We start from the raw sequence: 288,358 nt of genomic DNA, 5'->3' as shown, positions 1-288,358 counted from the left end.
ACCTTTTGAACTGATTTACAAAATAGGCTAGAAAAATGAATATCGTTTTCACACATTTGGGAAGCAACTACCCTTGTATACCTTCTTCTCATATCGAAACATGTTTTGTAAGGCAGACAATCTGCCTATTTCCGCAAAGTTGTTAATTCGCTCCGAACGCTGACTTTAGCTCTTTAATCAGGTTTTAATTTGATGAAGAACGTAAACCGACCGTAGAGTTTTTGTAATGAGCCACAACAGATGAATTACCCGCCTTAATTGCTCGTCACCAGCTTCCAGCGACCGTTTATCAAATTTCTTTTATTTCCTTTCAAGATGCCTGTCGTATTCATTTAGCGAATAGAAACATTGAAAAAATAGCGTGTTTTCATCGCCAAGTGGGAACGGGAATCAGTTACATATTAATCAAATATGACGGACTGCAAGCGTTGCTATGGTAACTGTGATGAGAGTGATATCCAGTCAAAGTAGCATATTTTATTATTCCTCTTCGGGATTGCATTTGCCGATGGAAAAGGATTTGCAGAAGCAACTGCAGTGCCCGTTCTCATTAAAGTAAACTAGCATGGAATCATTTTCAGGATAATGAAGGGAATCTGTACACCGTGAGTAATGTTCAATTTTCATCGGAAATGATAATGATATTCGAATAGCAGGAACTTGTCTTCTGAAGTCAGCCCAAGACCAGTACAAGTCCACACTATTCGATCTATACGTGATATATTAAAATGCGTACAGTCTCATTCCCAGCGCATTATGTGAGGCACAACGTGATATGTGATGTTCCCTTTATGTACCGTATAATACACTGATAAATACGGTACCTCTTATTTTTCCCCCAGCTCATCCTAAGCTTATAGCCTTAACCAGCGATAGTTGTGCAGATTGTTCTCTCTCTCTCTCTCTCTCTCTCTCTCTCTCTCACACACACACACACACACAAACACACACATAAATGTATACTAATAATTATCAGTCATAAATGATGCTTTTCGTGGGTTCTATTCGAAACAAAATTTGCATACAACTTAATAGCTCCCTAGCTCGTCTATGTCATATTAGGAGACGGTACATATTTGTACAGATCTCTTGAAATTCGTACACGATGTATTCCTATTTCTTCTTCTTCTTTTTCTTCTTCTTCTTCTTCTTCTTCTTCTTATTATTATTATTATTATTATTGCTGTTGTTGTTGTTGCTGCTGGTGCTGTTGTGCTGTTGGTAGTAGTATTAGCAGTATGTATCTATGTATCACACATATTTTTGTTTCTACTAGAAATTCCTTGACCTAAATATAACAGAAATAAAGGCACTAAGGCGTAACAACATGAATAACATTTCCTGACAAAACTAATTATGTTTGTGATATTATGTTTTCTTTTTTTTTTTTGCACTGTTACGGCTCAAACAATCTGATATTTGACGTGTACTGAACAAAGGGGGTAAATAATGGCAGACATGAAGATAAGAAATTTGATGCGATTTATGACGATAATGGCATTTGTCGACTAAAACCATTAGCATTTATATTGCTTGTATATACTCAAGGGAGAGACGATGTATTAATTTGCAAAGTGCGTTGGTGAAGGAAAATACACTCATTGAGAGAGAGAGAGGGAGAGAGGACAAAGTGATATCATCGGCATAGCTATAAAAAGAGCCATATTTGATAAATAAATAAACAAAATAAAGAGCAAACGTCAAAGAATTGTTCCCTAAGGAACCGCCTTGGGGATTTCAGTCCAGCTACTCAAGACACCCTGTATCTTAATTTTCGATTTGATAGATAGCTAAGAACATTATTTTCGAAATCTACAGATTCATTTCTCTCGGGTACAAAATCCACAGATTCCTTTCTCTTGGGCACAAACTCTGCATTTTCCTTTCTCAGGGTCACAAAGTCTACCGATTTCTTTCTCAAGGTTACAACGTCTACAGATTCCTTCCTCAAGGGCACAAAGCTGCATAAAACGATACAGGAATGCAAAAAAAAAAAAAAAAAAAAAAATTTTTTTTACAGATGTGATGTGGATATTTACACAAAAAAAACGACAGATGAGAAAATAGATAATAAGAGCAAGGTTGTTCTACAATATTTGTTTTATTTTTGTATCTTCTTTTTTTTTTTTGTAAATATTAACAGCCAAATATTGTGTATATTCTGTAAAGTAATTACGCTTTTTATAGTTTGTTTTAAGGAGATTCTAAACGGGTCTTTGGCTGGTTTTAAGTCAATTTCATGCAGAGATTAGCTTATACTAATGCATCAAGTCTTCTGTTGTAGCACAGCAAATAGTCGAGATTAAAGCCCTAAAGATTTCGAAATAATGTCACACTAGCCCTTGGATAGAATTAGAACAGTTTCAGCCGGAGCATCACAAGAAAAAAAAAGAAAATTAAATAAATGATTAAGATATAAGCCATGATTTCAAATACTGTTTTGAATTATGCAGTTGACAATAGAAAATGACAGATTCGTATCTGCGAACGATAACATATTTTTGTTTCATCAAATCGTTAGAAAGAGATTTCTTTAAACTATTCTCTAAAGTAAAATGAGGAACCAGTCTCCCAGATTATTGCATTGCTCAGTAGAATACGGAACAATGCAATCTTTATACGCATGCGGTCTTTGGTATATGATGATTCAAGTAATTGTATCTTGATTGACATGGATTACTATGAGCATATAATAACGAACTATCGATTCCTGCACGAACTCATCTGATTCATTATGGAGAGCACTTCCTACACGTACTCGATGTATTTGTTATGGAGACCATCTCGTTTATGTACGCAGCTGATTCATTATGGAGATCACTTCCTACACGTACTCGATGTATTCGTTATGGAGATCATTTCCTTCACGTACTCAGCTGATTCATTATGGAGATCACTTTCTACACATACTTAGGTGATTCATTATGGAGATCATTTCCTGAACGTACTATATCAATTCTTTATGGAGATCACTTCCTACACGTACTCGATGTATTCGTTATGGAGATCATTTCCTTCGCGTACTCAGCTGATTCATTATGGAGATCACGTCCTACACGTACTCGATGTATTCGTTATAGAGATCATTTCCTTCGCGTACTCAGCTGATTCATTATGGAGATCACTTTCTACACGTACTTAGGTGATTCATTACGGAGATCATTTCCTGAACGTACTATATCGATTCTTTATGGAGATCACTTCCTACACGTACTAGATGTATCCGTTATAGAGATCATTTCCTTTGCGTACTCAGCTGATTCATTATGGCGATCACTTTCTACACGTACTTAGGTGATTCATTATGGAGGTCATTTCCTGAAACTACTATATCGATTCTTTATGGAGATCATTTATTGCACGTACTTATATGATTCATAATGGAGATCGCTTTGTGCGCATACCTAGGTGATTCCTTTTGGAGATCATTTCCTGTACGTACTCACCGTAATTTATTATGAAGAAACAGCATCATAAAACACCAGTGATTCCCAACCCAGTTCATTCTACAGAACAATTAAAGGTGTTCTTCGGCGATGGCCTGTAACAAATTTCACTGCTTCAGCTTAGAAACTTACCACTATCTCACCTTCAGGCCTAATACAGTTGCTCCAAACCACGTCAGTATAAATAAGAATAAGAAGTACAAATGCGCTATAGATTTTAGTGAGACAGCCACTTTAGTATTCTGAAAACAAATTCCGTTTTAGTAGACTTCTGAAACATTTAATCTATGTGAATCCCCGATTTAGCATTAGGCTATAATACCATTCCAAGGCGTTCATGTGAATTTACATTTGTTTAAGTTTTCGTCCCAGAGACATGATGTAGACATATGATATTATTGCTTTCTGCATGTGAACTGCAAGGGGTCGATCATGTGCCAGCTCCATTGCCATTTTTTCGTAATCTTGCTGGTACAACAATTTACTCCCCTCCACGCGAACCATCACCAGATTGCCATTTCCGTCTCCGCCGCAAAATATTATTCTCCATGAAGAATGACATTGGCTCCTCAGCCTCTTCACGAGTAGCAAAGGACTTCGCTCTAATACTTTGCAGTGAAATATCCGCAATCTGTAGTTTTGACATGTCCGCCTTCATAGCTGAAAGTTTCTCAACTTCAATGTCATCACGCTGATCAGTATCTTCTGTCTCGATGCTGCTGTTGACAATGTCTTTCTTATCCTCATCCTCACATTGGTCATTATTTTTCACAGTTTTCTCATCATCGAGTCCTTTTACCATCGACCTCGTAACAACAAATGACCCTTTCTTGCTAAGTATATCCATCACCAATGGGGCTTCAGCGGCTAAATTTGAAACAAGACCCACTTGCCCTGGTACTTTATAATACTTAGTGTCGATATTTACCACAGCCAACTGTGCAGTAAATGGCTGACCCACTGCTGTGTATAACGTAACTTTGTGCCCCTCCTGCTTGCAACTCTTGTCAACGAGATCTTCTCTTATCAAGGTCATATCGGAGCCAGTGTCCTTTAAAAACATGATCTCGCGCTCATTTACACATCCTGTTTCCCAGAAAACACTTTCACCAATTGTTGGCTTAGCAAAACAAGCTGCTGGGTTGCCATAATGTCTCATGTCATCTGTTGGACAACACCTTACAATATGTCCCTATTGCTTGCATCGATAACACTGCCTATTCTTATGTTTGGACTGGTCATTCGTCGATGTTAGTTTCGCTTGCTGCTGTAAACTATGAATATTCCTCTTGTTACTATTTACATTTATATTTTGATGAAACTTATTATTCTGCCATAGTTGTTATACATTGGTGGGAATATAATCTTCTTTAGCCTCTACAACTGGACTAAATCTCTTGTTCCTCTTAATCCACTGTGCTTGATCTTGTGTCAAGGCTTTCAAGAAAAACTTCAAGACAAATAATAGGGTCACGATCCTCCAAGAAACGCGTTATGTGCCGATCCATCCTGGTCATCAGACCACAATACGTCTCGATATTTTCCTTTTTCATGCTCACCAACGCAATGAAATGTTCATGCAATCTCTTTCCAAAGCGACCAATCAGTACTTTCCTGAGTTCCAGGTAATCGCCACAAGCTTGAGTTGCCACATATCTAGCCTCACGTGTCAAATGAGTTCTTAGCTGTAATGCTTTCAACTCGTCAGACCACTTAGCATGTTTTGCAATTGATTCAAACTCTGCTAGGAAAGTCACAATGTCTTCTCTTCGTTCATGGTCATATGCATGTAGCTTTACTTTAAATAGCATTTAAGATGTTTTGTCCGTCGCATTTTCTTGATGTTTTATTCTTTCTATCTCACTTCCAAACGCTTCATTTCTAATCTGAATTTCTCTTGTTCCATTTCCCGTTCAAACTCCTTCTGTCTTAACTCCTATTCTCTTCCAGTTTTCTTTGCACCAGGTTTTCGCTTTGTTTCCTTGGGTGGTTGTATGTGCTAAAGGTTAAGTTCCTCTTCATACTCCGGAATCTCAGTATCTGTATATTCCTTTTAATTCTGTGATGCCGCTTTTCTTCGTGGTCGTCCTGGAGCAACCATTGCTCCCTCAACTTCGACGTCATCAGCAACAGACATAATGACAAACTATATGTACGTTCTGTAAGTTCTGTCACTGTATTCACAGCCACTGGACTAGCTTTTCCTATCTATGAATTTCTGCGCTTATACGTGCACACTCGTTATAATGATAAACACTTTGAACCTAGCAATCAACAACTGTACGTTATACACACAATACAGCCAGTCACTGCTAATATCACACAGATTTGCTGAATTTACAGCTTCCAGAATTGTCAAATACAATTCAAACCTTTTGAACAATTCCGAATAATTCACACAGAATTATTGAATCCGTACCGCTGCCAGCAAAATGTTACATTCGGGTTCAAAGGACACACAAACAACAAACAAGGCTCCTACAACGTTATGTAAAATAAAGCTAAACTCTTCACAAAAGCTAGAAACCAGTATTACTTACAGTACCAAGCCCAACTAAAAACTGCATGCTCTACCACTCTGCTCTTGTTTTAGTGAGGATTAGAAATAAGGGATCTTAATAAATTTAGCATTTATGCCTTATCCAAGGGCAGGAATTGGTCCAGGCTCAGTTAGCCATGGGAAGATAAACAACAGAACTGGACCTGTTGACAGTCTCTGTTATCAAATATCCAGAATGCTGGGATGAATGTTCGGGCCAACTGTCACTACTAAGAGTTAGAATCATGTAGAATCTGATACAAGCACTGAGCGTGAAATCATACTTATAACAGTACCATATTAAATTCATTTAGAAAATGGGGATTATTAATACTTTTCATCGTTAATTTAATACGTTATAAACGACTAATGAGTGGAAATTGATCATTGATCTAGAATCAACAGCACAGTTACAAGAATATTTATATATGCATATTATTGCGCCATGAGCAGATCACAGTTTAATATACCAATATAATTAGTATATCAAAGTGCTTTTTACCAACACTTTAAACGCCATATATACGGTATAAATAACAGATATCAGTTTTGCAATACATATAGCTCAATAGTCAACTGTGACTTTGTTGCAACGCTATGTCTTAAAATATGTGACCGAAAGAAAGTGGAACCAACAACTGAAGTAAAATGAATAAGCAATGTAATTCTCTACAATACAAAGTGAAAAGTCAGGAGGCCTTTACCGTATTATGAATTAAATCACAAATAATCCCAAATGTTCTATCACATATCCAAAAATATTGAATGTTCCGAATGAATTCCAATAGTTCTGAATGTCCAATGCTGTAATCCAGAATGTCTTTGAATGCTAATGAGCACTTAGCAATTGCAATTTTAAATAACACAACCGTGCATTCTGATCATAGATGGATTCCAAGAGACTGATCTAAAATAGGAATGAATTACTACTTACCAAATCCATATTTATACACATTTTCAAGTGAAAGAGAAGAATGAGGATGCATCATAAAATTGAGACGGGGGTGGAAGCCGCGTTTTATAAATAAAATATATTTACTTGTAACGCTTCATGAACATACATGTATAGAATTTTCAAATATTTTTTCTTTGTTGTTATTTAAATGTTCAGGGAATAGGCGACTTTCACGTTCATGCCTCCTGTTTGGCGCTACTCTCACATCTCCCGAGATAGTGCGTGGTTTGAAGATAAGCGGTTATTATTCCGGTGAATCCCTTTGAGTGAACGAGCGCAATAAAATGAATAGATGCGTCATCCGAAACAATTTTTTTTTTCAAGTACAGCAACTTCCAAAACAAATAGAGATAGGTGCAATGGAGTAAGCAGCTTATGAAATATTCTAATTTTTAGGGTTCAATTCCGATATCAAAATGATAGATTTGCTTTGTCACTTTAAACAAGGTAAAGCTTTTAATGTTTTCACACATATAGTTTTAATGAACTGAGGAATATGATTTTCCATCACATACTTATCATGTTAAGGACGTTTTAAAAGACAAATCTTTGACAATTCTTCTGATGAGCAATATGACTTTTGGAAAAGAAAAGTTGGTCGAAAAGGTACGTTTCTACTCGCCACTCACGATAATAAAGCTTTTATTCCTGTTCCATGGACGAATTATAAATTTGTCAGATAAAATCCACTCTGTTCTAATTTAATAAACACCGGTGTTTAAAACATCCAGTCTGAAGAGCTCCTGTGCGGCACACATACTACAGAGTCGTAAAGTGATTGGCTCAAAAGTTGTCATCCACTTTTTAACGCATCTAAGTTGAATTTAGTAAGCTTGTTATTTTATTTACTTTCATTTTTTTTAAAAATCGAACTGGTATATATTGCAATCATTTTATCTTATATGGTAAGTTTTGAGCTAATTATTTTACGCTCCTGAGTTATCTGTGCCATCGAAGCGCTCTTCACTCATGAGATAGCAAAATTTGTACTTTTGGCTTTAAAATAGAGTGGATCTTTACGCGTGTCTGACTTACATTTTTGACGTAACATGAACAATTTGAGTCATATCGCTACGATGTCTGCAGTGTGGTAGTTTATTGTGATGACTCGCACCGGGGCATCATGCAGCAGACATGTAGCACCATGTCCCACCCAATCACGTTATCCTGACATCAGGCCGACCAGTTCTAACACCAACTTCCTAATCTGCTGCAAATACAGTTTTTATAAGTAGTTGAGCCGATGTTCGAACCGCAACCTCCCGCATCCGAGGCGGACGCTCTAACCACATATGTCACAGGAGTGGCAGTGGATGTTTTCAAACGCATATGTAATTCTTTACAGAACAGGATTCCAAGAGTTGATTCGAATGAATGGCATATAAAAACTTACCTTTGCATCTACCACTATTCTCAAATTAATGCATGAACGTGTCTTAGGGTTGCATACACTTTCGTAAGTACCGCAAGTTATAGGTGGGCGTAATTTTGTCTCGGCATTAAACATTTGCGCAGTTTTTTTTACGTTTCGGAGCCAGTAACTTCCGTTTGGTTCAACGCAGAAAAGTCAACGATGGCTTGATGAATGACTCGAACATTATACCAGGAGTAAAACACCCACAAATACTAGCCGAATGCATCCATGGACGGGAATAGCAGTCTGAGATCGAGGGTCAGGTATGGAGCGAAGTGCTTATAAGTTCCTTATTTGCTCTCTTTCATAGCATCATAGGACAGAACGAATTATAGGGATAATCTGAGGTAATTTTATTACTCGGAATGTTTCGTTTTCCTTCAGGTTATTGCTTTGTTTTCAGCATTAAGCTCGCGTCAGCTACATGTGATATTTGTGAGAAATGAGGACATCTGTGATCGGGCGGCCATGGGCGACAAAGTTCATTGGCGGATTTTCGCCCGTTTCTTGCGACGATAAAGCGACATGAGAAGAGCAAAACTTGAGTATTTTAGCAAGTTAGATCAGGACGGCAGTACTGGTGAGAAAAAAATTCAACTGAATATCGCCCAAACATCTCACAAGTAAGTACAAAATCACCGAGTACCCACTTTTGATACATAACCATGAATATTTTGACTTTCGAGATGTTAAAAAGTTACATACATGTATGTATATTAAAGTTACCTTTCGGACCACCACCTTGTCAAGGCTGATTTATCTCAGTGATCTATATCTAGACTAGGACTATTGTTTTTTTTAAAGGTTATATTAATAACATCGTCACTGAAATTCAGGACAATATTAGACTGTTTGCTGATGATTATTAGTCATCAAGAAGTGTTGCGGACCACACAATTCGTTTTCTTGAAAGTTCTAAACCTATGCAAAAATGAGAAACTGTAGACGGCCACCTTATAGATTTTTTTAAAAATTGCTTCCAGCATTACACGCATGTTCAAGAAGAAAGGGAAAATAAAGCTTCTTGAAAAGTGTTAATAATCAACACAGAAGAATAAAAAGGAACATTCAGATTCTTGTGAATAAAAGCTGGAAGGGACACAATTACGTGTATTGGACATCACGTGCCAGTTTGAATATGATTCGTGGCGGGAGATATGACTATCGTCGTCTAGTACTAACATTAGTACCCCGACATGTGCATATGTGTGTCAATGGAGCAAGCCTGGTGTGATTCACACCCGCCGGGTGTGATTCACACCCGGCGCTCTTTTAGCCTAATATCAACAATGTGAACATATTCTTTGCATATAATGAAATAAATTGAGTAGTCCTCTTTTTTAATGCCAGAAGTTCGACAAATCATTGTAGAAATCGTTGTAAAATCTCGTTTACCTTTCTTATCCGATATTTTCGTTTAGATCGTCTGCCATATTAGTTAAAATAATGATTACCTCCGTTCTCTGACTCGTTTGTTTGTGTGCCATATAAGGACATTGAAGCCTTATTTGGAAACGTAAACAAATCGTAGTAAAACTATGGCGCGGTGTGAGTTAGAATTTTATGCGCATTAAAAGTAAATAGGGTTTATCGGCAACTTTGAAATTCCACCAAAAAGCCATTATTCGCCACGTAATTGATAATAATATAGCGTAGAATATCCAAATATGGTTTGGCAAGCTTTATATAGAAAAGGGGTCACGGTCTCGCGTTATCTGTCATGGCGGACACAGTGAGGTTAGTGTAACCATGCCAATTTATTTTATCGTCTAAGGGCTTAATAAATTCAAAATAAGTAAAACTTCTTTCACAACATGATTATACTTATGTAATAGATTTCCACACTATTTGTTTTTCTGACTTTAGTGATGATTTTTTGTGTGCTCCATTACATGATATGGGATCAATGAGTAGCCTCAGCCACAACAAAAAATCACGTTGAGGCTACGACATCGTAGTTAGCCGTCGTCATCTGAAATGAAGAAGAACAAAAAAAAAAAAAGAAAGAATTTTCAAGAATTACGTCAAGTTGAGAGACAGCAACATGCCATAGAGCTGCATAGGGTTTGGAACTAAAGTTCATGCTACTATACTAGTGGTAAATAAAGTATACGCATACTTTACAAACTATTCAGTTTAACATAATGTTGATCTTCGCTTCATGTTTCGAATACTGAACGTTTAATTACATTATCTAGCTTTACAAAAGCAGTTTATGATACTTTGTTACACCATACTTAAAACTGGTCAAACTTACGGAAACAAATCAACTGCCTTACTGAGACGAACTCGTCAGGGTTGGCCGGTCTGTCAAAAGGAATAACACCTAAGAATTTTTTTTGTAAAGAATAATGCGGTAATTCAGAATGTCAGTTCTCATGAACACTTGGACCTAAAAACGCACGTACACACAGACGTAGATGCTATGAAACGACGGGTGAAAGAGTAGACCTAATAATGAATAAATAAATGCATAAACGAACGAACATATAAATGAATGTACAAAAAGAGAGAAATAAAAGATATACGAAGTATATAAATTTCCACGCGAACGGGAACAAACACAAACATAAATAAATGACCATTGCACGAATGTAAACTTACAAAAATCAAATAGAAAAAGTACGTTTTATTCACAACATTACATTTTATGTCGCAAAAAAGAAAAGACAGTTTAACTATAGTGAAATCACGAAGGTAAATACAGTTGAGAGATTTTAAATTACCAGAATGAACGGGAGTTGCTTTTAAGTGGTGATTTTGTTTGTATCAGTCAAACTGAGCAATAAAACGCTTATTTGCTAATCAAATGGCCCTCAAGTAGACATTTTCAACACTTCTTACAAACATTAATCTGCCTCGGTTTAGAGGATAAAGCATATCATTATTTTATTTTATTTTGTACATCTGGCGTATAGTTAACTTTTATGTGTTCTTTGCAGTATTGATATGAGTAGGGCAAAATAATACTTTAAATATGATCTTTGACTATTCTCAGGTGACGTAATAAATGGACGTGTCGATGTTAACGATATATTCAGTCAATAAAAACTCTTTCCTTGAGATAAACGAGGAACTGTAATCGTATATCTTTGCAAGAAGTAAAAGTTATTAATGTTAAAAACGTAAGTTTTAGACGTTGTGGAGTGTGATTGATCTTCATTGACAACTTCTTAATGCCAACGGCTAAGGCAGATAGTTTTGACCTCTCAAGTTTAAAAATAGCACATTCTCGCGGTATTTTAGGTTGTTTGAACGAACGTGAGCCTGGGTACGGTACGAAAGTCGTCTATTTCAACATGCTCGGATTCCTCCAATAGTATAACAGCAACCGTTGGTTTCCTAAATCTAAATAATGTGGACATACCAACACAAAATGTAGTTCATATTTTATATCGTGAAAATCTGGACAGAGTCGCCATGTTACATTCGTTTATTTCACTATCACATCAATATTTAATCTATCGGAGGATGCGTGTAACCTTGTGAAATAGAATCTGCAATTGTCAGTAATTACGGATTATAACCTTTAATGTTGAAAATTAAAAATTGCCAGTTATGTTTCTTGACGAAAATGCTCTTAAAATTCAATCAATCAGCCACTACATTCATGGAAAACTTATCTGCAAAAAAGCTTATATAATTCTCGCGGTATTTTATATAAAGCTTATATTTCTTTCAAATGATGTACTCATTTCCAAGCCCGTGGTTACCCCAGACTTCCTCGAGACCAGGTCATTCAGTTTGTTTCACACAAGTGATGCCCAGTTTGTTTTACCATGCAAATAATTTTTAGCCAATAGTGAATTATTCTTAAAAGTAGATGTTTTCACCCAAATTCACTGAATAGAATATAATTGTAACGATTCTATTCAATTTTCATTACCTATCTGACAAAAGTTTGAAGGTCAGATTCAGATTTAAAATTATTTGAGTAGGATAACCTAAATATGTGGGGGTGGAGTCTGTCGGACGGAAGTCCCACCCCCATTCCCTCATATGTCTCTGACTTGGTTTGTAACTTCCATTTCGTCCTGAACTTATTGCATCACCTCTTATCACTTGCGAGCAAATTTTAATATTTTGCTTTAATTTGAGTATTATGACAATAGAAGAGATTTTTTGTTACTGATCTCGGTCAAAACCTTCTACCTCCCACCCACCCGATGACTTCGTCCTCACATTACACGCGAGTGCACACGAGTACACACTAGTCCACGCGTGAACCCGCCAAACAAAGTTATTAAGAGGCGCCCATGCCAGAGGAATTGCGTGTGGCATAGAGGACTTCAACCTAGACAAATAACCAAACAAGCCGCTATTGCCATACTGCTAGATTACAAAACGATGATTATGGTTCCCAATCCCAAAACGATACAAATTGAGCCACAAAGGTGAAGTTTTCATAAGACGCTTCGGTAATCTGCTGATTATTTAACCGATTTGCAGCAACGTTTTCGAGGCTATCAACTACTCTCAGCGCAATATGTTGAGCCATCGGTGCAGCGCGCGATGTCAGGCCCGCGTGAACGTTTTGGCTTCCTTGGCCTATAAACGGACAACATCACCAAGGTTATTTCCATAACATGTCTCGTACACAGGTTTTCACTGGTTAATAACACACACGGGTCAGAGTAGGACTGTCGTTATATTTAATGTCAAATCGATCTCTAATGTTCAGTTTTATCATCAGAATTTCCCCAGGGAGGTCTATCATGTGCATGTCCTGGTCCATAAGGGTAATATGAAGGTTTGTTAACCTAGGATTGTTGCATGAAAGATACACGGGCCTCGGTGTAATCGATATCAGATCACCAGGGGCCTCAGTAGTAGCAAACCTAAATAATATATAACGTTGCAACGCTTGCATCGTCAAGGCTTAGGTTTCATAACTACCAATGATGGCGTTAAAGATCAGATTTACCTGAATCCTTGAAGTAATTCTTATACTATCTGGCGCGATATTGCAACTGGTACCGTCCCGTAAGCAGAAATCGTTTATCCTCTGGAATCTTATTAATATTTTCAGGTAAACTAAGAACCGTTCTCCATGACTAATGAAAATCAATAAAGTACGTTGGAGATACGATCGAGATGGTAGAGCTAAGTAATGGGTCATGTTCGCGAATGTACCTTTTATTAATCATAAATATGACCTCAGCATTGGTTGATTCAATCTCGTACGCACATACCCGTAGGAAGTTAAACAATGTTCTAGGTTATTCTTGACTTTGACGAGGTCACAAGCGAGTTATTAGCGTTGAAGCTCTCAAATGTCAGCGACCGAATAGTATGCCAATTACGATGAATGCGCAACGACGCTAATGCGATATCGATTTTGATATGTCTCATCTATATGATTGGAATTGGAAAAACAATATAAATTTATGGTTTCTTATAAAACACGAAGTGCGTCATAATTTATCATCGGTGTATGCGCGTGCGTCTTTCGTGCATGAACGCGCGAAACGTTCCCGGGTCCAAGATGTTATTGGTAAGCAGCCGCTGACAAATTGATGCGGTCTTATTAATGACTTCTAGTGCAATTGTTGCCCGCATGAACCGACTCTGCTAGTGTTTCCAAATGATTCTCAGTGTTGTGTAAGTCACACAGTCCAGCAGAGTCTTCTTCTTCCATTGGTTGTTTCAGTTCTTTTCCTTTATTTAGAAATCTGATATATTCATAATAAGGTCTTGTAAATATTCTGCCAACTTCTTATTGTTATCGTGTGGGTGCAGGTCTTTGTTGTTATTGTATTTGGGATTCTACAAGTGTTTGTCTAGTGTTTTGGGTGATACACGTCTTTATTGCAGTTCCTGTATATATGCACGTTTTATATCCGCATCCTGCCTGTTTATTTTTTTTCTCCTTGAAATTCGACAATTTCATCTTTGTTGATATTCCCGTGTGTGTGTGTGTGTGTGTGTGTGCACGTAGTTGTGCTCGGAATAGTGTTGCCTGTGGAAACATCGATAAATTTGTGTGTGGGGTGCAGGTGTTCGATCGGCTTGGACTTGAGAAGATTCAAGTAGTGGAGATTCATACTAGAGTCATTATATGTACGAAGTTCCAGTTTCGGATACGTATTCGGATTCGGGTACGAATGTAGGTTCGAGATCGGGTTTTATTATGGGAATGTTTCGGGTCCACGTTTTGTGTCGGATCCACGTGGAAGTACGTATTCTGTCATATATTCTCTCTATAATGCATTGCCTCCTTCAGTATTTCTATTTTTAATGCATTGACCATTTTTGCAAAAATGTTTCCGCTAGTCGTCGGTGGCATATCTCTATCCAGTAAACTTCCTAAATATATACTAGAGGCCATTTTCATTAATCCTGCGCTTAAGACTTGTCTTTGTTTTTATTTTCAACGTAAGGTCTTCCAATCGAAGGGTCATTCAACAGCAGAATACTCGGAACTCTTAAAAATCGACTGAGGATCTTATTCTTTAAAGTATGAGCCCGTGTTTAATCTACGACTTGTACTCGGGTGGTACTTATGGAATACTCGATTTGCCTCTCTGATGTCTACATCATATGCCTGTGCCATTTGCGATCATAACAACATCCTTTCCAATCTCTCCGATGTTTTCTTGATTCTCGCAATCGTCTCTGGCAAGAGTCCAGCCGTCACCACACTTACTCTAGTTTCTTTTTATTATCTTTGAGGCGTTTATATGACTTCACAAATGGACCAATTTCCTTTTCTGTTCCCGACATTGCTGTCACTAGATCCACAGTTTCACGTCTGGGTTTGATCAGCGGGACAAATGTTTTTGTTCGAAGCCCAATGTGGGATCTTTCCGTGCAGTCTCTCAAAACTGTAGCATATCTTTCACACGTTCACGGACATCTGTGTAAAAATTCCAGTTGATCCTGGACAGCTTTGCAGCGTAGGTCAGCATGCTCTGCTGTTACATCGTTGAATTACATATATCACGTCTGTATATTTATGTCGACCTCTAAAACATCTTTTCACAGCGTTGTCTTGATGCTCCAGAATCATCGTCATACACAAGATTACTTACGCTCGGGTCAAGGTCGTACATGTTGCTAGCAGGTACGAGAAGAGGAAACAAATGACGTCTTAACATTCAGCGAGTGTCGAAGATTAGCTTAAACGCATTTACACACGTTTGCCACTAATTTGCTATGGCTGATACATGTGGATCCTGACATTGTTATACAAAAAAACACATAAAGTGCAGGTTAATGTTAGACATGTTAACATACATCAAGACCAGGCTATTGTTGATTCATTTAACTGTACACTTGTGGAACGATTTTTTCGGTACGCTCATAAATTGTTAATGAGGTCTCCTGTTGCAAGGCGTTCTCGTGAGTGGGTGACACGACTTCCATCACTATGTCGAATTTTCTCATACAGTTTGATATTTGTATCCCACGCTCTAGAACGAGTTGCCTTAATTGAGTCACAGCTGACATGCTTATAGTAGAAGAGAACTTAATTGCATTTAGCCGATTGGCTATCAGCAAGTAGATAGATAGATAGATACACGTTTAATACATAATCAAAAACAAACATATGCGAGAAAATCGTTCTCTAATTGAGAAGTTTTTGTTTGATTGTTTTTACTATACAGGACCAGAAACTGCAATCGTTTCAGTTCTGGTTATTATTTGATTGTCTTCTGTGTCCGTTTCTAACGGGGTCAGATGTATGTATAATCGTAGGTTCGGGGAGTCTTTGTCAGCGCCCGATAATCCTCGAGAACACAATCGCATGGCCGGCAATGCTGATTACACGACTTCACTCGTTAACCAAATGTAAAACATGGTCGAGTATCGAGACCAACACCAACTGCGCTAGCAAATGTGATTTACAGTATTCATAATGTCACTGATCACATTTTCCGAGGCATACACCTTTGCAATGATTGCGTCCTAATGACATTTAATCTTTTATATACAAACGTATATATAGTTTGGTAAGAACACGGGTTCATGTAGAGTAAGATGTTCGTTTAAGGCGAACTGCAATACTTGTAAATAAACAGGCTCGCAGTCTGAATAATCAATGACAAACACATCAATAAACGTGAGTAAAATGCGCCTTAACTTGGTGTCGGTCCTTATTAGCTCAAATGATTCGTCACTTTGCACGTTCCAATCATCCTACTGCCCTTTGCTCCGTGAAATCCAATAATTATAAACATTGTGGATAAGTTGCATATCTCAGCTATGGTTTTTGCTTCTCTTGACTTGAAAAGGGGTTCATAAAATCTCGCTTATTGGATTGCCATTATATTAATATTGAAGGCATATTTCTAATTGTAACGATCATCGCTATATTCATTATCACTGATAATGTATTCACTGTCTTGGGCACTTGGTTCACTCATGGTAACTCGGTTAACGTCAATAATTTAAAGTTATCTTGCAGAATATCAAATAATGACTTTTCACGCTTTTCATTGTATTCTGCGCCAAGTTTACGTCCTTGTGCTTCCAAGTTAATTCATAAAGCGATTAAAATATAGCGAGACTCAGAATACGTATTTGAAAAATCATTCAAAATCTCATGAGCATCCTTCACAAATCTGCATTCCACATTTCAACGAAATGGTGATTTAATTGTATAATAGAGTAAATTTGAAAGATCATTACTGTACCATAACTGATGGAATCTTTTCATGGCCAGCGTGACACGTACCAATTAACTTTGACGTATGGGCTAGGTCCGCAACAAATCCATATCCTGCGATGCTTTAATTGCCTGGTCTGGGGCATAATTGATTTTTAATTATAATCCATTGAGATGTTGGTCAGATAGATGGAGAGGCAAGGTAAATTGGAGGTTAAGTAGTGAAAAACGACAAAGCGGAGATAATCCATACAAAATTTTGGACCACTGCAAATGAGGTGTCATCAAATGAGATTTCCAGAAATAGTTATTAAGAAAGCGCAGAAATATGAGGTATTACTAAAACTTGATAGGCGTGGGTTAATTTTGGTCGGTTTGATAAAGCTAATCCTGATTGGTTAAGCTAAATGAGGGAGAGTGTTTCCAAGACGAAATTCAATGATTTAAGTAATTCTCCTCGCGAATCGGGTCAGTCTCAGTTTATGTGGGAAGCCAAGAAGTTGACTTCGGGAAAATAAAATAAGTTTCTAGTTAAAATCGTCCAAATGACGGGTGTCTGGAAGTTAAGGAACGCTGAATTTAAAGGAAAAGAGAGTATCGGCTGCATAGAAAGAGCGAGTCTCAAGAAGGCACAAGGTATGAGTCAATCTCAGGCAATTTCTGCATTGATTCTTTTGTAATTATTTGTTTACATTTGTTAGTTTCAAATTCATACAACAATTTTCCTTGAGGTCGGAAGTTAATTATTTGAATTCTTTTTATGAAATTCTACATAACTCATATATTTTAAGAACGTCATATAATATTTCCTTGATATGAATTTGATCGAATTTATTAGTTGTTGCTAATAGTAATCGTGTATTCTAGAATTTCATGAATTACTTCTGATACCAATGTGAAAAATGTATTTGTCGTGAATGATACGAATCATGTAGGGTAGGAATAATTATATTATGTTTGGAAATGTTATGCCAATGAAGTGATAGTTAGGAAATACTGTACTTCAGATATGAAGTGAATTTAGTTCATCCATTTGCATAACTAAGATGTGAGTTCTGTTAACCGAGAATTAGTTGTAATTGGCCTTAAGAATGCATGCCGACTGGTTCAGTTAGTGATTTAAAGCCACAGGGGCGTAGTTATTACGAGATATAGTTTATGTTATAGTCCCGTTAGGAATGCCACTAGCCGCTAGGGAGAGACGTTAATTTTATGTTAATTTGCTTGTGTGTATCAGCTATCAGGCTGCTATCAGACACACAATAGCCTTAATTTCTGTTGAATTACGATACGACGATATCTGACATAAAAAAGTGGTGATTATTGTTCGATCTCAGAAGTAAAAAGATCTGACAAATATTAGGTTCCGTTGTTGTTTATTTAACGGACAAAATAGTTCCATATGTGAACCATACAGTGAGGAAGAAGAGTAGACAAGCCAGTTATGGTTGATGACCAGAAGTAGGCTGGAGAGAGAGAGAGAGAGAGAGAGAGAGAGAGAGAGAGAGAGAGAGAGAGAGAGAGAAGGAATGGGAATACGGCAACGCTGACTTGTCAACAACATTGATTTAAAAAGGACAGGAAGCGCAACAAGCATTATGACAGGAAGCAATAAGCATTATTTTCATATTTTATTTTCTATTTTCTTGTTTACTCGATCCGTGCAATAACACCATGGTCGATCATCTCCTAGATAACGATAACTAAACCAAACCAATGCCACATAACAAGTGGACCCTATCAAACTGTTTCTGTCGCGTTAAAAATAATCCACTGGCTTGGTGATATGATGGCATCATTAGATACGACCATATATCCTTTGAAGTACTATATGCATCAATATGTGAACTCTTCTCCATTATATATACTGCAGTAATTGTTAAATATTAAAGGAATGATTTCCGCTATCGTTGCGCTGATGAATCGGTATCCTAGAGCTCATATGCATGCTACCGAGTGTAAGTTGTTTTACATGACGTTTTCTTGGTAAGGCTAATATGTGTAGCCGATATTAATTACGGAGGTTTCAATGAAACTCTAGATGACCCCCTAGCGTGCCAAACGACATACTATAAAGCCCAGATGTTGATCAATGCATGTGCGTCTCAAAACTTATGTATGCCATTGTACTTGTAATTGACATCGACCTTACATCATGGCATTAACTTTCATTTTCTCGGTGTAAAGATGTCAAGCTTATATACTTCCTCAGTTATTAAAATTTGTTTATTATTTTCCCTAGTTGTAGTCTAACCGGCAATATCCTAGTTAGCAGTTTAACACGGCAACTAACTCGCCATAGCACTACCATAGCAAGTAAATGATAATATCTCACAGATGAAGTTAATAAGCTGATGGAAAAAAATGCGAAGCCAATGTGATAACTACGCCATTACTATTTCATGTCTTATTATATACATATCCATGCATGGCCCCTTGTAATGGGAAGCATACGTTTTGTCATGGAATAAAATAATTCTTGGTCTCTCAGATATTTGCTGGCACTTCCACCAAACAAACACTTTTTAGTTTTATAAAAGTAAAATTTTGCTTGAACAGCAACTTGGAGAGGCCCGGGTGTTTCTTATCCCAGGGCCCGTGATCGCTCTCTACGGCCCTGTCTGTAAATACACTTATAATATTTATTACTACACTCATGTTCAGATATTGTGCCAAAGGTGAGCATTGATGCTAATCGTATTGTCGTGGCTGTGGACCTTGTACCTAACAGTATGATAATAACGGCTTTGTTAATTACTGATCTAAGTTAAAAGCCTCTAACCCCAATCCCCCCATTAATTTTTTTTTTTACTACGACACCTGTGAGTAACGTTCACGCGTGGGCATGTGCGCGTGATATGAGTATAAATTCATGGTGGAGAGAATGTTTTAACCTTCATCAGTACAAGAAAAGTACAAAACCTCTATTATCATACTACTCTCCACGAGGGTTTCTTATTTTTCATTATGTGCGGTACATTTTAAAATAGTAGTGAGAAACATTAATTTATAATCCAAAAGTACATTTCTGCCACTGCATTAGAATGTAAACAGTTTATTGTCTTGCTTATAGTCTATAAATGTATTATTTATTTAGGAAAAATAACGCCCTGTTGTAGCTCAACTAATAAATCTGTCATTTTGTAAGTAGCATGAATACATTTCACACCGCCTAGTCGGCGAGGAGTCAGTACCAAACTCCAAGCAGACGACAGTACTGTATGAGGCGCCGCAGCGGACAAAAACTGGTCAAATCATAACTTTGCCGTTGAAATTTTAATGTCGTATGTCTAAACTACCAATTTCACGCGTTTGTTCAAAACTGCTTGTCCTTAAAGTTCCATTTTGTAGGTCGAATTTTTTTAATATTGTGTCTGTTGAATCAAATAGTAGCGGTTGAAAGTTATTTTTCTATACTGAGGTTTTAGATTGTGTCGTTTGAATTACACTGCGGTAGTTGAAATTTTAATGTCATATGTCGAGACTTTCAATTTAACATGTGGACTCACTTTGATTGTGCCTGAAAGTTCCATATTGTATGCTGAGTTTTTAGATTCTATCTGTTGAATTACACAGCGGTGATTGGGCATTGTATTGTGCTTGTCTGAATTGTTATTTTTATATGGTGAAATGATGTGTTGGTGTTAGAAGTAACAGTACACAATGTCCACTTTAACAGTTCAAAGTAATATCGAGTATTAAGATAAATCATTCATGTATTCAATTATGAGGCGTTATTACTATTATTCATGCATTTACAGTTTGAAAGTTACCATTCACAGGTCGATAATTTCTGTGAATTTCTTTTCTAGATTTCGCTCTCGTGAACGGTCTGCATTATTTTTAAACAAGGGGGCTGCTTCTCGTTACTGTGAAATTCAACAGACGAATTCTAAATAATCGCCATGTGAAATGGAACGTGTGAATTAGGAATTCTCGACATATGATATTGAAATATCAACCACCGCTGTGTAATTCAACATGTACACTGTAAAACGTCGACATAGGAAATAGAACTTTAAACCACATCTGTATAATTCAACAAATAAAATCTAAAATCTCGATCTAGAAAATAGAACTTTAAGGACATGCAATTTGATTCAACACGTGATATTGGATTTCTAGACATACGACATCGAAATTTCAACTGCAACTTTCTCATTGCACCAGCATTTGTCCGCTATGGCGCCTCACAGTGCTGTATTTACCTGTACTACACAATTAGTGGTCGTTTTTCAAAATACCACCACGTAGTGTGGATTAGCAATATTAATATTCTCGTCTCCCCTGTATAGCTTAAATTGAGATTGCCTTTCAACCATATTTTAAGGGATAATAGTGACAAAATATCCATTATTTAAATATATTTTTTTTTATATAGAAAAGAACCATAAATCTACCCACGTGTACCCCTGGATACATCAATGTAGGTCCTTTAGTAAATGACTATGCTTTTATGCAAGCACACTGACTACCATGTAGGGGTCCTAATCAGACAGGTGAGCGCTCAAGGTGTCAACGTACCAGCCGGGTTCGGCTGCAGTGGTGTCAATGCACTCTCTTTGCCTCGATGTCATATAAAAACTTTATAGCGTGGATGTGCTGTAAAACGCCAAAAAATTCAATCTAAATATACCTACGTCGTACGCACGGACATATATACCAATTAACACAGGTAATAACGTACGTAGTTTAGTAAATAAATGCACACAGGGAGGCACACAGTCAGACGCATTTTTAATTTTTACACTTTCTACTGATATTTCTGAACGTTAAACATGATCTTCTTTATCAAAATTAGGTTAACAAAATTAGTTTGTGTTTACCGATATTAAAGCAAGAGACACTGGTAAAATTAAGTTTTATATTATGTATAAATCAGTTATTGTCAGATTTTGAATATATATATATATATATATATATATATATATATATATATATATATATATATATATATATATATATATTCAGTGCCAACGTAGCAACATCTTAAATGACTATTATATGTAATGTCATTACTAATGGACAATGGACATACACATAAATAAATTAATTGCTTTATAACAGCCTGCTATGCTAGGTTTGCAAGTAGGGAGTAATTCTAAATGTGTGTTTACTTTGTTAATAGTTTCACCATCCCACAAGGAGCCTCACTCTATTCACCTACCAGGCCGGTTTGATAGCTTTATTGGAATGCTTTCACCCTAGCCAATCGATGACAGCTATTTCAGAAATCTGCGTTTTGATTGGTTGACTGTGCACAGTTGACATGTACATCGATCATGAACTCGGTAATGCAGCCCGAAAGCTTGAGTAGAAAGCCTGTGAAAATGCTGTTCTGTTTTTAGCAGATCCAAGTAAGTCTAAATGTCAGTCTGTTAGATGTAGAGCATATATTTGTGCTTGAGTAATGCAAACGCAATGCATATTGCAAAGTTATAATCAGTGTTTAATGGATATGCCATTTGCTCTCAAAACAAACTGAACCGTGATGTGGTTTAAAATATCGAACAGACCCTATTTGTTAGCACGTACTGCATTCTGGCGAAAACCGCCTAGTATCGCCAATGAAACTGGCAGGGAGTATTGTTGAATTGTAGATAATTAACGAGTTACTGACACAATGACGACCGATACATTCACTCAGTTTATTTCTTTCTTTTTGATAGGTAAATAATTTATTATTTTGTATGTTCAGCTCGATAGATTTTCTATGTACAGATTGGATTGATGGCGTATCAATATATTTTTTATATCCATCTTTCAGTCTGTTCGTCAATGCATCACGGCTGACGCAGTTCTATGCCTATCTCGCATTACCCATGCCGTTTCTGCTTGAGGTTATTTTGTCACTTAAATAGTCGTGTTAATGTAATGAAAATGCTGTGTATTTATTTAGCAGTTATATTTTGCTTATAATAAATTCAAAACGTGTAGTACGAGTACATGAATGTAGTTAGGGGTGTAAGCCACGTCATTTATTTAACTAATCAGGTTGAGTGCATTGTCTATTGTCTACTCATGGTTTTTTTTTGGTGGGGGGTGTGTTGGAGGGAGGGTTTTTTTTCTTCTTTTTTTTCTTTCTTCTTTTATTGTCGTTGCTGCTGCATTAACGTTATTCATTCTTATTTGTGTGTGGTAACCGATTTTTGTTGGGGGTTGGGTTGTCAGTGCTCGCACCCCTAGCCGTTATAATTTTCTTTCTTTAGCGTTAAATTAATATAAAAATATACTCAGCGTAATGTGTGAGTGGTAGGTCACGATCAGTATAGTTTGGTAAAGCCTTTAAGTTGCGACAAAACGTGTCATCCGTTGAGTATACATCGGTTAAAATTCGACTTAAAATTAGTCCCTAGTGAAAAGTGATACAAGTTTACACTCAGTTGCTTCCCCGAGGATAAATATACAGCATTATTCCCGATCAACGCAGCGCTGAGATATACATGGAAATGTAATCTAATCAGATTAACTCACCATCTAAAAGTAGTTACAGATATTTGCGGGGTCTGTTGCCTGGAAGCCATATTATAGTATTATCAACGACTGCTAAGTCCTTTGAGGCATAAAGGGTTCATCTATTAAACACACCTTCGACATTTTTAAAATAAATCTTTTACGTTCACTAGAGTAACATTTTATGAACATTCCTATTTTGACCTGTCACGTACTGCACGAGACTGATAGCTAGGAATTTCGTACACGACTGTACAAATATGTGTGACCCTTTGGACTTCATTTAATAATTATTTTATCATCCAGTCAAGATATTTTATACTGAGTTATAAAAACTAACAGTTCAAGGAACAGGTGTAACTAAATCTGTTGTCATCTGTTGAAGCCATTTGAAATGTATCTTTATGTCCGTTCTTGATGTTTTGTTCAACAGTATTTTGTCAGTAGGTCAGATGTTTCTAAAATATATTTCAGCTTTGTCATAACGATAGTGGAAGTAATGTGATATCCCTGGGAAAGTTTATACAAAGCATATATAACATTTAAGTGAATCCGTCTGCAGTCAGTTAAAATATGTATACACAAATCTCGTATTATTGTTTATTTTTTATTGTTAAAAAAATCATGTTGTAGGAAATAGACCTGCTGTTTAATTCTGTTATAAAATGCAGTGCGTGCATTTATTAATCACTTTTTTTGCAGCTAATACATGCTCTAACTTTACACCAAAAGTTTATTTTTTTATATAATTAAACTTCGTTTTTTGTGTGTACATTAGTCGATGCATATTAATGCAAACATGCTGTTATTATGCAGAGGAAAGTATAGTGTTCATTTAAATTCGATTTTCTAACATCTATTTGTGTTGTATCCCTGGGAAAGGCATTTTGCAGCCATTTTTTTGGCATAGCATAGCCAATTCTGCGTTAAAAATATGGGGAAACAGATGAAAAAATTGACAGGAAGACTTTGTTACCTTCAAATCTGATTTCCACGTTCTCTCTCTCTCTCTCTCTCTCTCTCTCTCTCTCTCTCTCTCCTCGTAATCTGTATTTATTAGGTGTGCTTTGAAAATGAACATTGTTTGAATGAAATTTCCCCGTCTGGAGCCCCAATATGTAAGTCTCACACATAACACAGTGACATGGGGTCGTGAGATAACACCGCAGAGATGACACGTTGTGTAGAGCTGGATATTTTTTCTCAGCCCTACTGCGCATATTTATTTGAAGCTAATCTTGCCAACCAATTTATTCACTCGGCCCGTACCTAAGTTTGCATTCAGACATGCATTTGCACAGGTAAATAAATAAATAATACAAAATCAAAACCCCACCATGCCCTAGGTGCTTTGTTAACGCGCCGCTGTAGTTTGATAGAGAAGGGGTGAATGCTTGGTTGTTATTCATTAAAGGTGCATCGATACGCTTGACTGAATTCGCATAGGCTTTAGCACTTCAGCAATACTTTCTTTGTGTGAAGGTTTCTTATCGTAATAACCGGTCCTGATAACCACTCTGGTTCAGCATAACTGGCTGTTAAACAAGTTAATAGCTTTCGAATAATTAACTGATATATAGCTCACTTGGAGTCAGTGGTCACCACACCCGTTCGATATGCTTAAGAAATAAATTGAACTTAAAAACACTTGGAGCCAGTCAAATTAAATACGCAGACCAGATGATGTGTTATGTTGGACCTGAAAGTTTTCTTTTTTCCCCATTGTTTATATACATTTTGACTAATAATCTAGATATACTCCAATGACCTGAAGAAAGACGTTTATTTGGTCATACATGAGTTGCACGCATCTTGTTGTTTCTGTATAGTCACTTCGCCATCACGTATGTGCATAAATATATTATTGAATGAATTTAATTGTTTTAATACTTTTTTTAAGATTAAAGTTTTTGTTTAAAATATTTATTAAACATCTTTATTGTCTAAATTCATATGTGCATGTTTTAAAGCCACGCTTACAATTTATTTATAACCCTTCTTTAAACAGCAAGGACACAGGAAGAGAGAGGGGCTGCGGGGAGAAACACTTGCCTTTGATAGTAATGAAATGCGGTAAAAGTGTAATTACCATCTGACAAGCGGCTCTTATTCATTTCACACAGAACATTTGCTGTGTACTGTGTATGCTGTGCATTAAGAAAATCTCGCAGTCTGATTGGTTATTCGGCTGATAGCCCGTGGCTACCATTGGCCAGTTAGCGGCACGGCAAAAACTGACCCGCTTTTAGTCACTCGGCACTGACTTGAACAAAGGTTTGTACATGCACATGTACTGTCTTTTCTCATTCGATTTAAACTCGCTCGGATTTATTGGAAACCTATGAGGGAACGATAACATGGTACGATATGTTACACTCGTTCTCTGTTCTTTGTTAACTTTCAAGTGAATGTGAAACGCTGTACAATAATTCTTCAGCGCTAGGTAATGGATTTTGTTCTGTAGTCAGTCGGTTGTATTCGGCGAGTAGGTTGTCGACTTTGATAGCGAGAAGTGTGCTTCATCTGCACGATTTATACATAGCGTACATACAACAGTACGTGGAGTTGGCTTTAATTGACAACATCATAGCTATGTTAATTCAGTGGAATATATTTTTTATGACATAATGCTTGGAAGTTTGTTTGAAAGTAATTTAAAAGCTTTGTTATTCCTTGTGTTCGATGTGGGCTGTGTTAGTTCATTGGACACAAAGGCACTAGATTATGAAACCGAGTAGATCTCTTGAATTTTTGGTCCCTAAGCAAACCATGTGGTGGTTTGATTTTTCATTGTGTTTAGTGTTTGTTAATCAGAGTCTTTTAATATCGAATTAATCGTTTTTCTTTTTATTTTGCAGTTTTGCTCATCAGAAACGCATGGAATTAGTGTACTATTTCTGAAATACTTAAGAAAAGTGTACACGAAATACGACCTGTTCATGGATTTATAATTGTCATTAAGTGCTGCTTTGGATGTTGTTTCACAATTTAATATATGTTGTGTGCTTTTATCACATCCCGCGTCTGCCACCAAATAGGGAAAGCACTTTTGCAATGGATTGCAAACACTAGTGGCGTTTTCCTTCTTAACAGGAAAGCGACGTTTTCTCACGCCTGGTTACAATGAGTGCAGTTGAACACCAGGCCACTGTAGATAAAGGGCTGAAGATGAAAATTAAGAGGAAAAATGGAGCAACAAGTAAAACAGATAGACATGAAATAGTGAAAACCGAACAGAAAACGAATCATTTGGATTCTACTTCTCAAAGCGCGAACGGAATTCTTGCTGAACAAACGAGCAAACTTTCATTAATGAGCGACAGGGACAAGTTGCTTAAAATGAAGGGTCAGTGCAGAAAGGATAAAGGAAAGGAAAAGGTCGTGAAAAGTGGGGAGTCTGTGCAAAATGGAGGCGCGACAGCCGTCACTACCACTACAGGCATTAGTGCTAATTCAGTTACTGGAGTTAAGGATCTGGGTACTATTTTTGGACAAAGTGGAAATGCAGAGCCCAAACCTGGGGAGACGCCCAGCAACACAAAGAAAGACTCCGTTCTAGACCCGTACGAATTTAATGCCAAACTTGAAGACGTAGTCACTATGCCGATGAAGAAAATTAAACTGGAAAAGGTATAACGTTAAATTATTTCATATCTTCGTTTGTGGACTTGTTGAAATAAAAATCAATAGCTCATAAACCTCACGATACACATTTTATTAGCTCCGTGTAGGGCGCTGTTTTGATAGTTGACTACAGACTTAAATTACATTATCATCAATAAACTATGAAAGGCGCGTTTTTGGCAAGTGGCCAGACTGACTTTACTAAAATGACTGAGTGAGCACGGGTGTATATTGTTCAACCTGACACCATGATATATTTTAACGTATTAAGGCAAAGGCTTGTAACCAATAAAGATTAGGATTGTTATATTCTTATGTCGGTATCTTTTAGCATTGTCATTTTCAGATAATAATGCTATCAGCTTCTTCAATTAAACTGGATTAGTATATTGGCAGGCACGATTTTGTGAAATTAATACCTTGAGAACATTTTATTAAATTTGTTTTTTTTAAATCGTTTTCTCTACATTATGGCTCAACTATTATTCGTTATTTTGATAAATTTTGGTCATATACCAAATTTATTGAAATATTAAAGTTAAACAACGATTTTGTCTTTTCTTTATCTTTGCCCCCTCTCGTGTTTATTCTATTTGAATAAGATGTACCGATTTGTTTTGTGATGCAATACACTTTGATTTATTTTGAATCAGTTATATTTGCTGACGGTCCTTTTTTGTCACAGTACATTGTAAAGATTAATTTATATAATGGTCAAATCGGTTACATTTAATAAATCCGGTTTTTTAGTATATGTGGAGGTTTTTTTTCATCTCATTCAGTCTTTAATTTGAGAATAAATAGTTACTTTGCGAATACAAAAAATGTGCAGGGGGCAGAAGAAAAGACCGGAAAGCGTCAATAGAATTAGTGTGTTGGGGGTGTGTTCCATTGTGTGTGTGTCAGGACTAGGACTAATTAAGAAGGTACGATTGACTGCATGATATAGAAGATCCCATTGACGATAATATTAATAGTATGTAGCCAGAAATAATTCATATTTATGAATATAATGGCTGATTGTTCCAGCAAATTAATTTCCATGTTGCATAACATTTTTATTGCCATTGAAAATATAGACCATAAAAGTTAAAAGTGTTTTGATGATCATTTCAGCATTTTTTATTTCAAATCTAATTTATTCTTTAAAAAAAATTGTTAAATGTATTTATCCTTCACATAATCATCTGAAGTCGTTGGCTTAAAATTTAAACCACATGGCTATGCTCTTATAATAAATTAAGAAAAGATATTAGAGTATTTGTGAAAGAAAATGGTTTCAGTTTTCATCTGCAGTTGAACATTTTTTGAGTTATTTAATTTTATTATAGGATTTCTGTTTGGTTTTTGTTTGTTTTACACTTCGTTTGCCATATGTTCAGTTGGCCAAAAAATATGTAGGTCTGGTTAGGGGCCATCCATTTAGTATGTACGCAAATATCTGGCAAAGCTTTCCCCCTTCCCCCTCCCTGTACACATGCATACTTTTTTTTTTTTTACACCACCCCTACCTGCATATGTAAGCTTGTAGCACCCTCCTCCTGAATTCTAATGAACGGTCTATATTTAATCCATGCAGAAACCATAATGGATTAATAATATTAACATGTTTAATAAAACAGTCCACTGACATCAAAGAAATAAGCTGCGTAACTTTAAACAGTTTGTCTAGTGCATGCTAAAATTCAAACACCGACTGAACCCAGTCAAACAGGTTACATATTAGACAAATTATTACCGAGGTTTCACACCACCACCCACCCCACCCCCGTTTCCTATGTGTACATGCATTATCAGTAGACTCCCACCCCCCACCCCCCCGTACGCAAGTGTATGCATTTGTTTTACCCCCCCCCCATGCATTTTTACTAAATTGATGGCCCCTTACATGAATAAAAACAATTAGGGCTAGTAGGTTGGTACTAACTTTCTGTTGTTGTTACGACAGATTTAAATCATGAAGCATAAACTAGAAGATAAGATCCATGTGCATCCTGATTTGAACTTCGATATTTTTTTTATCTTCCTTCGGTTGTTTTTTTTTTTGTTGAATTTTTTTATATCCCAAAATGAAACGTAGGGTCAGTAGGAAAATAGTATGGTGAGTCGGGTATCCAAAACCACACTTCTTCTTTTAGGCATTCAGTTTTCACTTGCCATATGTCTTCATTGATAAGTCCAATCCATCTGCTGAGATCTGGGTCTCTGCAGTTATGTTACATGTAATCAGTAGAACAATCAACATAGATCCTGATCAACTGGCTCATTATGTGGATACAACTTGTTAGTGAGCATACATGTACGTGGTAATATATTGAAGATTCATTTTAAGAAAAGATTATGTGCAGCTTTTTTTAAAACAAAATGGCTTGCAACTTCCAATTTTAAAAAAAAAATGTATAGTTGTGGTTAGTGAAGGTCATTATAGATAGTCGTATTATTTTTCAAGAATATAACAAAAAGTACATTAGGCCAATATAATGGGTTTCCTAGTTTTAAAATTAGGCATTTACAAAAATACAACATGCATTTAGTTTTCATACATTTGGTGTTTTCAACCTTATTGTTATAAATTAAACACTTACCACACACTCACATTTCCTTTCATTTCATTCATGACAAAGCACATGTTTTGGTCTAACATTTTTTATTTTAATTTCCCGATGCTAGAAGTATCAGTTGATTGAGAAGTTTACAAGTCCTGCTGAATCTTAAAATTTAGTAACTACTAGTCCAACAAAAAATAAATTAGCCATTGGCTAGCAAACTGCTGCTAATGTCGAGCCCCGTTTATAGAGTGTAACGTTTATAGAGTGTAACGGTTAAGGGTATCAAGATGCAAGACATGCCACAGTAATCAATCATGACTGATCCAGTTTTTAGGATATCAACCATAAACTATTCCTTTCTCCATTTTTTGACTCGTACAACATACAGGAGTGTGTCTCGACAATTCTGCAGCAATAAGAGGGTATGTCTGGACAACAACAGCAGCAACAACACAGTCCACAGATAGTGCTGTAAAAACACAGGGTTTAGCTTTTTTTAAACTAATCATTACAGTAGAAGAGACTGAACATTTATCTAATTCATTTCCAGATGGATTCAATCTCTGCAACACCATCCCATAAACACCCTGTCCACCATCATGATGTTGCCACAGAGACTAGCAGTGTAGGAGTGGTAACTGAACCAGACTGTCTGGGTCCGTGCGAACCTGGAACCAGTGTTACTCTAGAAGGAATTGTGTGGCATGAGACAGAAAATGGTACATTTTAATTTTAACCTCTTATAAATCAGAAACATTAATTTCAATTACTGGTAGTATAAATTTGTCAGATATGTTAGAATAAATTTGATAGACTACGTGAAGATGCTGTAAAATAAATTTACTCCCATGCTTGGAACAAAAATCAATATTTAAAAAAAAAAACTATTTGCTGTTGCAGATGATATAATAAAAAATTGTGACAATTCCAATCATATTGTTCCTAATTTGTATGAAATAATGGAATTTTAATCACTTCTGCTAATGTTTGCATATTATTCCAATAATTTTTTCAGATTGTAAAATTTTTAAACCATCTGCATGTTATATATATTTTTGATGGTTGTTTGTAGAGCTCTTGAGGAGACAAAAAAAAACTACTTCAAAAAATATTTATTAAAAGAAATTGTCCCCCTTTATTTAGTGTACTTTTTTAGCATCATTTTAATTGATGAAATCCTTTTTCAGATCGATTGTCCCAGATTAGATTAACAGTTACAACTTGTCTTTTAAAAAAGTTAGAATATGTAACTTCACCATTGTAATTAAAATTTGCAGGTGTACTGGTTGTGAATGTAACATGGCGTGGAAAGACCTACGTTGGAACACTATTAGATGCAACTCGACATGACTGGGCACCTCCCAGGTATGGTGTTACAAATATTTATCAGGGGTACTTTGCATTACATTTTTAAGGCTATTTTTACATATTTTTTTCCATTTAATCCTTTGCTAGATCAAGGCCTGGGCAGTTATATAATGCATTGTCAAGTTTTGTTGTCTTGGACATCTGGACAGTGCATTGTTGGGTGTAGTTGTACTGGCAGCGTTGTTAGATGCCATAATACTGGACATTGCATTTTTAGGTGGTGTTTTTCCAGGACATTTAGTGATTGGTAGTCAGTCAGTTTGAGAAATAATTAAAACAACTAGTTCAAAGAATTATGCGGATAAGATTTTTTCTTCATAGAGCTGCTAACTAATTGCAGTTTCAGAAGGCAGAAGGTGTACTGAAGAAGGAAGATGAGGAGGGGGAACATGCCAAAGGGGGCAGTTGGCTGCACACTAGGGCAGAGGGTTGGGGCAGGGTGCCTCACAATTTCTTTCTAGCTGAATACTTAAGTATAGTATTGTCCTGTTGTTCCTAAACGCTGACTTGTTGGTCCTAAATGAAAATGGAACCAATCTGACATAAAAATATCAACTACAGCAATTTGAAAAAGATGCTGCTGAAGATTAAGTTTTTTTTAACACTACACCAGTAGAATGAAATGGTCTAAGCTTTATTTCCTGGATATTCTGTTTGGCAGCTGAGCATCTTTCTCTTCAAGGGACTCTTGTTTTCCTATAATTTTTTTTGTTGTCCTGTGGCTTTGTTTCCTGGATCTAATAGCTTAACATATGTAACACAGATGTCTTGAGATTTGTATCTGCAAAACCAGAATCTTATGGGGACAAGAAATATTACAATCTTTTTGTTTATAATAACTGTTTGTGAAAATTATCATGTAAGAGTTTTATTGACTTGCACGTTGAAAACCAAGTTTTTTTAAAAAATTTGTACCTGTTTGTTCGTTGCTTTGGTTCACCTTCAGGATTCATTATGATTATTTTTTTATCAGATGCTATATTTTTTCATATTTGTCACTTTACAAATACAATTTAAAGCTCTAGATTGGACTGTCGCCTCTGGGTTGAAAATTATGTTTTGGTGATTAAGCTGTAGTTTAGTTGATCTTTTAAGTTGCCATTGTAGTGGGTTTAAATTTAATACCATTATAAGCTATAAAATGGTGGCTAGTATAACTGGTGGAGAAGAAGAACCTGGGGAAAATCCTGCTAAGAAACATTGACCCAGGTGAAGTTACTAGCAAGTTCTTTCAGTCTGCCCCATTATACATTGAGCCAGATAGACATTAAAAAATGTTACATACGTTTTTTCGGTATAGACCACAACTGAGTGGTCTCGACATCTGTGATGAACAATGTATTTACACTGACACCAGATCATAACTCTGTAACTTTCTAAATTTGTTTCGCATTAATTTCTTGCCATCAGAACACAGTGAGATAAAACCATCCACTATTGATCATGTCTAGTGGTGTATGACACAAAATTGATCTTTAAGCTGGCTATGAATTCTTCCGATATTACTGCCTTCAGGGGTATGGTAGCTAATAACATTCATTCAGGATTTGACAAGGCTACAGGCCCTAGGTTGGGAAAATGATTTGAGCTAGACTGAGGGATTGATTTCCTAGCAGAATGATTACAGATAATTTGTCAACCCCTGGCTAAATCCTTTTACAATGGGGTACAGTTTAGCAGGGCAACAAAAGAGTGAAACCACCAGTATGGCAGTCCATTGAAACCCCTGCAGGGTGAATCACTAAAGTGGAACAGATTGAAGGGATAAGAAAAGAAAGGAAATGAAATTAAGATAGGATTCATCCAGTTTATTGTATCAATAAACATGTGTTTTGAAGATTATTTTGATTAATCAACAGCTGCAATAAACAATATGAATCATACTGACCATGGCCATGTTTTGCTATTTAAATTTGCCTCTTCACTGTCCCATTTAAGATTTTCTGTCGGCAGTATGGTATTCTTTTTTTTCACTTGCAAAACAAATTAATTCCAGTTCTTATTTAAATTATTTTTCAATTTGTAAATAGTCTACAGGTACATTTCATTTTCTTGCTATGATATATGTTTCCATAGAGCATATAATTTGCACACTTGTTAATGTAAAAGGATCATGTATACCCACTATAAATTAAATTTTTATTCCCATATAACATGAGCAAATGCAGCATTCCACTATTCTTACGCAAGCAATCTGTCATCTTTATTGCACATAAATTCTCAAGCCTTGGGCTACTATAGCAGGATGCATGTGTTTGCCTTGGAATATCACACCAACAAAGTTTTTTTTGTTGTAATCTATTAATATAATATGCATTTCACATTGGCAGTATGATGGTGATCGATGTCTGCTTTTGGAGACTTGAACTCCATAGCTTAGGGGTCCATTATTGAATGGCAAGGCAGATGTTTATTAACGTTGTCCAGCCCAGAAATTTTGTACAATCATTGTCGGACAAGAAACAAGCTGGCTTATGAAAACATGTTCTTTCTTCTCCAGCACACAACTTGTCTCCCAATTCTATGTGGATACATATATCATGTTGTCTACAGTAAAAAAAACAATGAACCAATGACAAACTTGATTTCAGTACCTTTTGTAATGCAATCCTTATGTTTGTGAATCGACATTCTTGTAGTTGAGAAGTTTTCAGTTTGAATAGACGGAATATCTGTGTATTTGTAGCCATTGAAATTGGGGCATGTCGGGTCACTGAGTGACAGCTAATTGTTTGTGAACTGTATGATTCCTATTTAATGTCAAAATTACATGACCCATTATCCTGAAAAAGCCTTTGCTTTGAAATCAAATTACCTTGAAGTTTCCCTCTTGAAAACAGATTTAAGAATAAGAAATGATTCCTCAAAATTGGCACCCACATCTGCCATACATATAACTTTAGAGTGCTCTGCAGTGTTGATTGGCAGTGTCATAATTTATATCCTTGCATGTAAAGATTCTATTTTAATGGGTGTATTTTTTAACTAGGCCGAAAACAAATTTGTTTTTTTCAATCAGTGGATTGTCGTTGTTTCCCCCCATGGTTAAAAAAAGAGGGGAGAAAATTCACATGAAAATAATATATATAATGACCTGCCTAACCTAATTTTAAAACCAGTGCAATAGGAAACTTTTGATTGCCTCATAATTTACAAAATCCTAATTGGAAATGAGTAAGATTATTGTGTGAAAAGTGGTGATTTAAATACAGATAAACATTGTCTAATAAGAAAATGTGGTTTTAATTTCACTGTAGGATATTGTATGTTGTAGAGTTGTCTTTATTTTTAAAAATATTACACCTTTGGAATAAAAAAAAAACTAGGTTCAGCTATCACAAACAACATAGACGTTTATCTATCATCACATGTACCAGTAAAATCTGGGACTATGTTGTTTGGGACTACATGCATGTTGTTTGGGACTATGTTGTTCATTCTATTGATTACACCCTACAAACTGCTTAGACCTGATTTGTTGATGACTGCAGACTGATTTCTGAGTTTGCAGTTGCAGTGGCACTTATAAGGAGATAAACATGGTATTTGGGAATGTAGCTCATCCATTATTCCATAACCACAATAGGTAAAATATTCAACATACAATGGTTGCCTCCATTTTCAAAAAGGCAAATGATGTATGTGTTGATTCCCAGCAATCTACTCAATCTACACCCCCACCCACCCCCAAAACAACTCTGAAAACATGTTCCACCTGCTCCAAAAGAAATTGCCCAAAATATCTGGAAACCCCACTTGTGTGTATGGTCTGTGTGTGTAAAGGAAGTTTTGTTGTAACAAGTAATTACATTCCATACTTGGTAATGTCTTTGATCTTCAGCTATATCTATTGAGGTGTTGGTTGAATTGGTAAGTGCCATGTTCTGCAATGCTAGATATGGACTTCAGTGCTTAGTATGGACTGTATTGCGTTTTTTTAGGTAAGCACTAATTCATTCACCAGTGTTTATGGTAAAAGTCCTAACCCCAATCATGCAGATAAGGGCCATTGTTTATCATGCTAGATGGACATCTTTAATGTAACACTGGTAAATACTGTGAGCTTAAGTAAATCTGGCCGGCCCATAGCCATGTTTTCAGTTGCCTATGGCATGTAATTGTAAGACATGTCCAGCGAAACACATGTTCAGTATCCAAACAGCTTGTTGAAATGTTTGATGTAGCACTTGCAACAAGATTTAGCGTTGAGTGGTTAAAGTACATACCATTAATGATATGATTGATCCTACAATAAAACAGCAAATATCCCAGGGGTAATCCTTTTTAGTTCTTCAAATGCTTCACTTCACCTCCATAGTCTCTAATTGCCAGTCCACTGTACAATTGCACCATACAAATCCACTATCCAACATCCAACTCAGTGGGAGGCCTAAAATGATAGGTGCATATTGTATATCATGGGGTGGGGGTGGGGGGAGATGAGAGATGGCTGCTTTTAAAGGCTAGAAAACGGTTAATATATTTCACTCCACTGTTGGACTTTATTTTGCTGTTGAATATATGGAATTGCCCATTTTCTTGTGCAAGAAAGTAGTTTATTACAAGAGATTTATTTATAATTGTTCCTGCCAGCTGACCATATGTAGCAGGTAGGTTGATCGTTCCATCAGATCTCTATGTATTAGATATTACCATTCAAACAAAATAAATGTATTATTGACTGCATTATCTCAAGCAATACATCAGTAGTTCACAAACCCCAGGTTGTCACCCAGATCAGAGTCACCAGGATGTTCTGGAGGATTGTCAGGATTTTTTTGAGGGTGGCAAAATTTATCAGAATGTGGAAACTGGGTTGTGAGGCTTGGAAGAAAAAACATTTTTTAGGTTCGCACAAAAAAAAGTTTGGGAACCACTACAATGCATACTACATCATTTTCTTTAAACTGACATGAAATATGATGCCAATTCTTTTGTGATATTAGAAAATCATCACTTTGTATTTCAGATTCAATTGTGAATCTCCAGTCAGTGATTTTGATGTTCGCACACCCAAGGGTCGAGGTAAAAGAGGTCGTGTTGCTGCCAACACTCCAGTAACTGATAGACCAACCAGTGAGCAGGGAAGGAAGTTGAGGAAGGGGAGGAGGGGAAGTAGTGCCAGCACTTTTCAGGCACCCCCTAGTCCTGCCAGATCTGATATCTCCACCAGCAGTGGAACAAAACGTAAAGGTCGTCCAACAGACATAGACCTCACATGTGAGGGTGGAAGAGCCAACAAAAGGAGTAAACCCAACTCTCAGGAAAGCACTCCAGTTGCAGAATGTCCTTCTCCGACGCTGATTGAGTGTCCGGAGCCAAACTGCAACAAAAAGTACAAGCACATAAATGGACTTCGTTATCACCAAAGTCACGCCCATCAGAATACAGGTACATTTGAAGACGAGAAAGATGAGGAGGGTGAGGATTCAGTTCCACCTTCCCCCAATAAAAGAGGACCCAAGGACAAAGAAGCTAGTAAGAAAGAAGCTTGTAAGAAGGAAATTTGCAAAGATGCTAATGAGTCTGTTGAAAATTTGAAAAATAAGAACAGTGAGCTCAATATGAACAAAAAAGATGAAAGTAAGATTGAAGATAACAAAGCTGAAAAGGACATTGCAAAAGAGTTGAAGAGCCAGAAAAAGCAGGAAGAGAAATCAGACATTAGTGCTGCCAAATGCAAAGATATTAATAATACGGCTACGACATGTTCCAGTTTGAAGCCAGTAGTGGCACCAACAAAGCCTCCAACTACATGTCCAAGTATATTCACTGTAGCAACTAACAGTGTAGCTAATCTTACAAGTGTAACTTGTAGCACAGCAGTGGTTGCACAACCAGGAAGCCCTACTAGCTCAGTATCCTCTATAGCAGCTACAAAACCATCTATAAGCAATGCATTGCCTATAACAGTCACTGCTATCACCACCTTGACTCAGTCTCTAGAAATAAAATCAGAGCCTGCAAAGTTGGACAAAAATTCTGAAAAGCTGAAGGTCAAGCCAACCACTCGTCCAATCATTCCAGCTCCTGCTCCACAGATGATAGCTAGTGTTACTGTAACACATACAAATTTGGCTCCAGTAACTAGCCACACACAAGTTTCTCCTCAGCTGAAGCCCATTCAGCCTAAACCCACAATCATGGGAGAGCCTGCTAATATCAACCCAGCACTTGTTGGATTGAACAAGAAGAAAGTTCCAAAGAAAAAGGGTAAAGATATACCACCAGGGGCTGTGAAAGTAGAGGTTGCCAAACCTGAACGGACTCCAGTGATTAAAGCCAATCCCCAGCCTAATAAAATTCCAGAAATAAGGAAGGATGTGAACTCTCTAGATACACAGAGACTGGTTGCTACTCAGCCACAAAACGTAGCAGTGTCTGGTAGTACAAATGCAGTTGCAAACAGAGGAGTTGATTTGTCTCATGCAGTAAGGCCCACTTCTACCTCTTTACTAAAAGTAAACTCACCTCTCCAAGTTTCTACCAGTGAGCATTGCAAAACTCCCATTACAGATGATGTCCAGAGCCCAGCTTATTCGGACATTTCTGATGCCAATGAGTCTGCATCACCTGCCCAGACTGAGAGTCCTCAGAAACAGAGGGAGGAAAACAGCAATGGCAGCAGCAATAACAAAAAAGATGAAGCTCCTTTGTCACAGCCATCAACACCCAAAAATGAAAACTCTACTGTGATTCCTCACTTTGGCATGTACGGCTATTATGGGCAGCCAGCTTTTCCAGTGTCAAATATGTCTCCTGTGCAGATACCAGCACAGCAACAGCAGCAACAATCACAGCACCAACAGCCATCTCAACATCCTAGTGCCCAGAAGCCTCCAGCAAAAGTTGTTGCCAGCAAGGATGGCAAGGGTGGTCTTCCAGATGAAAAGGCAAGACAAACCAGTGAGGACATGGTCAAGCAAGAAAGGAAAGAAGGTGGAGAGGAAAAAGAGGGCAGCAAGGGGAAGTCCGAAGGGATGGGTGTGTCAGGCAGCAATATGACCCCACAACAGGTGTATGAATACCAAATGCAGCAGAAACAGTTACATGAAATGTATGCAATGCAGCAGCTTCCTCCCCACTTGCAGTATCTGGCTTATCAAGGATATTACGTCAACCCAGCCTATATGCATTATGAAAAAATGATGGAAGAACAGAGACGGGCACATCAAGAGTCCAGTAAAGGCGATGGCGGAAGAGATACTGGTCCTCGGACTAGTGATGACAAATTGCAAGATCTTTCCCAGACACAGAAAAGGACAGTGGATAGTCTGGGGTCAGTGATTCCCAAATCATCACCAAATGCAACCGCGACTCAGAGTAACTCAGCAGCAGAAAAAAGTGCTGATGGAAAGAAAAGCATGGAAAAGAGCCTGGATAGGGACTACAAAGAACAGTCATTGAGAGAAAAACAAAATGAAAATCATCAAATTCTGAAGGAAAATATTGACCTTAAAGCTCAGATGGATAAAACCAGACAGGAAAGTTATGAACGATTCAGACATGCTGAGGAATTGAGACGATATCAAATGTATCATCAGCAAAAGTTGATAGAGGAAAGAAAAAGGTCTGAAAAGGGAGATTTAAGGCCCGAGAATTTATCCTCCAAAGCTCCGGGGACAAAACCGATTCATGAGACTAGTTCAAGGGACCAGAATAGAGGCCATGGTTCTGTTCATCATTCAGATGATTTATTGAGGACTCAGCATATGAGAAAGGAAAGTGGGGACAGCAGTAAGAGTAAGGAATGTCCTACCAAGGACAGTATGGAAGGGAAACACATAGAAAAGATTGAAAAACTTGCAGATGATAAGAATAAGCAACTTTTACAAGACAAACAGAAAAATGCAGAAAATCATGGTGCAGAGGCACACAAGCATAAAGTTCAATCTCAGCCTCATGGTAGAAGCTCAAAGACAGGTAGTCCTTCAGCATCATCCAATGGTCCACTAGTGCCCAGTAGTATTCCAGGCAGCCCCTCGACATCCTTCCCTTCATACTACCCCTATATCCAGACTTCTCCTTATGGACACATGCCTGTGGACCCAAATCATCCAATTTATAGAGGGGCTGCGCCACCTGGATTTACTGTCAACCCTGCAGTGATTGGTTATCCAAGTCCCTATATTCATCCATCGCAGGTTGGGTATAGGTTAAGTGCAGAGGAAGAGAAGGAGAAATCTAAATTGGGACAGTCGCAACTTGTCGACCTTGACATTAGTAAACCCAAATCTGAGTCAGGACATGGTTCCCAGTACTATGGCAGTAGTATGCACAAAATTCACGAACTTCAGGATAAAGCTAGACCCAGTTCCCGTTCATCATCACCAGTCGTGCAAAAGTCAACCACCCCCGTGTCATCACAGTCGAGTTCTTTTAGTGAGAAACACAGGGAATACTCCAGCTCTCCACCCACTCAGAGGCATGTCCACACCCACCATCACACTCATGTTGTTGGAATAACCCAGGGCACTTTTGCACCTGTTTACGATGCATATTGTAAGTATGAATTTTGGCACAACTTTTTTTAAGTTTATACCAACTTTAAGTTTTAATACCTTTGCTTAGTTTCATGTAGTCTTTAGTCGAGTAAAAAAATTACAACTTGTCGATAGCTTTAGAAATACCAGTATGATTTTAGTTTTATTAAGATGCTTCCCGATAAGGTCACTAGCAGACGATATTCTGCCCATTTTACCTGGACGATGGGCAACATGGTAGTTTCTCCTATATGTGATCACCAGAATTTACCATTTTTTTTACAAGGCACACTGAAGGAAAGTCAACTTATGAATCACAAATATAGATACTAACAAGAAGCTTGATTTGGTATAATTTTCATAAAGGTACCTTGAGATTCAATGAATTTATTTCAACTTCCAACACCGTATAAAGTCGATGGTAAATATGCCCGCTGACCACAAATATGGCAGCTGATGACGTCATTCGGGAACTGTCTGTTGCTGAGTGTTTCATTTTAAAGACCAGGATGCTGAAGGAAGAAATTTTAAAGCTGGTTGGTTTGGTGTGTGGTTAACAGCATCTGAAAGGTTATGTTGTGCTGATGCAATTGGAGTTGAGTGCCGAATCGAGTTACACACTGTGGTTGCAGGAACCCACATGGTAGCAAGTTCGGCATGCTACGCATGAACCACCAGCGCTACACACAATAAAAAGCCGTTAAAATCAGATCGATTGGTTATAAAAATAAAATAAATTTGCTTTTGTATCCCAAGCATAGACATTATGGTTGTGGACCGCTCCGGTGGCCTAGTGGTTAGAGCATCCAAGGAACTGTTGTATGCATGTGTTCAAAGAGATTTTCAAAAATGGTGAACTACTTCACATCTGTTGCTGGAAAACAGAGACTTGTCGATTCAAATATGGTGACTGTTGCTAAAGAAACTCCCAGTTGATTGGAAACACCAACAAGTTGAAGTGTTTCAGACTACCTGGTGACAATCAGGTTACGAATTATAAATTAGTGTATGAAATGACTAAGCTCTGTGCATTTTTCATATCCTTGATGCCTTGTATTTTAAAATCAGCAGAGAGGTACAAACAGACAGGATGGTATGAGATATTGTCAATAATGTCCCACTGTTTCCATTGTAAAGTCCATTCTTGTTGTATTTTAATGGGTGAAAAAGTGGATAAAATTAATTTTATTAGAACTGGATATGGACAAGTCTTTCTGACCTGCTTATACTTACGAGCAATATTTTGTTAAAATCATGTAGCATGCTAAAAACATCACGCTGTAGATCTTTACATTTTCTTCAGAGAAGTTGACACATAGAACCATTGAAAAAAACGTCTTCTGCGTGCTTATGGTGTAGGAAGGTGAGATAATGTAAATAGTTTTTGTCTCTCATAAATATACTGGGAATGAAATGAGTTGCCAAACAATAAGGCCAAAAAATGTGTTTCCTAAGTATTGCACTGATTTTCAAATTGGGGTAGGCAGGTCGTTTTTTTTTTTTAAACATGAATTTATATAATGTGATTTTTTAAAAAAAATTAACCATTGGGTCATCAATGAGAAACATGGAAGTTCGGCACCCGAAACACTTTTTTGTGTGGCCTAGTTGTGTTTGAGGTGCACAATATGTAAAATAAATTCCTGTTTATGGGAGACATATTTAGAGCCGACATTACTATATGCCGCAAGTATTTTATATCAGTTTTGCCCTCAAGATTTATTGTTATGTCTAGCTCTACTATATTGTGCTTCTTATTGATGGATAAATTCATTAAATTCAAGCAACGGGTGCTTTTCTTTCTCCACTGCTCTAGCAGTGTGCCATTATTTATAATTGGGAAGGGTCATCACTGGTCATGGCAGTTTGCATATTATTGTCACTGGGAAGGGTCATCATACATTCCAGGCACAGTGACTTGATAAAACAATGAGTACCACAGGCTTAAGGAGCAGCGTGTGAATTTGTGTCAATGGGCATAAAGGCTTGTGAAATATTGCGTCGATTTTGACATAGTTTGTGGAATTTTGTTTTTATTTAACTCATGCCCTCTAGATTTTTGTCATTTTCGCCTGAAATGCGAGTAGGAAACACATTTTGGGGGCCATTTCTGAATATATCCTAATACATCAACTTTCAAGAGATTTCCTGTTAACCTAATGCCTAGTTGTGTTAGAAACATCATTTTTCATTGGCTATTTTGCTCACACATGAGCAGAAGGGTAAAAGTTGGAGTGGACATTTCTAGTGGTCCAATAAATTTTACACTTGGCTCACCCAGCTAAATGCAGATTTAGGGCTGACCAGTGTTTCTCTTTAATGAAATGGATGTTCTGCCCAGAATATCATCCATTGTCCATTGACGGTCCATATTTCGTACCACAATAGTGTTCATTTGAGGCTGCACCTTTTTGCCAGTGACCCTCATTTTCACAGTAAAAAAGATTCCCTTCAAGGCAGCCATAAGGTGCATAAAAAAAGACCTGAGAAAATAAAGACCAAATATCATTACTGTTAATTTTAGACTAAACTGAGTCCATTCACTGTTTACCAGTACTTGCCTAAACAGCCTGAGATTGTCAATTTTATTGGCTGACAGCATGGTTTGTGCCAATCATCACTATTATTGATAAAATTTTCTCTGAAAACACTTGTGTTTAGAGCCAAAGATGATGTGTTTCCCCCTCATTCAACGTTTTTTGTTGCCAACCCTAGCACTCCCACCTGTTTGAAAATATTTTATTTTTTTATTAAAAAATTTTAAACGATTTTATGTGTACATCTAAAAATCAATTTAGCCCAGCACTTGAAATGTTTAGTCATTATATATACTAATCATTATAATATATATGTCTTTAAAAAAATACCTATCTATTCTAATTTTCAATAGTGTAATAGGAAACATTTTTTGTTCGGCCTAATTACCAATGTATAGTGTCAGGGGGAAAAAAAACATACTCAAATATCCAAAATAACTTCTTTGTATATGGGAATTGTTACTTATAGCATGAGGAATTCAAATCTCAGTACAAAGGCTTGTGACCTTAGAGGCTGATAATGATCACATGTGCTTAAGGGCAAAGATTTATTAATTTTCCTGCATGATTTACTTTGTATCAGTTCCTGTCTGAGTCAAACTGGAGCATGTTCTGCCTGGTAGGTATTGGGCACCACTTTTTCCATTTCTGGATTGAGCTCTGATCAAAGTTGTACAAGTGTTTTGCTTTCCATCTTCAATATTAATAAATATTCCATAGTGGGTGAGAAGACTGGTTTTGCTCTTACTTAGAACTGATGTTTGACAGGTCATAGAAGTTCAAGCAAATAATCTTTCACATGCTTGAATTTAGGTCATTTAACATCATCTTGTATATTTCTATAATAGCTAGTGAAGTAAGAAATTCATTGTGAGCAGGACACATTTGTGGGACGTCTGGCTTGCCAGTGATGTTAGTGAATTTTCAAGCCTGATTGGGTAGTAAAAGATGATGTAGCAAGGGAACAATAAAATAGTGGAAATCGTTTTGTAATTTTAAAGACATTGCCTCTATCTGGGAAAGTGCATGAAATTTGTAAAGAAAGCAAATTTTGTCATATGTATGAAAACGAAAGTTGAAATATTGTCATTTTCATATCATTTGTCTGTTGCAAGTACATGTGTATAGATAGTCCAACAGCAGACAACACGAACCCTGATCTGCCATTGCATAATGTGCCAGCAATTCAGGGTCTGTGTTTTACTGATTACTCATCTGGTAAATCTGGGTTGGTACAGTTTGCATTTTTATCTGACCTAAATACAAGTACATGTAGCAGCACTTGCCAAGATAAAAGGGGCATTTTCTTTAAAATTGCAGATACATTCCTTCATTTTTCCTGTGTTAAAAATTACAGTGGATTTGTTTCTTGCAATATGTTACTGAAAATATCTTGACCGATGTGTAGGCTTTTTAAAATAAAGACTGCTTCTCGATTTATGAAATTCATGGCTATACCAAATAATCATGTAAATACCAAGTGATCTGTAGGTATAGATGTTTTGCAAATTTCAAAAGAAATAAGATTTGGAAAAATATGCATAAATAATCAGTCTGATAAGTAAATTTATTCAGTTATATATACACTGACTTTTGGGATTTCATTTCTTGGGTGAAAGTGTTTTTGTTAGATACTGTGATCGACTCATGTTAGCTCCATTAAGCACGATAACAAATCAATATCCGATCCTGTGACAAGGGAACGGCAGCACAAATTGTACCTGAGATTATAGACCTAAAATTTGAAAGCTTAACTTTTTCATAATATTATTGAAATTAAATTTGTCTATGTATATTGGTATGTTTATCTTTAACCTGTCAAAATTGGACTTTCAAGTGAAAATTTCCATTACTGTTGAAATTTTGAAGTGGTTATTATGTGTTCAAAATATTTAAGGATTCTGTTGGATCTTGGTCAACAACAGATGCACAATAGTAAGCTACCATCAATTACAGTTTACATCCATTTTCTGTATCCTTACAATCCATCAACCATATCAACATATATCAAGGCCCATCCAACTGGAACAACATAGACCTGATCTGCCCTCATATGATGCACTGTATGATCAGGGTCTGTGTTGTTCGTTCTACATATTATTTCAAACAAGCTGCATAGACCCATATATGCTGACTTGTGCACTGGAGATCAGGGTCTGTGAAGTTTGCATTTTGATCCAGCTTGTATGTAAGTGTACATGGTAATCAGTCATTTTAAGCCAGCTTTTTGTATTGTAGCTAGCTTTGTTCTAATAGTGTACAGGACATATTTCCATAAGTGAATAGTCTCACCACTTGATGCCCAGCCAATCATTGAGGCTGGATTTCCCATTAGCATCCTCCATCATCATCATCATTATCTTGAACCCAGTGGCAGCAATTGGCTTTTTGGCCTGTATATGGAGTGATGGATGGATGGCCAATAACCTCTATGTAGATGCATATATATATATACACACGTGTGTGTGTGTGTGTGTGTGTGTGTGTGTGTGTGTGTATATATATATATATATATATATATATATATATATATAGAGGACATCTAGGCCAGTCTCAGCCAGACTGTTACCATTTATTAACTTGTCATGTTCTGTAACTGCAGGCAGATTCTTATCAAGATCAGACATAATGGAGGCCAAACTAACTCCAAAAGGCTGTCATGTTCTATTGAACTTTTGAGTCACCATCAAATTACACCTTACATAGGTATGAAACTGAAAGACTTCATTTGGAACATAACATTTCTAAGCATTAGACTCCTTTATATGACATGTAATCTTTTATTTGATAGGTTAAAATAATCAGACTAACTGGGAATTCAGTAATGGCTGCAGAACAGGGAGTTTAATCAATATCAGACATGTGTACTTGTTATCTATAGATCTAGATTTAATCAGATTGAATAACTGCATTATCATATGTTTGTGTGTGTGTGTATATGTATATGTATATGTGTATGTGTATAGATAGATAGATATATATATATATATATATATATATATATATGTGTGTGTGTGTGTGTGTGTGTGTGTGTATATATATATATATATATATATATATATATATATATATATATATATATATATATATATATATATATATTTATTTATTTATTTAATCCTCGTTTGAGATAATTAAACCGTTACCATCAGGTTGAGGTATTTTTTTAGCATGCATGATCAAAACCTTTCAGTGAGATGAATTACCGATTGCAATGTCCTGAAATGATGACTTTTGACCTGGCAACAAAATTAAGATGCTTAGATTGTCTGTTTGTGGCAACATATAGACGTCCCGTTCTTGTTCTGTCATGATGATATCCAGTAGAGTGATTTATATATGCCACAAACTGACAAATAATTTAGTTAAAAAGCACGATTTTGTTATTGCGTTCATTGACATATTTACCTATAATACAACTTGTTGTTCCAAAATTGATACAGAAACGTGTGCATCGACCTCATAGTGTGAATGGAAGGCTAGTGGTGATCTACAGCTGGATAAAAATAAGGTCAGTTCAGTTCTAATTCTGTAATATTGTCTGTCCATCTGAGCTTCTGTTTGTGCCAATTCTTTCGATCTGTGTATACCCGTGTTTGCAGTCCCAAATTTAGTAACCGGTTTACAGTCACCAGCTTGCATTAAAATAATAGATTATTTTTTTCCAAACTGTAGCCATTTTTTTAGGGGCCTATATTTTGTCATTGAACTATATGTTGTACAGCGAGACAACATAAATCAATTTGTCATCATTTCTACATATTTATGTCATATTGCAATCGGTAACTCCTTCAAATACAGAATGTCATTTTGATCCTTTATAGAAAATAAAATAACTGATCATGCCACTTCAATACCTACCATATATTCATTTTTTTTTAAAAAAGGGATATCAATATGTATTCCACCATTTTAAAAACTATTAACTCTGCTTTTTATTAATGAAGTCATCGACAGTGGCATTTTACATTCAGGAATTGGATGAAACTGAATCATGGTTAACACATGGAAGGTCTAGAGATTACATTCCAAAATTAATTCAGATATTCCACTCTGTCCTCCTGAGAGATAAACCATTTGACACTAGGAGAAAGCTGAGAGAAAGTAATAAAACTCCACCCTCCACCATTCTCATGGAGAGCCTGTAGTATTCTAGGTTAAGGAAATTACTTCAATTAAAGACTAAACTAGATGCAGATCCCAGCCCTGTAGTTTTGGAATGCATTACCACAGACATCCAGTGTGAGGTTCATCATCCAGATTGCCATTATGTATCAAGTCTGTTATAAAATTTAGTTTTGTGTGCATTTTAGATTTTAATTAAGAAATTTGAAACGAATGAAAGTGAAACCACTCTTGCATGTAGTCTATCACCCTACCTTGATAATTAGGCCTGATCTTGTTTGTGTTGAATTGAATATAGAGACTGGAACAGGTTAACCAAAACTAGCCAAAAGCATGTACATCTTATTTTTATCCATACTTGAACTAAGACATCCAGGCAAATGATTATCTTTTGCCATCATCATCAGCACCATTATGATTGTCATCATCATCATCATCATCATCATCATCATCATCATCGTCTAATTAAATATGATTTTATGTTCTGGTCCACATTGGCTGTGCTGTTATAATCAAAATCCTGGCATGTGCATGCATACAATTGAACAATGATGGCTTCAGCAGTTGTACAGACAGTGCATATAGGTCACAGTGACATGTTTTCTATCTTAGGTATTAGTTTATGCATTCAAGTCTTTATTATTTTTGACTCTTTCCATATAACTTTCCTTGAAGTCTGCTTTGGTATACAGTTCTGAGCATACCAACAAAAATGTATCCACTTGTCCCAAGTGGTTTCAGAAAATTTACTTTTCCCACCAACTTTTTTTACTTGTCCCAAAATTTAAATCCCTTGTCAAGAATTTAGGAGCTGTCACTTTAAGTCATAAAAGAGCAAACTAAATAAAACATTTCTTTCTTAAAAGAACTTAATTTTTCAAAAAATATAATACTAGTGTCATATCTTTGGTTGCAACAGAGTCTAGCTTGTATCTCTTTTTAGGAAATTCTGTCACACTCTGTGGCAGTTCTGTATTTTATACCTATACTTTCTCATGAATTTTCCTTCTCCAAAACTTTTCTTGTTAACTTTGTTTCAAAAATAATTTAGTAAACTCCTTTTGTCCACAAAGTAAATAACACTTTCCTTGACACCTGCTTCTAAAGTAATTAAAATATACAATTTGTTCTTTAAATATGAACAGAGATAGCTTCTTAATTAGTGTTCATTCACTAATTGTTTTGCTTCAGATGCAGTATCAGACTTGAAAGCTAATCCTCTGCATTATTAATTAAAAACTTAGAATCATCAATGTCATTTTATCAGCTTTTAAAGGGAACTGATGCTATTTGAGTAAAAGGCATTTATTAATTTAACTGGATTGACTGCTGGAATTAAAATTAATGGGGAGGATATGATTTGAGTAAAAACATAAGTAAGCTTTTTTACATCCTGCTAATTAATCATAGCAACTTTGTTTTGTTTTATGCATTTTTACTGGCAATAATTCTGTCACTTAGCCTAGTATGCAGTCAAGCAGTAATAAAATATGGGAATATGCAGCAGTCATCAATGACCACTGATGTGTCATACAGAATGTATATATACATCAAGATGCATAAAAGGCAGCATTTGTTCTGCCCATAGGGCATGATCTGCCATATAAGGTTGATAAAGGAATTATGGCATGAAAATAAGCACTTGCCCTTCTTTTTTGTAAATAGGAATTCAGCAATTGTCCCAGACTAGTGACACAGAAAATTTTACTTGAATGACTTAAGAATTGAATATTCCAGGATATTGGGATTAAGAATTTGTTAAGCACTGTAATCTAATATCTCAATTAAGCATTTATTATTTAAATGAAGATCAGAATGTTTTCACACACATTTGGTTTGCATTGTATCTGGTTTTCTAATGAAGGTTGATATGGTCCCCAGTTGATAGTCATAAACACTGTTGAAGCAGTAGTGGGACATAACTCTAATCTAGCCTGTTCTGTTATGTATTATTCATAAGATTTCTGGTGTGTTATAATTGTATGGTAAATTTACACGCCCCATATATTAATGAAATAGTTGAAATATTAATGCACAAATAACAGTGTAAACAACTGTAATTGTACTTGATGTAGTTGGGTTTGAAAGATGATATATATAAAGTGAAAATATGTGCTTAAACGGATCATGTACATATTTTTCACCCTTTACACTGAAAAACAATTTCTCGACAAATACCATGTTTGATGTGATGTGTTTGAACAGGGTATAAGTTGTTTAATCTGATTGGAAATGCAACACAAAAATAAAAATATCTGATTTTAGTGAAGTATAGTATTTCCTCATTACATTGCTGTCTGTGAAATCCGATTATATACAATGCATTTTTTATTCGGAAGACATTAATAGAGAAGTAAATGACACCTGTTTTACTACTACTTGGTTTGTAAAATGGAATACATGATCGGTTGTAACTATTATAGTGAAGTGTTTTATAGTGAGTGATTCCCCTTGTTATATTTTTAGCATTTGTTAGACAAAGAAGGCACTGATTAAGTTTTGTAATGCTCTTGACATAGAAGAATTGGTTCCACCAGGACACAACACCTGCATAGAATCTGGATTTCCTCCCATGCCTTTGCATGAATTGGCTGATTTTTTGTTTCAAATTTGCACATGAAGATCCATATTGCTTTGCCCTTCATTATATGCAGTGATGGTTGGTTGTTGGATCACCTGCAGGGATTTAGGAGAGTCTGTTGAAAATTAGATTTCTTATCAGGACTTCTACCCTTGTGCATTTCTGATTTGAAACAGACATTTAAAGATTATCAGCCCCATTTTCCATTGAAATCTAATAACCTTGCTAGACTGAGCAATGGAGTTGATGTGTTTCACAGGGAAAGCCAGATTGATACCAGATGTTGGTTTGTTTGGTGGAAGGAACATGCACTGTATGTACATTGTGATTTTGGTATCTGGGTGTCTCTGTGTCTGTAAAACTTTTCACCCCAAATGCTGATCTGTATTAGCTAGTGTTGACTTGAATTAGTGCTGTCTAATGATACAAATGCTGATCTCTAGTGTTGATTTGAATTAGTGATGTCTATTGATGCAAATGCTGATCTCTAGTGTTGATCTAAATTAGTGATGTCTATTGATGCAAATGCTGATCTCTAGTGTTGACTTGAATTAGTGATGTCTAATGATACAAATGCAGATCTGCACAATACATGAATACAGTTGGTTCACCAAGCTAAATACAAGTTTTTATTGCTGCAGTATATCCAGTATTTCATGTGCTGGATTCACAATGATTTGAATTGCAGTTTGAAATCGACCTCAGTACTGAACTCGGCTTATCCATCACTGTGTGTCCCTGTGCAAGATTTTTACTCCATTTGCCATGTGTACTAAATAGTCTCTCATGTGCTGATGTGCTGTTCAGCAGCAACCATTCAGCCAATCACTCATTTTCTTGACGTGTTTTCAAATGTTTCAATATTTTGTCAAATGTTACCTGGATTAAAGACCAAATTACGTGTTTCTTAGTGCATTTTTTTAACTGTTTATAAAACATGAACAAAGACTCAAACTTTTTCTACTTTTTTCATTACTTAATAAAATTATGCTCGAGCCTAATTGAACTGAATAATGATAATCCTTTAATTGTACAAAATCAAAGAAATTTGTTTTGGCATTTTTCTAAGACAACAAGCTGTGGATGTGATTTTTGTTGTTGTCCTATCAGAGCTACCTAGCTAACAGGTTTTGGGTATGTCAGGTTTTAACCCCACGTTTAACACATTATTGCCTGCTTCATTTTGAGAAAATACAAGAATACACTGAAGCATCCAACACAAGCTGGCCTGGGCAAGTATCAAACCTGTAACCTTTGGATTGTGAGTCCAGTACATGACCAGCTTATTTGCTGTGACTCCAGGATGTTTATAACTTGAAAAATAAGATTAGCAGATTTTATTCTGATGCTTACTGAGCTATTTAAGCTGTATCCAACTGTGATGGATGCCAATTTACACTATTGTTGTTTTACCTTTAAAGCGTTTTTTCACTTTAGAGAAAGTTTGTGGATTGTGCCATGGAGAATTTTCCTCTTGGTCCTAAATACAGCTGAACTCCTTCACTAATTCTTCAAGCTGTTTGTAACATTAGCATACAGGTCTGACTCTGTTTTAGGGAGCGCTCTGGTGGCTTAAGTGGTTAAAGCATCAACTTGGATGCAGGAGGTCATGGATTCAGTCCACGGCTGGATCATACCAAAGACTTATAAAAATGGTACTAACAGCTGCCTCACTTGGCGCTGAGCATTAAGAGGTTAGCGTTAGGACTGATCGGCCTGGTGTCAGGATAATGTGACTGGGTGGGACATCATGCTACATGTCTACAGTTTGATGCCCCCAGTGCTAGACATCACTATAAAATGCTACACTGTAGACATCATAGCGATAGGACTGAAAAATTGTTAAAGCTACGTTAAAAATCCAAATCACAGAAACGCTCACACTGTTTTAGGTAGGTAAAAACATCTGGCTTACTAATACTTGCTTGGATTTTATCCACCATCCCATATCTGGAAATTTATTCCTAGTAATTTACGTTCTATTTGAAATAAAGTGTGGAAAATTTGAAGAAAGTGCTATTTAAGTGATTGTTGTGTCAGGCGGATACTTGTTCATTGCAGTGTATTGTTTATATATATACTGCAGAAGTTAAAGGACATAAACCAACATTCATCAATCACATGGTGGAATGAACAAATAACTATTTCTGAATTATTAATACATTTCAGGAATGTCAATATTATCAATTGGACTTGAAAGAATACACTGACAGCCTCACTGTATGCAGTTTGTTAGGAGTATTCAGTAGAACAAAGAAGATAAACCCTAATCTGCATGCACATTTTGCTATGGCAGATCAGGATCTTTTTATTTGCTTTTTAAGTTGATTTATAAGCAAGTATATATGGTATTTCATGTGGAGAAAATCGTGGGGGGGGGGGGGAGGAATGTGAAAGAATTTCAGATATGCTGTCTTTTCTAATAAGAAGTTGCATTCAGTTGCTAAGGCAGGTTTTTTTTTTTTGTATCAGTACCAGAGCCCTTTGTGGCAGGCACTGGAGCATAATATAACTTGGCACTTGTTTCCCTTATATTTACTGTAATTCTGACATTTTCAGCCCTCCCCCCCGCCCCCCAAGTAATGAAATTGAAACAATTATATTTTTTGTCTAGGTGCTGAGTGTTATACAAATATAGATTTCTTTATGGAATGTAGGGGGTATAATTGATATTATTATACATAGGGTTGACCATTCATTTGTTGGTGGTCAGCTGAATTTTCCATTCACTGGGTGAGTGCTGATTTGGGGCTGACCTGTTGCCAGCTTTGTTCATTCAAATTCATTTCCATTTTGTTTAGATTCATCTCCTACAAGCACAACACAGACAAAATTCATGCCCCTCAGGGAGAGCAGACTGGTCCTAATTTGTAATTATTTATAAGTGGTGTTGGGGTTGCAGAATAAGTTCTGGAAAGCGGTCCTCCACATGATCAAATTTGGGTTGTTAGTTTTCATCCTCAGGATACTACAGTAATTGGTAGAGGTTTTGTTTGTTTTGAGTGAATACAACTTTTCTACTTGCCTGACTCTTGAGTGGATTTTTATAGATTTTTCAAACCTAGATATGTAGAGAATTCTGTATAATTTTTTAAGTGTCTTGGCTCTAAGTATCTCTTGCAGAAGTCAGTAAATTAGATAGTATCCAGAGCCATGTGGGAATAAAAACATCAGGTGTAGAGAATTATATTCATTACCACAGCTGATAACAACGAAATAACATAAATAATTTATTTAGAATAAGACATACTAGTAAAAAATAATTGTTAGATTTTTCGTGCATTCTTGCAAAATCCAGTGGAAACTTTCACTCCTTAGTTTTAAGCCTGATTTTATAATAACTGATGCCTGGTTGTGGCAAGTTGTATAAATAATGATGTGATGATGGTCATAATGCTGGCTGGGACCTAAAGCTATGCAAGGCACAAATTTCTCAGCCATTACAAAATTCTTGTTCTTTATCATATAACTTCAATTTTATAGTGCCAAAAAAAAAAATCTTGAAAGGAGGGGGGGGGTCATTGGGTTGCTGATGACATACCAAACAATCAACTAAGGGTTTATTGAATAATTGGTTTGATTGATACATGTTTAATCTCACATAAGCACTTACATGGGGCATTTTATAAATGCAGTACTGAGAGAATGGGATTGAAGTGACACACCATGACAGCTACGCAAGGTTGGTAAGGGGTACAGTTTGGTAGGTTAAATCGGTGACGAACAAGTACAATGACATACTGAGTCACTCACCCTGGCTTATTTATGGTGATAACATACAAAACAAGTTAAGTAAAAATCGGATCGTGACTGGTTGTATTGGTAATTATTTTTATGCAGACGGTGTAAAATGAAAATAGTGCTCTAAACAAGATCCCAAGATACATTGGTGTGAAGTTATGATAGACATAATTTACAGACAGTGTACAGACAGGTGTGAAGTTATGATAGACATAATTTATAGACAGTGTACAGACAGGTGTGAAGTTATGATAGACACAATTTATAGACAGTGTACAGACAGGTGTAAAGTTATGATAGACGTAATTTACAGACAGGTGTAAAGTTATGATAGTCATAATTTATGGACAGTGTACAGACAGGTGTAAAGTTATGATGGACATAATTTACAGACAGTGTACAGACAGGTGTAAAGTTATGATGGACATAATTTACAGACAGTGTACAGACAGCTGTAAAGTTATGATAGTCATAATTTATGGACAGTGTACAGACTGGTGTAAAGTTATGATAGACATAAAGGAACAGTCAACAGATGGTTGTAAAGTTGTTGTAGACATAATTTACGGACTGTCCTCATGTAAAGTTATGATAGACATAATTTATGGGCAGTATATAGACTGGTGTAAACTTGTGATAGACATAATTTATGGGCAGTATATAGACTGGTGTAAACTTGTGACAGACATAATTTATGGACAGTATATAGACTGGTGTAAACTTATGACAGACATAATTTATGAACAGTGTACATACTGGTGTCATACTATGGTAGACACATTTACAATGTACCTACTGGCTTCAAACTGGTAGACCAGAGAGGTTCATGCTGTGGTAGACATTCATTCACAAGCTACTTACTGGTATCAAACTGTGATAGATATATATCTACATACAGCATATATGCTATGGTAGATATACTGACAGTGTACATACTGGTATCCAGCTGTGTAGACATTTACAGTGCACATGCTGTGGGTAGACATACATTTACAGACATGGTACATACTGGTATCAAGCTGTGGTAGACATGCATTTATAATTTGTACATGCTGTGGTAGATACATTCACAGATGAAGTATATGCTTTGATAAATCAACCTGGTAGACCAACTGGATTAACAATTATGCGTTTTCGAAAGAAATACATTGATCAGAAGGAATCAGATTCATTCGTCAAATGCTTGATTTGAAAAGACAGAAATTTAGTAAGAGAACTAAAATAATTAGAAGCCTTACAAGTATTTCATTTATGCAGATGGCATATGTGGGTGGGGCGGCACACAGAGAGGAAGCACTTTTTGATAAAACAGTTGGCTCCTGGAGTAACTGCATACATGTAGACTTGTTTATCTCAGTTGCATCAGTCATTGGATGGAAGGTTTCATCTGACAGAAATCCTCATCAGATAGTAATAATTGCAAGAGATGTGTGTTTCCCGATCCGTGCAGCATAAAAAAATATTTTGACATTTTATTAAGTGGAGAAAAATAGTTCATTTTGCACTGTTACTGCAGTTATTACCGTATGTAATTGCACTGTTACAGCAGTTATTACCATATGTAATTGCACTGTTACAGCAGTTATTACCGTATGTAATTGCACTGTTACAGCAGTTATTACCATATGTAATTGCACTGTTACTGCAGTTATTACCGTATGTAATTGCACTGTTACAGCAGTTATTACCATATGTAATTGCACAGTTACAGCAGTTATTACCATATGTAATTGCACTGTTACAGCAGTTATTACCGTATGTAATTGCACTGTTACAGCAGTTATTACCATATGTAATTGCACTGTTACTGCAGTTATTACCATATGTAATTGCACTGTTACAGCAGTTATTACCATATGTAATTGCACTGTTACTGCAGTTATTACCATATGTAATTGCACTGTTACAGCAGTTATTACCATATGTAATTGCACTGTTACTGCAGTTATTACCGTATGTAATTGCACTGTTACTGCAGTTATTACCATATGTAATTGCACTGTTACAGCAGTTATTACCATATGTAATTGCACAGTTACAGCAGTTATTACCATATGTAATTGCTTATACATAAGAGTCCAACTGCAAACTGCACAGACCCAGATCTGCGATCACATAATGTGCCAGCAGATCTGGATCTGTACAGTTTGAAAGGAGTAATGAGAAAAACATAATATAAACCCTGATCAGCTGGCGCATTAGGCTGAAGTGAAGGGAAGAAAAGCCTTTCAAGATGATGTTCATGATGAACATAATGTTTATATATTGGTGAACACCCAAAGACATTTTATAGAATATATACCTGTACAAATATACCACAAAGACATTTTATACAATATATACATGTACAATATACCACAGACATTTTTTACAATATATATCTGTACAAATATACCACAAAGACATTTTTTACAATATATACCTGTACCATAGATGATAAAAACGTGTTGTTTTTTTTTACCTCGAAAAACGCGTTTTTTTACGTTTTTTATTTTTTTGCATTTTTTATACGACTTCATTCACACGAAAAAGCGAAACCGTATGCAGTGCAAGAGAGTGCGAGATGTAGTGTTTGTGCATGCAAATCTTCGCCTAAAGGAAAAGCTGGACAATATAAATTATATGGAGGAAACCATAGAGTGGTCAGATCAGTCAGATGGTGATAACGACATTGAGTGAAAAAAATTTCAGTGTTATCTGGACTACGGTTTAAAACTAACATTTTTTTCATATTTGTATCACTGAAACTTTAAAACTGGTATGTAGCGTGTAAATAAGTAAAATATTGATTTTTGTGTTGCCTAAAAAGTACTGGAACGTTTTTTCGGTTTTTATTTATTGAGAAAAAATGGGTTTTTTTACGTTTTTTATTTTAATTTTAACGTTTTTAACATCTATGACCTGTTCAAATATACCACAAAGACATTTTATACAATATATACCTGTACAAATATACCACAAAGACATTTTTTACAATATATACCTGTACAAACATACCACAGACATTTTATACAATACATACCTGTACAAATATACCTGTACAAAGTTGACCATAAGCGGTTAAAGACATTATCTGGATTGTATCCATTTCAAATGTGTGACAAAAGGAAGGCACTGATGATGCTTCTTTAACATATCTAGGTAGACGGTTTCAAATGATTAGATCCAAGAAAACCAGACTATTTTTATCAATTCCATTTTGGACTTGCATGAGTACATGTATTTTTGAGTTTGTGGAAATTCTTTTTAATCATTTTTGCTTATCTTAACGGTGCCATCAAACATTATTGGCTATATCAGACTGAGGAAATGGAAGTTAAGTGCCTTTACTAAGGACACTCTAGGGTGGGCAACCCTAGCTGGCTTTTGCTGATAATGGATCCACCATCGGAACTACCATCACTGTAGTTCACCGATCATCTCATACATTGTCTATTCTAGAACACTCAGTCGCAAGATTCGTGCTAATATTTATAAAAACATCACACTGATAAATTCGTCAGACGTCCTCAGATCATGAATCATATATGAGGGGTGGAGGTGGGAGGCTTTTAAATTTCTTGTACAAATATTTTTTTAAAAATCAGTACTTCTCTTTCAAATGGACAGAAAATGTCTAATGGGAAAGGATTCTAGGATATGTCGTGCTGTGTGAGCTGTTAAAGTCGCCCTGTGTATAATTGGACTGGACCAAACATTTTCTGCATTATTACAGATAGCTACATATAGTAATCAGTGCCGTGAAGTTTGTTTTTATTACCCACTAATATGATGTCAGGGGTGGGAAAGGACCTTTGATAGAGAGAGAGGAGGTTTGAAGAAACTGTAATCCAAAAACATTCAAATATGTGCAAACTTGCATTTCAAGATAATGCAACTAAAAAAACAAACTGAGAGGAATATATTGTCATACATATCCCATATATAGAGAGAGAGAGAGAGAGAGAGAGAGAGAAAATTAAATCTCTTATAAAAGAACACACAAAGGTGATGTTTTCATCATAAAGGGACAATTGTATACTTTTTCTTGCATTTTGTTAATATGTCATTAAAATGACAAAGTGTTGTGTCCATTTCTGTTTTGTATTGACATGTTTGACAGTAGAGGTAAATCTGCTTGTAGTGGTCATCCATATAAATTGACCACTTCGACAATGGTAATGGGTGTGCACAGGTACATTTTACAGCCATTGGAGTTTGAACTTCTTGCTAAAAGTAACATATGAGCCATTCTGTCATCTTTACGGTGGCATACCTATTCGGTGCTTTCTTTGGATTTGGCAACCATGTCAACTGTTCCTCCACCAACTGGGCTGGGACACATTTATATTCACCTAAATGGTACCAGGCCTGAACAGGCAGGAGATAATTAGGGAGCTAAATGTACTGGTCTATCTAGTAGCATATTCACTACCTGGTGTGGTGATAAAACCTCTTCTGATAAATGCATGCTAAGAACTTTGAAAAGAAAGAAATGTCGGCGACACATGGCTTGGTCCCCAACATTGTCTTTCATGATTCATACATATTTTTTTCCCCACAACATAATAAGACTGATTGATTGAATTGGTTTGTCAAATTCTGTTAGGAAATGTATTAAACCATACAGAGATAAAAATACTAAGATGAAAATATTCAGTTTTAGCTTAAGCTGTATTAATAAAATAGAACTTTGTCTCATTTCTGTGTTATTTTTTTTTTCAGCCCTCTTTGCAGCATCTCCAGCGAGTACTTCTATACCCCAGCATCCTTTCCCACAGAAGTGATGTACAAGCCAACAAAAATGGAACTGGTTGCAGCTCCATAATTAACTCCCCGGTGTCTTTCTTTGCAAGCATTAACTATGACAGTTTAGCCTAAACATTATACTGTAGCATGGACTACCTTAAGGCTACAATACCATACCATACAGTGGCAGTCACAGCTGTATGCCTTATCTACTGCCAACTCCCATAATAAGTGTCAACCTCATTCATAATAGATGTTACATGATTGAACCATTTTAGACTGGTAGTGGGATGTTTGTGATTCCTGAGAAATTCCAGTTGGACTGATTCTACTGACACATTATTTATCACTTGGTGCATTTGCAGAGAAAATGGGATTTGATAATGTGATACATGTGATTGTGACTGTTGTATTCACTGGAATGTACATTGAAGTAATGCCAATGGAATAATAATGATACATGTAACTTCTGTACTGGTAATATGTGTGATTGTGTTACACTTGCGCATGTGTCAAAATAATGCCCGTGGAATAAAAGTGGTACATGTAACATGGACTGATAATATGACATGCGACAAATGTTTTTTTTTAATGCACATGCATAAGAAATGCCCATGGAATAAATATCATGCATGTAACATGGACTGATAATATGATGCAACTCCTTGAGTTACACTTGTGCACATTTGACAGATACCTGTGGAATAAGGGTGATACAATTTAACTTTGAACAATTTTATAAAAATTTAATATGGCTTGTGGCACTGTTTGCATGTGACATTTGGGATTTTTTGAGTGCTAAAAGTACATGAAATTTGAACTTCAAGGCAATAATGTGTCATGTGATATCTATATATAAAAAAAACTGGTGTTACCTGAAATGTTATAATATTAGAAGAATAGCAATATAATTTTTATCTGAATGTCCCCACTTTGATTTTTGATTATTGTGCTTCATATTGTATGTCAGTTTGATGCATTTGACACAGAAATTGTAATAAATGCTGAAATGTTGAAAACCAGTATGAAAGGATTAGTTTATAACATTTATGGACTGTAGTTTCTCATTCCTTACAGTGATGCATGTCACTTGAAAGGATACCAATTACAGACTCTAAAAGTGTACACTGTATTTCTCTTCTTGGGAGAGTTTAGTAACACGCATGACTTTGCCAACATCATGGCGGAAAGCTCCTTTTCAGTTACTGCCGATTTGTGCAGCAGTTATATTACGGATGTGATGAGTCATGGCATGGAACTTTTTAATTTTTGATGTGTGTGAGTTGTACATTCAGCTGGTTAAAAAAATTCAGACAAAATAGTGTCTGCTGTCAATTATGGATTTTAGTGTGATTTTCGAAATGAGAATTTAAACACTGGTGTGCATGTCATGGCATGTGAATTTTATGTATCATTATTTCACATAGATTTAATGGATCATCAATCATCATTGATTTAATATTTATGAATGTCACTGTTAATTAAAGTCAAGATTTGAAAATTTTCATTTACTGGTGTAGCTTGTTGAATTTCTGATAATTAGATTCACTGGACTGGGTGGTGGTGGATTTTCTGGATTAGATATTTTTTCTTTCTCAGAGTAAAACAAATTCTGACATCTTTGGGAATGTGTTTAGTTATGATATAACTACAATATATATGGGCACACACACACAGTCGTGCTTACAATTTAGCTCAAACTGCAGTCTACACAGACCCAGATGTTGCCTTCAAGTTGGCAGATCTGGGTCTATGCAGTTTGTTCAGGCTAATGTCTAAATGAGAGAGAAAAACACTCATTGGCAGGCACAGTACGTGTCAGCAGATCTGAATGTTTTGTTTCCATTTGGACACAACTTGTACATGAGAAGATTCAATAGTGCTAGATAGCAACAAATGTTATGCACCATTTTTCACCTCACCCCATCCCAATCTGCACATAGTAGTGTGCTTTATATGTTTATGGAATAATACTTAAATGGCTAGATCCCAGTAGTCACCAAATTTTGAGCCAAAAATAATGACATGTTTAATTAATGTGCCAGGAAAAGGCTGCCCAATGAACTTTTCAGCTTGAGATTGGGTCACAACTTAAATGTTATTTTTAAATTTATTTGGTTGTTTTTCCAGTCTTTCTGTAAAATGTATCTTTTCTGACTTATTAAATTTATCACTAAAAATTATGCAACTCTGCCAAGTTCTTTCATATGAAATTTGGTCGCTTTGTTCATTTGTAATTAAAAATCTGTTTACTAGTGGACATCCACAAACTTCAAGTCATAAAACTGTAATTTTTTATAACAAGAAATATGTTGTTTTTAAAATTATCATCTATATGAAAGTAATTAATGTCGAAATAGACAAAATTCAATCCTCCAATGTGCTCTTCCTCTCACTCAAACACACACACACATACTGTCATAGTTATGTTGGTCATGTATAGAGTTTGTCCAATTGCAGAGTGTTGAACCAGATTTAACATTGTGTAAAGCTCTGGTAGGTCACACTAGCTCTCAACATCCTCTGCATCGACCTTGATTTGCCAGTTAATTGAGCATTAGTAAATATGGATCTGTAGTGTCTTGGAGGTGTATACGTTATACATTGATACCCGAGTTCATTGCTTTCTTTTTATATTGTCATCGTCTTGACCTCTTTCCTAGAATGTACATTTGCAATTGCCACATTCATGTGAATTGTTTGAAAACAATCACACTATAAAATGAACAAAATGTGCAAAAATTGTGCAGATCGTTTTCAGTCTCGTTGCTTTTTTTAAAATACCACCTACTATTTAGAACCTGTACCCTGCTCTCAGTTATTTTCTTCATTTAAATGGAAGTGGTGGATTTTACATCTAGAATTTAAGTTTGCAATGTTTACTTATGTAAACGGCTCATTTTAGTTTACTGCCTGTAAATGTTTACAAAACCAGCTGTCTTTGATACAGTAACTACCCATTTCAGTTAAATTATATATTTTCACATCACTATGAAAAAAGTAAAAGTTGTTGAGAATAGGGTTGTATTGTACATTACAAAACGTGACTTAAAACTTGTCGTTCTACAGAAGCAACCTGTATACATGTCAAGGTACTTTGAATTAACGAATGCATCAATTTGATTGAATGATATAATTTCAGTTATTGTTAACCATGTACAAGTTTAGAAATTCTTATAAACATTGCGTTCTTTTCTAGAACAGACCTTTTTCCTCTGTCGTAAACTTGTCATTACGATATATACTCACTTAGAAGTCAAGCGTATCGGTAAAGTGCACAATTACAGATCTGCAGGCGCATTTTGGGTCCATGCAGTTTTTTAGAAGCAATCAGTATTCCCTGATCTGCCATTGCATAATGCACCTGCAGATCAGGGTCTATGTTGTTTGCAGTTGGACTCGATACAGTAAACCTTTGTAGCTGACAAAAAATGATTTTAATGATGTTTTATGTTTTAACACAGTAAAAGAGTTGGACATAAGCATTAATCATGATTTGTTCGGAACTTTAGACTTTAAAAAAAAAAGAAGGATCACAATTTATTACGCACAAAGTATTGTTAGCATTAAATTAAAGATTAAAAAGCTGTTTGATCAGTAGATTTGGCTTTTAATTATATGTTTAAAAACTTATCTCACTGATGATCATCTAATCGTGTTAAAAGATGGGTCCTTTGTAAATATGCCAGGATCATTCCATTTAATGGCACCACCATGGAACTTTTCCCTTTTTGGGATAAGTTGGAATATGTAGAATTTTTTTTCTGGAACAAACAACATTCAACAGTATACTTGCACTTTTTATGAAATACTAATTAACCAAGTAGTGGGTATATATATGTGTATATATATATGTGTGTATATATATATATATATATATATATATATATATATATATATATATATATATATATATATATACTATATATATATACTATATAGTAATACTAATAAAGTGAGTTACTGCGAGAAGTCATACATTGTGTAATTAGTTTCCATGTTGACTGACATTACTTAACTTGGTTTATGCCTAATTTAGTCCAACACATAACTTTAAGGGGTTGCAGACTTCCACAAGAACTTGGTGTAATATCACCTTTTGATGTTACAATTACGAAGTTGAAAATATGAGATTTTCATTTTTCTAAATCTGGTAGAATGAGAGTGAAATGTATCCCATCACATATGCCAATAAAATACATGCTTATTTCTGGACAAGCAATAGCATTTGTCAGCCTTGAGAATGACTGAAATGTATCCTGTTAAGTATAGGGAGGCAAATGCATGCTTGTTTCTGGACAAGCAATAGCATTTGTCAGCCTTGAGAATGACTGAAATGTGTCCTGTAGGAAGTTAGATGCATGCTTATTTCCAGATGGACAATAGCATTCATCAGTCATGGGAATGGCTATCATTTGCCTGCCAGTGTTGTTGTAATATGTTTACAGCCTGCATTGCTTCTTTGCAGGAAATTGCCCTTCCTGAAGCATGGTCACCAGCTGGTACCTGTGGAATGTTACTTAACACAAGTTACCACCTTGCTAGATAAGCAGCAAGTCTGCAAAGTTTACCTAGACAATTTGACCTAAAGGTCATAAAAAAATTTTTATCATGTTTATAGTATGGAGTTTTTGTTTTCGTAATATAGTCCCAATTTGTCAGGGTTTCTTCATGCCATATATACTGTACACCCATAAAAGTTGAGCCTTACTGCAAACAGCAAAGATTCTGATCTGCCATTGCATAATGTGCCTGCAGATCAAGGTCTGTGTTTGTTTGTTCTACTGATTACTCTTAACAAACTGCACAGACCCATATCTGCTGGTGCATTATGTGATGGCAGATCTGGGTTGGTGCAGTTTGTAGTTGTTTTCGTCTTATAAATGAGTATATACGGTACCATAAGCATGATCTAAGTTGTATGATACTTCAGTTATTCAATCAAGGTCCAGATGTTCCATGCATGTTTGATATGATGGTATTTAATCCTTGTGAGAATACTCCACCAGATAAAGCCATATAATCAAACACACCCTGAATTAGTCTTGGTCATTAAGATGCATGATGCATCAGTAAAAGTAAGATCAACATCATGATAATTAAGCTGCAGTCTATAGAATCAAATTGTGTGTTGAAGTTGACAAAATCAATTTCCTGTTTGTAGTTTTAAGAAAATGCTCATTCTAATTTTTAAAAATGCAATTACTTCCATATCACAGAGTGAAATACCCAATTTATTAAATTCTTAACAAGTGTCTGGTTTTCCTTGGGGTAACTTGGCTGGTATAGTCCAACCAAGTAGAGAACATAGTCATTTTAAACTTTAATACTTCAGAAAGTATGAATTGGATTTACCTTGCATTTGGATGATAGCTTATTTTCAGCCTGTAATAAATAGTTCACTACCTTTGTGCAGTTGGTATGGGTTTTCTTATGCAAGTAAAGTTTTGAAGTGAAGCTTTACTGATATCACATGTTTTACTTTACCGATATCACACATTTTACTTTACTGATATCACACAGTTTACTTTCCCTACTGTGTGTGTAACATGTTTTTCGCACATCCCAAAACTTCAAACAGTTGAAAGAATATTTTTCATTATTAAACCCTGTCATTTTGTGTTCATCACTAAATGATCAGTTATTTTAAATAATCATTATGCTACGAATCTGAAATAGGTACCGATTAATCATTTATCTTGTATATTTATGTATATGTGTATTATTTATTACATATTTGGCCAATTATTAGACTGCTAATATTTAGATTCATCATTCTAATTATTTAAAATTAATGAAATACAGTGCAGTCTTCTGGTATGTGCTGCACACTGTATATACCAGTAAATAAGTGATCCAACTACAAATTTTATATACCCTGATCTGACAGTACATTATGCAGTAACTGGTCAGGGTCTGTGTTGTTTGCAGTTGGACTCCTTTTGTAAGTGAGTGTATGTCTTGTATAGTGCTGATGTATGTTTAAAGTGCTTTCAAGTTTTAATGCTACATTGTACACAGTGTGACACAGTTCCCAGTAGTACACTTGTATCACAGCATCGTTTTTATAATATGCCTTGTTGAATCATATTTCTTATATCATTGACAAGTATGAGGTTCAGGTATTATATCTCAGTATTAGCTGAAAACTACATGGAGCTTTTGTGCATTTTCCTGGGCAATTTATTTTTTTAAAACATAGTGTAAAATTTGATCATGTAAACAGAAATACATGAGCATCTCACAAGTTGATTAACTTCTGTGAAGTTTGGCATATTGTATGTTTTAATGCATGTACTGCACGGCATTAGATGCTGTTGACAATACCATGTGATAATCACATGATATCTTCATGTATGAAAACTTCTTTGTCAACAATGTACACACAGCTTTGATAAAAGTTGCATGTAAGTTTCTGTATATACAATGTATGTGAACAGTTATTGATATAAGCCATTTTGCGGAATAAGCTTTTGAATAATAAAACATTTTATTGGTGCAAATGTTTGTGTACTGTTTCTTTTGCCCATGTAATGCAAAACTTTATATCACATGAAGGTAGTGCAAATGGGGAAACTCACCTTTTAATAATAATTAGCCGATTTCCTTTTAAAGCGTTTGTATTTTGGGAAAACAAGGCCTCAATAGATGAGGGAACTTAAACATATGGTGGGATCTATTCAGAATTAAATAGTTGCCCACCAGGTTACTAGGTTAAACACCAAGTTACCCAGCATAAATTCATCGTGCCAGACAGGTACTGTAGTATTTATCTATTAATATTGGGACACTTTGACCTATTTATCTATTAATATTGGGACACTTTGACCTATCAACAAGTCATGATCATCCTTTATGTTGTAATACTTGTATGGTTTTGTTGTGTATATTTGATTTAATTTATTTGTAAGTTTTAATTTCATTACATGTTAAAGTAACATAATTTTGTTTACTGGAATTTGATATTTTCCAGAAATTAGTTTGACCTGAATGTTTAGTCGTAAACACCTAAAAATAGAACTTTGTATCTTTATGCTGACTTAGTTCCTAACCTTGGTTGACAATCAAGTAAACTGCTTGTTCTTATTCATTCTTAATGTGGGTCTGATAATAGTGAGATCAAAGCTGTACTGGATTACGTGACCTTAGACATGTAAGTAGCTTCTATAAAGTGATCACGTGACCCTCATACGGGTATCTATTTTGCGTCTTATTTAGACTAATCGTTTTCTTGAAATGAACCAGCCACTTGGGCATTTTACTTTTGACACTAAAAGGTGTTTTTTTTTTCTCTTTCTGTTGTGACCAGTTGGAGTTAAATTATGATTTTTCTTCTAATTATTTGGATTCTAAGAGATTAATTCTTTTCCCTGGGAATATTAAGTGCTTATGTATAATTCTAGGACAAAGACATTTATTAAAATTTTATTCGGAATTCAAACAATGGATTATTTCCAGTAGTTCAACAAAAAACTTGACACTTCGTTGCTATACAAGCTACAGTATACATCATCGCCTTCCATTTTGGATTTTCGTCGGGACTCGAACTCAAATTCATTAGAACATTTTATTACTAGGACTAATAATTTATTATTTTTGATTATTTTTGGATTTGATTCTTAAAACTGTATGTTCTTTTCCTCATTTTTACCATGTTTTTCTAAGGAACTAAATTATTTGTTAATTCGTACGAAGCTTGTCTTCACTCTTTTCTTGTTACTGTTTATGAGAACTTTAAACTCGTAACATTTTTAAAAAAATAGAAAAACAAGTTATGAGACCATGTCAAAATCAGATGGTTGAAGAGTGCAGTAGTATATTTTCTTATCAAGCATAGTAAAATGTTAACACTAAAAGTAAATTAAATTTTATTAGCTGCAGCTTGCAATGAATTAATATATTACCATATGAAACTCAACCCCTTGCACGTGCGGCGCTCAAGATGTCTCGCGTGATTTACTGGCACCTTGTTAGACATTCAGGTGCCAGTGTCTTGTGCGACTGTCACTGTATCTAGAATTAAATCCCCATAACCTTGACATTTTGAAACATTTTAAACGAAGTGTTCAGTATGCACTACACAATTAAGTGTTTCACACGGGGTTAGTAAACATAAAACACTCGTTTCACATGGGGTAAGTAAACAAAACACTCGTTTCACATCGGGTAAGTAAACATAAAACACTCGGATTTTATTGTATTTGCTGTGCTATTGAGTAGGATATGGTTATGTCTGCTCTGATGATGAGTCAGTGCAGAACAAAACACACAATAAGGAACTCCCATGGTGATGTCAGTTTTCCAAAGGTGACGTTAACATTGGACCAACTTCCTAACCTTACTGAAACGGCTGCATGAGCTATTGGATATCCATGGTGTTGTAAAAACAACTCGTCACAAACAATCGAATGGAAAGGTAGAACACTTTAACTAGACATTGATGTAATTATTATGGAAGCTACGTTCAGAGAAAAAATAATTGATGGAATAAGATTGTACCAAACCTGTTGTTTACACATCGCGAAATTCCATATGAGAAAATTGGAATTTTGCTCATCGAGATGTATTGTTGGCCAATTCCAGGACCGATGCAAATTTTTCGAGACTTATTTGCTGGAGAAGATGGTGTCAATATGTCAACCGTGGAACATGTGAATTTGCGCCAGACGTTGGCTGACATCTGAACTGGTGTCAAAAAATGTTGCATCAACAAAAATAAACAAACGGCTTTGTATGATCCTGACAGGAAGACAAGGAAATTTAGTTATGGGGATGAAGTACTTATTCTCATGTAATCAAGTTCTTCAAAAATGAAGGCACAATGGCAGGACCTTAATGTGTGGTTCGAGGGCTAACGAAGTTAACTGCCAGGTACTGTAACTTACGATGTACACCTATGTGGATTCAAGCGTGCTGTGCTTTTAGCAACGCTGGTAGACGTGAAAAATGTCGTGGACATCGATTTTCCATTGAGGTTAGGCGAAGGTGATGCTGGGAGTCAACTTGATGAAGAAGAAACGAGAGGATATTAGAAATTTGTGCAATGAATTTCAGAATGTTCTAACAAGGCCTGGTTGAAAGAAGATCTTAACGCAAAGATGTGAAAACAATATTGGATGGAAGTCTGGAGCAAAACCTCATTCAGCCCTCAAAGAATCCATGGAGTTCTCCTTGTGTAGCCATGGTTCCTACGAGTCCTGGAAGCATGGAAAAGTTCTGGAATTTAAAAAATGAATTTCATGGACCTTTAAAAGTCGTGGAATTTATCAAAACCTTGCAAAGTTTTGGAAAAGTCATGGAATTTCTGATAGTGGAGTTCAAAAAATTGATCTCTGCTAATTTCATAGAGTGTAGAGCACCGATTGAAAAAACTTTGTTTCAAACATGACACAATTACGATCAATAAACGGTTTCACTTCGAGATATTGTGATCCTTGAGTTTTTATGAAATGGCCATGAATAGTTTTGGAAAACTCATGGATTTTGTTTTTGTTAGGTCTGTAGGAACCCTATGTAAGGTTGAGATGACGAAACTGTTCCGATACGTGTAGATTACCGCAAGTCTAATAGTATCTCCTTTTTCGACGCGTATCCAGCTCCACATATGGATGATGTATCTGAGAAGGTTAGTCTAGGCTTAGCATCTGCGTATCCTAGAGCTTCCATTTTTTTCAGGATCCCTCTCGTAACATTCCTTTAGAAATGTAATGAGCACAGAATGCTGTATGGTGTTGCTTTGAAATCGACTCGCTTGTAATAATGTATCCATACTTTCTTTATGCCTATATCTTTTGTAAAATAAAAATAAAAATGTTGTCCACAGGTTTTTCTTAAAGTGCTATTACACCCGTAAGCAACGCAAAACGGCATTGTCTTTTATTCTGGCAACCCCCAGTTGGAATACTGGAGTCACTACTATTACGTCACATATAAACGAGACTAGCTAGTTTCGCCTGCTTCGTCGACATAATATTGTCGGGAGTACGTAATGTCACAGCATACTATCACAACATCATTGTGTCAAGTAAAACTTGGATGGAACGTATGAAGGATATACAGGCATTAGCATTAACGACCAACTGGAATAACCTAGGGTTTATGGAATTTTCTTTCATTGTGTTTTGTTTCTTTGGAAATCATAATGAAATGTATGTGGCTGTAGACGGTCGATTTCCTCATTCTTGACTCATTTACTGAATTTAAAGTTAACGAGTTAAAGTTTGGTGCGTTTAACTACTAACAAATTTATTCAACTTTGGTCATTTTACTGATGAACCAAGGCAGCACAGCTGTTTTCAAATTTGTATCGCAAACGGCGTGACAATGCCGTTTTGCGTTGCTTACGGGTGTAATAGCACTTTCAGAAAAGCCTGTGGACAACATTTTTTTTTTCTTTTCCAAAAGATATAGGCATAAAGAAAGTGTTCTCAGTAAAATTTCACTGTCTGTGCACATCGGGATGGTAGTGCCAGTTGGCTAGAAAATTTATCCCAGCATCCAGATACGCGATACTGAAGACTGTCAACAAGCAGTATGTGTGCCTGGATCTAAGCACATGAATAAGACACACATGTTAAATTAAAACGCCTTTTCTATAACCCTTATTAAAATAATGAAAGTCTGGGATGCCGGCAGCTGTATGACTAGGCTTGGTAGCGTAAGCAACAGTGCATTTGATTTTTCTAGATTTCCAATTTACACTAACAGGACCCTTGTTTGTTTTTTGTGTGCCTTTTGAAACCGAATGTAAGAGAATGTTAACGAGTTTGTGTGGTAAGCTCTGCTCAGTCGATAGGCCAATTGGTTCCCTGTAACAGCTGATTCAGAGTCAAGACAAAGTAACAATTTTGCAGTAACCGACCTGTCTTTTAAAATAAAATCCACTTAGTGAAAATAAATGATCATGTTCGAAAAAGCATCGTTATCTTGCTTTTGGGTATGGCATCGTTACTCGCTTATAAGACATGTCCAACTGCAAACTGCACAGGACCAGATCTGCCGTCGCATAATTCGTCGGCATACCTGGGTCTCTATAGTTTGCTTTGAGTAATCAGTCGACCACGATCTTTGGTTCTTTCTTTTTCTTTTTCTTTTTTTTTTTTTTCTTTTTTTGGAGTTTGATTCGACTTATAAGCAAGTACAGACGGTAGGCATTTCGTTTGCAGCTGTTGTATTGTAGTCTATATTGACATTCTGGGTAATAGTTAGATGCATATATATTTTCCCATAATCAGTTTTTAGTGATGTTTGTGTTTGTGTTTGTTTTTTGTTTTGATTTGTTTGTATAACGCACAGTTTTTTAACTCCTTTTCTATTATTCTTGTTTTTGTTACCTCACTCTGCTTAACCAAGTATGTTGTATGTGGGTCTCGAAGTTTACTGTCAGATAAGTCGGCCATGGTTCTCTCACAGAACCAATCGTCGCAAGATCCTGGGTGGGTGGGGGGATATTTGTTTTTTTATTCTTGATTCTCAGCAGTATTTTGCTGGTAGCAGAGAAAGATAAACACTGAAACAGAAGGATATTTTTTCAGGTGGAATCGAATATACTGCATCAGTAGCGTACTAACGGGGGGAGGGGCGGACAGGGCCGTTGCCAGAGGTCTTAGGGCGCCAAAACCTCTTTGGGCCATCATCGTCGCCCTGGGCGCCATCTACCCTTAGTACGCCACTGAACAGAATCAAGAAATACAACGACCTGGATGCGACAGCAGTTGCAGGTTATCAATACTTGACTATATTTCGTTTACCGCTTAGTGCTTTTATTGACTGAGTGCTTGTCATGGCTAGCAATAAATTTGACAATTTTGTGACCTGTTCTTGGAGTAGGCATTGGAATTTATTTGTAGTTAGTTGTGATTTATTGTGCGAAATAATGTCTGATCTTAAAGCTTAATGTTTGCCTTCAGCTGGAAATAAGATCTTTGGCACTTAGCTTTGATGTGTACATATCTCTTTGCACTCGACGGCAGAACGTACCGTACACACTCTACCAAGAACAGCGCAGACCCAGATCTACCGTTTCATCGATCTTGGTCAGATGAAACTTTCGCTATTTTCCTATTTCAGCTTCTATTATTCATATTAGGGGACTATCATAGACTCGGATTTGATGGCACATTATGTCGATCACGGTTTGTTTTCACGCGAGAAAAGACGGCAGCCCGATTCCGTTTTCAGCGTAGAACTTGTATGCACATAATTATAGATTCTGAATAGACTGGATTGCACATTATTCTCAATGTTAGCATTTCCTTAGGAAATGGAGGAATTGCATGCTGCCCATTCTGCTTCGTTTGAAAACATCGCCTTTAAAAAAAATGTGTGGAAGGGGCGGCTGCTGGATTAAGTTGATGAATGAGAGACCGTTGATCCAATAAATTCTGGTTGGTACCATTACTTAATTCATTTTAGATTTTCTTGTATCCATTTGTTTATAATCTCCGCAAGAAGTACAATGTACGTGATAACCAACAAAAACACGTTTATCGGGTTTTAAACCTAAAAGGGCTGTAATATAAAATAGTATGTGTGTATGTATTGTTTGTTTCATTTAAATAAAACAGATTTTAGCAACAAAGAACAAAGCAAACAAGAAACAGCAAAGAAAATACAAGGAGAAAATAGTGAGTACAGATAAATAAAATTTGTAAAAGTATTGACTCCCACAATAGTTGAAGGGCCGTTGCCATCCCCAGGAATGTTTCTTTACCTTAGCGACCATATACATTATTCAAAGTGCGCTTACACTGCATGTGTGTACAGTATGTAATGTTTATACAAATTGAGTTTCCTTTCCGATTGCAATTTAGAGTTCGATTAGAATACTGATGAAACGATTCATTTTCTTTCTAACAGCGTATGGCTTGATAGCGTAAACAAACGTTTTTATACCTGACACGGTGAATGTCTATGACAATTCATGGTTCTTATTAATCACAGAACTATTTCAATCAAGCACTTAAAAAACAAAATCAACATGGTTATGGGTTGGTTTGGTTATGTGTGTTTAACGCACTTTTTTTTAGCACATTATAGGCTACACATGGCGGCCATTATATTTGTGACATTCTGTTCATACAGTACAAGTCATTTTCATTTCGACCTGTCCTATTACTTCATTTTAATTATGCGGATGAAACATGCGTGTATTTGTTCGAAAATATCTGAAAGTGAAATACTTAAATGTCACTAATATTGAAATAGAAAAATCGTGTTCTGAATTTCACCAATTTAATGTGCAAGTTTATAAGATAAACTACAATTCTCCAACGTAACATATATTGACAAACAAAACAACAATGATTACAACGCACTATTTTTGACGCAGTATTATAAATATCACCAGTTTGTACATGTATGTGTGTGTGTGTGTGTATATATATATATATATATATATATATATATATATATATATATATATATATATATATATATATATATATATATATATATATATATAAACCAGATATAAAAAATATTGGGTGGTTTCTTCATATCCTTGCCACGTATTATAGGCCCTTATCAGCGGTTCTAGAACATTTCCATAAATGTGTAAATTGCAAATAGTGTTGTCTTGGTCCGTCTGTCTGTCCGCCCATCCACTTGTCCGTCGAAAGAGGTTTTACAGGTCATTATAGGTAGAGGTGTTTGTCTTCCCTGGGTAAATTTCTACTTGTTATTTTTGTTTGTTTATCCCAAATGATATTTACCAAAACAATAAACATGGTTAAACGTATTCCTATTTTGACAGATCTGTTTTGTACATTAGAAGAGGAATTAAAATCACTGTATGAACATAGAGAAAAGACATGACCTACTGCATTGTATTTATATTATATAAAAAAAACACGGAAAATCTCAATGTTTGAAGACAGACATAAAAGTCAGCCAAATTACCATTATAAAATAAGTCACATATTGAAACAACGTCAATAAGATGATCACAAAGACTCGTTAGGGTCACGAAAGTATGGATCGGATACAAATACGGTATGGGTAAATAAATTTACTTCCGGATAGGGAATTTACGACCTTTGTGTTCGCTACGAAATAAAAGCCAACCAGCGATTCCCAACCCCAGTTCGCGACCCAAATTAGGGCGTTCTGGAGGGTCGCTATGATTGTTTTTTTTTCTGGGGGAAGGGTCTTATCAAATATGTAGAAACGGGCTCGTGAGGATCAGAGAAAAATATTTTTCAGGGTCGCTGCCATAAAAGGTTTGGAACCACTGGTATCTTGTCAGTTTGTAAGATTCAACTTCGTATGGGTAGATAATGATATATATATATATATATATATATATATATATATATATATATATATATATATATATATATATATATATATATATATATATATATATATATATTATTTTTGTGATGGATTCAAACTGTTGTAACCGCCACCAATCACCAGATTTTTTTTATACAAAATCATCCCTTTCAAAGGAACTCGTCTGCTTAATATCCTTAGAGGTAATCAAAAGACCAAGTGCGAGTTTTCCCACTTCTATGGCAACTACGTGGCTACCAAAATAGAAAAACATGTATGTAATACAATAAATAACACCAGCAACATCATGTTTATAAAGTTGCTGAAATTCAAGAAGCCCAACCTATTAGTTATTAGTCTATTTTGTTTTACATTACTGCCATTGCACAAGAAAGAAAAAGAGATGAAAAACAACTTGTTAGTTTAACACGATACGATCTCGTTTACACGTGTTCCCAGTGTAAACGTGACAACCTTTCTCCCGAATCGAATTAATTATTGCATGACCTTCTCCGTTTATCACTGATCTCAAAGATTTTCTCTGTATTTTGAAATTATTTTTTTTTATACTGGTTTCTTAGTAATTCATACAATACAATTTTGTCCGTTCCTTCCCCCCCCCCCAGTCTTTAAGTTAACATAATGCTGAATTGTTGTCATTTGTATTTTGGCACCTACAAGTAAAATTTCAAGAAACAAAACAAAATTAACCTTTTATGCATTGTTAGGCAGAAAACGTTCAGAGAAACAAAGTTCTATAGTTTTACCTATTTTTCTTTTCAGTTGTATTCATCATGATATATTTAATTTCAAAGTTACGCCAGACTGTCTAGTCTTTTTTACTGTGGGAAATACTGTCGCTGGTTGCCGATGGGAACTAGCTTACGACAGTCGATATGTAATTAATAGCGTACACGTTTTACTTAAATTGAAAAACGGGGGAAAAATAAGATACCTACAGTCTAATGCAATGTTAAATGTCGCTTAATCAAACTGGACAGAAAATCTGTTGACATCGGTATAAACAGGGTTTAACAGCACGTCAGCACACCATTGGTTATATATTATAGACTAAAAGTTAAGTTCTAAAATGTAAAATTAAAACTAAAATTTAAAAAAAAATGTTGGAAGATAAACTCATCCAAATAATTTTGTAGTCACAAAGTCTCATTATTTAGACTGTACAAAGTTTGAGGTCACTTTCAGCTTGATTTATATATAACCTTACTCAGTCATCTCTAAATAGAAAGTCGTGTAATTAGACAGCTTGTATCATATAACAAGTCATATCATTTACATACCTTTTAAAGAATTCTAACATAATCAACTTTGCCATACATTGCAGAGCTAGGGTTTATCATTATTCGGTATTATTTACCCGGACTTTTGTAGACATGCCATTAAACTTAATACATACAGACATATTTACATACATACATACATACATAACTGCTCCGGTGGCCTAGTAGTTAGAGCGTGTGCCTCGGAAGCGGGAGTTCGTGGGTTCGAACCCCGGGCGAGTCATCTCAAAGACTTACAAAAATGGTACTAACAGCTGCCTTGCTAGGCGCTCAGCATTAAGAGGTTAGTCTTAGAACTGGTCGGCCTGATGTCAGGATAATGTGACTAGGTGGGACATCACGCTACATATCTGCGGCATGATGCCCCAGTGCTAGACATCACTATAAACTGCCACACTATAAGCTACGTTAAAAATCCTAATCACACACACATACTGACACACACACACACACATACACACACACACACATATATATACATGATTGGTTTCCTCACGATACTGTATGTAACAATGATTGGATTCCTCGTCATACGGTATGTAACAATGATTGGATTCCTCGTGATACTGTATGTAACAATGGTTGGATTCCTCGTGATACTGTATGTAACAATGATTGGATTCCGCGTGATACTGTATGTAACAATTATTGGATTCCTCATGATTCTGTGTGTAACAATGATTGGATTCCTTGTGATACTGTATGTAACAATGGTTGGATTCCTCGTGATACTGTATGTAACAATGGTTGGATTCCTCGTGATACTGTATGTAACAATGATTGGATTCCTCGTGATACTGTATGTAACAATGATTGGATTCCTCATGATTCTGTGTGTAACAATGATTGGATTCCTCGTGATACTGTATGTAACAATGTTTGGATTCCTCACAACACAACCACCTTGCAGGACACTATTATTTTATGTTTCATTAGTACAAAATTTTTAATGCACTTACAAAATACACAACCTATAACTTTTCCCAAACCTAAACACTTGAAAATGTTTCCAATTATAATTAATTAGCTTAATGAGAATGTCAGATCTGATGTTTCTTTTTTTATGAATTATAAAAGAAAATGCCACACGTTTCTGGAAAAATACTAGCGTTTATATTTTTTCGTACCAGATAAATAGAGACCAAGATAAGTTCATAAAATCATCAGGTCTGAAACTTAACACAGACGTGGAAGATTCAGACGTGAATATGTACAATTTTTTTTTAAAAAAACCTAGTCACAAAAACTGAAATTTTCTTCTGATTACATTTGAGCCGACAATAAAATACTTTTAAACAATTTGTAGGCTGCGGTTTGAACGGAATTATGATTTCTTAGTTATTTGACAACTCTTTGCCAAAACATTCGTACCAAGGAACAACTCTGAGACAAATTACTGTGTTATACAGCGCTAAGAAATAAGGCCATTGTCTTCCCTCATCCAAATGTCATGCCCGTGCGGTTAATCTCTGATTATCTTTTCTAAGTGTCATGTTAGGTTCTACTTCCATAATCTTATAGAATCCCGAAATTGAGAGGGCCAAACCTAACTGTACGAATCCATTTATCCACGTTTAACACGCACGCAACTGTAAAGAGCATTGAATAAGATATGCCTTGACATAAAGGGCTGGCAGAACAGTGGCTAAGCTGTTAATTTTATTCCTTATAAAAGGGGGTGTGTGTGTGTGTGTGTGTGTGTGTTACTGTTTCCGTACGCTTCCTAATTTTTCACTTCCACCAAGTGTGCGGTTTAGATTGAAAGTTTTAAAGAGGTAAGTGGTCCAATTCATGAATTTGTAAAACATAGGAGTTGTAGAATTGTCTGTTCTGTCTTTTCTTTATTTGCTTGCTTTTCAATGCAGGCATTTAAGTTATTGGTACATTCTGTGTGAGATAAGTTATTCGAAGACTGGTTCCCACTTGATACATTAAAAACATGTCCTGGGCTATCGAGAAATGGTACTTGATACATGTCTTAAGCTATGCCACGGCGGTTGGCCAAAAGATACTAATTAGACAACAAACAGCCGCTTAAACTACGATATGGCAGGTGCTCCTACATAGCGCGTTGTCTTGTATACATCCTAGGCAGACAGAATATACTTGAATGCCTTTTTAACCTAGAACATAAAACAACTCTTTGTCGACCCTTTCAACATTTGCACCTTCGTTCGCAGACCGCCCTGAGATAAAATTGAAAACAGTACCTTGCTGCAACAAACATGAAGTATTTTGAGCTTTCAGAAGATAAAGGAGGGGATGAGAGAATCGGCTTAGACATATATTGGTACCTCTAAAACACAACTGCGCGTCAATCAAAATATGACTCCTGCCAAACACTGAGACAAATATCGGAATTCAACCCACTCCAGAGACGCCAGGTGAACTTGATGTAAACCCATTTCGAATCATGTTCTTCTAACAGTTTGGCAAACGCAAGAGAACCCCTAGATGAGCCAGAGAACAATAAAGTATAAACTTGTGATAAGTAAATAAGGGCATGGAATGAAAACAAGTATTTCTGGTGATGTGATACTTACTCTGTCTTGAATGCAGAAAGTAAATTAGATTATTTATTGAGAAAAGAAATAGAATGAAAACAAAACGAATACTAAAGAATGGACAGAACGGGGAGAGAATGGTAGAACGATATGCCCATCCAGAAAAAGAAAATATTAAAATCAACAAAATTTTCCTGGGGATTAAAAAGAAGCACTTGACTAAAACAATATAACGACTTTGTTCACATACTTTAAAGAACTGCATTTATCGAACCAATATCGAGTTATTTAAGTGGGTTGGATTTAATGCATAAATTGTGAAAGAGAGGTCACTGGGTAACATATGGGACAATTTTTGACTCGAAATTACTATAACTGCAACAAGTCATGATCCTCCTTTCCTTCGTTCTTTTTATTTCTTTCTTTTTTTTCTTCTCTCTTTCTTTCCTTTAAAACGTCGTCGCAAATAAATATGATTTGAAAAACACCCATATCTCTACATTGTTCACACGAAACACGAGTCAGTAACATAACATTTTACTTTAAATTTAACTGGTTCATGTTTTGTGTAGTCGAGACATTAAATCGCTGAAAAATCTCTACAATATTATAAACAGGGCTAGACTGGTTTCTGGGCTATATATCTGGTGTGCAATTTTAAGCGATACCTTGGTCTGCTCAGCTTTTGTGCCTATCCTTAAATTCAAATCTTGGCGCATTGACGAAGGTTAATATGGCGTATTATATAATATGAACATGTGTAGTATGATGCGATATTACGACCATGCCTTATACAGACAGTCTTTCTTTACACTGTAAATAAATAGCCTTTATCTGCCATTCGTAACAATGTGAAAGATTGCCTTTGGCAAGATAATCAGTAGATTATATACCATTATCGCACAAACCTGTGTGATGCGATTTGTGTTTTTTATTTTTATTTGTAATAGATGATATTGTACTTAGTTTTACATTACGTCGCATTACGTTGGAGTAGACGGTCGGCATCAAGGCTCGAGAGCATCCACCGTCTAGCCTTTTCTTACTGGTCTAGTTTGTTGTTTGTTCCGTGAACCATTGGTGTTTGGTACTGCTTTATTCACAAGTGATTCCCACTCATAAACTTTGCTGTTTCTTAACATCAAAGTTCTTTTTCTTTTTTTTCCAACACTTTCGGACGTGACCTGGTTTGTGGTTTTATGGCAAGGAATTCCCAAGACTATTTTTGTTTTAACTCGTAATGTTCGTGTGTATCTGCAGTCTGATGGAAGCGTTTCTTTGTTCTGCCACAGTCGGAAGGCCAATAGCTGTGATTTTTAAACTCCTGTTTGCGACCCCATCCCACCGCAACTCTAACTCTCTCTCTCTCTCTCTCTCTCTCTCTCTCTCTCGTACATTTGAGAATAACATGCCTAAATGAACGACCCTTCACTTTGAAGACAGACAGAAAATGGAAGACAGGCATACATAAAAAAGCCGAAATACCCCATTTACTTACAGTTAATAATAGGCTGATTCAACTTTCAAAACTACTTTTTCCGCACTTTTATGTGCAATCGGGTATGTTTTAAAACTGGATTTGAATTGCACTGTGGAGTTCTAGTCCAAGTTCCATGGCACATGTTCTGCCTTTTCAAACTATAATGTATCTATTTTATAGGTCCTAGCTTTGTTCCTTTGTTCTGAAGGCAGTCTAATACGAACTACCGCATTAAGCCCAGTAATCCCGACACTATGATAATTAGCTCGGTCAAACCTACGCTCCAATTCCAATGAATAGAAGCATGCCTAAATTGAAAACTAACTCCCCTATATGAATTGCACTTGATGTAATCGTAAAGGTAATTACCAAAAGTGAGGGCTTTATGTGTAAATCAGATTATTCTTAGTGCGAGCTTTATCCTTGAATAACAAACAGGAAAACGGTTTATTTATAGAATACGATACATAATACTACATGATAATTATGTCGCAATCCATAATTATAATATGACGTCACCACTATTTTGCTTAGAGCGTTGATTGGAAGGGAATAAATTGCTCCTTTTTTGTCATTTAAGGCACTTTTATAAAAATGGTAGGTGAAACTCTTTTCGACCACCGATCGTTCATGTTTCGTCTTCAGACTTAATATTTTTCACTAATAGTATTCTGGTATTCATTTCCAAGACTTTAAAAAATGAATTTACATTATATTTGCAGTATGTTCTTCTGTGCTGTATCTTGTTAATTTGTTTGTTTGTTCGTTCATTTGCTTGTTTGTTCGTTTGTTTCTTTATTTTGCTCCATTTTCATTGCTTGAAACCAACGAGGAGATATTACACCGGGTCCAAAGAAATATATATATATATATATATATATATATATATATATATATATATATATATATATATATATATATATATATATATATATATATATATATGAGGCAGATGAAATAAATTCTTAAACACCATGAAATTATAACACACATACACACACACGTCCAACATAAATTTCAAGTATATATTATTATGTAAGGTTGAAATTATTACACACACACACACACACACACACACACACACACACACACACACAAGTCCAACATAATCAAGTATATATTATAATGTAAGGTTCTCTCACCACTGTCATAGAAACAAAATCAGTGTAAGATAACATTACGTTTACGTTTAGGGTATTTTGTTCGCTTGCTTGTTTGTTACTCCGTTCTAAATGACGTAATACATGTTACACGGTTGCATGACACTGATCAGTCATACCGATAAAGCGACTTTCAACAGAGGAACTCCTTTTTCATAAAGTACTATTTTTATTGGTCAGTTTGCATGTAGAGCGTTACTCATTTAAAAAATAGTTTTATAGCCCGATAATGTTACATTAGAGAATTACAGGCAATATGAAGGAGAAAAGAAAAAAAACGCTCGCCAGTGGCCTAATAACCGATGATACAAAGATCAAAGAAATTATAGAGGTGCCGCGTGTACCTGGGGTAAGATATTATCTGCCTGTAACAATAAAAAGAAAGAAATTAAAAGAAAGAATGAAAGAGATCCGAGACGAATGAGAGAGAGAGAGAGAGAGACAGACAGAGAGAGGGGGGAGGGTGAGAATATATGGGATACAAGACCCTTAATAGCATACAAATGAGAGAAGAAAAAATCGCTCTCCCAAGGAGATACCTTATTAAATCATTCTTATAAAGGAAGATTAAGTTTACACGGTACATATTAACATCACAACACCGTTGGCTGATATATCGTGGTACTCAATAACAAGAACCATCGAAAGTTTATAGCTGTCATTTATGCTTATCGGTCATTTAAAACAAGGCTGGTATTGAACATTTTGACTGTTTATTTATTTATATCTTGCATAACAGTTCATGTAATAGCGTTATCACGAAAGTAGGTATTATAAAGGTCTACGATTATACTGTGTGTTGCATTTCTAATTAAATCTGACGTGAATTAGGTCTCCAGGAAAGATGCGTACAACAATATACGCAGAACTGTACAGCAGAAAACTGCGTCAGATGTGAGACACATGGCTGAGCAACAAAGCTGGTGAGATCAAGTGCTGAAAGAGACGATGCCCCAGGAATTCAAAGATGCTTCCATAATCCGCCTGTATTAGCGCAAAGAGAACCACCAGGCCTGCGACAACCACCGAGGTATATCCTTTCTCTCTATCGCAGGAAAGATACTCGCCAGAATCCTACTGAACCGCCTCACTACGCACCTTGACCAGGGACTCCTGCCAGAAAGCCAGTGCGGATTCCGGAAAGAACGTGGGACCACTGACATGGTGTTTGCTACGAAGCAGCTACAAAAGAAATGTCAAGAGCAAAACGCCGACCTTTTCTCCATCTACGTCGATTTGACAAAGGCCTTTGATACTGTTAACGGAGAAGGCTTGTGGAAGGTACTGGCCAAGCGTGGATGCCCCAGAAAATGTATATACATGGTGCAGCATTTCTACGACGGCATGCAGGCATGAGTACAGGAAAATGGAGAGACATCTGACCCATTCCCAGTACCCAATAGCGTCAAGTATGGTTGTCTTCTGGCACGGACACTGTTCAGTTTATTGTTCTAGGCCATGCTTACTAATGCTTTCAGAGACGGAGATGCTGGAGTCAAGTCGGCATCAGGTATCGTACAGATGGAAAACTGTTCAACCCCAGGAGGCTTCAAGCGAAAACCAAGGTTATGACAGACACCATTAGGTAATTTTTATTTGTCAATGACTGCGCCATCAACGCCGGCTCAGTAGCCGACATGCCACGTAGCGTTGACAAGTTCTCCAGCTCCTGTACAAGCTTCAGTCTCACCATCAGTACCAAGAAGACTGAAGCTCTGCATCAGCCGGCCCCTGGAAAGCCCTATGTTGAGCCCAACATCACCGTCAACGGCCAGAAACTCAACGTAGTGAACTCCTTCACCTACCTTGGCAGCACACTGTCACTAAGCGTCACTACTGACGACGAGGTGAACCTCCGCATTGCCAGAGCCAGCGCAATTTTCGGCAGACTTTATGCCAACGTCTGGAATAAAATAAGCATCAGCATCCAGACCAAACTAAAGGTCTACAGGGCAGTTGTGCTCCCCACAATACTTTACGCATGCGAAACGTGGACGGTGTACCAACGCCACGCCAGGAAGCTGAACCACTTTCATACCACAAGTCTCAGGGAAATCCTGAACATCAAGTGTCAAGACAAGGTTCCAGACACTGGGGTACTCCCCCAAGCAGATCTCCACAGCATCCACACCATCCTGATGCAGTCCCAGCTGCGCTGGGCGGGACATGTTGTACGCATGCCAGACCACCAGCTGCCTAAGAGACTCTTCTATGGTGAGCAACAGCTAGGACAGCGATCACCACCGAGGTCAGAAGAAACGCTTCAAAGACAATCTCAAAGCTGCATTGAAAACGTTCTAAATAAACCCTGATTTCTGGGAGCAAACAGCAAGCAATCGAGTCACTTGTCGTTACGTGAACAAAGGCTCCAAGTTGTGCGAATCTATCAGGACAGCAGCTGCAGAGCTGAAGAGGCAAGCCAGAAAAGCGCGTGCCATCAACCCTCCTGGATATGTCCCACTCATCCCTTGTCCCTTATGCAAACGAACATTCCGTGCAAGGATTGGCCTCATCAGCCACCTGCGCACTCACAGAACAGCATCAGCCCCTCTAACCTTCGGATGACTAGAGTGGACCTCGTCGACTCGACGGACGAACAACAAATCTGAAGTACAGCAGACAGTCTCTACCTTCCATCTATCGTGCCAGCTGACCCTTCAACTGCAAGAGAAATTAACAAGGTTATCTGCATCTAGCACGGTATCAAGCCAAAACCAAATTTCCTCCCATACACCTAAATCATTAAAAGCAAAACATTTGGGGAAATGTCTACGAGTGCATTGTGTTTCAACATGATTTAGCCCGCTTGAGATGATACATTATCAAGGCAAGGATTTGAAATGTGTTGGGCTAATCAGCAAGCCTAGTTGGCTTCGAGCCAAATCCGAACTTCGGCCGTCAGTGTTCCCGTAGCATTCTCATACATTGTTGACAATCTGCGATTCTTGTGCTCTTGCCATTCACCAATTTCTCGGAGTGTAACCCTATAGATCTGGAATCGATAATCAATCAACCCCGAAAAATAATTTCAACGTGATATAACCGTGCTCGCGGATAACAGGTTTGACTCTTCAGTCTAACCTACGGTGCGTCTTTCTACTCAGTCAGCCTACCGCATAGCGGCGTATGTTAGGAATTGATTACTTGCCGACTTTTTAATACATCACCTGTCTACCTCGACTATCTCTATTTGATTACTTGTAATTACATCGCCAGTCTGCGTTACAGATGTATAAGTGTAATTGGTCTCTAAATATCTTTTTAAGTTAGATAAACGAACCATTAGAATCAGTAAATATATACGATGATTAATGCGCGTACGCTACAAAGAGTAATTACCTTATTGTCGATTTCATAGCTGCTCCAACGAGCACTTTCATTTTAAGTCGTATCACCGAGTAAACAAGCTGACAAACTCTGCATTTTTCTTTCAATTTTAGGGACGATTGGAAGGATTTATGGTCTTTTGAAATTACATGAGTATATTGCTTTCACAACTTTGTAGTAATAATATTCTTTTCTTTTTTTCTGTTAATAGGTGTAAATAGGAGGAAGATAATACAGCCGGATCCCAAACACTCATTTAATAACAAGCGTCAAAAACTCATTAATCTGATAAGTACTTATGTTTTCCAAGGGCGAATATATTTTCTTAACTTTCCTAATGATGTACCGTATTTACTCTTAAATGTCCAATCCAGTTGCAAACACATCCTGATCCTGATCTGCCGTACTATAATGCAAATGCAGGTCGGGGTCTGTGTTGTTTTTTGTTCTACTGATTACAACCAACAAACTGCACAGACCCAGATCTGCCGGCGCATTGTGCTTCAGCAGATCTGGGCCAGTCTCTGTAGTTTGCAGTTGGAATCCACTTTTAAGTAAGTCTAGAGAGTGCGCTGTAGGTGTGATTTACTGTAGCTGCTTTGCATTATGTCAGTGTACTTTGTTTTTATGTTGGTGTTTTTTCATAACCGTGTCGGTACTTGCTTGAATGGCATATCTTTAATTTTCTTGCAGTAATGCAATGAACATAACTGTCATGTACAGAATGTATGTAAGTCATATTCGGTTAGTGCAGTGTGTAGTTTAATGTAAACGTTCGTTAACGTTTTTATATCATTCGATGTAACTAACATCAGTTCCTTGCCTTTTGTTATATTGCTTGTTCCTGTTTCTGCACATGTGCGATAAGGGGTAGCTACTATTGAACTACAGATCTGTCACACAATAGTATTTCGTGCATTCTTTCAGCAAGGTTGCTGGAGTTTGTTTTCATCCGTAATTGTACCTGACAATGATTGGATCTGGCAGCTCAGACAACGAATAAGAAAACTCGAGATTACTAGAAGAAAAAAAAAACACGGTCTAGAACCATTCTTCGGCTTTCAATTACATTGGCGTGAATATAAAATACTCCCTTTGGACTCATCGCTTAATTCATTACTGTTGGGTAAGATTCTCCACGAAACAAGTTGTGTGTGTGTGTGTGTGTGTGTGTGTGTGTGTGTGTGTGTGATTCGGATGTTACAATACCTTTAACAACTTTTCAGTTACATCGCTACCATGTCTGCAGTGTGGCACTTTTTTTTTTAGTGATGTCCATAGTACGTGGGCATCATGCCGCAGACATGTAGCATGATGTCCCACCCAGTCACATTATCCTGACACCAGGCCGACAGGTCCTAACACTAACCTCTTAATGCTGAGCGCCCAGCGAGGTAGCTGTTAGTACCATTTCTGTAAGTATTTGGTATGACTCGGCCGGGGTTTGAACCCGCGACCTCTCGTATTCGAGGCGGACGTTCTAACCACTATGCCAACGGAGCGGTCCTGAAGCAAGTTCAATTTTGTATACTCATTTTCAGACATTAATATATGAATACACTTATCTCGTAGACCTCTCCTGAATTTCAAACCAACACGACGTCTAACACACCAGTTTAATTGCGCTTAATAATAATGAATTCCAATTCCTACTCAGCTTGCTTGTGATCAACCATTTCCTTTTATTTCAAGGTAATTTATTCTTTACGATAATAAAAAAAAATGAACGGTCGGTCTATGCGAACAAAGAGGTACTGGGAATGGTCACGAACGATGAAGTTCCAAACAGGGTAACATAATGATGCAAGCAAATTTATTATCGAGAGTATTACGATGCCTGAATAAGATCGATATGAGATTAAAGCATACAGAGTCTCTTGGAGCCACGTTGAGTGCAGTAGTTACAAAAATGTCTTCTATCAATAAGAAAGTTGGAGGTATTAAGAATATTATTAGACGGAATCCAGATGTTGGAAACCATAATGAAACATGCTTTGTGAGGTATCTTTATCTATAAAACACAATAATTATATAATTACGTGTTGAAAGTTTCTATGACTATGATCAACATAATTTTTGGTGTAAATACTCTAAATAAGTATTTAAATATTAAAATCATGTACCATGTAGATAAAGATATTGTATGAGGTGCTGTCTACGTATCACCTGAAAAGATAAAATATATTAGGAATTTGTGATTTCGTGATGAGGAAATACTGGTAATGTAATGAATAACGAAAATATGCCTTTTTTATGGTAAATGGTTTCGTTACCAGTATTGGAGTTTTACAAGACTGTTTAAATTAAATATTGGAGCTGATATGGGCTTTTTTTTTCCGCAGAAGAAAGTCTTTAATGGTCAATAAAAGGTGATGAACTGGTTGCTAAATAGTACTATTTGCTTAGAAGTGAGCGCAATTGCAAACTGCACAGATCGAAATCTTTCGTCACATAATGTGCCGACAGATCTGGGTCTATGCAGTTTGTTAGGATTATTCAGTAGAATAAAGAACGTGTACCCTGGTCCGCCGGCGCATTATGCTATGGCAGATCACAATCTTTATTGCTTGCAGTTTGGCTCGACCTTATAAGGATTGTTTTCACAGACATCACGATTGTGTAGGCAAATACCCACAATGCAAAGAGCGCGTATGTTCCGCCGCCATTTTGAGTCCCTAACAAACCTTTATCAACACGAGACATCAAGATAATAAACTGATTTAATTGTCGATTAAGATTTTTACTTAATCGAAATGATACATAGATTACATTTGAAATGATGTGCCCCTATAGCACGAAAGTAAAAATAAAACTGTAAGTTACCTGGCTTATATCAAAAGACAGAAGAGTGAAGTTGAACCGTAATCAAGTATATTGCTATCAAATATAAATGCAGTTATTTTTTTATACAAACAGACATTATTGTCTTTATTTAAAAAAATAGTTTGTGTGATGTCCCTAAGCTTGTCACATTGAAAGAGTATTTCCAGACAATGATCTTCGGGATACAATAACAGTTACGGAAATAAAATTTCATATCATATGTATTATGTCAGAACTTTTATGTACAATTGCTTTTCGCAAACACGTGCTTGTGCCAAAGACAGCTGACAACCCATTTTGAATAAATAGGGTCAAATATTGTATTTGTGGTGGAGATTATGGACGTAGGATGATACTGAATGTAAGCGATAACCGTTGAATGAAATCTCGTCTTAAGTGTATTAAAACGAAACATTTGTTCTTATGCATAATAGAATGTGATGTTATATTATATCCTTGCGCATAAAATGAGACATGCCTTCATAATTATGTGGGATGAACAATGTTGTTAGATGCAGATTTGTGCGGCTGGAGAATCAAAATGGCGGATATGGAAGTACACGCGTTTTGTGACGTCACGTGAAAACAACGGTACATTCAACATTAGAAAATGGCTGAATATATAAAGATAATTCTATAGGCGAGATAACCTTCAGCATTTTAGATGTCTTTACTTTGTGTCAAGTCTCAAACATTATTACGTCACGTAACATCTCTGTACTATAATATCAAACATTACATCATGAACGATTAGGATATCTGTCCCAATGTTGTTTTGTTTCAGACGTACATTCCACAAAATTATTTTCTATACAATGTAATACCATCATTTCACAAATACAAAGTTAAAGCATCTGACATAAGAGCACAGTCAGTAAAAAAATATAATTTAAAAAAAAAATGAGTGTTTACCAAAAAACTGATGCATTGTTTTCAGATAATATACCTCTGTAAATAAAAGAACATTCCATTCAGAACTTGATATGTCCTTCCAATATGGACAGCTCTTAAACTGATGCCAGGCGAAACGGGCGACAGTTTCCAAATAGTTGTTGAATTCGTGACTACGATTAGAATTACTTTGGAGTCCTCAATTAGTCTTCAAACTCAATCTACCCTCCTAGAAACGAATATATAAACTGACATGTATTCTACATCTACCGAATCTCACCAGTATCTATTCCCGACTAGCTGCCACCGCCAGAAAATATTACAAATTTTTTCTTACAGCATGTTTGGACCATGTGCTATAATCATACTACCACTGAAAAGAGACTCGGAGAGCTCAAGGGGAACCTTAAAATGAAGAGATATAGCGGGAGCTACTCTGAGGAGGCTGTGAAACAAAACTAAACTCATGTCGAGGTGCCCTCCTGAATTATAAAAACAAGAGATCAATAAACGCATCCCTGTATTGTTACTTTCCCACATTTGCAAAAGATATTTTGAACGCATCAGAACTAGATCGAATCCTTCGAAACGTCCAAAGGGCATACTCCAAGAAGTTGGTATGGTTACCTGCCGTATATCTAAAAACCCGAAGGGCAGTCTGGTACTTACCAAAGTAACTTCAAACAAGACCACAGATTCAGGTACATATAGCTGAGAAGACAAGCTTGTCTAATTTACAAACAGATGCTCGAGAAGAAATCGTTCAGAAGTTCGAGACAATAGTTAGCTTCACTAATAACAAGAAGTGAGCGTGTCGAATCAAAAATGTAACCTATATACTAACGTACTGGGCAGTTAGTCGAGTTCCTTGAGATGTTAATGGTCGAACCTAACCTGACGTCGACCGATGTAGAACATACATGTAAGGAACGATTCTGGATGGTACAACTGAAAACTCTGGAGAGTTCGGTCCAAATTAAGTCTATCCTTCCCAATGCAAGCTTTTCAAATCTACAGCCATGAATAAGTTAATATAGCGTACGCTACTTTTGCTATGATGTACGAAAGTAAATAACGCTTTACATGTATTTATTATTGTTGTTTATTGCTATTATTTATTTATTACCTGGCTATTCCATTCTCTTGAGATATTCGTTTTGGTACCTCCATGTATAACTGAACCGGGATGTAATTTCTTTTGTCAATTTTGTTGATGGCATTGATTTTTCACCATGCATTGTTTTTCATCCTCTGTCGCCAGCCTGGAATCAGGTAAAAGCATTTTAGTTATCTGTGTGTAGCTACCAAAATCCCTTCTTTGGTTGTAGTAATACAGCTTTGCTGACCTGATTGCAGCACAAAATATGCATGTAATTTGCTTCCTTTCAATATCGTTCTCTTTGTTTTCTTTTTTTGCCATTTTTTTTTTGTTTTTAAATCTCTTGTTTGTTGTTTTCCCCCAGAATTTCTCTTGGCTTTTGAGTTTAGTATTTCTATCGTGGATGCCAGTTGTTTCTTCCAATTACGGAGAGATTGGTTAGCTCCAGACTTGGGAACCTGTTTAAATTTGAGCAGTTATAAATTGTTTGCTAATAATTTGTGAAAATTTGCTTCCATTTAATAGTTGTATCCCTTTTACAATTTCAGTACATCTGCTCGTATTTTTAATTTGTAACTTCGCATACTTTGGACCGGGGAAGTAAATATTTCGACACGTGAACATTGAATTATGATGGTATACTGTTACATGCGTTTAAAGTTTTGGGGCAGGGTTACGTTATTCGTTGCAGTCAACACAATGACTTTGCCAAGTTCTCATATTTCAAGAAACTGTGATGTTGATATTATACCCCCCTTTTAATCTTTGTTTGTTCTCCAATTTATTGCACCCACTGCTCACATGTCATGTATGATTTAATCGAGAAAAAGTCGAATCATGCGATCTTTGTCACCATTTGTCCTTCATTATTTATGTTTGGATGTGTTTAGAAGTAATCACAGCTGCTTCACAGCGCTCATAATAAATGTAAGAGATCGTTTTGAATTATGACAGTGTGTGCAGAAATGAAGCAAAAACGGATGCCATGCTTCTATGTAGGAGTCCACTGCCGGAGTACCAAATAGGCAGAGTAGGCACCGGCCTAGGGATCCCGCGACAACGAATCCAGATAATATTGATAAAACGTATTAGGAGATAATTTGCGAGGGGAGCCCCGAGATGTCGATTGCCTAAGGGCCTAAGGGCCTCCACAAGGTTTAATCCGGCACTGTAGGAGTCCAATATTTAGGTAGGTATGGACACAAGATTTTGAAGTCGTAATTTATCACTTTGGGTCAGGTCAAGTAAGTGATACTGTTAGGGACACGTGATATGCCGGTTACGTAGCAAACATTCAGAGGTAATGCAGATATATATACCGTATACACTCGGTGAAACTGAAAACAGAAAGACCCATATCTTCCCTCACATAATGTGTCGGCAGATCTGAGTCAATGAAGTTTGTTGTGATTAATCAGTAAACAAACAACATAGGTCCTAATTTGCCGAAGCAATAATATGCGCCGGCAGATTAAGGTCTGTGTTGTTTACAGGTGGAATGGACTTTTAAGCGAGTACATACGGTAAACTTCATCGGAAGAAAGAAGAAAAAAACATTGCCTGCTGTTTGACTCATGCACTGGTCCCTTTTGTTCTAAAGTGTTGATAGTCAATATATGAAAGACTTACGCACGTCAGATTGATCGTGGATTAGAAACAGATTTTTATCTCTCTGAGTGGTCTTTCCTGATGGTACGCTTTAGTTTGCTCGAACAGGAAAAGCCGTCTCCTTTTCGTAGTTTGAATCATGCGAATGTCCTTTGATATTTGATTACCAGATGATATTTTAGATTAGCAGTCGTTTGGTCGTTAAATGGATTCAAGCTGATCGAACCATCGTGACCTATAACATGATCAGGGTTGATAATATTGACATTCATACGTGTCTTGGTTTTTCAGTAATCTAACTCGAGTGGTCCAACTACTTGCCCGTGGGCGATTTGTCATACAAACAATCAGTTCTATTGTTATAGTTTATTAATATATTATATATGCATGGCCCACGAACTTTACATTTTTGGTCTATGTGACCCGTGGTGTTGAAGATGTTGGACCACACTGATCTAACGTTCAACTAAGGGACAGACCACTTATTTTTCCGAGGGATTTTTCGGGAGGGGAGGTGGGGATCTAGGATTATATTTTTGTGAAAAATTTAACTTTGAAGTAGCTTGATGAAAAGCAGTGTTTCTCTGGTTTATAGCAAGAAAAAATAATATCCCGGTTCAAAAGAAAGTACCAGTCAACCCACTTTGAACTTCAAAAACCCGATTAGTTGGTCCCTAAAGCATAGTTTTAGACCCTAATATATCTAACACTGATTTCACTCCACACGTAATCACCAGCATTCAACTTGCGATTAACCGTTATTTAGATTCTCTCGCTCATTAGTGGATGTGATTTTCCGGTATTGTTTTATACTTTTATATCCCTTAACGTTGGGGCCCCAAGTGGCCGAGTGGTCCTAAGCGCTCGCCGTTACGGATCACTGCCATCTTATTTCTATCTGTGTGGGTTCGAGTTTCGGGTTTGGCCATTGTAGGTATGTGAGAAAGCTTGCCAGTAGCTTCTCGTGGGTCTGTGATTCTTTCTTGGATTTTCCCGGGTTCTTCCTCCAGCGTTGATACTGGCCGCCATGTATAGCCTATCTTGTGCTGAAAAATGGCGTTAATCCCCACAACAACAACAACAATCACCACCAACAAATCTCTTAACTTTAATGAGAGATAAAATTCATACACCGTCTGTACTCGCTTATAAATCGATTCGAACTGCAAAGACCACAGACCCTGATCTGCATTCGCATAATGCTCCGGAAGATCAGAGCCTATACAATTTATTAGGAGTAATCAATAGAACTTGGTTTGCTTTTGGGGTTTAACGCCATTTTACAGTGCAGTCAGTATAGACTAAACATAGCGGCCAGTATACTTGGTTCAGGAATTTCTCTCAATATGTTTTCGTGTTGCTGAGTAAGTGTGTTTTATGTTTACTGTCCCTCTGATAAATATTGTGCCGGATGATGGCATCCGACTGAAAGTTTCTCTACGCACAATATTAGTAGTGTAGCTAGTAAATTTATGGCTTCATATTTTAACAATAAGTTCTCAATGTCAGCACAGTGTCTTTCACATTGTCAGCTATAGTGTAAGCTTTACTAGTTTTAAGATTACAACTTCTACAACAATTAACGGTAAATTCATCTTCTATCATTCCATTTAATTTTCTGGGGATGGGCGGGGGAGGGGCTAAGATTTTGTTTTGAGCTGAAATATTTTCTCCTCTTTTATCTCAAGATCTTAATTATTTGTTCCCAAGAAACATCATCGATATAATATGGCGTTATGTTTGCTTTCAATCAGAGACAAATATCTTTTTTCGAGACACTGACGGACGAAATTTCAACAAAAAGTATCAGAACTCTGCCCAAGAAATTGAACTGTTGGTACACAAGCGGTACAAAATGTTTTTTTTTTTTTTTTTAGCACACATTCTCTACGATCGATCGACATTGTACATGGAGAGATAAACAGACTGATTAAAAAGATTACTGGATACATTGGTTAGATACTTTGCTTCACAGTAACATTAATACTAAGGTATTGTATAAAATCGTATACAATTTTAATAAAAGCACTGATATGTTGTACACACACAAATAACACACACACTACACACACACACACATCTGTGTTGTGATTTCACGTTTGTATATTATACATAATGAATATTAGCCTTGCCGTTATATATATATATATATATATATATATATATATATATATATATATATATATATATATATATATATATATATAACGTTTGTATGGATGTTTGGGGGGGGGGGAATACCATTTGTACGGACTGAAGGAGGAAGTATACATGGGATGTATTATTATCCACCTCTTTGTTATAATATATCAGAATATTGGGCTCTATTTGTGTCTTTTCCCAAATTGAAAGATATTTTAAAACAGGCACTTTGTACACATCGTATGTCCATCACACAGAAGATACATAGTGGCCTAGATTTCTTAAGGACAATTATTGAGTAGCACAAGCAATTTACTCCCTAGTTCCCGGACTGTCCCTTCCGGCGTGTATACAATTCGGCAAAGGTTGACACGTTGATATTATCTGAGTCACTAGCGGGTCATTCCATACAGCATTTATACAGTCGACAATTGACCTTATCAGTCTGCTCAGATTACCTGAGTTTCCAAAATGCACTATCGTACCACCCAACCTCTGGCCTTCCTTCACAGTATCGTACCACCCAACCTCTGGCCTTCCTTCACAGTATCGTACCACCCAACCTCTGGCCTTCCTTTACAGTATCGTACCACCCAACCTCTGGCCTTCCTTTACAGTATCGTACCACCCAACCTCTGGCCTTCCTTTACAGTATCGTACCACCCAACCTCTGGCCTTCCTTTACAGTATCGTACCACCCAACTTCTGGCCTTCCTTCACAGTATCGTACCACCCAGCCTCTGGTCTTCCTTCACAGTATCGTACCACCCAACCTCTGGCCTTCCTTTACAGTATCGTACCACCCAACTTCTGGTCTTCCTTCACAGTATCGTACCACCCAACCTCTGGCCTTCCTTCACAGTATCGTACCACCCAACCTCTGGCCTTCCTTCACAGTAACAACCATCGTCTCAGTTACTGTTCATAATGTCCTTTCTACACTGTTAGCGAGAGAGAGAAAAAGAGAATGTTTTATCCTTCCCGATTATTTGTCGGTCTGTGTATTCTGCTCTTTATTTAACACAACGTCTTCGCCAACAAAAATGGAGAAGCCTCACCCGAACAGTAGGTATAAACAGTTTTTTGTTATGGGCGAAGGACAGATATGACTGGAAAAAGGAGCATGCATGCACGGAAGTAGCGCGAGATAGTTTATTACTTGTGACCATCCTCCGGCGGTAGGGGTGACCGTTATCATAAGATCTTTTAAGTGTGCAGGCATATATTTATCAGGGTAAATTATTGTGAGTGTAGAAAATCGTGTTTTATACCGTATGTCCGCACTTATAAGTCTATTGTAACTGAAAACTGCATTATGCGCCGGCAGATCTGGATCTGTGCAGTTTGTGAGGAGTAATCAATAGAACAAACAGTATAGACCCTGATCTGCGGGCTTATTATTGTCATGGCAGATCAGGATCTTTGTTGTTTGCATTTTGACTCAAATTATAAGCGAGTACAGAAGGTAGCTCTCTGCCATATTTTTCCTTATGCTGTTGTTTTTAGTTTGTAGTACATTGTTTTCCTTTCAAGAAAGATTTAAATATTTATATTATTTTCCTATCGTGTCCTTCAGCACGGTTTTTAAGCTAGCAATAACTTAAATTCACCTTCGTATTCGTCCAAGCTGATTTTCCAAAACGGTGCCATCACACAGCCTCTTCTTGAAGATTTGGATTGGTATATTTGCCTCTAGGATTTTATTTACAGAATAGCATTCCTTAGTATGTATTTCCTTGCCTGCTTCGTTGGGATATTGTATATACATTATGTTGTGTTGACGGAGATGGTTTACATTATTAAAGAGTTTCATACAATTAAAGATTGTTCAGAGACGATATTTGGAGCATAACCAACCGACTTTCCAATCGGAATATCTTCGGCCTTTTCTGTAAAGTCGAGAAGAAAAAAACCTCTAGAAAAAAATAGACACTGTCACAAGTTGAGTATTTTCGGCCTTATGTGTTATTTTAGTCCATTTGTAGAGGTCATTATGTGGGGGGGGGGATGATTGGAAAGGGAAGGACAGACTGAGGTAAGCGTAGGTACAAGCTCCTTTATCGCAAATTTCTACATGTTTTTGTAGACTAGGCTAAGAGTTGCGATTCTCAAGGAGTACAATAATAGGAGTGCCCCTTCCACTGGATGGCAAAAATCATCATCAATAACAGCATTGAAAAACAAGGAATTCAAAACAGAAAAAAAAAACACATTGTTACCCATGGTGCCATGGAACCACGGGGAAGCAGGGCCAATATTTATTTCAGTTTCACTTCTTGATGTGGGATAAAAAATAATTCTGGAAAGCAATTTATATATCCATCTTGCATGGTACGAAACAGGATCAACAACACCCCCACCCCAAACTTTCTAGAGATTGAATATAATCGATATTAAACAGGCCCGTACACTTAATTGTGGAGACCCCTTATACTGAAATAAATTTACACTAAAAGAAAAGGAGGAATACATATTATGCGGCAAGTATATGATTATACGTTTCTGCAAAAGTTTTTTTTTATCGGAGAGAGAGAGAGAGAGAGTTTATTTGTTTTCTGTTGTCCTTTCACATTTAAACATGTCTTTAGAAAATGTCTTAAATTTGTATGGCAGTAATCTATACAAACTACTTATGAGATTTGTAATTTCATGAGAACAGTGTGATGCCCAAGGTGGAAAAAAAGATGAACAGAATGAAAGAGTTTATTGATACAATTTCAGAATAATTTACCGCCTAGTGATGAAACCGGATATTATATTCATAAAGTAATGTAGTTTATTTAAACCGAATTACACTCAGTGTCCTGTACCTACGCCGAACTGCATTCTTTGTCCCGTACCTGCCTGTGTACATACTAAAGGATCTTGTCAGATAAGGTCCCTTACAGACGATTATAGCCAGGGGGGTCTAAATTTTATCAGTCTAAAGGACCAGCTGGCAGGTGCTCCTAGACAATTCCAGCAAAATTCGTCTTTTTCAACAAGGAAGAGTGAGATGCAGTCAGCTGACATGTTACATCCATAACGCTGACAAAAGATAGACTTCCTGTTAACTTCATTGAGGACTATTTCATAATATATTCCCGATATCCAAAATTTATTTGAGGTTACATCAGAGCTCTCTCTCTCTCTCTCTCTCTCTCTCTCTCTAAATATATATATATATATATATATATATATATATATATATATATATATATATATATATATATATATATATTGCATTTTAAAGGCGTATTGGTTGATTTTCAGGTTTCTCATAAATGAGATACTGAGAAGACTGAATTCAGTTTGCATAAGTTTCCTAGCAAGCCAAGAGTGAAATTATAATTGTCTGCAATTCATATATTTTGTGACAAAAATATTTACCTGCCTCTTAAAACTCACTTATTTCGACTGCAAGAACAAACTTAAAGACCTAATAATGTTCCCTACCTTTAATATTTTCAGCATGTTTTTATGTTTTTTTAATTTCATGGTTTTTTTTGTTGTAATAATATCATTATATATGTTGTTTATGTTATAGGTGTTGTCTAATGTTGTAAAGCGCTTTGAGCTTCTAAAGATTAGGTGCTATACAAAGTCCTCGTTATTATTATTATTGATCTACATACCTGTCTTTCTGCTTATCTATCTACATACTTGTCTATCGGTCTTTCTATCTGTCTACCTACCTATCCATCCATCTCTCCCTCTATCTATCTATCTATCTATCTATCTATCTATCACGGTACAATGTTAATGCGTTCATTGCTTCAATCAAGATATTTTGGAATCGACGGCTAATCAAATCATAGACCGAAGATTTCTGTCATTTGTGATTATAAGACGTCTGAATGGCAATACGATGCGATCCAACCATCTTGATATGGTTCAATTGCAGGAATGCCCCGTATCGCTCGATAAAATCGGCTCTGAAAGGGTTGTTAGAGGCGTGTCCAAGGCGTATTTATAATTGACGAAAGGTTCAATATCCAACACAAAGGGGTTTGTTGTGGTTCAGAATATCACATTATCCAGCCACGGCACCTATATTATAACAATGAGAGAGGAATCATGCATTCTAACCCCTTGTACCGGACTCATCCCACCTCTCAACGTGCTTGCCTTCACATTGACCATATGTACCTTTTGCCTCTGTAAAATTACATCTCTAAATCCTGGATATTACTCCACGTCTTTTTATTTATGGAAATAATGATATCAATAAATATTGAACATATGACTAAATCTTGCGCATTATTCCTACATTTGGTTAAACAATGATATCACTAGATCGTGGAGATTTTTCGTATATTGCCTCAACAAGGTGGAAAATTACCCTGAGAGAGAAAGTAATGATTCACCGTTAAGGCCAGGGATAACTTATTCCGAATTCGCAGACGTCATCACTAACATTAAACAATCAAGAATTGTTACTTGATATTTGGAAGAGGCTATTTGCCTTTTTAAAAAAAAATACATTAATTGTTACCACATTTTCACTTTATATATCAAATACATTAAGTGTTACCACCTTTTCACTTTAAAATGAGAGAGGTCAAATATTGACACGGCACTAACCTGAGAGGAATTAACAACGTGCCTGATAAATGGCAAAGGAAATTCACCGTAGATCCCCCAGGTTAGAAAAACTTGACTGCCAGTGACGCACTCTCCCTGACCTCACCACATGTCGGTTAATGAAAGGCAATATTACTGATGGTGCATTATACATGGAAGTTTATTGGACGAAGCAAATCGGGTATGAATCCATCGTTTCCATTTATTATTCGATTGAGTATGTATTTGTATAAGTATTACTGAAGCAAGTTAAAGAGTCTATCTTCCTGCAGAAATAAAGTTATGTTCGTCATAGAGACTTAAGAATAGCAATGAATATTTATATTTATGTCCTAGATTTTTTTCCAGCCCGATTGCAAATGCGCTCATGAGTGATGTAAATTTGCGGGGGTGGGGCATGTATTGAAATTGCTATGCAACAATGGTTTTCTCATTCATGTTTTAAAATTCAAGTTAAATATTAGGCTTATTATAATGCGACACAAAGAAACTGAAAAAGATCTAAATTGTTTTCCACACAAATCGTATTCCTACTTGAGTGAATTCATTTTTTTTTTCTTTCTCTTTTTTTAAAAATCAAAACAGTCTCTCTTAAGTACGGCACACCTTCGACAAAGTTTTCACCTTCAAAATTTTCATGAGTACAGGGTGACGAGAAACGTGTGCTTTTACGGTCCCAAGGTAAAATGAGATAGTCTTTTTGTGGGATAAACATCAGACATGTCGCTCATTCGAACACATAGGTACACACTTAAGAATAGTGTGATAGGGTAATACAAACATGACCCTTTTAAACTAATCATTACATAAAATTGTCATATGTGAAACAAGTATCATCGAAAGTGATACAAAGGGACCATATTCACGCAGATTTGTACTATGTCAAGTCTTCGTTCAATAACTGTTTCCGTCTCTTCTATTATCAATTTGAATATTTATTTTATTTCAATAAATGAGGATCCCTAGTGGCCGAGTGGTCTAAGGCGCTCGCTTTTACATATGACTGACCTCTCGCCTCCGTCCGCGTGAGTTCGACTCTCTGGTTCGTGGGTTTGTGTCAACATTTCCCAGTAGCTTCCCGTGGGTTGGTGGATCTTCTCGGAATTTTTTCGGGTTCTTACTCCACAAGATATACTGGCCGCCATGTATAGACTATCAAGTGCTGAAAAAATGGCGTTAAATCCATAACATCCAACCAACTTTAAATAAATACATCTATCTTGTTACGGTTTTGTTTTCAGCCATATTTATTATGCTAATGTATTTAAAAAAAAAAGTAATAGCTCCGTTGTCTAGCATATGTTTGTTTCTTCATATACTGCACCTGCTTTCCTTATTCTTCGCTTAGTCCCTTAATGCGACAAAAGAGTAAATATTAAAAAGAAAAAGAAAATAGTCGACGTTTCCAGTAACAATAGGGGTATAAAGTTAAAGGTAACGCTTTCTCACCCACATTTTACAAGGTAATCAGCTTTCTATAAAACTATTCACGTTTTCCTTTTACCTCCTGCGTGGTTACAAAAGCCAGAATAGACCGCTTTCTGACAGGCCCTTATGCCTTCATCGACAAAGCCTATAGTGGTATAACCGACACGACAAAAGTCTCTCGCTTTAAGTATCTGACAACATTGTTATCACAGATATAAGACATTAACTGCATAATCGTTTGTCAGTCGGTTTTACGTGCGACACCTTAATAGCATGCATCTCCACTGAAAAGACACCGTCATTAACTACCTACCAAGAACTGACAGCTTAGAAAGAATAAGGTCGGGGCTTTATTCGCAAGCCACCATGGTTCACGATCAAGAATTGAGTTAATTATTTATTGCTAATTTTTTGCAGCTATTAAATGAATTACTTTTTGTTCCCTGGTGAAGTGAACATAAATTATATGTTCAATAGTTAACTACATCCGGAATCAGGGAGTAACTCATTCGTTTTGTTTTACCTGGGGGGATTGACAGACGTCTCAAGCTATCTTAGTTTTGCCACTGCTTTTTTTGATGAAAGACGCATTATAATTATAAACAATTTTGAAGGAAAACGTTCCCAGCGTTATTATTGATGACGAATAGTTTTACGGAATAGATAATTAGTACTTAACTATATTTGTTTTAATTTCATTTTTTTATTTTGTTGGAGATATATATTTGGTTTTCAATACAGCGGCGACATACATTGGTCTTCAACTGGTTACATGGTCTTCATCTAGTTTTATCGCAGTTGGGATCAAATCCAGCAACCATTTTAAGAACTTTTCCAGCATCGTTTGCTTATTGCAAGTTGTAAATATTTATATTACTAGCGCATTTTATAAAATGTCACAATATATCAGCATCTTTAACTATGAATTATGTTTAATGCTGGGACATTTTGCATTTTGCTTGGATTGAGAACCAAGAAAAGGATTAAATACGTTATATAAAAAGTGTATACAGACCTTAGATCTTTTCCGAAACATTTCATTACCTCATGACCTGTTTTAGACATTACCTGCGATATTATTATCGTTTCTGAAGAAAGACAACGGGGACAACGGAGTATAATAACTTAACTGAAAGCATGGCTCCACTGCAACGCTGTCAGCATGGCAAAGACTTACGGTAGTTAAATTACAGAGGTGCCAGTAATCTGGTTAAAATCAGATCTCTACTGTCCAGACTGGAAGTGTCAATTTAAGGAAAGACCAGATCCTTAAAGCTGAGCATAAAAAACTTGCGCATTGATAGGTACTCAAACATGCTGTTCGTCTCATGGGCGATTCTCTATACTGACGGTAACACTAACACTACAGACCAAGTATCCGTTATTGCATCCTATTTCAGTCGCTAAGAACAAGTTATAGCGCACGCATAGTTTATTAACCAGCGAGGAACTTATATTCAGTAGAAAGCAGTATTGAACCCTAAACAGAAAATACTATTTTGATTGAGTTCAACCGCTTATTCTGGGTAGGATGTGAAAGAAAAGACGTGACGGTCGGTCATGCACAGGTCACTTGTACTAAACCTTCTAGTCTGTTCATTCACATGCAGCTGTTTCTAGAAAACTGACATGACCTATGCTGAGTTTTTATTCTTTATGCCCAGTTTTAGTACCTAACTTAAGATAGGTTTGGTACATCTCAAATTATAACCAATACACCGAATTTGATTTAAAGTATTAAAAAAATTAAGTTAATATATAAAGCAGTGTATTGATACTTAAAACTTACTTTTGTTCTCACATAAACCACTAAAAATAAACGTGACTAGTAGATACAAGTAATGTATGACTATTAGATACAAGTAATGTATGACTAGTAGATACAAGTAATGTTTGACTTGTAGATACAAGTAATGTATGATTAGTAGATACAAGTAATGTATGACTAGTAGATACAAGTAATGTATGACTAGCAGATACAAGTAATGTATGACTAGTAGATACAAGTAATGTATGACTAGCAGATACAAGTAATGTATGACTAGTAGATACTAGTATTGTATGACTAGTAGATACAAGTAATTTATGGTTAATTTCTTGAAACATATGCATTTCGTGGTTTTCTTTTTCTCAGTATTTAATTTTTTTAAAAACAACATTGAAGAGATAAATCTATGGAGACAGGCAGATTTACATATGTCATTTCTTTTACCCACAACAAAGAATCGCATATTTGTACTCTTCTGTTTGTTAGTCGTGTGTTGGCGGTAGTTCAAACCTAGCGTTAAATTAACACGACGACTAACAAGTGATACAACAATATTAAAGTCTGATAAAGATTTCCATATTTTCATTAGTCATTATATTTTATTCGAACAGCTAGTGGTTTTGAAAGAGATGAGACTATTTAAAGCTCTAAACATTTTCTTTGTATGAGTATCAAATACGAGCAAGTATGACTCCTTTGATGACATCAGAAGAAATTCAAATGTTTTAATTTTTAATGTTTATAGAACACTGTTCATAGCTGACACTTGCTTTTTAATACTATTGATAGACATACCAGCTGAATACTGTGAATGGATAGATTTCGAATGACGTCATCAACAGCCATATTTGTGGTATGCTGAAAATGATTTTATATGGTGTTTGGAAGTTGAAATAAATTCATTGAGTCTTAAGAAATTGTTGTAAATCAAACACACATAAACATATGCAAATCCGAGTTTCTTTTAGTACCTACATTTGTAATTTATAAGTTGGTTTTGCCTCAGTATGTCTTGCTCAAAAGTGCCAGTTTTGGTGGTGGTATATAGGAAAAACTGACAGGTTTCCCATCGTTTAGGTAAAATGGGCAGAAAATCGTCTGCTAGCGATCTTATCGGGAAACATCTATACGTTGGGACTCTTGTGTAATCGAATATCTTCATGGGAAATATTAAACATTATTCAACGGCCATCGGGATCTTCTTCGACTGGATCTTATGAATATGAACTTATCGTGAAGAAATTAAAGGAGATGGGAAAGAAAAATGAGAAGAAGAAAATGAAAGAAGAGAGGTATTAAGGAAGAAGGAAACAGAAGTACTCATACATGCGAAAAATATCTGGATTTGCATAATTCCCTTCACACTCTCTGTAAATGCACACTTCCCTTCGTATTTCCTACAAATAGGTTTTATTTCTCAAGTACGCCGTGTTTCGCGATGTAAGTACGTACAGAGATCTTAAAGATGAATGAAATCAGAATCCTCCGTGCATGTGCCAAATGAATGTGAAGGAACCATATGTCAACGAAATGATACTCGTGTCAGTTCTATTATGCTGAACACACACACAAAAAAAAAAAAAAAAAAAACTTGTTCATGTTTGGAGATTTGCAAATACTATTAGAAGTAACAGGAGAAGAAAAGAAAAAACGTAATCGTAATGATTTCATTTTTAGTACTTCGGTCTGAAACCCACCATACCCACCCACCCACGAAAGACACATACAAGTTCGTTTAATGTATAACGATGTATTTCCACATCCTAGTTCTTTAAACGTAACAAAGTCCATTTTCCTCATGATTTCATCTCACACACACACACATTCAGTATCAATTACTGTATTCTGGTGTTATTGTCTTGAAAAGTACTTCAATCAATGACCTATCTAAATTCAAACCATGTCGTTTTAGTCAATTTTTCTGTGAAATAAAGAAACATGCGAGAGCGTGTTTCATTTCTTCTGGTTCGGCAAACATAATACATGCCATTTCCTCTTTCCCTCTTTCCTTTTATTAGTAACACTTCATTATTTAGAAGGGCGCTTCACTCAGTGACCTACCAGTTAAAATTAAGATCGTGTCTTATAAACCTTATGAGTGCCAAGCGTGTTTCTAGCAACCCTACTTTATGTACAAGTAAGTCATTGATTATTCATATAACCATAAGTATATCTATTTCCACAGCTAATTAAAATTGTGTTCAAGAAGTCTTTTGTGCTTTTTTAACAAGGGTTCTCTAACAAGTTTGAATGTCCTCACCCCTTATCGTTTCTGATAAGCTAGCACGTTGCCTTTGCTCTCTCCTCTTTTAACTAGCGGAACTCAGAAATACCAAGAAATTTGAGATCTTTCTAAATCTAGGTAGATTGATTTTTTTCTCTCGCTTGTCCACAAAGTAATTTCATGTTTGTTTTCAAAACAGAAATGTACTTTTCTTGACGTACTGCAATGATGTTATTAAATGTATAACTGAATGTGTACAAGAAATATATCTATGTTGGTTTGAAATATATTTATAACAAATTTTTTTTAATGCTATGACCATAGAAAACAAAAAAGCAGTCAGTCACCTTACAAGATTCGAAGACCAGAAATTGCCGAATCTGTGGAAGGCAAAAATATTTCCATGTTATTTTCAACGCATTGGTTATACGTTTATATAAGGTATAATCTATGAATTCTAAAAGCCTTTTTACCGTGGGGGGGGGGGGGGGCGACACAGCAACACGTTCAGGATTATATCGTGCTGAGTAAGTAGAGATAGTGCATTGCTCATGTTCACGCCTTGGTAGCCAATTTGGACTCGTCCGGGATTTAAGCCACGCTGCTCACGTTTTAAAGTCTTACGGGCCTATCTAAAGTTTTCGTTCATGGAGAAAGGAAATTATTTGAAAAATGAAAATATTAAAATTACAGGTCGACCAGGCCGACTGGAAGAAGAAAAAAAGCTATGTAAAGTGTCGTTTGAATAAAAGCATTTACTGTAGTTTGGCGACTTGTGCCCTTAAAACTGATTATGAATTTAAGAGACTGTGGGGTTTAAAATGGATACTTTTAAAATCAAAAAGGTATTTGGCATCGATATGCTTGACCCCTAAACCTGTTTGTGTGGTTCGTGCCAAGTAGTGCTCCATCATAAATGAACTGCAGCCACTGTGTAATCGAAATCACTGACATCATTAAGAAGGCACGATAACATTTTATTTATTTACGTTTTGTGTGTGCCAATGTTACTTCATGCCATTTTCCGCCAGCACAATCTAATCAAACGCTACGTTCCTTGGTGGCCCAAGAAAAATAGCGGCTGGAGCGTAACTTAACAGTTTTGTGTAGCTGTGAAAGGTTGACATCAAATGCAATGTGTCAATAAAAAAGTCCTCTTTCACCCCAGATATCAGCAGGCAGGCGGAAACAGGCCCGTTACAACGGAAAATAACACACTCATCGATTTTATCAAACGATGGTTTCAGTTTCCGCTTCCAGTGGAAATAAATACAGATTACTCATTTATATAAATATTTTCATTACAAGGAAATTTCAGAGGCAGTTGGGAAGGCCAACTTTCATACACAACCGTTCGACTTGAAACCATGTGCGCCATTAAGAACCAAGCATTTAATTTTCACGGGTCAGCCAGGGATTTTCTTTCGAGTCGGAATATTTGCAACTTTTTGCTTTACCTATAAATTGGATCTAACCGTCTTTTTTTGTTTTTTTTTTCTTTCTGTTTTTTTTTTTTTAATTATTATATAAAATTATTTAGTTCCTATATATCAGAGGAAGAATATTTATTAAGTTATTTGAGAACCGTTACTTTTGCCCTCTTCCAACCCACCACCTTTTTTAAATGTTAAATGGTCGGCCTTTTCAGAGATTCAGTTAATGTTTCCCATGTGCTGGAGTTCATATATGTAAATACACATCAATATATAAATATAAAGGTTAATTGAAGAAAACCATATCATAGATAAAACAGAATTGAACCTAAGTTTTTCTTTGCATGTACATGTCTGCGGCATGATGCTCCATTGCTAGACATCACTGTAAACTGCCACATTACAGACATCGTAGCTATATGACTTAAATGTGATTAAAATCTACGTTAAAAATCCATCCAACCATCCATCTCTCTCTCTCTCTCTCTCTCTCTCTCTCTCTCTCCATCTCTCTCTCTCTCTCTCTCTCTCTCTCTCACACGTCGTAGACAGGTCAGAAATAGTACTGTCTCTTTTAAGGAGAAAAGTTTTGTGAATGTTGTATGCAACATCTTTTTACCGAAATTAGTAAAACATGATCATTCACGCTTACGTAATTATCATAAAATCTTACAAGAGCACACAATTTTAAGAGTCCACATATGTGCGTGTGTGTGTGTTTGTGTGTTATTTAGGTTTTGAGCGTAGATTTAAAAACGTTTCAGTCGTATCACAATAATGTCTGCAGTGTGGCAATTTATAGATACGTTTAGCATTGGAGCATCATGTCGCAGACATGTAGCATCATGTCCCACCCAGTCACAGTATCTTGGCACCAGTCCGTCCAGTCCAAAGACTAACCTCTTAATTCCGTGCTCCTGTCTAGTTCGCTGCTAGTACCAATCCTATAAGTCTATGGTATGATTCGACCGCATCATCTGATGAGGCATCCGAGGCAGACGCTCTAATCACGTAGGCCACTGGAGCGATCCAAAGATATATGTTTCGATCAGTAACATTATTTACCTGTTGATTTACTTTATATCCTAGAAGCTGAATCTTGCAGGTACTAAACAGTGGCTGATAAACACAGCAGTACAGTTTCTTCTCTGCCGTAAAGCTCTTTCGTGCCTTAAACTTCCACATCTTAGCGACCAAAGCATTCACACTTGATTGACCCTCACGTAAAGTAGGCCATCAAGACCATTAAGCGACATTTCGTTTTGAGGGGATGGGGGATGGTATTTTTTATTCGAACCAAGACTGTTCTTTTTCTTCTTTTATCTCGATACAATTTATTTTCCAAAATATATATTAGATTTAATTAGGTCTTGCTTTTCACACATCATAATTGTATTTTTTTCTCCCTTCAATCTGTTTGGTTACCGATCTGTCCGCCATTATGCATCAAGATCCCATAATGGTGTACGAAAGAGTAGAGACTACAGTCCAGAAGGTGTACAAGGTAGACACTTTAATAACTTGGAGCTGATCAAGTAACGTTGACCTGATATTATATTCAATATCTATGACAGGCTACAGTTACACTCAGCTGGTAGAGAATATAGTTACTGTGAGTTGTTTGAGACTGTACTTTCTGGGAGCTGTTAGAGAATATAGTAAATTTCAGCTCGAAGACGTACTAGTTAATCTCTGTTTTTAGACAAACATGACATGGTGTACGACTACAATTTTGCAATTACTTATTTTTCCTTCGAGTAACTGCCATAGGAATTTCTTTTAAATACGTTTTTTTTTTAAAGCAGGAAAAGCTTTCATTCCAAGCGAACGTAATTGGTGCTTAGAATAAATGATATACCTGTATCAGTGCACTCTCTGTAAGTATTCACCTCGATGTGAGAGAAATAATCAGGTATATTCTTAATAGTAAAAGATTGCGTTCAACACAATGCATTTTTTCTTCAGGTGTTCAACTGCAAATCTTTCATTAAAACAGTAGAATAAGTAACGAAAACAGCAGAAGTAGAATACGTAACGAAAACAGTAGTAGAAATCAGCTGAGATATTTAAGATAATATTTTATACATCGTATTCATATCTACTAGAGTTTACCAGGCGAAAAGCTCCAGGTGTTTAACTCTCTATACAGATTAACATTTTCATGCAATTGCAAGAAGAATGTGAAAGTGTATGTATGTATGTATGTATGTGTACGTACGTACGTACGTGTGTGTGTGTGTGTGTGTGTGTGTGTGTGCTTGCGTGCGTGCGTGTATGTATGCATGCAAGCATGTATTGTTGCTGGGGCAGCACAATCCTGGCTATGCACATCAAGTGTTCGGGATCAAAAGTTTTATTTATTCGCCCACGTGGCCTCCTCAAAATTACTTTAGGTTTTCCTTTGCATTATTTGTATTCTCACGCCACACAAATCGTGAAATACTCTCTGTCGGTTCACTTCATCTCATTTCCAAAATCTTCATTTCAAGTAGTGCCTCCCTTGCCGTCTGAGAATATAACCGTTGCTTAATAATGTGCGCATGTGCGAGCGAAAATGTCTTTTGAAACTGAAATGAGGCTCAAGATATGGTTCATCACTACTCACTAATAGAGTTCCGGCTCGCGCACTCACCGAGGAAATGAGATATAACTCATAAAGTCCTAACCTATTAACAAGAACAACCTGTTACGTCATTATCCTATTATACAGAATCTTGTTTCATATTTGCATGGTTATTATCAGTTATTTAAGAGACGTCGGGGTTTTCTGCTCGACTTCTCCTAGACACATCTGCTTTGGGGGTGGGGGTAGTTTCGGACTGTCACATTTCACTTGAAATTTGACCATAGTTTTATTCTTGTGTACTTTTATTGAGTATTATGCACACTTTAAGTAAATAGACACATAGACTTTTGCTTTGGTTCCATTTAGTCAAGGCTATTTTCAAAATTTGCCCCCCCCCCCCACTTGACCTATATCCGGCCTTGCCTTGCAAATGCACATATTTCAGTTTTTACCTATTTGTGTCGTTTTAGTACACCAACACCTATTATTATGTATGTATGTATGTATGTATGTACACACACACACACACACACACACACACACATATATATATATATATATATATATATATATATATATATATATATATATATATATATATATATATATATATATATATATATATATATATATATATATATATATATATATATATATATATATATATCGATGATGCAAAACTAAATTTCTTTTGGCTCCAACAAGAATATATACGGTATATGTTTTTCCACTTTCTTTCGTATAAAAAGGTCAGAAAGAGTAAATCGTGTTATTCATTCGTACGTTATACTCAGATCTGACTAATAGGGGTTTTACAGACTAATGTGCAGTCATGTTTAGTCGTCATTTAGCATCGATATGGAAGGCAACATTATCAGATTTAAGTGAATGGAGAAAGATCGCAAGATTACAAACTCAGTTTTCATCTACATAATAGCATGTACTTTGGGTCTCATGCAGACAGCTAGTCCCCAGAGAGTTGAACTGTGGCGTTATTATAGTCGTACTCCATAGCACAATACAAATACTCTGTCAGGCGTTTGGTTCAGTCAGTGCAAGATTACCAATTCAGCACACTAAGCACGTGCTTCAGGCCACGAGCCCAACAGGGGCACCAGCAAAAATTTCCGATTAATTGTTGATGATAAAACTGAATGAATTATATATAACTATTTCGATTTGCATGTACGAGCATTTCGATTTTGGAATGATGGCAACACTGGTAAATTTCAACCTATTTAGTTTTTTAATTTTTATTATTAATATTTTCGGTGAGTTTCACATGGTGGGGGCATCATATTATTTTCATTGCTTAGGGTCCTGGAAGGCCTTAATTCGGCATTGCTTAGGGCCCTGGAAGGCCTTAATCCGGCATTGTTCTGAGTAATCTATGATGTGCTTTTATTATACCCGTCATCTTGGGTTACGGGTTAATGGAACTTGTAACACAGTATTGGTTCTAGCATGGGAGAAAATGGGAGCGAAATGCCTTTCCAAATAACACACTGAGGCAGCCGACATTGGCTGGCCTAGGTGGGTATCGAACCCCCAACCCTTTGAATTGTTAGACCAGCGCTCTATCAAGTGAGGTAGCACAGCTCCCACCATTCACACTTGTTGATGAAGAAAGTGGACATACATAATAAATTACTTATGCGAATAATGTTCAAAATCAATATTTGCAATAATGTAGATATCTGAAATAGAAATATAATATTTCTAAGACGGTACCGCGTGACAGCGCTTCACCAACAAAACTGATTACGGTATAATCTATTATTAGTAAAGATGAAAATGAGGAAATAAAAGAAGGATGTGTCAGTATCTATTTTTCTTCTCGAGAAAAACTATGAAGTCGTCGCAGCAACTGTCAAAACATTGTGGTTTTCAATGTAAAATATCTGCCTACTTATTTTATCATGAAAGAATCGATCATGCTATCGTAGTCGACAGGAAACTGTCAGATGTGTAATATTGTATAGTGTTCACATTAATATTGATAGTCATATGTTAATAATTCTTTCAAAACCATTTTAATGTAACTCTACGGAAGATTGGCCTAACTGAAATTATCCCCATCGTGTGTAAGAGATACAACAAGACAAGTGTCTTGTTTATATTCCTAATTCTATTAGAAATTATATTTAAACTGTTTATAAGTTTGCATTATTTCCATGAAAATCCACTACAGAAGGTAAAATGCATGTAATACAAAAGAAACGATTGCTTTTGAATTCTATCTCTCTCTCTCGCCTTCTTCTTCTCCCAAGTATGTATATATATATATATATATATATATATATATATATATATATATATATATATATATATATATATATATATATATATATATATATATATATATATATATATATATATATATATATATATATACATGTGTGTGTGTGTGTGAATGTATCACTTTACACGATAATTATGTATTGTTTCAATCTTTCTCAGATTCTTCCATCGGCTGTAACATTTATAGTTCTGATCCTATATTAAATTACCCTGTCTTGTACGGCAGCATATAATAGTTGGCTCCTGGTATTGATTGGAACTCAGACATTTTCTCCATCATCAGACGATGCTAGCTAATCTCGCCCATCTATTTCAGCATCTGATAGACGATATGGTGCATTCGTTACAATGATGTTTTATGGGATTTGAATGTATCTGCGTGTTTTCAACATAGAAGGTCTAGTTCTTGTTATTTTAGCCATGCCAGTCTGTCTGTGATCCAACCATAAGTCATGTGATTTAAGGCAGATTGATCTGCATCGTGTTGTAATTAAGTTTAGTTTATCTACGCATATAGGCCAGTGGGTTGACTCAATGCTTCGAAATATTCCCCGTAAAAGAATATATGAACTGGATTTTGTTTAATTGACAGACAATCTGGACTGATAATTTAAGACACTTTAAGACAATCTGGTCTGGTAATTTAACATAATTTAAGACAATCTGACTGATGATTTACGATAATTTAAGATAATCTGACATTTCTTCAGAAATTGTCTGTGTCTTTGTAGCTGTGGTATTGTAAACCTTTGCGGAAATTATATGAGCTGTGCAAAGTGCATATGTGGATGTGAAAGACAAATAGGTATCGATGTTGTTTCAGACTTTGTTTATTAAGGAAGATTTATTGTTTTCTCCATGGTACCCCTAGTTCTCTTTATAATACATATCATACTTATGACGTGCTATTGTTTCAAAATTTAGAAGACGTTTTCTTTATGAGAAAACAAGACAATAAATATAACGGAAAATATATTGGAGCAAAGAGTGAAATCATCAATATCGCAATCACACACATCTGCCGTGGAGGATGTACAATCACAGCCGCATTGTTGAGCTTTTCCGTTTTTTCGTTGAGAGGTAACATTACAGTCAGATTATTGATCTTTTCCTTCTTTCATGGAAAGTAATAGAACTTTACAAATATATCTTTATAAAACTAGAGATTCATTTTTACAGGAAATTTTCTGTTCCTCCCTTGCATATGTATGTATGTATGTATGTATGTATATATATATATATATATATATATATATATATATATATATATATATATATATATATATATATATATATATATATATATATATATAGAGAGAGAGAGAGAGAGAGAGAGAGAGAGTAAAGGCTCTTCCCTTTTAAATAATTATCTCTTCCACTCTGTCTATGTTAAAGTAATTATACTCTATTGTACCAGTCAATTCAAAGAAGATATATGTTTCCCTGTCAGAAAAGGATCTGATCTTCATTATCACTAGATCGGATATTTTAATATACAATGCAATGACAGACGGCAGGTTCATTGTTATGCCATACAATGGCTGTCGTAAAATAGACGACAGATTCTTAGTTGTACCATACAAAGGCTGTCGTAAAACAGACGGCAGATTCATTGGTATACCATCCAGACTCAGATTACAATTCATTTTCTTATATCGTCTTTGCATTTATTTTTTCAGTGTTGAACTTTCCACTGTCACAATCAATATAAATCACATTTTTAAAAATAAAAAATACATTCAAAGGTGACTTCACAGTGAAGTTCTTGTCATAGGTTCACCGGCATTTCTTTGAGAGGCTGGACTGTAAACAAAGCAACGTGAAACGAAACAGATTTCACTTCCAGATCATCACCAAGGCATTATTATTCACAGTGCACTTTACCATAAACTCATATTCTAAAGAATAAACTAATACCTTTAACTCAATACCAAAAATGCCTAAATCTGACTCTTGTATCACCACCAGAATGAGAGGGAAAAAATGCTCCAAAAATAGACTAGGACTACATTCGTATGTACTGAACTGGAAGCACTAATTGTGACCTGATTTGTAAAACAAACGGCGGATGAATTCTTATGTCAAGCAATGGTTATCGTAAAACACACGGCAGAATCATTGTTATACCATAAGTGGCTGTCGCAAACCAGACGGCAGCTTCATTCTTACGGTGGCGCTCGTGGATTACATAGTATACAGCGTGGCCTTACTTCAGATGTGCATCTATCAAAAAACTGCTAGCTCCGTTTGGTCATTTTCACTTCCAGGACTCCAGAGGTAAATTGAAGAAAAACAAGAGCCGATAACTTTGTTTTACATTGAATATATTTGGTGATTCATTCAGAAGCTGGTATTGTCTAGTCTGGCAAACTTCATTGTCTCTGTTTTAATAACTGATAAAGATATTGTTCTTTAGACTCATTGAGCTGAGTATGAAATAAACGGAGCATACATTTGTTAAAATTGTAGCGAATCAAGCGTTAGGCGATCACGTACGCACTCATGGATTCCCAGCGGACGCGTCTTCATCTTGTTGAAACAACGATTTGTATATTGTCTATGTCCATTATATGAAACACGTTTCCATTAATTTTTAAAGATTTGCAATTAGGTCTTCATAATTTCAGTTATTCGAGACTTACATCGCTGTCCTTTATCATGCATTCACATGAAAAGGCATAGAATTCAATCGTTTTTCCTAGTGACTTTTCTACAAAAATATCCATCTCGGAAATACCTGACGCATTTGAGTTGATAGCATAGATCCTTTCTTCGTTCACTGTAAATGAAAACGGTTTAGTGGTTAATTGTTGCAGTTCGACTATCGAGATATTTCTTCTAAAATAGGAGTCGGCAACCTATTTTACATAGCGTGCCACTTTTGTTCCGGATAAATGACAAAATGAACGAGTGCCTGCCACCAATAAGAGAGTAACACTGTAAAATCAGATTTTTTGCTCCCCTTCGCGTGTCTCACAAAACCTCTTTTAGCAGGCATGCCGTAGGTTGCCGACCCCCGTTCTAAAATATAGACGTTATGAATCATGAAAATGTAATTATTACATTTATTTTTCGTTTGGCATCGTTGATTTCTTGCTAACATTAACACGCTACGCTCCCGGTTCTTTACCATCGTTCAATTTGTCTAGCCTAATTGCTGTAGCTAGCTACACCTTTCATGTTTGTTTAGTTCTTGGTAATACAGGGAGAATGGCTGGTACTAATAACATGCACCGAAAGTTGATCAATAACGATAATTAAGTGGTTCCACATACATCGGCTGGCTTACTGTTGCAGAATGCTTTGCTTTTGTGGGCAATATACTATTTCCTTAGGGCAATAGGTCGGAAAGAAAACGTGTCTGTGCTTTGGATTGTTAAATTTACGCTTGTAGGTACCCAATCAAATACTGACTATCGGTACGAATGATTGAATTCGGCTTTAATATGCTTTAACCCAGGCCTTGTTATAGGAATGACTCAATTGTGCACGTAATAATCGCATTAGGCCTACTGTATTGAAAATGCAGGGAGGTATTTGCTACAATGGCGTAACGCAATTAAACGAGAAAAAGACTGCATATTAATTAGTACATCTAGGAACAAAAACGTTTAGGCCTTGTATTTGTTGCATCGAACCAATGAATTAATTTCCCTGGTTCATATAGATAAAGGATTAATTGAAAATTAAAGGCGTTCTTTCATCTCTTGCCAGGTAAAGAAGTAATAATTGATGCAAGGAACAGGAAAGGAAAACTAAATACCGTAATAATTTGCTCTTCAGGCCTTGATATGTGAGTGTCTAAATCGCGTGAACTCAAATATGCTGTTTGTTTATTGGGCAAAACAAAATTTTAAGTCGTTATTCTAATCAGTTAAGACTATACAAAACAGTGCTTAAAACACAACTTCATACACTATTTGTTAACACCAAAATAAGACTATTTACCATGAGGCAAAGAAGATGACTATCTGTCCATAAAGGCGGATACAATGTACCTATGATTATAATATTTACCATCCATTAACTGGTAAACGTGCAAGACCAATGTAAAGCCTTTCAAATCTATGAAGTATTTTCAATTTGTATGGCTAATTTGTCAGTGACTTAAATGCAAAGTTGCGGTATCAGAAGTGGTATTGAGTTGCCGGCGTATTAACAACACTGACATAATCGGCCATTACCATCAGTATCCTTTGTGCTGAAAATAATTGTTTTCTAAGAGATCAATGAAATATATTTATTACCGATAAATCTTTGTTACAAAGGGATTGCCATACATTCACGCTTTATTATATCTATTCTCTCAACGTCTGATCTCATTTCAGCTTTGAAAAAAAGCGTTTACTCCCATAACTTTGCTTTGTGGAGATTATCTGCGATGGTATAGAATTTCCCTCTTTCATTGTCAATATTCGAATAGTTAGTCATGCAAGGAATGGCATCGATTAGAAGAACTAATTTCAGAGTCAATGTATTTTCAATGTTCTTCAGTTGAAAGACCGCCAATCCTATACAGCCCCACTCTATATCACCACAAGGTGCTAGCCACAATTATGGCGCCAAATTCGGGCGTGATATGAACACGCGTGGACCTGTGTCTTAGAAAAAATTATTCATATGACTGTTTGATTTCAATCGGTCACTTTTGTACAGTATTCGCTTTATGCTCTCAGTCAACCTTTGAACTACTTTCCTCTGATTCGTTTCGTGTTTTCCAGGCAACAAACTTAGGAAAAAGTAACCAGTTTTATTATATTTTTTTTCCATCCGGATAAAATGGAAGGTAATCCTAAACTTCCAGTCCAATTTTCGGTAGATATCTGCTTTGCAGAGCATCTGTATTCAAGGTAAACACGGTTGTTGGGAGAAAAAATAACAACAAACAAACAAGTAAACGAAATAAAACAAAATCAAAATATTAATAACAATTGTATGTACACGTTACAGATTCGATTAAGGAAACTGTTTGGTGGTACGTGATGAATGGAAGAGCCTGAAGGCATTCAGGTTGGAACTCTCATTGCATCTTCAGGAAGTTGGTTCTAGTATGCAACTCTCCGAGGAAAAAAATAATAATAATGAAACCTTAACCTGGAGATGGTACGTGGTGCACTTTTGCAAGTGGCTCTATCTGACAAATCTTACCGACGCTACACAGGGTGGTATATACATGGTACCACTACCCAGATTTTAATCGAGGCCAAAAACCCGAATAGCAAATGTCAGGGTCTAACTACGATAGGAATTAAATGCGATAAGATTAATGTATTGCACAATTTTACATTTTGAAAGTTAATATTCTTAATTGATCGGAACGGGATTTGAGTTTTGTTGCTTTAAGTATAATAATTACACGGTTAAACAAGCATGCCAACTGTGTGGCCTGCACTCGTCCTCTTGACGGAAGATGGAACTCGAGTGTAGCCCATTATGCTGTAATTAAAGGATGGAGGGAAGGAAAGCTTTTAATGCTCTGAGATTTTATCTCAGGCTCTTATGTTAATACAAATTTACCTGGACCATTCCTCGCACTGGATTTGGTCATTTGTCACAGCTCCGTCTACTGTGCTTAATGGATTTGTTCATCGCCTGAACCCATTAAGGCGTTGTCTTTATTAAAGTCCTAGTTCACAGACTTCTAGACTGTTCCTTCTAAATTCATTTAACCTAAATGATTTTAAGCACGAAGATCAACATAACTGACAGGTCAACATCCAGACCAACATGGTTTCTAATTTAGGGTCATCGATTTTTGTCTTCTGTATTGACTACCTTTGGATAGCAAAGATGTCCTACCAGGGATAAGAAGATCAAATACATCGACATTATGTAAAGTGTCTGATATGCTTGTACGATTTTGTTATAATGATTATTATATACTCTATTATTCAACTTTCTTGCTTTTGTTCATTTCCAGTCATACAAACATGTCGATACATCAGGGTTTAGGGTTCTAGTGTTCATGTTTGTTATTGTTGTTGTCAGATAGACAACAGAGACAACGTGCAAGAAATTAATAAAAGATATACCAACAGAGATTGTAATGACCTGCATAAAATTAATAGTCGTATAAAGCATGTAGTATGATAGACTTGAAGTGTTCTTGTAAATGTACCGCAACAATTAGGCACACTTTATTTGTCACATTTAGCACTCATTAATAATTTGCATTCGTGACCAATTATCTATCCAACTTATATTAATTTCGTTATTTCATTTATAGAGTAGTACCTGTAAAAAAAAAAGAAGAAAAAGAACTTACCCGTCAGGTAAATAGAGAAATAAATATGTAAATAATAGCTCATAAAATTGTGGTAAGGGATAAAAAGTTACCGTGTGTTAATTTTGTGATAGGCAGTTACTGTATTATTAATCTTATTCATTACTGTTATTTCAAACTTAATCTTCACATTGCAAATACAACGTGATTAGTGTCAATATTATTCCTATTAACACAAATCTTTGGCAAAATGTAATTCATATTGATTTAATCAAACTTTTCACTTCTTTACGTTACTTATCCGACAGAAACATGTACGAATTTGGCAAAATGTTAGTTTGACTAACATAACGTACTAAAATTATGGGTTAGGAAAAAGTTTTTATTTTTTTATTAGTTACAATTAAATCGGTCCGAATACATAAACAAGCTTTAAAAATAGAGCTAAACAAACCCCTAAACATTAATGAAGTCCGACTAGAAATTCCGATTTAATTATTAAGCACACCCAACTTTGCAAAAACAGAAAAAATTCTGTTATTTTGCCCTTTTCTAGCAAAAGTTCTATTTGAAGTTTGTGAGGGGTATTCGTTCTTTGTCATAGATCGTCAGCAGCGATCACTTGAGTCACGTGATCGAAAATCTTAGAGCTATGGATACACACTTGTGTGTGGTAGTGTATACCTGTATTTAACACGCGATCGGAAAGATTCTTGCAGTCAGGTAGATCCTTTACAGATTTTGTTGTTGTTGTTGTAGGGTTTAACGCCATTTTTCAGCATACGATAGGCTATACATGGTTGCCAGTATTAACGGTGGAGGAAGATTCCGGGAAAACCCCAGAAAGAACCACCGACCCACGAGAAGCTACTGGCAAGCTTTCTCACATACCCACATTGGCTGAATCCGAGACTCGAACCCACGCAGAAAGAGGTGAGATGGCAGCGATCCGTAACGAAGAGCGCTTTAGACCACTCGGCCACTCGGGGCCCCCCGTTACAGATATACCATTAAATACGATAATTTTCCATTCGTCGTCTTTTATGCTGATATTCATGGCTTGTTTTGCTTTGTAATTGTTTGTATTCGCTTTTACCATTATATGACACGAAGTCGTCGCGAATTGTTTTTATCAGACAATGACTCTTAACGAAAGTTTAAAAGCTCGCATCGAAATGTTTAAGGTGTTATTAATTTGTTTAAGGTAAATGTGGAAATATTAAGCTTTCAAAACCATACACACTTTATCAGATGCAGGTGCCTGTATAGTTCTCTGGCTATTGAATATTAACGGGTTGGCCTTATAGTGTGTGGTATACACACTGTGTCCTTGTTAACTTTTGAATTGTGTTTCAAACAACCAAAATCAATACTAACTTCGTTATTATCATTTGAAATATTTTTTTCTTTCTATTTGCTCATGTACATATCTATGTTGTAGAATTTAAATAGTCATTGTTTCATTCTTGTCGTGTGTGAAATAGGAAATATTGTTTTTGAATTCATGTAATTCCCAACAACACAATATATTATTTGGAAAGAAACTGACAGCTTCCTTTCTATTTTGTTAACTGGATGGTTGACAAATCTTTATCGAGGAGTCGATCAGACTTTGTCTGCAATGAACTGACTATTGTAATGTAGATCTCCACTGATCTAGCGATACGATTCACTTATACGAAACATTTATATAAGAAATATTCAAATAATAAAGAACTACCGTTTATATGGTCACCTTATGGTTGTAATGGTGCGAAATTTTGTCGTCATGAGCGTGACACGAACAATTGACTTTGACGTATGGATGGGGTTCGCAATAAATTGCTGCCTGAGAAGATTGGGATATGCTTTGTTAGGGTGCATGATTGAATTTTCATCACGACCCGATAGGATAACGGTCCGGCAGAGATAGTACCGTAGGGTCAAAAAGAGGAACATGACAGAGTAGGGACAATCCATACACAATTTGTGCCAATAAAAAATAAGTGTCATAAAATGAAATTTTCCATAAATCGTTATTAATAAAAGCGGAATTTTAGAACATTATTCCAGCTTCGATTGGCGTGTTAAAATTTAGTCGGTTAGAGAAAATTAATCCTGGTTGGCTAAGCTAAACGGGTGGGTGTGTTTTCCAGACGAAATTCAATATTTTAAGTACTTTCCCTTGCGAAATTCGGTAGTCCAAGTTTTCCGCCAAAACGGAAGTTTGGTGTACTCCGAGGAAATAAACAAGTAATTTTTCTCGTTAGATAAATCATCCAAGGGAATGAGGTCTAGATGAATTTGAGAGACCCGGAACAAGATAAATTCGGCTGCACAGAAAGAGCGGGTCTCGAAAGGGCACAAAACTACACCTGTACTGTACAGTGTGAAGGAATGCAGACTATAATTAAATCACGGTTGATGACCATAAGAGGTGGGGAGAGAGAGAGAGAGAGAGAGAGGAGAAATAGAAAAAGAAGAAGAAATACGGTAACACTGACATGTCACCAACAGTAATTTAGAAAGGACAGGAAGCAACCACGTGATGCTGAACTGACGGTAATTTGAATTCGATCATTCAATCGATTGTATGATGACGTTTATTTTAGTGATATAACATAATGGCTAACATCATTTCGCTTACATTTTGTAAATCTATTTCGAAGAGAAAATGTATCAGTTAATCACATGTTCAGTTTCATTTTGTTTATGTGATTGATTAAATTGTTATATTTTACATACGTGGGCTGGTGTTGGTCTATTCTATATCACTGCTCATATCTGTTATTCGAGCCATTAATTTCATAATTTATGTTATTAATTACTCGATCCGGGCAATTACACCGTGGTCGATCATCTCAAAGATAACGATAGCCAAACCAAAGGCGCCGCCATATAACAAGTGGACCGGACCGGCTCTTTACAATGTCCTTTGTTTTTAGGTATGAGGACAATACGTTGCGCATATTCCTACAAACGAACGATGATAGACTCTCTGCTTTTTATTAGGTTCTCCAAAATATATTTCTATCTTAACTTTTTTTTGGGGGGGGGTAAACCTTGCTTTTTTTTCTTTCTAATCGCATTTTCCTGCTATCAATTTGTCTTGATATATCTGTCATGCTCGTTTATGATTCAAATAATATCTGGCTGATTTCATTGTTATTGATCGCCTTGCTTATTATGTCGTCGATATTGTTCACGGTACAAATGGTTGTTGTTTCTATTTTATCATGTCTTAATATATTGCTGGGCCTGTTGCCATCTCAAGTATGCTGCTGGACCTGTTGCCATCTCAGTTTAAAAAAAAATATAAAACAGTATCAGTGTGCTGGAGAGTGTACCGCTGCATGAAAAGCGTGTATTTGTCTTACGTGTCTCTCAACATTTTTCTCTAGGTACAATCTGTTATTTATTACCTGAAAAAATTTTAAACATCTCTGATATGCATTCTACAACATCGTGTAATTAAAAAAATATTTCCACTATGTCATTGAATATCAATTTGAATGCGTGCCATAATTATATTTACATCTGATTCTCACCCTACGCATTAACTACAGCAGTATTCATCTCCGTGGAATACAGAGGCCAAATTACCGCTAAATCCAATACAGTATGGCAGTTATATGATCAACATAGTAAAGACATAATACAAAGGAGCTGCCTGGATATAATTTTATTCTTCTTTGTTACCAGCAGCGCGAATATGGTTTTCTTTTCTTTTTACTAACGGTGTAGGAAGGCGTATTAAGTTTCTTGGGATCTCTAAATTTTACCCCTGCTTAAGAAATCACACACTGCCGGAAGAAACTGATTCGTCGCAAAACAAGAAACGAATTTCACAATCTTAAAATAATTGGACGATGCGGCAATGGTGCGACATTTCCAAGGGCATCAGCATCAACGGATCGGCACGGAACAAAAGTATTCTTCTCGGACTATGCAGAAGCGGGGACTTGTGCGGTCCTTAAATTACACAACCGTTTATTACCTCTTCCGGTGGCTGAGCATTACCGAGAGTAAATGGAAAGAGACCTGTAAGGCAAAAAGACACCTTGCTTCCTTAAAATCAATATTTCATGAAAACGGTGCTGCAATATGACTCCGAAAATAAGAACCCTTGCTCAAAGTGAGGCGAAAGCAAAAGAAACAATAGAAGAGATCTGGTATATGCCACTTGCTTTGTCAAATGAGATCTTATTCCGATGGTAGGGCAGGAGTTATGACTACATGAGCTCTTAACTGAGTCAGTCTCTCTCTCTCTCTCTCTCTCTCTCTCTCGTGTATTTTGCCATTGGTTGGATTTCTTTGTGTTTAGAACTGCCATCCTTTAAGCTGATATGCCACAAAGAAAACAGAAGAAGAAAAAATCCGTAAACTATGTGAAATCAGTCTACTGGTTCACTTCTCTTGATGACAAAGTGAGATAAATTCTTGTTTCCTCAGTTACACCGTCTTTCATAAATTCTTTCTCTGTAAAGTTTAACAACAAGTCTATTTAATGCACGTCACCATAGTCTTTCCGTTTAAACATCTAAAGTCTGAAATATCTTTTCGACATAATAGCATTTTGCATGACCTTATAACGACTCCAACCCCCACCCTCTTATCATTTCCTTAATCGTTAGTACAATGTTTGCGACAGTCTTCCCGACGCAATGCTTTCTACCATCACAAAAGGGATCAAATGTAGTAAATTGACAGTACCTTAAAGTACTTTAGTTCAAGGTACTTCAGTTCGAGGTGGTTGTGTGTTAAGGTATAATTCAGATGACAAGAGGAAAACGTATTCATAATAAATTTGCTAACTTTATGTATGAAATATGCGATAAGCATATACGATCAAGGCCATGCGTACAAGTTAACCTGTAACTTCGTTTATATAGTTTCTTTATCCTGAAACACTTCAAGGTACATGCCTTCTTGACACTATAGGATTTTTTCTTTATCTACTCGCGTTTTCGAAGTGCACATTCCATGTTTAGTTCCGCTAGACAAATCTTATTTCTTTTTGATCCTTTAGCTTTGCAAAAAAGTTATGGTGCCGTCAGTTGAATGTTTTCAAATAGGAATACACCTAGGCACATTTTCTTTCTGGTAGTATATACCGTACACCTTCTAAAGTAAGAACGATTGATATAACTGATTTGTCTTGCTCTTTATGTAAAAAAAAAATAATCATTCCGTCCTATGTAAATAGTTCAGCTTAAAAGGACATTCCTTCACAATAATAACAGGTAATCGTGTGCAGGTGAATTATACGAAAAGTATTGCTTCTCTCCACGAAATCTCTGTACAGTTTAATAAAATTCCAGTCATAACAGACAAACAAAACACAAAATTTAAAAAAAATAAAAAAACACCTTATATTTGTCAGGTTTCTTACAATGTATAAGTCATAAAATGTGAATGGCATTATGTGCGTACTGTGTCAGATAAGATACGCATTAGCAGTTCATCTATCTTACAAATTAAAATTTCACATATTTTTGTTTTCAGAATATATGGGAATTAGTAGCGTTGCAGCTACAGGAATTGATTCATATATTTAACTGTCGGTATTACGAGTCAAAACGTTTTTAAGGCGCGCATTATGTTGTTGTTGTTTCTTTTTCGTTTTAACAGTCAAGGAAGGAACGAGTATCTCTATTTTGGAAATGTGCAGCATTGAAAATTATAGGCAGTCTTTTCTTCCATATACTGAAGAAATAACACGGCATTAACCATCATCAAATGATATTGGCGGGTCGATTGTTTATTTCCAAAGCTTACCCTTCCATTTGTCCCATCATATCAGTCATGTTTCGCCTTACTATGACAGGCGAAGCTTTATAGATATAAATATAAATAGCCAGATTTACGTCATTTAGAAGCAAACATGTTTTTTTTTTTCTTTCTCCATGACATATCCTTCTAATAATGATATATTGGAGTGAAACGAGCCACATACACATGGCTTTTACAATACGGACATGGAAGCAAATTGATTTTGTGACAGTTGTTATAGAGAAAGAAACAAAAGTTACTTATTAGCTATGTTTTGGTAATCTTTTATTTCTGTGAGGCTGGGAGAGTATTAATATATGTGATTTGCTTTCAGGACATCTGTCTTGGAATCAAATGATCCAGTTTTGTTCTTTCTTTCAAGAATTAGTTTCAGGTATTCCAGCCCATTTGATCATCATTGTATTGCACGATCTCCAGTACCGTGGTTTTCGATTAGTTTCAGTCACGGTAATGGGAACAGAATTTCCCCTACAGTTATTAAAACAAATAAAAAGAATAATATGTTGACGTACTTTCCTAAATGAAAATATTGCTTTAGTTATGTGACTGCCTTCATACTCCTATCTCTTTCATCGTTATAATCGTTGCACTCGTCTTAAAATTCAGTTTTATATCTCATTCTATCGTCACTGCTATCTTCGAAGCCTATATACAGTAGTGTATATTACCTTCTGTCTTAAATTCCGCTTTAGTTTTCACTTACTGCCTTCTTGTTTCTTTTGTAATGGTAATTGTTACTGCTTTCATAGTTGAGAAGACGATTTTGTATCCATTTTTTTATCCTTCTCGCCCGTGTTTTTGTTTTTTTTCCTATTCCTCAGACGATAAAGACTTAAGTATATGTCACCGTGTCACGAAAGGTTTGCATCAATAATTTTACTTTATTTGATGGATCTTTATTTGATGGATTTGCTCTCAGGGGCAACACTTATTAGCAAGTATTATTGTTTCCTTGTGTTCACAATCAGTGATGTACTAAGGGTAAATGGCGCCCAGGGCGATGATAAAGGCCCAATCGTTTTTTTTTTGTCGCCCCAAGACATCTGGCGCCCTAGTTTTGGTGCCCCGAGACATTTGGTCCCTGGGTCAACCGCCCCGTCTGGCCCCCCCCCCCCATGTACGCTACTGTGTAAAACGGTAGCATTAATTACATGAAAGTATGCTAACAGCCTCTACAACGTTAAAGTACATCAAACTCAATGAAGTTACTCTTCTTTAAATGTGGGCCTTATCTTAATAACTTTACAGTGACGTCAGCATTTGCTGTGTTTTCTTCTACTCTGGCCTCCTCCGGGTTGTAAATAATGGTTTAAAGTTGGATTCTATGACCTCAGCTGAGGGCTCAGTTTTGTTCAACTACAATTATGTATATAGTCTAATACGAGTCAGCATAAGTAATTTCGTTTGGAAAGAGAGAGAGAGAGAGAGAGTCGATACGTCGAGAATGAGAGGCACTGGAGACCTGAAAATTTATTTGTCTGGCTTGATGGGTTAATTGGTTTGCAAAGTTTTGGGAAAGGACGGTTTTTATGGTTTAATTATCTTAACTTGGAAATAATTCAGCAGTCTATTAAAATTACAATAGTCATTGCTGGAAAGTGGACACATAATTGTCTTTTCTCTATTGCTTATTATGATTGTATAATGGGTAAACACGATTAATATTGCTTTGAGGCATTCAAAAGCAATTTGTCATTTTATTTGACGTCATTTTGATGTATTTGTCTGCCTTGAGTGGGTATTGACTGTGCATGTTTATATTAATCAGAAATCCACCCTTATATTGAAAGTCACGATACAAAAGACCTTCGCACCGAGAATTTGGGTTTATGGTTTAGACATGGAAATTAGATGGCTACGTGCATTGTTTTCGGACATTTAGATGTGAATCATCTCTTCAATACAAGCAAAGTGCAAATTCATTTTTATATAAAGCACGCAATTTATCAACTCCAGTATAACTGTAATTTACCTAAGCAGTATATGCTATATTTATTTATCAAATATATCAGTTGTTGCAACGAAGTACCTCTCATGTTTATGAACGACTGTACACGACCACATTAACAGGTATTTCAGCTTATGCAACACTACACTTATCTTGGGTGAGACATGATGCTACATGTCTGTGGCATGATGCCCCAGTGCTATACATCACTATAAATTGACACTCTGCTGACTGATTTTTTTAAAAAGCTTCATTAAAAATCCAAATCACACACACACGCACACACAAACACACACATAAATTTAAATGAATGGGTTTAAAACACTGCTAACCAACATACACTGCTTGCCCATACACTGTTTGCCAACATACACTACGTGCTAGTATTTGATTCATTGACATGAAACGTTTATTTCTTCTAGAAATTCTGTACGGCGTACAGCCATGTTGGGAAAAATACATCACGTTATGTTGTGCAGATGTTACTGAGTGACTAGCCCATGATGTTACTGAGTGACTGTGCAGATGTTACTGAGTCACTGTGCAGATGCTGCTGAGTCACTGTGCAGATGTTACTGAGTGACTGTGCAGATGTTACTGAGTGACAGCCCATGTTCATTCATATGAAGCAATATGACTTATCTGAGAAACGTGTGACTGTTTAATTACATGGGTTATATCCCAAAATTGTGTGATTGTTTAATTACCTGGGTTATATCCCAAAATTGCGTGATTGTTTAATTACATGGGTTATATCCCAAAATTGTGATTGTTTAATTACATGGGTTCTATCCCAAAATTGTGTGATTGTTTAATTACATGGGTTATATCCTAAAATTGCGTGATTGTTTAATTACATGGGTTATATCCTAAAATTGCGTGATTGTTTAATTACATGGATTATATCCCAAAATTATAGACAATCTTGCTCTACAGCTGGTATGATGTGTCTCATTGAAATTTTACAATCCTTACTGGAGACAAAAGTGGTAAGCTGTATGTACAGTCAACATTCTGTATGAAGAAAACTGTACAAACAATAATTGTAGGTGCTAGCATATTATCGCGTTACCAGTCTGATTAAATTAGATTGCCACTGTACTACGTGAAGATCTGACAGCGTTCGGGGTCATGTTCCTGATGACATATTTTTAGCATAATCGCTAATTTTATCAGCCAATAAGATGAAGTCTTTTATTGTCGCCTTTGGGAGACTGAGGGGTGTGTGTGTGTGTGTGTGTGTGTGTGTGTTTGAATTTGAAACGTAGCTTTAAAAAAATTCAGTCATATCGCTACCATGTCTGCAATGTGGCAGTTTATATTGTCAGTCACATTATCCTGACACCAGGCCGACCAGTCCTAATACTAACCTTTCAATGCTGAGCGCCAAGTGAGGCACCTGCTAGTACCATTTTTATGTCTTTGGTATGACTCGGCCGGGCTTCGAACACGCGACCTCCCGCATTCGAGGTCGACGCTCTAACCAATAGACCACTGGTGCGTCAATGTAGGTGTCTCTACCAGCATCGAAACAAGAATTCTGACCCCCTCCACCCTCCACGAAACTTAATTATGGGCTCCCCTCCCAGTACAAAATAAATTGTTTTATGGGAATTTGGGCCCCTCAATGGGCCTGCCCAACCCCAAACCCTGCCCTAGCAGTTCACGGATTTGCTCGAATAGTTGCTACGCCATTGGTAACGACATTAAGTACATTTTTCTTCCTTATATATTTCTTTCATATGCCTACATTTTGTGACGAAATCCACTGCCTTTGCTATAACTTCAGATGCGCAACAACTGTGTTATTTATATTAGGAACTAATTTGGATATATTTTTGAAAAATTTGGTTATGTTGCATTTTCTGGAAATATGGAATGGAAATTGAATTAAAGTGATGTGCGCTCACTGGGAGCATGTATCACTGTTCCGGAAATATGTGTATTTGAATTAAATGACGGAAATTTTTACAGCAAGTTACCGTTCCTAGACCGGCCGAATCACATCTCTTTACTTTGTCATCCAACGCAAATGTCATGAGGCAGAACTAAATAAATATTTTGATTTCTATTTAGATTCTTATGATGCTTTCAGTTCAATACAGGTACATTCGTCCCTGCTTGCCAACTCTCCAGAAAAGAGAGAAGTAGTAACATTTTCTTTGGAACTACAGTGTGATGCACTAGTATGTGATTTGCTCAGTCGGTGTTGTGATATTACTAGCATCTGATTAGTTCAGTTAGTGTATTGATACCTTTTATTGAATTAACTCAGTGCGTTAATTGCCGCTCAATAAAGCACAGCCGGGACATACTTCGTGAGTCAAGAATGGATAAGGGCAGCACTTTGACATAACTTTCAGATCGAGGGGTGGGGGGTGGGGGTGGTGCGTTTAGATACATTTTTACAATAAGCCTGAAATAATGTCCTTAAAGATGCGAAAAATAGCATCCAGTCACCCTTATTAGGTATTTTCTTTTTTTCTTTTACGTACAAGAGATAGACTGAAGGTCAGAATTAATGCATTGAATAGTCTTCATTCTAATGCAATTTTACAAACGTGATTATTATCCGTATCTTGATAAAAGTCAAATGATTAATAATATATTCTTCGAAAGGGATTATTTAATTTTGGAGCGAATATAGTCTATTGTTCAGCCGATGATATAGGCTATTGTTCAGAAAGGATGTAGCCTGTTGTTCTGAGGGGATGGATATCACCTATTGTTTAGAAGGAGTATAGGCTATTGTTTTTGGATTGATGTTGTTATTTAGAGGCAGCAATACATGTTTTAATTTTTTTTAAATGAAGGAGCGAACTTATCCGCCATAGCCAATACAAAATGAAAAAGATTTCTAAATAGCGAACGATATACATGGCCGGATTAGAGGGTGGGGTTGCTACACCCTCCCCCGCCAAAGAAAACGTACACACATAAACATAGTCATTTGTGACCTGAAATTTGACCATCATTTTATTCTTGTGCACGTTTATTTGATAGTGTGCAGTTTGAGTAAAGAGACACACAAACATTTGCTTTGGTGTCCTTTCCAGGAAAGTCAGGGCCCCACCCCCACCTCCAACACTGGACCTGATGCGGCCCTGATATATACTCCATTATCTTATATGGTGATAGAAATGGGTAGAATGGTTAACTCCATCAAGTTTGTATAGAACATAGAAAACTTGTAAACGTCAAAGTAAACAAAAATATATATTGTAAACCTACGTCTTTCGACTGAGATAAAATTGCTCGGTTCCTGAGGTTCTACAGCTTGTTTGCTATGTCGATTTGTTATCGAGCAGGCATGCAAGCGTATCGGATACAAGATCATACCGAAAGAGTGTCATAGCTGTCTATCTTAGGACATGGCCAAATACCGTATATGCTCGCTTATAAAGAGTCCAACTGCAAACTACAGTGACAGAGATCTGCCGTCGCATCATGCGCCTGCAGATATGGTTATGAGCAGTTTATTAGGAGTAATCTGAAGCAAAAGAAAACATAGACTCTAATCAGCGTGCACATTGTGAAACGGCATATCAGTGTATTTGCTGTTTGCAATTTGACTCTACTTGCATGTATATACGTTATCTTATATCAGAAAGGGATCTGAGTAAAGTTTATATCCATACCAGGTGTTTAAACTATGTCTAATGGAGTGGGGTTTTTTAATGGTTGGAGTAGAACGGCGCAATGCAATGGGAATAGCGTTAGCTTCGGTTATATAGATTTGTCTGATATCCGGATTATTTTTATTTAAAGTTGCTATCAATGCCATGTTTAGACAGATACTTTATACGCTGGCAGAAACTCAAACAAATTATATAATGTGATATAATGTGATCTTTGCAGGCATTGTTGACGTGGCGAAGTTTGTAATGAAGTGCGATAACAGGATTGATCGGATTGAACCTGAAATACAAGATAATATGTTAGCGTATTAATTGTCAGTGACTTGACATTGAGCAATCTAATGTCACAACTTTGAACTGAATTTCAAGTCTCCTTGATATAATTTTTTTGTATTTAATGTGTATAAAATTCGAAACAATTCACCCATTATTGAATTGGCAGTCAGCAAATATTTTTTAAAGATATATATATATATATATATATATATATATATATATATATATATATATATATATATATATATATATATATATATATATATAGTATTTTCGAAGTGTCTCAGCTATAACATAATCCAAAAGATATTGAAGCTTTATTCGTGGGTGGGACAGTAAAGGACTCACGGTACTAATTGTATGGAAAATGGGAACCAGTTTTATAAATGGGTAAATATAAGATATATGAGTTTGGCTGGTCAGGATTGGTTGATAATGAAAGTTAGATTTTAGTAAAAATGATCTTTTGAGAGCTTATCATAGTTTTAACTGAAAAAATAGAGACATTGTTTTATCGATGTGATTTCAGTCCTTTAAGTCTTGAGTTTGGAACACTCATTACTGAAATTAGCACCTGGTTCTTTGGTGCAGAATTGAAAGCACATGTTTCAAACACAAGTCTAAAAAATGCCGCGGCTCATATCCTTTTCTCTATACAGTAGCTGTCATCCAGGATGCATCTATACCGATAAATATAGGTTTTAATTTTTAATTATCTTGGTGTTTGCATAGATTTACTATGGGAACTGAATTAGTACCGTGGGTCCTAATTAGGTGCCTTATCCAGTATAGATACGCTTCATAATTTAACTTGGAAACAGGGCCACATGCCCAGGTGGTGTTAATGTGTTATATTTACTGTTCGCTCACACCACCAATATATATAGAACAAAGTAAAATCACCTGACCTGTCAGTATTACTGAACGGTATACTTTAATGTAATTAAACCCCCTGGGAGACATTTTTTAAATTTTTTTATTTTTATTTAGGCAGGTTGATTCATGCAGTTTTATCAACGCAATCTAGTGGCTACATTTCACTATTATTATGCTGTTAACTACACTTTCGGCAGCTGTCGTGTAAATTCTTTACACCAACTGACCTTACAAAGCCATCGTTCTCGATCGCAACTGGAAATGTATCATTCCCTTAGGCGTTATTACAATATTTAGGCCTAATGCGCCGACTTCCTGTCTACGCTTTCAGTATGGCTTCTCCAATACCGCGCATGAAACAAAATATTGCGATATAAATTTAATTTTATTTGGTGTGCTTCTACGAGCTGGATACAGCTTATTATGTAGAATATTATTTAATTCCTAATTTGACCGTATTTGTTTTATTTTTCTCCGTTAAACTGTTCGTTGATTGTTAGCATAAATCACCAACATTATGAAAAGAATATCTGACACTTTTAATGTAATTTTTAAACTTCGTCACGAAGTAACATTTACTACATAAATTTAGACATTTATAAATTAACAGAGATATATCAGGAAGTTTGGAGGGACTGAACCTCAATTACATGCAAATCATTGTTAAAAGGGATATAGTAACAAATTTAAGAATATACCTTCATTCGCAGATGTTGACTTTCAAAGTACTATTAAATCCTCAAGATTTAAAGGGATTGAGAAAAGTAAACCTATCTTTAGCGATATGAATGACCTAGTGTGGGCGATTTAAGCAAACAGTTTTACTTGAAGAGGGCGAAAAAGCTATCGTAAATCACTGCGGGTGAATTGAGTTCCCAGGTCATTGAATTATTGTCCTCAAACTTTTGGGCTGATGACAAATTATTATCAAATACGTTACATTCCTGAAGTCCCGTGTTGTCCGGTGACAGCTGCGAGAGTTGGTGGCCAAGACACATTCTGAAGCCGGACAGGTTAAGAATGAAATTTCGATGGGAAAGCCATTACAAACTATGTGTAATTATAAAGAGAGACAGTTTGAAAACAATTTGTGTTTTACGACAAATATTTATCAAATAACGATAACCCACCAGAATGGCGTGTTTTCAGTATAATACGGATAGCTTCTGATATTTACGTAATATTTAATTCTTCCTTTATAATACTTCGCTGTACAAATAAATTTTACCTTTCAGTTAACCAAAGGATTCTCTCTTTTATTTCGTCCAGGCGTTGGATATGAAAGCGATTTTAGCTTTCAACTAGCTAAACGTTCACGTTTATTTTAAAAAAAACTATAATGGAAAGTTTGTCAGTGCGAGTAGCATCGTCATCAATCATTGTTTGCAATCCAGCTATTACTACGCTTCGATGTGTTAATGAATCATAGAAAAGTGTTGGCCGCTCGATATTATCACTACTCTCGCATGGGCTTGCGAGATTTCGAAAGGGATTTCTCAAAGCTTGCATTGCTTAGTTATGACTATCTACTTTAACAATAGGACCAAAGTCCAAGTATACTCGGCCATACAAATATACAGCCTGGACATACAATCTTCAACTATTGTAACTATAAATAACATTAGGAGATAACATTAGGTCAGTCAAACGTTAAAACAAAACAAAATACTTCTTATGGAAAAAGATGGAATTAAATCAAACGGATAAAATGTTCCTTTGATATATTGCACTGAAATTTGAGTAGTTTGTAAGAAACATATCTAACAAAAGGGATTTTGCAATAATGTATGTATGTATGTATGTATGTATGTATGTATGTGTGTGTGTGTGTGTGTGTGTGTGTGTGTGTGTGTGCGTGCGTGCGTGCATGTATGACTGACTGACCTTATTTCCTCTTCAACATAGATTACATCAGGTTAATCAAATTCAGGATAATACAAGATCATAAAATACAACAGAAAAGTGACAAAAATACCAGAGTAATACTGTGTCAGCTACCGTATTGACATCTCAGTACCTGCAATTATGCAAATCTGCAATCATTTGGCTAATCATACCACTGATTTTTTAACAATTACTTGATGATGATAATATTTCGAAAAGTTAATACGTCTATATTGTTATGTGCTTAACATTAACTTTGAAATAGTAACGAAAAGGAAATGGAAAACTTATAACAATGTAATTATATATTTGGTTCTTTTTTATGACACATGTATTTACGTATATATATATATATATATATATATATATATATATATATATATATATATATATATATATATATATATATATATATATATATATATATATATATATATATATATGTATGTATGTATATATATATATATATATATATATATATATATATATATATATATATATATATATATATATATATATATATATTAGTTTGCGCGTATGCTTGCGTGCGTGCATTTATCTATGAATGACTGTCTAAATGACTTAATTACCTCTTCAACAAAGATTATATCAGGTTACTAAGGTACATATTATACGTATCATAAGATTATGTTACACAGCATAGACGAGAACGCAAGCATGATATATACATCGTCAACTAATGCATTTACAACATGAGATATATAAATACAGAAAACCATATAGAAATCTCTAGGAAATATACATAAACAAATACATAAACACACACACATATACATATACACATACATGTATATACATAAACATATACACTGTATACAACTGTCATACAGTGATTTTGTATGAACCACAATCTTGTAAACATATAAGACCTTGTAGTCGGAATATATGTAACCAAAATGTACCTCCATTGTTCCTATGACATGCTGGAAAGTAGGGGGTCGATCCTACATCGCCGAACCCTCAAACCCTCAAGGTGATTAACAAGGCTGACTATGAAATACGAACGCGTTTCTTATATATATATATATATATATATATATATATATATATATATATATATATATATATATATATATATATATATATATATATATATATATATATATATATATATATATATATATATATATATATATATATATATATATATATATATATGAATATGATCATTCTGAGTGAATGCATATTTACAAGACATCTTAATAAATTAATAAAAAAACTAATATCCACTCAATCTCGGTTTTAAGTTGAGAAGACGGTCTAATCAAAATTGTGTGTAGTGAGAAGACATTATGATCAAAAGCATCATTAGCACAGTATCACTCCTCAATCCCCGTGTTACGGTGGGAAGACGTTATGATCAAAAGCATCATTAGCACAGTATCACTCCTCAATCCCCGTGTTACGGTGGGAAGACGTTATGATCAAAAGCATCATTAGCACAGTATCACTCCTCAATCCCCGTGTTACGGTGGGAAGACGTTATGATCAAAAGCATCATTAGCACAGTATCACTCCTCAATCCCCGTGTTACGGTGGGAAGACGTTATGATCAAAAGCATCATTAGCACAGTATCACTCCTCAATCCCCGTGTTACGGTGGGAAGACATTATGATCATAACCTTGTTACCTTGAGAAGACGTTAGCATCAAAAGCATCATACGTGCAGTATCACTTATTCAGTACCTGTGCTGCAGTGAGAAGTTATGATTAAGACCGGGTTAAAGTACGAAAACATTACGATCAAAACCGTGTTACAAAGAGAAACCCTCCATTCTAACTTCGTCTTTGATGCGACGACTTTCTTTTTTCAGATATTCTACACTGGCTTCACCTCCATTCGCGTGATGCAGTTCAGATGTCATTTCTTATGATTAGGCATAAATTTACACGTAATATTATTGTTTTATTTGTTTGTTGTGGGGTTTAACGCCATTTTTCAGCACACGATAGGTTATGCATGGCGGCCAGTATTAATGGTGGAGAAAGAACCCGCATGATCTTATTGTAAGATGGACAGAATAACTTCATCATTATACGAATAATACGCAAAATCACTACGTCTAGTCAGTTCAGCCAATAATTATTACTGATTGTCCTCATTACAACATTCTTTATGAAACAAACCCCATTCATTCAATTTCTTCAAGACCCTTCCCCAACAAATTTTATTAATTTTGATTTATCGTCAGTGACTGTTGTGACGTAAGCATTTAGAATTTTGGGACAAGATTGTTAATTTCCCCGAGTCCTTTAGATTGACGAATATCAACCCCAAAGGTTCACATTCATGAATGCAGCTTCATCACAAAAAGCAATAACACTTTTAGTACATCGATTTACATGTGCCCCGCCCCCCTCCATCCCCGGCCCGGGGAAACTGTGTTACTTACTGTCTGGATGCTATTTACAGTTGCTTACAATTCATGGCAGCATTAAGAATGCTAAGTGTTGGTTTTCTTTTGACTCAGACATTCCCATATGGATGCAGACATTCCCATATGGATGCAGACACTGTTTCCTTAGAAAGCTGTTTTAATAATGAGAAGAGCATATGTAGTGGTTCGGGAATTTCGTTTGCACACATGAGTGTTACATTCTTCCTGAGGAAATGACCGACAATGGCCTGTTTTCTTTGTTTGTGGGTTTTAACGGCCTTTTGAACACATATCACGTCGAGGAAATGGGGAATTAAGTGCCTGTTCAAATGACAAAAAAGAGACAGCAGATACGAGGGTCCATAGCGGACAAAAGCTGGTCCAATCAACACGTTGCCGTTGAAAATTTTATGTCATATGTCCAGAATTCAAATTTCACCTGTTGTATCAAAAATGCTTGTCCTACACTTCCATTGTGAATAATTAAATTCGTGGTTTTTCCTGTCAAAGTTTGCATGTCAGTAGGTATTTAATTTCATGATTTAACCTCTACAAATACCCAAAATAAAAAATGCAAAAGAATAAAACTATGCCGACGCAAACAGCGGTCACTTTCATATTTAAAACAACACTACCACATGTATGAGCACAAATAAAAATAGCATGGCAAGTTCAATCTTACATCCTGTTTTCAACCAAGTGAATAACATCAGTCGGAGCCGACGCAGCCAACAACACTAAAACAATGCTTCTGTCTATATGGGCACAAATAAAACACCTGTCAAGATTAAACACTTTCGCCATGTTTTCGTTTGAGTGCTCAACACCAAAGGAAGCCAACGCAGCCAACAACATTAGGCCAGTCGGTTATGAAAGTACATATGAATGATCTCTTACTTAAACCACTGTCCATCAAGATGCACCATCAGTACTTTCTTACGATCATGGCTTTAACACATTGCGGAACGTCTTGTCAGTGAGCGGTCCACTTCAAGACTTACATGACCCGGAATGAATATGGACTATGATTCAGACAATGCATACAAGGGGAAATAAATATATAAAACGGAATACTACAAGAGAAAATCAATGTTGAATGAATGAAATGGAACTAGCAAGTGAAAAGCACATTCCCACTTGAAATACAAATTTAAGTTTTGATCTTGCAAAGAATATTAGATTAGTGTCCCCTTTCAGAGAAAAAGAAGTAGACAAATATTTGTCTTATTTTGAAAAAGTTGCTGAAAGTTTGAAATGGCCAAGGGAGCATTGGACTCAATTATTACAATGTGTACTCAGTGGTAAAGCTAGTGATATTTACCGTTCACTGTCATTTCAACAAAGTGGTGACTATGATACGGTCAAAGAATGCATCTTAAGGGGTCATGAGTTAGTCCCTGAAGCTTATCGGCAAAAATTCAGAAACTAGAAAAGAAGCTGAACAAATTCATGTCGAATTTTCAAGAGAAAAAGAGCAGTTATTTGATAGATGATGCTTAGGCAAGAAGGTTGAACAAGATTATGAAAGTCTTAAACAACTTATATTACTTCAAGAGTTCAAAAACTGTGTACATAGTGACATTAACTCTTATCTTGATGAGCATCAGATTGAAACCTTGGAAAATGCTACTCGTGTTGCTGATGAGTATTCGTTAACTCATAAAGTTTCTTTTGTAAATAAGACTTCTACTCAACAGTCTTTTGGAAGAAAAGTATTTCAGCCTAATACAAGACCTTCTAAAACTAAAACTGGCAAACTTCTAAAAATCAGACTTCAGAGAAGCTTGACTCAAGATCATTGTCTCTTCCTACGTGTACCTATTGCAAGAAAAAAGGACACGTTATTTCTGATTGCTATAAATTTAAAAATAGGCATCAGAATAAAGACAGACCTATTCTAAATGCTGTTATTTCTAAGAGGTCAAGGTCACGGTCATGTATTGAAAGCAATACATTTGTTGGACCTAATATACCCAAGTCTCATTTGATTATGGAGAATTATAAACCATTCATATCGAAGGGTTCTATATCACTCTTGGGTGATTCGGCCAATCCTATTCCTATTACAATTTTAAGGGACACGGGAGCTTCTCAGAGTCTTTTATTGTCAGGTACATTGCTTTTTTCTGAGAAGACTTCTTCTAATGAGAGTGATCTTATTCAGGGAGTAGAGTGCGGCTTCGTTAATGTTCCTCTCTATTGTGTAAATTTGTCATCAGACTTAGTCTCAGGACCCGTGACAGTCGGAATATTCTCTGTTTTAGCCGATTATTTATTACTAGGCAACGACCTAGGTGGAGACAAGGTTGTGGTTAGTCCACTTGTAATTGACAAGCCATTATTTGGATCAGAATGTAGATCCAATTGAAAAAAGAATTCCCTGACTTATTCCCAGCTTGTGCAGTTACCACAGGTATGGGAAAGACAGCTCTTGAAAATGATGCAGATAAGGAAAGTATTCCTTTAGCTGGCACATCTATTGGGCAGGCTTTTGATGAGGTCACTTTTACTCCTTGTTTTGGATCAATCATAAGGTACTGATCACAGTGATCCTCTTTTAACGACTCATTCTCTTTATTCTAATCAGGGTCATAAACGACAATCACTTGTCGTCGAACAGGACAAAGATATTGAGATCTCATGTCTGTTTCAGAAGCCATTAGTGAAACTGAAGCTACTGAAGTTGCTGTCTGTTATTTCATTAAAAATGGAATTATTATGACCAAATTGAGACCACCCGAGGTACCTGCTGCTGACGAATGGTCAGTGAACTATCACATTGTAGTTCCTAAATCGTACAGACAGGAAATGCTTAGTCTGGCCCATGAAACTCCATTGGCTGGTCATTTAGAGATCAGTAAAACTTATCACAAGATCTTAACTCACTTCTGTTAGCCAAAAATCAAAAGTGATGTTACTAAATACTGTAGATCTTGTCATACATGTCAAATGGTAGGAAAACCAAATCAGAAAATTCACAAGGCTCTTTAAAAAACCTATTCTTGTCTTTGACAAACCATTTAGTAGAATTATGGTCGATGGTGTTGGTCCATTACTTAAGACCAAGTCAGTTAACCAATACACGTTAACCATTATGTGTGCGTCAACAAGGTTTCCAGAGGTAATTCCTTGGCGGAATATTAAAACTTTTGATAAAGTTTTTTTTATACTCATTTTGGCCTTTCCAACTTTGTCCAATCGGGCCAAGGGTAAAATTTGAGGTCTGGAACTTTCCAGCCTATTATGCTTGAATCTGGCATTCAGCAATTCAAGTCAAAAGTGAAATTATGGTTTGACAGAACTATAATAGAGAGAACTTTTGAGTCTGGTAATAGTCGAGTTCTGTCTCTCTTGCTCATTCTTCACATTTTTCTTTAGTTTAGATTTTACAGCAGTTTTAATGTTAAGAAGAAAATGAATGAGTTAAATAATATTAGTGCTCCTGGGATCTAAATAAATTATAGGAGTAAGAGTATAGTGAAAGAGATAGCCAGGTTAAACATGCAATTAATTTAGTTGTACCTGTCCCATTCAGTGAAGATTTATGTGATGGAATATCATCTGATTCTACTGACATTGGAGTGAAAAATCTTCACAATTCAGAAATTATGAAAGATCTGGACCAGAAACGTTCACATTTGCAAGAACAAGAACGAAATGAACTTACTCAGTTATTATCTGAATATGAGCACTTATTTCCAGATTTTCCTAAAAGGACAAACAAAATTTTCCATAACATTGAAATTGTAAATTCCAAACATGTCAATCACCACCTGTACATGATGAACCCTCTCAAACAGGAAGACTTGAAAAAAGAAATTCAATATTTGCTGGAGAATGATTTTATAGAGTCCAGTAAAAGTGACTGGAGTTCACCATGTATACTTGTTCCAGAACCAGATGAAACTTTCCGTATGTGTACTGATTATACGAAGGTGAATAGTGTGACAAAAACAGTTTCATTCCTATTACCAAGAATCGATGACTGTATTGATAAGATCGGGAATGCCAATTATGTCACCAAATTCTGAATGGATTTTGGCAGATTCCACTAATGGCTCCAGATGGACTTTACCAATATAAAGTAATGCCGTTTGGAATGAAAGGGTCACCAGGTACATTTCAACGTCTCATGAATATGACTACATTTGGTATAGAAAATTGTGATGCTTACATCGATGATGTCATCATCTACAACGACACCTGGAAAGAACATTTAGCAACAATTCGGAAATTCTTTGACAGACTCACCGATGCATGTTTGACAATTAATTTATCTAAAGGTCAGTTATACCGTGCTAGTGTAACATTTCTAGGACACATCGTGGGACATGGACAACTTAAACCTATAGATGCTAAGGTCAAGGTTATCTCTGAATGTCCTGAGCCTGTTAATAAAAAACCAACTGATACGATATTTGGATATGGCCGGATATTATCGAAAATTTTGTTCAATTTTTTCTTTAATTGCTGAACCCCTGACACATTTATTGAGTAAGAAAAACAAGTTCCTTCGGACTGAAAAATGTGAGGAGGCTTTTGACAAGTTGAAGGTCATACTTAAAAGCGCACCAGTTTTTGCAGCTCCACATTTCAGCCAATCATTTAAAGTGTCTGCTGATGCAAGCGATATTGGGGTTGGAGCAGTTTTGATTCGAGAACATGAAAATGGTATTGATCATCCAGTGTGCTATTTTCTAAAAAATTAAATAATCACCAAAGAAATTATTAAGCGGTCGAGAAGGAATGTTTGGTTTTGATATTGGCATTACAACGTTTTGTAGTTTGCCTTTGTTCTGCTCCTTCTTCGATTATTGTATTTAGTGACCACAACCCCCTTACTTTCATCGGCAAGATGAAAAATTAAGATCAAGACTACTAAGGTCGAGTTTGTTGTTACATGAATACAATCCTGATACAGGCCCATCAAGGGAAAAGGCAATTTAATAGCAGACGTACTTTCCCGTGTATAACAATGTATTATTTCGTGTACACTGTGTAATTTATACGAGTTCTTTTTAACCTCATGTATAATTAGGCTGTGGTTAAAAAAAAAAGTTTTGTGTATAAATCTACAACCTACAATAACCTTGATCTGCTGTCGCATAATGCATCGACAGATCTGGGTCTTGGCGGTTTTCTAGGACTAATCAGTGTAACAAATAATATACGCCCTAATCTGCCTTCGGTCTCATTGGACAGTTTATCTGGTGAATTTTCATCCGACAATGACCTATTGCAGAAAAATGAGAATAATTTTACACTGAAGATACAAATAAAAACAAACTAATGATTTTTGTAGAAAGCAAACATGTGAGATTTTGACTGCGGCAATCAGGTTCATTCCTAATGCAACTGGTGGCTTTTATACTGAACCAACACTGCCACGAACGCCTAAATTTTACATTCATTTTTGACAGCAAAGAGCTATTTAGGATATTTTCCTGTGACAAGGCAGCTAAACGAAACAGTATGTGCCTTATGCATGAATACAGTTCACTAGTACTATAACAAATTAGCATACTTTTCATCACCCCTCTACCATCAAGATTTTTATATATTTTCCTCTGTAGCAAACACATGTAAATACGTACGCCAAGTCGGCTGCTCATTTGCAACCCAAGTTACACATTTGATCTCCACTGCTGGTCTAACTGTGACAGTCACCAGCAAGCCAACCCATTTCCAAGCCTAACTCAAAGTCAATCTCAACCACATTACAGATTTAGCTTCTGTGTGAATTTATAAATCATAGGCTTACGATAATTAGGATCATGCCTTCTACCTTAAAAATTAGGGAGGTGTCAAAATGCAAAACTATCCAGTGAGACCTTTCAGTGAATGTTCCGGCAGATCCGGGGTTATTTTTCTGCAGCTACAGTAAGTACTTCAACAGTTTTGTCAAGTCCAGCTGGCTGTTGTGGGGTTTAACGCCATTTTTCAGCACACGATAGGCTATACATGGCGGCCAGTATTAATGGTGGATGAAGAACCCAGGAAAAACCCGGAAAGAACCACCGACCCACGAGAAAAGTGCAGCTGGTAGCTATCTTATGACCAAATTTGGAGCACGAATAAGTCTGAGTTCTTTGAACAAAATAATATCAAATAATTTGGTCTCTTTCTGTCGTGTCTTTATGTCAGAGAAAGGCATTTATGTGCGTTGTACATACCTTGATGTAATCGATCTGCTGTTATAAAGGGCCCCGGGTGGCCCAGTGGTCTAAAGCGCTCGGCTTTATCGATCGCTGCCATCTCTCTTGTCAGCGTGGGTTCGAGGCCAATATGAGTATGCGAGAAAGCTTCCCTGTAGCTTCCCGTGGTTCTTACTGGTTTCTTCCTCCACAATGGCCGCCATGTATCATGCGCTTAAAATTGGCGTTAAACCCCAAACAACAACTCCACTGTAACATGAGCTGCACCTCTGAAAATTCTGATTTTCAGACTTCTCTGATTTGTGGAATATTGTTAATTTGTAACACCGTAGGGTCTAGCGATCTCATTATGACATGTAAAGTTGTTTATTAACCTTGCAGGGGTCGCTTGGGAGGTTGATGTGCTGCCGTATGTGGTCCTAATTTTAATACCTACAACATGAGACACTACGACGCAAACTAAAACGTAGCCAGAGATAAGCATGCCAATAAAATACCTTTACCCTTTTAGTGGTGCAAGAGGCAGTTAATATATATCAAGTCACGAACTAGTTACATTACAGGTGTGTCCTGTCTGTCATATTTAGATAAAAAGCACCCTGATTGAAATAGAGATTATACAACCTGTACTTACCCATGCGGATTCGTGGCATTATTGTCATATGATAGGGAGAAGAAATGACGCGCCTACTTTACAGTCAAGAAAGTAGTCGCATGTTCGAGATTTGCAAGGAATGCTGTCATGCAAGCAAGAATACTAGTATCGCTGCTTAAGCTTCACTTCGTGGTTTGTTGTTGTTGTTGTTGTTGTTGTTGTAGGGTTTAACGCCATTTTTCAGCACAAGATAGGCTATACATGGCGGCCAGTATTAATGATGGAGGAAGAACTCGGGGAAAACCCCGGAAAGAACCACCGACCCACGAGAAACTTTGTTGTTCTAGGGTTTAACGCCATTTTTCAGCACAATATAGGCTATACATGGCGGCCAGTATAACTGGCGGAGGAAGAACCCTGGAAAACCCAGGGAAGAACCACCGACCCACGAGAAGCTACTGGCAGTCTTTCCCACGTACTCACGCTAGCCGAGCCTTAGACTCGAACCCACGCAGACAGATGAGATGGCAGTGATCCGGAACGATGAGCGCTTTAGACCACTCGGCCACTCGGGGCCTCCCACGAGAAGCTACTGGTCAGCTTTATCACATACCCACATTGTTCACTTCGTGTACAAACAGGCAAGCTTGAACGGGAGTTGAAGGGCTGGTCGGGAATTCATAAAACTTTGAGGATAACAATCACGGATGATTTTACTAAAATTTTTGTGATATAATATTTATTATATAAAAAGCAACCGTTTTCTCCAACAAATGTCAGATGACTGGAATTGTTAATATTATCACACTAATTAAAATCACAGAAACTGAACAGAAATTCGACAATTATTGAAAACCCCTTTATAAACAGATTGCAGATTTCAAACAGAAAAAGCAAAATAAAAGCACATATTGCGACATTTTAAGCATGTGTCCATTATCATTTGCCAAAATGTACATCTTTTGATGCTAATTTTAATCTGAGGAGAAATGTATATATTTTCTGAATTGATGACATACAAAACACTGATATTAAAAAAAGGCTTAGAGGAAGTGATTGTTGTCAGCAAGTCGGTGTGCTTAGAGGAAATACCACCGATCACTTCACATGTGCCTTTTCCACCACAAATATGGTTCAGTAAGAAGAATTTCACCTCTTGTGTAAAACCCGACATTGTGGTTAGCCTGTACTTTCTAGAATAAGAATATATTTGCACAGCAAACCGGATGAAAGCAACTTTTAACTTTTCTGTAAGGCTTGTGGTCATGTGTGCCTTGTGCAGTGTAATTGTTATGGGAGGGAATGGCGATGAAAATAATCCTCTACATTTTTCTAAACAACATGATTGTTGCAATAATCACAATTGTAATGCCTTACCTGTAAATCTGAATTAGTTATGGGCTGGGAGGTGGGGGGGGGGAGGGGGAGGGAGAGGGGAGATCAAAAGTGATATAATGTCAGAAATTTCAAAAGAGATTTCGTTCTTTTTTTCAAAGTCATGTGTATAACGATTAAACTTTTGTAATTTTGAATTTAATTTTAATTTACATTTAATTTAGTTTTAATATTACATTTATCTAACTAACAACTAATCGTGTCAGACTTTGTCCTATGGCGTTTCAATGATCAATTGTTGATATAGCCTCGTTCATACGCGTTTGGTGTTCAACAAAAGACTGGTCGCACATGGACATTATGGCCAACACGTGATGATTGATATGATAATAAATGCATTTATTATGTATTTAAGCTATAGGTGGCTGACCATCTGGGTCAATAAACACGATAATTTAATCACATCAAATCACATAGAAGTATTTACAGAACAGACGACCCCAAGCCGGGCCTTAAATACATATGTACAAAGTCAGTTTTAAAAGGTAGGGCAGGATACAGTTAAGGCTTGTGTCTTTTGGCTGGGATTTTGTACCATACTTGTCCTGTGATTACAGACTGAGAAACAACTGAGATAATACCTACCTACCAAACTGCCTACAATTACCCCCCCCCCCCACACACACACACATACATACATACATACATACATACATACATACATACATACATACATACATACATTCATACATACATACATACATACATGGCATATAAATCATGCAGCTAGTTTATTCCTTTTATAGGAATTGCCCCAAGCGCTTCAGACAGGAATACGAATGATTGAACAGTGGACAGGAGTTCTTGTACAAACTAAATATATGTCATTTATATAACACCATAATATAGCCAGTTTTGTTTAACCAGGTCTGGGCCCCTTAGTGGTCTAAAACGCTCTCCGTTACGGACCACTGCCATCTCACCTCTGTCTGCGTGGGTTAGAGTCTCCGATTCGGCCAATGTGGGTATATAGAAAGCTTGCCAGTAGCTTCTCGTGGGTTGGTGGTTCCTGCTGGGGTTTTCCCGGGTTCATTTGCCACCATTTATACTGGCCGCCATGTTTAGCCTATCGTGTGCTGAAAAATGGCGTTAAACCCTACAACAACAATTAACCAGGTTTTATCATAATCTAAAGTATGTTAACATTTCTGGATAACGTTACCTTATTTTCGCTTAATTTGTGACCATCATTTGCAATTCATTTAATTATGAATCATTTTCATAAGCACATACAATCACACTCAACATGGAATTCTTTAGACCTATAGGATGAAATTTCAAATCTCCTTGATCAACACTTTTCACTGTGTGAATAAATTCGTTTTGGAACAGAAAATCTCAAGGTGATTTCGTTGCCGAGAGAGACACGAGTGCGATAAAAGGATTGTCCAGGCTATTTGTATTCATGTTCAACACTATCCCCAAACTGGAGGTGTCGAATTATCACGGCGCGCACCTGCAAACCTTCAGACCTGAAGGCTGGTAGCCTAGCCTTGATCATCAAAAGTGTCACAATTACAGTTTGTAGAAAATTACATGCTATTTAAAATTTATTTACGGTTCATCCAGCCTGAAACCGCATATTTGTGGCATCTTATCTCTTCACATTACTGCCGCTGGCGAATTCTCCACGGTTCGTTAATTCTATTTACAAGCTATAGTGAAGACTCGACGTTAGTCTGCTGTTTAGCACAACAACAACAAAAACAACAACAACAACATTACCCGCTGGCTCTTGCGGGAATATCTCAGCAAGGACCAGTATCTTTTCGCAAAGAATGAAATACAATGTCATCGTTATCAGCTTTGGTTAAAATGGTGCATTTCGCTGTCACACGTGTTATTTTAACACCCAATGCACAATACTAATTTTGGTGTTGGACCTGATTTTGTGGATCTTTGTTGCTCACGGGGGAAAAAATCCAAACCAAATTTAATCTTCCAAATCTATTTCTACTTTTAGAATATTTAGCTAATAGAATGAGTTGTATTCGTTGTTTTGTTCAACGTTTCCGAAGTAACACTTCTTCTTTTTTTTCTTTTTCTTTTTCTTCTTCTTCTTCTTCTTCTTGTTTTGTTTTCAAACTTTAAAGTAGGATGATATGATTTAAAAATAATATATCCTCTAATTATTCCGTTCATCCTTAACAATTAAATTTGATTTCACCTATAAGTTTGTACGTGCTAAGCAAATTGTTTTTCTTTAGCTAGATTAGCAGTATTTAATAACCACACTGCCCTAACTTTCAAATTAGTCCTTAAATATAATTTAGGTGCGAATACTTCATATTTCGTAAAGGAATATGCGTTGAAATCCTTTAATGTTCACATGCGTTCACTTGCTCATTCTTAATCGTATCGATTGAAATCTCAAACAGTATGATAATGTATTCACATCCCAGTGGATCTAGCAAGCAGAAAGAAAATATTTTATGTGAATTGTTGACACAATTATTTTTATGAGCAGTCTTGAACGGCTTGTACAGCAGCTGTAGGGTCGTTTTAAACTGTTTGTTATCATTAGACTAGACAACCTGATTTACCATGAAACCTTTTCTGCAGAGAAATAAATCGTTACCTTGGGGTCAGCGAGTTGAAAAATTCTGCCAATAGATTTGTTTACATACCACTGAGCCTGTGTTTATTTTAATCCAGTTCCCAGCTAGGAAAACTGATACACGTGAGATAGATAAAATATATGAAAATTGTTTCGATATGACATAAGGGAGACATATAATATATACATTCTGGCCTCTAGTTATTAGTATAACTATTAGAAAGTTTTAGTCCAAGCTTCCTCTTGAGTGAATTAAAAGAAGTTTAAAAAACATTGTTATGTACTGAAACAAATGCATTGGTACAAAATGTCACTGGTGTTTTATGTTTAAATGTCTTATCTTATACGTCGTCCGAACATGAAGAACATGTGTGGCTTACGGCAGAGAGCAAGGCAGCATAGTTTTTGCTGTGTAGACGTTTAAAATATGTACACAACTGAAATAACATAAATTAAAGTTGTAATGGACCAAATAAACATGTTAATGGCTTCCATTTCTTTTGCCATAACATCCACCAAATAACTCGGTGATGTCTGCCTAAGAGATGTACTGATATAATTAGTCAGTCAATCGATATCTAAGTCAGCGTACTATTGAAATAAAACCTTAGGAGGATCAACGGTTCAGATCTAAATCTAAGATCTGACGAAACGATATCCATTCATATATGAAGGAAATAATCACCCAATCTCTTGTGTACAAGGAACATACGAATAAAGTGGCATATTTTTACATCAAGGTACATGCCGAAAATAGGATGATACATTCACATTGAGGTATATTTACATTAAGGTACTACATGCCAAAAATATGTCGATATATTTACATTAAGGTACATGCCAAAACTAGGTCGATACATTTACAGTAAGGTACATGCTAAAAATAGGTTCTTACATTTACAGCAAGGTACGTGCTAAAATAGGTTGATACATTTACAGTAAGTATATGCTAAAAATAGGTTGATAAATGTAAAGCAATGTACATGTCAAAGATAGGATCGTACATTTACATTAAGGTACATGCCAAATATACATTTACAGTACAGCCCTCTGTAGATGTATTTTACAGACGTACCTTTTTAATGTAACATGTGATAATGGGCGATAGTTTTCCACATTTAAAGTAAATCTCCATTTAAAGTTCTTGATTAAGCAATATGTTTTTGGACGACAAAATGAGCAAAGTCCATGAGATACCATTAAGGACTTAAAAAAAAAAAACAACAACAAGAAATTAAGACTGCCTACAGCCACGGATCCGTTGTGTAACATAAATCTCAATGCGCTGGCATTAAAGGGCTTGTGCTTGTTCGTATTAAACACGCAAACACTACCTGCGCTTCTCGTTATTAAGCGCGTTCACAATGTGTGCTTGATTGCATCACTGATGTACACAGTTTTATGTACTGTGTACAAAGTGACAGTACATTTTATATCACATTAAAGCGAGTCACTGCACAATCAGCAACACGACATAAAATGAATGCGTGTACAAAGAAATCGTCCAGTTGGATAAATAATAAAGTATTGATTGAAATTTAATCTCGGAATTTAACTATTCTTGTCGATTGGTGGTGGGGGGGGGGGAGGAGGTAGTTACTGTCCAGTTAGTCGAGGTTTGAATTAAAATATATTTTGTATACAATGCGTATTCTTCTTATTTACTTTCAGTGGCTGCCATCGTTGTATGTAAGACAAGCAATTTTATCGAGGACAATTGTATCTGACGCTGTCAGAATATTAAGACAAATAATTAAAACTGATATTCTTTGACAGTCAAATGAGTCTGTTTAAAAATGTCACTGAAATAAATTACATATAATGATTTTCATACATTTTAAATAATATTTGGAGAAAAATTACTACTGTTCATTAAGTTTTGGAAGGATTAAAAATTTCATTTGTTTGCAGAAATAAGTCAGTATTGTCGAGAGATCCTAAAAATTATACTTCATAACAAATAAACCCACGTGCACGCCATGTTTAGCTTGCCTTATCACTTACACGTCATGATATTCAATGTCAACAACATCCAATGGATCTAGAGATAAAAACACAAGGCGGTGTTTGTTTTCTGGTATAACGCGAGCTCATTTCGAGGCACGGTGTCATATCCTTATCAAATACTGTCGAATCTCCCGTTGAGAAATGGTGACCTGTGATTTGGTTGCCATAAAATATTATCTGTTAAAAGCCTGACGAATGATGTGGCAGATTTAATGTGAGATAATTCACATTTGTTAAAACGATATTTAAAAATTAAGACACAAAAATCTGCACTCATAATTAATCACATTCAATTTTACAGGAACCAGTTATATTAATTGCTCATCGACGCGATACATAGGTCGTCGTGAATTTAATTGCTTAAGTACAATGTACCATTAATAGATGTAATAGTAACATTTCTGGATGTAAACCAAATAAGTGATACCAGATCTAATTCTAATTGGTATATCAGAATTGGATAACGCGGTAATCCATTTTTGGAATGACTACTTGTGACCTACTAAATGCACAGAAAATCTACACTAACTTCAAGGCAATTACACAAATTTTTAATTATTAGAAATTAATAAAACATAAATGTACATTATTAGTGAATAACCATTTGCAGATGGAACACAACCATTTGCTGGTAAAGCGCAACCATTTGCTGGTAAAACACAAATCGTTGCCGGTAAAGCACACTCATTTGCTATTAAAACATAACCCTTTGCTGGTAAAGCAGAACCCTTGTCTGGTAACGCACAACCCATTGCCAGTAAAGCACAGCCTTTTGCTGGAAAAGGAAAACCATACTTTTCTAGTAAAGCAGACTATTTAGCTGGTAAAGATCAACCCTTTGGTGGTAACATCCTTTGCTGGTAAAGCACAACCCTTTGCGAATGAAAATTAAGGGCAAGATAAATAGTGCTCCAAGTGTTACTTATTGGCGCTATATCGATATCGCTTCGTTCAATGCCTTTCCAAACACAAGATAGGAACTGTATTTATTTAAACATTCAGCTGTGATGACGAGTACCTTCATTTTCTTTTCCATTTTTGGGAAATGTATTTCAAAGTAAATTAATACATCACTGTTTCCTTTGTCCATGATACGTTTACTTCATTTGTCATCTGGTTTATAAAGATTCTTCATATCCGGAGTGAGCTTAGAAGTGCGGAAGAAACAAATGGCTTTTTGGTCAAGTTTTGACACGATTTTTTAAAATTTTAATACATCTGTCATCTGTTTCAGAAGGTATTACTTGTCCACAAAAAGAATATATAATTCTATACGCTGACTATGTATAACGGACTTGCCTCGCAGTATTTTGTTCTATGTGATTTTAGTTCTCAGTATGTTCTCATTGATCATGGCAGCTTTTGCCTTCTTTGTCAGTCAATTTGTTTCTGTAATTCCATCGTTTGTGTATGTGCAGCTGTGGTTGCATGACAGTAGGGAAGAATTTAAGATGGCTGTGCTCTACTATTAACTGTATTTTTTGTTTTGTTTTGTTTTTATATTCATGGTGGTCGTGATGATAGTATTATTGTAAAGTCTGTAATCGTAGTTTAATTATAAGAGATGGTTTCCGTTATTTTAGAGGTTGTAGCAATAAAATGTAGTGCATATTTTATTACTTTTAGTTCTTATTCTTATACACTGCTACAAATTAAACCAAATATAAACTTTAGCATTTCCTTATTCAACAAACGCCACATAAAATAAAATCAAGTTCACCTTGGACTGCGTTAGTAACGCAAGGATCAGTGACAGGTGCGTTGGTAGGCGTGGCTAAACAAGTGTATTGCTGTGCATGTGTTTCACTTTCGTACGCCCAAGAGTGGATTATAGACTGAATGACCCGTCAGAGGTGACTACGTACAAACCAATCTGTCCGCCAGTTTTCTGCATGACACTGCACAAATTACTTACACACAACAATTGGATATGATTACCGGTATACGTAATATTTAATTTGAGAGATGTGTATTAAGTTAATGATGTACGTTAAAATTACGTTGTCCTCAATTTTGTTGTTGTTAAAACTGATAAGAAGAACGCAGTTGTAGAATTTTCAAAGAACTCCCCTACGATAAGTGCCCTTTGTACTAATTCAGTCTCGGATAAGTTTGGATGGATAAGCATTTAAAAATTGTAGGAAAGTCATTGTTCCATTATATGAATAACACGATAATAGTTTACAACGCAAAGCAATGCCGATTGCACGTGTAGGAAATTTACTGAACACTGTTTAAACCGAGAACGCATTTTTGGCGATGTGGAGAACCTCACTCATGGAGCAAAGAGAATGGTAATGACTCCGTTTAATTAAACCGTACAAGTTAATTTTATTTACTAGTTGTTATAGCATTGTTCAATATCGTAACCCGACATTCTTGCATAGAAAGGCATGCGTATATAATGTGGTGACTTGTTACTATGTTAAATATATATTGATATGTGACTAGACACAGACTGTATATAAATATTTAATGTAATTACATCCATCTCTGTGTGTGCATGTGTGTATGAGGATATCGTGTGTGTGCATAGGGGGTTATCGTGTGTGTGTGTGTGTGTGTGTGTGTGTGTGTGTGTGTGTGTGAGAGAGAGAGAGAGAGAGAGAGAGAGAGAGAGGGAGGAGTGAAAAGAAGGATAATTTTGTCATTTGTAATTAGCTTATTACAAGATATCTATGTGTTTTGTTGGAATTTTCGTTCTCATATTAAAATACACTTTCATTTCCGAAAATACTGATTTCCTAGAAGAGAATTATTACATAGACAAAAAAATTCCCTTAACCAAATCTCATTCTCATTCCACACAGCAAGGATTAAATGCCAGACATGCATGATTGACAGGAAAAACAATATTTAAAAAATGAGCATAATAATTTGGTTTGTTGAAGAAACCTTTGCAAATTTCCTTTCGGCTGTAGCAGGAATGAAGATCAGCTTCTTTTTGTATTTCTTTCAATTTGTATTTTCGTCTCATAAATCTTGCCTACGTATTCAGCTGAGATTGATTAGAAAAACGTTTTCCTCAGTATTTCTTTTCACCATTGAAACTCCTTTACATTCACATGAAGGGCGTGAGAGTGACAAATGAATAAATTAATTTTATTTGATCAAGTACCTTAATAATTAAATTTAATTGATCAGTTATCTTAATTAAATTTAATTGATCAATTATGCTCATTCATTTTATCTTACCAATTATGTTAACTAAATATATCGATATAAGAAAAAGAGTTTAGGGAATGAAAGGGCCGAGTGTAAGATCATAAAAATTTCTTTTGTATATTGGGTGTCTAATTTAAGCCGTGGAGATATTATTGTTTCTGTTTTTTTTTATTATCTAAGGTTAAGCTTCTCTCTAACTCAAGTATAGGTTATTTCTAAGAGCAACAAGTAATATGGACGTATTCATATGTGGAAAGAGTGTATAAAAAGATTTCTCATTCAGATGATATTTTAGCCACGTATTGGGTAAAGTCCAGACAAACTTTCAAATATATCACTTTCTTGCACACATAATAATCTTTATATTGTATTAAAGTACGAACCTCTTCAATTTCTCAGATCATAATAAAGAGATAATTTTTATATGCATCATTGTTTGTTAAGAAAAGTACACATAAGGCCTACGACTTACTGTTCAATCACCTTTCAATATGCAACAGTTTCTCTGCATCTGTCAGATGCATCTTGAATTACTTCACTTCCTTGAAATATCTTATATCATTTATTTTTCAGATCTGTTTTATTGCTTCATACAAGGCATTCCAGATCTGATATGTCTTCAGACTCGTTTATGTAAATGCATACGGCTTTATAGATATCCATGACGTTTGAATAGTAATATGAGTGAATTATCTAGATAGAATGAATGTATTACAATACATCAACGTTTGAATGGTAATATGACTGAATTATCTAGATAGAATGAATGTATTACAATACATCAACGTTTGAATGGTAATATGAGTGAATTATCTAGATAGAATGAATGTATTCACAAGACATCAACGTTTGAATGGTAATATGAGTCAATTATCTATATAGAATGGATGTGTTACAATACATCGACGTTTGAATGGTAATATGAGTGAATTATCTAGATAGAATGAATGTATTACAATACATCAACGTTTGAATGGTAATATGAGTCAATTATCTAGATAGAATGAATGTATTCACAATACATCAACGTTTGAATGGTAATTTGAGTCAATTATCTATATAGAATGGATGTGTTACAATACATCGACGTTTGAATGGTAATATGAGTCCATTATCTAGATAGAATGAATGTATTACAATACATCAACGTTTGAATGGTAATATGAGTCAATTATCTATATAGAATGGATGTGTTACAATACATCGACGTTTGAATGGTAATATGAGTCAATTATCTATATAGAATGGATGTGTTACAATACATAAACGTTTGAATGGTAATATGAGTGAATTATCTAGATAGAATGAATGTGTTACAATACATAAACGTTTGAATGGTAATATGAGTCCATTATCTAGATAGAATGAATGTGTTACAATACATCAACGTTTGAATGGTAATATGAGTCCATTATCTAGATAGAATGAATGTATTACAATACATCAACGTTTGAATGGTAATATGAGTCAATTATCTAGATAGAATGAATGTATTCACAATACATCAACGTTTGAATGGTAATATGAGTCAATTATCTATATAGAATGGATGTGTTACAATACATCAACGTTTGAATGGTAATATGAGTCCATTATCTAGATAGAATGAATGTATTACAATACATCGACGTTTGAATGGTAATATGAGTCAATTATCTATATAGAATGGATGTGTTACAATACATCGACGTTTGAATGGTAATATGAGTCAATTATCTATATAGAATGGATGTGTTACAATACATAAACGTTTGAATGGTAATATGAGTGAATTATCTAGATAGAATGAATGTGTTACAATACATAAACGTTTGAATGGTAATATGAGTCCATTATCTAGATAGAATGAATGTGTTACAATACATCAACGTTTGAATGGTAATATGAGTCCATTATCTAGATAGAATGAATGTATTACAATACATCAACGTTTGAATGGTAATATGAGTCAATTATCTATATAGAATGGATGTGTTACAATACATCGACGTTTGAATGGTAATATGAGTCCATTATCTAGATAGAATGAATGTATTACAATACATCAACGTTTGAATGGTAATATGAGTCAATTATCTAGATAGAATGAATGTATTACAATACATCAACGTTTGAATGGTAATATGAGTCCATTATCTAGATAGAATGAATGTATTACAATACATCAACGTTTGAATGGTAATATGAGTCAATTATCTAGATAGAATGAATGTATTACAATACATCAACGTTTGAATGGTAATATGAGTCAATTATCTAGATAGAATGAATGTATTACAATGCATCAACGTTTGAATGGTAATATGAGTCAATTATCTAGATAGAATGAATGTATTACAATACATCAACGTTTGAATGGTAATATGAGTCAATTATCTAGATAGAATGAATGTATTCACAATACATCAACGTTTGAATGGTAATATGAGTCAATTATCTATATAGAATGGATGTGTTACAATACATCGACGTTTGAATGGTAATATGAGTCAATTATCTATATAGAATGGATGTGTTACAATACATCAACGTTTGAATGGTAATATGAGTCCATTATCTAGATAGAATGAATGTATTACAATACATCGACGTTTGAATGGTAATATGAGACAATTATCTGTATAGAATGGATGTGTTACAATACATCGACGTTTGAATGGTAATATGAGTCAATTATCTATATAGAATGGATGTGTTACAATACATAAACGTTTGAATGGTAATATGAGTGAATTATCTAGATAGAATGAATGTGTTACAATACATAAACGTTTGAATGGTAATATGAGTCCATTATCTAGATAGAATGAATGTGTTACAATACATCAACGTTTGAATGGTAATATGAGTCCATTATCTAGATAGAATGAATGTATTACAATACATCAACGTTTGAATGGTAATATGAGTCAATTATCTATATAGAATGGATGTGTTACAATACATCGACGTTTGAATGGTAATATGAGTCCATTATCTAGATAGAATGAATGTATTACAATACATCAACGTTTGAATGGTAATATGAGTCAATTATCTAGATAGAATGAATGTATTACAATACATCAACGTTTGAATGGTAATATGAGTCCATTATCTAGATAGAATGAATGTATTACAATACATCAACGTTTGAATGGTAATATGAGTCAATTATCTAGATAGAATGGATGTATTACAATACATCGACGTTTGAATGGTAATATGAGTCAATTATCTAGATAGAATGAATGTGTTACAATACATAAACGTTTGAATGATAATATGAGTCAATTATCTAGATAGAATGAATGTGTTACAATACATCAACGTTTAAATGGTAATATGAGTCAATTATCTATATAGAATGGATGTATTACAATACATCGACGTTTGAATGGTAATATGAGTCCATTATCTAGATAGAATGAATGTATTAGAATACATAAACGTTTGAATGGTAATATGAGTCAATTATCTAGATAGAATGAATGTATTACAATACATCAACGTTTGAATGGTAATATGAGTGAATTATCTAGATAGAATGAATGTGTTACAATACATAAACGTTTGAATGGTAATATGAGTCAATTATCTAGAATGAATGAATGTATTACAATACATCGACGTTTGAATGGTAATATGAGTCAATTATCTAGATAGAATGGATGTGTTACAATGCATCGACGTTTGAATGGTAATATGAGTCAATTATCTAGATAGAATGGATGTGTTACAATACATCGACGTTTGAATGGTAATATGAGTCAATTATCTAGATAGAATGGATGTGTTACAATACATCAACGTTTGAATGGTAATATGAGTGAATTATCTAGATAGAATGAATGTGTTACAATACATCAACGTTTGAATGGTAATATGAATAAATTATCTAGATAAAATGGATGTGTTACAATACATCGACGTCACAACCATCTCAGTAATAAATGGGTGTCATGAGATGCGTTCTGTCCTGTTGTCTCCATATTTAAAAGGACAGGAAAAAGTTAACTTTCATTTTTGTTGATATTTGAAACGGTATTAAACGGTATTAAATTATTTGCTCGTATTTAGATAATTTCAGGCCTCCACACTCTCAGGAATTCTACTTAGGTGCATTTGCATCGGCTTCCAAATCAGTCAGTCAGTTTGCCCGTCACCCGTGCCGGGGGTAGAGGCCGCCCACAAAAGATCGCCAGAGGCTTCTGTCCTGTGCCATCCCCTCGAGCTGACTCAAGGTGTGACCCATCTTAGTCAAGTCCGCCTCAAGGTCGCGTCTCCAGGTGTTTCTTGGCCAGCTTTTCCTCCGCTTGCCTTAAGGATTCCACCTAAATGCCTGTCTGGTAATGTTGGTTGGCGGCTTACATGGGTGTGTCCTATCCAACCCTAATGTCTCTTCTTGATCTCGTCTTCTACTGGAAGCTGGGAGGTTCTCTGCCACAAGTTGGTGATGCTGATGGTGTCTGGCCAGCGGATCTAGAAAATTCTTCTTAGGCAGCTATTGATGAAGGTCTGAACTCTCTATACGGTCGACTTGATGGTTCTCCGGTATTCTGCTCTTTACAGTAGGACTGACTTCACGTTGGAGTTGAACAGTCTGTTCTTGGTATTCAAGGAAATTTCTTTGGAGCTCCAGATGTTCTTGAGCTGTATGAAAGCTGCTATCGCCTTTCCGATCCTTGCTTTGACGTCTGCGTCTGTGCCACCCTGCTGGTAGATAATGCTGCCCAGGTACGTGAAGGACTCCACCTCTTTCAGGGGGGCTTCCATGCAGCGTGACTGGTTTGTTGCTGACATAATTGGTCCTGATGACCTTGGTCTTGTCTTTGTGGATGTTGAGGCCAACCTGTGCTGATGTGGCTGCCAGTACGTCGGTCTTGTCCCGCATTTGCTGCTGACTATGGAACAATAGCGCTAGGTCATCGGCAAAGTCCAGGTCCTCAAGTTGACTGCACAATGTCCACTGGATCCCATTTCTCCGCCCTTTGGTGGATGTCTTCACAACCCAGTCGATGGCGAGAAGGAAGAGAAACGGCGACAGCAGGCAGCCTTGCCTCACACCAGTCCGCACTAGGAAGATGTCTGTGTGCTGTCCTGCATGAATGAATCTGCAGGACATTACCTTATAAGCGTTCTTGATCCGGTTCACCAGCTTGGTTGGGATGGTGTAGTGGCGAAGAAGTTTCCAGATTGTCTCTAGGTCCACGTTGTCAAATGCCTTCTCATGATAGACACAGTTGATGTAGATCGAAGAATTCAGCTGTAACGGTTGCTCGACTATGATTATACTTTTTGTTTTCCAGCAATATTATGTATCAATATTCCGATAATAAATACCAACAGCATATATTTCAAAGCGGTTTCCAGATCAAACGCAAAGATGGTGTATATTAGCTCATTTTCTTAAGGTACATCTGTTGTTACACTCGCATGGGTTGCATATTAGCTAATTTCCTTAAAGGTCACAGGCCACCTATATTGTACTAACGTGTGATATTATTATAGTCATAAACATAACGCATTTGTTACGTATGCACATCATAAAAATGCTAAATTAGACTTAAAAATCCCCTTTTCTAAATGAAGAAATTAATCGGCAATCTCCGTAAACAATCGGTAGTTTCCGCGTGCCAGAAACGGATATGACGTACATTTATCCTTTCTATTCAGATTGAAGTATTTAATTTCCCCACGTAAGTGTCGATGTGATATATCTTACGATCGTGCTTTTGTACAGCAAATATGGTGTACTGTGTTGGATATAGATGTAACCAAAAGAGCGATAATGGGAAAAAGGGTTCTTTATTTTTCCGAAAGACCCTGTTTTCCAGAAGAAAAAAACAAACAGTGGATTAAATCTGTGGGATCGAAAAGGGCGAGAGATGGAAAAGTTGTATAATTTATGCCAGATTATAGTAATTTGGCCCAAAGACAATTCGGCCCAACTTAACGATAATGTAAACAAGTTATTTTTCTTCAAACAACAAGTAGATACTATGTAAGATAGGTTCTAGGAATAAGTATATGGGGGTGGGGACTAAATTTAAACAAACTATCTTGATATTCTTTCAAAGAAAATAATCATGCTTCGTAACGTACATATTTATGAGAGAAAACACAAACTGACATATCTTGCTCGTTCCAATTAAAATATTTATATACATTTTGTATGCTAAAACAATATATACATCTGCACAACGACATTCTCAATTTAAGTCTTCCGATCTAATTATCAATATTGATTTATAGAACAATAATACTTAACAGATAATATTCTACAGAATACGTATACATTTTTTCTTAGGGTAGCGTACATGAGATATTATAACAAATATATTTAATTTTAGGCTTCAGTTTATAACACTGCTGCATATAATACACACTCGATTACATATGAGAGAGAGAGAGAGAGAGAGAGAGAGAGAGAGAGAATAATGTTGAGCATTTTGTCAGTGTTTAGTTGCTGCAATATGAAGCTCTTACCAGTTAATTTTTCTTGTTTGTTTTTATTTTTCAAGTTGTATTAGCGTGTACGCGCGTGAATTGAAAGCTTGCAGTGGTGTCAGTAGGGTTGGTTTCACCCAGTGTGGTGACACATGGTTTCACCCCATGGACCTCGTTCCTGCACAAAAATTAAAAATTTTATAAACGGTCATTTTGGTGTCACCCTCTCTGATGGAAAGAGAAATTATTTTGTGTTGAATGTGTGCCCCACCCCCCGCACGGTAGAAAAGAATTGATAAAAATACACTTATTTGAAAATAAAATGAAAGAAACTAACCTTGCAATGTAATCATTTATTCCTTCTTTTTTTATCATGCACAATTTATTAAAGAAAAAAAAATGCATCCACGAACTCCGTATATGTAGCGGATACCGGCTTGCATACTGTAGTGTGTATTGCTTATGTCTTATAACAAAATCGTAAAAGAGACTAAAATATCACCCTATTGCTTGAAGGCACCTGGCATTCAAGCATGATGAGTTACAATGTGCAAACTGACCAAGATTGTATTGTATCCAGGTTAATTATACGACGGTATCTCGCAAATAAAAATCATTATTTTAAAAAGCATTCCCTGTGAAATGATAATCTTTTCGCTAGCATGGGTTACAAAAGTATTATTAAAGCAATTTTTTGTTGTGTATACTATTTGCCCTGCAAACGTTAATTATGATTACATATGGCAAACAAACAGAAGCCAGGGTGATGAATAAACACAACTGGCAGCAAGCAATAAACTCCTTGCTTAAACTTACCGACAGGATATCACATACAGACATTATTTTATTACAAAGCAAACCAACAACAGAAACTGACTTTGGTATCTTTTAAGTGTGACGATTTTTTGACATAGGGAAGCCAGCATTGATTCCTTTTTACCAGTATTAACGGTAATTTTCAAAATAAATTGAAAAAAATGAAGTTTTGAAAGCGACACAATTTAGGGCACGCATATCAAGAAAAGGCTGAACAGTAAATTAGTCTTCAATAGTTTCATCTAATTTTCCCTGTCAATAATTCATAGCGTTTTATTTTTTCGACAAGAAGAAGCGTTTGCTTCGTCTTGTGGGGATAAATGTACGTCATTTCCGATGGGCGTCCTCTATAGGTGGGAAATCGTAACTATGGGGAAGTAACAGTGTTTTATACCTCTATTTCGAGTAATTAAATTATTACTTCTTCTTTACACTTGATAATTTTTTGTTCTTTTTGTGCGAGCATACATACTTTTAATCATGTAATGCAAATCTGATGTAAAAAGTAAAATGTCGGAGTATGGCCGGTGACCTTTAAGTCGCACCTTTCGTTACACTCACACGGGGTGTATATTAGCTCACTTCCTTACGGTACACCTTTTGTTACACTCGCACGGTGTGTGTGTGTTAAGCATTATTTTTTATTTGCATTCTACTCCCTTTTTATATTTTTTTTTATATTTGGTGGGTGAGATGGGGAGAGCTTAGTCACAAACAAATCGAACTTTTTAGCCCAATATCCATGTTTGGTGAAAGAAATTTCACATTTTCATCTGAGTTGATCATATCGTACAATTATGCTTCCGTTTTATTCCTTTTATGAGTGTAAAGTATCGACCTTGTAGTCGTACATGTAGCAATGGTAATTCGAGGTCTACTTTAATATATGGTCATACAAAAATGTTATGTTGATATGGTGTCAAATATTTTACCAGAAAAGTTGTATTAATGATGGGCAGCAATAGATGCATTCCGGTCATCCAGCAAAGTTTGTTAACCTATTAGGAGAAGTATATATATCCTCTTTCGAGCAAGATGCATTCAAAATGGCTGGATATTTTTATTTTATTTTATTTGTTTTGTTATCATGGCGAATTCAAATGGGCTAGATACTATTGCAGAAGCGCCAGATATACGTGTATTTCAACGACCATTTTTTAACGTAGTATCTCCGCTACACATTTATACAATATGACACGTTTTGAAGAAAAATAGATACAAGAGTTTAAATATGAACATGGGGATCTTCTGGAAGATTTAATCCCTAATGGAGTTGAAGCCTATACCGCTGGACGCAATACACGCTATTGCCTTAGAGATCATGCATTCTCACACTTATCTAACATTTATCTCGCACTGATTTATAGTGCCCGATCGTCTGGTGTATAGATAGTTAATGGAGATAAAATTACTTCACTTGTGTGCCTATTATGTTTTGCTATGCCGCCACCATTGCTGGATAATGTGTCGACCATTACATTGGCGCCAGGATGTCTCAGCCATTGTGGGAGAAGCTCATCCAATCAGATATTCTTTGATAAAATATAGATAATTTGATTGGCTATGGTTTTCATGTCCTAGTCAACTAATACAAAATAGAATTGGTAATGAATGTGTGTGTGCAGTTAATACGCGGACGTAACACAAATTTGCCAAGTCTGTTTTATTTATTGCTTATGCGTTGTCTAGAAAAAAAGACACTAAATGATCCATACTTGTTTGAAGTTTGACGGCATAATTTATAATTAAGCTCTGCTCCAGATACTTTTGGCTTGCACTTCTCTGACCCAGAGCAAAATAAAATACCTTTATATTTAAAACATTTGACTGAAATTAATTATTTCCTATTCGTTGAAATTGTAAACATTATTTGATACCTCTTCGAAATCTGTTTACGTTGGATCTAGAGGTCAAGGTTGTTATGGAAGCATGAATTTCCATGAGAAAATTTATTTACTTATCTCGTACAAGTAAAATAATTCAAAATTGCTGCCTCTGTTGGCTTGTCATCAGCATATTTTAGACGAAAGGTTGTTAATCACGATTCTTTCCCAGTTTATTAAACAAAGTCTTTCTCGCTAAAATATTCTGGAAAACAGACGTCATTTGGTCATTGCATCACTCATAATGTCACTGTCTCCATCGGAAGAATATGTTACACAAGGCATACCTGTAATAATAGCCTTTATGGTGCACATATATATGACTGGAATGTTATACTCCCATCACCACTATACGCGACATACACAAAAACACGAAACAACGGAGGCTTTATGACGCACCGCGTTTCGCTCCATCAGCACGTATGCCCCGCTCCCTTTCCTGCATAGAAGTATTGGGTATGGGTACAGTTTTTGGTTATCTCGTTTTTGTTTTCTACGTTGAGGCGTTGTAAGAGCGCGCATGTTTCGTTTGCAGCTTCTTTCATGTATTATACAAACCACTGCCACGGTGTTGTGGTCAAACATTAAATACTTTGTGACGATAGTGACACATTCATTTTCACCCGAGGGATTAATAGGTCATAGGGCTGGTCATAAAGCAGAACTCTTTCAAGAGAAAGATTTATTGTTTCAGGTTTATTGGGGTATATAGACCCAATTGGTTTTGGCTCCTCGCCAGTTCGTGCGCCGTTTAGATACTGGAGGTATATATTTCCTTTCCGGTATTACTTATGGTACTGACTGGTGAGCATGACTTTCGATTTTTTACTTTCTTGGAGATATTGTAAAAGCAAAGTCTCTCACCTAACTCACCATGTATGTAGCTAAGGCTGCTTTGATTATTTGTCAGGCCACTTGTGTATCATAGTGCCTTGTGAGAAGAGCATATATTTGCAGAAGATACTGAGAACTAAATACATCTGTGCTTTAAACCTTTGATTGGAAACTACATCTAACACAAACGCTTTTCTTTTTGTTATCAGGGTTTATAATTTCTTCTTCAGATTGTGTACAGATTATGTCTTTTTATTCAGGATTTTTTTTACATATGGTGCGAAAGCTGTGAAAACCTTGTAGGTTCTACCTGTCTACGTACCTGTCGCCGACAGGTCATAGTCTGTGCAGTTTGTTAGGAGTAATTGATAGAACAAACAACAGAGATCCTGATCTGCAGGCGTATTATGATATGACAAATCAGGATCAGTGTTGGTTGCAATTTGGCTCGACATATAAGCGATTACATACGGTACTCGGTTCATTACATCACATGAAGACTTTGTATCTTCCTTTGCATGCGGCTTTCAGTCAAAGAAGAATTATACTGGGGGGGGGGGGGGCGGAGATTCCTGAAAATTCGTGCACACAGTAAAGATTTATTTTACTTACAAAGCTTGAGATCGTTAGGAAGGATTTGATTTATTACAAACAAAGGTCATCCTAAGCTGTTATGTATGACGATGCATCCCTTCTTGGATTACAGAACAGTGGTATATGCAAATGTAACTTCTTACTTACCATTAACTAGATTCAACTTTAGGAATCCTGTTCCATGCAATAATTATACATTGTCTTTTTCGCTGCACATATATCGTATACATGCGACTCTATTTTCAAAATAGGCAAACTATGCGGCACACACGTCAACGCCGAAATATGATTGGCTCAAAAGGTTATACTTATTATCTTTTAAGCTCGGACTTGTCTCAGCAGTAAAAATTCGCGAAAATGCCACGTTTCGGAGTCCGTAAATTCAGTTTGGTACAAGGCAGAAAAGTCAATGATGGCTTGATGAATAGAAAAATATCTCAGGAGTAAAACAATCATATAGTATGATCGTGTGCTTTTAAAGACAGAAATAGCAGAAGGAAATCGAGGGTCATGGGTGAAACAAAGTATTTGGAAGTTACGTACCTTCTCTCTTATATATTATGATAGAGAGGGTCCTATGTCAGAACGGGTCATGGGGGTAATCTAAGGTATTTTTGTCACTTTGTATAATTTTGTTTCTTCAGATTATTTTTTCCCTGTCAACATCAAGCTCGCGTCGAGCACCTGCTCTTATAGGCTCTTCATAAGTTATTGTTTGTACTTCTGGTTATCAAGCTTCATCGCGCTGATAGCCGTCTAGCAATTTCCTCCGGAATGAAAAGACATTTGAGGAAAAACGGTTGCCATGTATCTCTAATTAACCAAACCAATTCAGAATTTCCCACGTTTATAAACGCTCTTGACTATATAATGAAAAGAACTTACTTCTCAGCGGATTCGTTGACTAATGAATATGCAGGGAAATGGGTGTTTTCAGTTAAAACTGTTTGAGGTTTGAATTTTATATCTTTTTCTACAATTACAAACTGCTCGGCGTTCAGAGACATGGATACAAAACGAAATTTATATTCGAGTCTGTATTCAAACTGATACCGATGGTGTTATTTTCTTTAAACTTTTACGGCTGTGTCTCACCAGTATGTAGGGTAACCTCAACCACTGGTGTGTGGAAGCTAAATTGATATAGCTCTATACGTGCCAAACACTTTGTCTTTAATTCCAGTCTGATTAAAATCAGATCTCCACTGTCCTACGTGAAGATTTGACAGCAACCGCTTATTGGTCATGTTGTGGTGACCTATGTTATTACCATAATCGTTAATTGTATCAGTCAATCAGACGAAATCTGATATCTTTGTGTTTATGAGACTGGGCAGTATAGATGAAGAGCATCAGAGGTCCGAACGATGTGATTTATTTTAAAATTTCTGAAAGCTGCATTTCCATTGGCTAACTCAAAGATCAGCAGAACATGACCCCTAAGAGAACTGTAGAGATCTGATTTTAATCAGATTGTCTTTTATTCTATCCTTAGTATATTCTTTTATTGAAAGCCATTAATTACAATGTAGATCAATGGTTGATCCAGCCAGGTTTGTTAGTCTGGCTGTTGGTCATAATAAACCATCGAAGCATATATCAAAAATAGTGTGTGAGATGGCTGACACCAGCAGAAGTGGACAAAGCATTCGCAACCATTCAAAGACAGTATCGTGTGTGACCACTTTGTACAAGGCAGGATTTGACACTAAGGCTGTGGTATGACGTAGTGGGCACCTGAGCAATACTGTTGAAAGCTACAAAGGTAAGTAAAACGTACACTTAAGGGCATAACCAATGGTTTGCAACCTCCTAACCCAGCTTGCAACCTCCTAAAGCAGTTGAAACCTCCTAACTCAGCTTGCAATCTCCTTAAACAGCTTGAAACCTCCTAACTCAGCTTTCAACCTCATAACTCAGATTGCAGCCTCTCCAAACAGCTTGAAACCTCCTAAAACAACTTGCAACCTCCTAACTCAGTCCAAAACTGAACAACATCTGAGCAGTCAATTATATCCAGAGCAAGAAGATGATTCCAGATGTTCTAGTGGTGTAGAAACCGTGAACTCAGGTCATGACGGAAACGCAAATGATGCAACTGTGGAAATCAATCTTCCAGAGGGACTAGAAAGATTAGTCATTGAATGAACTGCGATTAAAGGCTTACAGTTTCTTTTGATTAATTCCTGAAGGCATGTATCATGTTTTTTTCTTCAAAAAGCAGAATGCTACAAGAGGACTATTTTCACATTGCTTTTTCTAATTAATTACCGTAACATTTTCGTCACTATATGGAAATGAACTTTCAAGTATGATGTTATATTTCTTACATCATATGGCTTCCATTCAGTTTAGTGTTTTCCTTATTACATCTACCTTTTATCTTTCTTTCTTTCTTCACACACACACACACACACACATGCAAAATAAATCAACTTGTAAGTGAAACTGAGGGTCATAAATATACTGACCTTTGATCAACCAATCAGATAAGGAGGGGATTCTTCTGCCTTAAGAACTGCAACCTTGATTTATGCAAATTACAGAATGGATATGTAAAATAGTCTTCAGATCGCACTAAAAACCATACTTCATGAAAATAAGTTAATACAAGTTCTTAAATCTGATTGGCTAGGATTCTGGAGCTGTGTGCTAATGATGTATTACATATGGTTTAAACTCACTTCCCTCCAAGCCATCTGCAAATGTAATTTCAATGTAAATGCACCTCACTTTTAAACGAATACTTTGCTTAGGTCAAAATTCGATTTTCTCACAACACTTTCGATAAAATCAACGCGATTATATCAAACACCTTTTGCGCGACATAGCACTATTAATAAGACACGGACTGGAAAGACGGCCAGTCGGAAACAGACGTGAAACAATGACATCTTCCAATCGTCAGATGTTGGCGATCGCAAGGCAGAAAACTGTTTGAGATAAAGTCTTTATTGACAAATTCAGATGTTAACAAAGTGAAAAGGATTGTATTGAAATCATACAATATTTATTTCCTGTTGTCCGTACGAATTTTGTCTTGCAGCGCAAATTACTCCTGTCGGTTTATTGAGATATAGTGTGTGTGTATATATATATATATATATATATATATATATATATATATATATATATATATATATATATATATATATATATATATATATATGCATGATTATCAAAAAAACGTTTTTGATAACATAAATGGTCACGGAAATGGACTGAGAGAGAAAAGTGTGTGGTATATAGATACACTATAATATATATATGACAAATTTTTTGAACAAAACATGAGTCTTTGAAAATGTGTGGCCATTCATAATCAAATTTATAAAAACTAACAATGAAAGTATATATGACGCAACATCAAAAGTCGACCCAAGACATTAGGAGAAGATTCTTAAGGATTCCTCTCTGCCGTCTTGACACAAGAATACTTTTCTGTTCCTGGGATGCATTTTTTTTTATCAGTTTGTTTCATAAGAATAACTTTGTTAATATGTTTCAACTTTACATCAGCCTATGGAACCCTTATTCTCGAATTGTTTTTTATTGTTAGATGTTGATTTGTCATGTCAGTTTTTAAACAAAAAAACTAATATTGTCACAATGATTTGCTCAACACACAACCTGGGAAAAAAAGGCATAGAAAGAAAACAGATTCGAAAATATCAGGAACTGAGGAGTGAAATGTTAATAATCGAGCGTGCAATTGATTTTGTTATTCCAATAAATTATACAGTATTCTATCATTGTACCTTGGCAACAAATACTAAATGTCGTTGCAACGACACGAGTGTTAAAAAGTACTGTTGCAGGGGTAAATTTTATAGTTGTAAATTCAAAAAGTGATATTTGTAGCAAGATTTAGCGTTACAACGATAATTTGGTACCATTGCCATTGTACCGCTATTTTTTTTTTCTCAAAACTATTTTCGGACAACTTCCGCTCTAGAGCAAGAAAGACAAGGTACAGAACTGACGAAGTATCTAATTATGCACGTCTGTGACACAGATATAATGAATATTACATAAATGTTCAGTCATCATTTTTCTGATTTAACCATGCGACTTGCATTAAAACGGAATTCTCTATATAACGTTGAGTCTGATAGACTCTCTATAGGCTTATTGCGTGTTATTTAATTTTTGCGTATTTTTTTATATACCTATAGTACTAGTAATTATCGAAGTCGAAGATTAAAAGCGATACCAGAGATTTGTGTTGTGGACAAGTCTGTGTAAAGTTGCCGGTGGCCAGATTTAACTCTGATGCAACACCGATGACGTCAGTGGTAAGTCGAGATCAAGCCAAATCATAAGCGTTTGTGTGAGATGACCATATCTTTGAAAATCAATCTAAAATTATGTTCCACCTGGAATGAGTAGGTCAAATTTAACTGTATAGGCGTTATGTTACGGGGTACAAACGTTGCAAACAATAACATCCAACACAAAGTAGATTCCCAGACAATTTGTAATTTTCACCCAAGCTATGGTTCAAGACGACAGGACATTATACAGACCAAATTGGTAGTTTTACACCAGGGCGTATAGTTTATCAAAAATACAGAATGGAGACAAAGTCAGGATTCATTAACAGCATAAATTCTTGATTTTACAGTGATGACAACAAATACAGACTCAAAGTCCTAGGGGCCATAATCTTTATTAGTATCAGATGTGTAAACTATGTAAATTTTGTTTCTAACATTACCATATCTGACCGCTTAAAATCCTTTCAACTAAAACTACCATATACACCCATGTCTCTTGTCTTAATGATAATCAATATCTATACAATAAATTGGAGGGAAATGTTAAGCATTAATATGACGGCAACACATACGCTTACATGGAACAATTGTTGCACGTTTATATTTGTTATCAAAAGGGATCGGTATGACTGAATCCTTGCTTTATAGTGATTTTCACCCGTATCAAATTAGCTCACATTTTGTTATGCAATTCAGTTTTCAGCAGCTGTGGAAGATTGCGAAAAGCTGCATTGATTTGTTTATATTAATCTGTATTTAAATGCAGTGCTAGATACAAATGTGTTATATAAACATTTGCTTTTCTTTGCATCTTTATCATCGAGTCATTTGCACCTGTCTTTGCATGCTTGCCCTTGTCATAATAGTGAACCAGTTATCAACGTTTTGAGTGGCAAGATTAATTACTGATGCAGTAACTGCAGTCCATCTAAGTCAGCCAACATAACCTGTTGGTCAAACAACCGTAGAACTGCAATCCCAATTTCTTCTTATTTTCAGCAAGGCAAATTCCTGTTAAAATAGTCTGCTCCGTGCAGTGATGTAATTTCTATTATATATGGCTGCTTCGATATGACGGTGTAGCCACGTACTAACCAGCCAGGTACATATTCTATGCGCATACACACTGTGGCGTCACTAAAGGTTGGTGTCACCCAGTGGTAACTCATGGTGTCACCCCAATGGACCCACCTCCTGCACACAAAAAATAAAAATGTATAGACAGTCATAAGCGGTAACTCATGGTGTCCCCCCACGGGCATCCTTCCTGCACAAAAATTCAGAATTTTATAGACAGTCATTTTGGTGTCACCCCCTCTGATGGTGTCACCTTGGTGCGGTCCGCATCCCCGCACCCTCCTAGTGTCGCCACTTCATACACATTCCGGTTTGCAGTAAAACAAAACAAAAAATAATATTAAAGAAATGATCGAGAAAATATTTTATTACTGTGGAAAGAAAACAATATTTGCATGTAGTATAATAACTGACAAAGTAAATTGCAATGCAACGAGTGAATCCCTCGGCAAAAAATAATAATGTAGCAAATATTCTCATTTCTCTTACCGTCTTATTCAATATACAACAGGTAGACTATATCGATATTTTTATATTTGACTGGCGACAGGTAGTGCCCATGATCAGTAATAGTATATGTTACACCTTGCCTAAGTTCAAGAACATTATGTAGTGAAATCGGAATAGCCATTGATCATTCATATCTAATTGGATTACCGTATATACAGACTTATAAGACGAGTCCAGCTGCAAACTGCACGCAGATATGTCGTCACACCATGCGTCGGTAGATTTGCGTCTGTGCAGTTTCTTAGGCGTAATCAGTAGAGCAAACAACATAGATCCTGACTCGCAGCTTGACACAACTTATAAACGATTATATACGGTAGTATAAGTGTACAAAAGTCATTCACGATAGTGTTGTTTGCAGCTTGACACAACTTATAAGCTATTATTTACAGCAGTGTAAGTGTACAAAAGTCAAACACGGTAGTGTTGTTTGCAGCTTTACGCAACGTTTAATCGATAATATACGGTAGTATAAGTGTACAAAAGTCATTCACGATAGTGTTGTTTGCAGCTTGACACAACTTATAAGCTATTATTTACAGCAGTGTAAGTGTACAAAAGTCAAACACGGTAGTGTTGTTTGCAGCTTTACGCAACGTTTAGTCGATAATATACGGTAGTATAAGTGTACAAAAGTCATTCACGATAGTGTTGTTTGCAGCTTGACACAACTTATAAGCTATTATTTACAGCAGTGTAAGTGTACAAAAGTCAAACACGGTAGTGTTGTTTGCAGCTTTACGCAACGTTTAATCGATAATATACGGTAGTATAAGTGTACAAAAGTCAGACACGGTAGAAGTTCGACGCATTTAGAAAATGTCCAAAATACATTTTGAGAGCAGAAGTAAAGTGAAGAATACAAATGATGTCAGCTTACAATTCATTACCTTCAATGGGGAAAGGTATGAAAAAGCCAGAATATGATTCAGTGCTGAAGGTATTGATGAACTAGTAATAGTCACGTTTTTGCACTTTGTAACTCAATATATTTTTGACAACAAGGTCATCATGGCTAATATAAACTAAATAACTGTTAGAAACAGTCTGAGCTATCTTTTATTGCTATCTTATTTTTTTAAAAAAAAATGTTTTTATGGCAATCACTAGCAAAGGCATTTATAAACCTACAGTAAGTGTCATTCTAAGACCACTATAAATTAATTCAAGCATCAGTTTCAGCTAACATGTCTTCAAATTTAAATCAAGACTTAAGATATTCGATTGGTTGATTCTAAATCTGACGGCATTATTAGGATTGATGGACTCCAGATTGATAGCCAAGTCTAAAATCCAGGCCTGGTATCCTTATATAATCTTGGTCTGAGACAATATAGGGCACTTGCAGTATCAGCGCCTTACGATAAACTTCAGGAAGAACTGTATGAATATTTAATGCATTTATAGCGTCTGCATGAGTTAGATCAGATTATATTCATTCGGAATTGACGGTCGCACACTTTCATCATGCGTATATCATACTTTTTATCTTGAGGATCTTTATACCTTGATTAAATTTGTAAGCATCTTAAATCAGCCCCTCGTCAGTATTACATGAATGCTTGCTTGGAGATTAATTGTCAATCTATTTATTCATAGTGCAAATTTTTTTACATGCCATCACAACGTCCCGATTATTTGTTTGGATGGCGATTTTTTTTATACTAGCATGCTTGTTTGTATTTTCGTCTTTTTCTTGGCTCATGGAACGTGTATCGTTCAGCCGATTAAGGCGTCATCGTTCTCAGCATCCTTTGTTACGGAGTGCGAGACAGCGTTTCCGTCTCAAAACCCAGCTATCGGAAAATCCTGGTTTTCTTCGTTAAGTCTGTTTCTAAAAACATCTGGGGTTCACCGAGGAAGTGGAGTGAACAAACAGAAATCCAGTCCAGCAAGCTTTTAGAGCTCTTAAATTAGACACGTGTCATTAATTGTCTGTATTCTTTTTGTCTCCCATTAAAAATCTCGACTAATAATCAATATTCTAAAATCAGCAAAGTTAACGTAATTCACTTTTAGATATTTGATTAAACAGGGCAGAATCAAATCAGGTAAATTTGATTCCCAAAAGTCTTAATTTCAGAGCTATGTTAATTTATTAGAATTCCAAAAGTTTGATTACACGACTGGGATTTGCCAGATTTTGACTCCACCCAGATTCAGGTGTAAACCATTGTTAGGCCATGTAAAAAAATTAGACTTACACAAAACAATCAAAACAAAATTTTATTTCCCAACAAAATTAATTTAAGAAATACGTTATATTTTTCTTGAATAACAATTATACATCTGGTTTGATGAAAATTCAGTGAATTTATTATTGTACCAAAATTGCCGATTCCCGGAGTTTCACCTGCTCAGATTTTGGAAGTTTTAAAAGCAGTTCTTATCGACATGGATGTTAGATATTCAAGTTAAATGAAATGAGTTGATTGTATCCTGATATTAAAAAAATATGTACTATTCGCTCACCATTAGAGTATTGATAAGCATCAAGTCGGTTCAGTTTTAACATATTTAAATTCCACATTATGTTTGTCATGGGGAATTCTGATTTTTACGAAGATATATAACATTATTCTTATTGTGATTTCCTTTGCTTTTTAAGCTTGTAACGAGCTAAAGTCAATATTGTATGAAATTCCAAATATACTAATAAAAGACTACTAAAGGATGCACAACAGATGTAAACACTATTTATTACTTTATTAAATTAAATTAAATAGGTAAAGAGCATGTTTATTTCTTATGTCTTCTCGCTGTTTCTCTTTCTTTTGTTCTTCCAGAGTTAAATTGTTGCATAAAATTATCTGATTAAAACGTTATCGTTCCCAGAATCCTTTGTTACAGAGTGCGAATTTACGTAAAATAAAAACAGCATTTTAGGGGCCCAGGGTGGCCGAGTGGTCTAAAGCGCTCAACTTTACCAATCACTGCCATCTCACCCCTGTCCGCGTGAATTCCAGTCTCGCGCTCTTCTAACGTGGCTATGTGAGAAAGTTTGACATTAGCCTCCCGCGGGTCGATGGTTCCTACTGGGGTTTTCCTGGGGTTCTTCCTCTGCCAGTTATAACCTGCCGCCATGTATAGCCTATCATGCGCTAAGAAATGGCGTTAAACCCCCAAGAGATCAAACAACAACAACAACGCAGGAATACTTTTAAACTCTTTCACCTTGGACCAGTACCGAAGGAACTCAAATTTTCTCATGCTTGTAACGCAACCTGACCACACACAAAAACCCGGATAAATTAATATTGACCATTTGGCAATAATTAACATAATACAGCCAGTTCTCTGTTATCTGCATCGATGTAAATCATAATGCTAAAGTCTCTAAGGTCCAGTAAAAATGTTCCAATGGTCTAGTAAAAACACCCCAGGGGGCCAGGGCCAAGTCTAAAACGTACCGAGGGTCGGGTCAAACAAGAATTTATATTTCTAAATGGAAATGAAATAGCTCAGGTGACATTGTGTTTCATTAGTTTAATATATTCCAAGCATTGGAAAGCATTTGGTCTTGAATTATTCATGAAGGTTGTTGTGGCAAAATTAATCTGCCTGTTTAAATAAAGGATTACTTATTGCCCATGTCAGTCTTCTTTACGGCCCATACCCTTGATCTCAGTGATGTCGATGTGTGGATTTCCATCTTCGTTGTACGAACAGATCGAAGAGATGGTAAACTTTTAGCAAGATATGATCAGTCATGTTTCCTTATCTTTCCATTAAAAAACACGTCTTGAACAGATTAATCAATACGCACTTCTGTCTTTGATTTTCTTTTTCATAAACAACTAGTTTACGCGTATACATTTCTTAAAAGCATAAAATATGAGCAACATGTTAATGAAGAAGTGGAAAGGCAGTCAACTTCTCGTTTAATTGGTTGTACAGCTTGCGATTGTCCTTTATTTCGCACGAAAAATCATCTTACAAACCGTTTCATCCATGTGTCACTATATTCGGGCTCTTATTGAACTCGCAGTTTCAAGCTGGCTGTAATTGAATATTATCGCCTTTTGTATCAAACCGAAACAGTGAGATAACAATTCAAAGCAATATACATACGCAGTGTGACATATCAATAAATATTACAACATGTAACACATGTTCGTAACGACCGATTTATGACGGCTATATTTAAACATGCAGATTAATTTTGCCATCAATTTCACATGACGTTTCGTCGATTTTCAAAGCATAAATTGTGCAAGCAAACTATATGCAAAGGGGAATATGCGGTCATATGCAAAAGCCTCTGTCAAAGTCTAAATGTAAAACAGTCTGAATTATACAAAGCAAGGCTGTTTTTAACTCTCTATTTGCATGCAAAACATTGTCGTCAAGACATTTAGTTTCTTCCAGATCAATTCCCGAGTACTACATAACGACTGTTGATGAAGCTGAAGCATAATATAACCCATTGATGACTGATGATGAAACTGACGCATAAGATAACTCATTGATGACTGATGATGAAATTGAAGCACAACATACCCCATTGATGACTGATGATGAAACTGAAGCATAATATACCCTATTGATGGCTGATGATGAAACTGAAATATAATATAATACATTGATGACTGATGATGAAACTGAAGCATAAGATAACTCATTGATGACTGATGATGAAATTGAAGCACAACATACCCCATTGATGACTGATGATGAAACTGAAGCATAATATAACCCATTGATGACTGATGATGAAACTGAAGCATAAGATAACTCATTGATGACTGATGATGAAACTGAAATATAATACATTGATGACTGATGATGCAACTGAATCATATCATACCCCATTGATGACTGCTGATGAAACTGAACTATAACATAATACATTGTTGACTGATGATGAAACTGAAGTATAATATAAAAACAACTTCAAAAAACAATAGCCCTGTGTCCATTAATATCCTAATGAACATGTTACATGAACTCATGCTTCTATGCCACCTGTTTAAAAACGTTAAAAAACTTGTTACATGAACTCATGCTTCTATGCCACCTGTTTAAAAACGTTAAAAAAACTTGTTTCTTTGACAATCGTTACTGATTACTTATATGCACACCTAATGGCGTGAATTCGTGCCGAGTTTGATAATTTCTGTCTCATTGTGACAAAACGAACTGAACTTGTAATGAAATGACGACTTGAAAAAAATGATGACGCGTTGTAGCTCTTGGCTACCTTTAAAACCCCGAGAATACTTTGCCAGATTCATTTGCCCTTACCATGATGGTTGGTTCCTTCTATGAGCAGAGCAATATAGTAGTCATGTCTCTTCCTCAAGGCAAGATGCAAGTTTGCATTAAATTAACTTTTAACGAGCGGCATCGAATGAACCTATCGTAGAATAACCTTACCGAAGATTAAAGGGATCAAGGATTAAAGTCACATAGATAGAAGGTACGCTTTATCCGCAAGGTCAGTTCTCATTCGACAGATTCTGGTTGCATTACAAACATCTCTCTGTTGATGGACAAAGGGGTACGAGGTCATGATTCTTTCGTCGTCTAGTTAAACTATGCATATAATTTGCCCAGTGTCTAAAGTATGTTGAAGCAGGAGGCTATTTACTAGTTAAACTATGTATATCATTTGCCCAGTGTCTAAAGTATGCTGAAGCAGGAGGCTATTTACTAGTTAAACTATGCATATCATTTGCCCAGTGTCTAAAGTATGCTGAAGCAGGAGGCTATTTACTAGTTAAACTATGTATATCATTTGCCCAGTGTCTAAAGTATGCTGAAGCAGGAGGCTATTTACTAGTTAAACTATGCATATCATTTGCCCAGTGTCTAAAGTATGCTGAAGCAGGAGGCTATGTACTTACTAATCTTCATTTTCTTGAAGTGTAAACTGGCCATGCGACGCATTGAAGGTTATAAATCTAAATAAAACAATTACGGTCTCTGTTTATGATTTTCTGTGCACTTTTATAATTTGTTTTTCAAAAACTAGTTGTTGACTTTCAACACTGAATTCCTTTATATGTATATTTTTCAATTTAAATTGATTCACACGTTTGTCTTCATGTTAATGAAAAATGTATATATTGGTACCATTTGGTGTCTTTTCATCAACTATGTGTTAACTGCGAGATTATCTATTGCTTTCTTAGTTTATATATATATATATATATATATATATATATATATATATATATATATATATATATATATATATATATATATATATATATATATATATATATATATACAGTAAAGATTATGCCGCATCTGTTACGTGCTTATCAATGTTTTTGACAATAACTAAGACCCCCTAGAACTAACGTATATACTCGCTTATAAGTCAAGTCAAACTGCAAACAACAAATATATTGATCTGTCGTATCATAATGAGCTTGCAGATCAGGGTCTATATTGTTTGTTTTACTGATTACTAATATCAAACTGCACAGGCCTAGGTATGCACTGTAACACTGATCAGAAATACAACGTAGGAAAGACACAACTTTCATGGGTTACATTTATCACAAAATAAAACTTTTACGAACTCAGCGCTATACGTCTTGAATAACGGTAGTATCAATACAACTTCAGATTTCGCCGACATAAAAACAATATCAGCGTAAGGTGTCGAATTTTGAATTGTATCGAACGTTAAAGTTGAATGCATTGAGCATTAAAATTTTACCACATTTAAGCCAGAAAAGTCTTTGTGCAGGGTCACTTCGACCTTTCTTCTTTTCTCCCCCCCCCCCCGTGTCATTGTTAAAACTTGAAAGGCTAACATTTACGATTCAGTGAGATTCGACCAGGGCATTGCAACGCTGTCCTGATAAAGCAAACATCTGAGCTACCAACCATAACCGCTTGATAGGAACCCATGTCAAATTATCATTTTCAAATGGGAATTGATATGCACCGTATTTCACAGATTCGAGTCTGTCTAAAATCTGACGAAAGAAATGATTACTTGGGATAATTTAGGAACCATTGCTTACGAGTAGGTAGAATAAATTAAGGCGTCCACTTTGAAATAATGTTAAAGTGACGACCTTGGTCAAAAATTTTTAGTCTTAAAATTCCTGAGAGAGAGAGAGAGAGAGAGTAGTTTGACCCCGAGGAAGCCTAAAAAGAATAGTGCTTTCCTCGTTAAACAAGAAAAAGGGAACATTTGGCTGTTTTGTAAGAAAAGACAGTGTTTAGTGCTAGGACGCACAATTTCTGAATGAGAACAGCATTAATATATGCAATTTGAATTTTCCACGTAATTTTCTAATTTGATTGTTTTATGCAAATGGTTTGATATACTAGGATCCATATTATGTACCGTTTATTCAATATCAAGAAAATCTGTTGATGCTAGAGTTGTTATTCAGTTTATCTCTTTAATGTTACAGTTACTGGTTTATTGATAGAACTGACGATTGTATGCTATCCAAGTTTTCATATGTGTAGGATTTCATAGGGTTATATGAAATAATTTCCGTTTTCTGTTATGACGATACTGATTATCGTGAGTTAACGATAAACGCATATTTATAACTGATTATGTAATGTTTAAATAATCTTGAAAGTTAGGGATTGCTGTGAGCTAGAATTTGATAAATTCTATGCAATAGTAATCGAGCATTTGGTAGCGTAGATAAAGAGATAAAGTAATGTTTAGACATACCGCTCACGTGTTAATTTATGGTCGGTCGCTGTGAAGCGAGAGTGATGATCTATCGGATTAAGTCAGAATTTATGCAGTATGGATAGCTGTTATGCCTGTTAGTAACGTAGGTGAGGGATTTTATGTACGTGTAGAAAGTGGAACATATAGAGATTTAGGGGTAATTTTGTCCTTTAAGGAACAAATTTCTGGGGAGAGACGGGACAGTCCGAAGACGAAAGTCCAAAGAAAAGAACTGACGAGTTCAGGATAAAGAACTAGGAAGTCCAGGAAGGGTGAAAAATAGGAAGGATCGAGGAAATAGGAAGACGTTGATACACGGTCAATGGAGGAAGGTGAGGCAATCAGTCGTGGACATTGCGCTCTTTCCACCATTCGTTATTATGATGAAATAAATCCAAATTAGATACTGCTATTAAATTCGGTTGACATAACTTAGATTGAATTGGAATTGCCGCTATTAATTTGTTTTGATTAAAAATTTGCTATTTTTCTTGTCTAAAGGGGCTCGTATTGCATTATTTCTTCCCAGTAGTCTTGCCTAGTTCTATGTTGAAATTTTTCCACTCCCACCGGGCTATAATATCGAGCGAGGTCATCCTCTATATAACGCCAGCAAATCCATTTAACCATTCCTCTTACTAAGAGGGTGACGTCCCAATCAGCAAAATAGCATATTAGAAAGTTTACATTGCAAATCCAATGATAAAGACACATTCTTGTGGTTTTTTTTAAAGGACAAGTACCGCTGTTTCTGATTGTTGAGTTAGTACCTTACTGGCAGATTAAATTGAACCACTAGTATATATATATATATATATATATATATATATATATATATATATATATATATATATATATATATATATATATATATATATATATATATATATATATATATATATATATATATATATATATTTATAAATACACGCAGTTGGTGAAACTGCTTTCCACAGACGTTATCAGCCGAATGCTCATCAATCTACGGTTGTTTCGCACCTTATCTCAGAACACTGTTCAGATGGCGGGCGGCAGTAATGATAAAGTACTGACCGTCTGCGATGGCTGCCATATTTTCTCTTCACGTCTGAGACAGTGCCGACTGGACGCTCTCTCTCTCTGCGGCCCTACCCATTGCTTTCATAGCTGTCTTGCCTGCCTTCCTTTTACTCCCAGTGCACTGAGCATCCTCCAGACTGACTGGACTGGAAGCCCTCTACAACCAGCTTCCACTGAATACCCATGATGTCTTTCCTTTGCCCCTGGAAGACTATACTATCTCTTGATATTCGTCCTCTTTCTCTCATGCGCCTCTTCTGTCCTCTTTTCCTAGACGTTCCACCAGGATCATGTTCTTAGCAGCTGGTGACCAGATTCAATGTCACGGCAGAGGGATGTCTGAACGACGTCAGGAAATACTAGCTTCCTGCCCAAATATAAATACCGATTAACTGTTTCCAATGAGGTGTTACCATGTACAAAGGAGACACTGTAAGATTGGTGTGAACCAAGATTTCGCTGACTCCATTCTTCGTGGTACATGTTTAATTTTCATTCAGACAGTTTTAAAGATATTCTCCACTGTCTACAATAATAACAGTATTGCCCGAATAGTGGATAACATGTACCGTTTGAATTCAGCGGTTCTTAACCTTTTTGGGCGGCGACACATATTGTGTCTACTGAGTTAGCTTTGCCACCCATCAAATGAGAAAAACCGATATCGGCAGGAAATTTCAATGTTGATCTTGGTGACCCACCCAAAACAGCATAACGACCCAGTTTTGGAGCGCGACCCTTGGATTAAGAAATACTGTTTTAGATACAACGTAACGTATGTGTTGTTGTTGTAGGGTTTATATCGCACAAGATAGGCTATGCATGGCGGCCAGTATTACAGGTGAAGGAAGAACCCTGAAAAACTCCGGGAAGAACCACCGACCCACGAGAAGCTACTGGCAAGCTTTATCACTTATCCACGTTAGCCGAGCATGAGACTCGAACCCCACGCAGACAGAGGTGAGATGGCAGTGATCCGGAACGCTTTAGACTACTCGGCCACTCGAGGCCCCCGTAAAGTATGTGTCCTGATATTCTAACTTCAGAGCATTGCAAACCTTTACAAACGAAAACTTTTCTAAATCGTTAAAATATAGCAAAATTGATATGGGTGAACGATTATCGTCTTACCTCATTCCACATTGACAAAAGCAAAATATAGAAATATCTTTGTTGATATATAAATTCCCGGATTAATTTGTTTTACGTGTTTAATTAATATTCATTAATTTATCATTAACATTTATTCAACTAGTATCTTCCCCTTCCTCCCCATCAACCCAAACCCTGCCCTTCATACTTTTTCTGTTAACTGCCTTTTTTAAATCGACAAATCCACAAAGTAGTTTTTTTTCCTTACGTTGAAATTTCTTCCAAGTTCATGTAAATAAAAAATTGTATGTAGAATGAAATATCTTTCTCTAAAACCAAAATTAATTTCCTTTAAAATACCAGACGTCATAAAAAAGGCCACTTAATCTAGCATTTAAAATAGGGGTGAATGCTTTTCAAAAGTAACTCAAAAGTGTAAACAAATTATGTTGTTCGATGATTTCTATCATGAATCTATGCATAATAGATCTGTTTAATATCTCATATACATCAAATAGTTTTGCGTTAAATTCATCATTGTCATTTGAATTGATAACCTGAGTAAAGTCTTTGAAGCATTCATACAATATACCATATACCCAAACTATTTTTATTTTCTCTAATACTATTAATTACATTCCAGAGTTTTCTTTGGTCTTTGCTTTCGTTTTCTTTCTTTTTTTTAAATACTAATTTTAACCTGATTTTGACTCTTTTATTTACGCATGATTGGGAATCGGTCCGGGACACTCACCCACCCTCGTGTAAAAAAAAAAAACGCGCGCGCACAAACAAACGTACAGTCATTTGCCACTTTAACTTGTACCCTTTTTAAATTTTGGAACCAACACACACACACACACACACACACACACACACACACACACACGTCCTGCATTATATTTTATACAGTCGACTTGCCCGCTTCAGGTTTAATTATAATGTACAAGCGTCGAATAACTGTTACATTACTTGCCAAACCATTTCAAATTGCATGTTCTTAATTTTGCTTGATATTCATCTGGAGTCAGTTTCCATAGCCGATGCTTTTAATGCATCAGAAATTATATCACAATTTCTATCAAACATAACCCTGGCAGCGAGAATCAACACGTCGCAAATTGTTTATTAAATCTTGAATAAGCCCAATATTTGCTCCGTCGATATTATTTATGATGGCAATTAAAGTTGTTTATACTCAATGAATAATGCAAAGGACCACCCGTATTTGCAATGTTAGTATCCCAGTCACCTAGAAAGCACTGTGACAGTATACACCATGACAGTATACACCTTGATAGTAGAATACAAATATTTAAATTAACCACTGCAACAGAGCAGACGTTTAAAACAGCAAGAGATGGCATAGGAAATATGGCGGGAACGAGAACAGGATAGAAAAGGGATAGGATTTCTTGAGGGACTAAGGGAAATAAGGTAGCGAAAGAAATATATAGATGTATTTTTTAATTCAGTGTGTGTATGTGTGTATTTGTGATTTCTATTTTTTAATGTAGCTTTACAATTGTTTAGTCATATCGCTATGATATCTATATCGTGTCAGTTTATAGTGATGTCTAGCACTGTAGCATTATGTCCCACCCAGTCACATTATCCTAACTCCAGGCCGACCAGTCCAAACACCAACCTGTTAATGCTGAGTGCCTAGCGAGGGAGCTGCTAATGCTATTTGTATAGGTCTTTAGTATGATTCGGCCGGGGTTCGAACCCGCGAACTCCCGCATACGAGGCGGACGCTCTAACCACTAGACCAGCGGAGCGGTCCGTTTCAATTAGAATATCAAAAGGCTTTCACTTTAGAAATATGTTCAATACATCTAAATATATACAATTGTATTAATGTCTACTATACTAGGGTTTAAATTTTGGGTATAAACATCATACGCCGGCACAACAGGGTCTAAGCAGTTTGTTAGGAGAATTAAAAAAAACATAGACGCTGATCTGCCGTTACATTTTGCGATGACAGGTCAGGGTGTATGTTGTTCGCGTTTGGATGTAAAGGCTTCATGACATTGAGAGACCTATCAGCTCCAGTAAAAGCAGAGAGCGCTATCTTTACGAATCTTGTGTAGCGATATCGACATGAAAGGAATTCATGACAGGCCTTTGCACCAAAGAGCCACGAGAAACTTCCTAAATTGCATTTCAGAGATTAGGGGAAACAAATAAAACAAATATAAACTTCGTATTTAAGACACTCAGGCCAGTGTAAATCTTAAAAACATGGAAATAATTCAATCTTGCCATGGTTTCGATTGCAGTACGATCTTGACTAGCCTTTCGAACATCCTGAAGACCAAAGCTGTAATTCTGGCCGCTCGCGCGCTCATTTTTAAAACTTCATGAATGGTCCTTATAATGCCTGAAACGGACAATATGGCTGCTCTAATCTGAGCTTATTTAGTCCTACGATATTTTCACGAGAAAGTAGGAGAGAGGGAACGGATTCGAGGTGGCCCAATAGGCGTGTTGCACCGATACGCCCTTCTCCAAGAAAAAGGAAATCAGCGCGAACAGTGGCGTCACTAGGGTTAGTGTGTGTGTGTGATTTGGATTTTTAACGTAGCTTTAATAATTTTTCAGTCATATCGCTACGATGTCTGCAATGTGGCAGTTTATAGTGATGTCTAGCACTGGGGCATCATGCCGCAGACATGTAGCATGATGTCCCACCCAGTCACATTATCCTGACACCGGGCCGACCAGTCCTAACACTAACCTCTTAATGCTGAGCGCCAAGTGAGGCAGCTGTTAGTACCGTTTTTGTAAGTCTTTGGTATGACTCGGCCGGGGATCGAACCCACGACCTCCCACATCCGAGGCGGACGCTCTAACCACTAGGACTAGGGTTAGTGTTTGTTACCCAATGCGGTAACTCGTGGTGTCATCCCCATGGACGTCCTTCCCTAAACGACATACAGAATCCTTAGTAATGTCATTCTGGTGTCACCCTCTCTGATTGTGTCACCCGGTCGGTCCGCACCCCCCAGTGACGCCACTGAGCGCGAAACAACAGGAGCGTTTTCTAGAGACATCTTTTTTTACAGTTAGTTAAAATGATGCCCCAGAAGCGCTAAAAATGTAGGAACTTCCACGATTTCGCTCCCAACGCGGGGTTTCGTCCATAGGTCCTCTTGTCTACATGTCAAATTTCGTTTGTGATTTTGTTCCTTATAGAAATGTAATATTAACTGACATCTGACGAAATGTAAATTAAATAAAGTACATTATTGTGTGATTTTATTTATTTACTTTTCTGACTGCTCATATTTATCCCATTTTCCGCCATCATAACCAATACAAGCTTATCTAAGACCCCGGCTGAACAATCTGACGTAATGAGAGCTGCTTATATCCAATATGAGCGTTTAACCCCGTCTAATAAGTGTCAACAAGAACGTTATCATTCACCTCGTTTGTCAGCAGTTGCTCCGTACCATAACCTAACAACGGAAATCAGGACACTAATCGATTTATCAAAACGTGGTTCCTGCTTCCGCTACTCGAGAGATACGTAGCGAATTAAGATTTTTTAAATAGATTTTTTGGGTCTCAAGATGGCTGCCTTATTTGCATATAGACAACCAGTTAACCTATTAATGTGTGGTCATGTAGAGATTTGCACAAAGTTTTCTTACATGATTGAGTTGAGTTTTCAATTGGTAATAATATATCGGTAATTAATATATATATATATATATATATATATATATATATATATATATATATATATATATATATATATATATATATATATATATATATATATATATATATATATATATATATATATATATATATATATATATATATATACATACATACATATACATACATACAATTCAATTCATCAAGTCTTGTTGCTTTTTGCATACATTTTGTAAGAGGTTTTTGTGTTTGTATCCTTTCTTTACTAATTTAAAAAGACCAAAAAAAACAACATTGATAAAATATGTATCACTTAGAGGAAATGGGTGAAAAAAAATCATTCTACATCAGGTACTCGGTTTCAAAGCAGATACGGACTTGTAACATTAGAAATTTGGAATTTCGCAACTTTTGATACCAACGTAATTCCCTTTACAACTCAAATCAATAGAAATTTACATAGGAAGTGTATAGGAAGGCGGATATTTAGATCTGCACACTACATGCATATATATATATATATATATATATATATATATATATATATATATATATATATATATATATATATATATATATATATATATATATATATATATATATATGTGTGTGTGTGTGTGTGTGTGTGTGTGTGTGTGAAGGTTGCTGAAAAATGCAGTTGAGCAGTGTCATAGAAATGGAATTCTTTCATAATCTTCTTTTCTGGTCAAAACTCTAAATTCTACGCGAACAGAGATGTGAAGGATTACATTCAGTGACTACAACGTAAAGCAGAAGTTCTAATTTAAATTAAAGAGAGAGGTAATCAATAGTTACGGCAACTGTGTACTCTCTCTGTAATTCAGTGTACATGTATATACTGTACATCAGTAGTACGGCAACTATGTACTCTCTAATTCAGTGTGCATACTGTACATCATTAGTATAGGAACTGTGTACTCTCTCTCTGTAATTCAGTGTGTATATTGTACATCAATAGTACGGCAACTATGTACTCTCTCTCTGTAATTCAGTGTGTATACTGTACATCAATAGTACGGCAACTGTGTACTCTCTAATTAAGTTTGTATACTGTACAACACTAGTACGGCAACTATGTTCTCTCTGTAATTCAGTGTGTATACTGTACAGCAATATAGTACGGCAACTATGTACTCTCTCTGTAATTCAGTGTGTATACTGTACATCAATAGGACGGCAACTGTGTACTCTCTAATTCAGTTTGTATACTGTACAGCAGTAGTACGGCAACTATGTTCTCTCTGTAATTCAGTGTGTATACTGTACAGCAATATAGTACGGCAACTATGTACTCTCTCTGTAATTCAGTGTGTACACTATACAGCAATAGTTAACGGCAATAATATACTCATTATAATTCAGTAAGCGTGCAATGTACAGCCTCACACAAAACCGGCACCTAAATGAAATTTGCGAAGATCATGAAAAATGAATATCAAAGATAAAAAGAAATCTATTGTCGTAAAAAGAATTGTCGTAAACAGAACTATTTTGTAATTTTTTCAGCCGATGGGCAAATACAAATAAGAGAAAATAAATGAGGAGAAAAAAAAAACATTTCCTTCTTTCGCAAGCATAATATAGCCATTTTCCCTGACTCCTCAGCTAATTGATATTTTTTATGTTCAACAATTTCAGAAATGTATAATCACCCAGACCTTTCCTGCTGTAATGTTTAATACGTTATTCTCTCGATTCCATAAACTTTCCGCATTCTGAAAATGAAAAACGGCGTTCTTCCTCAGTTGTATTAGAACAACCATTTTTCACACAAAAAAATCTTGGAATATCGTGGTACGATGAGTTTCTTAGAAGAAGGGTTTCGACGTATCAAAATTGATGCACATACTAAACAAAAGTGTAGCAATCCATATGGATGAAAATGTAGATACTACTTTATTCAAAACGTATCAATAGAACTTGAACTACTTCATTAAAAACGTATCAATATTACTTGAACTACTTCATTAAAAACGTATCAATAGGACTTGAACTACTTCATTTAAAATGTATAAATAGGACTTGAAGTACTTCATTAAAAATGTATCAATGGGACTTGAACTACTTCATTTAAAACGTATCAATAGAACTTGAACTACTTCATTTAAAACGTATCAAAAGGACTTGAACTACTTCATTTATAACGTATCAAAAGGACTTGAACTACTTCATTTAAAACGTATCAAAAGGACTTGGACTTGAACAACTTCATTTAAAACGTATCAATAGGACTTGAACTACTTCATTTAAAATGTATCAATAGGACTTGAACTACTTCATTTAAAACGTATCAATAGGACTTGAAAGAGCGTCAGAACTTCATGGGTCGAAAGTCAAACTGATATTTTCTATGAGGCGTCGTAGCGGACAAAAGCTGGTCCAAAGAGAAAGTTGCAGTTGAACTTTCGATGTCGTATGTCGAGAAATCCAATATCACATGTTGAATCAAATTGCATGTCCTTAAAGTTCTATTTTCTAGATTGAGATTTTAGATTTTATATGTTGAATTATACAGTGGTGGTTTAAAGTTCTATTTCCTTTGTTGAAGTTTTACAGGGTATATTTTGAGTTACACAGCAGTAGTTGAAATTTCAAAATCATATGTCGAGAATCCCTAATTCACACGCTGAATGTAACTGTGATGAAAGTTCCATTTCATATGGTGAGTATTTAGATTTCATCTTTTGAATTTCACAGCAAGGAGAAGCAGTCTCCTTGTTTAAAATTAACGCGGTCCGTTAACAAGAGCGACCTCTAGCGAAGACAATCATAGTAATTCTCGACCTGAGAATGGTAACTTTCAAACTGTAAGTGCAAGAATTGTAATGGCGCATCTTATTGAATACACAAACGATATATCTTATTACTCGATCTTATTTTGACTTGTTAAAGTGGACATTGTGTAATATTACTTTTAACACCAACACATCATTTCACCATATAAAAATAACAATTCTTACATGCACAATAAAATGTCCAATCAACGCTGTGTAATTCAACAGATACAATCTAAAAACTCAACACACGAAATGGGACTTTTAGCACCATCAATGTGATTCAACATGTTAAATTGAAACTCTCGACATATGACATTAAAATTTAAACATCCGCCGTGTAATTCAGAAAATACAATAAAAAAAAACTCGACAATTGGACATCGAATTTTTCAACCAGCGCTGTGTAATTCAACAGATGAGATCTAAATACTCAACAAATGAAATGGACTTTTCAACATAAACTCTTTGAATCAATACGTAAATTAGTAATTCTCGCCCTATTACATTGAAATTTCAACCACCGCCGTGTAATTCAAACGACACAATCTAAAACCTCGACATAGAAAATATAACTTTCAACCACTACTGTTTAATTCAATAGATGCAATCTAAAATCTTGACCTAGAAAATGGAACATCAGGGACAATCAGTTTTGACACAAGATGTGAAATTGGAATTCAGGGCATATGACATTAAAATTTTAACAGCAACGTTCTGATTGGACTAGCTTTTGTCGCTACGGCGCCTCATAATTTTCTCAGTCCCGTTTAAGACTGGCTGCTGAGGTAAATGTGGATTCTGAGCTCTAGTGACATTTGTATGCAAGTATGAAGCAATCTGTAAACGTTCACTTGGAATGTCAATTGAATTACATGTTCATGTCTTTTTGAGCATCCCCAACCCCATCCCCCCCAAAAAAAAAAAACAGCCTATTGTACAGGGCGAGGTTGAAACAGCATTCCTTCATTTCAGTCCTTCATTTTTGTTCTGACTCTTCATCCTCGTTAAGTGCCTTTTCCTCTTAACGCATAATCGCGCCCTGGCTATGTGACGACATAATCTTATATTCACTAGTGATTCAAGTGGAAATGAAAGCAAAACTGACTTGGTGTAATTCAAAAACTTAAATCCAGCGATTATTGACAAGGAAACTGCAACTTGGAAAGTCCCATTTAAACGGAAAACCGATAAGGTCAGTTTCTTCTTCCGGACAATTATCACAACAGCTTGTTTTTTTTTTTATGTGTTATCTTTATCCACAATCTCGACCCAGATTGACTTCTCATATAATTTTTAATTTCTTTTCTTAAGAGATGCGTGTATCAAAAAGATTTTCAGCTTTCTTATCGTTTTATGGAGGAGGTTGCCCAATGCCTCTTGGTTTATAACATCACTTGAAAGCGTTCCTGCTTATGAAATGAAATATCGCCAAATACGTCTTAAAAGTCCTGAATAAAAATCGACGCTTTATGTATAATTTACGGTTTTATAATGCGCTTCTAATGTTTGATTTTCCTTTGCGTAAATCATATCGAGAAAAACAAATATTGTGTGTGGGGTGTGTGTGTGTGGGTGTGTGTGTGTGTGTAACAAGGCCGAATCAGGTGAGGTGCTTGTGCCCGAGTTCAAAAATTTCCAAAGGGCCCTAATTTTCCTCGAATGGGCACCAAAGCAAAAGTCTAGGTGTCTATTGTCTCGAAGTGTACGTAACAGCCAATCAACCTGCGTAAGAATAAAACAAAAGTCAAATTTCAAGCGACCAGTGACTGTATGTCTCGTGTGTGGAGGTTGGGGGGTTGGGGTAAGCCCAGGGAGGATTTTTGGAGACTCTGCATCCCACCCCCAATCCGGCCTTGTGTTATTTCTGTGTGTGTGTATGTGTGTATATATATATATATATATATATATATATATATATATATATATATATATATATATATATATATATATATATATATATATAGAGAGAGAGAGAGAGAGAGAGAGAGAGAGAGAGAGAGAGAGACATAGACAGACAGACAGACAGAGAGTGTTTACACATGTGGTGTCTGGTTGACGTGCTTCCTTTACACGCCTTCCAGATATGAGTGTACCCGGGAATCTGATACATGCGTGTATTCTTTTTCATGTACACAATAGCAGTTACTCTTGGGATTCATAAAGAATTCCATTTTGTCTTGAAGGTACAGTTTTTGTATGACTATGAATTTTTTCTTTCTTTTTTCTCGATTGAAGTGCAATAAATATACCCCATTTTTCAGATTCATTGATGCGGATCACCATAACATCCTTAGGTCAGATGTGTGGTTTACAACCATTCTAGAATGTGATTTCTTCATATCCAAGTTGGTGATCAAATTAAATAGACGCTACAAATTACAGGCAAATAAAAATATCGTTTTAGAAGTCGATATGTCCATTAACGTAGATATTCGAGATAGTTTATATGAACATATCTAGAAAAAACTGCCGCGCGAATACAAAAGCTAGGAGATCTGTTGGTACAGATTAAATACACAGAGAGCTTTATCAATAGTGACAATGGACTGGTTTCACATAAATCAGCCAGCTTTAGCGTGAAGAATGTTTTGACTTTATTGCCAATATACCGTTAATTTCCCTCGAGTAAATGTCGGCAAGATGGTATTCAAAGGCAGCTTGTTTTCGATTAGGATTGTTTATAACGGTTTACACTTTCACGTACAGAATCCAACACTGTCTCTATGTAAGTCTGACTGATTTGTTCACTTGGTACCTTTTGCTTTCCTGAATACTGAAATCAAATTATTGACAACTTCGGCAAGTGAAGTGTTACATCAGTCCAGTCCTTTTCTAAGAATTAGTTTCAATATGTCTTCTTTAACTATGTGTATGACTGTAATTCCACACTTGTCTCGTTCAATCTGATGTGTGTGTGTGTGTGTGTGTGTGTTGGATTTTTAACGTAGTTTTAACAGTTTGAGTCATATCACTACGATGGCTGTAGTGTGACAGTTTATAGTGTGATGTCTACCACTGGGGCATCATGCCGCAGCCATGTAGCATCATGTCTCACCCATTCACATTATCCTGACACCAGGCCGACCAGTCCTAACTCTAACATCTTAATGCTGAGCGTCTAGCAAGGCAGCTGTTTGTACCATTTTTATAAGTCCTTGGCATGACTCTGCCTGTTTTTGAACCCGCGACCTCCCACATCCGAGGCGGACGCTCTAACCAGTAGGCTACCAGAGCGGTCTTGCCATACAAGGGTCTTATCAAACCTTCTGTTGATCTCTGTTGCCGATGGCAACGGTAAAACTTTGAAGAACAGAAACTGTAAAGGCATGTCACAAGCTAAAAATGCCTTTCTGGACATATATTTTTTACAACCATTTAAACTTAGATTATATTGAAACCTTGAAAGAATATAATTTAACACAACTTTATAAGCATACGTCAATGAAGTAGGTTTATCTCAATCAGGAAATGAAAGTGTATATGCATACATGAAACGTGACATCATGTCATAACCGCAATTTGATTGATTGATGACTTGGATTTACGTCGCGTGCGCCCAAAAGGGAATGTGCGACGGGATTATTCCCGCAAAGCGGGATGCTAAATGTTCCTGGGGGAAGGAATTGGTGCCACATCCCCCAGGCGTTTATGAGGTCAAGGAGCACTGCTGATTTAGCTGTCAGGTTGTAGGATTATATGTCCCTAACGACCTGAATAAAGGACTTTCACGAGTGGGAATGGGCCCAATACACACTCATGCTAACAAAGAGTTGATTTCAGTCCGTTATTGACTGTACTAGGTGTCGACCCAAGCAGTATGTAACGCCCGTTGCGATTGGTCGCAACGATGACGTCACATCTGGACACCTAGCTTTAGGCGGGTGGAAATTGTTTCACATCTCCGCCGTTTTACGATGTCCGAGAGACAGGGCAAGGAACTCGGCAAGCCAGCCATGGATGTCATGCACTCGCAAGAACGCCAGCCAGTACTTAGTCAAATTTAGTCTACTTGTACTAATGGACACACACACAAAATGCCAATAATGTGTTAGCCACCTGTGCAATTGGGTCAAATCAAAACAAATTGTAAAATGTTCCTACATCCTAGCAATCGGAAACATTCTAGTACATAGTGCACGTTGTAGATGCCCTACACATTATTAATAACTAATATGTCTGAGCGACATATAAAACGTTTGGTCACTGTTATGTCATAAATGATTTGAATTTTGAAGCGGTGCATTGAAGGATCAAGTGAGTGTTCATAATAATTTTATCAAAACGGGATACCAAGCCAAAATGGTTCCCTGGATAAGAGGCAGTATTGGTAGCCCTTATAATGGCTTTTTAAGCAAAAGTTCCCCGTTTTTCTTCTGCTTCTTTACATTTCTCCGCAGTTCTTTTTCCTCTCAGGTTATTTCGGGTTATGGTAGCTGTGTAGCGTAGAAATGTAGCTAGCTGCTGGACTGGGTAGTTCTTGTAGGCCTCTTGATAGAATTGTGTGAGGATTCTGACACCATAGTGCCACTCGCTATTCATTTATTTTTGCTTTTATTTATGTCAGGTGTTTCATGCGCGCGTTGCACGCTTATTTGTGTCAGACTGAGGCAAGAGAGAAAGTGACCAGGTAGGCAGGCGACCATCTGCAGGCAGGAGTCCGCTCATTCCAGGGTACTGGTCTAAATGGATGTACCTGCGCGCATTTTGAGTTTTATTCTTGTGTCCGAAATTGTTCTAAAGATGAGCTAGGTTGGATTGGATGAAAAACTCTGTGCTGATTCAGTGTTAGTATGGTCTGTATCACAGAAGTAGGCCGCAGTATTACCTTGGCTGTCTTTCATGTTAGGGCGAGGTAGAAAGCAGAGAAGATTTATAAATTAAAAAAATTAAAAATTATTTTTGTTGATTTTTAAAGATATACTTGGGATTAAAGTAGACGGGAACCTTTGCTGAGTGTTTAGGTCCCTAGGGACGTATCAAAAGCCCCCGTCTGTCTGTAGATCGCAATGACGTACGACATCAATTTATATCATTAGCCTAAATTTCAAGTTATTTTGATTTGGCTGTGCTCAGTGATATGCTGTTAACATTCACGTGACGTTGATATGGAATTCGTTACATGCAAGCAAATTACATCGAAGAAAACAACAGACTCGGATGAATTGCTATTTTGAACTTCTCCCAAAGTCGTGGGTGGTTACACGTCATAATAGCTCATGCCATTACCATGGCTAGATTACATATAATCTCTAACAGCAACGTAAGCAATACTTTCAGGTTAATGAAACCGATCAATTTCTTAAATTTATTCATTTTATTGTTACAGGAATAATTTTCAGAATTAAAAGTACGTGTGTTTTATTAGTTGTCAAAACGGCATCGAGAGTTTTTTTCAACACTTGTCATTTTATCCCCTCCCCCAAGTTTTCTCGCATCTTGCAAAATGTTTGTTCACTAAACACTTAACCAGTTTGGTACGTATCACTACGATTACCTTTAAGTCTCTTGAACAACTTGCACTGAAATGAGATGTTCCGAATGCATAGCCACCTGAGAGTTGAGCGAAGTAAGTATCAGCTCCTCAGAAAATAAATAATAAACAAAAACAACCAATGCAAAGCATATAACTGAATAAAATCACTGTAACCGTCATCTGCTCTGGAGATGTAATTATGTACTGGCTAGAACATATTTGCCTGACAATATATGTTAATACACTTTGTTCGACATGACAATGAACAAGGTGAGTCGATGACTCTTAACTAGTAAGGTTTAGCTCGGTATTCTGTCGCAGTGTGAGGGGACTAATAAAGAAAAGTAAAATGATACTTAAAATCAAATGTTTGATGATGAATCCACTGCTTTGACGAAAATAAAAAGGAAGAAATCGGAATAGATGCTTCACGGTAAGGTTACCTGCGGACGCTCTAATCACTAGGCCACTCTGAGTGTAATGAAAAGGAGTTATTATAAAATGACGAATTCAGGTGTGTTCGGATAATGAAATAAATATACATAGGACTCTCTGGTCACAGGAGGATTAAGAGTCTGGAGACATTGTCGGGGGCTTTGTTTGAATTATTAATTTAACGACAAACTACTTTGTGTCTGTTTGTTGTTGTTTTGGGTTTAATGCCATTTTTCATCGCGTGATAAACACATGGCGGCCAAGATGGAGAAAGACCCGGTAAGAACCATCGACCCACTGGGAGAAATTTTTCTCACATAACCATAAGCTTTCTCACATTTCTCACCTGGCCGAGTCAGAGACATGAACCCACGCAGACAGAGGTGAGATGGCAGTGATCGAAAACGCAGAGCGCTTTAGACATCTCGGTTGCTCGGGGCTCTGGTGTATATACATGTACCAAAAATATATGGTGATAAAGTACATAAATTATGTCAGGTCGTTTTTGTATTATTATTATTATTATTATTATTATTGATGTTGTTGTTTGGAAGCAAATAGCACAAGAGTAGTCAAGAGTAGTCTTTCATTGGAGTTGACGTTCACTAATTAAATGATGGCAAAATGGCCGGGGGGGGGGGGGAGGTGGATCTAGTAAGTAATCATATAACCCGAGTTTACAGGCTTTGTTTTATTACAAGTAAATCATATTTGGCAGGACTGAACTATTATACTATTCTTCTACAAGAAGGATTACTTCAGAAATGAAACACCAATTATGATCACCCTGTTTGAGATAAAGAGATTCAAGTCTAAAAAGTGAATAGCTCCAGGAAATAGATAATTGTTCTCCCGGAACCGGTTATCAGCCTTGTATTCAAATACCAATAGTATGTGTTTAAAGGAAAGAAGATGAAAGTCAGTAGTACTACTTTAAGTCCTTAATCACGAACCGTTTAAGAGATTAGCTACAATGGAGGCGTGATGAGTCTCGTTCAATGCGACTTCTCGCGCCTTTCGTGAGATCTTTGCTGTAAGATGCGTCTAGTAAACAAAACAGGCATTTTTTCCCTTATAACGGTGCAGAAAAACTTTCTCAAACGCTGGGAAAACGATTTCATTATAGAATTATATGTTCATTGTTGAATATTCATGCCCAACCATGGTATGTTTTAGTCTTTATATCAGATAGCTCCCGAATGACTTCTTCAGCAGCCATATTTGTGATATGCTGGCAGATTTACTGAGTTTATATGGTGTTTGGAAGTTGAAATAAATTCATTTAATATCATGATACTGTAACAAAATATACATAAACAGAACGCAAATCAAGCTTTTTGTTAGTATCTATATTTGTAATCTATAAGTTGAGAAACTGGTAGGTTGTCCATCGTTCAGGTAATACCAAAACGTACAAAAATGGTACTAACAGTTGCCTCGCTCGGCGCTCAGCATTGATGTTTAGTGTTCGGACTGAACGGCATGGTGTCAGGATAATGTGAATTGGTGGCATATGATGCTACATGTCGGCGGCATGATGCTCCAGTGCTATATACAACAATATAAACTGCCACGCTGCAGATATCGTAGCGACATGACTGAAAAATTGTTAAAGCAACATTTATAAAATCTGAATAACACACACACACACACACACACATTACAAACATACGTAATGGCTTGATATCTTGATATCAGATTTTCCTTTCAATATATTGAAGTCAGATGTTTTCCTTTTCATCGATTGACATCAGATGCTTTCCTTTAATCGACTGATATGGATTAGGCAACAAATAATTGAATGGTCTGTCTTTCTACTCCCTGAGAAATCAGAGCCGCATTCTAAACCAAGATTTTAACGAGACACTTAATCAACGTGTGGGTAGGTGTTAGGGCCCTTCTCTAACCAAATAGCATGCGATAGGTTAATCTACAATCTAATTTCGAATTATGAGATAAAACAACTCCTTGATTGCAAGGAACGGATTCCAGGTTAGGCTTATAAGTGCATTAATTACATGGTTCGCTGCCACTTCGACTTTTGCCCCGATCTATGTGCGTAGACCAGCGTCGGAGATAGTGAAGCAGCGCCCATTGTGCTGTAAATAAATGCTGTAGGGAAGGATAACACTATGCGAATCTCTTATGTCCGTATCTTACTCCCTTTGCCATGCACAACAGTCTCGGTCATTCACCAAGATTCAACCTGCTATCGTTAGTGATACGGAACGCGGGGCTTAATGCTTGCTCAACCCATTTGACTGGTTGTCTTTATTAAATAACTATAAAGACCCATGTCACCATGAGAGTTTCAGGCGTACTGCTGCTAAAGCCACCCAGCTTGAATATTAACAATAAGCATATTCGGAGTTACAATTATAGATTCTTTCTTTAGAAATATTGTTAGCATAATCAATATTCCAATTAAGTTAATTGAAATAGTTAATTTTCTTTGTCAACAAAGAATGCATCTTATTGATACAGGCACTGCGGTGCTTGATTAAACAAGTTGTTTTGTTAACTTACAATGCAAATATTTAGTGGAACTGCGGGGGTTTCTGCTTCATTTTGGACAATTAACCATATAAAATCTCCTTCATTTTATTTATATTAGCAATATCACCCTTTATTTTACCGGCTTCTCTGCTTATAACGTCATAGTCAAAGCAAAAGCATGATATTGCGTCAGATTACATATGTAGTAGCCAGTACCACAAACTCTGGATGCATTTATTTGTAACACAACTTTGTTTTCTTCATTTTGTAGTATTTGTATGGACTTCTGCACCGCTCACATCGATCTGAAATAAAAGCAGTCTTTACGACCGAGAAGCGGCATTTTGAACGGTCAATAAATTACGCAATCGCTTATTACCTCTTCCGCTGTCTAATATTTTATTCAAATAATATTCAGGTTAGACGAATAAGGACAGAAGACGTATTTGATGCAACCTCTTTTTACCTCATCCGATGTCTAATATATTATTAATAAGATATTCGGGTTAGACGAATACGGACAGAATATGTAACTGACGAAACTGGCTTTGCCATATAATTCATAAAACAGGAGACTCCAAGAAATTAAGCACAAGCGGTGTTACTCGAACTGTAAAGACCGCTTCCGTTGCCTAAGTGGTTAGAGCGTCCGCCTCGACTGCGGGAGGTCGCGGGTTTGAACCCTGGCCGAGTCATAACACAGACATAAAAATGGTACTAACAGCTAACTCGCTAGGCGCTCGGCATTACAAGGTTAGTGTTAGGACTGGTCGTCCTGATAGCAGGATAATGTGACTGGGTGGGACATCATGCTACATGTCTGCTGCATGATGCCCCAGCGCTATACGTCACCATAAATCTCCACACTGCAGACACCGTAGCGATATAACTCAGACTGTTAAAGATAGGTTAAAAATCAACACACACACACAAACACACACACACACACACACACACACACACACACACACACACACACTGTAACGAGAAATGTGTCACTAGAAATGCAATCAAGTACCTGTCGATTTGGCAGATGAACATTTATAATTTAAAAAATAAGATCTGTGCTACAGTAAGTAAATATGTAAATAGTGCAGATTACTGCCCTATACAACATGCAAGTAAATAGTGCAGATTACGGCTCTATACAACATGCAAACAAATAGTGCAGATTACTGCCCTAAACAATATGCAAGTAAACAGTACAGATTACGACCCTATACAACATGCAAGTAAATACTGCATATTACTTCCCTATGCAACATGCAAATAGTGCAGATTACTGACTTAAAAAAAAATACATACAAGTAAATAATGCAAATTATTGCTCTATAAAATATGTCTTTACAATTTTAATCATATTAGAGCCGTAAAATGGACATAGTCTGTGTTTTAATGTACGAGGTTATTCGTATTACGAAGGATGTTTTTCCATGTATATATCTTCATTATAACCAAATCTTGCGTAAAAACTCAATGTGCTGAAGTTACATGATTTGCCAAGCGGCGTTAGAAATAGATGATCGTTACTGAGTATATCTAGTGTTCATCCACGAATCAGAAAGACCCTTTGCTCATGGAAAGCAATATTCTACCTTCCGAGTCTTCCATCAAATCGAAAGCACTCTCTATTACTTATGACATTTAAAGACATTACTCCCTCCATAACAAACACAGAATAAAAGTTAACACACGTTATGGTTTCAAAATTCTTGGAATTTTTCCAGATTGTCAGATATACCAATTGTCAGTAATTTCTGCACTTAACCATTCTTAACATAAGAAGGTCAATCATTATTTAAGGACGGCATTTTTTGCTTGAAAAACCGGAGACGGATTAGCCAGCTGTATTTGTCATGTGTGAAGCGTTATATATGACAAGAAAATATTCGACACTTAGCTTCATTATAAAATAATGTACACCTATTATATCGTTTGTATTTACCGTGTTTCGCTTGAAGACTTTTTTTCTTCTTCTCAAATCAAATCTATTACATTTTAGATAACTATAATAGGCAAATACTTTTGAATATATCCAGATTTACATAGTTTAGACAATTTTAGACCAACAAGAGTTCTTTTCAAATGAAGGCGATTAATGAAGGTAAAGTTACAGCACTACCACTCCAAATAGCAGGGGTGAAAGGATATTGATTTTGTAAAATCTGATTTGGATTAAAGAGGCACGGAATCTCGCCATTTGCAACGTTAATTATCGCATGTCTCTGTTGATTGTTTTAAAAAATTATCTCAGTTTCTTCGTTGAAAAACGAATAGGACATCTGCTTGAGAGACGTTTGCCTTGGTATGTATTGTTCCGTTATTTATAAACTGGCTTCGGCTGTTACAGATTTTGCACCGATAACACGGGTACAACATGGACTTATGTCACGTGTTTCTGGTAATATATAAATTCACCGTGAGGTGGAGAAATTTATCAAAATTAATACCGGATGAGAATTCTTTCTTCCTTTTCGTGCTTTAAATATTATGTTTTGGTTCTGTTCTATTCTTACACAACTGAGACTGGTGGTTTATTATCTCTTCTTCCCACTCGTCACTCCTTCAGCATCATTGCACTTGTCGTAAACCTCGCCGCTTATTTATCGTTCCAGTGTTGTTTTCCGGTGGTGAGTCACAGTGGCCAAGTGGTTGAGGCAGTGCAGTCGTGGCGAGGAGAAATCAGGTAAGTCCCCTCCCCCATAAGGTCAGCCCTGCTGTTACACAATAAGACCTTCAAAGTGTTGTTGTGCCGTAAAACAAACAAAACGAAACACATTTAATATTTTTTATGCTCTTGCTCCAATTTGTTCCATACATTCTTGCTCTTTTTTAGTTCTTATATTTGCCTTCTTTCTATCGTTGATATAGTTATTTTAGCATGTGGGTCCCATTCTAGCCATCCTCCTCCCCTTACTGTTGTTGCTGATATTATCCTTCTCCTCCTTCGTTTTATTCCGATGATTCCATAATGTATCTCTAAATGAATAAAACGTGTTGGCCATAAATTGTCGTTGTTTAATTAACACTCGCTGAAACTGAAAACCATGTCTAAGTTCGAGGAAATTAATCTGAGCAAACGTCTTTCCCTTGATTTCGACAAAAGTAAGATTAATTATGACACTATGCGATAATTGTCATGAACACAACGGTAAATTATTATATTGTATGAATATATGGAAGGGAATCTCGGTCTTAAATATTACTTCTTCTGACGAACGGTAATAAGAATTCATGTGTGTGTGATTTAGATTTTTAACATAGATTTAAACAATGTTTCAGTCATATCGCTGCGATGTCGGCAGTGTGGCAGTTTATAGTGATGTCTAACACTGGGGCATCATGCCGCAGACAAGTGGCATCATCTTCCACCCAGTCACAATATCCTGATACCATTTCGACCAATAGTAATAACACCAACCTCTTAGGGCTGAGCGCCTAGCGAGGCAGCTGCTAGTAATATTGTGTTAATTAGTCTTTGGTATGACTCGGCCGGGGTTCGAACCTGTGATCTATGGCATCAGAGGCGGACGCTCTAGACACTTATGCACCCGGAGCTATTCAGGTTTTCGAAGAGATCGCGTTGAACAAACTGGATAAAGCAGAACTAACTCGAATAAAAATAAATCGCTTTTGTTTCAAACGAGGGTTAATATCTCGATGATGAGAGACACTGTAATCCTTAAAAAATGTTTGTATCGGGTGAAGGATAATTAAGTTTTGTCAAGATTTGGAGACGTGCGACTTGATAATATATCAGTTATCATAATTGTTTCAAATGGCTTTGACCTGTTTAATTTCCATAGTCGTTTTAAAATCGTCGTCATCTTCTTTACGTCATTGGTAAATATAATCTCTTACCACCAAGAGGTAATATAAACAATGTGTGGGGAAGTATTCACAAATGTTCGTCATTATATTTGGCTTTAGGAAGACATGCATTTTTTTATGTATATATAATCATCCATTTGCCTTCTGAAGTGTCTTTGATGTCTTACATTGATCTGAACTGCCATTAATGCACAGTAGTAAATGCTGTTATGTGTTTGGCCATTTTGTTTAGAAAAGAGACAAGGTCTCTGATTATACATTATTATATCTTGTCCGTAAAACATGATTTAAGATCACCCATTTTGCAGCATATGCACTTTCCAGCCACAACAAATGACCGGTATATGGTCTTTTTGTATATAAAGTCCATTGCTTCAGTGGGTACTTTGTCAATGCAATGCTGTGACAAAGCTTGATTTATTGTATCGATTCCAGGCAGCATGAAATGCTCTTAACGCTAATGGCAAAATCTTTATTACACTCCGGTTGCAATACGCAACATATAAGGTAGAATATTAGTATCTCACATTGCATGCGTGTACATCAGCCATGGCCGGTATATTGTTTATCACAGCAATTACAATTTATCTCGGATTGACAATTATGTCGCAAACAATACTCCAGTGGAATACAAGCAAGTATTTGGTGACACTACTGGTGGTCCAAAGATGTACAACGAGATCCAGTCAAATGAATTATAACATTAAAACATTTGGCTCATTTCAGTGGCGGCGCGAGAGTTCATCTCGCGAGTGTAGGTGAAATGTCCTTTAGTGGCGCCCTTACCGAGGCCCCTGGGAGCAATGTTCTTCAGTGACACCCATACTCTGATACAGAGAACACTTTTTATGTCAGTTGTGAGCCTCCCTTCTCCAGTCCCCCTCCGCCCCTTATAAATATAGTTGTTTTTCTTTAAGTATTGCCCAGGGACGTCATTTCAACTTTTTTCGGGGGCGGGTGTGTGTCAAAATTTGAGAATGGTCAGAAATTGACGGGCTTGTTAATTTTCGTATATAGGCAACAGCAATTTTACATTTTACAGCACATGCAAATTCGGGGGAGGGGCCAAATCACACACACCCCGCCCCGCCCCCAAATGACGTCCCTGGTATTGCTTCTGTAACAACAATGTGGTAGTGAGATACTATGAAATTTCAGCTTCAAAACGCTTCTGACGGCTCCTCTCCCATCCCCTAAGGCCTTGCGTCCAGAGGCAATTGCCTTCTCCCAACTCCCTCGCTACGTCTCTCGTTTGATAGATCAAGTGGCAGGAGACAGTTTCGTAAACTGAGCTAATATTGTGTAATAATTAAAGATATGGATATGTTTTTGAATTCGGTCTTTTCCGGCTTGCTTTCTTGAAACTGACGTGAGACATGTATACCCCATCTCAAAAACTGCCTGAATGACAACTATTTTGAGTTGCATGAAGCTATTAAGTAAACAGTGTTTTTTAAAATTATCACCCAGGGAAAGAAAGGGTTTGTGTTCATACCGTGAGCATCGCATGTTCTCAAAAGTGGCATTCAGACATGAAAAATGCATGTATAAATTTGAGGGTGGGGTGCATCAACTTTTTATTCTATGAATTTCCACTGACTTGTCAGGTCAAGTGAACGATATTCTCATGTTTTACTTTATTATCATCCATTGTATACCTATCCCAAAAATATGGACCTTTTTTTTACCTCACTCGTGTATTATTTTTTAATGAATTTTTATATTGGGCACGTGTATGCAACATTAAATTTGTGCATAAAAAACTGTCCTTTGCACCCTCAGTGATTTTGGCGTTAGTAAATGAGCTGTCCGTATTTTGTGTTAAGCCATAGTCTCCGTGAAAGAAAGTCTTCTTTTATCTGCAAAAGAATACTGCTTACCAGGGCCTGTTTGCTGAAAGAAATCCACGGCTTATTTATCGCCAACATAAACCCGCAGATAGAACAAGATAACATTCAGACCCGCATTTGACATCCATATCATTTTAATCAGTACGAGGTCAAAGTGCATCACTTCGTTTACATTAACCCTTGACATTTCTAGCATATCAAAGTAGTTCCCCCCCCCCCCCCCCCGTAGCATGCATTAGCAGCGCGTTATCTGATTGGATGCCGGCGAACGTGTCTGGTCTAGTCAAATGTATTGCTACATTTTGCCTAGGGAGACACTTATTGACAGTAAAAAAACGACACACATGTGAATTTCTCCAAAATTAACCTTTCACGCATAACTTTTTCTTTCGAGAAAATGAAAGTAGGTTATGGAAGCCGCAATATTAAATACCTACTAGATCAAGTAAGGAGTTCAGTCTGCACCAACGCCACTAAATAACCGTCTCTGGTATATGGAGATTTACTATCCATTTCTGGACTTTAAGCCGGGGAAATTCTTTTTCGTTAAAATTCTAACCCTATGCAAAATACGAAACTGTAGAGCGCCACCAATGCCTAAATAGAAGTGATCAGTTTGAAAAACACCAGAACTTATCAAGGTTGGTAACGTGCTCTCTGATTGTTCATTTGAATTCGATTGCTACGGGCGGTAACGTTGTCATGGACGAGAGAATCGTCTCGGCTATTAACATATGCCATGAGTGATCTGGAATGAAGTGGACCAATGGCCATTGGCAATCGAGGGTCTGTCCAAAGTGGCTTATGAAGTATTTTTAACCGAACGTTTTGTATTTTCATCCGAAGTGGCCTGTTCCAAATGCGACTCACATGATTTATTTTTTAAACTGGAAAAAGGGCCACATACGCGAGTGATTTAGTGTGGTCATTTAAGTGGCCGATCAGTATACTGATGCGTATTCATTAGTTCAAGGATGCCCCTATGTGGCAATCTCTTCTTTTCACTTCTCAATTGTTTCTATCTAGCAGTCACTACCTTTATATAACGATTTTATCGATTTGCTGTCCATTCATTTTCCGTTATAGATGCTAAAATAAGGAGCGAAAAAGAGATGATGGAATATATTACTACTGTAACTGATGCGCTCTTTCACGTAATAACTATCTTTGGGTTGAAGATTAATTGGAGCTGAACCGAAACTGTATTTTGCTTATCAGTTGTTTGTATGAATTCATAGTTTATAATAGTGCGGACAAAATGTTATCGATTTCTTTAGACAGCTCACTTCAGAATCCTAAAACTACATCAGAGTAAAGGTTAGTGACGGACTTCATGCATACTGATACCATCAGCGATAAATTATCATCGAGGGACTGAATCGCCATAACGTACAGTGATGTAATAGAATGTAAGATTTTCTTTTTGTGGATTGGCAGTCTAAATGAAACATTTTTCCATAAGAGCCGGATTTATAGCTGCTACAATGCCAGACGATGGGAAATGTCATTGATCAGAAAGAGTCAATAAAGCTACCGTAAACCACTGATTTTTTTATTTTGTTCCCAGGTCACTGGAATACCGCTATTACCCGTACGGGCAGACCAAACATTCTTATCAGATTCATCACATTCCTAAACTCCAGTGTAGTTTGATTACAGGCGCTTGACTTTGACACATTGTGGAAACAATGTGTTAAGAATCAAACAAAACAAAAGGTACTAAGAAGCAAAAACCAGTTGAAACCATACATATCTTTTGTGAATAATTATAACCAGCGACAAGTGAGAAACCTTTCGTGTTCTATTTTTATCAAATTAGCCATCTTGTACATAATGCATGACACTCTACTATGTTGACACCTCTTAGTCTCATCCAACACATTTAATTGGTTAAGACTTAGAAGTGACACCCTGGTTTTCTAATGATGTTTTATGCTTTGTGTATCCCTGTCCACCCATAAGGTGTTATAAGTTTGTTTGTCTCCAAGAAGAATAAAGATAAAAATTTGGTCAGGGTTATTCTAAGTTTTGTTCATCATATGACAGAGCTTAAATTATCCTAATAAAGATTGATCGGATGTACTCCCTTCCCTATACCTGGGCTGGCATTGGGCCTGGTTTCTCTCCTTCCTTACTTTGAACCTAGGGGAGTACTATCCACCCTGGGGACTATTTAAGTGCCAGGGTAGTTTTCCTTCCCTTTCCCTTGTTGTTTTAATATTGAGTAGTGACTCTGCCAGAGTCATTTTAGTCCAATGTGATGTGTGCCTATATGTGTTCTGTTGTATTGTGTCCCCTTTTTCGTATATGGACGGCTCTATCTAGGTTAAATCTTCTATGGTTTGTTTTCTTATCTAATCCTGTCTGTGTATAATTTTGAATCGTATCCAAAAATATATGTTAAAAATAATAAAGTGTCTATATGCATAATATCTTTGTACCATGAGTGTACGAGTTGCATTTTGTTATTTGTATCTAGTTTTTCTATATGACGTGGCATACTGTTGTCCAATTATTTTTGTATTGTTGCACCTTAGTGCCTGAAAGAGGATTGAAATCTTCCATCATGCATGACACTCTAATCCAAATGTTTGTAAAACGGATGATGATCTACAATCTACCTGACTGAGTGCCCACTCAAATAAGTGAATACCAATCCCTTACCTTTGATGTGAGACATGGTTATTAAAGTGCTTTCGACTATCGGCAAGATTAAAGTAACTGCATTTTGGGATAGAAGTAATAATATAAAGTTTTCTAAGATATCAGTGTCTCACTCAATCAATAAGTATGCGCCAATGCAAAGTAAACCAAGAAACCCATTCATCCATACACGAAGCCACTTTAAGCTATTGATTTTCTCAGATAAGGCGATTGCAGAGAATAGGATTTCTCACAATTATGTAGGGCCTAACTATGTTACTCTATCTCTGATTCGAACTTCACCAAAAGAAAGATTTATTCTTCAGAACATGATCACAAAGAAACATTGCGACCATCACCACCATCTCCGATAAGGTTTCCCGCGATGGTCAGACCCTAACACCGGAAGGCCTGGATTCCTCTTTGGAGCTTCTGTAAATGGCATAATATAATTAGTTTCTTCAAATGATTTTGCGATCGCACCATGACAGACTAATTCTTTATATAATAGTGCAGTTTGTTAATATAACTGCGAATCTTGTTTGCCAAATCGATGTGCCAAGACAAATGAATGCGCAGCAATGGCTATGTTAATTGTATGTTTTGGCAGACATGAATATCTCGTGTTATCAAATCTTTAGAAGTGTTAGAAGTAGTAAATACCCATCTAGCCACAAAGTGACTATTATATAAATTGGTGGTAATTACATAACGTACTGTTTGTCATTTGTCATATTTATAGAAGTACGTTGTAATTACCTACGTCCTGTTTGTTATTTGTATATAATTACGTTGTAATTGCATACATCCTGTTTGCCATATTTTCCAAAAGGTACTCTGAAAAGGTACCATATTCAAGAAAGAGAGAGAGAGAGAGAGAGATCGGATTTTTAACGTAGCTTTAACAAGATTGAGTCATATCGCTACGTCAGTAGTGTGATAGTTTATACTAATGTCGAGCACTGGGCCATCATTCCGCAGACATGTTGCACCATATCCCACAGTCACATTATCCTGACACTGGGCTGCCCAGTCAGAACACTAACCTCAACATGCTGAGCGTGAAGCGACGCAGCCCTTTTTAAGGAATGTGTGTAATGTTATTTTACTTCGATATTTTAGGTAAACGGATCGGTCTTAACAGAATCCTCGGAATTAAACTACGTGCTGGTACAATCAAAATTTGGTTTACCTTGATTATAAATCGAAATTTCCTGTACATTTATTTGACTGAAATGGCAAACGTATTAAGGGATCGTTGTTTCTTTTTACTGGTGACATATATTGCGGCTAAACTCTTTTGTATGGTAAGCCTGTATTTAAGTACGAGCTCATTCACATCACACGTAAAAATTTAGCCGTTTCAAGGTATTGTGTTTGATTAGAATTTCTTTCTGCAATGGGTAAAATTCGCTTGTTTATGAACTTTGCAATATTAATACCGCACACGTAAATACTTTTGTCCGCATTAAGAAAATCTCTCTTTAATGCAGCAAACCTCTTATCAGGCTTTGTTTCATTGAAAATATGAAGTCCACGTTGTTCTCCGGTCATTCTCTTTGAGCGTATAGCCCATAGTTAAATAACAAAGAAATTGTATCCGTTTGTTTATGGCTCGCACTTAACATATAATCGTTGTTAAATAGCCTATTTTGTTCTTATTGGTTGTTCACAAATTCATTCGTTATCCGTTTGTCCAACATTTTACTTTCATTGTTTAATTTATCGTATCTTTCTTAAGACATGAAACGATGCAGTGTTAATAGTTTTTTCACCAAGGCTTTTTTTAATTGTAAATTGCTTCGCTTTAGAAAACATCTACTATTGTTGCTCATAGCGACTGCCTGTGCTAAAAAGAATCGTTCAGACTGTTTGTTTTAGTCGCTTTAATAGTGTTTAAATAAGACACGAATTAACACAGCGCGCACCTGCCGGCGTTTAGTTAGGGAAGGCAGGCAGCTTTATTTACCAAGAGCGTCATAATTCCAGATTGTAGACGATTGCAAGCTACTCCCTTTGGGCCCATCCGGCTACAAGAAAACTTTTATTGACCTCTAATCTGCTAACCTTCTTGGCAAATTCTACACGGTTCGTTATTTCTGTTCGCAAGACCAGATACGAGAAATTTGATTTAACATAGGTAGTTTTGCTAACATGAAAACAATAGATAAAGACGTGCTACATCACTGATTCAACACAAAGTAAATACTACATATTGCGACGGCTAGATACACAGGTAAGTCATATACAGATCAGCAACATTAAAATGCCAACAGTAACAACAACTTAGGAAAAGAAAAACAGCGACGTACAGCATACAAATATAGTTTAGTATATTTTAAAATGTTAAGTACCGTCTATACTTGCTTATAAATCGAGTCAAGCTACAAACGCCAAATTTTAAGACCTGTGTTGTTTGTTCCACTGATCACTTCTAACAAATTGCACAGACCAAGATCTGCCGGCGCATTATCCGACTGCAGATCTGGATCTGAAAATTTGTAGTTGGACTTGTCTTATATGCGATTATATACGGTACATGTATGACATCACTGCTGACAGGCACTTGAAAATTCATTTATGAAATATGACAACGTTCTTATTAAACCCACGCACAAAGCCCGTATTCATTAATTAAGATATCAGGTAACGAGGATGCTAACTGTTGAAATGTTTGACAAAGAAGCTAAGTAAATAATTAATTAAAACAAACAGCAAGGGAGCAGAATCAAAACCATAGTAACTCAGCAAAAAAATTGGACACCCTAATCTGCTTGGACACTGACCACTAAATAAAGCAATACAAAACACATTTACACTATTGCCCTGACCATATATGTAACTGTTGAAATGTTTGACAAAGAAGCTAAGTAAATAATTAATTAAAACAAACAGCAAGGGAGCAGAATCAAAACCATAGTAACTCAGCAAAAAAATTGGACACCCTAATCTGCTTGGACACTGACCACTAAATAAAGCAATACAAAACACATTTACACTATTGCCCTGACCATATATGAAATAGCCTGCCAACTTTTGGTATATTTGGGATTGTTCTCATTGTTCCGCATTTGGTTCAGCAGGCTGGGTGTAAAAAATAAATAAAAGGAAGCATACCGTACCTCAGTAGTCTTTACTCATTTGGGGCCCCGAGTGGCCGAGTGGTCTAAAGCGCTCACCGTTACGATCACCGCCATCTCATTCCTGTCTGTGTGGGTTCGAGTCTCGGGTTCGGCCAGTGTGGTTATGCGAGGAAGCTTGCCGGTAGCTTCTTGTGGGTCGGTGGTTCTTTCTGGTGTTTTCCCGGGTTCTTCCTCCACCATTTTATACTGGTCGCCTATCTTGTGCTGGAAAATGGCATTAAACCCTGCAACAACAACAATTTTACTTATGGTATTGTGACCAAAGTTTGGTTTCTGAGAGCACAGAAACAGATCTCTTAATGCAATAAGATTCTTAAAATAATACTGATGTTTCTTGTAACATATTTTCTGTACTTCAGTTCCCATTTCTCTTAATCTATTAATATATCAGTTTGGAAGTTTTTCTTTTCTTAACAGAGACTCGATTGAGATATTACGGTATTTTATTTTGCTCCATTTTGTCAGCCTTTTGTTTGTTTCAGAAATGCCAAAATAAAGTGGAAATAGTTATAGTTTTACCAAATAACGTATTTTTGGATCATTAACTTAATATTTGTGGATAAGTAGTGGTTGAGACGTCTGCAAGACGTTTAATTGTTTTACCGCTTTCTGATATATATATATATATATATATATATATATATATATATATATATATATATATATATATATATATATATATATATATATATATATATATATATATATATATATATATATGTGTGTGTGTGTGTGTGTGTGTGTGTGTGTGTGTGTGTGTGTGCGTTTTAATAGATCATGCAGACCGTTCCGGTGGCCTAAGTGATTAGAGCGTCATCCTCGGGTGAGGTCTTGGGTTCAATCCCCGGTCGACCAGAGACATAAAAATTGTACTGGCAGCTGCCTCGCTTGGTGGTCAGCATGGTTAGTGTTAGGGCTGGTCGGTTTGTTGTCAGGATAAGATGACTGTGGGACATCATACCTAAATATGTGTCTGCGGCATATGCCACAGTGCTAGATATCACTATAAACTGACACACTGCAGACATCGTAGCGATATGACTGAAACATTATTAAAGCTACGTTTAAAAGCCAAATCTCACACATAAATCGTACATTGCAGATATTAATAAGTAAATTTACCCTCTTCACGTGATGACAATTGAGTTTTAATGTTTCTAAGACGCAGTTGTATAGGTTTTTATAACAGTCATCAAACAGTTCAATAGATTTGAATTTCGGAGACGGACTAATAATTTTGGCATTCAATCGATATATAATTTAGTCATCAAACAATCAATGTCGCAGATACGTCATGGCATTCAATCGATGTTAGTAGTCCATTCAAATGACCACTTAGGGGTGAAAGATAAATAAGAGAAGGGGAAAATTATACTTCACGTTATGAAGTAGACATATATTAATTAACGCATAAGTAAGTACTGTATATACTGGCGTATAAGTCACGTGAAATTACAAACACAACACCGCCGCATAATGATCAGACAGATCAGATCCGATTTGTTGTTTGTTTGTTTGTTTTCTTCTACTGATTACTCCAAGCAAACTGCAGACACAAAGATCTGCCATTGCATTATGCGCCGGCAGATGTGTGTCTTGGCAGTTTGCAGTTGTACGAGGCTTATAAGCTAGTATATAAAGCTCTGAACTATAATAATACAGTGGTATGCAAACACAATAAGCGGTTGCTGAAGAAAATTGTGAACATTTATAGCAAGCACATAAACTTTTTTCAGCCGTTTTGTACTCTCTCTTTAGCTGAGTCGAATGTGTTAAAATATTTGTTTCACTTGGACAGTGCTTTATATTTAGTATATGGGATGAAAATTAGTATATACCATGCCATGTATGTATAGAATGGTGAAGCGATAAAAATACAAACAAAATGTGATATATCTGGGAAAAATATATAAACCGTCAACATCAGCAACGTAAAATCAAACTTTCTATGATCTACGCCATTTGTTTCACCTATAAAGCTCGTTGGTACCAGCGTTTCAATGAAAGAGGACGCACAATTCACAAGAAAGGTTTTGTTCTAACCCAAATAAACAATTATTACTGGCGTTTAAATTGTACGCTCTAAACCTTTACCGCTCCGGTGGCCTAGGTGGTTAGAGCGTCCGTCCATGATGCTGGAGGTCGAGGGCTCGAATACCGGCCAAGTCATACCAAAGACGTACGTATAAAAATGGTACTAGTAGCTGCCTCGCTAGGCGCTCGGCATTAAGATGTGAATGTTAGGACTGGTTGGGCTCGTGTAGGGTTAATGTTGACGGGTGAGACGTGATGCTACATGTCTACGATATGATGCCCCAGTGCTAGACATCACCATAAACTGCCACACTGCAGACATCGTAGCGATATGACTGAAAAATTGTTAAAGCTGCGTTAAAAATCAAAATCATACCTACTTTAACACTCCTAATCCAGGGTGTTATGAATTGGAAACTTTACGGTAATTAATGTCAATCGGATTGAGTTGGCAAGGAGCTTTTTCGCGATTTTCACAATAATCCTTTGATAAATAAAATGTGGAACTCAACGAATTCGCAAACGTATCGATCGAAACGTAAACATGGCCTAATGACTTCTCAGCCGGAAACAAAGCACTTTAACAAAGTGTCATTAAGACAAATCCTTATGTACCCACTGGCTGCTAATGCAACCCGCCGATGCTTCTTGGCTTGCTTAATCGAATTAGAGCAGTCAAATTGCCTCGCTGAAATATTTGTTTTAGGAATTAAACAGTTAATTGAGATAAGCAAGCTGATGAAATTCTAGTCTATACAATAGATTCGTGTACCCGCTATGTTTACTTTAGCTACAATGTTGGCGTTTGTGAACATGAAAGAGACCCAATAGGTAGTTACCGTCTATACTCGCTTATAAGTCGAATCCAACCGCAAACTGCAAAGACCCAGACCTGCCGTCGCATAATGCGCAGGCAGATCTGGGTCTGTGCAGTTTGTATGAGTAATCAGTAAAAGAAGCAAAACAGACCCTGGTCTGCAGGCGCATTTTGCTACGGTAAATCAGGATCTTTGTTGTTTGCTGTTGGACTCGAATTATAAGCGACTATATTATGTCCTTTTGTATTACGGTCAGCTGGACGATTTTAGTGGCAGCCCAATCTGCACACGAACGGGACTTTGCAATAATTATGTGTATTGATATGATTTACAGTGTGGTATCAATACAGCCTTTCTTTTGCGTTTAATACTTTTGTCGCTCCGCATGACTTAGGTTGGAATCGGGGACCTAACCAATGTTTCTTACAATGTAAATTATCTTCACTTTAAACCTCGAGTTCAGAGTTCTATTTGTTCGAGTCATCGACTGTATGGGCTGTGATATCTCTTGCCTTGATAGTTGCAAATAATAAACGAGGAATGGTGTTTGAATCAGATTCATATATATATATATATATATATATATATATATATATATATATATATATATATATATATATATATATATATATATATATATATATATATATATATATATATATATATATAGATCAGCAAAACCTTCGGCACTGAAGACACTTAAGGCAACCCTAATCATGGCAAAGATTGTTGAGATGGAACTTGATGATTTTGTGACTAATAAGTCGAAATTTGTTTTTCAGAATGCTTCAAACTGATGTACGTTTTACGCAGATTCGTCGTCCGGGGGCTTGGCGTGGACTGTCATAATGCCGTGCCGCGCTGGAAACGGTATCTGCTTTGAGAATTTAAGAAATACAAAAGAGAGGCAAAGCCTGTGTCAGACTACTCACAGATTCTTAGAAGAGACCAAACACAGCTTCAGTTAATGTTGTAAATTGTAGAAGATCATCGCAGAGCATTTCCTGATATGCGGAAAGGCACTGTGATTAAAGGACGTCTGATAAGTGGTTCTGGTGAAAAAGGTTGCATAGTTTTTGAGACAGCTGTGTGTAGTTTGGTAAGCAATAACAATTTTCAGTTGATTTATTTCTTTGTGGGAAAGCTATTAGAATAGCAAGTAGCATTAACACTTAGCAATACATGCTATTTGTCTAGATTTATAAACTTTGAGTTCGCTGAGCAACCGCTAAATCTTGAACAATCTGGGGAAAACAATGTTGGTCCTTAACATTCACACACACACACACACACACACACACACACACACACACACACACACACACCAGACAAGCCGTTGAAATAAGTGTAGTCATAGGGTATATCATTGCAATGATTACATGTTAGGATTTTAATCGTAGGATGAACTGAAATGATAGGTTATGTTATTCAGGGAAATACATTCATCAATAGCAGAAAGATGGAAAAAAAGTTGAGAGCATATAGTAACAATTAGAAGCTGATAAAAAAAGTTGTTAATATCTACAGCCACTTCCTTTTTAGCTATATTTCGTTATTTCTTTTTTGTGAAAGCACGATTGGGTGGATGGATGTGTCAACGGTAGTTCTCCGTTTCTACAAGGACTCTTTATACAATGTCTTTCTTTTTAAAAAGGCATTATTATTTTTCATAATGCGCAAGAATCTCGATGTCGTGCAAACATAGCAAGAAAACTATGGATACGTCTGGAACTGCGTAAAACCATACGTCCAGAACGTAACAACAGACAACCATAACGTACAACCAAAGGTCCATAACATAAAACCAGACATCCATAACGTACAACCATACGTTCCTAACATACAACCACCCGTCCATAACGTTCAACTATATGTCCATAGCAAAAAAAAAAAAACAGTCATCCATAACGTAAAATAAAATGTCCATTACATAAAACCAGACATCCATAACGTACAACCATACGTCAATTACGTTAAACCAAACGTCCATAACGTTCAACCATAAGTCCGTAGCGTGAAACTATACATCCTTAATGTAAAACCATGCGTCCATAACGTTAAGCAATAAGTCCATAATGCAAATCCATACATTCCTAACGTTAAACAAATATGTCCATAACGTAAAACTATACGTCGATAACATTAAATCCATCCATATACTTTACATGATCTAGAACTGTTTATTTGTTTGTGAATTCCAGGCACATTAACAATAGTTGTTGCTGGATAGAGAACAAAAATAGCTTTATTCTAACGTACACCCTCTTTTTCCCTTTTCCCTACCCCTTTCATCAACCCCACCCCCAATAGTGGGTTATTCTAAACGATTTATAAAATAGCCATTTGACACTCCTAACTTCCACGAATTTTTAAAACAGCTTTCTGATAAATAAATGTGTTTACACTTTTATTACTTGAACATCCATCTATTGTAATCACCTACTCAAATGATTCACAAACGTATAACTTGTTAATTAGTTAATTAATCTATGTGAAAATGGACTTCTGGCGGAAAACAATACGCCAAAATAATCAATATATTAAACTTAAGAAAGACACCGTTCAATCGTTCGCAATTAGAACTGCTTGACGATCACTGTTTAGATGTTTGCTGGTATTGAAGGATTCGAATTACTCAAGTATGGAACATTTGTGCAGAGAATTTAAATTGTTATCCCGATATCAACGCAGTAATTAAATTCTAATTCGTACCAATAGCTTCGTTTACCCACCGCTAAACTAATATTTGCTTATGGACGACTCTCCCGCAGGACGCACAAACAATTTTCAATAGATACAATACTATGAATGTTGTTTAAGGCGACGTAAAGGAGACCTGGCACATGTATAAATCTTGCCTTCAATTCCAAATACATCTATCACAACGTTTTATTTACCTGCAAGCGAACAGAATAATATAAATGTTGTAAAAAAGTTGAGGATGGGACTTAAGCAAAGAACAAATAGAATACGCGAAAACATTGCATTCAAGTTGTTAACGCGTGTCTGTCTGTCCTTAAAAACAATCCAAACTAAAGATGTTCTCTTATTTCACACTCATAATAAACCATCAGGAAATTATGTAGAAGGTTGTCTCGCCTGCTTCGCCAGTAGATAATTCAAAAACTCAGCATTTCCACTTGCAAGAAAAGTCGGTCAATACAACTAAAGTTTTCTTTTATGGCAGCTTATAAAACATGCCAAATTGCCTTACACGTCAGAGAAAGTAGAAAGGACATACTATCATCGATTATTGAGATATTGTATAATGTTATAATCATCGATACTTGAGATACTGTATAATGTTATAATCATCGATGCTTGAGATATTGAGATATTGTATAATGTTATAATCATCGATACTTGAGATATTGAGATATAGTATAATGTATCTGATCGATATCTAAGTTTAAATCCTGTTTAAATAAGAGTAGTTAGAAATGAATGTCTGGCATGATAAACAGGGAATACATTTAAGGAAGGAGAAATTATTGTCTAACGCTGGAACTGATTAAAAACTTACCAGTATACAAATAAACGCCAGAAGCACAATAATAGTGTGGCTTCCATATAAAGGTTGATAAACTTTTCATCTGTATTTAAAGTTAAATATGATCGTTTATTCTTTTGTTAATAATAATTTTCGATTTTCGTGAAGGCTGTTTCGATACAACTCTGGGGGGAAAAAAACGTTCTTTGAGATGCTGACAAAGCCTGTGTCATGCCGTGAAAACATGGGTGAACATAGGTGAAGGGACACAAATTTGATCTGGCGAGGCCTTTTCATAAGAATCGGACACGAAACACCTCTTCACATAATGTGGACCTCTTTAACGCTAGTAGAGCAAACATAATAACTTGACCTTTTGACCTTATATTGCAGCATACATTATAACCTGGTTACACGTAAAGTAGTTCGTAACATACACCCACTTTGCCTGCATCGTCAAGGCAAATTATACGCTTACGTGCCATCGATATTTTGTTGGTTCTTTCTCGTAGCACGGATGAACTATATGTTTAGTAACATTAAGATAGTTAAATATTCGTTATCCGCTTGATCGTGCTGCTGTGCACAAAAACAAAAGGATATGAAATACAATCGTGTATCGGTTATTACAAACAAAGTCATCTGGACTCAGACAAAAACGCACAAAAAGAACAGCAGCAACAACAAGAAGACGAAAGTAAAAACAGCATTCTGTATTTACTGCACTGTTTGGTTTCAAATTTCCAATTCTTATTGCAAACCGCTGCAATTAATATCACAACGACGAAGGCATAATCGGCAGCTGGAGTACATTGTGGTCTTTTATGTCGCTTTGCAGTCAATCTGAGTTTGAATTAATGAAGCGGCTGATAGCATGTGTATAAAATAAGTACCATCTTTACTCGCGTATAAGTCGAGTTGAACTCCAACCTGCACAGATCCAGATCTGCCTGCGCAAAATGCGTATGTGCGTTTCGTTAGGAGTAATCAGTAGAATAAATAACAGAGACCATAATGTGCAGGCGCACTATGCTACGACAAATCAAGATTTTGTCGTTTGCGGTTTGACTCGACTTTATAAGTCGATATAAGTATATACGGTACGTGGAGATAAAATCTCTTTATATTAACTTTCAAGGTATCTTGGGTTGTATTTAAGACTGAAACAGCCGTTTGTGACAGATTGTCATATCCATATCAAGGTAGATTAAACGTCCTTTCGAATCAAATGGCGACCTGTAACCATATATACACACCTAAAGGACCCGTCCAACTGCATACAGAAAAAAAAGAACCTGATCGGCCGTAGCATAGAGCATCGCCAGAGCAGGGTCTTTATTGTTTTTTCTACATATTACTCATAACAAAGTGAATTGACCCAGATCGGACGGCGCAGTATGGGACGGCAGATTTAATTCTATGCAGTTTGTAGTTGGATCCAGCTGATATGCGAAATGAACGGTAGTTGGTTGACGCAAAACACGTTCGACAAAACACGTCACTCGATTTCAAGCGTTGCTGAACAATCAGAACGTTGCATTTTTACATTTTTGAGTAAAATTTCCCAATCTTTGGTAAAATTTATTACTCAAAATATTGAGTCAAATTTACGTCGGAGGGGACATATTTAATGAGGAATAGTTTCCATTTTTTTCCCCTTCACAATAACTGTAGAAAATTAAGACTAAAATCTGACCTCGTGATGAATCACGTCCCGTTTCAAAGGAACCAGTTATACTAGATTGCAGTATTGACGCGATAGTAATTGTTTGCAAATTTATTTAATTCACCAACTGGCATGGCGCCATTAACACGTCTAATTAGAAACACACCCAATTAGGACATATGCTATAGTTAGAATATATGATTTGGTGTAATAATCCATGGCGCTCTAATTACACGTGGTCGTTTATTTTTGTGATTATCTGTAGAGGAATAACAATAACTTTCAAATTACGAGCAAAGGTGAAATGTGACATTAAGAAGGTACACCAAATAAAAACATAAACGAGGTACATAACTTACGGATAATGGTGGGAAGGTATGCAAATGTATTTTATTTATTGTAATTGATACCTATTGAAAATCCATACATATTACTTTATTTCAAACTTTGACAACGAAGGAGAATAGGAGAATGTTTGTTGAAATACTACGTTGACACAATTCATAATTTATTCACATTTATACGTTTCACTTGATGACAACCTATACATAATCGTTTCCCTCACCTTTTTATCCATTATACATATACATCATTCATCATTTTGCTCTTAGAAATTCAATATATATACCTCGGTGATAAGAGAAGAAATGGAAAAGAAATATCTGGCTATCAAATTTTAAACATTTGTCTTACTATATCGGTCTCATTAATGGTTCTAAATGAACTGACGCAGCCTGTAATGTTTCTGGTTTTTGCTAGATATGATGTCATACGTCTTTATCTGTTGCTCGTGCTTTTGGTTCAAAGCGTCTTTTCCAGTTCAATCATTGCAGGTTTAATAGATGCACATGCCCTGATGGGCGCAAGCGTCCTAAATTAAAATAGTCCGTCTGTCATTGCATCTTTATCTTCTTTTCTTATTAGATTTTTTTTCTTTCTTATTTCCAGGTTTTTGGTGGAGGAAGAAGCCGGAATACTCCCGCAAAGAACCACCGACCCAAGGGAAGCTACTAGCAAGCTTCCTCACATATCGACACTGACTGAGCGTACGACTCTATCCCACTCGGACAGAGGTGAGAGGTCAGTATGCTAGTGTGTAATCAAGCCTCATGCCTTCATATAACCGTGTATGCTAGCGTGTAATCAAGCTACATGAACTGATATACCCGTGTATGCAGGTATGTGATCATATTTCATCACTTCACATAGTCGTGTATGCTAGTACGCAACCAAGCTCCATGAATCATGTAAATTATGAATCCACATTCGTAAATAAGGTTTTCAAAGTTAAAATAATGTTGTCCGGTTCACGTTTTTAGACATTGTTAATCGATATGTATGTTTATTAGATTAAATATTACCACACCCTCCCCCAGAAGGAGATCTCGTCCTACCTAACAAACAGATACAAATCACTAGAATGGAATACACTGAACCTGTCTCGTTGATCAAAAGGTTGTTTTCTTCTTTTTTTCTGTTGCACATAATAGCAGAACAATTTGTTTTGTTTTTTCTTCAAGATAAATTGCTTTCCTAGCAGAAAGAAGAGGACATATTACATAGGAACGAAGTAGTCTTAAAGAAAACCGTCTTACCAGACAGTTGCAATCAAACAAGACACACGTGTCTGGCAAGGAAGATAATGCAGTGAGTTAATCGAATATTGACAGTCAGCTTCTTGTAGAAACATTTACATATTTTTGTGCAGCTGTCACAGAAACGATAAATCATTGTCTTGATTTATTTGGAGTTTTCCTTTATTTGTAAAGTATTGAATTTATATTAAATAGGGTTGAATAATGAAAACTTGCCCCACATACAGTCTAATCCCAAGGTTGTGAATTCCGAAGAAAGCCGGTTTTTTTTTTCGCAAATTGTGTTACACTAGTGTATTGAAAATAATGTACATTTTAAGAACCATACATTTAAAGAACCTAATCCCGAATATAAATGTACATAAGTTTGTTTCGACTGTATGCAGGGCCGACAAGATGGGGGAAAACCGGAGATATATCCGAACAACACTTTTTAATTTTATTAAGAAACAATGTTTGAACAAGAACATGGAGAGGCCCGGGTGTTTTTTACCCCAGGGCCCGTGATCGCCATCTACGGCCCTGACTGTATATGGTATTTTTTGGGGGAGGGGGATTTTCGGGGGGTATATGCTAAGACTTCGTGACTGTGGGTAGTTTAGTGCCTGGTCGCTGAACCTGTCTGAGGAGGTTTTCACGTGCAAAATTAGATAATTAACTTACACAGCCCCAAGTGGAATGCGTAAAACAATAAACGATATATATAGATATATAGACCTAGAATTAAGCATAAACAGGCCCAGCTCTCGATGATAATAATTAGCCTACATTGTTTTCCCCTGAATGCGGATAGAAGTAGGGATATTTTGTCCAGTGATCAGTAATCCCGTATTACACTGTACAGCTCAGTGTCTGTTTAATCTAAAGGCTAAATGGAACCCAAAGATTCCTATAATTCGATATTCGCATGTACTCGGCGTGCCTGCTCTTTTCTCTGAGAGGTGTGACTGGTAAAATACCTAGTAATTTCGGAAGCTCGAGGTTTAAGTGAGGATGTGTTGAAAATACGGTTATTTCTAAGACTTGAGGTATAGGCGAGGATAGGTTCAAGACAAGGTGCACATTTTTTTAACAATATAGAGCAAAAAGGGCCATGCCAAAACTTTGCACTTGGTTCAAATTAATCTCAGAGATTCATAATAATATCTTCAAATATCTATGAAAAAGAAAACAAACAAAAAAAAAACCCCAATGAAACAAACAAAAATATTTTTTTATATAAAAAACCTCAACAAGTATGTATGTATGTATGTATGTATGTATGCATCCACACACACACACACACACACACACATGCACACACACACACGTTGGTATAAAGCAATTTGATATACCAATATTGTTAATATATGAAACTCTGATCCGCCCATATTTGACCTTTAAACGGGATTAAGTTTTTACTTTGCCCGAGAAGAATTTGCCATGGGTAGAGTTATCTGTCTGTCTGAGAAGAATTGGCCATGGTTAGAGTTATCTTTCTGTCTGAGAAGAATTGGCTATGGTTAGAGTTATCTTTCTGTCTGAGAAGAATTGGCTATGGTTAGAGTTATCTTTCTGTCTGAGAAGAATTGGCCATGGTTAGAGTTATCTTTCTGTCTGAGAAGAATTGGCCATGGTTAGAGTTATCTTTCTGTCTGAGAAGAATTGGTCATGGTTAGAGTTATCTTTCTGTCTGAGAAGAATTGGCCATGGTTAGAGTTAATTGGCCATGGTTAGAGTTATCTTTCTGTTTGAGAAGAATTGGCCATGGTTAGAGTTATCTTTCTGTCTGAGAAGAATTGGCCATGGTTAGAGTTATCTTTCTGTCTGAGAAGAATTGGCCATGGTTAGAGTTATCTTTCTGTCTGAGAAGAATTGGCCATGGTTAGAGTTAATTGGCCATGGTTAGAGTTATCTTTCTGTTTGAGAAGAATTGGCCATGGTTAGAGTTATCTTTCTGTCTGAGAAGAATTGGTCATGGTTAGAGTTATCTGTCTGTCTGAGAAGAATTGGCCATGGTTAGAGTTATCTTTCTGTCTGAGAAGAATTGGCCATGGTTAGAGTTATCTTTCTGTCTGAGAAGAATTGGCCATGGTTAGAGTTATCTGTCTGTCTGAGAAGAATTGGTCATGGTTAGAGTTATCTTTCTGTCTGAGAAGAATTGGTCATGGTTAGAGTTATCTTTCTGTCTGAGAAGAATTGGCCATGGTTAGAGTTATCTTTCTGTCTGAGAAGAATTGGCCATGGTTAGAGTTATCTTTCTGTCTGAGAAGAATTGGCCATGGTTAGAGTTATCTTTCTGTCTGAGAAGAATTGGTCATGGTTAGAGTTATCTTTCTGTCTGAGAAGAATTGGCCATGGTTAGAGTTAATTGGCCATGGTTAGAGTTATCTTTCTGTTTGAGAAGAATTGGCCATGATTAGAGTTATCTTTCTGTCTGAGAAGAATTGGCCATGGTTAGAGTTATCTTTCTGTCTGAGAAGAATTGGCCATGGTTAGAGTTATCTTTCTGTCTGAGAAGAATTGGCCATGGTTAGAGTTAATTGGCCATGGTTAGAGTTATCTTTCTGTTTGAGAAGAATTGGCCATGGTTAGAGTTATCTTTCTGTCTGAGAAGAATTGGTCATGGTTAGAGTTATCTGTCTGTCTGAGAAGAATTGGCCATGGTTAGAGTTATCTTTCTGTCTGAGAAGAATTGGCCATGGTTAGAGTTATCTTTCTGTCTGAGAAGAATTGGCCATGGTTAGAGTTAATTGGACATGGTTAGAGTTATCTTTCTTTCTGAGAAGAATTGGCCATGGTTAGAGTTATCTTTCTGTCTGAGAAGAATTGGCCATGGTTAGAGTTATCTGTCTGTCTGAGAAGAATTGGCCATGGTTAGAGTTATCTTTCTGTCTGAGAAGAATTGGTCATGGTTAGAGTTATCTTTCTGTCTGAGAAGAATTGGCCATGGTTAGAGTTATCTTTCTGTCTGAGAAGAATTGGCCATGGTTAGAGTTATCTTTCTGTCTGAGAAGAATTGGTCATGGTTAGAGTTATCTTTCTGTCTGAGAAGAATTGGTCATGGTTAGAGTTATCTTTCTGTCTGAGAAGAATTGGCCATGGTTAGAGTTATCTTTCTGTCTGAGAAGAATTGGTCATGGTTAGAGTTATCTTTCTGTCTGAGAAGAATTGGTCATGGTTAGAGTTATCTTTCTGTCTGAGAAGAATTGGCCATGGTTAGAGTTATCTTTCTGTCTGAGAAGAATTGGCCATGGTTAGAGTTATCTTTCTGTCTGAGAAGAATTGGCCATGGTTAGAGTTATCTTTCTGTCTGAGAAGAATTGGTCATGGTTAGAGTTATCTGTCTGTCTGAGAAGAATTGGCCATGGTTAGAGTTATCTGTCTGTCTGAGAAGAATTGGCCATGGTTAGAGTTATCTTTCTGTCTGAGAAGAATTGGCCATGGTTAGAGTTATCTTTCTGTCTGAGAAGAATTGGCCATGGTTAGAGTTATCTGTCTGTCTGAGAAGAATTGGTCATGGTTAGAGTTATCTTTCTGTCTGAGAAGAATTGGTCATGGTTAGAGTTATCTTTCTGTCTGAGAAGAATTGGTCATGGTTAGAGTTATCTTTCTGTCTGAGAAGAATTGGCCATGGTTAGAGTTATCTTTCTGTCTGAGAAGAATTGGTCATGAGTAAAGTTGCCCGAGAAGAATTGGTCATGGTTACAGATTTCTTTTCCAATCTTTGTTGGAGCATGGGTATGAAGGTTGGAAAAAAGGAAAGGTGGCTTTGTAAAACTTCACCATATTCTGGAATCGAATGTACAGTCAGGTATATAAAAATACAATAGTAAATATATATTGATGTTCCAGTTCATATTCTATGCGAAGACATATCACGACATACCTATTTATATTCAGAAATAATTCCCACCATGGTGTATTTGAAGTCTTCCTAATTTATATATCCCAGCAAATTATTTAAATTATAATTTGTCTGCATATATGATATTATCAAAGCATTTGCTATGCAGTGGAGAATCAAAGGTAGGGACAAAGTTGTGAAACTGAATTTTATTGGTTGAAAAAAAAATTACCTCTTGATTTGCTTCCAGTCTTAAAGACTGACGTGCGTTGTACAGGGAAATCATTTACTCCCTTTCATGAATTGTCGTATTCAGAACTATCTATCTCATTATCACGCAAGCTGGACACTACAGCATCAGAAGTCTGGTCAGCTCTCACCGCATGTACTGGCTTATATGACGAATCCAACTGCACAGACCCAGATCCGCCGTCGTATAATTCGCCGACAGATCTGGGTCTGTGAAGTTTGTGTGTAGTAATCAGTAGAATAAACAACCCTGATCTGCAGGCGTATTATGCTATAGCAGATGAGGATCTTTCTTGTTTGTAGTTTTGACTAGACTTATAAGTGAGCATATACCGTTGTTTATTCACCGAGCCTGAGTTGCATACATTTTCAGAAATGCAAAAGACAACCACAAAGTAAATGTAACATAAACTACCTTGAAATCTGATTGAAGCTCACTGTATACAAGACAATACACATATAATTTTAGACTGTTCTCACGGCCGCATACAAAGACAAAAGGTCAGTTATACAAAAACGTCGTTTCTATAATGCTGTGTTTTGAGTACATTTTCCGGTGCAAATATATTTTTCGTCGTTATTATAAAATATCCCTGGAAATTTTAAGTCACAAATGCAACGCGAAGATTGTGCAACCTCTGCTTGTCGTTTGTGTCTGAGGTGTTTATTCCTTTGTAAGAAATGTGAGCTGATAATACTTCCTAGATCGGCAAGATTCCCAACAAATGATGCGCGAGATTATTGATAGCTCCATCAACAATTATGAGTGAACTGCTTACAGAAGAAAACGAACCAATTGTCATATAAACGTATTGTACAACTGTGCGTGGACATATACTGTGACAGCAATATTGAAGGAGCAAAACAGACCACTATTTTAATGGCACAAACAGACGAGAGAATGGTTGTTGTTGTTGTTGTTGTAGGGCTTAACGCCATTTTTCAGCACGCGATTGGCTATACATGGCGGCCAGTATTAATGGTGGAGGAAGAACCCGGGAAAACCCCGAAAAGAACCACCGACCCACGAGAAGCTACTGGCAAGCTTTCTCACATACCCACATTAGCCGAATCCGAGACTCGAACCCACGCAGACAGAGGTGAGATGGCAGTGATCCGTAACGGAGAGCGCTTTAGACCACTCGGCCACTCGGGGCCCCCGAGAGAATGGTAAAGTGGAAGAGTACAGATAAATCTGCAGATAGCATAAAATATATATTGAATCTATTTCACAGACATAAATGACACACAAAACTTTTGTGCCTTGAATATGTCAAAGGTGTCACATGTATCCTATAATTATGTCGACATGTCAGTTTTATTGAAGGACATCGAACATGTTAAACAGTCCGTGGGCATTCCAAAGTCAGTTCAAGCGGAAACGCGTATAATGCAATGATGAATATAATGAATAAACGAGTCAGTAACGAGTACATTGCCACCTAATGTTGATACTTCGAAAACAATTCAGTCCGACTCTATACTCCACCAGAATTAAAAATTCAACATAGGTGACACCAAAACATATCCAGAGCTGTTAAATCAATCACGTATTCCAACAACAAAAAGCCATGTCAGCACTCATTCAGAAAGAAGTAACTCGTTACATACCACATACTATGTAATGAAGGGACTCCACCAAACAAAGAGATTCGAACTGGTGTAAACAATGCATGTTCTACCAGTGGCGTCGCTAGGGGGTGCGGACCGCACCAGGTGACACCATCTCAGAGGGGTGACACCAAAATGAAAAATTGCAAATTTTACAGAACACACACTGCTCTGTCTAGTCGGATTTCATAAGCGGATAACCGATCATAGTTAAATACATGACTAGCAGGCACAGCAGTGGCCTCGCTAGGGGGATGCGGACTGCACCGGGTGACACCATCAGAGGGGGTGACACCAAAATGACATTACTAAGGATTCTGTATGGTCTGTTACGGAAGGAGGACCATGGGGGTGACACCATGAGCTACCACACTGGGTGACACCAACCCGAGTGACGTCACTGTGTTCTACGTAATGCACGGGCCCCACCAGACAAATAGATTTGGACTGGTGTAAACAATGCATGTTCTAGCGTCTGGTGTACAACAGAAGAACACCAGGATAATAACAGTACAGACGACGGTAAATTAATCACAGCACAGCTGTATTACAACTGATAGCATCTTCAGACGACACCAGTGCCCGAAACGAAGATTTGGAAAATGCTAAAGCCTTTTGCTAAGCTGGTTAGTTGTCTGCGGTATATCGTCTTTGGAAGGGCTGGATATGGCATGAAACAATCCCATTAAATCTATTTAGGCAACGAGCTAATACGTTTGTAAAGGTACAGTCATATGAAATACTGCGGCCTGTCACTTGCGTACTGTGCTTCCAATGGGACAGCGACGTGTATTTGTGACAAGACTTGTCCGTGAAGCCCTATGCTCATGCATCTCCTGTCATATTGACCGTTACCCTGGAGTTAAGCCAACCAAACGTGTATGCATTAGGAGATTGGCATGTTAATACGCTCAGATCAACTCCCTCTGGAGGTGAACTTCACCATTTATCGGACTTGAAACAGCAGACTACACAATAAATGTTATTTTTTTCAGTGACTTGCTCAATCCTGTATATTGGTAAACAATAGCGATTGATGTCCCCGCAGGATCCCATTGCCGTCCTACTTTAATTCCTATCAATGCATCACCAGCTTCTTGGTCTTAATTCATGCTCACATTAACTCATAAATTTGAGAAACGCTCCGGTGGCCTAGTGGTTAGAGCGTCCGCCTCGGATGAGGGAGGTCGTGGGTTCGATCCCCGGTCGAATCCTACGAAATACTTACAAAAAGGTACTAAAAGCTGCCTGGCTTATATATATATATATATATATAAGCTGCCTGGCTTATATATATATATATATATATATATATATATATATATATATATATATATATATATATATATATATATATATATATATATATATATATATGTATATATATATGAGAGACTATCCTTGACCTGTGATAAGATCAAAATCTGTTTGTTGCTGCTTAGAATGGAATATTTCGCTGTGTAGTTGTGTAGTACTTGGCATCTATTACCAAGAAACTGAGATAAAGTCAATCAAACTTGAAACCACAGACTGTGCCTGTCTCAGCCTTTAAAAAACGCACGTCACCCGGAAACCGATATAGGGGAATACCAACTCCCATTTCCAAGGTGGGAATAAGAAGCACTAATATTTCATTTTCATCCCCTTTCATGCAGGACACAAAATTCTGTCAACGTATTTGTCTTGAGTTAGATTTTAATAATAGTCATAAAGTAACGCAATGAAGATGTTTATAGATGGTATGGCAGGTATAAAAGCCGACCACTCACGGACGAAAGATTGATTGCATCGGGCTTGTGAGGGTAATTGGACTGGATTCCCTTTAGGTTTTGGCTTCTTGCCGATCTATTTACTTATGGGCCATTGAAGTATTGCACCCATCATGTATGTCATCGTACATTTTATGTCTGATACTGACCACGGGATTAAAGTCAGTCATGTCTGACTTTCTTGACGATGTTATAAATGGCATGTTTATCGTTCGATTCTCCAATCACGTAACGTAACTACCATCACATTGATATATTACTTTGCCACATGCTGAGCTCGTGAGGTATAGTACTTACATAGACCCCCAGTTTTTATCGGCACTGGAAGCCTTTACAGAATGTAATGCCAAAAGGTCTGTGTTAAGACCATAAAATGGCACAATAGATTGTCCCGAATACGAATTCAGATTTTCAGAGTAAGGGGCCAAACATTTAGTACGTACGCAAAAATCTGGAAAAGCTTGACCCCGACCCCTACCAGTACACATGCATACTTTTTTACACACACACCCACCTGCGTACGTACGCTTGATGCACCCCCCCCCCATCCCCGCTGAATTCTCTAGAACGGCCTATATTTAGTCCATGCAGAAACGATCGAATAGTCCACCGACGTTGAATGTCTGGCTGCATCAAAGAAATAAGCTGCGTAACTTTAAAGAGTTTGTATAGTGTCCGCTAAAATTCAAACGCAGACTGAACCCAGTCAAACAGGTTACGTATTAGACAAATTATTATTGAGCCCCCCCCCCTTTTTTTTCTATGCGTACGTACATTATCAGTAGACACTCCCCCCCAAACGCAAGCGTATGCATTTGGGCTAACCTCTCCCCCCCCCCCCTCCATGCGTATGTACTAAATGGACGGCCCCAAACTGTTGACTTTGGGTATAACGAAGGAGACAATTGCTGGCGCATTCACTGTAACTTGGGTATATCGAGGGAGCTGATTGCTGGTGTATTCGTTTTACTAATTATAAAAACTGTAGTTTAATCAGATCTGGTAAGCAGAGTGTTTGATCCCAATACAATGAAGCTCATCACATTACTAGTGATACGTGGCACTTGGGGGTCTAACAAGAATTAACATTGCGCATCAGGTTTACATTAGATGACACCAGGGGGTCACGGGGAAATTCATAGGTTTGACATGGGGATGGTATTATGTATTCAAAAGTGTTAATAGGGTGAAAATAGTTTTTACTGCGAAAAGTATTTTTGTGGAGTTAAACGCGTAAATCGAGTCAAAGGTTTTAGGGGGTCAAAAGTTTGAAGGTGCAAACGAGAATGGTAATGTTAAGATTTGTATCTGCAAAGTAAAGCAAAGCAACACGCATCCTTGCTATCCAGAACCCAGTTTTAGATTACAATCCAAAAGCGCATCCTACTATCCAGCACCTCACTTTCTGATTAAGAGCTCATCACACACCACTACAAACCAGCACCCGCTGTTTGATTATAATGCAGCACATCACATACTATTCATCACCCGCTTTTTGATTACAGCCAAAACACATCCACTATAATCCAGCAAACCCTGACACCACAGGAGAACACACTTGTATGTATGTCTTCAAAGCGTTTGTTCTCAACCGCTCAGGTGGCTTACTGGTTAGAGCGTCCACCTCGGATGCGGGAGGTCGCGGGGTCGAACCCTGGCCGATTCATACCGAAGATTTATAAAAATAGTACTAGCAGCTGCCTCGCTTGGCGCTCAGCATTAATAGGCTAGTGTTAGGACTGGTCGGCCTGGTGTCAGGATAATGTCTGTGTGTGACATGATGCTGCATATATGCGGAATGATGCCCCAGTGATAGACATCACTATAAACTGTCACACGGCAGACATGGCAGCGATATGACTGATAAATGGTTAAAGCTACGTTAAAAATCCCAAATCACACACTCACGCGTGACTTCTCTCTGCTATTCACTTTTAACATATAGGCACACGAACGTTCCCATGATTTACCATTGCGGAAGAGTTCAAGTACAATACGTAGGGCTGCATCCTAACTCCCAGAAAACAATGTATTGTGGTGGGCCTGCAACATATACTTCGTATGCTAATGCGGCTGAAACCAGTATTCGTCTTCCAGAAGATGACTTCAGTTTATATTTTCGGCAGATATGTGTCCTCTCTGTAAGAACGTTTGCCTGCGACGAAAGTATTACATTCATTTTCTTCTCCGCCATTACCATTGCTGCATGATTTCAGAAGGAAACGAAGGAAGAAGTGGAAAATATGATGGAATATCAGAAAGAAGCAGCAGAACCATTTGTTCAAAAACACCGTTAAGAAGCGCAACAAAAAAAAAAAGAAAGCGAGAAGAAGAAAGAAGGGTAGAGGAAAGGATTGAATTTTAAAATACAGAGAGAAGAGACGAAAACGAAACATTAATTCCTACCACTATCAAAGCAACAACTGCGACAGCTGAAGGAGTAAATCGTGGCCGTGGAAAATAATTAAGACAGCTAAAGCTGATGATATCAGGTCTATAAGTATTTTTGTGGTTGTAAAAAAAAACAAACGCCAACGTACTTTTTACTGCCACCTGTATCTGTTACAAGAGAGATTTTATCCAGGTATAGCGAAATCAGGTACAACTTGAATACTTTCTCACGATTCAAGTGTGTACAGGTGTGAGTGTTTTTACTTATCTTATCCATACTAAAAGTTTCAAAATCAAACCAATCGCTTACGTTTCTTTGGTACATTCACTTTGAATGAGAATCATAATGAAAATTTAAAACCATGTCACAAAAGTCAATTGTTTTTTTTTTTCTTTCTTTCACGGTTTTTCTCTTTTTCTAAACATTTCTTCACAAATATTATTCTTCCTCTTCAGTGACTTCTAGTTCTTCTGCCTTGAATTTCTTGACGGCTATGGGTTCTTCTATTTCTGAAGAACGCTAATCCTCCCGTTTATCATCCTGCTTGTTGTAATATTTCCTAGGACACTCTGAAGACCAATGTCCCTTTTCATTGTAACGATAACCGACAGATTTACATGTCTCTCATTTGTCCCCTCTTTCCTCTGCTTTGACGTTATAAACATTTCTGGAGCCCATTGTCCTTTCCTTTGGCAGACATAGCAAGTTTTCTTGACTTTTGTCTTGAGTGGATTAGTCTGTAATCTTATTGGAAGTAAACATTTGAATAACTCATTGTAAATCTCTGGTGTGTGTGTGTGTGTGTGTGTGATTAGGATTTTTAACGTAGATTTTTTTTAAAAATTCGATCTCATCGCTACGATGTCTGCAGTGTGACAGTTTATAGTGATGTCTTGCACTGGGACATCATGCCGCAGACACGTAGCATGATGTCCCACCCAGTCATGTTATCCTGACACCAGACCAACCAGTCTTAACACTAACCTCTTAATGCTGAGCGCCAGAACCTTTTGATGTCACTTCCAAATGGATTTCGTGTGTTATTCTTGTTATGTGTACAATTCTGTTTGGTTAGATCTTATGTGTCCCTATAGTAACGGTTTTGAGTTTATTATACCTTTATTCCCATTCACATATATGTGATTTAAATGTAAAAGCTTGCTTTTCCATTTAGGATATATGATATATACTAGGGCATATACATAGGGCATATACACAGGACATATACTAACACATATACGTTGGGCATATACTAGGGCATATACGTAGGGCATGTACATAGGGCATATACATAGGGCATATACGTAGGGCATGTACATAGGGCATATACTAGAGCACATACATAGGGCATATATATAGTGCATATACATAGGGCATATAAGTAGGGCATATACTACTTGATTTTGAGGGAAGTGCCTGAATGTGTTATGCCTTACCTCACTTTGTTGTCATAGGTGATATGACGTCATTGGCTTGTGGCTTTCCGCCTTCAAAATATACTTGCTGTGCTCCCTGTATTTCACTAGGTTTGTGTAACAATCCTTTGTGCCAAACAAAATCAAATGCTTTATATATGTTCACCCACCCCCCCGCAAAAAAAAACAAAAAAAAAAAACAACATGCATATGTAGTTATGCGTTTCTGGTGCTTGTGTGATTTGATAATGAATGTCAACCAGTTGGTATGCTGCTGAATTGTTCGGCGGAAACCATGACTGTAACTTGTAGAAACGTTTATTTTCATTCGCAAAATCTTTCCCATGCAACAAAGTATAGATATTGGGCGATAATTCTATGGTGAACATTTATCTCCTTTATTAAAAGTAGGTATTACATGGACATTTTTTTTTTTTTTTGTCCATATGATTTAAAACTTTCATTTAAAGATCTCTTAAGGCGGACTACAAGAGGTTTGATTTTACACTTTTAGACTTCTTTGAGGAGCACCTGGCTAAGACGTGACCCTGTTGCTTTGTCAAGTGACTGTGGCTCGATGGCGTCATTGATATCGCGTTCTCTAATTTGTACATGGTCAAGAGCTTAATCAATACGGTAAAATCGTGGAGTTAGGAAAACGTCGCAACTGATATAGGTCACTATGTGTTATCTTCAGATCAATCTTAATCCATAACTTCCTGAACGTACAGAAAAATAAATGCACCTATTTTATGAAAGGTAACGAAATCTAATTCATTTGACAGCTTTTCGTACATGGTCTAATAAAGTGGTCGTAAACATTGTGGGAAATATATATTGTCTATTTCTTGTGTCAGACTTGGTTACGTCCTATCTGATCTATCACGGTTTCAGCGGTATCAGTTTTTATCTCCTGTGCCTGAAAATAGCATAAAGGCAGATGGCGAATATCCAGTTGCAAAATATATCTCCTCCAGATTAGATATACTAATTAAGGCATGAATTTCTCTTCCATTAATTATATGCTGCTTTATTGTTTTATTCTTGTTCCTAAAAGAGCTGTCTAATTTTCTTTTAATCGCGAAATACGAACGGAATGTTGATGAAGCAATGTACACGCAGATCACGTCTAACTTTATGCATTCTTTCGTAAATGGATTATGCCAGTGCCTACACAGTATCCAACATTTCACCATCTCATTAGGACCGAAATGACAAACAAACCTGCCCATCTATACGCGACTATGGCGTATTGAGATTGGATTTATACTGAGCGGGTGCACAAGATGATCGTCATCTAATACAACTTTCTGTTTTCTCAGCGTTTGGGTCATACTGAATCTGATCAATCTACTCACATGGTCCGACGTATGGACCTCAATGCCATGAAAGTTTAAAATAAGCAACCGACTAATAACAGTTATATTTAAATATGCAGATTATGTCAGTCTCATTTTGTATCTGATCGATTTTCGAAGCCAAAATTGCACAAGCGAATCACAACAGATGGCATGCAACGAGAGAGATTATGGGCAATTGTGCGCTTTCTGAGTCAAGAAATCAATAAAGAATGTGTTTGCATCTATTTATATTTCCGTTTCAATAACAAAATGCAGAGAAAACGTGATGAAGTTTAGTGGCCCTTAGATACAGCATTACCTGTAACAATGAATTTAAATTATTACATTAAAATGGCTTCAAAAGAATGGCTTTCTAGCCATTGTTGATTAAATGGAAACATGATCAGAAATCACTGCATTTCAGTGAAAGCATTGAGCTTTGCTTCATTAACAAAGGTTCCTTGTATGACAAAATAAATTACAAAGTTAATTATTTCAATCCATGCCAACACTAAAAGGAACTCGGCGATTGTCATAATATATGGTTATCATGAACGCTTTCAACTACTTCGGTTGCATAAATTGTACGTTATGCGCATATGATTAGCGTATTTATGACACGAAACTCAAATTGCGACTCATGCGCAATCGGCTAACTTTTTCAGTGAAAAATACGCTTGCATGCGCTTTATCTATAAAGAATTAACTTCTAATGAATCTGTTGAAGGCTTATTTTACTAAAAATATATACAACACATTCCTACATGGGCTGTTTTGGGCTTTTGAAACATTACCGTATAGTCAAGTCCATTGTTCACAACTTCCGGTCAAAACGTTTGTACAAAAGCGATCATCTATTCACAGTTATTCGAAGCTGTACCAGTCTACGATGAACGTGGTACTCGAATGGGTTCTTGGTGAGAAACATTCACAGACTTTTGCTTTGTGGCTTGATGTCATTGAACCAAAAATGTCTTTCTCTACTTATCTTCTGAAAATAGTTTTGTTTCTACTCCTTGAAGGTTTCAAATCGAAATATCACATCTAAATATTTATGTTGTATGGTTGATGAGGTTTTTGTAATTAAATTTCTTGTCAAGTAAACATTAGATTATTAAAACTAAAAGATTGTAGTTGATGAATTCGATTTATTCCTCGATATCTGTACACGCTTGGATTTGCATATTGCATTTATATGTATGTAGCTCACGCATGAGCTCTGTCTGTCTCGCACTGAAGTTAAATTCACGTGGCAGATGAAATGTTAAGGCAAAAACTATGCTTGATAAATGAAGCATCCTTTTATCGTTTTTACCACTTTATTAAAAACCTTGGTAATATAGAAAGTGTGAAAATTTGCATTAATGCGCCGTGGGTTTTTTTATAATAAGAAAAAAGTAAACGTTCATGGTGTTCAGGAAAAATGTTTGGAGCCAAGGTTGCAGCTGTCATTTCTTGTCAATTCCTTTGACAGAATTTTTATGTAAAGTAAGCAGCTTGGTCCATATTCACTAAACAGAATGAGCCTTTTCTTTGTGTATAATGAATAAAGACCGCCCAAGTGACGGGGGACGAGTTAATTAATTCACCGCCATGGCAGGCTTGCATACGTTATGTTACGGTCTGACAGGCAAACAGGAACTAGCTCTTGGGCTTTTTTTCTTCTTTTTTCTTAAGCGTTTAATTTCAATCTTGAATACAATAACTGACGACGAAAAGTTGGTCGTAGAAAAGGAAACGTCTCACCTTTTACTATTCTCAATGTTAATAATGAGAGATACAATTCACCACACCTTATCTTCGTATATATTTTGTTTTAATCGGCAAAGTTATAGTAATATAGAAAACTATTTATTAACTTATCTCACAAAATCCTAATACGTCTGCGGATTCTTTTCTAAATACATATCATAGGATATTTTTTTTAAAGTTCTTTTACCTAAACATGATGAAAATTTACCAATTAACTTTGTCAGATTGAGATAAAATGGAAATGATCTCTATCCATACGAGTGGATTTTATTCATTATCTTAGAGAAGAAGATATCCCAATGATTTAATTCCCCGGTGTACGTATGCATAAGTCAAACATTATTGAGAACATTACAAACAAATATTTCTTTATGGACAATTCTTAAGCAGTATATCAGTCAGGATGAAGGTCTCTATAATATTTTAGTTCAGATTATTGAAAACTATGGTTCAAAGCTTATAATATCTCAGCTTAGGTAGCCAAGGCACCGATATGTTAACCCTATCTGTAGATAGGGTTAACATATCGGAGCCTTGGCTACCGAAGATGATCTTGTCTTCAAAAAGAAAAAATATGGTGCTAGTCATATTACGCACACTTTTCATATAAATTGCTGTAATTTTAGTAATTTTACTTTATTTTCTCTGAAAGTATTTTACTGGCTTTATCTTTTATGTTTTCTTCAACAATCATCAAACAGATGATACAGAAAGGAGATAGTGTAACCAAAACCTGTTCGAGACATCCAACAAGGAGGAAATAAAATGCATCAGAAAAGAGCACTGTGTTATAACAATCATGTTGGCTTTACAATTTATATGTATTATTAAAACCTTGTCACATGTCAAACAGTTGCTAAACATTGTGAGAAGAAATCAATATATATATATATATATATATATATATATATATATATATATATATATATATATATATATATATATATATATATATATATATATATATATATGTGTGTGTGTGTGTGTGTGTGTGTGTGTGTGTGTGTGTGTGTGTGTGACAGAGTTAGGGAGACTTTTAAAAGCGAAAAAAGAAAACTCAGAATAATACTGCCAACTAAATTTAAAAAGTTCAGGCATTTTTATTTTGAATAGAGCATTCAAACATTGTACACAGTCATAAGCTTGGTCATCAATCAATACAACATTTATTCATGACATTTGTGAAACAACTGCTGACAAATAAGTCACAGAAAAGCGTCATATTTTGATGATTCATGTCAGATTTATTTAATTTGAGCTAAATTCTAATGACGTCATATCACACACACGTAATACTCCAACAAAATTTTACTACTCTGGGTAAAGCGGTTTATGCGTAATTGTCCTGACAAATTTTGGTAAAATACGAATGTTATCCCCAAAGCTTGTATTTTTACATGAAAGGAACAATCGATACGGTGGAGTAAAAATCTGTCCAAGTCATCGAAATATGCTAGCTAAAAGTAATAAAATGACGATCCATCTTAGCTATATAATCTGATCAATATCAAGATTCATTATAAATTTTGCTGAATTTCAATAATAATAATAATAATAATGACGACGACGACGACGATGATGATGATGATGGAAGATGTTGTTTGGAAATAAAAGTGGGTGGGTCTGATAATCAGGGACTGAAACTCCACTAAAGAAAGATGCAGAAAATTGATAATGGAACTAAGCCAGATCTCATTAAGTTGCGAGATAACGTTTGATTGCAATGCTGTAATAATTAAGAAAGTAAAGTGAGTGGAGCTGAGAATCAGGTGACTGTGTTTCCTCTTACAACGTAAAATGCTGACAATCGATTACAGCCTTGGTCTTACCAAAACTGTTGAAATGTAATAATGCTTGAGTGTTACATTCGAGGTTAAAGGACACACAAACACCAAATAAGGGTCCTACAACGTTATGTAAAATAAAACCAACTGAAAACTTCTACAGCTAGAATCTGATGCAGGTACTGAGAGCGAATTCATACTGATAACGCTTAGGCAATTACTGAGCGGAATGGATGGACGGGCAGAAGGATGAAAACAAATAAGGAAGGGTCCAACATAATATCCTTATTATTTCATGAAGTGGGGGACAAACATTCCTTCCAAAATAGTGGATTTTGTTAGGTCAGCTATACCTTTACCCCAAAATCACAGAGTCCGCTCTGGCAATTTCTATCTTTACCCTTTTTACACACTGGCTTGGGAACACTATTAATTGCCTGAAACAAACAATCAGATCATTTTAATATTTCTCTCTTGAGTATTGATATACTCATTAGAGCTCAGTCTATGACAAAGTTTGTGGGACTGGTAAGGGACTTTGTGGGAAAAGGAAAAAACGAGGTAGGAATATAACAGGAAGAAATATTTGTAATAAAGATGTCTAAACGCATTTATTTATGACAGTGCACACAATAACTATATATCATAATGATATTGATTTCCATTATGTTTCAGTTATTTATCTCGTACAAGCTTAATATGATAAAACTCACGGCACAGAGAGCTTTTATGTATGTCGATAGATATCATTACTCTTTGCCAAGGAGACTAATACAGGAAGGGTGTGTACACGATATACATTTAGTTTGATTTACAAATACAAATTACTACACTGTATTTATTTCCAACTACTTAAGTACATGCCTTTATAATTTAAAGATTGTGATTTTGATTTTTTTTATGTAGCTTTAACAATTTTTCAGTCATATCGCTAAAATGTCTGCAGTATGGCAGTTTATAATAGTGATGTTTAGCACTGGGGCATCATGCAGCAGACATGTAGCATGATGTCCCACCCAGTCACATTATCCTGATACCAGGCCGACCAGTCCTAACACTAGCCTCTTAATGTTGAACGCCAGGTGAGGCAGCTGCAAGCACCATTTTTATGTCTTTGGTAAAGATCAATGTTCACCAATGAGCTTGAAAACAAAAACATAATGTCATCTTTTAAATGCATTCGCCTGGACAATACATAATGGAATATGACATAAGCGGATAAATCTCCATCTCTTACGAGCTGTAATCAATTTGCGTATTTTAATTTATTTGCCTTGGTTTCTACAAGTAATTAAAACCTATCAGTAGCAAAATGTGATATGGAAAAACAATGTCCTTCTTTCTCTCTAACATTTCAGACAATATAATTGTATTAATCTCCTTTGTGTGTCCCATTTCGGACAGTATCATGGCACTAACCTCTTTTCTCTGTACCGTATCAAATATTAGAATGGTACAAATCTCCCCATTTCAGATATAAAAATGGTACAAACCTCTTTTCAGTCCCATGTGTCCCATTTCAGACAGCAGAATGGTACAAATCTCTTTTCTCTCTCCCATTTAAGAAAGCAGAATGGTAGTAAATCTCCTTTCTCAGTTCCGTTTCAAATAGTAGAATTTTACAAATCTCTTTTCTCAGTCCCATTTCAGGCATTAGAATCATACAAAGTTCTTTTCTTGGCCAATTTCAGATAGTAGCATGGTACAAATCTGTACAAATGCGGGAGGTTGTGGGTTCGATCCCAGGCCGAGTCATACCCAAGACTTATAAAAATGGTATTAACAGCTGCCTCGTCTGGCTCTCAGCATTAGGAGGTTAGTGTTAGGACTGGTCGGTCTGGTGTCAGGATAATGCGACTGAGAGGGACATCATGCTACATGTCTCCGACATGATGCCCCAATGCTAGACATCACAATAAACTGCCACACTGCAGACATCGTAGCAATATGACTAAAAAAATTTTAATGTTACGTTAAAAATCCAAATCTCTCTCTCTCTCTCTCTCTCTCTCTCTCTCTCTCTCTCACACACACACACACACACACCTACCTGCATCTATCTCATTTCAGACATTTGAACTGAACGAATTTAGAAACGAAATCCGTTGGCCTTATATGATATAAACATGACTTTGTTTGCTTTGGTATCTTAGAGATATGTTTTAATATTTATTTCCTTAAAGTGTTCTACGTAAATGAAAAAGGGGAACAATCACCATAATTTGAGTCACATTTTATGAAAGAGAGATCATATTTAGTAGAATGCGCATTAATGATAGCATTATACCGGTTTACCGCGGTAATTCTCCGGTGGTACATACTGTGGTACTTTTTCCACGGTACCGTTACCTCGGTAGTTTCCGTCATTAGGTAATTACGGAAATTCTCGAGTAATCTTTTTTACGAATGTAAGTAAATGAACAGCATATGTTCATTACAAAATAATTCAAAAAAATTATTATTATTCTTACAAATCAGTTATATTTTTAACAATTTTAAACATTACAAATATTATTTCTGATCCTTCTTTCATCACATGTTCGAAATCTGTCACGCATGGAAACCTGGCAGCCAAATGGAATGATATAAAAAAATAATTGGGCCAAGTGCAGTTTTTTGGAAAAGTTCAGATTTGGAGAAAAAAAAAATGAGTTAGCTATTAGCACATCTTAATGTGTGAAGTACATGTATTCTGTTGTAACAGAGCAAAGTATCCTATGATTTCCAGGAGAGCAATTATTTTCTGTTTTTGAATACTACGCAGTTTCTAAAGTCGGCACAATATTGTCTACGTTTACAGGATGTTTGCTCTCTCTCTCTCTCTCTCATAAGTAACTTCCTGGGTGTTGGCATCCCTGTCTATCATAACGATAAAATTGTAGGATTCAATGTCGACACTTAATATTATGTATCAACAATCTGTCTTACATAAACACAGTGCCTTTTACAGGTGTCCACAATAGCGTAAGATTACTCATCCTACTTTAACAAAAGTTTTTAGATTACAACTTATCCAACTAATAAATAACATACAACTTGCAAATTCATCTACTATAATTAGGTAATGGAGTGGTGTGTGTATGGTTTTCTTTTGCGCTTGGATGTTTTATTTTCGTTTCTCTCAAGATAATGTAATAGATATATAATATGCAGTTATTTTGACATAAATCAGAGAAACGTGTTTTTCAGATATTGAAAGATGGAAATTTTTTATTTCAAAAGTGTCTGGTCTTTGCCCGAGATCATACAATTGTTGGTCCCTAATGTAAGTGCGGTACACCGTGGTACGTATCGCAGTGTGTTCAGAAATATCGCTCTATAACGTGGTACCCAGCTCTAATTTCTAGTGTCGGAAGAAAAGTAAAGACATTCTGGGCTGGTTATGCAGTAACGCGTTCATGCAGAGATAAAGTGCATGACCCATGGTATTTGAAATACCACGAATACCTATATCATCACTGGTTAGGCGTACTAGTTAAAAGTGAAATACCTTATATACTCGTTTATGAGACGAATCCAACTGCAAACTGCACAGACCCAGATCTGCCGTCGCAATGGATCTGTTCAGTTTGTTGGGAGTAATCAAACAAAGACACTGATATGCAGGCGCATTATGCTGCAGCAGATCAGGATCTTTGATTTTTTTTTTTGTAGTTTGACTGGACTTATAGGTGAGTACATACAGGATGAATAATTCATTGCATGTATAATAAATCAAAAGCTCGAAAATCACCAGTCATTGGATTGTAATGAAAATATCACGCCAGGAGACTGAAACGATGAGAAATCCTTTGAATATTCGCGTTATTTAAATGTATTCATGGATGATATTATTATCTTGAAACTGTTCACGCGCATAAATTATATATATATATATATATATATATATATATATATATATATATATATATATATATATATATATATATATATATGGATTTCACGCATAGTTGAAACATATTTTATTTGCTAACTTATGCAAATGGGTTCGGGCTACAAGCTCTCACCACAACATTGGATAAGCCATTCTCCATGCAAATACAATAGTATAAATTAATCAAACAAGACCCCCAAAAACCCAACAACAACAACAACAAAGAAAAACAAAATCAAACAAAGAAAGGCCACACAAAAAAGAGAAGAAAAAAGAAAGACCACAATAAATAAAATATGCTGAAATTTACAGGATAGTGGTTAAAAACTGGAAAGCTAGCCATCGGTGTGCATTTGGCCAAATACATGTAATTCATTTGATGGCGGTTAACTAAACTTTGCAATTGAAAAACGCTGTAAATTGAAAGGCAGCTCTCTTTGTAACACGTTATATATATCCTCGACATAGAGTCGCTGGTGGTGTCATTGTATAGCCTGTTCTCTCTTGAATGCTAATACAAAGGTAGTTTATCCAAGTCACACACCTGGGGATCTGATATTAAATTTTATAACGGATGACAGGCGAAGCAAAGTTAAGTTTTGCCTTAATATTTAGCTCTAGACGTCTTGTGTGGTTGATTCCCAATGGAGTCGTAATATAAACGAACTGGTCCGTTAATGTAATTGAAATTCTGTAAAGTATTTTCCCCCATAAAATGTTCTACATGTACACGTTGCGACTGTCCTTTGTTCATCAGCCATTGTAATCAATACAAACTAACCTTTTCAGCTCGTTCCTTGGTGGCCAAAGCAATCTAAGGACGAGAACGACAAGTCAACAGTTGTTACGTGATGCTTGGGAATGCTTATCATATCTTGAACGTGTCAAGAACACTAACTGCATTCGCCGGTATCTCGCAGCAATAGGACGGAAACGGAAAGTAACAGGAAAAACGCACACTTTCATTTATCAAACTTTTGTTTCGTTTTCCGCTTCATTATATATATGTAACATGTAATAGACTATGTAATATGTAATGAATTAGTGTTTCATAGTAACCTCGACATGTCACACGGTCCGCCATATGTTCCAGATAACCGTTTTGCTTGTCCAAAGATAGCATTCAACCGGAAAATCTGAACTATTTTGAATATTTGCAATAAGCTGTCATACAGGATGGAGTTGGGTTTTTGTTGTTGTTAGCAAATACATGGTCAATATTTGTAGGACACCATGTCTATCAAAACAGGAATACAACTACTTGGTTAATCACGTGTCTTATGACTCATTTTGTGCGACGCGTTTAATTTTGTATCGTTGAGCAAAATACGTCAGCTTTGATAAAATTTCTTCCGTTTCATGGAAATGGGGAAAATTAAAGCAATCGCCAGAAAGGAATTACCATCTTCGAGTCTGACACGGCTTTGTAATAATAACGACCCTGTGATTTGTTAGATTCGTTTACGATAGATTTCTTTTTACATGTCAGTTTATCTTCCGTTAGAACTGTGCAGCAAGACGAACACAGTTTAGCGGTTTTATATTAATGCATCTATTTCTATAGCCTCTGTTTCAATGGAGACATTTAAACTTAATACGATCAAAAAAATCGCCTGTAGGATTAGTCGTGATATAGCGTAGCATAAAGCGGATTTTAAAATGTGCAGTTGTGAAAACTAATGCAGTCATTATTACGACAATCGTGCAGTTTTCCTTGACGCATATTGAATGCGGTATGTACCTGGCACAAAAATAAAAGTATGCAGGGCATGATGCGTTGCATTCGATATCATTAATTGGTAATTCTTTGAAGAATATTTGCAATTTATTTTAAAAATTCGATGCATGTACTATTATTATAAGGCTTTGGAACTCAGGAATTAAAGTTTTCTTAACCATCACAACATTGCTGAAACCTAAGCTGGACTTTGTGCTGGGTACTCCACTATACAGCATGTGTTTTCTTTACATGTACTGTTGGAAATCTGAAAGCGCAAAAGCAAAATTGCTCCTCTATTGATTTTAGTAAGCTTTTTGATTCAGTTTTGCGGGCTGATCTTCAGAGACACCTTTTACTGAACGATACAAATGATAAGCTTTATTTAAAAATATTCTCAATTTATATCAAAATATCAAATCTTTTGTGATATTTGCTGGACAACAGTGTGCTGTTTTGGGGTGGCCTCATATTTCAGTACTAAATAAATGCTCAGTTAGGTTTTTTTCTGTTCAGTAGTTAGGTTGTCATAGTTTTAGCAGTTTTAGGCCACAGTATTGGTCTATTTTTTGGGGGGGGTGGGTGGGGGTGTATTAGAACGGCCTTGTTGGAATATTGTTGTTGTTGTAGGGTTTAATGCCATTTTTCAGCACAAGATAGGCTATATACATGACGGCCAGTATAAATGGTGGAGGAAGAACCCAGGACACCACCGACCCATGAGAAGCTACTATCAAGCTTTCTCACATAACAACAGTAGCCGAATCCGAAACTCGAACCCACGCAGACAGGTATGGTAGTGATCCGTAACGGTTAGCGCTTTATACCATTCGGCCACTCGGGGCCCCGCCTTTTTGGAATGCAAATAGTTGGCTAATCTAGGGATCAAGCCTGGATACAGACCGTCCGATTTATGTAATGTTATTTTAATTCTGAGTTATCCGTATGTATGAGATATAGTACTATCTTACTGGGGTGGGTGGGTGTAACATATTGAATACGAAATGATAATAGCCTATTGAAATGTTCACAAATACATTCAAGGAGGAATGTGATGAGAATGATCACTGTAGTGTTCCGAGTTGGATGAAATTTCAACATATATCATCAGCGTTCTACAAATGATCGAAGATCAATTAATAATCGATTACTTGCCTAATGTCTTTCCAAAACCAGGGCTATTTTCTCCCAAAATCCGAAGTCCAAAACATCAAGAATGGCTTAGAAAAGAAAGGAAAATATTGATCACATAAGTCAATAATCGATCTATTGGTAATTTCACTAAAAGTGACCAAACCGAAATAAATATTTTTGTTTCGTCTATGCAGTCATTTTAGAAATTATAATCTATGGATTATACGTATATATTGATTGTTTAGCTGCATAAAATATAATGCATTGAATATTTAACAAAATATTTTTTCATAACATCGTCGATCATAACCTTAATATACAGTACAGTATCTGCTTTGACATCAAACGTATACAGTGACCGTTTGCGTACGTGGGATGACAACTCACATTCTCAAGACTATAATTCAGGCTGGCGAGTGTGACAAGGAGATAAAAAGCTACTTAGAAACGTCCACCGGACTGGAAAACAGGAAATGTCGGTTTCATCCTTCACACATTTCTGAAAACGGTGTGTCTTTCGCATTATCATGTTCGTCATCAATCCTCTTTCAGCAGGCCCGGCCTTACGGCAAGGCGAACGAGGCAACCGCCTTGGGCCCGCGCTTTCAGGAAATCAACTCGGCAATGCAATTGTTTTGCTTGGGGCCCCGTTCATCGCTTTCGCTTTCTTTGGCTCCGCATATCCTATGGCCGGGCATGTCTTTCAGGAACAAGATAAACCCAGTTTGAATTGTTTATATATTTGAAATGTTCTTGAAACAAGAATATATCAAGGACCACCTATTTCAGCTAAGTACGACTCGAGACCCCTCTCTCGACCTTTGTCCATCACATGTTTGGGATTAGCCATTGTTGAATGAGTTAGAACGCTGGTGCGCGAGAACGTCCGATTCTCGTTACGGGTTCAATTCCTGCTTGAGGCGAAATATAACTCCTTATCCTGTTTGTTAATATTGTTGTCATTGTATAATGAAGTCGTGTGATTATGGTTTGATTGCATCAAGTGTGTTCCTAGTATTCGCTTGCACAATGCAAAGTCCTGACTCAATTGCTAAACATAGTTTTCTGGCTGAGTGTTTCATTAAAATCCCTGTCTGACGTGCAACTGTCAGATTTGATCAAATGGAAAAATTAGGGAGATAATTTGTTTCATTTTAGTTTTCAGAATTACATGTTATGTTTGTCTCATTTAAGTCGTGGGGAACATTTAAAATCGAATTTCATTTTCATGTTACTAATGTTAGTGGCTAGAGGTGTACGATGTTAGAAGTACGTTGTATACCGATTTACACGGTGATATAGTAATTTGTCTGCTGATAAGTAAGCAGCACTGTTATCAGCACCTCAGTAGTTTTCATCAGAAGAGAATGTACGGAATTTGCAGAGAAATCTTGTTAACATTTTCATTATATTAACACGATGTTTTCATTTTTTGGGGCCCAAAAATTATATCTTCTATTTTGCTCACAAAAGAGATGTGTATGTCACAAATTAATTTTGAATATTACAAATATAATTATATGCAAGATCCTTTAATCACGTTTTAGACACGTGTCACGTGTGCCATCGTATAGGCCAACTGTGATGTTATGAAAGATATTATGTACTTTTGAGCAGAAATATTTTCTTTTGTCTTAGGATAATTCATTTTTTTCAGATATTATAAAGGATATGAAATGTTGTTGTAGGGTTTAATACCAGTTTTCAGCACAAGATAGGCTATACATGCCGGCCATTATCAATGGTGGGGGAAGAACCCGGAAAAAACCCAGAAAGAACCACCAATCCACGAGAAGCTACTGTCAAGCTCTCTCACATGCCTACATTGGCCGAGCCCGAGACTCGAACCCCCGCCGAGGTGAGACGGCAGTGATCTGTAACGGTGAACGTTTTAGACCTTAGGACCACTCGGACCTGCGATATGAAGTGGTTTTATTTTGCTACAAATAAAATAAATATTTTTTTCCCAACAATTGATAGACAGTAATTTAAAATGAATGGCAGAACTATGCCCAACAATATTAAATTTTTGGATCCTAATAAAATTGCCGTATACCGTGGTACGTTCAGAAAGTTTTCGTGGTAACCAGCTCTATTGATGAGTATGCATTTATTTTTATGTTTTGGGTAACTGAAGCCATTACGGATGCGCGCTCCTAAAACTAATTACATGCACATTCCTATGATTCTTAATCAGATTTATTTATGGGGATCGTGATACATGTCAATCAATATGTGTCTTGACAACCTTTTAGAACACTGCTTTGGCATATTAGTGGATGAAGTGATTATCAGGATGAATAGGTTATGAAAAGTAATATTATTCAGACGTTACTGTATGCATTTATGTTAATAACGTGATAACATTAAAATCTGCATATCAATTAAGGTTACCGCATGACAGTTATTTGCAGAGTCAGACTTTGAATATTGACTAACTTGTTCCCAGTGAAGATGAATACGATACATACATACATACATACATACATACATACATACATACATACATACATACATGAGTAGACATATACATTATGTAGCTGTTGGATGTGTGTAGTTAAAGTCTGAAATGAAATTATTTGGTGTGTTCTTGATTCAATCCTGGAACCTGTAACGGTGCGTGTGGGTGGTGTGGTTGATTGGCGAGATTGTATCTTCTTACAAGGTGTCCGCTTTATTCGGTTCTTGTTATCTAGGAGATGATCGCCCTCGGTGTTATTGCCGGTATCGAGTAAATATTAATATAAAGTGTGAAACTTGCTTGTGGAATAAATAGAAATCTGAGCAGATCTATAGAACAGAATGATACGAGCCCCCGTATCTGAAAAAAAAAAACAAATAAAAAATTTAATCAGTTACATTAACAACTGTGATAATACATTAAATTAGGAAGATACACTTCTTTTTTAAGTAAATCTTTCACCGAATTTCAAACACAAATATATTTATATAAATAACCGATCTGTTTTAAATGAAAGAATTGGTTCATCATATAATCGAGTGAACAATCGAAGTCATTGCCTTGTACAACTTCATAACCTGTTTATTCCAGTCCACTCTAATTTCACTGTGGTTGTTCCTCTAGGTCCATTCGCTTTTTCCATTCTCCAACCTCCCTACAGTCTCGCCTCTTTCGGCCCTCAGACTTGGAGAATTAGGTACGTGGATACGTCAGTGGAGCTATTACCCTTTGTGCTTTCAAGCTTTGTTCGCTTCTGCTGCCAGAATTGTGTCTGTTGACTTTCCACACATCCGGTCCATTTGACAAATGTTTTACGAGAGTATTTCTTCCAAATTCAATCTCGGAGTCCCTTATATTTTCACTCTTGCAGGAAAAATGCAGACTGATTAGATTTTTCGATGGGGGCAATTTAAACCCAAGATATTTCGTGTGGGAACCACGCCCCTTATTTACCGTAACCAATAAGGACTAAATATATCTACCGCCTATTGTATATAGGCGCCAAAATTGGGGTCACTCTGACTTTTAGATTTCCAAACAACTGATTCTGGTAAATATAAAATTTGACAGTTCCGATATCATATCGAAGTTAACTTTCCCATTTCTAGTCGTCTGACGGTTAAATAAACGAAGCATTAATTAAGAATCACTTCCTCTCTCGACACAGCCATTAGAAATCATTGCAGTATAGCGATTTAACCTGTCCCCATAAATTTAATTAATTGTTCTCGGGCCCAAGTTAATGTGCTCTTCATAGATCGACAGAAATTTGCATCCTTACAGAATCGTATTTCAAAAAAGTGACAGCTGTTCCATATTGAATTTATATTTGCCATAATAAGACCCCTCTTAATAGTGTATTATATCCATATGTTCTATGGTAGACAGCAAGATGCCAGTGTTGAATTTGTCATCGATCAGTTATATTCTATTCTCTAAATTACACACGTTGTAATGCCTCCAAACGACCTCTCCAAAGATCGCCAGACACACACACGCTCTCTCTCTCTCTCTCTCTCTCTCTCTCTCTCTCTCTCTCTCTCTTAGAGACAAACAAAACGCACAAAATTACGATAATTTAATTAGATGTGTACGGTGAAGAAAATGTATTACTTATGTGTAGTGGTAAATGATGGATAAATCTATCAGGAAACTGTAAATGACGGTCTTCCAGAATATCAGAATGTTACCTTGGTTGAATACCGGTAAAATTCACTGACTTTATTCTAAATAGGTCACAACCACGAGTAATATGGTCACATGAGATTACATTGTGCTTTAACATTAATTTCTTGGGGAGTTAAAATTTATTTACTGCTAATGGGATGGGCTCGTTTTAATGCACACTAATTTATTCCCCACTGAGTAAATCAGTTTTGACTCGCGATTTTGTTCATAGCAATAGATAATGCAAATCACTTGCGGCCTAATGGGACCATAGGGGTCCCTCAGTCTCCCTCATATGACGGTTAAATACATTCAGCGATTGTAATTGCTTTGACAAAGTTCATCCCTCTTTGACCTTAATCGTTTGCAGCTTATTTACCTAGACAGACTCTGTTGCATGTACGGTGATGTAATTTCATGTGTGCATTTACATGTATCACTTATGTTAACACCCATAAGAAGTAAATAGTGATCATAGTTACCTACTTTACTTGGTAAACTATATATGCAGAGTTTCTGGATTTGGTAATTTGCAAGAGAAGAAGGCAATATACATCATTCAATAAAAGTTCCTGTTGATTCATTCTTATAGTACAGACCTTAAAATTAGTATCTAGTTATAAGTCTGATGCCTGGACGAATATAATAAAATTCTTTTATGAAGATTGATTTCATGTCTCATCCAATATTTCGCCCGCGTCCTCCTTGGAATTTGTCCTTCCAACATCGTCTAATTTGTCTGATTTATCTACACAATGGACACGCCTTAAAGATTCTCTCTGTATGTATGTATGTATGTATGTATGTATGTATGTATGTATGTATGTATGTATGTAATTATTGAATTTAAGTGTAAGTGAATTCGACTTAATTCAGCTGTCAGGAACGGGATTGCCTTAGCATGGTTAAAACTGACAAAGTCATATACAATCAGGTTGGCAATTTGTGCTATAAATAATCCTTTTGAATCTGAATCTGTATACATTTATATATTACACTGATAAATCGTAACATCACAAAAATAACTTTTTGTTGATATTCTTTCAAAGTCGGATTTAATTAATTTAGGCATAAGACACGTTTTACTTTACAGTCAGCTCTCAAAAATTGAATAGCTGAACATATCCTGTCAGGGAATAGAATTTCATATTCATTAGCTATGTGTACTGAGTTATACAAAATAAAGGCGTATCATTAGCGATGGGTACTGAGTTGTACAAAATAAAGGCGTATCATTAGCTATGTGTACTGAGTTGTACAAAATAAAGGCGTATCATTAGCTATGTGTACTGAGTTGTACAAAATAAAGGCGTATCATTAGCGATGGGTACTGAGTTATACAAAATAAAGGCGTATCATTAGCGATGGGTACTGAGTTATACAAAATAAAGGCGTATCATTAGCTATGGGTACTGAGTTGTACAAAATAAAGGCGTATCATTAGCTATGGGTACTGAGTTATACAAAATAAAGGCGTATCATTAGCTATGGGTACTGAGTTATACAAAATAAAGGCGTATCATTAGCGATGGGTACTGAGTTGTACAAAATAAAGGCGTATCATTAGCTATGTGTACTGAGTTGTACAAAATAAAGGCGTATCATTAGCTATGTGTACTGAGTTGTACAAAATAAAGGCGTATCATTAGCGATGGGTACTGAGTTGTACAAAATAAAGGCGTATCATTAGCGATGGGTACTGAGTTGTACAAAATAAAGGCGTATCATTAGCTATGTGTACTGAGTTGTACAAAATAAAGGCGTATCATTAGCGATGGGTACTGAGTTATACAAAATAAAGGCGTATCATTAGCGATGGGTACTGAGTTATACAAAATAAAGGCGTATCATTAGCGATGGGTACTGAGTTATACAAAATAAAGGCGTATCATTAGCTATGGGTACTGAGTTGTACAAAATAAAGGCGTATCATTAGCTATGGGTACTGAGTTATACAAAATAAAGGCGTATCATTAGCTATGGGTACTGAGTTATACAAAATAAAGGCGTATCATTAGCTTATGGGTACTGAGTTATACAAAATAAAGGCGTATCATTTTAATCACAGATTAAAGGGTTAAAGAGTAATCTCTCGAAAAAGAAAAAAAAAGTTATCAACGCCTTTCCTCTTTAACAAAACCACGACGAAGATGTGCTAGCTTCATTTACGGTGCCAGATTTGGGAATACTAACAACGCGTGGTCGGTGGGGTGGGGTTTAACATACATTTTATACAACGAATGAGTTGTAGTTTTCATATATCTGAGAAATGTCGTGACTCAAGTTTAAACACCAATCAGATTGAGACCACTGGGTCTTTCTTTGAGGGCTATTGCAACACCAAGAACTTGGCCTCTGTGCCGGGACATAAACTATGGAGATTCCCGCCCTTTAGATATAATAAACGTATATGTGTCATTGTACACCTATTGAGATAAGACCTTTTAACCATATGCATGTATACACTTACTGGGGACAACAAAAAACACCCAACCCCAAAACAAATTGTACACAAGAACCCGGCTTTGTCCCTGTGTCATACCTTAAAAAATAACGACATCCCCACCCAATAACGATGTATATTCTTGCTGGATAGGAAAAGAAAAGAAATTGGACCTACCCAACTGACATTTCCATGTGGGGCGTTCTTTACCATGAGGGAATTACTCAGGAGAATCAAAATTTGGCGCAGGGGTCAAAACTGGAAAGCGCAGGGGTACATATTTGCAAACACATATTTTTATTTTTTATCTGAAGGAAATGAACATACGGTAATAGCAGTACCTACAAACCAACTATTTCATACCGACGCTGCCCTCAGGCAGGGCCGATAAGAGATGGTGGCAACCGGGGATATATCCACAGGGCCCGGGCTAGTGGGGGGGGGGCCGGGGCGAACAACACTTTTGAACAAGAACTAGGACAGGCCCATGTGTTTCTTATCCCAGGGCCCGTGACCACTCTCTACGGCCCTGCCCAGAGGAGTACAGGAAATGAAGTGTTACTGTATTATAATGAATGACGCAGCTACTGGCTAATCTTGCATCATAGATATTAACTACAAGTTGATGTCGAGGAAAGCGATTTAATTTGTGTCTTTCATGTATATTGATTACACAGTTTAACGCCTCACTGGCTTTGCACACGTCTCTGTCCATTGAAAGAAGGTGGATAACCTGTCGTCTATTATATTGTAATAACTGATTTAGAGAAGAAAAGCTCCTTACAATATGAAAATTTATCTCCGACTCGGCATATTTAACAAACACAAATTCCATTGATAGCGAATTGCAGAGGGGGTTGGCCTCTGTGGTGCTAGCTCTGAAAGGGCTGCAAGAAAAATCGGCTTATGTTTCTGAACCCATTAGCCTGCTTTATTTATTGAAAGCCTGCGTCACTTTTCCGGCGTCAAGACCGAGTCTGGTAAAACCATTCAGCACAAAATAGCACAAAGGGCGGCGTTATTAGACCTCTCGAGATAGATTTATTTTAAAAAAACATATTTGGCTTGGTTACATGTGCCAGTTGAGGCACAGCTAAGTTTCCATACCAACAGCACGTAAATACTGAATTTACTCATGCAGTTTGTATCACTGATCTTCTTAAATGCAATGACTTTTTGTTATAGTGCCAGTTGATACTACAAAAATGTCGAATTGCAAGTGTTCATAACTTGATTAGGAAAGCAGAGCTATGGGAAAATATCTCATCTTTTAGCTATTTTTGCATAATCTGATTTTTCTTATATATAAACGAGTGTGTGTTTGTGTGATTTGGATTTTCAAAGTAGCTTTTACAATTTTTCAGTCATATCGCTACGATGTCTGCAGTGTAGCAGTTCATAGTGATGTCTTCTAGCACTGGGGCATCATGCCGCAGACATGAAGCATGATGTCCCTCCCAGACACATTATCCTGACACCTGGCAGACCATTCCTAACACTAGCCTCTTTAATGCTGATTGCAAAGCGAGGCAGCTGTTAGTACCATTTTTGTAAGTCTTTGGTATGACTCGGCTAGGTTTCGAACCCACGACCTCCCGTATCCGATGCGGAGTATGTAACCACTAGGCCACCGGAGCGGTATTTAGAACTGTAATGCTTTGTATCAGAGAGGTTCCCCCGTTGTGCTTAGGAACAAAATACATGTTCATTAGAGACAGTGTGTTACTCTCAAATTAACAGTTAACGTTTGCGTCCAAGTTATTACATAAATATTGATTATCCTTAAAACAAAACGTATGGATGTATGGGATAGTGTCAGCTTAAAGGATTCGAAGCGGTCACATACGGTAATATCAGACACAAGTTCTACGTATAATCAATAGACTGGCCCATAGAATATGGGTTTGTGACCCGTCATCACTGTAAAGGCAATCAGTTATCTTGTTAAATGAAGCCTGACTTTGCCTCTATTCTATTATGTAGTTTTTCCCATGAAATAAAGCCATCGATAATATGTCATCCCGGTGTAAAACGACTAATAAAGTTATGTGAGAGGCAGTCGTCTTATGCTATAGCTTGTGTGAATATTAAAATTTCAAATTGAATTTGGCGGAAGAGAGGAGAGATGGAAAAGCTAATCGGTTCTGATAAAACCTGTCGGCGCGCCCCTGGAGAGTGTTGTGGGGCAACGCCTAAATGCATTAGAAAAGGGGATTTCCACCTAATGATGGAACCGATTGCAGTGAAAATCTGTTTTCATATATTACCAAGGATTTCACTTTTGTGGTGAATATTATTGTTTTCTACTTTTGTACCTCTGTAACATAGGAATACCTCATTTCCTTTGCTCAGCTGGTTAAAAACGGAAAGGAAACCTTTGTTAAAGTGCACATGTTACAAAGATGTCATTTTCCATCGCTTTTGTTGAACTTTTTATCAATGTTCCTTCTCGATGCTGGTAACATTGATTGTCGCGTGTGTCTAATTTTATCCGAATAAAACAGCCACATGGATTGTTAATTTATTTGCATAATCCAGACGCGCTAAATCAATCACATGATCCAGTCTATCGTTAATAAAATTACATGACCCAGATTACCGTGAATCAAACCACATGATCCAGATTACCGTGAATCAAATCACATGATTCAGACTACCGTGAATCAAATCACATGATTCAGATTACCGTGAATCAAATCACATGATTCAGACTACCGTTAATCAGATTATATGATCCAGACTGCCGTTATTTTTTGGTACGAGATCCAGATTACAGTTAAGCAGATCACCTGATCCAGACTATCGTTAATATAATTACATGATCCAGATTACCGTGAATCAAATCACATGATCCAGATTACCGTTAATCAAATTGCATCATCCAGACTACCGTTATTATTTACGTGATTCAGCCTGTCGTTAAACAAAACAGATGATCCAGACTACCGCTTATCCAATTACGTGGTCCAGACTACCGTTAATCAGATCACACTATCCAGACTACCATAGTTTGTTTTGTTGTGGGGTTTTTATTGGGGGAGGGCGTGGGCAGAGTTGCTTTTTAGTGTGTGTGTGTGTGTGTGTGTGTGTGTGTGTGTGTTTACCATTAATTAAATTACATTACTGTTTGCTATGTATGAACGAATTTGTAAAACATCCTAAGGATAGCTTTCAGAAAGGGTGATGCCTGTCTTAACACGAAAATGTCGTTAAACGTGAAATTGATATCAAGTTTGGTTGGAGACTCCTTAGACATAAAATTAATAAGTCATTCATTATGTTGTACTTCCTTGTGGTGTCAATAGCTTTTCCAGTTTGAAAAAGACGGCAACTATATGCTCTCTTCCTTCTGAAAACTTCTTTCATGTACATGTTTCAAATGTGACATACTTGTTTAATGTACTTCTCTAGGAACTGAATCTACATTGAAAGGGTGTGAGGTGGAATTTACTATTGTACCATTTTATAATTTTTATCCGTTTTGGAGTTTCTCTTTTAGGAGGAAAAGACGTTACTAAGGCAACGATGCGAGAAAAGTCTTACATAACGCTCTACCTTGCTGGTTTTAAAAGGTATAAAATCTGAAAGATTTAATTTAGAGCAGTGATTCCCAAGCTATTTCGGGACACCGACCCCTTGGTTGTCCTCAACGACCCTTCCTTACCCCATAAAAAGTATTATTCAGCATCCATCATCCTCGGTAATCCCACCTCCCCCAGGGGGCGGTACTACTGATTTAGAGGATCTCTTTACCACCTATATACGCGCAACATTTTTTCACCGATGATCAGAATACGTATCATTATTGTATCTTATTTCAGTTTGAATCTTGATATATAATACGTTAAAACGCAAGCAGTAAGAGAATCGTATAGATAGTACTTTAGTATAAGATCAACGTTATACGTTACGTATAAGATCAACATTATACGTTACGTATAAGAACAATGTTATACGTTCCTTATAATATCAACGATATACGTTACGCATAATATCAACGTTTTCGTTACGTATATTATCTGCGTTATACGTTACGCATAATATTAACGTTATACGTTATGTATAAGATCAACGTTAACATTGGTTTAAAACGCTTCTTTACTCTTTATTACTACAATTTTCAAGCACCCTTAACACGAACATAATTGTTCTGTTTCTTAACAAACTTTTGACTTGTGAGTAGTGAAGGGGGATATTATAGCGTCAATGGGACTTATCATTAAAAATACCCTTGGGAACATATAGCGTCAAGGGAAATTTAACATGGAGAAAAATCGTGGGAATATATAGCGTCAAGGGAAATTAACATGGAGAAAAATCGTGGGAACATATAGCGTCAAGGGGATTTGAACATGGGAATAGGGGACTGTATAGCGTCAAAGGAATTTAAACAGGGTGGGACTGTATAGCGTCAAGGGAAATGGAGCATGGGATTTTTTTTAAAAAAAAATTTAAAAAAAAATAAGAAAGGGGTAGGCAATTCAAAGGCTATCTCTTTTCGAGAAATATGGCTGGCCCTGAAAAGGGCCTTTGGGTTTTCTTCTTCTGCTTCTAATTTCTTCTTTTCCTCCACCAACTTCTTATTTTCTCACCTACACTCTTTTTCTTCTTTTTTTTCTCCTCCTCTTCTTTCTTCTCTTCCTCCTCTTCTTCTTTCTTCCTCTTCTCATTTTCTTCTTCTTTTTCAATTTTTTCATTCCATGCTCTCATCCTTGTCCTTTCCTCTTCATCCTCCTTCTCCTCCTTTATTTCCTTCATCACACCACTTATCATATCCTTTGCTTTTCTTAAATTATTAATTTCCATTTTTACTCTATGCGGACTATAAGAATAGTGATCTTCAACTAGTCGTACGAGCATTTGTTCTATCATTCCCAAATTGTCAAGGACGTCTTGCAATGATTGAAATTTATCCAGGTGGTTTGAAGCCATCTTCTATGAAGAATGGTTTGAACGACGAATACTGTGGGTTCTTATACTTAAAGCGCGTACGTGAAGGAAAACATCCCCCTAAAAACATAAAATGGATCTTACCTAGATCATGACCCAACAACGCGCGGACGTGAAGGAAAACATCCCCCTACTTTTTCATTTCATATAATATAACCCAAACTATACTCTCCACATACGCTAAGAAACCCATAATCTACTATTCACACAAACATACCTGAGCTCTTACAAACACGCAAACACACAAACACATACCCTCACATCTTTTAAAAAGAGTTAGTGTTTATATTCACACTACTCTACCTACACACATTGGCAAATCGATCGTTATTTCTTTTCTAGAGTATTGGGTAGCCCTGAAAAGGGCTGTTTTGTTTGGAACTTCATGGACACCTGGTTAATGGTGGCACCTTCCAGGCCTGGCGCCACATACACATCTTATCCCCCAGTTACTTTTTACCTTTTGGGGGGAGAGAGCAGAGGCAGGATATGTCGCTTCAGAATCCCAATTTTCGCTCTCTGGGATTCTGAAATTTTTTCTTCTCTCCTTTTCCTCCTCCTCCTCTTCTTTGTATCTTCTCTCCTCCTCTTTGTATCTTCTTTCCTCTTCTTCTTTATATCTTCTCTCCTCCTCTTCTTTGTTTCTTCTTTCCTCCTCTCTTATCCTTCCCTCCTCGACAATGGCTTCCGCGGCCAGTTCATTTAATATGCGCCTGGCATATTCCAGATGCACATGAAGTTCCAACAGTTTCTCCAGTCTCGTGTTCATTTTTGGTGTTGATCAATCAACAAGGGTAGCTGGACTGCCGAACGAGTTTCAATTTATACTGAAAGCGCGGACGTGAAGGAAAACATCCCCTAATAACATAAAATTGATCTTACCTAGATCGTGACCCAAAAAAACAGCAACGCGCGGACCTAAAAGAAACACTCACTCACTTTTTTATGCTACCCATCACTATTGTAAAATTTTTTTATAAATCACTTCAATAGACTATCCACATACGCAAAGCAATCCAATCTAACTCCAAATATACACCTCTAACAGCCAAAAAAAACCAAACATCATTTTAATCTACTATCCACACCAACCTACTTTATCACTTACAAACACACAAACACACAATCCTATACACAAACACATACCCTCACATTTTTTTAAAAAAGAGTTAGTGTTTATTTTCACACTACTCTATCTACACACATTGGCAAATTGATGGTTATTTCTTTTCTAGAGTATTGGGTAGCCCTGAAAAGGGCTGTTTTTTTGTTTGCTATGGCATTCTTTTTTAGTTTCTAAGAATGCGATGTCCTCTGAGGATAGACTTTCTGGCGATAGGTCTGCTTCTTCGGAAAGAGAAGAAGAACTCTTTGGTGTCGATACGGCAATCGACAAAGCCTCTGTCAGCTTCAGGTTGCTGCTGCTGCTGCTGTTGCTGCTGTTGCTGCTGTCTCTGAAGTCTGTACTTCTCTGTCCATTCTTCTTTTTCCCTGTTCATTTCTTCTCTGAAGAACTCTTCTATCAGGTCTTCAGTGATTTTTAACATTCTCACATTCTCTATTTCTTCTGGCTTCGGTATCAGACTGTGTCTGACCCTATGCAAATTCACGTAGTCTTCGTTGAGCTTAGCTAGTTTGGAACACATCTTCTTAGGAGGATGAGTCGACAATGGATGGTTAGACTGGGAACAACCCCGGTTCTTAAAGTCAAAGCGCGGACGTGAAGGAAAACATCCCCCACACGGTTTTCGAGTCGCAACGTTCAGTGAGTGTCATGAGAGGGATAGTAAGAAATGAAAGAGCATGAATCCAACATTCTTCTAGCTAAACAAACCACAAAGGCATTTTTTTCCAAACACAACATTTTTTTATTCAAAAATCACTTAACACTAAACAACAACTCTAACATTTTTAACAATAATCCAACACTATAACATCAAACATTTTTTTTCAAATCACAAACATTTTTTTCTCAATCTACAATCTACTTTGAACAGGGCTGACAACGTTGTGAATGAAATTGTGATTTCCACTGTTGGAAATCATTAGGCCATTGATGGACACTACGTTTCCTAGCTTGAGACAAAAGATAAGCATAATGGTCACAAAACCATCGATCTACTTTCACATCGTTTCTAGAAGAAGAACGAGGATCAAAATGAGTCACTAAATGTTCTAAGGAATAGCCCAGGCTGCGATGATGCAGAAAATACACACAGTACTGTCCACACACCAAGGAATCTGTGCCTTGTAATTTCACATTATTGAATCGGGTGGTTTGAGCATTTCTTCTCATAAAGTCGATGATATCGTCTTCCAAAGGGGGCAATCCGTACGAATCGAAATATTCCACACATCCTTCTTGAGGAAAGTAAACGGCTACCCAGTGGGTTCCTGGGAGATGACTGTCGTCCGTGTTGATCACGTAAGCTTGATGGTCTTTAGGTTTGCGATGAGGGAGTTCATCTTTAGCACAGACGACAGGATTCCAAGAAGCCGTATACGAACTGTGGTTCAAAAGGTAGTAAAGGTCCCAGGTATCCATTGATTTGTGTGTGTTTTTTTTCTTCTTCACAGGTAATAATACGTTGTCAATTCGATCCTGACTTTTTGCTTGAAAATGTCTGACGAATAAACGGTTATTCGTTCTGTTTCCTCACTCTGATTCAGGAGAGCTTCGATACGATGGATCTCTTGAGTGGTTAATGGTGGACAAGAATGTTCACGCAAGTCTTTATACCACTGGTGCAACACGTCTTTGTTCGAGATGAGACTCCAAGCTTCGTCCAGATACTCGTCCAATTTTTCTTCTTGACTCAACATCAGGCATTTATCGTGTTGAATTTGACTGGGATGATCGTTTTGACATCCATAGCAATTTTTCTTGATCAATTCCGTCATTTTGTCGACCAAGTGTTTGGCAAAACAGGAGACTAAATGGGCTTCTTGTTCTGGCCATCTCGACTTCATCATGATCACTTCTTCTTTTTCCACGGTCTCCTCACATTCCATGTCCAAAGTTTCTCCACTAGGTAAAGAGGGATAACAGTCTTCCATGACTTCTAGTAATCTAGAATGACTTCTCTCAAACTATTGATTTCTATCGTATTGTCGAATTCTGCATACAGGATAACGTTCACTGTGTTTTCTGCGCGTAAAGCTTCTGTAAACTGAATTTCCACACGAATTTGGCCAGATTTTATAGGGTGGAAATGTCCCTCGTCGCTGCCTTGGTCTGGAGTGAAATCGAAAGCCCACAAAGCGTAGCCTCCTGCATAATCGTCGTACGAAATACCATGACTGGTGTTGGTTCCTAACTGTCCGGTAGCTTCGTACAGGGACAAGTACGATCTCAAATAATTCTTCGCGGCACCAAAGTTAGGCTCAAAGGGTCGGGTACACAAGGTCTTGCCATCGCGACTGACTTCGATCTTCGACACATTGTAATGATGAAAGTTGAAAGGATTTTCGTGGTAGGCTCCGTTGAAGGCTGAATTCTTGACGATACCAACAATCAAACGTTTGGGTAACTGTCCTTGGAACAGATGATCTTCGATCATGGATCGCTGTCCAGCAGGAATGGTGAAGGTTTTCACTTCCACGCGTCGTATGGGATACTTGGCGGTCGTTCTGCTCAATGTCTGACTGATGTCGTTACCTACTTTAGGTAACACTTCTACGCGACGCACGTAGAGTCTGGCTTCTTCGATTTTGGTTTTGTAAGGGGAATTTTCTGCAGCCATCAAATGGAAAGCGGCACTGCTACGATTCAGTCTCAAGCGGATATCCACCCCGTTCAGCAAATACTTTTCTTGTAACCACATGTCCAAATGCAAGCGATCCATCAGTTCTAAACTACGACTTAGATGAATTTTCTTTCGTCGTTCTACAAATCCCGTTGTGTTTTGAGCATCCCCAGCAACTGTAATGCTGTTGAACCTAGTCGCTTGGTCAGGTTTCCATACCACGCAAGCATCCAGATGAGTGTTCTTGGCTTCTTTTCCGTACGTCAAGAGATTTTCCAGGTAGGCTCGATAAGGGTAAGTATCCATGCTGCTGCTGACCAGTTTGTTATTCAAGTACAAGTCCACTTCACTGAACAAGGAATGCATGAAATTATTGACGGGAGCTACTACATCATCATCGGCTAGGTCAGCGTTGGGTGGTTCGAACACTTTCACTTTTAAGTATAGGTAACTGCTATTCAGATCGATGTAATCTTCGGGCTGTCCTTTGATTTCAAACTCGATGGGAGCGGAATCGGTCAGTGAGGAGACCGGGTGAAATTCCACCCACTGGGATTCTTGCATCGTCATCATGGTGGGGGGCATGGCAAACATATCCAGTTCCGTCTTGGAACAAGCACAAGACTCTCGGTGCATCATTTTTTTTGTTCTTCCTCAATAATCGAAAACGTCTAAGTCTCGAACGGTTCTTCTTTTCTTGGACTTTCTAGCTTGAAGTCTGGTGAAAGGGTGTTTTCTGCGTCGTCTCTTTCTGCCTTGTCCTTGCTGAATGCCTGATTCGGTAGCGTGCAGGGCATTTATAGGTGTGTCTCGTCGGCCTAAAATGTCTTTACCCGTTTGCAGCAAGACATTTTTGCCTGCCCTCATGAAGGCTTCTTTAGGGTTTTGTTTGTCGATGATGACATTTTGGAGAAATTCTTTGCCTTGCGTCAGTGCCGCATCTTTCAAGGCGTGCAATCCGCGTGTCACCATCGGTTTCAACACAGGGGCCACCGAACGAAAGGCTGATTTTAACATATCTCCTAAACCGTGTCCTCGCTGTCGTGCCACCCCTCGGTACACTGGATACATGACTTACGAATCGTGAGAGAACCGTTTTCGAAAATGGAGTTTCACCGTGACTTTTCCTTTGGTGAATGGAATATTTTGTCCCAAATCTCCTTTTATAGTAATGTTGACCGTGTCCAAATACGACTTGCTGACGGGTAAATAGTGAGGATGGACAAATTCGCGGTGGACGTGATAAGTGTTTCCACCTTCCTCGTCAGCGTTTGTGGCAGAATCCACTTTGAAAGGAATGACACGCAGTAACGGCACGGAGGTGTGTCCCACCACGTTGTATTCCACCACATCGGAATACACAAAGATCAAATTCAGTCCTTGGTTCAGTTCTACCGGGAAACGAAAATACTTGGCAAAAGAGTCGTTGTCATAAATGACTGGTAATTCGGGTTTTTTTTTTTGTTCTCCTATCTTCCTCATCTCCGTGTCACCGCCCAATATGTCAAACAATTCAGGACAAAATAAGAAAGACATGAATTTTTTGGACCCCTCAGAAAATTTCATCAGAAAGCGACGAGCTATTTTGTGGTATTCCAGGGTGACACTTTTTTGGACATTCCCCAAAGCTTTATGGAACACGCCATTAAACTTGGAGGCTATGGCGCTGACCAAATGATGACCACTGAAATAATAGCCTGGGAGAATGGACAAGTTGTAGGTCCACGTTTTAGTTTTGTCATCATAGGTTCTATTGCTATATGTGCCAATCTTATCCAACTCATCTTGCAATTGTTTGTCATGAACTTCTACCTTAAAATAATTTTGATTGGGAATGACATTGTGGACTTGGGTTGGGTGAATCATTTCCACTAAAGCCACTTCCCAATGGGCTTCGTGATCTAAGGGGATGGCTTGAGGTAATTTGGCCGTGTAACAGCACAACGTGTTGTTGGGAAACACCTCCATGGAACTGTCACTGGGTAAGGTTAAGTAAAATTGGTTTTGGTGACTCATAATTCCAGAGTTCTGTGGCTGTCCGAGGGAATATTAGTGGATGTCAGAGGTGTGTCTCCGCCCAAAATGGGGTTCTGGTTGTGGTTGTTGTTGGAGTGGTGACTGGCACTGGCACTGGACACAACGTTCCCGTTCGAGGAGAATTTCAGAGAGGGATTGGGAAGCAGGTAACCGATGCAACTGCTCAATAAAATGGTCCACAATTGTTTGTCTCCTTGTTGCAAACTCAAATTGGCAATGGCTGCCCCGATGACACAATACACCACGAAGATTTGGCAGAAAAAGACGATTTGCGTTTTAGGCACACGTTCTCCGCACCACACCCACAAGGGTTGTTTTTGTAAATCTTGCACAGAAGAACTAGGGGAAGAAGGAGTGGTCGACGTAGCTGCGTCTGATGTGTGAAAGGGCATGATGGTCACTTCTTCTTTTTATAGTCGATGACTTGCGAAGCGTCGATCCAAGAATCGAAACTGGGTGGATATCCTTTCCAACGTACTTTGACTTCTTTGACACGTCGTTTGCCCACTTTACGGGTTCTGCGTTCGAGAATGCTTTCGATGTCGTACACGTCGTCTTCTTTTTTGGTGACACGTTGTAACTCGGGCAAATAAAACGTTCCTTTGAGCACTTCTCCGTTCATGTCTTCCAATTTATAGACGGCAGGATGACGGCCATGCACTCGTCCAGTGACGCGAAACAATTCGGTCGTCCAGTTAGGTAAGTAACCTTTGTCGAAAGTGCGTTTGGTTTTGCCAATGCGCACCCAATCTCCTACGGTCAACTCTCCACTTTTCTTAGGGACAGCCCTCGTCGGGGACGTACCAAACAGGCGCTCAAACACCAACACTTCGTTCTCGGGGGTCACGTCTTGCGGGGCACGTCCGATGCTTCGATGGTAAGATTGGTTGTACGCTTGCACCAGGTGCGGTAAGATGTCGATGTACTTCAGAGTGTGGTGATGCGTAAAATATTTCCACATGCGTTCTTTCAAAGTGCGTTGAAAACGTTCCACGATGCTGGCTTTGGTTTCGGGATTCTCGGTGGTAAAAAAATGAATGTCACGTTTCTTTAATTCTTTTTGGAAAGCTTGGTTCAGAAATTCAGTGCCTTTGTCCGTTTGCCATCGAAGAGGGTGACGACCGCTTTGTTTCAACACCCGTTGCAGGGCTCGCACTAACTCGCTGCTCGATTTGGAAGTCAAGGGCACGACCCAGGCAAATTTGGAAAAGACGTCGATGACACAAAACAAATATTTGTAACCACGATTGTAGCTGGCCAAATGAGAGACATCGGCTAAATCGGCTTGCCATTGATGATCGATGCCTTCCACTCGGGTGCGACTTCTGGCAAACTTGCGTCGAATGGGTTTGTGTAAAGTGTAGGTAGCTTGTTCTTGTAACCATCGTTGCACTTGAGGTAAACGGAGACTTTTCAGTCGCGTTTTGGCAGCACGATACAATTTTTGAACTCCTGCGTAACCTGCAGGATGCGAGGGATCGTAGTAAATGCTGGCTAAGACTTTTTCCATTTTTTGTGTTGGTGTGTTAATAAGTCACCCACTCTTCGGTGATGCTACTTTGGGTGGGTCGAAAGGGTGGTTTGGAAACGGATTTACGTGTCCGATGGGCTACGGGAGTAGAAGTCGAAGGTAGTGGTGGTGGTGGTGGTGGAGGTGGCAATGGAATGGCTTTGGTTTTCTTTTCTTTTTTCGCTTCTGGTTTCCCTTCTTTCTTTTTCACTTCTGTCGAAGGAGGCGTGGACATCATCTTTTTAACCCAAGCTTTCATTTCTTCTCGTTGGGGTGTGGGGGACGGGGTCAACAAGGATGCTGCAATCTTACTCGAAATGGGAGCTGCTGACGGTGTTTGAAACACTTCGCGCATCTCTTCTTCCTCAGGTCTTTGTGGGGTAGCATCTCTGGTGATCCTTGGGGATGGAAGTGATGGTGGTGGTGGTAATGATGATGGTGCTGGACTTTTCATCAAGGTCTTAAAGTCTTTTAGAGTGGGTAAAGCTGTTTCGTCTAAAGCTTTCTGGTGAAAGAGTTGCAGTCTTTGCAAGAGTTGACCGTACTTTTGCGATTTTTCTGTTTCGGACAAATCTTGGCGATCCATCAAGGATTGCAATTCGTGTTGTAACTGGGACATCTCGCTCAAATTGGGATTGGGAGGTAAATGCGGGGTGCGTTGTTCTTGCCACCGATGGTATTCCATCCATCGTTTGTAAGGCACTAAAGCTAGTTTTCGTCCTTCCATGGGGTTGTCAGGGGTGAATTCTGAGATCTTGGGACTTCCGAGGGCCTTTTTATCTTGCTCCCACCAGTCCTCCCAACATGGTTCCCAAGACTCCTTTCAGTATGGGGCCTAACAACAGAGGTAAAATGCCTCCACGTTGGACCAACATCTTCTTTTTTTGACGAATGGGAATTTTCTTTTGAACCATTTTCCGAAGAACGTGACGATGTTTGCCTAAGCATTGTTTCTGGTGTTTGGACAAAGGGATCGTGCCTTTCAAAACGTTCAAACAGCATTCGCACACGGTATCGATGACCTCTTTGGAGGCCGTTTGAATGAGTTTTTTTCGTAGGGGTGGAGAAGCTTTGGACAGGACAGATAACATGTCCCCATGTTTGGCTAAACGTGGTGACAGTCCTTTCCTTTTCTTTCCTTGGGGTTTTCTGGAGGGTGACATCTTTGAGTCTTCAGGAGCACCAAAAAACACTGATACCCTACTCGGTCACAGGCCTTTTTTATACTGGAACGCGTCGCCACTGATTGTCTTTACGTTTTATCAGTTTGAGGACAGGCATGACACGTCGTGCAGGGGTACGCAACGGACTAAATCGAGCCAGTTCTTGCTTGGACAAATCCAGTAAACTTTGTAACATGCCCGATCTTTCATGGACTTTGATTTTGGGAGAAGGTACTTTGTGAGCAGCAGCCACTGCCGCTAAATTGGAAGGTCCTGCCACTGGGGAAGTTCTTTTGGGGGTCATCAACGGAGAAGTTCTTGGTGTGATCAACGTCTCCAAGTACTCTTCAGTTCCTGGTGACATCAACGGAGAAGTGGACAAACGTGAGGCTGCCGGAGACGCAGTCACCGCTGTGGCAGATCGTGGTTTGCGAGTGTAAGGTTGCGTCCTGGCCGAAGTGCCTCTCTTGCGACTAGTTTTCTTCTTCTGTGGACTTTTCTTTTTCTGAGGACTTTTTCTCTGTTTCTTTTTCTGGGGGCTTCTTTTCTTTTTCCGGGGTGGTGGTGTCTGGTAAGAGGAGGGTCCTGCCACTGGAGAAGTTATTCTTCTTGGGGACCTGGTCTTTTTCTTTTTCTTCTTGGGGCTTCGTTGGACTTTTGTCTTGGGGATAACTTTGGGGGCATTAGGATCCCATCTTAAGAGTGAGCGAATGATGACCCCTCCTAGAGTACCGCTCCCTCCAGGTTTCAAAATGATTTGTTTTTTGGTTTGAGTGTCGATGCGGAGATCGGCCAGTTGGACCAAAGCGACTTTGTTTCGATCGAAAAAGCGTTTGGTTTGATGAGGAATCTGAATGATTCCTTGGAGTAATTGACGTGCTGTCACCGTGAACCATCGTAAGACTTCTTTGAGACTAGCTTCTAAGACACGAGCTCGTGTTTGTGGATCTTTTTCTCGACTGATGCCATACAAGGCACGAATCAATTTGACGGGAAGATGCGACTGAAGGGACGTCATGTTCACACTGTGTGAGACAGACGAAAAAGGGTCTGAGGTTTTTATAGATTTTTTTATGGGGAGTGAAATGAAGTCGAGGACGGAGACGTGTACAGGACAGGCCCTCCGTCTTGGCACCAGTGGTGAAACAAGTGGGTACGAAATCGCAAATCCTCGGGGGTCGTAGGTTTCAAATCGACGAGTAAATAGGCGTGTGGCGTTTGAGTGGCATCGTCGTACGCCTGAGTCAGCCAAGGCGTTCCTAACTGTTTGGCTAAGACTTGCACTTGCGATTTATCTCGAGGGCTTTTAAACAAGACCACGTAATGCGCATTGAGACTGATGGTGCGATGGGCTTTACTTTGTTGAAACAAATTTTGGGTGATGTAAACGACACTGGCATTACGGTGATGCCCTTTGCGCGTGAACCACAATTTAATTTCTTCTTCGTCTTCTCCTAACATGTCGTCGAAAATGACCAAATGGGTTTGACGGGAGTCAGAGACGATGCCGTCGTCTTCTTTAGGAATGCCTTCCACAAACACGATGGAATCGCCTTGACTTTCTCGCAAGAGGCTGTACGCCGATTGCCACTCTTTGTAACACCACACGATCCGTTGAGGGGGCCGATCGATCAAATGATGTTTATGTTCGATCAAACGTTTGACGAATTCGGTTTTGCCTGAACCGCTAGGTCCAGCAATGAGCATGTTAAAGGGATGGCGAAGATACAAAGCCTCCCAACTGGCACGATCTAAGTGTTCGTCGATGACTTTGACAGTAGAGGAAGAGGGAGCAGAGACAGTAGAGGTAGCCATGGTGTGAGAAATGTCACTTGTGACACGAAAAACAAACAAGACAAGAGTTTATATACTTTTTCAGAACACGTTTATTGAATGTTTTTTTTTTCAAACATGAATACGAAAGACAAAAATACATAAAAGCCAAAGGCTTAAGTACAAGGATAAAAGGCACATGATAACGATGAACGTGGAATAAACACAAGTGTCTGTACAACAATCACATCTTTTGGGTAATGTTCTAACCAGTTCAACAGGGGGTAAGGTCACACAAGTGTCCTCCCGAAAGGGTCTTTCAGGCCTGTCCACGACAGTCCTGTCCTGGGTGACGGGTTCTTCTGGCACCGTCACTAACACGGGTTGAAAAGTAACTTTTTTCCTTGAACAGCTCTCGTGTATACTGGGCCACTTCTTGGGTCCAAGCCTCAAAACCCCATTCTTTCCAGGCACGGACATCTGTCCAATGGGGATGTAAGTCACAAGCTACACACACATCGTCATACACGTCTTGGGTAGCTAAAAGTTGACGAATCTTTTTTTCCTGTTGAGGTCGAGAAGTATCCAGATGAAACCGCAAGGCTTTGAGCAAAAGGAGTTTTTCGTGACCATTTAAGGCCATGGAGGTGGTAAGTACTGATCGTAAAGAGTCCACAAAGAATCGGCTGGTAAACGAAATCCCAGAAAACAAGTCACTAAGACACACACCACTTGTCGTCCCAAATTGAACGGATACAGTTCTTGTAATAATTGATGGTAATGATCCACGGTTTGAATATGGTCATTGAGTTCCTTTCACGGAATCTGTTGAATGATATGTGACATAATCCGTGGCATGGCAACTTGATTTTATAGTGTCTTTGTTTCGGAAGCAATAAAGGTAATTTCTAACCAAACACGTTCGTTCTCCAGTAGGGAATTTAAATGTTACATACTGTAACTGAAACGTCAGAGTTTGTCTAGATGTTTCGTCTTTTTCTAAGCAGATTCCATGTAACAAATGTTGGTAATCCTTTAACTCGTCTTCCTCAATACGTTGCAGTAAGTGAATCTCCAAGTAACCAAAATTACGAACGTCTGGCCCATCCTCATTCATATACTGAAAGTATTCAACAAGGTCTGACCAGTGAAAAAATTTCTGACGAATCAGTCCTCTTATACCATTCAGGTACCAGTGGTTAAAGATCTGGTGACGTAACGGATGCAATTGTTCTTTACGTTTCACTTGTATTTTGACCAGCTCTCGATAAATCCTTTCTCTCAACTCCTCAGGCAAGCCCAAAATGTTCTCTTGTAAAGTATCCATAAGTATATACACTGTTTTTGGAATCGTTGGGTGGTGGCCAATAGCCTCGTTTAACTTTGTGCCTGATGTAATATCCACTCATAATCAGTCTTCTTGTACTTTGAAACATAGCATAATTTAAAAACGGATGAATCACTTTGAGTTTGCGTTTCACTTGTATTTTGATCAGTTCTCGGTAAATGCGTTCTCTCAACTCCACAGGCAAAGCACGAATGTTCTCTAGCAAAGTATCCATGAATAGGTCATACTAAATCCTTTTTGGTCTGACACAAGAAATGTACTGTTTGCACAAACATGGTTTTAATTCATTGTCGAATCTAAATCGTTTCACCACTAATTTACACATTACAATTCGTTCAGAAGTTTCCTCTTTCACCAAGTTGACATCGCGTGAAAGATGTTGGTAATTCGTTAACTCTTCCTCTGGAATTCGATGCAGTACGTTTACAATGTAGTAGATAGAATCGTCAATACCAAACCATTCCTTTTTATAACCAGGAGGTCGTTGATCAATGTCTGTCCAATGGAACACTTTCAACTCAATCAGTCCTTGTATAGCCTGAAGGTACCAGTGGTTCAAACACCGGTGACGTAACGGATGCAATTGTTCTTTACGTTTCACTTGTATTTTGACCAGCTCTCGGTAAATGCATTCTCTCAATTCCACAGGCAAGGCACGAATGTTCTCTAGCAAAGTATCCATGAACAGATTATTTTGGTAAGAAGTTACTTCAATGTCTCGGTCCCACTAAAGGTAAGTAATGACAATTCGGTGACCATCGAGCATGTTCTACGTAGGCCGAATCTTGCGGTTCCCAGTGGTGAAGTGACACACCGCAACTGAAGCACTTGACTTTATCTCCTTCGCCCAAGTAGAAAAATCCGGCTCTGGCTAATTCTTCGGGGGTCGGTCCTCCCAGATACTTTGGCCATTTTCCTTTGAACGATTGAAGACGATTTTCAAAGTCGCAGTATTCCGACAAACGCACAGGAAACGAATATTCGTCTTTCACAGGCTCGTTTCGATGAGGGTTGAGTGACATGGGTAGGAGTTTGCTCAGGGCTGGATGACATCCGTAGGGGGGTAGACGTGAAGGTGAACATTCCCCTTTAAAACGAAACCCAGTAAAATGTCCAAGAGGACGAGCAGCATCGCTTTCGCATCCCACAGGTTTGACACGCACAGCATCACTTTCCATGATAGGGGTAGGGGCACTAAAGTTCCCATGATGCTTTACGGCATCGCTCAGGTCACAAGGTACAGCATCGTATCCATCGCAAGGCTCACAATCGCACTCGTCTGCAAACTCCGTTACGCAATTACAATGGTAACCACATGGACAATCGCAGTTTCCTTCCGGACATTTTCCGTCGCAATGTCTGGGTCTTATCCATCCAATATTAGTCACACTAGAGGAAGATACAACTTTTTTACAATCCCCAAACTGGAACGATGTCTCTTTCAAAGTATTCATCTTGTTCGCTCGGTCTTGGTAGTCCCAATGAACTATCGATCTTGTCTAGAGTTCTTTTTTTATATACAGACCAATACCGACGTGACCGTACGGTAAGGTGAAGTGATTGGGAAGTCGCACTCGCTTCTGGTATACAATTTGATAGACTTTTTCCAAGGGTCGACTGACGATGTGGTGAGTGGGTAAACGTACAATCTTGTTCGGTTGATAGGTGGTCACTTTAAAGTTTCCATCCTCTCCCGATTGCAAGGCTTCTTTCAATACCCCAAAGTTGACCACTCGACTGGTACGATAATTCAGAGTCAATCCTTTCACTTTGCACGTCGTGTGCACTTCTCCTTGTTTGTCCCGGTATTCGTAGCCGTAATTTTTGGGACCGCCACTGACGAAACTTAGAATCTTGTCGTCGGGATGCTCGTCTGTCCAGGCTCCTAAACGGTCTCCTTCGATGCTAGGGTGATGTTGAATCGGGTGATGGATGTAAATGCAACTGTCCGTGTCAAAGTACAGGACGCGTTCTTCTAACACTTCTAAAGCTTCGTACAATTTTAAGCGAGCATGGGCTGTCACGTAAGCCGCAATGATGACATTTCCAAAAGGGTCGTCTTGTACAAAGTCCAGATCTTCTTCGTAATTGACCAAGATCAAATTCTCTCGAACGACGTCCACGTGTTTCATGTATTTGGTTTTGTCGTGAATCATCTGGAAGTAGCGGGAAGGTTCTGTCAAATATTCCGTCTTGGGTAAACACGGTCGTTGTGCCATTTTACCCCACAAGCAATTTAACATCACTTTGGCAAACGATCGCCTGCCTTCGTTTTTCTCGATGTGGTCTAAAGTGATGCCTTCTTGTTCGTAGTATTTCTCTTTGAATTGTATTTGGTCTTCGGGAGTGTGACACCAGGAAGGATAGCCGCTGGCTTCTTGTTTCAGTTTCAAAAAGGCATCCACGTAGTCTGTGAAAATGCCTTTCTGCGTGGGGTCACCCTTGCGGTATTGTTGTGTCTTGGGAAAGTGACAAATTTCGTACACTTCTAACAGTTGGTATCCCATGTCCAGAACTTTGAACAATTCCACGCTGACCCAGGTTCCCGTCAAGGCACGTTCTTCCTGGCTGTGATGGCAAGGTTGGTCTTGGTTGCACGTTTCGGCACAAGTACGGCACAATGGAAACATCAGTTTGCCTTGACAATGGTGAGGTAAGACGGGATGGTATAGGTTCGTGGGAGGCAAAACTTTGCACTTGATCAAGCCTTCGTATTGTCGAATGTTGACCAGGTCGATGTGTTCCGTCAGCAATTGCGGGTGCCCTACAGGAAAGCGACAATATTTGCACACGTAGGGATACAGCGAACACACGTCCAAGTATTTGATTTCTTCTCCTTTCTCTTCGTCGGCTTGGTACAGCAAACAGGTGGCATTGGTCCTTCCTCCGTACAAACTATCCCTCGGGTTCAGCGGATCCATGAACTGGTAACTTTCCACGAGGCGTTTAAACTCGGGATCGGTTTTCATACGGTGATCGTACTCGTGTTCCCACATTTCCACCACTTGGTATCCTTCCTGTTCTAACTTTAGGCGCCGCTGACAAGTGTCCTGGTACAAGTCTTCCATGGTTCGTTGCAAAAACTGATTTTTAGTGCCACGGTCAGGGTAACAGACGGGACATCCGTGAAATAAGCAACCATTAAACTCGTACACGATCTTGGGGTTTTCTAAGTCCCAGCCATCGACCGAATACGTTCCGATGGTCTTTTCGCCCCCTCCGTTGCGGGCATGCTGAATCCACTTGTCTTCCTTGTCGCACAAGTAATGTAACCAACGTAGGGCTTTGACCGAGTATTGACGTTTGACATAGTGGGTCGTTTGAGGACTGATGACAGCCACGGTGTTTTCAGGCATGAATCGTTGTCGATACACTAAGGAACACGCTTTGGCAATGGTGCAAGCTTCTTTCAAAGGATCGACCCCTCCGTGTTCCATGAACAGTTCTCGAAATTTTCCACAGCAACGCCGTAAAATGTCCACGTCGGAACGACAATACTTTAGCATTTCTTCCTGAAAGTCGAAAGGGTCCGAGGCGTGAGCCTGGTACCAAGCGTAGAAAGCTTCTCGTTGTTCGGTACGCATGTTGTCGGGGTCGTAATAGTGAGCCTCGGGTAAATGGGGTAGAACGGCATGTTGATTGGCTTCCGTATTGAAAAAGTGTGCAAAATAACCTTTAGCCATTTCTGTCATTCCAAACGTTTTAGGCATTCGACTCAAAGGCATGGCCAAATAGCTCATCGAATCTTTAAACTGCACTTGTCCCACTTGCATGAAAATGATTTTGGCTCCGTTCAAAGTCACTTTAGGACGCTCGGTGCCTTGTTCCGTATAGTACCTCAAAAGAAACTGTCCATCGTATCCGGAGAAATTGTGAGCCATCACCGTGGCATGACGATGACAATCTCCGTAACGTTCGATGTCCTCTTGGCTCCACGTCTTGTCGACGGGGTCTAAGACCCATTGGGAAAAATCGGCTAGCGTGTTCGGTCCCCGAAAGATTTTTTCACGTCCTCCAGGAATCTTGCTGCAGTGAGGGCAATGACTGAAGATAGGTTCTTGAATGCACTTCTCGCACGCTCGATGAGCCACGCAGAAATTAGGAATGTGAATGCCGGTCTCTTGCATGCATTCGAAATCGAAAAAGATGAAATTGCCTTTCTTCTTGTGACCGTCCTCTTTCTCTGGTGGGGGTTGGTATTTTTGCACGTAACATTGGTGTTCCAAGTCCACGATGTGGTGACAAATGTGACATTTTTTCTTTCCTGAACATACGTGTGCCTTGGTATTATTGGTACGTATGACTTGTTCACACGTAGGGCACAATCTCAGAAGTTGACAAGCACATTTCTTCTGTGAACCTTGCGTCTTCAGATGTTGTTGGTAACAGGTAGGGCTAACAAACGTGCGCAGACAAGTTGAACAAGGCACTGGTTCTTCGCTCAGACAGGGTGAAGAGGCCAAACATCCTGAGCATTTCGATCCACAATGCTTGTGTTGCTCTCGATTATTATAACCATGGTCACATTTCTCACAGTAATAACCGTATCCCAGGAATCCGGTGATAGTGGTAATGGTATCGAAATGGTCATCGTGATAATAAACATGAATGTATTTTCCGTCCTTAAAGTCTTGCCCTCGAAACAACAAAGACCCGCGCACTTCTTGAGGGTGCACTTTCAAGGTGTAACGTGGAGCTAGGGCATCTTGCAATTTTTGCATCTCAGGAATGCCACAGGGTGTGTCTTTGGACAGTCCGGCTTGTTGTAACAGAAGTTCTGCTTCCTTTCGTTGTTTGGCTCGGTCGGATTGTTGAATAGTTTTCCAGGTTCTTTTCCATTCTACCGTGTCGTTCTTGTTGGCATAGGTTCGTCCCACCACGATGGCACGGGCTAAACACATCTGGTCATGAGGGTTGTGAATTTGGACAAGGCTACGCTTAATGCTGCGAAGGTCGTTCACCAATAACATCTTTTTGCGTCCGGTCCCTTGAGGAGGAGAGACGTGGGTCATGTCCAATGTGGCTTTTCCATCGGTGATGTCAAACTGGTCATTAGATTGTTGCACGTGTTGAATCTTGTCCATGACTTTGGAAGCGGTCAATTCTGCAGGGGTGCTAAACTCGATCCAAACAGGGGATTTCAAACCGTCGTGTTGTATGGAAAGTCTCAAGCGATCGTCTTCTTTGGGTTGACATTGTTGCTTGAGTGCAGTGAGCAAAGAATCCCACACCCCAGTGATAAACACTTCTGCTTTCTCTAACGGCACTTCAGCCTTGAAATCTTTAAACTTCACCGTGTATTTGTAAGCCGTAGTTCTAAATTTTCTAGAGGAGCGCTTTTCCGTCTCTCGAATGGAATAGTACTTTTCAGGGTTAACTAAGGGTGGTGAAATTGGTTTAGAGGGTTCTGATTCTGGTTCACTCATGTCCTCTTCAAAATCACTGGCATGAATTTGTGCCAAGATTTCAGCCCTGGTACGAGGCGATAGATCACGTTTCTGCCTCTTACTTCTTTCTTCTTCTTTCTTCTCGAATGAATTAGATCGTTTCATCTTGAAAGCAAAAAGTCAAATGACTCAAGTTCAAACACCATGAACTACTTTATAGTCATAGCATACCAGCGTATATAAAAGGGTGTGTGTCTTGTCCTTTCACTATTCATTTCACTCTCAAGCCGAGCACAACGATGGAAGAGACTAACCAGATGGAACGTTTCGTCAGAGCTTTGCGAGGGGTCATTAGAAAATTCTCTTCAGACCAGCCTACGGACTACTCTCCTTCCTTTAGAGATAAAAGTCAAGATACTTGCTATATCTGTCAGAAGAAAGGGCATTGGTCTTCAGAGTGTCCAGACCGTCAAAAAAGAACAAAAACAGGGACTAAAAAAGACAAAAGTCAAGATACCTGTTATTATTGTAAAGAAAAAGGACATTGGTCTCCAGATTGCCCAAAAAAGAAACAAGAGGAGTCAGAAGAAAAGAGGGATTCTTCAGAAGAAGAGAGGGATTCTTCGGATGAAGAGAGGAATTCTTCAGAAGAAGAGGAAGAAAAAAGACAATTCTATTTACAAGAGGCAAAGAAACAGGAGAAGAAGAAAAGAAGAAGGGAAGAAAATGAGGAAAAGACGGTGAAGAAATTCAAAAAACAGAGAGACTAAACAAGGAGAAAGAAGAAGTCAATGAACTTTTTTATTAAAGTGTTGTGTTGTGAATTGTGAATTGGATTGTAAAAAAATGGATAAAAGAATAAATGAATGATATAAGGTAAGAGTCTTTTAGTTTTGATTTTAAAATAAGAACGTTCACTCACGCACTCATACACAGACACGTACTATAAAGGTAAAATGGGTGGGGTTTTTTTTTTTTTTTTTTTTTTTTTTTGAGTTATTGGCAAATTGAAATTGTATTTCTTTTCGAGAAATATGGGTGGCCCTGAAAAGGGCCTTTTTTTCTCTTTATGGTGTAGGGGTGAGTTTAAGCAATCAACTTTAACTGCCTTATGCCTTTGCCACGGCCAAGGCCTACTTCTGAACTGCGTAATGTTGATGATGATTGGGTTGAAATCACTAAGGGCGGTACGGTAGGCTTAGTCACAGGGTTGACGTGTTTAGCTCGGGAAGGTCGTATTCTCTTCGGTCGTGATAAAGAAGTCTGATACATTTGTTTCAGACTTCTTAACTCCGCTAAAATGTCCAACAGTACCGTGACCGTTTGATTTTCACCCTCTTGTTTCTTTGCTGCTACTTCTTCTTGCTGTTGTTGCTGTTGTTTTTTTCTTACCTCTTCTTCTTGTTGCTGTTGCTGTAGGAGAAAAGCCTGTTCCGCTTCCTTTTGTCGTTGTATAAATTTCTCCAATTCTTCTTTCTGTCTCTGTCTAAAATTCTCCACTTGCGGTAATGAAGAAGGTAACGAAGGTTCCGGAACAAATTCTTGCGAGGAGAGAAAATCCACAAAATCCCAATTCACCTCTTCTGAAAGTAAGTCCGGGTTCCCTTGGGCGGTCTCCCCTGCTGGTGCACCCCATTGGATCGTTTTCTGAGTTTCCGTCATGTTGAATCACTGTCGCATAGATTGACTGCACACAAGCGCTAGCGAATCTATATAGACTACGTGACGTCACAGACTGCTCTCTTCGGATTGGATGCGGGCTGACTGAATTTTGTAACGCGTGTTCGGATTGGTGAATGAACTCAATCCGTTTCAATCCTACCTGTACCTATAAATAAGCGCAGTTCAGTGCATTGATTCACCTGTTCTCGTCGCTTCAAGATGTGGATCACAGTTGAGTCATCCACCCTTGTGTCTTCCATGATGTTTCGGACAGACTTGCTTATGTATGTCCGATCCAAGTGGACCGTTGTCCACAGGACAAACACCAGCCTGTGGATACGTAGGATCTACGTTGAAAGACAAGGATGCCTGAAAAGAGTGCTGGTTTACGGGCCAACAGTGAGACGCAGCCTAAGGACAAGAAGAAGACCAATACGGTGCCCTTTATGTTAATGAATACATTAACATAAACCCAAAGGCCCTTTTCAGGGCCAGCCATATTTCTCGAAAAGAGATAGCCTTTGAATTGCCTACCCCTTTCTTATTTTTTTTAAATTTTTTTTAAAAAAAAATCCCATGTTCCATTTTCCTTGACGCTATACAGTCCCACCCTGTTTAAATTCCTTTGACGCTATACAGTCCCCTATTCCCATGTTCAAATCCCCTTGACGCTATATGTTCCCACGATTTTTCTCCATGTTAATTTCCCTTGACGCTATATGTTCCCACGATTTTCTCCATGTTAAATTTCCCTTGACGCTATATGTTCCCAAGGGTATTTTTAATGATAAGTCCCATTGACGCTATAATATCCCCCTTCACTACTCTTGTGGCTGTTCATTCGTTGTAAACAACAGTTCTAGTGGGAGAACTAGGATCTGTAAATAGTTGACAGTCTTGTAAGTTATATCAACTAAGGAGTAACCGAAAGTATACATTGATTTAGGATGGACACGCACAAATGTTAAAAAAAAATGATGTAAGAAAACTGTTCTGGTTTTCCCTATTTACATGATATTCTTCTTTCGTACGTGAGTGCGTTAGCTATTAAAGGCCATACAACAAATGGATAATGATGATACCTAAATTATTAACTACATATTTACAACAGTATTTATTATACAGGAGTTGCAAAGGAAACACGATAGACTGTATTATGTTTTAAAACTATATGTCTCTCAGAGTATCTATCATACTTCTTTTTAAATACCACCAATACATTGCCAAGAAAAGAAAGAAAGAACAAAAATTTACACCCGACCTTGAATATTCGGATTTCGGATTACTTGCTGACACTGATAACTAATTCAAAGATAAGCAATTTCCACGATATATTATGAGTCAGATGTTTAAGATGAATATGACAAATTGGCTTTATCTCTAAAGATTAATGTTAATCCTGCAATATAGAATAGGAGAAAGAGAGAGAGAATGCTAGATTTCCTTAAGCGCTATAATTATCGCTTTTTATACTTCCTTTCCTTTGTCTTGCACGTCTCTAGAACATAAAAACATTTAGATTTTATTGACATCTATACATATGTCTCCCTCAAAGGGGGTCACTATCTATCACATGTTTATTATTTATGTCACTATCTATCATATGTTTATTATTTATGTACTTTTTGGTACCTTATGTACTCGTTTATAACCATACAGACCCTGATCTGCCGTCACATAGTGTATTTGTGTTCTATTCATCAGTTCAAGCGAAGTGCATAGACTCAGATCTGCCGGCGCCTTTTGCGACGGCAGATCTGGATATATGCAATTTGCAGTTGAACTGGACTTAAAGCGAGTATGTTGATATTTGTATATGGCATGTCGATTATAAAGACTTGAATATTCCATTTCGTTTATAACATCTCAGTTATGTTTTGCCCGTCACCCTTGCTGGGGTATAGGCCGCCCACAAAAGATCGCCAGAGACTTCAGTCCTGTGCCATCCCCTCGAGCTGACGCCAGGTGTGACCCAGCTTAGCGATGTCCGCCTCAAGGTCACGTCGCCAGGTGTTTCTTGGTAGGCCTCTTCTCCGCGTGCCTTGAGGGTTTCACCTGAATGCCTATCTGGTAATGTTGGTTGACGGCTTATTTAGGGTGTGTTACGTCCAACCCATCTTCTCTTCTTGATATCGTCCTCTACCGGAAGCTGGGAGGTTCTCTGCAACAGGTTGGCGTTGCTGATGGTGTCTGGCCAGCAGATCTGGAGAATTCTTCTTAGGCAGTTGTTGATGAAGGTCTGAACTCTGTTTACGGTCGACTTGGTTTTTCTCCAGGTCTCTGCTCCATACAGTAGGACTGATTTCACGTTGGAGTTGAACAGTCTGATCTTGATAGTCAAGGAAATTTCTTTGGAGCTCCAGATGTTCCTGAGCTGTACGAAAGCTGCTCTCGCCTTTCAGATCATTGCCTTCATGTGTGCATCTCTGTCACCGTGATGGTTGATAATGCTGCCCAGGTACGTGAAGGACTCCACCTCTTCCAGGGGACTTCCATGACTGGGTTGTTATTGACATAATTGATCTTGAGGATCTTGGTCTTGTTTTTGTGGCTGTTGAGGCTAACCTGTGCCGATGTGGCTGCCGCTAGCCTGCTAGTACGTCGGTCTTGTCCTGCATTTGCTGCTGTCTGTGGGACAAGAGCACTAAGTCATGCGCAATGTCCATGTCCTCACGTTGACTCCACAATGTCCACTGGATTCCATTTCTCCGCCCAATGGTGGGCGTCTTCATAATTCGGTTCATGACGAGAGGGAAGAGAAACGTCAACAGCAAGCAGCCTTGCCTTACGCCAGTCCGCACTAGGAAGCTGTCTGTGTGCTGTCCTGCATGAATGACATTCCGTTATTAGCGTTCTTGACCAGGTTGACCAGCTAGTTTGGGATGCCGTAGTGGCGAAGAAGTTTTCAGAGTGTCTGTGGGTCCACGCTGTCGAATGCCTTCTCATAATCGACAAAGTCGATGTAGAGCGAAGAATTCCACTCCAACGATTGCTCGACTATGATGCAAAGAGTAGCTATTTGGTCCTTATACGATCTGTTCTGCCGGACGCCCGCTTTCTCATCTCATAACTGTGGGTCGACGTCCTCCTTCATCCTCTTCAAGAGGACCCAGTTGAAGACTTTCCCTGGTACTGATGGGAGTGTGAATCCTCTGTAATTGGAACAATTGCTGAGGTCGTCTTTCTTTGGGATCTTGATGAGGTATCCCTCCTTCCAGTCAGTCGATATTTCTTCTTCCTCTCAGATCTTCTCAAAGAGGAGATATATCATTTCCACTGAAATGGTCTTTCCCTGCTTGTCCTTTACGGGTCTCTCTGTTCTTCTGTACTTGCCGGACAACTTCTTGGCGATGTTTTACAGCTTCTTTATGTTTCCACTTCCAGCCGCTTCTTCTGCCTCTGCTGCCAGTCATTCCACGTAGTTTCTCTTGTCTGTCTTGATGCTTCTTTTCAATTCTCTTTTTGCGTCAGTGTACTCATTTTGTACCTTACTTTTGTAGTTCTTCTCCTACTGCTATTTACTGCTACTTTCTTCTGTTTCTGTTCCTGGAGTTCAAGCAATGTTTCGTCTGAAATCCATTCTTTCAGCTGGTGCTTCATGGGGCCTAGTACTTCTTGACATGCTAATTTTACTGCCTCCTTAACATTCTGCCATCTGTTGCTCACATTGTCTTTGTCATCTTCAAGAAGCTCTTGTAGCACGTGGTACTTAGTAAGCGTCAGTCTGTAGTCTTCTTCAGTTTTTGCATCGTTCAACAGGCTGATGTTATTCTTTGTTTTCTTCTCTTTTGTGCCCATCCAGTTCTTCTTCAGCCTAAGTTTCAGCCTTGCGACGACTAAGTGGTGGTCAAATGCCACATCTGCTCCCCTCTTCACCATCACATCTTGCAGGGATCTTATAACAACTGCCACATTGTAATTACTAACGAGTTTGTGCTCTTACTATTACTGCTTCACATATTTGCATATTTTGTTATGTGTATGCTTATGGTGACAATCGGAGATAATCACGATTTCTCGTGCCGGTATGCATTTTTGTAGCAGGTGTGAAAGGAACGTTTTATTTTAATTCACCGTGGACGTGTCAGTCAGTGCGATAAGACAGGAAACTATCAGTTTCATTAGTCTTTCTTATCGTCTGTAAATATCGCCAATTTTGTTTTTGTTAATATTGTATTTGTAGCGCTATTGATCTTCTTCAAAACCTGTGCTGTCGAAGTGCCACTTATTAGCGTGGGGTGGGTGCGTTTTTGCCTCATCATTATAAAAAATGTTAACATCTGCTTAACCTTGTACCCCGCCCCCATAAAAATGATCACCTCAAGCAAAATTCCTGAACTTTTTGAAATGCAATACTTCCTCCTCTTCCCAACACAAATGAAATGTATGCCTCATTGAATACGCTAATGATGGAACCGTTGACTGTGGCAGAAACGCAAGATAATAAAGGAAATTATTTTGCATATGTTAGGTTTTCCACTGGAGCCTAATTTCAGCTGGATCCTCAGATTTACTTTTCCCAACACGTAATGACCGCTCCGGTGGCCTAGTGGATAGAGCGTTCGCATCGGGTGCGGGAGGTCTCGGGTTCGAACCCTGGTCGAGTTATATCAAAAACTTATAAAAATGGTACTAACATCTGCACCGCTAGGTGCTCAGCATTAATGGGGTTAGTGTTAGGAATGGTCATCCTAGTGTCAGGAAATGTGACTGTGTGGGACATCATGCTACATGTCTGCGGCATAATGCCCCAGTGCTAGACATAACTATAAACTGCCACACTGCAGACATCGTAGCGATATGACTGAAATTTGTTAAAGCTTAAAGCTATGTTAAAATCAAATTCACACACGCGCACACACACACGCACGCACACACACACACACACACGCAAAAGGTAATGCTTATAATCTGTCAGTATAATAAATACCCCATATAAGTGCAAAGGAGAGAGTACAATTCCAGAGAAATACCCTCCTTTTTAGACATTATTTCTAGGGGTGTATTTAGGGACATGAGTTTTGTAGTCTAATTGCTGTAATTTTGTATTTAAAACAGAAAACTGTTAAACTGACTTACATAGAGTACATTCACCTTCGTAAGATATTAGTTACACTGTTTTTTCTTCTCCCTTTGTTATACTAATAGATTTGTCCTATCGCCAGAGCGAGATAAACACGTCCTCCTCCGTAGCATTACGCGTCCAAAAACAACAACAACAACAACAACCAAAAAAAAAAAAAACAAAAAAAAAAAAACATGGGCCCAGAGTGTCCGAGTTGTCCAAAGCGCTCACCGTTCTGGATCACTGCTATCTCATTTCTGTCTGTGGGGGTTCGAGTCTGAGTCTCGGCCAATGTGGATATGTGAGAAAGCTTGCCGGTAGCTTCTCGTGGCTCGGTGTTTCTTCCCAGGGTTTTTCTACATCTATTGCCAGCCTATCTTGTACTTAAATATGGCATTAAACCCCACAACAAGAGCAATAACAAAAAGCAACGTATTTTACATTGAAACTTTAAATGTCCAACAATATTACGTTTGTTTATGTGTGCGTTTGCATACATTGTAAGTGGCTGAAAATTGCCTAAGTTATGGCGATTTGAATTTGTATTATCATGAGTAGTGGCAGACGTGACGAACACTGATTATCGCCTACATGTCGAGTCAAACTGGAAAACAACAAAGATCCTGATCTGCCGTAGCATAATGTTCTACTGGTTACTCCTACCAAAACTGCAGTTTGCAGTTGGACTAGTCTTATAAGTGAGTACATACGGTAAACGCCTGACGATCTATGCAAATTACATCATGTTATATCCATACCAGCCGTCGTATTGTACTGGTCGGCGGTCACTGGATATCAGCACATGTTTGATTGCTTTATGTCAGATGTTGATACATACTCAGTTACATAGCATCGACGTTCTCAACCCCTCCCCCACCCCTCTATGACAAGAAACATCAATAAGAGGTAAAAACCGCTACTTGACCTCATTTTTGGGTATGATTCATGTCTAGGTCAGAAATGCACCGTGCGTACATCACGATACAATATGTTGTCACCAGGGGTCTGAGGGGTGTAGTGCAGTGGTAACGGCGTTCTTTTGCTTTTTTGAGCGTTCCGTTACTTTTTTGCGTTAGCCATTGTCCCCTCCCCCCATCTGAGTAGCATGCGTTCCCTCCCTTTATTTAGCACTTAAACACTGGTTATCACTAGAAGCCTTTCTGTTCTTGGGTCAGCATATGAAAATTAGAATAGGAGTTACCTATCATGTTTGATGGTTTTCGAGAGATGAAATTCGTCTCTCGAACTCCAGTGAATATCAGCTCCATCCTTTATTAAAAAAGCAATTTATCACCGACAACATCGCCGTGATTTATCTAAGCGCAGTAAGTGTAGTAGTTATAAAGAGTTTTGTGTGTTTTATTACTCCCATTATAAAATGGACTCTAGGATAATAGGATAATGCAGTAATACCTTTCCCCCCTAGCAATGATTTTTGTTTGTTTGTTTGTTTGTTTCTTTTTTTAAAGTAAATAATCGAATTTGGTACGCATGTGTCCAAAGGTAACCCACCGGCGACGAAGTTACATTAACAAATTTCGTGAATCCGAGCCCAAGGAATAACAAACCATGTTTGCTATTTCAGGTTGGGTTGGTGATAATATCAAACGACTTCTTTAAATTTTAATGGCGTTATATTAACGTTTTATGAACTTGACCACAGATCAGCCATTTTGAATTTATCGGATTAAAAACAAATAATCAAGCAGGGTAAGATTGGAGGTTATCGACATTTAATAAACAGGATTATCGTGAAATTGGATGATCAGTTAGATTATGCATCTATGACTGTACCTAATCTAACAGAAAACTTAATCCTACAAAATATCCCTGCATCTTGAAAAGAGACCATGCATCTGTGACTGTGTCTAGTCCAATAGAAAACTTAATCCTACAAAATATCTACGTATCTTGAAAACAGACTATGCATCTGTGACTGTGCCTAGTCCAATAGAAAACTTAATCCTGCAAAATATCCCTGCATCTTGGAAAGAGACTATGCATCTGTGACTGTGCCTAGTCCAATAGAAAACTTAATCCTACAAAATATCCCTGCATCTTGAAAAGAGACTATGCATCTGTGACTGTGCCTAGTCCAATAGAAAACTTAATCCTACAAAATATCCCTGCATCTTGAAAAGAGACTATGCATCTGTGACTGTGCCTAGTCCAATAGAAAACTTAATCCTGCAAAATACCTCTGTTTCTTGAATAACAACCTGAAGGTTAGCATCGGGCGGAAATATACGAACAGTAAAATTGCAATGATTCCACAAATGTGTATTTTCATTTCTCTGTTTGACATGTTGCAGTTTCATAATGGACATTGTTAATATATTAAAGTGTAATTTCAACACTTACATCAACTGTTTAATTCGCTGGAAGAAATCGAACCAAATTATTTTAAGAACGTTCGTTATCAATGAGGCTGGCGTAAAATAGGGGTGGAGAGAGAGAGAGAGAGAGAGAGAGAGAGAGAGAGAGAGATGTTGTTTAAACCTTCGCAGTCTCTCGACCTGGAGATTGCCCAGAATTTTCACGCCATCTAAATCAGCAGAATATACAGCCCTGTGGACTCATGGTACCTACTACATTATATATAAAAGTTAGACGGAAGATAAACGGGTTAAGGAGGCCAATTTTGGCTGACAATTAAAATAAAATATTAAGCAGAATTATTTTGTCAAAGTTAATTTTATCAATAACTGAAATTAGACGGAGAAATATTTCTTGAAATGTACTCTCAGCTTTTATTACACTGGTTAAGAAGCCCTCAGTAACGAACGTGATTACTTGTTCAAAAGGTGCGGAACGGTTCTTACACTTCAAGCACCTATAGTCGTAAAAAAAAAAATGACACGACTGTATGGTTTTCTCATCACAGAAGCATACACGAGATACCGGTTTTGGTCCTGCGTTTACAGTGCTGGAAAGTTGTTGAATATTTCAGTGTTATGCCCTTTCCATTAAATTATATCAAAAGCAATTTTTTTATTAAAAAAAAGAATCAATCAATAATGTAATATCTGATGTTTGAAAAGCATTACATGATCAACAATCACAGTAGTTTAAACGATACATCTTCCTTTATCTTCCTTTAACAAAATCTGTTCAGTCATCATATATCATAGCACTCAATATTATTAGGTTGTGTTTTTAATCACGAATGCTATTTTGTAATGCACATTTCCGCTATCGATTGACAATTCAAAGCTTTCGAGCACGATGACTTAATCTTACTTAATCTTTGCGTTCTGTGTGTTAGTCAAGATTTGCCAGATATTATGTAGCTCAAATTCAATTCCAAATGACAAATACAAAAGCCTTTGTAACAAGTATTTAGACTGGTAAAAATAGCAGCATCTGGTACTGAAAATTATAAGTTATGATAATTCATGACACAAGCAAGAAACTACTGTTTTAACATGCCCTTCTTGGGTACTTTTACATCACTTGTAAGACACGGTTACAACAATATATTTGCTTTAAAAAAATTCTTTTGTTTGAGGGGGCGGGGGCGCTTGAGAAGGGGTATTGACAAATTTTATTGCTTCTTTTGCAGAATGGCAGGGGAATCGAATTATACGTTATCTCACCATTGGTTCCTAAGCATACTTAGAACTAACACTATTACAACAGTATTTTTAATGTCTCGTGTATCTTATTCGGTTGTGTAAACAAACAAGATTGTTAATTGTATGCTAATCAAATATTAATTCTTTATGTCTTCCTTTAGAATGTCATATAAGCATAAAATACCTATATGTTTTCAAGTCGTATTTACAAACATTGTGTATACATAATATAACAGAACAATCGTAACGGTTTCTACTGTCCCCACATTATCTTTCCAGGACCGGCCCTATGATGTGCAGGGCCCAAGGCAGCATGCGGGGCCCCAGAGCAAAACAAATTGCGATGCGGAGTTGATTTCCTGAAAGCGTGGGGCCCAAGGCGGTTGCCTAGTACGCCTTGCCCAAGGCCGGGTCTGTATTCAATTTTCTTGACCTATCTGACTGGAGTGCAATATATTTTGACTGGAAATAATATACATTTTTTTAATAATCATTTAATATATTCATCTGTATTTTCTACATGTATAAATATATGTAGCACTTGCAAAATAAAATATAATAGAAATGTTTTAACATAACTGCTACTCACTGTATCTCAAAATAAAAACCATGTTAGAGCCGGGAGTAACTGGAATTTCGAAACCATTTTGATATATATATATATATATATATATATATATATATATATATATATATATATATATATATATATATATATATATATATATATATGTCCCTTACAAGTTCCGCCTGATTCATGTTTTGCTGATATAGAAGGATTTGTCTTATACCGGTATAGACAACTCTGTTAGTATGAGGACTGATGCTTTCCTCGTCAGTTTCGGGAAAAGATGTTGGAAAGTAGCTTGTTGTAAGGGACTTGAAGATAGCCTGTGGTAAGCGACTAAAATTAGCTTCTGGTAAGACTGGAAAGTACCTTGTGGCAAGGGACCGGAAGTTAGCTTCTGGAAAGAGACCTTACGGTAGCCTGTGGTAAGAAACTTGAGAGTAGCTTGTGGTAAGAGATTTGAAAGTAGCTTGTGGTATAAGACTTAAATTAGCTTCTGGTAAGAGATTTATATATATATATATATATATATATATATATATATATATATATATATATATATATATATATATATATATATATATATATATATATATATATATATATACATACACATTACTTTTATTTACAAAATAATTTCAATATCTGCTTTCTCCTTTTTGTCTTTCTAATTTCTATGCGTTTGATTAATGTGTTTGCCGTGAAAATTAGGTTAAAAAGTTGATGAAAATGAGATACGGCTGCAGAAAGGGTAGGGCGAGGTGGGTGGGGTTGTAACCTATTGGGTTAACAAATCCTTGCACGGGAGGATTGACATCTGCCTCAATATTTCTTTGAGAAGCCTGACCATGCTTTATACAAAATTATTAAATCGTTTATTCAGAACAATCTCCTGGAAGCATTAAAAAAAGCATCTTTTAAGAAGAAGATTTTTTGTGATTGAATGAGAGCCTTGAGTTGTTTAATAAATGGCCATAATAAATCTATCATGAATTATCGCGTATGATGTCACGGGATTAACATCACAAGTGAGACTTTTATAGTCTTATCACAGATTATAAGTCAGCAAGTCAAATGCCTAGTTCAGTATCAGGCTCGTTGGTGATAACTGCAATATTTGATGGCCTTCGGCACAATTGACTGAGAATTCATTATTTTGATTTAGAAACTGCAGAAGTCTTGAATTATTAAAATAACAACACGAAAATCTAACTATTCTTCTTTTTATTTGATCTTATCTTACAATGAAAGTATTGTCGGCCTTATAGATCTAGTTATCTTCTTACTCAGTTAAGAATTAGCTTTTGATGTTCATTTTGATTCATTCGAGGGATATTACAGTGTAGTAAGTTGTCAAAAATATCCAAGTCAAATTACTTTTCCCTCAAGAAATTTTATTTTCTGCGTGAGCAGTGTAACAATAATCAATTAGTCTCGCCAGTGCAATCTGGAAATCAGTCATAAATACACATTCATCAAAGTTTCAAGATTATCATCCACGGCACGTTAAAGAATATTTGAAGCTTGTCACAAGAGGTGAATTTTATAAGTGCAGGTCTATTATTTGCATCCTAATGTTCAATTTCTCTCAGTTGCGAAATCTTTCCATATCCAAGTACTTTTCATTATCTGCCCTCTCTGCTTGTATACTTGAGTGCTATGTTACTTCTTGTATAAGGTTTAAAAAAATAGTTTGTTTATGATTTTTACACGAAGCAAGAAAGTTATGATCTGCCATAAAAAGCGGATGAAGAAAAAGAAAGAAGACAGGCAGACAGACAGACAAACAAGAGAAAAGATGTATAAGCAAATCATCTTGGCGTTATTGCAAATTCCACTGGAGAATGGTCGAGAATACACACACACATCACATTAATTCAATATTTTAATAGAATTTTTTTAATTTTCATTTTCAGGCATCTTTTTCAACATTTTTGGTCATAGAGGGAGCCGCATGCTGACATAACACAGAAACAACGCATATAATCTTGTTTGCATAGACTAAACATGGATACAATTAAATCTTCTCCTCTGTGGTTTCTGCGGAAGTTCATTATTTGCATGTCTGATTTAGTCACGTGAACTACCACCTACCTATTGACTTCTCTGCTCCTTTTTGACGAGATTACGTAGGACTCTGATCGAATTTGATAGACGCATGGTCGTTTATCTAGAAATGCCAAATATTTTTTCTTCTTCATTGAATTATTCCACGAGTAGCACATAGTACTCATAAGACAAAGGCGTTCGATGTAGGACAACGTAATTCTCAATATTGGATGGTTATTGGTAGGAAATGGTACCCCTACCCCGGTTCTATTTTGTGTTGTTGAAAATGTCATAAAATTATTGTGTAAATATTTTTCACTTGATTTTATTAGTAGATCTATTTCCGTTGTGTTCCTTTCTCTTGTATACTTTATACTGATATTTGTATTCTTGGCAACTTGCCAATTCATCACAAAGTACAAGTACTTGATAGCATTTCACAGCTAGATAAGTAACTAGAGCTGTTGTTGTAACTTTTAACCCGTTAATCAGATATAAAATGTAAACACATTCACTCAATCGATGAATGCATTTTCGGCTGGAAGACAAGGTCTATAAAATCCTTCCAATCGTTTTCTCTACCTAAACTGAGACGTATTACATCACAGATGTTGAAAGATTGTATCCAGTATGGCGTTATCAGACCCCACCCCTACAAAAAAAAAAACAAAACGACAGACTGAAGCATCGATATTTAGCACCTTACTTGCCGATATGACCGTGGCTAGCTGATTCAAGCAAGACGGTGTCCTCGACGCGTAATAGAGAAACAATACACACTAAAGAAATACACTAATACCAACCGTTCATATTCTCAGTCAAGCAAAAACAGCAAGCAACAAAAATCCTGATCTGTCGTAGTGCGCCCACAGATGAGGATCAATGTTGTTTGTTCTACTAATTACCAAAAGCTGCACTAACCAAGCTCTGCCCGTGCATAGCCCATTTCATACCGAATTTAACCGAGTTGCTCCGTAATTATCCGAATAACCTCCCGAGTTACTTTATACTCCAGCCAATCAAACGCTGGTGGGTACATGTACATGATAAAATGGCGTCCATTGTTGTTTAGAAATATTTCAGAAATAAAATTAATTCAATGATTGAAATTTATATGTAAATTATCCACAGACTTTCAAAAACAAATCTGATAAACTCATATGAAACGCATTTTATTATAGTGACGTTTCGGATGCACAGAACTAATTTGGACAACTTGCTCTTTGATTGCCAGGATTACATTTGTTTACTTCGACACCGTTTCCTTACTTACATGTACATGTCCATATGTAAACAGCTCAAAGCTACTCTCTCGTATGGGTTTAAAATCCGCCCTGGTTTCCAGAAAATAAGACAGGATGGTTCCAATATTAAATTTCGTCAATATCTGCGGCAGCATCGCTGTTAAATATGCATTTTTCAACTCGATAAACGATGTTGAAGTAGTTACAGAAGTTGATGCTGATGCTGAAGTGTTAGCCATATTTTGCCCACCACCTATTACGTCAGCTGATCACCCGCCACGTGATCAAAATTCCGAGCAAATTACGAAGTTCACCGAAGTCTGCATGAAATGGGCTATTATACGACGGCAGATCTGGGTCTGTGCAGTTTGCAGTTGGACTCGTCTTATATGTAAGAACAAACAGTATTGAAAATTTTGCTTCATCACGGTGGAAAATCAAAACTGCACTTGACGCACTCTCTGTACTTAAACGTTAACTACTTAACTTTTTTCGTTATTAACGGTTGTTCACGGTTAGTAACGATAGGTAAAGCATCTACGTCAGATAGACGCTTATCGAAATAGTGTGCAATTGGTGCGTGCAAGTTGGTTATCACGACAACCTGGTTGCGAGAAGATGCACCGGTTACAGTAATCCAAAACGAAGAGAAGGCAAATGTACATTAGTTTTTTTTTCTTCTTCCTTTCTCTGCCCTAAGTCAGCAACATCACCTAGCAATTTACCCGGAGATAATGCTACTGGTAACATATCCCATTCGAAACAGACCCCTGACATAGATCATGAGGCAAACAGAGTTAAATTTGCTAAAATATATTCCAACATAAATGTGTAAAAAAGAGTTTCATTTTGTGATGATATCCTAAAACATATACTGGTGACAAGTGCGACGAATTTAATATTTTTTACGTGAAAGAAATTAAAACAAAAAAACAAATTATTTTTCAAAGGACATAAATTGTCATTCTGTCATCAATAAAAATTCTGTCTGTGTTTTATCAGGCCAGGCCTTAAATTTTGCGAAAGTCAAGGCGCCACGCTGGCAACGGGGCCCAGCCAGTGGATTTAATGTAGTAGTTTGTTTAGATCTTTGTCAATTGGAGCACGGGGCCCCGAAGTCGCGGATCCCAAGGCAACCGCCTTGCCCTAATATAGGGGTCTCAAACACGCGGCCCGCCAAGCCGTATCATGTGGCCCGCAAAAATGATTGGCGTCACAAGCGGTCATGAGAGATAACAAAGGTGGTGCGGTCCTTAGGCCATCATGCGTCCGTCTTTGTGGTTTGAGTTTGAGACCCCTGCCCTAGGGCCAGTCCTGTATAATATGCAAAATCATTCAAAAAATGGAAAAAAGCTGGAGAGATCGTAGAGTGAACACGAGAGACCGTTGGGCGAGTTGGAGAGATCGTAAGGTGAGCTGGAGGGAACGAGCTAAGGTCTTCAGAAAGATCACAAAATTGCCTTCGCTGAACACCGGTAAAACTCACTGACTTTATTATTTCATATCAGTGCATTCAGAAATCGTATAGGGGGTGACCCAAACTGGTGGTAAACACGTAAATTAACGTTTGTAGTCCCAGGCAACTTTATTTATTTGATATAGGTTTTTAATATATAATTTGTTGTTATATTTCATGTTTATTAGTCAAAATAGGTACAACATCTGAAGGCAGTCAACCGATGCAAATAGAAGAAGGATATACAGTCTGACTAAACTCAGCCCTAGGGTTACTTCCATCGAAGTTAGGCAGATAAGTAAAGCAAATTATACCTGTCTATTCCGCTCATTTAACAACGGACTACTTAAGTTGTTCAGTTTTCTTGCATTGTACGATATTCTCGTGACATCTTTGGTAAAAGAACTGTCGCGAAGCAGCATTATCGTTGTAGAGATGATGTGCAGTTTTGTAATGCAGACAAGTCGCATAGAAGTAACTGGACATCATAATACTACATTCATAACATTAAATTTTCATAAACTATAAAGTACTTCGACCCAAACACCCAATTTCTCCATAGTGGACTCAGCTCATGTCCCCATAGTAATTCGCCCCAACCCCCACCACCAAAATTAAAAATGAATTTGAATTCCACCATTCCGATTGAATTTAATCACGCAACGTTCATAGGATGTTATGCAGATAATGTCACAAAAACAAAACAAAACGAAACAAAAAAGAACAAAACACAAAAAACAGACATGCTTCCTGAAAATGCGCAATAGTGATCCCATATACTAATTATGGAGCCTGAACACACGGAAGGACGCAGAACGAAAAGGCTCAGTTTAATGCTTTCCATTTTCGTCATTTGATATGAAGAGACAAAGACAATGTAATCTAATTAATACATGCTAAGCACACACACGTAAGTACATACATACATACATACATACATACATACATACATACATACATACATACATACATATCTTATCTTCTCATATTCATCTTAATTTGGATGGAAGTAACCGTAAGTTACTATTATAGAAGAATTTTATTTGTTTGTTAATCTTTGGATACACATTTATTTAATTTAGTTTTGGGGGGACTTCTAAGATTGTACTTGTAAAGACTGCCTAAATGGTGCTTGTAAATGCTTCACTTGGCGCTCATCATTATGAGGTTTGTCTTAGGACTGGTCGCTCTGGTGTCAGGATAATGTGACTGGATGGGACATGATGCTACATGTCTGCGGAATGATGCCCCAGTGCTAGACATCACCATGAACTGCCACACTTCAGACATCATAGCGATATGACCAAGATTGTTAAAGATAACACGCCCCCCCCCACACACACGTCCTTATTCGCTTGCTTTTACATATCAATAAACTCATGTGTATAGACATTTCGTCTGTGTGTTACCTCGTTAAAACTGCATGGGTTTAAAAGAGTTTGGCCTCATATCACTTTTGAAACAAAACCTTTGCTATCATTTGGTCACAGTTGACAACAAAAACATTACTTTCAGGATATTTTTAAAGATACAAAAAAGGGAAAGGTACTAGTGATCTCACTTTTAATCATGCCATTTACCATTTCTCTGTTGGACAAATGACGTCACTGAAAGAAAAAAGATTGGTAACATACCTTAGAAATATTCTGGATATTACCCAAAGTACATTTAAATTAGGCCTATGTTTAAATTAGCCCTATGTGTAAGATAGATAAGTGATTCACTTTTGGTTCGCTGTTGGCTATGCACACAATTCTAGTCTGATGGTGGGCAATGCAATAAATACTTTATAACATGGTACAAACCTGGAAGAAGATTTAGAGATAGATAACAACGATAATAATATACCACGCCGTTTGTTGATGCCAGCTCTTTGTTTCCAAGGAAAATTCCACGTTATACTCAAGAAGGAAATAAACACTAAAGAAAGATTAGAGAAGAAATAAAAATTAAAATAGACAATTGGGAAAAGAAGAATACAAAAACAATTTCAGTGGGAGCCGTACTGAGAATTTGCATTAATGCTTTATCGTGTAAGTTGCCAAACTTTTCTAACCAATGTACGTTCAGTTAATCATCAGTCTCAATAAATGTAGATATGTTTCTACTTATATTAACATCTTCATGGAATTTATGACTGTCTGCTCATTGGCGGTAGTCCTATAAAAGGCTGTTTCTTTGTACCCTCTACCGAGTTTTTATTTTTTACAAGCATCAAGGATAGAAAAAGTGCCCAAAACTTAGTCATTTCATTCATTGATTTACAAGTCCTAACCTGACTGGCTCCCAAACACTGTGACCTCGTTGTCTTTATAGAATCAAGCAGGAGTTTCTTTAGTAACACAGTAGCCATATTTGCATTGGCGCGTCTCTGTTCTCAGCATAATATGTGGTGTAGTTTACCGTCGATGATACACACAATAATTTCGAATATTTTGGAAATGCATCTCTTTGAGCACATTTATAGAGGAGCTCCTCCATCTTATCTGTTGAATATGGGTTAGAACTATTAAAACATTGCAAATACTTGACGCAGACGACACAGTTTTTACTGAAATGGACCGTTTTCGAAACATGAAACGACAGTGAGCAGTCTGTTTGCTTTTTTATATTGAAAGCTAGTCCGATAAATCAACCCCACAAATCTGTGTTGATACTGATGGAAGAAGTCACCCGAAAATCAATATCATCACGGGTGAAGGGCTGATTTATCGGCCTAATCGAAAGCCTACTTGTTCTTTGATACTCCAGCAAGTCGACAGTATTAAGGATTCATTGGGAACAAGACTCAAGTTAGAAATTATAAATCAGGGAATGAAATTACTAAGTTTTTGTACATATTTTTACATTCTAGATGGTTTTCTTTTTTTAAAATAGGTAGGGGGTACAAACAAACGGGAGGGTGTGCGAATGCTATAGAAGTTGATGGAGCAGTCAACGTAATAGCTGTGCTAAAAAAAGAAGAAGAAAAAATGTACTCAGTAAAGGTCAGATTGTTCCCCAAATAAAAGTAATAATTCAATTGTAGAAACAGCAGCAGCTGTGCTGGCATCAAAAGTCAACAAGTACATTTTGGCAACAATAGTAATTGTTTTGTCGGTGGTATTGGCCATGATAGATGGTACTCTGGAGTTGTTGCAGTGATGGAAGTATGGTCGTTCGCATCAATTATTGGGGGAGGGGGTGTACAGTAAAAGGGATCAGGCCAATACTGCACAATGGAACTTAAAAAACAAAGACATGGACTGCACTGAACTTCAGAAAAATTACAGGGACTATCCTGTTCACCCCACCCTGCGGACACCCATGGATGGAAGGAATTGTAAGAGGTGGTTTTGTTTATAATTAGAAGGAGGAGGCGTATGTTAGGACATGCGCCGTCTTTCTTGTCTTCAGAAACGCGTTATCCCCCTTATTCACAATGGGATTCCTACTGCAGAACAATCTTATCCGAACAACCAAAGGAAAGGTAAAATCAATTATCTCTCGACGTGGGTAAACTGATACAAGGACAAAACTGTGTACGCTGGCAGGCTTCTAAATCTTGCATAGGAACATGACGGTGTTCAATTAATACACGTGGTGAGGAAAAACCAGTGAGAATATGAAATAAATGTCAAGTTAACCGTTGTATCGTAAAACGGACAATACGCTAACGAGCATTGACACAAAGATATAGCATACAATAACAGTAGTAACAAATCTTATGTTACGTGTTTGGGCTCTAATATACAGTAACAAAAGAAAGAGTGAAAACAACAAGCTTTGAAAAAATTTAACAAATAATTTATTTCCATGGAAAAACAATGTAAAAATGAAGAAAAGAAAAAAGAACTTACGGTTTTAAGAATCACATCCAAAAATAATCCAAGAATAATCCACGAATTAAATTTTAGAAGTCCTAGTAATGAAATGTTCTAACGAATTCAAGTTCGAGTCCCGACGAAAAATCCAAAATGGAAGGCGATGACGTATACTGTAGTCAGTATAGCGCTGATATGTTAATAGTTCTTTGTGAGCCACAGAAAATAATATTCCGGTGTTAAATTCCGAATAAAATTTAAAGAAATGTCTCTGTCCAAGAATTCTACATGAGGACTCAAGTATTTCCAGTAAAAAGACTTAATCTTTTAGAATCCAAGTAATCTGAATACAATTTAAAATGTAACTCCAAACTGGTGACAAACAAAACGACCACCTTACGTCTCAGTGTTTAGAAGCGTGACTGACTAATTTCTCCATAAACAAAGGTTATACAGTAAGTTGAGACGCAAAACAGATTCCCGGATGAGGGTCACGTCATCACATTCCAAAATGTTTTAGAAGGTATCTACACATCTAAGATCACGTATTCCAGTACAGCCTCAATTTTACTATTATTATTTACGCATTAAAAATGATTCAAAAGAAGTTGTTTACTTGATTCTCAATCAAGGCCAGTTACTAGGTTAGCAAAAAACACAAAAATCAGTGTTTACGACTAACAGTCATATCAAACTAATTTCTGGAAAATATCAAATTCCTAGTTAACAAAATTACATTACTTTGACATGTAATAAAATTAAAAATAAAAAGATTTTAAAACTTACAAACAATTAAATTAAATCAAATATAAATTAAATCAAATATACATAACACAAATAACACTGAGAGTTGTAAAGAATGTAAGTCCACATGACTTACAATTCGGATTTGTGGGATATATTTTTGGGAAGAAAAAAATTATTATCTACTTAACCGGACAATCATCCAATAGGGGACTAACTCACTGTATAAGGAACATCTGGAGGTTTGTTCTTAAAATTACATGCGTATAATCTTCAAAAAACATAAGTTCCTTTAACGTGTTTAAAATAAATTTGCATGCAGAATACTTAACATGGGTCACACATTAATTATTCACGACAGAAATAACGGGCCCAGAGTGGCCTTAGACCGTAAGGCGCTCGCCTTAACATATCACTCGCACGTGTCATCTCAGTCCGCGGGAGTTAGAGCCACGGATCGACTATGTGAGTATGTGAGAAAACTTGCCAGCAGCTTCCCGTGGGTTGGTGGTTCTTTTCAAGCCATTCCAGGATTCTTCCTCCCTCAAAAACACTGGCTGCTATGTATAGCAAGCATATCATGTATCTAAAAAATGGCATTAAACAGACGAAAGCAAACAAATCAGGACAGCTATGGACGGACATTGTGGTCATAACAACATAGCTAACTTGACATTTTAGAGCTTTAAAACATAAATTTAAACACTAATCAGAACTGGAAATGTAATAGTATTAACCACTTGGATTTTATTTTCAAAATTATTTTCATGAGTATTCATTTTCGGGTTTTTTTGTCGAAATAATATTTTTTCGGAGTATTTGAATTCGTTGATAGGGGAAGGAGTCTTACTGTTTTTACAGAAGGATCATTGTTCAGTCGATCTTTAAATTCGTGTTAGGCTGTTAACAAAAAATCCAAGAAATTAATAATTTAACAGTATTTTCATCTATAGATAGCAGAGCCGGATCACGTCAAGTGTTATGGGGGGGGGGGGGGGTAGGGGAGTTTTCTAAAATTTCAAAAGGGCCCTGACTTTCCTCGAAAGGGCATCAAAGCACAAGAGTATGTGTCTATTCACTCAAAGTGTGCATACTAGCCAATAAACGTGGAAAGCATAAAACGTCGGTCAAATTTCAAGTGACAAGTGACCGTACGTTGGTGTGTATACGTTTTCTTTTTAGCCGGGGGAGGGGGGGGGTCCGGTCACCCTGGACCCCGCTACTGTCGGTTTTCAAGTGTAAATAAAAGTGATGGATCACCAACTTAATATATCCAATAGTTTATTGTGTGACATAAAGAAAGCAACAATCAGTCCATCAGTAGGACTGTCTTTCTTCCAAATGCACTCATCTAAGGATAATGCAAGAACTAGATTTCAATCTATGGTAGACATCTGTTTCATTTATCAGCAAACTTAATCTCTTCGCTTGATCTTCATCCTGGGATTTATCTTGAGTTCAAAATAAACGTCGCTTGCTCTCATATGGAGCTGGGTACTACGAATAATTTTGTACTGCAGTATAACTCGGTATTGAATTAGGTTCGCACACTAGTATTTTGAAATTATATCGAAATGCGGCCAAGATGGGGACATTATGCGGACATTGTATTGTTACTATGTTGACTCCTCAGATCAACCTTCTCCTAGTCAATTACACTGTCTTTTCCACCTTTCTGGTATCACAAGATATGATCTCCCCCCCCCTCCCCGGTCTGTCTCTATATCTCTCTCTCTCTCATCCTAGTTAAGTACAAACGATTTGGAGTCCAAATAACTGACATTATCTGAGCCAAGAACTCAAATCTGTCAAAGTCTGAAAAATCTATTCAATTTTATAAAGTGTCTTTAGTCATAGCATGCTTTCCTTTATTTAACGTGCTATTTAAAAGCGCTGCCTGGCTTGCTAAGATGTTTACTGGACATTAAAGGGCCGTATTATAATTGGGTCACCAGGTTGTCCTAAACGTCATTGATACTATTTGGCGTCAATATATTTTTCATTTCAGTACCTTTGTTCTAGACCCCACTATGTCATTTAAAATATGAAAAGTTGAAATAAATTTTAATTCTCTAAGACCTAAGATCCTAACCAATTACCGTATACTCGTATATATATAAGACGAATCCTATTGCAAACTGCACAGACCCAGAACTGCCGTCGCAGAAAGAGCCGGCAGATTTGGGTCTGTGCAATATGTTCGACATAATCAGTATAAGAAACAAATTAGACCCTGGTCTGGAGGGGCATTATGATATGGCAGATCAGAATCAATAATGTTTGCATTTGGACTCGATTTATAAGCGAGTACAACGGTATTGATTGCGAAGTGTCTGCCTCCATGAGGATTAACGGTTGGCTTGAAGTTGTGCCATGCAAGTCTGGATAATGACTAAGTGCTCTCTGATTTCAATATTTATTCAAGTATCAATTGGCTATTTATAAGTCGTTTGTTCTTTTTCTAGTGATATTTTGGTGGCTTTATATGCGTCAACTGAAAGGTTTTGTTTATCATTATTTATAATTATTATTGATGAACCTGGAATGGCATGTATACCCTTCATCATAGATTTCGATGAGATATTGATGCATTACTACGATAAAAGAAAAGGTTATCTGAATGCAACGATTTATAACATTATCAGTTTGCAGTTACGTTTGTTCTTTGTGTCATTTATTGTATTTACAAAGACATGGTTACAATAAATCCTTTTAGATCTAACTCTTAATACATTGTCTAATTGACAAGTGTGCCGATGATTCCTGGCGATAAAAGTATGTGCACTGATTATCACTCGTGTTTCGCTATCGTACCAACAACCCTGCATGGATTTAATAAAATCTTTCGCCACTGGATAATAAAGCGAACACTTCACTGGCGCCGCGATGTCTCGGCGTTTGTTTGTAAACCACAACCAATCAAAACCTATTTGACACAATTTAAGTGACTTGATTGGCTGTTAAAATAATTTTCGATACAGTTCAAGGGACGGCTATTTGAGCTGAGGATGCAGGCGCATTTCTTTGTGTGCTTTTGCCAGGTTGCTGCAACAGTGACAGATTTCTAGTCATTGTTCCCAAAACAAATATGTTGAGAATATTTTTTTGTCATTTTTGTTGTTGTTTATAAACATTACCTGACTTCCATTTATATTTTCGATTTGCTTTCCTACACCAACATCGGAATTAGGATATTGTTGATATCACGTGATTATTGGATCTCTAATGTCATATACATGTAGGTTTCGAGATTTGGGTAGTCATGTGACTAGCAATGCCAATGGCGAGTTTGAGGTCAATATACATCAACGCTGTAGTTTCGTCTCGTCTATAAGCGTTTTAAAGAAATAACGAGTGGTGTCAATAACAATTGGTGAAAAAATAAGTCACATTCCTATCGATTTCATGCAGGTATGGCACAATGTAAGGCAATTCAACGTTGCCAGACCTGATAGCAAGCGGCCACGCTATGGTGACACCGCACGATTTTTGGCGAATTCCAACTTTTCGATAGGCAAAAGACTCTGACCCTACACCCCATCTTAAATGTCCAAATATCAAAAATGGGATGGGAAGGGTCAGAGGTAACTCGGAATATTACAAATGATGCTTGAATTTCCATATTTTGTCAAATTAATTAAACGAAAATGGAGATATTTTTAGTTTCGTTAAGATATTTCTTGCGCGGAGTGTTCATTTTTGGGGGTTGGGATACTGTATAAAGATTACAGAGCGGTCACATCTGGCAGACTTCAGAGCGCAACATCGTTTAAACAAAAGATTTTAATGATTTTGAGCTTACTTGTAAGGATGTCAGTTTCTTATTTTGTTCATTTCTGCATTCAAACATGTTTGGTCATGGCAAGCATGCAGTCTACTTTGGTAACAGATGATGCATGCACCTAAATAAATTTCAATTGTCACTTACTTTCGATCTGCAATAAGCATTCATCAACGTCCGATTTCTCCACTGTTTTCGAACAAGGTTTTGATTTTGTTGAGAGTTCGAATCACTACTAAAGCAATTTTATTACTATATTTAACCAAGCGTTTGTCCTAAAAGAAATTGGTGCGTTTGCTATAGAGTATAAAAGGCACGCGATACCGGATGGATTGAAGAATATCGAATAGCAGCTGTTCATGTAAATTAAGTCACTAATAATTCGCAGGATTCCTGTGGAGAACTCATTTTGAAAACGTTCATACTTTAAGCCTACTTCATGCTGTTTGGAGTTCCTTTTTAGGCATTTTTTGATGGCGCCTCCTTATTGATTAAATTAATGTATACATGAGTGTCAAAAGTGTTGACACGTTTAAGATCTTTTCATCTTGAGCAACACCGGCCTTAGCAAACGCGGGGCCCGATTTGGATCACTTTGGCTGCCCCCGCCCCTGGTTTTACGCGTGGGGCAATCTGTGTGCACGGCATTTGGAAAAAAAAAACTTCTAAACAAGTTTTATATGATATTGAACTTAAAATTTTCTACCATCGCTTTAAAACTTCCTTCTCTCTTCAGATTTTTGAAAACTTAATAACGCGTGGGGACCCTCTGTGTGTGTGTGTGTTTGTGTGTGTGTGCGTGCGTGCGTGCGTGCGTGTGTGTGTGTGTGTGTGTGTGAAAGAGAGATCGAGCTCTAACTTCAGATATATTTTAAAGAATTAATAATGCGCAGGGCCCCTCTGTGTGTGTGTGGGGGGGGGGGGGCAGAAGAAGTTTCATAACCTAGGCATAAATAAAGAAAGACAGACTTCATTCACAATACCTAGGGGCAGATATATTTTTAATGGAAACAAAATTTAGTTCCAAAAGTTATATCGCCATTATGGCGACAAAAGTGATATATAACTATCTGAAATATATAAATATATAATAAATTATGATTATACCAGATTTTGTTACGTGGACTCAAAAGTTAATCTCACCAACGCTATTGTCTCACTTCCTGTGTTATAAAATATTACCTTTGACAGGTATAGAAATAATTTGCTTTGAAGTGTTTCAAAAAATGTTTCTCAAAACTCGTCCAAGAAATGCGTCTTTGGAACCGCCATGACTAGAGGGGAAAATGAGAACTAATATCGTCATTATTCCATCCCAATTAATGTCACAAATACCACCTTTCCGCCTTCTGTAAAATCTCAGTTCTTATGAGTACTGTCGTACTGGTCGCGCATGCCCGAATGGCGCATACGACCATTAAGTCAACATTAAGTACTGTCGTCGCTTAGATTCACGAACCCCAATCGGTTTATTTCTTGAAAATGTGTCTTTTTTGGGGTGTTTCCGGAGATCAACAGCGGTAAAGCAGTGTTGATAACCGAAGCCCCATAAATCTAGTCCGACTGTGAATATATACTACGTTTTTACTCAGCCAGATGTGACGTTCTGCAAGTTGCTTGCGTTGCATTTATATATATTGTCGTAGAGAGCGCTCACGAACACGGGAGTAAGAAACACCCGGACCTCTCCTAATTCTTGTTCAAACAAAAATTTTCTTTAATAAAATTAGAAAGTGATGTTCGGTCCGTGCCCCGTTACGGCCCCGGACCCCGGGGATATATTAGTATAGAGCAAATATTATTAGCATTGAGTAAAAGTTATAGATGTAAAGATTGCAAAAGATTGGATCGCTGTAGAAGTTTGGTTTAAAGCATTTTGATATACCGATAATGTTCGTGATTCTCCCATCTCGGATGAATATGTATATTAATTACGGTTTTTGAAGGGTACACTTGCTTCTCAACGAAGAACGTTAGGAATTGCATCTCTCTTTCTCTCTCTCTCTCTCTCTCTCTCTCTCATATGTATATATATATATATATATATATATATATATATATATATATATATATATATATATATATATATATATATATATATATATATATATATATATATATATATATATATATATATATATAGTAGAATGACAGCTGCGTGATTGTAATTTAAAAACTAAGATCTAGTTCAGTTCGCTTTGTTGGATAATAGGACATGCTACGAATAGAAAGTCAGTGTACAATATTTTCGATCGCCTCTAGCTGCAACGGCTGTCCGGAACGATGAACGGTTCTTTACTATTCCAGTCATTTAAAAATGAGATATTGATCTTCTTGCCAATGTCTAATCAGGAAAACACAGCTGTCTTGCTTCGTGTTCTACTGTTTATAGCATACACATTGATCGTCCGCAATGTTGTTATTGCCAGGGTCGGTTGGAAATTTTCGTTGCAATTGTTTTTACTTTAAATGATGTTTGACACTTTGATAGCGTGGTTTTCAGTTCCAGTAGTACAGATTCTCTTCCATCTTCTTGGCGTGTCGTTTAAGCCGAGCTAGCCATTTATAGATCATTCAAATAACGCGTCTTTTAAGCGGAGCTAGCCATTGATAATTCAGTCATATAACGCGTCTTTTGAGCAGAGTTTGCCATTTTATAATTAATTCAAATAACGCGTCTTTTGAGCAGAGCTAGCCATTTATAATTATATTATTATATTATAAAATGAATGACATTTTGTAGTTGTACTCATCAAGTACTTTGCAAAGACGTTTGTTTTGGAAGCATATCAAATTTATTTAAGATATATTTCTATAACAATTATTAGTTTTAGACACAACACCGTCTAACTAAAGCTGATATTTTATAAAGGTGCAATGCAAGCTCTTTAATTTTGGTAGATCAAAGTAGAAGTTCAAAAGTTCACATTCACGGGTAACAGAATGTTATGCAAGTGCTTTCTTTTGTTTGTTGTTGTTTGCTTTCGCATTTTGATGGCGCTGGTCTGAGACTAGTAATCTTGTCGGTTATACTGAATTTATATCCGGGTACTTTACGTGATGAGATACTTTACTTTTTGTACGATCTACAATGATGAGAAACTTGCAATTTTTTAATATACGAAATCTGCCACGGTCAGATTGTTTGGTTCGGTTTTTTATAACAATCTCAGCGATCTATCCTAAAATCAGATGTGTTTACGAATTTGTTTTGTACTAAAAGTTGGATAGTAACTGTCAGCCAGATTCTAGGTGCATGCTTTCTTAAATTCACTCCACCGAAAGTAAACATCAAGGATTCAGCAGGAAGTCCAGAGAAAAAAGAAAAGCCACACATGCCATTTGAATAATTTCCATAATAGCATCTGCAGTCATTAACTTGCTTTGGAACTGTTAGACGGAAATGGAATAGCAATCTTCACGCCTTAGAGACTGGCACACCAATGCACAACTAAGTAAGAAACAAATGTAAAATTCTTCTAAAAGAAGAAAGATACCAGTCTGGCACTGCTGTTCCTAAATAGTCTGGTGTCTGCTCATGTACTTAACTTGATAGAAATAAGACAGACATTAATGGGACAAAGAAAACCTTTTACGACCATGTTTATAGCTGCAGGAAACATACATTATACTTGTCAGACAGATATCGTATTGGATTCAAGAGGCGGTAACAAGGACCTCAAGTCATCTGATACATTCAGTTCCATGTACGGCTACAAAGCAATCTAATTCTCATTGTAAAGGGCCAGGGTGTTCCGCCAAATAAAATCTTCCGTCTTAGATGAAAAGAACATTTGATTCAAGCGACGTGCTATTAATGCAGCTAAATGAATCTCTAAGATCAGATTAAGTGTCTATGAATTATTCAGGAACATGATGAGGAATAGATAACCCATCTATTCTGTCAGACTTGATGATTTCGGTGATAGCGGTGTCTAGTTTTATCATCGATACACGAGCATTGAGGAAAGGCACATGGTAAATTTATGACAGCAGATAAATGAGAAAGCATGACACGAATTAGATATACCATTATTACAAATATATACATGGTACTCCTGTAGAATCATAAATACGTGCTTTCTTTGTTCCTTTTTTATTTATTAAAAATTACTTGTATTTGCATCTTTACCGTGAAAGACGAATCACGTGATGCTCTGTTAATGTGGCCCACGTCTTACCTCTACACCTTGCTTTTTGCACGAAATATATGTGTTGATTGATGACTGCACACCATGCAACACTGACTCATAGCATTTTAACAGTCATGCCAACATAATGTTTAATCACTGCGTCATTACGACAGATTGATTTCAACTTATAATTAACTTGCATTTAATCAATGCGTCACTACAAAGATTTCAAATTGGATTGAACTTGAATTTAATCAAATATGTCACTGTAATAAATTTAAAATTGAATTGAACAAATGTGTACTCAGAGCTCTTAGTTTATCGTCACTGAATATTATCTTCACTTCTAATACAAAATACATCAATTATAAATATTTTAATTACTTGATACAAAGGACGAAATATGTTCGTTCATTTCGTGAGTTCAATGTTTGACGAATGGACAGTTGTATATAAACATGGTTGACAAAACGAAAGCAATGCAAGCTTAATAGACGTATAACCAAAATGTATCATGAACAGTCCTGAGGTAGCATGTCACTGATTTTTAAAACCAAGATACCCCAGCAAACCTAAGCAGGTGTTTGCAAATTAGAAAGTGCAGCAGTGTGAAAATGTTCCAATCACGAGGTGTATGGCTTCCCGTCGGGAAACTGATACAAATAAGTTTTTGAAAGACGCTGTGAAACATCTTTTGCTTTTAACATTCATTTTCCCTATACAGTGCTGAAGAAAAGTCATTCGTTTATTACGCACAACTTAATGGCTGAGTCTGAAAGTAACATGAAAAATTAGCCGGAGTATAATAGTGCTTGTTGATATCCTGACATAAAATTCATGTCATTTGGCAACCGGATGCATTAACGACTGTTACTATCATGCCAAATGGACTGATACACTTTAAAGCTTCTTCAATTCTTGAGCAGAAAAGAACGTATTTTATCACGAAGTTTTAGGGTTAATGGCTTTGCTATTCGTATTACAATGGTTACCTTGCTTTTGGACAGTTCTCTTCGATTTCCTTTGTTATCTTCTTCATCGTAATTTACACACGTGCTCGAAAACTTAAATTGCTGGCATAACGTCGCATTTTTCTCAGTTTTGCATGCAGTATTCGTTGCAATTAATTCGAATAGTTTAGCAGGCGTACCAAATCTCCAGAAAAAGCCGGCTTTTTTGCTCCGTATTGGTGTCTTCGGATTTGGATTTTAAAAAATTCTCCAGATTTCAGGTTTCCAAATTGTAAAAATTAACCGGGCGTTGGATACCATTTACGCTGGTTTATCGGGTTTATCAGCTCCTAGCCGAAGGCAAGAAATCAAAAGAACGTGGGTTTATGGTGATAAATGTGATTGGATTAACATATTTTCATCAACAAATCAAAACCCAAGAATGAAATTTGTAGGCGAAAGTTGGATTTGCTGAACATACTCATGGCCATTTTATATTACTAACAACCAAAACAAAAACGGTTCATTACTGATTTATCAGCGTATCATGCGACCATATGGCTTTTTATCTTGGCAAAGAGACCGATGGACAGGTTACAGTGACAAGGCAGCTGTTGGAAAAGGGTACGTGTCTTTTGAAGTTCGTTATTGTCCGTGTAATATATTGTCAGCCCTGCCAAATCTCCCGATAAACGCAGGATACTCAATATAACTCACAGGATTTCTGACCAAAATTTGTTGGCAGTCCTTAATTTTGCCTCAGTTATCACTTGTTAACTGGATACTCAACTTACCAGACATCTCTCATGATGCTCAAGTTGATTTCAAAGGTCTTGGTGTCCGAAATTATATACAAGCAATAATTACTATATG

At 37.0% G+C, this 288,358-nt stretch overlaps 1 protein-coding gene and 1 long non-coding RNA gene across 9 annotated transcripts; both read left to right on the top strand.

Annotated features, from left to right (window-relative positions):
- The first annotated feature begins 22,259 nt into the window (after positions 1-22,259).
- Positions 22,260-63,654, top strand: LOC149801377 (zinc finger protein 608-like). 6 transcript variants are annotated; one of them, XR_016420633.1, is made up of 7 exons: positions 25,637-25,775; positions 26,274-27,045; positions 30,139-30,307; positions 30,866-30,953; positions 35,926-39,458; positions 45,420-45,487; positions 57,128-63,654. XR_016420633.1 is itself a non-coding variant. In XM_089955439.1 (6 exons), exons 2-6 carry the CDS (start codon positions 26,539-26,541, stop codon positions 57,187-57,189), a joined length of 4,359 nt encoding a protein of 1,452 aa, XP_089811565.1. In that variant the 5' UTR covers positions 22,260-22,319; positions 26,274-26,538; the 3' UTR covers positions 57,190-63,654. The 6 variants fall into 6 exon arrangements, 5 of the variants coding, with proteins under 5 accessions (XP_089811565.1, XP_089811568.1, XP_089811564.1 ...); XM_089955439.1 differs by lacking the exons at positions 25,637-25,775; positions 45,420-45,487 and adding an exon at positions 22,260-22,319; XM_089955442.1 differs by lacking the exon at positions 45,420-45,487 and having other exon boundaries at positions 25,562-25,689.
- Positions 63,655-156,395: 92,741 nt separating this feature from the next.
- LOC149801376 (uncharacterized) lies at positions 156,396-272,046 on the top strand. Of its 3 annotated transcripts, none has more exons than XR_016420631.1 (6): positions 156,396-157,255; positions 169,187-169,343; positions 201,138-201,454; positions 206,460-206,584; positions 269,037-269,168; positions 271,242-272,046. It is a non-coding gene; the product is annotated as an uncharacterized LOC149801376 (long non-coding RNA). The 3 variants fall into 3 exon arrangements; XR_016420630.1 differs by having other exon boundaries at positions 206,460-206,591; XR_016420632.1 differs by lacking the exon at positions 206,460-206,584.
- The last annotated feature ends 16,312 nt before the right edge of the window (positions 272,047-288,358 follow it).

The sequence above is a fragment of the Sinohyriopsis cumingii genome, chromosome 4, assembly GCF_028554795.1.
Source record: "Sinohyriopsis cumingii isolate HCF-2022 chromosome 4, ASM2855479v2, whole genome shotgun sequence".
Taxonomy (NCBI): domain Eukaryota; kingdom Metazoa; phylum Mollusca; class Bivalvia; order Unionida; family Unionidae; genus Sinohyriopsis; species Sinohyriopsis cumingii.
This window is presented reverse-complemented; position numbering and strand designations above follow the sequence as displayed.

Excerpts from the sequence above, each read along its gene's own strand:
- LOC149801377 (XM_089955439.1), top strand. The coding sequence starts at position 26,539 with ATGAGTGCAGTTGAACACCAGGCCACTGTAGATAAAGGGCTGAAGATG. Across the intron at positions 27,046-30,138 it reads AGAAAATTAAACTGGAAAAG|ATGGATTCAATCTCTGCAAC; the intron begins GTATAACGTTAA and ends ATTCATTTCCAG. Across the intron at positions 30,954-35,925 it reads CATGACTGGGCACCTCCCAG|ATTCAATTGTGAATCTCCAG; the intron begins GTATGGTGTTAC and ends TTTGTATTTCAG.